At 37.4% G+C, this 274,213-nt stretch overlaps 2 protein-coding genes across 3 annotated transcripts; one reads left to right on the top strand and one right to left on the bottom strand.

The window, feature by feature from the left end:
• Nucleotides 1-69,289: 69,289 nt before the first annotated feature.
• LOC140844474 (uncharacterized) lies at nt 69,290-70,935 on the bottom strand. Its single transcript, XM_073216923.1, has 2 exons — nt 70,649-70,935; nt 69,290-70,502 (listed from the first exon to the last, which is right to left on the bottom strand). Exons 1-2 carry the CDS (start codon nt 70,844-70,846, stop codon nt 69,444-69,446), a joined length of 1,257 nt encoding a protein of 418 aa, XP_073073024.1. The 5' UTR covers nt 70,847-70,935; the 3' UTR covers nt 69,290-69,443.
• Nucleotides 70,276-197,913, top strand: KCNK2 (potassium two pore domain channel subfamily K member 2). 2 transcript variants are annotated; one of them, XM_073216922.1, is made up of 7 exons: nt 70,276-70,397; nt 73,426-73,736; nt 104,346-104,463; nt 147,302-147,462; nt 148,132-148,318; nt 166,967-167,106; nt 194,284-197,913. In XM_073216922.1, coding segments are annotated over exons 1-7 (1,236 nt in total). In that variant the 5' UTR covers nt 70,276-70,396; the 3' UTR covers nt 194,602-197,913. The 2 variants fall into 2 exon arrangements, with proteins under 2 accessions (XP_073073023.1, XP_017506372.1); XM_017650883.3 differs by having other exon boundaries at nt 70,377-70,516.
• Nucleotides 197,914-274,213: the final 76,300 nt, after the last annotated feature.

Genomic DNA, 274,213 nt, shown 5'->3' with positions numbered 1-274,213 from the left:
AAGGGATATCATAATCGTTTTGGAGCAATTCATTATCTAAAATGTCAGCTAATTTCCAACTAATATGTAATTCTCAGGTGCTAATTTGTGGCATTGGGACTTGGAGTTAGCTATTTTGGAGGCCCCTCTGCTGAGGATTGTGGGTAAACCAAGACACCGGCCAAGCCCTTAAATAGGAAAGATCATTTTTTAGATGTAAGGGGCATGAAAATGAACTGAGAGGAGAGTGGATGAGGAGTCCCTTCAAGTCAAACTGAGTGTTTCCAGAGTGACAGGAGAGAAGCAGAAAATACGGGGAAGGGCAGCGAGTTGGAGAGAGCTAGAGAGGTAAGGTAAATTTATTAGAGGTGCTGTCTCATCTCCTAGGAACCCATCGCTGTTCTAGTGCTTTCATTTTTTTCCAGATCACTTGCTATCAGTACTTGTTCAGCTGAACACATGACCTTCTGCTACCATAAGTAGGAAACAAAAACGTTGTGCAATTCATTTTATCACATCTTACTAAAAATGGTGGTGGGATTCTTTGAGTAGGAACTGACAGAAGCTGTAACTAAGCAACAATTATCAAGGTTAATTACCTTTGGATTATCATCTATAACATCAGCAGAGGCTTAAATTATCCCGTTAACAGTTCAGTTCTGTCTCTTACTTAAAGATGTATTTTATAGGTAATTTATCCAGGCAGATCCATCAGAATATAATTCTGATTAGAATTATATATATCCTACAGAATCATTTGGAACTTCTTTTAAGAATTATAAGGTTTGTTGATATCATCTGCTTGAACACTTTTTTAGGCTAAAATCATCTGAATTTATTATGCACAACTCTGGGATCTCAAAAAATGACAGAACATTAGAAAAGTCCGAAGGCTTTCTTTTTAAGGAAAGAGAAGGCATTTGATTATAATATGAAAGCCAAGGAAGTAATGTATGATAAAATGATTAAGATCTTGAGGATTATCTTCAAAAGGGAAATGCAGGTTTAGAACCCTGCCTCCCACAGGCTCAGGATGTAGTTACTGATGACAAGTGATAACTTGAATCCTTATGGCACATTATAATTTTTTTCTAATTAGCTGTTTTATATCAGAAAGATCTATAGCTAGAACTGTCCAAAGAGAAATGAGCTCCCCCTGCCATTAGGGATATATATGGATGAGGCAGTTCAACATGGAGGGAAAAACAAGTAGAATGAGTCAGACAAATGTGTTGAGATTCTAGATCCCCCACTTAGACTGTGTGACCTTGAGTAAATCACTTACATTCTGTGTCTGGGTCCTCAAATATAAAATGGGATTAATAATACTTCCCTCTTAGAATTATTGTAAGGATTAAATGAGGTAATTTATGTCAATAGCTTGGCCTAATGTAAGTGTGTAATAAGATGGCTAAACCAAATGAGCTTTAGGGACCTTCCTAGCTTTGTGGTTCTAGTAATTCTAGCTGTTTAAAATAAACTAAATTCCTTGATTCTGCAGAATGCTATCCAAAGATGCAACTCAATAGAAATACCTATTCTTCACCTAGTGGGCTCCTAATATAAGAAACTTATAAAACAAAACTATTGCAAGATCAGCAAAAGAATGACTAATGCAATCAGAATGTATGAATTGAAAATAATGAAGTTTTTTTTAGGTGTTTTAGATGGATTAGTAATGAAATCAATTTGATTGACTGCTCTATAATCCTCAATGATTAAGACAGTGGAAACACTGGGTTGGCTATCACGAATTAATATCCCCTTTCATCCTGAGTCTAGTCATCTTAGGAAACCCATTGTAATGAGCAAAGCAATTCTCAACAGAAATGGTTTCCTGAAAGTTTAAGAACTGAAAATGTCCATCTTCAAAATATTTCCTATGACACCGTTCTATGGTCCCTGCAAAAGCTAAAATTTTATGGTGGGTGGTGTATTTTGATGATTTATTTTGTCCATTTGTTTAAGTGCGAAGCATTTGGTAAAACCATCATTCTTATACTTGACTTCAGCAATGTTTAAGCAGTAACTTCACAGATACGAAATGACAATCTTGCCTTGAATTTACTTATGGAAAGCCACTGTGTATTTGGGAGAGCATGGGAAGTGGCTACTAACGAAAATATTATGTTGCATCTATCTAGTGCCATTTTCTTTTTGAAAGATTTTCACATGTAGTGTTTCATTTGTTCTCACCCTTGAAGCAGAGAGGAATACTACATTTACTTCATTTGTTGCATAACATGAATAACAAAACAGAATCAGGCAGAATTGTCTAGGGAGAAGGTTGAATATAAAGTAATGAAATTTGTGTTAGTATAATCTGTCTAATGGTTTATGACCATCTCTGGTTTTCTATCCATACATGTGTAAGTTATCTGCTTGTTTCATTTCACAGGAGCCTTAAATTTGAGCATGAATTAACAGTTTCCTTATATTGTACCTTCCACAGAGGTGCGACCAATTAGATGCATGCCACAAAAAGATATAGTGCCACTATGTTCAATCTCAGGTGTGCAGAATAACCTGCAAGTCTGGAATTCTCTCTTTTCTCTACTATCAATATATCCCACACACTTTAAGAGAGTGAAGGTGTTCATGTTTGCTTGCTTAAGGGTTTTGTTTCATGAAAGAGTCAAGGCCATAGTTACGCTCTTGGCCGCCTTCTTTGGCTGAAATGGCATGGATCTTGAAAATTGTATTTTTTATATACATACACAATATATATTTTATATTTAATATTATATATGTAAAGTATCTTTTATTTATATAAAAGATGTGTATCTTTCTATATAGATGTACATGTGTTTATCTATCTATCTATCTATATACAATTAACAAAGTGATAACATCAGGTAAAAGTCTGCTCCATAGCTCCTCAAAGGCTGAACTACATCTTCTAGCCATAGATTTTGAGATCAGGTCATGATTATATCTATTGATTTCAGCACAGAAATGAGAAGTCTTCCTTGGTGTGATGAAGATTTTAGCCAGTAGGAACCACAATTTACAGGTACAAGAGAAAAACAGAAAACTATATAGCAGCAAGGTCCAAATATCTCACACAAGTTATCCACTAGGTGATTTTTAAATGCAATGTGTAGATTTATTTTCATATCAACAGCTTTGTTTGTGTAATATTCTTTTAGCTCTGTTACTGATTTTCTTTTCTTTTCATTTAAAAGCTTAACATCCCCACATGACCTGTACAATATCTTCAGTGGGTGGCATTTCAGAAAATGTAGACTTATGGAGAAAATCATGGACTACGGGGCTTCGTTACATTTTGAATTGAATAGAATGAAACTCAGAGTAGACCTCGTTCTGCATGAGACTGCTCAGACAGTATTTATTCCTCTTTTTATTTATAATAATTCCTTATTATTCCTCTTACCATTCCTTATTATAGAGAAACATCCTCTAAGATCAGACTAAATGGAGGGGTGATTACAGATCATTAAATAGCAGGAAGTCAACGTGTTTTGTTTCCATTATGCTGTTTTTGTCTTCTGAAACCCAAGATAAGAAATCAAGATGAATTAAACAGTCATATGTAAAAGCAACCAATAATTTTTCACCCCTTGACACTTTGGAGTTCTGAGTAGTGTGATCCTGAAAAAGTTCTTATTTCTTTTTCTTCATGCTCTTAATATGTGTTTTATTTTTGAGAAAAATACAGGTTCCCCCTCTTTCAGTGTGAGATATCTGATCACAAAGCAAAGATTTTTGTTATGTCTTTTATCCATATAATTGCCTTTACACTTAAATTAAAAATTAGTTGACTATATTTTTTTTGTAGGTTTCTTTCTGGACTCTTAATTTTGTCCCATTCATTTATGCGTGTATACTTTCACGGATACCTTCTTGTCTTGATTAGTACAGCTTTAGAGTAAGTCAAGAAATTAGGCAGTGTGAGCCCTGTAAATTTTTCTTTCTCAAAGTCTTTTTCTACATCCTTTGTCTTTCCATATAAAATTTTAAATCACCTTGATACTATGTAGGCACACAAATCCTGCTAGGACTTTGACTGGGAAAAGTATTAAGCCTACAGTTAAATTTGGGGAGAGTTGGCATCTAAATGGTATCTGAGTTATCTAATCCACGTATTTAGCTCTTTGATTTCTTTCATCAGTATTTTGTAGTTTTCATCATATAGACTCTGCACATTTTTTTCTTAAATGAAATACCTAGGTATTTCATTTTTGGAGCTATTGTAAGTGGTATTTTGAAATCGTTTTCTAATTTTTGAGAAAATTTTTTAAAATTAGAGAAAATTCTTTCAAGTTTCTTGTTTTCATTGCTAGTAAACAGATATATGTCAGATTATTTTTGTGTATTGCCATCTATCTTGCAAAGTTGCTAAGCTCATTTCTGCGTTCTAAGAGCTTTTTCTGGAAATAATGTAGGTTTTCTATGCAGATCATGTAGTCTGTGCATTGAGACAGTTTTGGGTTTTTTTTTGCTTTCCAGTATGTGTGCCCTTTATGTCTTTCACTTGCCTTATTGAACTGGCTGGAGCTTTCAAAACTGTGTTGAATAGGAGTGGTGAGCAATCTTCTTTGATGTGAAAAGGGTTTAATCTTCAACATTAAATATGGTGTTAGTTATAGGGATTTTTGTGTATACCCTTCATCAGGTTAAGTTCCCTTTTATTGTAATTATTATAATTATATGATGCAGTTTGCTAAGGATTTTTATTGTGAGTGGATTTTAATGTTTTCAAATCCCTTTTCTGCATTTACAGACATGATCATATGGTTTTGGTCCCGACATCTGTCAATGTAGTGGATTATATTGATTGAATTTTTAATGTTGAGACAATCATGCTTTTCCAGCATTAGCCTCACTTGGTTGTGGGTATTTTCTTTTTCATGTATTATTAGATTCAATTTACCGATATTTTGTTGAGGATTTTTCATGTATGTTCAGGAGAGGTCTCATTCTGTAAGTTCTCTTTTCTTCTACTGCCTTTCTATTGCTTTGGTGTCAGGGTAATGCTGGCCTCATCATTTCAAAAGGTCTCTTTTCTGACTCTTAGAATGTACAGATGAATGACAAAGTGTTATTTTTAAATGGCTGAAAATTAGTAATCAGCTATGCCATAATGCTGTTCCATCTAAAGAATATAGTAATCTAGAAAATGTATAATAAATAAAAGCAAGTGAAACACATAATGATATAATTCAATGAACCTGTTTCAGAAAATTCTTTTAGTCCAAATATGTTGTAAGTTATGAAATCACGTCCATTCCCTCCTTCCTGTCATGTGGTTATGTGTATATAAGAGTCTATCTGATAATTTTTCCATAAACTTGTGAGTATGTTTGGTGTTTTCCATGTTCATCCTGAACAGTATAATAGTTAAGTTCCATGAATAGATGAATTTTCCAGAGTTAGGGGAAACCCACATTTATCTTCCTGTCATTTGATGATAAAATTGTAGGTGGTTTTGGTGGCATTTTGCTGCCAAATATGAGTATCTGCTTAAGGAAGAGAGTTCTGAACTCTGAAATGAGAGAAACATACACTAGTATGGTTGATGTCAGTCCTTTTAGTTCAGACATGACGTGAGAAGTCAGTATATCATCATATAGTGGTTAGGAAGATGAAAGCCTGGTTAGATTGCCTGTTTGAACTTGCCAGGTGGGTAACCTTACGTAAGTTACTAAACCTCTCATTGGTCACTTTAAACATAACTAAAGTTTTTTTTTTCCAATTTTCCCCCTACCTCTAGTTTCCCAGGTATGAATTCTTTTTTGTTGGCATCTATGTCTTTGGCATATCCTCTGTCTATTGGACTTCTAATGTTACATTCTCAAATTATTCACAGGATGAATTTCCTGTACTAGTCCTTTGTGTGAACTGGGCTATGCTTGACTCCCTATGCAGTGATTTGTGGTGGCCTCAGATCATATCCTACAGGATCCACTTGTCCTGAATCACTTTCCATATCAGCCTTTCAGCTTGAGATTTCTAAGCCATATAAAATTCAGGCTTATACACAAACCATAGGGTTTTGGAGTCTTAGGCAGGTAACTCTTCACCCATTCATGACCAGGCATGGATAGTTCATTTCTGGATGAGCCCATGGTTAGTAGAGGAAGATTTTCTCTTCTCTGTTAAAAATCCCAGTGATGGAGGCTTTTATTCCCAGCATGATTCTGACCTTGACTCTTTGACTCTCACTACCATGGGTTTTCTCTTAATAGATAACATTTGGAGAGTTACCTTTGCTAGTTTAGAATTAAATAAATTAAAATAAAGATATGGGATATACTGCTGAATTAGCAGTACAGTAGGTGAGATCGAAGGGAGGAAGGAAAAGAAGAGAAATAAGAACTCTTTTATCTAAGAAATAAGAAACCAGAATACTGAATAAATATAAGTCCCAGTTCCAGTTCAGGATTATCAAACAGGTCTCCCTCTCAACTGGAAACTCCTCCATTAAGCAGAAGCCTTGAAAGGGAGCTAAAGTGGTTTCAGATCAGTAGTCCTTTGGCTTCTCTGGAGGAAAACATTCCCAGGTGAGGCCTCCAGGGTCAAGGGAAACCCAAAGTTGAGTGTGCAATCAAAATTTAGCAAATGACCAAGGAAATAAGCCACACAATTGAAAGTCAATGTAAACAACAAACAACAAATTAGACACTGAAGAACTCTTTCTGGTGTGGAATTCTGTGATGCAAAAATGCTTCACATACTTCCATGAAATTCTACATGAAATGCTTAAAAATATAAAATGAAATAAAATGAGGATTAAAAGTCTTTAGAAAATGAATGGACATATTTGCTAAAGAACCAAAACATAGTTTAGCAGTGAAATATATTATAATTGAAACACAAAACTCAATTAGGAGGCTCAGGTAAACTTTGGAAAAGGTTAATGAATTGGAAAGTAAGTCTAAAGAAATTATTCAGAGTGTGGAACATAAGGAGACAAACACATGAATAATACAAAATAGTTAAAAGATATGGAGATACAATAAGAACACATAATAAGTATTCAATGGAGTTTCATTTTGAAAGAATGAAGGAAAGGCAATATCCAAATAAACAATAGCTGAGAATTTTCCAAAATAATAGGTGTCAGGTAATCACAGATACATAAAATAACAAGCAGGTTAATAAACAGGAAACCATGCCTTCATGTATAACAGTAAAACTGTGAAGTATCAAAGGCAGATAGAAGATCTTAAAAGCAGCCAGAGGGGAAAAACAGATTATCTGCAAAGGAATGATAATTAGATTGATATTAATTTCTATGTAAATAAATTTGAGAACTTTGGTGATGGATGTTATGTTTCTGAAATTAACCAACAAAGGAAATAAAATCTAAATATAATTGCCATCAAATAATAGAAACCATTAGGCTCTGGTTCTGTAGGTAAATGCCACCAAAACCTTGAGAAAGAGAAATTATTCCAAAGAAATATAAAATTCTCCAAATTCTTTTTATAAAATGAGAGTACCATGAAATGATACCACCACACAAATTTAAAAACAAAAACAACCCACAGAAAAATGTTACTTAAAATACAGACTTGCCAATCCTAAATAACACCAAAAAACAAACAGAATGTAACAGCAAAGGCAGAGTATAAGTGGATATTCCAAGAATGTAAGATTTATTCATTAGGAAGCTATTAAATAATCTTCCATATTGACACATCAAAAGGAAAATGAATATGGTTACATCAAAAAGTTTAAAAGGCATTTGATAATGGTCACATCCACTCAATTCATATAACATAAACCCTTAATAAAATGAGGGGATCAGTACTTACTGAGAATTTAAAAATATATCTCAAAACATGTCAACATCGTGCTTAAATGGGAAACACTAGAAGCATTGCTATTAATGTGAGGAACAAGACAAAAATATAGTCATCACTGTAATTTGACGTTGATCTGGATGTACCAGTACATTTGATATTGGCCTGGCTCTACCAGATGGTATAACTAGACAAAAGAAAGTAGGAAGTGAAAGTATTGTTTTATTTGAGGATCATATTACTATATAGAGAGAAACTCTGAGAGAGTAAACTAAATAACTGTAACAAATTAAGAAATCCTGCCAAAGTAACTAGACACAAAATTAATAGATAGTAATCAGTAGCCTTCACATTATATTATATAACCTCCAATATATCATGGAGGAAAAAAATCTCTTTATATAATAGCAACTAAAGGGATAAAATATTTAGGGAAAATGTGCAACAATAAATGTGCAGAATCTGTATAAATAAAAATGTACAGAATAACCAAGGAACACAAAAGAAGAAATGAACAAATAGAAAACTCATTTTTTGAGTGTATCAAGTCTTTGTAAGTTAACTTATAAATTTAACATGCTCTCAATAAAAATAGTGACAAATTTTTTTAAACTAGAAACACTGACTCTAAAATTCTTAAAGAAAAACAAGCAGAAAAGAATAGTCAGGGAATTACTTTTTAAAAATATGAAAAACAGTATATTAATACATTACAAAGCTGTAGTAATTAAAACAAAGGTATAAATATCTGAATAGACAGGCAAGTGATACAGACTGTAAGGTCCAGAAAGAAATCTAAATATGGTTAAGAATGTAGTTTATGATAAAAATGTCATTTCAATCAGCAAGAAGGAAAGGAGAAATGAATTTAATCAATGTATCATGTTGACTGTGTAGCGACTTTAAAAAAAGTAGATTTTCCTTCAACTACATAAACTAAATTATCTACTAAATATTTAAATTAAAAAAAAACAATTTTGGAAGTGTTTCTAAGTATGAATTAAATGCCACACACCGAAAAAAAAAGGGCTGATTAATCTGATCACCTGAAAAACATCTGCAAGATAATTAATGCCATAAAACTTCAAAAGATATTTGGAAATTTTATCATGGACAAAGAGATTTACATATATATACTATATATATGTATATATATGTATAGTATATGTATATGTGTGTGTTGTGTCATACAAACCAACATGAACATGCCTAATAACCAAGTAGGAAAAGGGCAAATACACACATGCATACACACACACACATACAGACAGGAAAGTGTAAAGTAAATATGATGGCTTTTAAACATAAAATGAAGTTCAATTTCATACACAGCAAGAGAAAGGAAAAACATTTGGGAAATCATAAGGGAAAATATTTTGATATCTATGTTATCAAAGGTATGGGAAAACAGATGTTCTCATAAAGTACTGGTGGCATTTAAAATTGATACGATCTTTATGGAAAACAATTTTCATGTATATAAATATTACAGATGTACACAATCCCAGACCCAACAATTCTACTTTAAGTTCATTCTACAGCTATGTAGATGAATAATGTCCTAGGTCTAAGGGTATTTACTGCAATGTTTTTAATTAGCAAAGTATTGGAAATAATGTAGATGTCCATTACCATTAGTACAGTCAAAAAAAATTATTGTGCTTCTATTGCTGTGTATTTAGGAAAAGGAATAAAGCAACTCAGTATGTAATCCCAGAGAATGTCTAGGTGCTACTGTAATGCAAACTCCTCACCAGAATGTAACCTTCCTGACAAAACTGAATATTGCACAGGTGCAGGAATTTTTAATTTTTTTGTCAGTTGAATTCACTATTGTGCCTAGAACAATTTCAATACATAGCAGAGCTCAATACATACTTACTAAAAGAGTTAAATGGTTATACTGAGAAGCAGCAGCGAGAGGCAGGATACAGTGAGTTTGAGGAGTCAAACGGACAGCGGGGTGAGGATGTCCGTCAGGTCATTGGGAGTAGGACTCAAGAGTTGGAGGTAAATATTCAGAATTATCAGCTAAATCTGTAGAGGTAGCTGAAACAGATGTGTTAAGTGCATTGAGAAGGGGCTGGGCAGTTATTATCGGATGACAGCAACTTGTAATGGGCGGATGGAGAAACAAGAGACAATAAGGAAGCTGAGAATGAACAGAGCATTGGTAATAATCTAGGAGAAAATGGTGGTTAGAGCCAAAAAAGGGACTTTTAAGCAAATGGGCAACTGTACCAATTACCATACTGATGTAAAGAAAAAGGCTAAAAAAGTGTTCTTTGGATTTGGTAGGCAAGAGAGTAATTTCAGTGGTGTATTGGCAGCAGAAAGCTGGTCGTGATGTTGACGATAGTGGTAAGGAATTGGAGGTGAAGTGAAAGGAAAGTGAAAAACTTAAAGTTATACGGTACTAGTATTTTGGATGTTTGGCCATAGTTGAAATGAAAGAGAGACAGAGGGAAGGAGGGAGGGAGAGAAGGTAAGTATCTAATAAGAAAGCTTATGTTTAGTTGCCAGAAAACATAGCTCAATGTTTACATTGATAGTGGAGAGCCATAAGGAGGGAGAGATCAAACTGATAAGACAATGGAAGGACTGAGGTTTTCCTTCTGTGAAGACAATGCAGTCTAACTTTCTGAAACAAATCGCTTGATTAAAACATTGGCCAATAGCAAGAGGTAGGAATAAGGCTGTTTACTCATGGTAGAACAAGGTTTGTGTGTATGCGGAGTGGTGTTCCAGGTCCTGGAATAACAGATGGTCAACTGAGTACCTAGGACTCATGGGATGCAGTCATGAAGGCAATTTCATTTTTGTGGCCCCCAGTCTTTTCAGAAATGTCCAGGGAGGGTGGTCCTTGCTCTCAGATGCTCACTCAAGCAGACCCCTCCTCCTTCTCAGGTAATAAATGCACCTAGGTTACCAGGAAGCAGAGGAAATGGGCTTGATCATCTGCTATAAAGAGTTATGTTTGAAGAAAACAAATCCTACCATTTGCAACAACATGGATGGAGCTAGAGGGCATTATGCTCAGTGAAATAAGCCAGGTGGAGAAAGACAAGTACCAAATGATTTCACTCATCTGTGGAGCGTAAGAACAAAGCAAAAACTGAAGGAACAAAACAGCAGCAGACTCACAGAACCCAAGAATGGACTAACAGTTGCCAAAGGGAAAGGGACTGGGGAGGATGGGTGGGAAGGAAGGGAGAAGGGGAATAAGGGGCATTAGGATTTGCAATCACAACATAGGTAGGTCATGGGGAAGGCAGTACAACACAGAGAGGACAAGTAGTGACTCTATAGCATCTTACTACGCTGATGGACAGTGACTGTAATGGGTGTGTGGTGGGGACTTGAGAATGCGGAGCATCTAGTAACCACAATGTTGCTCATGTAATTGTATATTAATGATACCAAAATTGAAAAAATTAAAAAATAAAAGTTATGTTGATGACGCTGAAGTTGAGGGTAGGTAGGAAAGGGCTCCTGAGGACAATGGGGCGACTGCGGGTGCACAGCCAGAGGGTGGGAAGAACTCAGTCCTGCCAGGCAGGAAGACAGGAAATGAAAGGGAGAGAGTTTCAAAATGAGGTTGGAGAGATACACAGGGCCAATCATTTAGGACCATTGTAGTCACGCTAAGGACTTGACCTTTCATTCGAAGTGCAATAGAAACTTCTTCAAAAGTTTTATGCAGGAAGGGACAAGATCAGACTTAAAGTTTTAAAAATATTCTGGCTGTGACATGGCCCATGGATCAGAGGAGTCAAGAGCAAAATCAGAGTTAGGAGCCCCTAATGAGAGATGGAGCTGGCATGATCTGGGAAGCACATGGAAAGCGATGCTCTTTTAACAGAAAAAATGCAATCTAAAAAAGGCAGGTTGCCCTCCAGAGTAACTTTATAATCATCAATGTCCCGAGTATCTGATGAAACTAGCTCTTTTGTCTTATTCCACTCTTATCAATAACCAGATATAGCATGGTTTCCTCTGACAAAACTTAGACATGTAATTTTTATATTTATAATAAAAAGTTAGGAGGCCCTTTTCTATCTAGTAGAGTGATATCACTCTGTTTTTAAATTCTTCTGAACAGATAAAATGACTTACTTTTGCAGTTTGTCTTTACCTTTCAAAGTGTAGACCTCCCCCAAAGTGGGCTGCAATTAGAGACTTGGTGTTTCTTACCAGGTTCATATAAAGAAAAAAAAATTATTTCTAAGTAAAAAGGAGCTGTTTCACTTCTCAAGAAATGCCCATGAGTGGCTGATGCTCAGTATGACATCAGTTGCTCTTGGCTAGTGCCCATTAGTTGTGGAGGTCTTTTTTGATTGGTCAGTGCTGATGCATTCACGTTTGTTAAGTATTAAAAACTCACTCTGCTCATGAGTATTAAAATTATATCACCAATGTTCATTTGGAACATATTTCAATGAATTCACCTTCTATATGGTTGGGACTAGAGGCTGAGGATGGGCAACATTCAGACATACCTCGTGCAGTCCTTTGTGGGGACAGGAAAGGAATATTGTTAAAGATTTATTTTACCCATGGTATAGGTCAGATGTTCTCACATTCTCTAATTTTCAGAATACTTGATTATTCTCCATGGAGAACACTCCAGTTGGTTTGTCTCTCTTATGAGCTTTTCTTCCTTTCATTGATACAATATTATTGTTCTGTTTTTAAAAAGGAGACCACAATTTCTTGCCATATTTTGTTAAGAAAAAAAAAAAAGGAGGATTTACTTCGATGTGAGTCATCGCAGATCTGCTGGTCAAAGTTCACAGTACTGTCTTCTGTCCCCTGCTGAATGAGTGTGCATTTTCTATCATTTCTGCCAATGCTCTGCCACACTTCAGAAGTGTGATGTTTTAGATGTTTTCAATGGTGGTATTTTTCTAAAACTGGTTTTGTTTTATGAACTTTGTTAATAATGTTTGCGACCAGATTTATTGAATAAGTGTATCAAGCTTGGAGGAATATTATTAATCATCAAAGATAGTCTGACTAATCATCAAAGACAGTCTGACTTTTGGAACGCTTTTCTTGAATGGCTTATAAATTGATTAAAACCTAGTGATAATACATTCTTGTGGGGCTTATATATCATCTCAGAAGTCAACTTCAAAAGAAGGATTCCAAAAATAATTTTAAGCATCAATACCTTTAGATCTCAATGGTTTTCCAGTGTGATTATTTCTGGATTATTTCACATCTCTTTGGATGTGTGAATTCTAGAAAGTCTGTTTTATACTTTCTTCTTTGTTCCTACCGTATACACTCAAATAGTTGGGATTAAAGAATCTCCAGTTAAAATGTCATACATAGGATATTACCTCAAAAATTCAATTTTATAAGTTTCCTATTCTGCCTACCTCTAATCTTCTAGTATAATCAAACACATTTCAATAGTAATGAAAATAATGAATCACTTCAATAGTTTTAAGTGATCCAAATTTTTTAAAAATCACAGAATGTATATATTTTCATTAGTAGAAGACAGATACTCAGAACATATTTTTTCACTTTACAGCAATTGTCATCTGTCTTTGGACAGTGAACATTATGCTTAAGGTAGTCATGTGAATTGCTTAAGATTCTCAGCCTATAAACCTGAATGTTTGAGAAATAGGACTTGATTATCCTATAAAGTGAATTTAGCTTTTATTTCAAGTTCCCTCTTTTACTTGGCATTAACATAATGGTAGGTCAATTTGGAGTTTCTTCCGAAGTTTCAGGGTCTTTTCTGTCCACTTAGGACCTTCCGAAGTCCCGGGTTTGCTCCTAGGTTCTGGGGCTCTCAGGGATCCACGTCTTGGGCATGGATATTTGACGCCCGCCTTGGTAGCATTTGCTGGGTCATGTTTGGATATTGAGTCCTTGCCCATTGTGTCTTCCTTGTCCTAAGCATCAGGCTTAATCAGGTGTGTTTGGCAATCTCTGATCCCCTCTCAGGAAACATTATAAATGCGTGACTGTTCCCTTGTACCGCTCCGCATCCACAAGGGGCTCTGACGCTGTTCTAGTCCCCTTTTGGCTGGACACCTTATGCAGCCATTGCTGCTCAAATACTACCATGCAGAGCAGGACACAGTGAATTTTAAAGAAATGCACCTCCTTACTGAGATCTGCTGAAGCAAGTTGCAGGTTGCAGTCTCTCTGGGATCCCAAACCTGCCTGATCTGGCCTAGTATCCCGGGAGGGTACCGGGCCCCTTCCCAAGGATTCAGAAACATCTCATCTCTCTTCCTCTTTTCTGATTGGTCTCTCCTTTTTCAGCCCAGATAATTCTTACGTTCTCTGAAACAGAAAGAAAAAAACAAACAAACAAAAAAACCCTTAGATTTCATACCTCACAATTTTTCCAACTTTGATGTTCATACCATGACTTTGGCTTTTGAACCTTAAAAGTCGTTGATTTACTTCTTTGTTCTTCCTTCCTTTCCAGGTGCTATAAGTCTAGAAGTGGTTGTATCAATGGCGGTAGAGTCATATGAGTGAAAAGAATGACTAAGAATGGAGAGAAACGGCTCAGGTATATAATAGCCAAGTATAAACAGTATGGTTGCTTATACATGGCTTTCCATAGCCCACAGATTTTTAAACTGAAGGAAGTGACCCTAAAATGGGAGACTTCCATTTAATAGAGCCATTGCTACTATGAAAGAGTGGTGTAAATCCCTTTCAGTATTTTAGGAACTTTCTCTAAGGCTTAGTTTGCTTTTTGCTGTTGCATTTTCCTCCCTGTACAGTTAAATTAAGAAAGAAATTTATTCTTGGGAATAAGCTTTTTGGCCTCCAGCCAGCCCTCTATTACAAAGACATCTTTCTTTGTGTCCCTACAAGACAAATAAAGTTCTCACTGTTATCCAGCTGTGCATAACTGAACATGTCAGTTCAGTGACCCTTTTATGAATCACCTTTTAGTATCTGCCCCCTGGTTATAAGTCTGTCACTTCAATATTATTTTATTGTTTGAATTGAGTTATATTGAAGCATTTTGAGAATGGAAGACACGACAGTATTTTACTTTCTATGAGTCCAAGGCAATTATATAGTCAATAGTCAAATGTCCCCATTAGTGAGCCTGGGCTTGTTATAAACATGTTTAGCATCTAAAGATGTATATTAGAGTTAAAATCCATCAATCAGCAAATGTTTATAAACACCAAATTCCTAGATTTGTTTTGACATCTGTTTTTACAAAAAATGGGAGTGGTGTTGCAAAACAATTATACATTAAAAATTAGTTTTTAGTTTACAAGACCCTCTTCTCCAGGTGAGAAAATTTGGATGGGAGAAGTTGCTGAAAGCTAGGTTGATCTATTGCATCGGTTACATCTGATCCCAGATAATGGACCCTAAATTTTACATTCTGCTCTGCTCTGTTTTGTTTAGACTCCGACACCCTACTGCCCTCGGCGTTCTTGTCATTAGGACACAGAGGAGAAGGGTCAAATTGGCATACCCAGCTCTGGGGATTTTCCTTGGAAAATCCACCTTGGGGCGTAAACAAAGCTGCTGCCAAGAAGCAGTCAGAAGGGGAACATGGTCGCTCTGTGGATGGGGACATTTATTTTGCTTCTGGCAAAGCAGCAGTGGTGTGAGGTTCCTGAGGCAGGTGTAGGGAACTGATGGGTGAGTGTTTCTGCCAGGGACAGCCCTGCCCGCACACCCTGTAGATGCACTCTATGGATCTGCCGTGACAAAACTGAAACAGTCCCTGGACAGAGCCAGTGTTTGCTTGAGGGCCTCCAGGCTGGAACCAAGGCTGGAGCTGCGTCAGGTGTCCACACAGCATCCATGTCAGCTTCTCACAGCCTTAGTTTACAGTTTTAAGAGGCCCAGTTTGCAGGTGCCCAGCCCACCTGCACAGAGAACCATATGTTCCTAATCATGGCATTTGAGGCTGTTTAAACCTGTGTAGTCTTCCGGATTTATTTATACTGCTTTCTTAGAAAAATGCTTGTGCTAGCCTAAGTTCCTAAAGCAGTATATGTTTTGAAGATGACTTGAAGTTTTGGGCCTTTTTCTTATAATATTCCTCTGACTTCTCAAAGTCTTACCTAGACACTAAATACCACCACCTCCTTCACAAAGCTTTTCAAGTCAAAAATTCCTACTGAACAGATGTTACTTAAATATCAAAGAGCCTTAAAATAGAAAAAAAAAACCCCAGAGATTCACTAATTTTTTTCACTATGTAGGATGCTATCTGGTTGCTTATCAGACATGTTTCAGTGATATATAAAAGCAATGCTAATTCCTCCATTTTATACCCATCCCCATCTATCAGACCTAATATGTTAGCAGCCTACAGATCAGCTTTCCATGACTTTCTTCTTGCTCAAACAAACATATCTCTCTGTAGCAGTGTGTTATATTTTCACTGAAATAAAATCATATTGTATGTATTGCATTATAATTGTGCATTCAGCTTAATGATATGTCCTGAACATAAATTAGTTAAGAGCCAGCATGTCGGGCGAAGAGGCAAGGCTTCAGGGTCACATTGTCTGTATTCAAATCCAAGTCCAGGAATTAAATTATCATGCAACTTTGGGAAAGTTCTTCAAGAACATCTTACTTTTCTCATTTGTGAAAATGAGAAATGAGGAAATCAGGAGGAAATTAATAATTGGAATCTCGGGGTTGTGAAGTTTAAATAAGTTAGGACACATAAAGAGCAGTGCATGTAGTTACATGTTGCCCAGGTGGGTCTGAAAATATGAATATACACACAAACTTTTACTTGTAGGTAAATGAGATTCTCCTTGTAGGTAAATGCTTTCTTTTTGGTATGTTTCGCTTTCTGTGTTTCTGATTTTGGTCCTTACTCTTTCTCCTTCCTTCCATATTTGCCTCTCCAACTTCAACCACCTAATATAAAAATGTTAGCAAGCATAAACCCAGTAACTAGTATAGTCTTATCTGTATATTTCCATACTGTTGCATACTGTTGCTGAGAATTATCCAACCAGACCTCATATATATATATACACACATATATAATATATACATGTGTACATATATACACATATGTGTATTTGTTTTTGTCATTGCTGTACAAAAGTGAAACGATATTAATATTAATTTCTTTGGCATCTTACTTCTCTCATGCAGTACTTGCTTTTGGAAATCCTTCCAGGTGAACAGATATGAAAATAATATTGTGTTTTGTGGATTACCTGAATTTTTTGAATTATGAATAATATTATGTTATTTGGATTGCCATAATTTATCTATTTTTGTATACATTTTTGCCATTACAAAGAATTCTGTGATAAACGTCTGGGCTTACATATCTTTACACTCTGGTGGATCTATTACTATGGTTGTATACCCAGGAGAGAGATTTCTGGGTCAAAAGATTTATGCATTTTTCATGTTAATAAATATTGCCAGATTGCTTTCTAAAGGAGCTGTACCCATTCACTTTTCCACTAGCAATGTAGAAAATACTTTTTCCACATATCTCCACTGTCAATGTTATCACTGCTTAAAATTTTTACCAGCTAATAGTTTTAAAGTGATGACCTATTGTTAACTCATTCCCATTTCCTTATTAGTAAATTTTAAAAATGTTCACATATATTTGTTGCCCATTTGGATTTGCTCTTCTGTGAATTGTCTATTTATACATGTTGCTCATTTTTCTTAGTCTGTTCCCTGTTTCTTGTCAACTTTTAAAGCTCTCTTCATGTAATTATAGCTTCCAAACCCTTAGCTGTTCATCTGCATGGCAAACTTGTTTTCTAAATCTATAATTTGTTTACTGTCTTTATTTATAGTATCTTCTGCCATACAGAAGCTCTTTATTAGCTTCTGTCTAGATCCTCCCTAGGAGTCCCAACAAAATTTTTAAATTGTATTTATATTTATCACCTTGATCTACATTATTTTTAGTGTATGACATGAAGTAGGATTAATACTTTAATTTTTTCAGGATGGATACCCAGTGCAGGGAGAAATTTTGTTAAATAGATATTTTTTTTCTCCCTGAAATTGAATTATACCCTGGTCAAATATTAATAAGATGATTAAGTTCATACATTTCATAGGTCTTATGCCTTTCTTACTCAATTCAGTTTATATTGTTATTTTAAAGGGAATATACTCTCCTCTTTTTTTTTTCTAAGGGTGTATGTTACTAAAGAAGAGAAAACCTATTGATTTTAGTCTGCTTACCTGGTATCCAGCCATTCCATAAATTCTCTTATCAATGCTCACAGTTTTTCTCTTTTTAAGTCTCTTGGATTTCTAAGTACAAAATCATATGATCAGCAAAATAGAAATTGTTTTATATCTTAATTTTCAATATTTATACCAATGATATAATGTTCTTAGGTCATTGTTTTCACTAGACTTTTCAAACTGATATCGGATAAATATAGTGTGAATAAGACCCCTGCTTGATTCCTGAGTTTTATTGGATTCTTTCTGTTATTTTGACACGGAGAATAGTTTTGACTCTTGGTTTTAGTAAATGTTCCAATGGTTACCTTTTTTTAAATCTTATCTAAAGGTTTTTGTTGATATTGGCTGTTAAATATTATCAAACACCATTTCAGCATCTATTAATGTAGTCACAATGTTTGTTTTTTTCAGCTTGCCAAAACACTAAATGATAATGATAGATTTTTCTAATTCAAACCTCTTTTTGTTCCCCTGTAATAAACCTACTCAGTCAGTTTAGAGTTTTTGTTGATATGTAACTGGATTCTATATGTTAATATTTTATTTAGAATACTTGCATTTTACTTTCCTAAGTGAAATTAATCTATTTCAATCAAGTTTGTATATTTAATTTATGTTAGCTTTATTTAAAAATTGGCAAGCTTTCAATTTTCGTATAGACTGGAATAACATAAATTATATTCTTTAAGGTTTTGATAGACCTTACCTATGAAAATATCTGATGGGTCTGACTTGCCCTCAATTCACTTCTATAGAAATTGGCCAATAAGTTTCCTTCCTCTTTTTTGGTTAATGTTAATAACTTGCATATTTCACTAAAAGTGATCCTTTCTCATTGGCTTTTTGAATTGTCATAGATTAATCGCCTAGATCTTAAGGTGGACTATCAGTGTAATCATTTTCACCTGCAGCAGAGAATACACTCACATCTTTTGGTGTTGCCATGGAAACAGTTATGCTATCAAAAGAAGAGAATTAAGGTTTCGATTAGGGTAGAAGACAAACCTTTTCCAGTATCCGCCACAGGGCTCATCAGTGTTACCCTGTAAGCTTCAGTGAGGCCCCAAATGGAGCAGATCCACAACTCTCTTATTCATGCCCTCCAGGTATATTTTGCTTGCAAGTACCAAGAGCTGCTGGTCCCTCCAGAGATGGATGGTTGCTTAAGAGTTGAAAGTGAATGGAGTTGGTGTGCCTTAAGGTGATAGCTTCCATTTCAGGGTCCAAACTTGATTCTTTAAATATAAGTTCGTGAACATTTTCTAGAAAGCTCTACATAAAGATTTCTAACACTGAAGACAAGCTCCAGAATCACTTCTGATTTTTATCTTCATGTAGCTCACTTTGTCCGCAAGGAACTTGACCCAGGGACACAGAAACTGCATCAATTGAGTGGACCCCTGGAATAGGGAGCTCGTTCCCTTTGTTTCTCAGTAAGTTTTAAAGAAATATTCTTTAGTTACCATATTTAATCAAGAGGCATAGTTATCCGATATTCTCTCTCAATTTGACCCTTCCTTAACGTCACTAAAACCACTGAAAAACATTTTATTCCAAGCACTTCTGTTTTCTGAATGCCACTTTATTTGCTTCTGTTTCTCTTTTCTCTTCCTGGTATAAGGTCATTTACATGAAAATGGTATTTTAAGGTGTTTTATCAATATGTATGATTATTTTCATCTGCAGCAGAGAATACGCTCACATCTTTTGTTGTTGCCATGGGAACAGCTGCACTATCAAAAGAAGAGAATTAAGATTTCAGTTAGGGTAGAAGTTAGGTTGAACAGATAAAACTGTTGTAATGAAAGGTGCCTACTATTTGTATCTGAAGAAAACCAGGATGTAATAGTGTGGGTAAAATTGTAGTATTTCCAGAATATCTCACCTGACTTTAGTACACCTGCATATCAACAGGTGTTCATCAGGGGTGGATAAAAGTAGTTCATCTCCCTATCTATAGGTAATTACCTGGGCGACCCAAGGCTTATCTGAACCTGAGAGGTTGCAGGGGAGGTCTTGTTTGCTTCTGCTGGAGCAGGAGAGAGCAACAGCCCTCAGACTGCAGTTTGTAAGCAAGAAACAGGTTTTAAACTTTATTTCTCCTTTTGACTGATTTCGGTTTTAGAGGTATTTTGCCCAAGGATTTCCTTTCCCTGGAGTTAAAAATAGTATAATAGATTAGATAGTAATTAGTCACTTTGTTTTAAGACTACAAGAATGTAAAATCAAATTTGGAGCCATTTGTGGGAATTTTATCCAAACAGTCAATCTAAAAAGAGTGTCATTCATTACTGTTTTAACAAGCTAATGCATAATTTAGACTGGAATTCTTCCAGCAAGGCAGAGACAATCCCATCTGTTCATAAAACTTCACACTTAAAAACAAAATTAATCTTGAAAGATGGAGGGTAGACTGATCACCTATTTATCACAGAGTTATACAGTAATTATATAGTACCACTGAATTATATAGTAATTTCCTTAAAGTCTCACTCGGGAGACTCTTTTTTCCAGTTTTCCAATAAAACCCATCTATAGCTGTTATGTTTCCATTATCTTCCAAACAAGAAGTAAATAATTGCCAAATAATGTAGTATTGGATATTGAAGAGAAGTAAACTGAATGTAATCTATTTTGTAAACTGATAGAAGAACTCAATTTAGAAGGAAAGGCAAATCATAAAATTTAACCAGAAGTTAAGGCAAAGTAGGGAAAATTTATGACTTTAAGATATTTTTAATATTATTACCAGAAACCAAATACAATTCTATTTAATGGATGATTTGGGTCTGGTTTTTTTTTTCCTGTAAGTTCTCTTTCTATAAGTGTTTTTCTCCTTTTAGGCTATGGGTAGTTCAGTACATGAATCATCGCCATCACATACAATTTGCTTTCTAATAATTTTTAATTATCCTCTGGAGAACTCATCTAGGCCTCCTGAGATTGGGGTGTTTTGGACAGAGAAGGAATGAATGAAGGCTTTTCCTCTCATTGCTTAATGCCTTCCAGGAGGCCTGATTTTCTGTAAGGCATTGCAATTACCTGGGAACTGAGCAATCTGTCTGTGCCACTTTGCAGAACATGTTGGAATGTCGTTCTTCAGGCATTTTTGGAAATAGGGAAGGGTAAGCATGGTATAGTAGAAGGAGCTCTGAGTTGAGTGTTAAATATATTCCAGTCCCTATGCTAAGTACTCTACACTATATCAGAGTAAGGAAGTGGTCACAAGCCCTTGAGTCAGATAGTCTGGGGTTGGATCTCTACTCTGCACTTTCTGTTATGGGCCGTGGGACTAGTTACTTAACCTATCTTTACCTTTTGCTCTTATCTGTTATGAAACTAGTATTTTGTCCACCTTAAAACCTTGTTATAAGGCACATAACCATGCTACATAGTATTTGCAATTATCTTTCAATCTTAAAATAAACCTATTTAAAAAATACTGTTATTACTTTCATTTTACAGAAGACAAAGCAGATGGTTAGGGGTTACCTAGCTTTCCCAAGGTCACAATTCTAGTTCAATGGCAAGATTAGAGTCTGAACCTGGGCCTGTTTTGACTTCAAAGACATGATTCTTTGTGATTATATCAGATATGACTCTGCTTCTAAGTAACTGTGTGATACTAGAGTAGTTAACCCTTCAGAGCCTCCATTTACACAATGTAGGACTAACGGGGATCCTGGGGTTTAATAAAAGCAGAAGACCAACCCACTTGCTGGAAGTCTCTGCTTATGAAATGGGGAAGTCACTGTCACTAGACGTGAACCGTATGGTATAGTAGGAAGCTGTTTGGGGTTGGCCTGCTTACTATCTGCAAGGTCTTGGGCAAACCAGTTTTCTTATGTCTAATTGGGATTCAGACAGCTCTCAATTTTCAAAGCTTTCCAGAGCTATACCAGGTGAGGATATTATCCACCAGACAAGTCAACCTTGAAAGGCTGTTAGAGAATCAAATCAAGCATTTGACATGAAACTGCTGGTCGCACAGCACATGTGCTCTGCGGGCAGGAAGGGACTGTGTTCTGTGTGGGCTGCTCTGCAGTCTCTCCTGACTCCAAGCTGACCGAGCAAACAGTCCTGATCAAGGCCAAGACCTCTGACCCAGGGCTTGTCTTCCTTTTAAACTTTTGTTTCCCTCCGCCCCCCTTCTCATCTACCATCCTGTTTCTGGCCAAATTAAGAAAAAACCATTCAATGTTCGGCATCAGTGGTCAACGTCTTGGGAACCAAAATACTCAGAAGGTTATGCTTCATTCCATTTTTCTATTTTGTTATATTTTTGGAGTCGAGTAAATGGTTCTACCACTTCTTAGGGATTTATTTTGAGTAAGTCATTTTCCTTACTAAGTCTCGGTTTTCTCATCTGTAAACTGCAGATAATAAAAGTCACTTTGCAGAGTTATATAGAATAGTATATAGAAAGTGCTTAATAGAGCAGCTGTCTCATAGAGTGTTGTTCTGTTAGCTGTGAGAAGAGCTCAGAGGATAGGAAATGAGATGAAACCTGGGTATATAAATTTTGTGTCTTGTGAGTAACTCTGATCCAATAATAGGAAGGCCAACTTTTTAGAAATGGGATTTGGAAATTTTCTGTGATTCATGTTGTTTCTATCTACCATTAATATAGACACTCAAAATCATATAGTCAAATTTGGATATGATTATCTTGCTGGACACGTTGGGTTTTAAACTCAGATATTTGTCATCAAAACTGTGCTGGAATTTTTTAGTTGATATGTGCTTGGGGAGATGCAGAGAGTTACCATATCATTCCCACCATGAATGATTTTCTGAATCACGGCGTTACAAGTCTATTCTGAGGTGTGAAACTTAATCACGAAGGGGCACAGCATGCCAAACATGGTTTTACGTTGAGTATCAGGTTTGGGGCTTTTCAGAAGCACATTAAGAAAAATGGCCCTTTTTCTGTAGGAGTTCATAGTTTCACAAACAAAGAAGTCAAAGAGAGGACATAAGGACAAAGGAATAAGTACTGAAGAAATCATTTAATTGCATCTGTGGGCATGGCTTGTTCTACTGGAAGCACTGGTGTAGAAAACAGTGCATAGCAAAGGGAACTTGAGGCTCGTGTAGAAGCTCGAGTTTTGTAAGATGGGTCAGTGATGAGACGAAAGAGCCTGACGATTTGTGGACACAAAGAAGAGCGCGTTCTCATCCAAAGTACAACCTTGGGAAAGGTCATCAGCAGAAGTAGAATGGATGGACTCATTTGCCTAATAATAATAGGGGGAGACTGGAAAGTATAAACATATTGTCTTCACATTCAATTTAAAATTTTTTGTCTTTGGCCCTGTTTCTTGACAGTTACTCCAGATGCCACATTTAGAGTCATCTTTTGCTTCTCTTTTATCAGATTCTGACTTTTATTTTACAAACCATCTCGGGTTGATTTTACTCTAATTGCTCATGAACTCATGACTGGTCTTGCCATTTCCCATATAGACTCACCCCCAGAAAAATTTTCCCCAAACAATTACCTGCTTCTCACCTTATTTACTTTGTCTAAATTCAGAATGGCTCCCACTTCAGCAGTGGACGAAATACAGACTCACCTTGAGCTTTCCCCTTGAACCTGACCTCACCTCTTACTATAAAATAAATGTTTACTAAGCATCCAGTTTGCACGTCATGCTCTGCTAGGTACCCATGATCATTCCATAAACTAGTGAGTGGCCTCACGGGGCTAACACAATCACGATTTGAATCTCTTTTTAAAACATATGTCACTTCATACCCATTAAGGTGACTATTATAAACAAACAAACTCACATACACAAAAAGTAACCAGTGTTGGAGAGAATGTAGAGCATTTGGAATCCTTGTGTACTGTTGGTAGGAATGTAAAATATTCCAGCTCCTGTGAAAAACAGTATTACAGTTCCTCAAAAATTTAAACAGAATTATCAAATGACCCAGCTACTCTGCTTCTGGGTATAAACCCCAAAGAATCAAAAGCAGGAACTCAAACAGTTATTTGTACATCCATGTTCATAGCAGCATTATTCACAATAGCCAAAAGGAGAGCAAACTAAATATGCATTGATGGGTGAATGGTAAACAAACTGTGGTATGTACATACAATAAAATATCATTCAGCCTTAAAAAGGAAGGAAATTCTTACACATGCTACAACACGAATGGACCTTGAAGGCATTACACCAAGTGAAATAACCAGTCCCAAAAGGACAAAAACTCTGTGATCCTAGTTATATGAGGTACCTAGAGTAGTTATACTCACAGAGATATAGATTGGTGGTTTCCAGGGTCTAGGGTAAGAAGGGAATGAGAGTTGTTGTTTAATGGGTACAGACATTCAGTTTGGGAAGATAAAAAACTTCTGAAAATGAATGTTGGGGGTGGTTGTATATTCTTGTGAGTGTACTTATGCTCCAGATCTGTACACTTAAATGGTTAATACAGTAAATGTTATGTATATTTCACCATAATAAAAAATAAAATAAGAGATAAAAATAGATGTACAATTAGAATTCCAAAAATATGTAGAAAATAGAGGGATAAGACAAAGGCAAGAAATAAAAGAAGAAAGTTTTGCGGAGTTGAGGAAGAACACAGTTTGCAAACTGTACAGTCTCTTTAAGTACAACAAATTAATGAATAGAGAGAAACACATATGTTTTAATGCCATTTTTCCCAAAATGAACTAAGAAAAATACTAGTTCTGTGTGATAGTCTGAGTGGGGAGAAAGGATGACTACATATTAATAAATTTTGGAAACAGTATAAACACTACTATCCTCTAAGTGATTTATAAAACTCATTATTAGCTCTGGGAATTTCTGTGGTGAAGAAATTGTTAATTTTCATTTAATCCAGTATTTCCCTAATTTATTTTAATAAAACACCTATTTCTATCCAAAAACATACTTTCTACAGGATGGTATAATTGAAAGTATCTGGGATTTTTTAGCTGGGAGACCTAAGTTTGAATGCCAGCTTTCTGAGTCTCAGCTTTCTTAATTATAAAGGAAGCATAATAAAACAATATTTAATTGACAAGGCTGAATACTAGAAGTATGGGTGCTTGCCAAAGTAACCCATTAATTGATTTAACTAATTGATTAATGAACTACCACCTATTGTCACACCCATATAGTAAAAAGTTGTATACCAAAAGTTGTATACAGAAGGGCCCAATTTGATGGGAACATATTAAAATTGGGCCATATTTGGGAATCTTGGTTGGCCATAGAAGTGTTCTATACCTGGTAGTTTATGTGTGTGATGATAGCGAGTTGGCAAGAATTTCTTGAAATACGAACAGAGTTAAAGATAAATATGGGATTAGCTAAACTATAAAACAGTAACTATTCCTACCAATAAAATAAACTTTAGTGGTAACACATGAAAACCAATACCGACCTGGGAAGTAATTTCTCTGGGTCTTTGCATCATTAATTATGTCCCTGCATAAACTACTTGAGGGATGTAATCTCTTCTCTGAATGTGACAATTTTCCTTTGCAAACAAAAATTCGGAGAACTGTAATCTTGCTTGTTGCTGCTCATCAAAGGCTGACCTTGTGAGTAATACTTGAAATAAGGGATTTTTTTTAAGGATAATGGTTATCTTGGGTTTTTCCTAAATGCATATAAAATAACTCAAAATATGCACATAATCTTTGCTTAATTTGATAGGCAGCATCTGCAATTCCATCCTTGAATTATTCTCTAAACGTCCTTTTCAATTGATGTGTAGTTTGGCCTTGAATAATTTTTTTAAATAAAAAATGCCCTTCAATAGTGAGCCAAGGTGGTCTATGTATTCCTGTTAGGTTTTCCTGGGCTCTCACCTATAAATAAAAAATTTCTATTCTCTTGTCCCTGGTTTTACCTTGCTAACAAATGCATGACTCCTGTAAGAGGGTTGATGTGCATTCTATGACTATGTCCCTTGGTGCTAATATTGGTACAGTCAATTTGTAGTAATTGCCCTGTTGAAGGATTCACCATCGACAAAGCACAAACATCCATTATATTGTAAAAACAGCTCCAAATGTAACAAGTGGAATTCTACAGCTTTCTGTGTGATGGATTACACATATTAATAGTTCCAGTAATCATGGAAAAATCTAGTAGAGCAAGAATTGGTTATAAGACAGGAGTGATTCACAAATCTTTAGATCTTAAGCTGTCCTGAGACTTGTAAATTCTAGGTCATAGCCAGGAAAATAGAGCCTAATGGACTTGTCCCCTGGGGTGAATTGAAATTCTTGTTAACAAATGGTTTTGATTTGGAAAATATGGCTTGAGAAATAAACAGCCCTGCATTTTATAGATATGGCCCTTGGCATTAAACAAAAAAGAATACATCTAAGAAAACCCTTAAAGGATGGAATATGTCCATATTCATGCATTTTAATTTTCAATGCTATGTCAGTTTAATAGTTTCCAGGTGAACTATATTTGACTAAGGTCAAATTTGATCTTAGCACTGAGTTTAGGGAGACAGCATTTTCTGATATAGAATACTCATTCTGATGCCTTTATTTTCAGCTTTGAAAGATCCAAATAACTACATACAGCATAGTTAGAATAAACAGATACAGATTTTGTTGAATTATAACCATATTCATAGGCTCAGATCAGTTTTCTCAGCGTTTTTAAACCTGTGCTCCTTAATATAATCAACATTCTATGTCCTCCTTCATACAAAGTTTTAAATCTATAAATGACATGGCTTAAAAATTAAGGTATTGGTAAAAAAGTTTACATCAAAAGATCTATTTCCTGACTTTACCATGTGATATAAATTTGAGCCCTGACTTTGCTTGTTTGTCACAAGCTTTTCTATCCAAAGAGGTATTGAAGTTTGAGCCAAATACAGGTCGATTTTGATGTTACGCCTGGGCGAATGAGAAACTGGTATCTATCTGTATGGTGGTTTTTCTAGCAGTCATCTAAGATGATCAAGTCAAACTTGATTTCAAACTTCTTGGAACCTGGAAAGGATTGAAAATGATTAAGAATATGGTTCCTTATAAAATTCAAAATGGGAAATTTCAGCATGATGACATGAAAATTTTGCCTGGGTTCAATTTGCCCCAAAATTAAATATCATTTAGTGTTCTCCTTAAAAGATCTTTTCATGGACTATGAACAAATATATCAGCACCGATACCTACAGGAATAGTTGGCTTGCACAATATTCATAAAATATAATACTGAATATTTACATGTGGCCATTGTGCTAAGCATTTTGCATTAACTTTGAAAGACATAAGTTTGGCTTTTTTGGGATTTCCCGGCTTAATTCTCAAAACAACTGGGCTAAGTAGTTAGGATTTTAGAGATGAGGTTTGGTGAGGTATAGGAACTGACACTTACGGAGATTAATGAAATTGCCAAGATCACATATCTAGCAAATGACAGAATCTGGATTTGAACCTGGAGCCCTTTGATTCCTAAATCCCTCATCTTGATTATAATCTCACAATAGATATTATCAATACTATCAAGCAATGATATGGTGTTTGTTCCTTCCATTAATGCATGGAAACATTCCTGGAAATATTTAAACGTCCCTAGAAAATTGGCTAAGCTCTTCTGAAAATTATTTTTTACACTTTGGAATAATTAAACTTTTCTCCTTTCTTTAATAATACAGAACGATAGCTTACATGTCTCAGATCAGATCAAGCATATTTTCCTTTAACCTCTGCACAGTTGAATATCTTAATTTAGATATATTCTTTATCTGTATTAATAGGAAGATTTTGTGAACAGTGGTCAGATCTGCATCAAGGAAGGCAGACAAGCTGATATTCACACACTGTGCAGTTTGGAGGCCAATGCTTGCAGATGAACATGCAGAGAATTCTCTGCAACACTAAATTTTCTTCATTGAATTTCACCAAGAATATTATCCTAAACCCAGACTTTCTGGAGTATTGTCAGTGAGCATTCCAATAATCTTTTTTCCAATTTACTGTATGGACTTTAAATTATTTTGACAAACCTTAAAAGATACGGTTGGGCTTCCATAATGATCTCCCTGATTTAAGAAACAGTATTTATTTTTCCATAGGAACAAACAAAGGGCTGAGCACAATTATTCTTCAACAGATACATCACTTCTAGATGCAAAAAGGGGTGATAAATGGGCCACTAGAGTTTTAGGCAGATAATACCCAAAGTAGATTATATCCCCTTCTTTGCTAGGGCTGTGAGTTACCACTGAGCGCTCAAGGCAATAAGGGAAAGAAATCTACTTTGCTGGTTCACCGAACCCCGTGCTTTGGTCAAGTCTGGAAGAATTCCTCCACGCCTGGAGATGCATCCAAGTGTTGTGCATATCAACAGCTTCTACCTTTTTATTGCTGAGTAGTATTCCACGGCTTGAAGTATCACAGTTTGTTTAACCACTAATTCATTGAGAGCATCTGGGTTGTTTCCACTGTTTGGCTATTACAAATAAAGCTGCAATGAACATGATGTATATATTTGGTGGGCACACCTGTTCTCATTTCTCTGATGCTGAAGAGCACAATTGCCAGGTCATATGAAAATTATGTTTTCATATGAAAACACTGTTTCATATGAAAACAGTGTTTCCTTCTGTAAGAAACTGTAAAGTGTTTTCCAGAGCAGCTGTAACATTTTACATTCCCATCTGTAATATATTGAGTGATCCAATCTCTCTGCATGCTTGCCAGCATTTGATGTTGTCACTAATTTTTATTCTAGCTGTTCTGATAGGTATATGGTGATATTTCAATGTGTTATTGTGTTTTTATTTTGCATTTTCCCAGAAGCTAACAAGGTTAATCATGTATTTATGTGCTTACTGGCCATTGGAACATCCTCATCAGGGAAAGTTTCTTCATGTTTTTTGCCCATTTTTGTATTGGATTTTTAAAAAATTGTTTCAAGAGGACTTTATGTATCTAGATATAGTCCATTGTTTGATATGTGGTTTAATATATTCCTTCCCATTCCATAGCTGGTCTTTTCATCCTCCAAATGGGTCTTTCACAGAACAAACATTTCTATTTTTAACAAGTGTGAGTTGTCCATTTTTCCTTTATGGACTGTGCTTTTGATGTTAAGCCTAAGAACTCATTGCATAGCCCTGGATGCCAAAGGTTTTCATTTAGTTTTTCTAAACGCTGTACAGCTTTACATTTTACATGAAGATCCTTGTTTAACTTTGAGGTAATTTTTGAATAAAGTGGGAGGTTTAGGTTTAGGTTCTTGTTTTTGCTCTTAGTGTCATTGATGAAAAAGCCATCTTCTTTGCAGAGAATTGCTTTTACCCCTTTGTGAAAAATCAGTTGTGCATATTTGTGTGAGATTTTTTTCTCAGTTCTCTATCTTGTTCCATGGATCTGTGTGTTTATCCCTTCATTAATACCACATGGTCTTCATTACTGTAGCTGTCAGTAGACCTTAAGAGCAGAGAAATTCCTTTTATTTTATTCTTACTGGTCAATATTGTTTTAGCTACTTTAGAGTCTGTCCCTTCCTATGTAAATTTTAGAATAAGCTCTCTCATATCTATAAAAACCTTGCTGAGATTTTGATAGAATTTTATTAAGCCTACCACTCAATCTGGGAAGAACTGACATCCTTACTATATTGAGTTTTCCAATTCATGAACTTCCATTTCTTAGGTCTTCATTGATTTATTTCATCAGCATTTTGTAATTTTCAATATACAGATCCTGCACATATTTTGTTAAGTGTAAATTTAGGCATTTCTTTTTCTTCGGAGCAAGTATAAATGGTATTATATTTTAATTTCAGCTTCTGCATGTGAGTACATAAAAATGTTACTTATTTTTGTGTTTGAGGATGATTTGTAGAAAGTTATTCATAGTTCACAAATCTCTTGTAATTTTACATTATAACTGTTCATTAGTTTATTCATTCAACAGATATTTCCTGGGAGACTTCTGTGTGCCAAGAACTGTTCTAGGTGATGGGGATAGAACAATAAAAAATCAGATAAAGCTCCTGTACTATGGCACTTACATTATGGTAGGGGGATATGAGGGGAGAGAAAACAAATAACAAATAAATGTAGAATGTTACAAATGGTGATACGCGTTACTGTGAAATATAGTGCAGATTAAATGTATAAAGACCATATAATTTATCTCCTAAATTAGGACACTTTTGGAAGTGAAAGATGGCAATGCACAAATCATAGACATACCCAAGAGGTGTAAACTTGGATTCTCCTAGTAAAGAGACATGTATGGTCATTTTACTTAAAGTCATGAAGAGTCCTCACTGGGGGCTATTTTTTTTTTTTTTTTTTTTTTTTTTTTTTTTTTGAGAGGGCATCTCTCATATTTATTGATCAAATGGTTGTTAACAACAATAAAATTCAGTATAGGGGGGTCAATGCTCAATGTACAATCATTAATCCATCTCAAGCCTAATTCTCGTCAGTCTCCAATCTTCTGAAGCATAACGAACAAGTTCTTACATGGTGAACGAATTCTTACAGAGTGAATAAATTCTTACATGGTGAACAGTACAAGGGCAGTCATCACAGAAACTTTCGGTTTTGATCATGCAATATGACCTATAAACCATCAGGTCAAATATGAATATTCATTTGATTTTTGTACTTGATTTATATGTTGATCCCACATTTCTCCTATTATTATTATTATTTTTATTTTTAATAAAATGCTGAAGTGGTAGGTAGATGCAAGATAAAGGTAGAAAACATAGTTTAGTGCTGTAAGAAGGCAAATGTAGATGATCAGATGATCAGGTGTGTGCCTATGGACTAAGTATTAATCCAGGCTAGACAAGGGCAGCAAGACATCCACGGATGCAGAAGATTTCTCTCAAAGCAGGGGGGGTGAGGTTCTGAGCCTCACCTCTGTTGATCCCCAAATTCTCACCTGATGGCCCCCCTGCGACTGTGCCTGTCTTAGGTTGTTCCTCCCTTGAGGAATCTTACCCGTCTCTGGCTAACCAGTCATCTTCCGGGGCCATACAGGGAAATGTAAAGTTGGTAAGTGAGAGAGAAGCCATATTGTTTGCAAAGGTTAGCTTTTTACTTCTTTGCAGATTTATGCCCTGTGGCTTCTATGCCCAGCACTTGTCTCGAGGTATCTTTACCACCTGGAGGAATTATGATACTCGGTAAATTCGATATGAGGCACGAATTCTATTTAAAGTTTGTAATTAGGAAGGAAGAAGAAAAGCTATAGATGTAGCATATGAAGGAAACTTGGGAGGATTGATTATTTCTTTGACATATCTTCTTGTATAGTACCTTAAGTATGTATAGGTTTTAAACTACTAACTAATTTGCACACACATATTGACATAATAGGAATACGGTGACATAAACAAAGCAAATCTATAATTACCAGCCATCTCCAGTGAAGCCAAGAAAACCATTTAGGCACCCTAGGCATTTGTGAAAATTTATCTATGATATGATGGATATTTTCCAACTGTACTTGAACCATCAGACAAATTAAAGCAGCCCATTTCTGGGATCTGTTCACATCCCATATGTTCTTTTAACCATAGATAGTCTATAGTCATGAGATTTTGGGGTGCTACAACTTGCACCCCTCCCAACTCCTGGTTGAGTTCCAACAGTACAGATCCAGTCAAATTCGTTGTCTCACTGTATGCACATGCCAGCCTAGACATCTCCCTCCTCCTTCTTATGGCAAGTCCAGGAGACGGTGGGCTGGATGCAGCCACAACCGCAGCATCGTCCGGATCCCTGGGGAGGCTTTTTGATGATCATCCCCCGGCACGAGTCCTCCAGAGAGTGCTGATGCCGGAAGCTCCTCCTCATATCGTATCTTATTTCATTTTCTGGGTATCCAAGCTAGGCCTTGATCTTCTGCGTAGAAACAAACAGACCCTTTGCCCACACTTTGACATGCCCTCTATACCACTGTGCAGAACTCATTGGAGGTCAGCACACAGTAACTGCTTTTTTTTTTTTTTTTTTTTTTTAATTAAGAGAAAGGAATATTATCAGAAAAGAGTACCTCCATAGCTGATCATCTGACACCCTTTAAGTGATCAACATTAAGGATATTTAAAGCATGCGTTGATCTTTGATTTACCAATAGTTTTATCCTGTTAAGGAGTAATCCCCCTTTTCTTTCTTTCTTTCTTTCTTTTTTTTTTTCTAAATTTTTAATCTACACTTACCTGAAGAATACTATGTTTACTATGCTCTCCCCTATATCAGGTCCCCCCTAACAACCACATTACGGTTACTGTCCATCAGCTTAGCAAAATGTTGTAGAGTCACTACTTGTCCTCTCTGTGTTGTGCAGCCCACCCTCCCCTTTCTCCCTCCCCCCCATGCATGCTAATCTTAATACCCCCCTTCTTCTTCCCCCCCCCTTATCCCTCCCTGCCCACCCATCCTCCCCAGTTCCTTTCCCTTTGGTACCTGTTAGTCCATTTTTGGGTTCTGTAATTCTGCTGCTGTTTTGTTCCTTCAGTTTTTCCTTTGTTCCTATACTCCTCAGATGAGTGAAATCATTTGGTATTTCTCTTTCTCCGCTTGGCTTATTTCACTGAGCATAATACTCTCCAGCTCCATCCATGTTGCTGCAAATGGTTGGATTTTTCCACTTCTTATGGCTGAGTAGTATTCCATTGTGTATATGTACCACATCTTCTTTATCCATTCATCTACTGATGGACATTTAGGTTGCTTCCAATTCTTGGCTATTGTAAATAGTGCTGCGATAAACATAGGAGTGCATCTGTCTTTCTCAAACTTGATTGCTGCGTTCTTAGGGTAAATTCCTAGGAGTGGAATTCCTGGGTCAAATGGTAGGTCTGTTTTGAGCATTTTGATGCACCTCCATACTGCTTTCCACAATGGTTGAACTAATTTACATTCCCACCAGCAGTGTAGGAGGGTTCCCCTTTCTCCACAGCCTCGCCAACATTTGTTGTTGTTTGTCTTTTGGATGGCAGCTATCCTTACTGGTGTGAGGTGATACCTCATTGTAGTTTTAATTTGCATTTCTCTGATAATTAGCGATGTGGAGCATCTTTTCATGTGTCTCTTGGCCATCTGTATTTCTTTTTTGGAGAACTGTCTGTTCAGTTCCTCTGCCCATTTTTTAATTGGGTTATTTGTTTTTTGTTTGTTGAGGCGTGTGAGCTCTTTATATATTCTGGACGTCAAGCCTTTATCAGATCTGTCATTTTCAAATATATTCTCCCATACTGTAGGGTTCCTTTTTGTTCTATTGATGGTGTCTTTCGCTGTACAGAAGCTTTTCAGCTTAATGTAGTCCCACTTGCTCATTTTTGCTGTTGTTTTCCTTGCCCGGGGAGATATGTTCAAGAAGAGATCACTCATGTTTATGTCTAAGAGGTTTTTGCCTATGTTTTTTTCCAAGAGTTTAATGGTTTCGTGACTTACATTCAGGTCTTTGATCCATTTTGAGTTTACCTTTGTATATGGGGTTAGACAATGGTCCAGTTTCATTCTCCTACATGTAGCTGTCCAGTTTTGCCAGCACCATCTGTTGAAGAGACTGTCATTTTGCCATTGTATGTCCATGGCTCCTTTATCAAATATTAATTGACCATATATGTTTGGGTTAATTTCTGGGGTCTCTAATCTGTTCCACTGGTCTGTGGCTCTGTTCTTGTGCCAGTACCAAATTGTCTTGATTACTATGGCTTTGTAGTAGAGCTTGAAGTTGGGGAGTGAGATCCCCCCTACTTTATTCTTCTTTTTCAGGATTGCTTTGGCTATTCGGGGTCTTTGGTGTTTCCATATGAATTTTTGAATTATTTGTTCCAATTCATTGAAGAATGTTGCTGGTAATTTGAGAGGGATTGCATCAAATTTGTATATTGCTTTCGGCAGGATGGCCATTTTGACGATATTAATTCTTCCTAGCCATGAGCATGGGATGAGTTTCCATTTATTAGTGTCCCCTTTAATTTCTCTTAAGAGTGACTTGTAGTTTTCAGAGTATAAGTCTTTCACTTCCTTGGTTAGGTTTATTCCTAGGTATTTTATTCTTTTTGATGCAATGGTGAATGGAATTGTTTTCCTGATTTCTCTTTCTATTGATTCGTTGTTAGTGTATAGGAAAGCTACAGATTTCTGTGTGTTGATTTTGTATCCTGCAACTTTGCTGTATTCCGATATCAGTTCTAGTAGTTTTGGAGTGGAGTCTTTAGGGTTTTTTATGTACAGTATCATATCATCTGCAAATAGTGACAGTTTAACTTCTTCTTTACCAATCTGGATTCCTTGTATTTCTTTGTTTTGTCTGATTGCCGTGGCTAGGACCTCCAGTACTATGTTAAATAACAGTGGGGAGAGTGGGCATCCCTGTCTGGTTCCCGATCTCAGTGGAAATGCTTTCAGCTTCTCACTGTTCAGTATAATGCTGGCTGTGGGTTTATCATATATGGCCTTTATTATGTTGAGGTACTTGCCCTCTATTCCCATTTTGCTGAGAGTTTTTATCATGAATGGATGTTGAATTTTGTCAAATGCTTTTTCAGCATCTATGGAGATGATCATGTGGTTTTTGTCTTTCTTTTTGTTGATGTGGTGGATGATGTTGATGGATTTTCGAATGTTGTACCATCCTTGCATCCCTGGGATGAACCCCACTTGGTCATGGTGTATGATCCTTTTGATATACTGTTGAATTCTGTTTGCTAATATTTTATTGAGTATTTTTGCATCTACGTTCATCAGGGATATTGGTCTGTAATTTTCTTTTTTGGTGGGGTCTTTGCCTGGTTTTGGTATTAGGGTGATGTTGGCTTCATAGAATGAGTTTGGGAGTATTCCCTCTTCTTCTATTTTGTGGAACACTTTAAGGAGAATGGGTATTATGTCTTCTCTGTGTGTCTGATAAAATTCCGAGGTAAATCCGTCCGGCCCCGGGGTTTTGTTCTTGGGTAGTTTTTTGATTACTGTTTCAATTTCTTTGCTTGTAATTGGTTTGTTTAACTTTTGTGTTTCTTCCTTGGTCAGTCTTGGGAGGTTGTATTTTTCTAGGAAGTTGTCCATTTCTTCTAGGTTTTCCAGCTTGTTGGCATATAGGTTTTCATAGTAGTCTTTAATAATTCTTTGTATTTCTGTGGAGTCTGTCGTGATTTTTCCATTCTCATTTCTGATTATGTTGATTTGTGTTGACTCTCTTTTTCTCTTAATAAGTTGGGCTAGAGGCTTATCTATTTTGTTTATTTTCTCAAAGAACCAGCTCTTGGTTTCGTTGATTTTTGCTATTGTTTTATTCTTCTCAATTTTGTTTATTTCTTCTCTGATCTTTATTATGTCCCTCCTTCTGCTGACTTTAGGCCTCATTTGTTCTTCTTTTTCCAGTTTTAATAATTGTGATGTTAGACTATTCATTTGGGATTGTTCTTCCTTCTTCAAGTGTGCCTGGATTGCTATATACTTTCCTCTTAAGACTGCTTTCGCTGCATCCCACAGAAGTTGGGGCTTAGTGTTGTTGTTGTCATTTGTTTCTATATATTCCTTGATCTCTATTTTGATTTGTTCATTGATCCATTGATTATTTAGTAGCATGTTGTTAAGCCTCCATGTGTTTGTGAGCCTTTTTGTTTTCTTTGTAGAATTTATTTCTACTTTCATACCTTTGTGGTCTGAAAAATTGGTTGGTAGAATTTCAATATTGTGGAATTTACTGAGGCTCTTTTTGTGAGCTAGTATGTGGTCTATTCTGGAGAATGTTCCATGTGCACTTGAGAAGAATGTATATCCTGTTGCTTTTGGATGTAAAGTTCTATAGATGTCTATTAGGTCCATCTGTTCTAGTGTGTTGTTCAGTGCCTGTGTGTCTTTACTTATTTTCTGCCCGGTGGATCTATCCTTTGGGGTGAGTGGTGTGTTGAAGTCTCCTACAATGAATGCATTGCAGTCTATTTCCCTCTTTAGTTCTGTTAGTATTTGCTTCACATATGCTGGTGCTCCTGTATTGGGTGCATATATATTTAGAATGGTTATATCCTCTTGTTGGACTAAGCCCTTTATCATTATGTAGTGGCCTTCTTTATCTCTTGTTACTTTCTTTGTTTTGAAGTCTATTTTGTCTGATATTAGTACTGCAACCCCTGCTTTCTTCTCACTGTTGTTTGCCTGAAATATGTTTTTCCATCCCTTGACTTTTAGTCTATGCTTATCTTTGGGTTTAAGGTGAGTTTCTTGTAAGCAGCATATAGATGGGTCTTGCTTTTTTATCCATTCTATTACTCTATGTCTTTTGATTGGTGCATTAAGTCCATTTACATTTAGGGTGACTATTGAAAGATATGTACTTATTGCCATTGCAGGCTTTAGATTCGTGGTTACCAAAGGTTCAAGGTTAGCTTCTTTAGTATCTTACTGCCTAACTTAGCTCGCTTATTGAGCTGTTATATACACTGTCTGGAGAGTCTTTTCTTCTCTCCCTTCTTATTCCTCCTCCTCCCTTCTTCATATGTTGTGTGTTTTGTTCTGTGCTCTTTTTAGGGGTGCTCCCATCTAGAGCAGTCCCTGTAGGATGCCCTGTAGAGGTGGTTTGTGGGAAGCAAATTCCCTCAGCTTTTGCTTGTCTGGGAATTGTTTGATCCCACCATCATATTTAAATGATAGTCGTGCTGGATACAGTATCCTTGGTTCAAGGCCCTTCTGTTTCATTGCGTTAAGTATATCATGCCATTCTCTTCTGGCCTGTAGGGTTTCTGTTGAGAAGTCTGATGTTAGCCTGATTGGTTTTCCTTTATAGGTGACCTTTTTCTCTCTAGCTGCCTTTAAAACTCTTTCCTTGTCCTTGATCCTTGCCATTTTAATTATTATGTGTCTTGGTGTTGTCCTCCTTGGATCCTTTCTGTTGGGGGTTCTGTATAATTCCATGGTCTGTTCAATTATTTCCTCCCCCAGTTTGGGGAAGTTTTCAGCAATTATTTCTTCAAAGACACTTTCTATCCCTTTTCCTCTTTCTTCCTCTTCTGGTATCCCTATAATACGAATGTTTTTCCTTTTGTATTGGTCACATATTTCTCTTAGTGTTGTTTCATTCCTGGAGATCCTTTTATCTCTCTCTATGTCAGCTTCTATACGTTCCTGTTCTCTGGCTTCTATTCCTTCAATGGCCTCTTGCATCTTATCCATTCTGCTTATAAATCCTTCCAGGGATTGTTTCACTTCTGTGATCTCTTTCCTGACATCTGTGATCTCCTTCCGGACTTCATCCCACTGCTCTTGCATTTTTCTCTGCATCTCATCCCACTGCTCTTGCATTTTTCTCTGCATCTCATCCCATTGCTCTTGCATTTTTTTCTGCATCTCTGTCAGCATGTTCATGATTTTTATTTTGAATTCTTTTTCAGGAGGACTAGTTAGGTCTGTCTCCTTCTCAGGTGTTGTCTCTGTGATCTTTGTCTGCCTGTAGTTTTGCCTTTTCATGGTGATAGAGATAGTCTGCAGAGCTGGTACAAGTGACCGCTGGAAGAGCTTCCCTTCTTGTTGGTTTGTAGCCTTTTCCTGGGAGAATAGCGACCTCTAGTGGCTTGTGCTGGGCAGCTGTGCGCAGACAGGGCTTCTGCTTCCTGCCCAGTTGCTTTGGGGTTTATCTCCACTGTTGCTGTGGGCTTGGCCTGGCTGGGGCTGTTCCTCCAAAATGGTGGAGCCCCGTTAGAGGGGGAGCAGCCAGGAGACTATTTATCTCCGTAAGGGGCCTCTGTGCTCCCTGCTGCCCAGGGGGTTAGAATGCCCAGAGATCCCCAGATTCCCTGCTTCTGGTCTAAGTGACCTGTCCTGCCCCTTTAAGATTTCCAAAAAGCACTCTCCAAACCAAAACAACAACAGCAACAATGAGAGAGGGAACAGAAAGGAAAAAAAAAAGAAAAAACACGCGATTTTTTTTTTTTTTTTTTCCTCAGGTGCCGGTCCCAGGCACCCGCGCACTGGTCCTGCTGCCCTGTCTCCCTAGCACCAGGGTCCCTGTCCTTTCAAGGCTTCCAAAAAGCACCCACCCACCGGTCCCGCAGGGAAGGACCGCTCAATATTCTTGGTCCTCAGGCACTGGTCCCACGCACCCGCTCTCCAGTCCCGCCGCCCTGCCTCCCTAGCACCGGGGTCCCTGTCCCTTCAAGGCTTCCAAAAAGCACTTGGCAAAAAGAGAGAAAAAAAAAGGGGAAAAACGCGCGATTTCTTCCGTCCTCAGGTGCTGGTCTCAGGCACCCACCCACCGGTCCCACAGGGAAAAATGCGGGATATTCTTTGTCCTCAGGTGCCGGTCCCAGGCACCTGCTCACCAGTCCCGCCGCCCTGCCTCCCTAGCACCGGGGTCCCTGTCCCTTTAAGGCTTCCAAAAAGCACTCGCAGAAAAGAGAAAAAAAAAAGGGGAAAAACGCGCGATTTCCTCTGTCCTCAAGTGCCGGTCTCAGGCACCCGCCCACCGGTCCCGCAGGGAAAAACGGGGGATATTCTTTGTCCTCAGGCGCCGGTCCCAGCCACCCGCTCACCAGTCCCGCCACCGTGCCTCCCTAGCACTGGGGTCCCCGTCCCTTCAAGGCTTCCAAAAAGCGCTTGCCAAAAAGAGAAAAAAAAAAAAAAAAAAAGGGGAAAAACGCGCGACCTCCTCCGTCCTCAGGCACCGGTCTCAGGCACCCGCCCCCAGGTCTCGCAGGGAGAAACGCGGGATATTCTTTGTCCTCCGGCGCCGTTCCCAGGCACCTCCTCACCGGTCCCGCCACCCTGCCTCCCCAGCAACAGGGGCCCGTCCCTCTAAGGCTTCCAAAAAGCGCTCGCCAAAAAAAAAAAACTGCTCCGGTTTCTCTCCACCCGCCGGGAGCCGGGGGGAGGGGCGCTCGGGTCCCGCCGGGCTGGGGCTTGTATCTTACCCCCTTCACAAGGCGCTGGGTTCTTGCAGGTGTGGATGTGGTCTGGATGTTGTCCTGTGTCCTGTGGTCTCTATTTTAGGAAGATTTTTCTTTGTTATATTTTCATAGCTCTATGTGTTTTTGGGAGGAGATTTCCACTGCTCTACTCACGCCGCCATCTTGGCTCCTCCCCTGGGGGCTATTTTTGATGCCTTCCAGACAAAATCCACCATAAATACATCTGTAGTTGAACAAAGTTGGGTGTATGAACTTGTTGCATTGGGGGAGACTGCACACAGTGGAGCGCTTTGGAATATCCCAGTGAGTGGTTGTTGAGAGGGGCTTATTATTGGATTTGAGTTTGCATTAAGTGACTGATTTGGGGGAAGTTTCAAGCAAGTGTGATTTGGTCTTGTTGGGTACTGTCACAAAGACAACCCATTTTTATGATTGTCTTAATAATTTTAATGATTTTTGTACATAAGGACAAGGGAACAGAGAGACTGAATAAGGAAATAGCAGTCACTCCTATTAGCAGGAGAACAAGGAGAATATTCTCTCACTGTGTCTCTCTCTTTTTGGGGGTGCCTCTGCTCACACACAGTTATAGAGTGTTCTCTTTGTCTTGATCCGTCACATCACAGAGTAGCTTTGTCTGATGTTGGTGTTCTGTAAAACTGTTCATATGCAGAAGAGGAATGCCTTTTCCAGGCTGTAAGGGCTAGGACAGCACCAAGAGGATGGTTGACAAAGACTGCTTTCTCTTGCTGTTTTATATGAAGTAGCCAGGACCAGCCTTCCTATCAAGAGGACCCTTGATCAGAAGCCTGAGGGCGTGAGAGCATGAGACCTGGGACATCTGGGACACAGCATTCAGGCTGGGGAAACAGCAGGTGCAAAGGCTATGACATGGTCATGTGGTTGGCATACTTGGGAACAGAAGGAAGCCCAGTATGTAGAAAGGGCTGAGAGGCACGTGTTAGGAGATCCATTTCCTGTCAGGAAGGTGGTTGTGGTCCAGATCATACAAGGTCTTCCAGGTAGTTGGAAGAGCATTTGCTTTAACTCTGGGTAAGATAAGAAACCTTCAGATTTCTTTCAGTAGATTTAGCAATACAAAAGTCATACATTATTTTAAAATAAAGAATATGCTCACCCTCAAACAGAAAGCACTTAGAATTAATGCATTTAGTTATTTATTATTTCAACAAGTATCTCTTAAGTACCTACCATGTTCCAGAAGACTGCAGTAGGCCATGGGTGACACAGCTGTAAATAAGATGGACAAAGTCTCTCTCATAATAGAGCTTACATTACAGCAGGTGAGGCGAGTTCATATGAAAAGTGAGATAATTACGAATAGAGATGATAGATGTAACTACAATGAAAATCTGTGCAGGTTAATGGCATACAGTGTTGGAGGGAGAGGGGAGTTATCTAGATAGGATGGTCCAGGAGAACTTCCTGAGAAATGATATTTGAGCAAACCCTTGAATACGACAGAAAAGTCAGCATTCCAAGGAGAATGTGCATAAATGCCCCAAAGTTGGAAAACCTGGTATGATTGAAAAAAGGTAGAAAAACTAGTGCAATTGGAGAACCATGAAAATGGGGGGAGTGCTGGGAGGTGACATGGTGAGCAGTTCCCAGAGTAGCATGGAGCCATTGGAAGGTTTTAAGAGAAATAATAGAATTGGATTAAAGTTTTCAAAAAGATCATGCTGACTAGTGAGCAGAAAATGGACTGGAGGGGATGCTGTGAAAGGACTGCTGCAGCCGTCCACGGGGGTGGTGAGGGCTTTGGGCTGGGTCAGATGGCAGATTTTGTGTGAGACATTGATATTCAGGATAAAGTTTGAAATTTTATCTTTCAGGACTCAGCTGAGAGTGATTTTCACCCCCTGGGGGTATGAACATCAGGAGACAGTTTTGGTTGTCATAACTAGGAAGGTGCTACTAACACGCAGAGGCCACAATGCTGCTAAACATGTGGCAGTGAACAGGGCAGCCACACCAACGGGAACTGTCCTGCCCCAAACACCAATGGTGTTGAGGCTCCGAGACCCTGGATTAGATATTGGAGGAGAGGAATCCATGATAATTCCTAGGTTTGGGCCATCAGCAGTGAATGGTGTTCATAGGTACTTATTTTGTGATGACAAGGGCGGAAGGAGGGACAATTTTGCATCATGTACAATGAACGAGCATCCTGTAGGCGATTGTAAGTATTTCACAGTTTTTGCCATGGTACTCGATTCCTCTTCTTTTCTCTAGAAGTGGTAGTTATAGTAAAGTTGGTCAGGTAGATGCAGGACATGAGCAATATGTTTCTTGTGTCTCCTGAAACCCTGAGTGATTCGAACTCCTGCTTTCATTTACAGGGTTTTTGGTGTTTGTATTTCTGGGTTCAGCCATTTGATGGTGGGCTTGAGGCTTCCATCTATAAAAATGGAGGCAAGAAGAACAAATCTGTGCAGAGACGTGGCAAACTTCACTCCTCTCGGGCAGGAGGATGTGACTTGTTTTCTGGAAATTCTCCTGGGATAACAGTGCAATGACTGGTATCTTTCCTAGGTATTCTGGATGATCGGTGGGGAGATATCAGAAATTAATTAATCAACAGACACATATTTTAGACCAATGTACCTAGTGACCACAAGGATCTGAGGTCAGATATTGGAAAGCTTTGTGAACAAGCAAGTGAATACATTATACACAAGTAAGTATGAGAGAAAATGCACAAGGCAGATGGTAATAGCTTGTGGAAAATGTTAAATGTACTTTTTTTTAAATGGAAGATTCACCTGAAAAAGTAACATTACCGTACTTGAACTCAAATCACAATTGTAACTCGGAAATTCTAGAAAGTGGAAAATGGAAAAATAAATGAATATTTTCTTCTGCATTGTGTTTCTGGCTTACAAAGTAGAAAAGAAAGCTTTAGATAAATATTTGTGAATTAAGTACAGCCCTGGCTGCTGTGTTTTGATTTTCTGTATTGTGACTTTTCTGTTCAAAAACTATCTTTTGTCAGTAAGTCAAATGGCCCTCCACTTTAAATAAATGATAGCATAGACACCATAAAGTCTATAATTTTTGAGCTGTAACTCTACTTTATGAGTTTTGCTATTTCAGTTAGTATTAATTCCATGATTAAATAAATCTATCTTTAATTTACTTGTAATTTCCCTTAATTTGGAGTTGTCATTATCACCTTCCTTGGTGGAAAGGAATTGGATAGTTAGGAGATGGTTAAAGGGAATTTTGAGTCCTTCTGCTTGCAGTCAGAAAGGCTTATACACAGCTCCTTTTAAATGTTAGCTTTGACTGCTAAAGCCCCCAGGCCAATCTGAAAAACTTTTGAGAGGTCTCAAAGCTTGCTTTGTTTTTAGCACTATCCCTCCACCAGGAATACATGATTCATCACATGAGGATAAAAGGTGCTACAGTCTGCTCAATATAACTTAGCTTCCCCAGGCATGTACCAAATGCACTTTTGAAATGGTTGATTCTCCCATAAACTGCATTGTATACTAGCCAATGTTCTGAGATTTGCCAGGGACAGGAAGGCACCAACCATGAGTTACTGTGCATGAGGAAAAGTCTGCAAGGTCTGTGTCAAGTTCTCTAGTGTGTCTTTCTATAAATAGCAAGTGATAAAGCAAACCACAAAAATATTGGGAAGGAAGGGAACTATTACCTAACTGGGGACATTTTTTGAGTTATAAGAGAGGGCTTTTTGTCCTTTTTTCCACATAAATCAATCAAGGCTTGTTCAGAAAGCCTATTGTCTATGCATGGGTACTTTAAACTGTTTTTCATTTTTTCCTAGTGTGTTTTCTCCACTAGGTTTGTTTTACTTGTCCTTACCAAAATATTATGGATGTTCATGAAATCATATCTTTAAATCACTAATTTAACCAAACATTCAAAGAAGAATGAATACCAATCCTTCTCAAACTCTTCAAAACATAGAAGAGGGGGCAACACTGCCAAACTCATTTTAGAAGCCAGCATGACCTTGATACCAAAACCAGACAAGGACACCATAAGGAAGGAAAATTATGGGCCAATATCTCTGACAAACATAGATGCAAAAATCCTCAACAAAATACTAGCAAACAAAACTCAACAATATATTAAAAAGATCACACACCATGATCAAGTGGGATTTATTCCAGGATGCAAGGATGATTCAATATCTGCAAATCCATCATCATACACCACATTAACACCATGAAAGTAAAAGTCACATGATCATCTCAAGAGGTGCAGGAAGAAGCATTTGACAAAATTCAACATCCATTTATGATTCAAAACTCAGCAAAGTGGGCATTTAGGGCATGTACCTCAACAGAATGAAGGTCATATATGGCAACTCACAGCTAACATCACATTCAGTGATGAAATGCTGTGAAAGCCTTTCCTCTATGATCAGGAACAAGACCAGGAAGCCCCCTCTCACCACGGTTATTAAATACGGTACTGCAAGTCCTAGTCTGAGCAATTAGGCAAGAAAAAGAAATGAAAGTCATCCACCATGGAAAGGAAAACATAAAACTGTCACTATTTGCAGAAATGTGTAGGTGGTAAACTCCCTGACATCAGTCCGGTGATGCTCTTTTTGGAATTGACACCAAAAGCACAGGCAACCGAAGCAAAAATAAACACATGGGACCACGTCACACTAAATGTTTCTGCACAGCAAAGGAAGCCATCAATACAATGAAAAGGCAACCTATGGAATGGAAGAAAATATTTGCAAATCATATATCATATGAGGAGTACATATCCTAAATATATAAGGACTCATACAACCCAAAACACTAAACAATACAATTAAAAATGGGCAGAGGATCTAAATAGACATCTTTCTGAAGAAGACATACAGAGGGCCAACAGGTACATGAAAAGATGCTGGCTCTAAACATCAGTGAAATGCAAATCAGAACCACACTCAGGTATTAATCTCATACCAGTCAGAATGGCACCACCAGACAAGAAATAACAAGCATTGGTGAGGATGTGGAGAAGAGGGAACCCTTGTTGTACTGATGGTGGGAATGTAAACTGGTGTAGCCACAATGGAAAACAGTATGGAGGTTCTTCATAAAATTAAAAATAGAACTACCATATTATCCAGTGATTCCACTTCTGGATATTTATCTGAAGAAAATGAAAACACTAACTCAAAAAATATATGCACTCCCATGTTCCCTCCAGTATTATTTAAGAGCCAAGATATGGAAAATACCTAAGTGCCCATGGATGAATGAATGGATTTTTAAAATGCAATGTATATATGTATATTGCCAAAGGTTGACAAAGGCACGGTGTTGGGGAGGAGGGCAAAATTAGTGAAGGGGGTCAAAAGGTACAAACTTCCAGTGGTAAAATAAATAAGTTATGTAGATAACATAGTGCACAGCATGGCTACTATAGCTAATAATACTGTATTGCATATTTGAAAGTTACTAAGAGTAAATCTTAAAACTTTTCATTGCAAGAATAAAAAATTCTGTAACTATGTATGGTGACCAATGTAAACTAGACTTACTGTGGTGATCATTTTGCAATACATACAAATAGCAAATGATTCTGTTGTACAATCTGAAACTAATATAATGTTGCATGTCAATTGCACCTCAGTAGAAAAGAAAGAGAGAGGAAATCATGGGAGAAACAAAGAAATCAAGATTGTGTAAATGGTAGCTGAGAATGAGAAAGAAAATGAATGAATGAACAATTGAAATACTGCAGGCTCTTCTGATTCCATTCCATTTAATGAGTAATATTTCTCAGTATGTGAGAAGCTGGATAGGAATTTCTTGTTCCTTAGTTAGGAACATTACTCTATACAGAGACTGATTCTAAGATTTAAAATACTTAAAAAACTTTGTCCCAGATGCAAGCCACCTACTTAATGTAGTGTTCAATCAGAAGGAAAAAAAAAAGCAGTATGTCTGAGTAAGAGAGAAAAATTTGGCTATGTTACATATTTTGAAATATGTTATATTGGGTTTCCCATATGGAGTTTGCTTAAGGGCAATTTTGAGTTGATGTCTTTTAACTTATGTAATATACTTATGACCCATTCCTCTTGAAAGACATGTTTCTACTGTAGGTCACAAATTTGACATCTTCTAGCAAGCCCAAGGTAACCAAAACATTACAAAGTCAACTTTAATTGATCTTAGTATCCTCACCCACAAGGTGCCAGTGATGGAAGACAATGTCAAATGATTAGGAATAGACACTGTGTTGTCATATTTGGGAGCAATAGAATCAATGTATCCTATTTCTTTGAAGTCCCAGAATGACTTTCCAGAATGGTGTCTTCACTCATTCTTTCTTCTTCTTCTTAGGCTTTGATATCTGGAGTTTAGGAATAGTCAGCAGGCACAGGGTATTCTTCATAGAAAAAAAAAGATCACAAATTTGAATGTTGAGCATACAATCCAAGTGTTAGATCACTAATCTGAATAATGAACAAAGAATTAAAACTCCAAGGTAATTAGATAGAATGAACTGCTTATTAAGCATAATGTATGAATATCATACTTTATCAGTAAATCTGAAATATATCAGAACTCTGAAAGTTTGACCTTGCATAATCAGTTCATATTATGTTAAGAAATGTCTGTGACACTTCATCTCTTAAGATATATTACTATTATTCCTGAGTGAAGAGCAGAACAAGATGTAAGGTTTATCAGAGTCTGGATGTCTTTACACTACATTCAGACAAGTATTTTATATTTTCCAGTCACTGTCTGTGATTAGAAATCCTCATGACATGCTCAGAATGTCTTCCCATTTCAGAGAGAATAAGACACAGATCAGTTCCTCAAGCTATGGAAAAGGACTACCACATGAATGTTGTACTGCTCATTGGTTTTAAACAATACACAATAAGGTGTGCCCAAAGAGTTGTTTCCATAGTTACAGGTATGTTCTCAGGAGCTTGGATGGTGGAGCAGAGGAAAGGGACTTACTCTTGCAATTACTGTTCGAAGAGCTTTAATTTTATTATGTGGAAGTAAAATAGGCCCCCAGAATGCCCTTTAGCTCCTCTCTTCTTTTCTCCAAACTTCCCTCGCATCCTCCATTCATTGAAGTTTAAACCCTTTACATTCTGGCTGGATTTCTGGGTCTGGTAGGAGTGTTCGTTGGGCCTGTCCTAGGAACTTTTGCCACTGGCATTGGTCTTCTGATCTACCTGCGAAATGGCTATAACCTATTCACATGGAAATCTACACTCATTGCACTGTCCTTGAAAGATTGCTGTCTGGGGGCATAGCAATTACTGGAAATTTCTTTTATACAATGGCTTGCAGATCACAAATCTTAAAGCATACATTTAAAGCCTAAGGCTACCTCAAAGATATATAACTCTGTGTTTAAATTCTTACAATGTGTCACATTACCTGAAGGAATGGCTCATCACAATAGGATATATGGAAATCTAGGAGCATAAGAATATCTAGAATAGCTTGTTTCATAGCAGTTTTTTAAATTTATTGTATCTATTATTTATTGCTAGTGTTTATCAAAAGTGCTGACTGAAGATGAAGTTCTGACGTAATGACTTTCTGGAAGTTTGTTTAGAAAAAGAGAGGTTAAGACAATAATACCATAGTTATTTAAGTGTTTTAATGTATAAACCATTTGTAAAACACTACTATCCAGGGATTAGGCCTTAAAGGCTCACTCAGACTGTGCAGACAGCAGACCCAGATCCGATACCTGGAAACTTACATACTATTCCAGAGACTCATCAGTTGGATAGGAATAATATTAGTAATTATCTAATCTGTTGTTTTAAGAACTAAATATAAATGGCTTATCACTTAGCCATTCTCCAGCTCTCTTCATTATGGAGTTGGATTGCCCAATACTAGTCAGATTAAGCCTGTGTTAGCTTATCAGGTATTAGCAAATCAGAGGTACACATGTTCTTTTAGAATGAATTTGAGCTTTGCATATTTAAGCATAGCAGTATTGTAGAATAATCATAATTTTTTGAACATTCCTATCCTTTTGGGCTCAATGTTATTTTCATTTTGAATCATACATGAGGGATGAGTGAGGTGGGGAGATGAAAAAAAATGATCTTTCAAGTGCTTCTAACCTTGGCTAGGCATATGATAAAGGTCCCGCAAGTGCAGAGGTGATGGACTGGAGGTCCAGGCAGAAAGAGTCATCTCCACAAATGGCGTGGCTCTGGGTAGGAGAACGGAAGTAGGGCCCATACAGGTGACAGTAAATAAAGATATTTCCTGCTTGGTCTGTATTTATACTTTAGGAGGAGTGATTTGGTGAGGTAGAAGCTATATCGACCTATTTTAAGTCTTGGCTCTGATGCTGAAGTTCTGCATGGATAGAGTTCTCTGACTTCTATTTTCTATTTGTGTTCCTACCAAATTTTAGCTGAGTTACAGGAAGACAGGAGAGAGGAAGCAGGCAGGCAGTCTGACTAACGTTGAGGAAGGACAAAGGCAGGAGCGGAAACAGAAGAAAGGAGGACTGGCAGGCCAGGAGGAGGCCAGGGGTTGACCAGAGGAAGGGAAGAAAGAGAGAGAGAGAGAGAGAGAGAGGGACCGAAGAGAAAGGGGGCAGTGAGCCTGAAGGAAAGAGAGGAGCCGCAGGGTGACAGACAGTGGGCTGAGTGCTCAGGCTTCAGAGGCAGACACCCCTGTTTGGCCCTTGGCTGCTTCCTGACCTGGCCAGCTTGGGCTGCCTGCTTCATCCCGTCAAGCCAAAGGGTATCTTTCAAGGAGGCTCATTATAGCTCCCCAAAAAGGTTTACAAGAAGTAATTTGGACCAGAGAAAGATGTGCTGCTGTAATACTTGACAATTAATGGCGGCAGTGATGATGGTGATGGTCATGAAATGATGATGATGATGGTGATAGAGGACAAAATCAATCAACTTTAGGAAATAAGAAAAATAAAGAGATGGAGAAGAAGCCTGGGGAATGGGAAAGGAGAACATGAGAAGTGAAAAGGGATAAAGTAATCATGAAAGAGACTGATTTTTTTTGAATGGCAGGTGGACTTAACTGGGACTTTGTCCCCAACCCTCATCAAAGAATATCACTTCTTTCTCTCCCCCAGGGCCACGCCCTGCTGCCAAATAAATATTTTTTGCTCACCTCTTTGCTGCGTGACAGAGGCACTCACTCCTCACATTTGTGAATTTGCCCCCTTCTTTTCTTTCTAGGAGGGACAGAATTGCATCTTACACTTGTGCTTTTTAATACCGAGAACTGAAACTTAATTGAAAACAGAATCCAAGACCTTCAGTTTTGCAGACTCGGAAGAGATATATGCTCATTCTGACGCCATGTATCTTTTCAGAAAATGCCAAAAGTGTAGAAAGCATTCTTGATTGCTCTATCCCTCCCTCATCAGTAAGTCCTGTTAACTTCACCTGCAACATATGCACTAAATAAAACCCAATTTCTTTATACGACTGTTTCATTTGCCCAAACCACCGTTGGTGATTGCTAGGATTTCCAAACTAATCTTTGCTTCCTTCAGTGTTTCTCCGAAGGTAAAATCATTCTCCCCACTAAAGCTGCCCAGTAGCTTCCTCTGCACTGTATATAAAACCCAAACCCTTTTTCCTTGTTTACAAAGCACTACATAATCACCTCCATTGACCTTTCCCATTTCATTCTACTTTTCTCCTTGCCATGTACTCCCAAGCCATCTTGAAGATATTTTTCTCCCTGTTTCCTCAACTTGCCAAATTTGTTTTTTTTTAAATCCCCATAGTGCCTTTTCAATGGCTATTTCTTTTCTTTCTTATCTTCACATGCCAGACTCCTTGTCATTAGGGTTTAGCTTAAAAGTCACTCTCTGAGCAGCATTGGATTGACACTCCATGTCTCTTAGATCACATTATGCTATTTTATTTCTTTGCACAGGCACATTCTCATTTCTGTTCTGGCTTGTAGGTGCATGTGTGTAAGTGCATGTAGGTGTGTATGTATGTCTTCTTGTCCCCAGAATTTTCAGCTTCAAGAGAGCAGAGACCCTGCCTATCTTGTTCATACAATCCTTCGCCAGTGCCGAGAGTTGTGCCCAGTGTATAACAGGAACTCATTGAATCATCTGTTAATGACTGAGCCTCTCAATATAGAGGCCTTGGCAGTATTTAAAATTCTTTTCACGTAATCAGCATTTCATTCAAGCCATTAACTCAGAAAACCTTCTTTTGCCTCTTCTAAGCTGAGACGTTAATAATGAGTAAAATTGACTAAGTCCGTAGTGATAAAAGTAACATGAAATACTATTTTTAAAAAAATAATATGATTTTTTTTTTTTTTACTTTCAATGGACCAACAGCTCAAGGTATCCACCTGCCTTGGGGTAACGTAAGGATTAGGTTTGTTATGAAAAGAAAAATATATATCATTTACACTATGACTTTCAGAACAGAATCTTGCAATAGATCAGTGGCTTTAAAAGGCAGAGACATGAATGATTTTCTAAATACCTATAGCTTGCATTTAACTGTTCAAAATGCCCTTGCCAAGCTAGATTACAGAATTTTATATATATTTATCTGTGATAGACAAAAGGAGGAAATGAAGGAAAAATCTAATCTAGCCTTAGAGAAGGGAAGAAAAATAGGAAGATATGGGGGGTAGAGAGTCAGAAATGCCTCCTTGTCCTTCCTCTGGGTCTGAGCCTCACGGCTGATGAGGGGTATGTTACAGAAGCCGAGGGAATGCCCAGGCCAGACGTGTTCTGACTCTGCGCTTCTTCTGGGAGGAGATCTCACTCAAGGAGGTGCCGAGGCCACATAGAGAGGCGGGCTTGGGGCCTCTGACACAGATGGCAGGGCAAACCAACATGCTCACCATGTCTTGGAAGACAATCTAGACACATTCAGGGTGCATGTCTGCTTCAGCTCCCCTGTGGCATGGGTCTGAGGTGAGAGCCAGAGGGCGGCCGGCTCTGAGACCCACACACTTGGAGACACACAAGTCTCAGAGGGTCTGCAGGGCCAGCCGGCGAGAGCTGAGGTGAGGCTGACTAGGCAGGTGGAGCCTGGACCCACTGTACGGAGAAAAAAATGCCTCTAGGTACAGTAGCCGGAAGGGGCAAGAGTTGATACTGGTGATCCTTCTGAGGGGTCAGCTCAACCACAGCAAAGGAGTGGCATGACCACCTGAGCCAAGTGGCGTGACCAAGTGGCATGGCCATCTTCCTCCCAATAACAAGAGATGATATAAACATTTTCTTGTGCCCAAGGCACCATCTCTGAAAGGATCAAGAAGAGTCTGAAGGGCAGAGCGAATATTCCCAAAGGACCGGGTCCCATTTAGGCGCCTGGTATAAGTGATTGGCTCACGTGGACTTTAACACTGACTTGGACTTAACTCCATTCTTTCCTTCTTCCTTGCTTGCCTCCTTCTCTCTCTCAATGTCTCTCTCTTTTTTTCTTCCTTCCTTTCATTCTCTCATGCAAGGTAGCAGATAAGGGATTTGAAGAAGATTAGAGTAGTTCTAGACAAAATTGTGAATCTGTATTTTCTTTGCATACCTGTGTATAGTGTGAGTTACTTCTATAATCCATTCTACAATGTTGAATTCCTCTTTCTGTTACCATGGATATTAATTGAATACAAATTGCCTTCTTTAAAAAATGGAGACTAATATTATTAGCATAGAATATGATTTCTTAATTTTATCATTATTTGTGTAGATATAAAAATATGAAAATAAGTTTAGGAAGACATTTAGCTATTTAAGCTAAATACTCAGATTAAAAATATGTAATTATACAACTTGAAGGCTGTATCTGCTAATTTCTGAATAGGTCTTCTGAAGACAGAAGATGTGAATGTTAGGAAAATTGTATCATACAAACATATATTAATAGAAATAGATCTAGCACAAAATTGTTAGCATGTCATATATTAATTTTTACCTTCTTTTTAAATTTTAACATTATGGTAACTAATTTGTATATCATACTATATACTGTGCTTAATTTCTAAGCTCTGTAAATATTCATTTAGTCATGTTCACATTTTCCTATATCATTAAAATATCTTCAAAAACAGTTTTTAAGGTGTATGTAATATTGAACAATGCATAGCTATCATGATTTATTTGACTATAGCTTTAACAATGGACAGTAAACTTAGAACAGTTTTTCTGTTAGAAATATTCTGTTTATACAAAAAACTTTGTATATATTACTCTATCAGTAAAGATATGGTAACACATTAAAAAACTTATATGAGACTGCAAGTTTAGTACTAATGGATTAATCTGTTGCCATCTATTGCCACCTTCACATAAGATGGCTTTTGATTTTTGTCCAAAATGTTTTGAAGCATCTGCTTTGTTTCCATCTAAAAGAAATGAAATTTGGCATACTTTAAATTTTGAAATTAGTTATAAATGTGTTTTCAGTATTTATATAGTTTGTTTTTCAGATTAAGCATCAATGTCTTTGTTTAAAGATTTTCTTTTTTGTTTTTATGTTTTTGATTCAGAAATATGACATCATATATTTCTATGTTCAAAAGTTAAAAGAAAAAAATATCAAAAAAATGAGTTTTTTCATTGCTTTCTAGATGTGTGGGATTTTTTGTGATTCAAAAATCATGCAGCTTTAAAAAAATTTATAGTAATCTATCAAATATGCAAATAAATTTTGTAGATTGAAAGTTAATTCACTAGCCCTAACTCTTGGGCCCTTTGTAATAATATTTTAAGAATTAGTTTGGAAAACTGAATGGATTTAAAAAAGGAAGTAAGCTTTGTTTAAAATATTCCAGAAGCACTCTTTTTCTCCAATAGAAAGTGGTTGTTCCTTGTCATTAGTTTTAACTTTTGAGCTTAAACCTGAGACACTGTTGCTTAGGCTCAGATTATTTAGGAAACAGTTGCAGGTGGGTGGGATAAAGAAGAAATTATGAGTGTTTGTTTTATTTTTAAAAGGAAATAAAGTTCTAGAAGATTTAATTTAATTGACTTTAAACTCTAAAAATTATTAAAAAATTAGAAGACAGTTTGAAGTAATTTACATTGTAATAGTAAATGCTGACAATCTTCAATACAATATTATGATTTTATTGGTAATATGCTTCCTTCACTAGCCAATACATGGCTTTCATTAAATACTACACGGGTCTCTGACAGAGTTAATTGTCTAATCCTGTTTAAAAGGCCAGAAATTACTCCCAGGGAATTAAAACATAATGCTGGAAACCAAAGACACAGATTAGAGTGTGGACTTCAATTTAAAGAGAAGAAATGAGTCCTGGGCAATAAACAAAGGCAGTTGGCATTGGTTTAAATAGCTACAACCTTTGTTGTTATTATTGTTATTTCAAGTACCACTTCAGATCAGTTTAAATCTCTTGAGATATAAACAAGACATGTGATCAGCTCATGAGCCAAACTTGTTGAATTGTGTGACTAATACCTTAGTCATTCTACAACACTGACTATTTAAATGTAAGTGGGCCACACTGGGAAAATGAGTATGGTGTCAAGCCTCAAAAAGGACAATTCTAAGGAAGAAGGTAGGACAAACATAGAATCTGCAAAAGCCCTGAGCTAAGATCACATAATAAAATCTTTAAGTCAGTATTCATGATAATTAGATGTGGGATGCACTGAGGTTTAATTTAGCACTATTATGGGGTAGTTAGTTAGGCAGTTGTGTTAAGACTGAAGAAGGATTGTTTAAACCAAAGGCCCGCTGTTAATATCTTTTGGTATTTTTAAGCATATACTGAAAATCTCAAATTTATTTTTTTCAGTCTTCAAACATTTATGACAACATTTCCTAGATGTTGGGCACTGGTCAGAAATTTGGGGATACAGGAAGTGAAAGATATAGACAGTGATTTTTAGGAGGATGAACACACCAGAAAAGCAACAGGTTCAGTGCAGTGGGATAATATTCTAAAAGGTGAGCCAACAATTTGACAACCTAGAAGAAATGGATACATTCCTAGAAACATACCACCCACCGAGACTGGCTCATGAAGAAACAGAAAATCTAAACAGATTGAATGATAGTAAGGAGATTGAATCAGTAATCAAAAACTTCCCAACAAGCCAAACGATGAACTTGGTATTAGACGGAGTCCCTGCAAGATTCCTGTGAGAGAAAAAAGAGAGAAGGTAATGCTAAATCTTGGAAGGAATTAAAAAAAAAATGAGTAGAAGTTAGCCAGATGGATTTGGGTCAAGGAGGGAGAAGATCCTATGCAAATGGATGGAACCGTTGGAGAAGTTTGTCTGTTTGGGGAAACACAGCAGTGATAAGGCTGGTAACTGGGTTCATAAAGCATGGCAGCCAGGTAGGACATGAACCTCAAGAAACGTTCGATTGAAGAGCCTTCTATTTCTTGCCAGTAGCTTGAATTTTATCCTGAAGGCTGTGGAAAACCAGCGAAAGGTGTTCAACAGCATTGTAATCTGACCAGGGCACAGAGAAAAGATTAGAAAGAAATGTGGTGGAGGTGAGGGTACCAACGTGGAGACCACTGCAGTGATCCAGGGGAAAATGACGAGGTCATGTGTCCATCTGGCTCACCCAGTCCCCATCCACATCTCCATGCGTGCTTGCATTTAGGTTTTTCTATTCAACCTGTCATGAGCACTTGAAAGCTACTTATCTTGCCTCTTCAGAGAGTAACTGTGCTAATCATATATCTATTGAGTTCTTGCCATATGTCAGACACAGTTCTAAACCTTTACATGTCACAAATTATGTAATTCTCATAACAGTGCTGTGAGGAAAGTACTATTATTATCTCTATTTCAGAGAAAAAAAAAGAAGGGAACAAAGTGATCACAAAGAAGGCAAGTGACAGAAACTTGATTCTGATGCTGTTCTTAATCAATTTACCATACTGTCCCTTTGCTTCCATTATTGTCTATAATAACACAATTCTTGGGATAATTTCTTTCTTTTTCTTGATTACCCCCCTCAACTTTATTTTGATTTTGTTTTGGTTTAGTGAGATTTCAGTCACCCACACCCAACAGTGCTCAGTTTCTGTCCCTGGGCTGGACCTTGACAGGACCACGAGCCTATCCCTCAGCTGGAGTCACCTGCCTCCGCTTAAGTCTTGACAGTCTAAGTAGTGGAATAGAGAAGAAGGGTGACTTTTAAAAATATCTATAATTAGAATTTGTGAGCTTGGTGGACTAAATGCATGTATTGAGTCAGGGAAAGAAAAGGTACAAGGATGTCATTCCATAATTATTGGTTAAGTCAGTATTCACTGTTTGCATTATTATGACTAAAAATAATATTCACTGTGACCCATATAAAGAAGTGTGACTACATTTCCTTTCTAGTATTAATTGTCTTTTCTCTAGGATTAATAATAGCCTTATTTTTTATTTGCTTACTTTCCCACATACCTAGCACTATGTTCTGCTTAAACTTCTCTGCAATTTTTTATTTCTGCTACCAAATTTTGATTTCCAAGACTTTCTTTTTGTTCTCTGTATGTTCCTTTTTTATAACCACCTGTTCTTATTTGTGAATTCATATCTTCTCTTTTTTAATTATTAATTTGATTGCATTTTCATTTTAAAAGGTAGATTTATTTTTTATTTTGCAGCTTCATTGAGGTATAACTGACAAATAAAAATTGTATGTGTTTGGAGTGTACAACATGATGATTTTATATACGTGTATATCTTGAAATGATTACCATAATCAAGCTAATTAATGTATCCATTACTTCATCTAGTTACTTCTCCACATTATCTGAATAATAATTGTGGTTAATATAAAATCTTCTTTTAGTTTCTGGATTATCTCTGTCTGAGATTTTTGTTTCTCTATTTTTCTAATTTCTGTGTTCAGGATTTCCTCTTATGTTTGATGATTCCTGGTGGTCCATTTATATTTGCAAGAACTAATAACGACGTGTGCATATGATGTGTATGGTGGAGAGAGATTGTGGTCAGTTTCTGAGTGGCAGCCTCACTACAGGGATCAGGCAGACAGAGAACTACAGACCTTTCTCCTGGGCTTGTCAACTTCTCCATAGAAGAATTGCCTAATCCTTGGTCTTGGGAGGTGATTTAAGCCTGCTGTTGATACTCTGGGAGCCAAGAAAGGGGAAGGAGTATTTCTTCAAACTACCTTAAAAACAGGACTCTTTATGACTCTTCGTTAATCTGCATCTTCTCCCAATGTGTTGGGATTAGTGAAATTTTTCTTCGTGAGCAATTACTAACCTGTTGGACCCGTGCCATAAACTATGGCTATCACCATAGACTTGAAAATTCATAAGACTCTAAAAATCATCCTTGCATCTGATTAAATGACTTTATTAATTTACCATAATGAATGGAATTTTTGCCATTGAACTCCGTGAAGGAAGTTTCCTTAAAATGCATCTGTGTTGCCTGGAGGAAGCGCCCATCACCCGTTAGTATACCATGTGGGCTATCTCTTACTCGGGATCCTCTGAAAGAATGGCATTCAGAACAGTTCGCTTCTGGTTGGGAGAATAGAGTAAACACACAATGTATAATATTCTATCCTTCCTTTCCCTAATGGAGTATCATAACTGAGGGTCCTGGGATGCATTACGAACCTGGGAAATAAAATGCCAAATGGAAATGGAGAAAAAAACACAAAGAAACTGAGCCACTAGAAAAATTCTTCCTTTATAATATTTTCAAAGGAAAACCAAAATTAACAGTTGGTTAGATCTGTAAAGGTAACAGCTTACAGGTGACCCACATGTCAAGGGGGCCATAGAATGTCCCTAGGAAAGTCTTACAGGTGAATCTGCTTGAGTAGAGTTCTCAAATATAAACAGTAATGATTTTGGGGCGATGGTGACATGACTGAGGAAAGAAATCATTGTTATTTATCAAGTTATTAGCATTTTTTGTGGTAATATAAGAAAGCTGTGTAAATTCACATGTGTTAATACAAAGAGAATTAGAGAAATGAGATTCTACATGAAAGATTTAAGCTAAAACACCTTTACCTGAAATATTGGAAATATCCTGATAATTGAGACAAAAGCATATCACTTTCACATTTTAGAAAGCTTTTGTGCTATGTGTAATTGTCTCAGTTTATGTGTGTGTGTGTGTGTGCATGTATTTAATACGGATCCAACCAAAGAAAGTAAATAACTGGATTTCACATGATTCAGAAAATTCAGAAATTGCCGAAATGCTAGGACACAGGATGTTTGGCTGCATCACCTTGGAGTTCTGGCTGCAGAGTTCAGTGTCTAAAATGGTGTTTGCTTCCCTGGGAGATACCAGCAGGTTCGGACTTGCTCAGTATTGTCTGGGGAGCTCACTGCTTGGACACCAAGCTACTCCGTAAAAGCAATGCAGGTAACTGGGAAAGCCATGGCTTGCTACAGGTACATCTGGAGCCTGTGTCAGGGCAGAAGAGGGCCAAACGACGGCTGAATCTGGTCTTCCAGGAGCTGGGAAACAGAGGCCACTCTTTTTTATTTTAAATCAAAGCCAAGTTTCATTGAGGACAGTGTTGTTTAATGTTCAAGTGTCCAGGCTGAAGTTCATCTCTGGTAACAGGATTACTTATACTTAAATTCCTTTGCAGTTTCAAATAGAAAAGGTCTAATTTCCTCCTGCTAATGCTCTCCCTCCATACCCTCTTTGTTTCTTGTGTTTGTGGGTTATGCAACATTGTGGTGCTGTGTTTTAAACATTAGCTGTGTTTTATCAAACAGATGAGGTTGTAATTTGATTTGGGGGAACTTTGGAGATGAAAGGTGATAAAGGATTACAAATGTGCAAGTATTGCAATATACCATTTAGTTAAAGTAGCTTTAAATTGGGGAACTGGACATTATGTTATCAAGGTTTTGTTTTTTACCCATAGAAATTTATTAAAATACTTTAAGCAGATATTTTAAAAATATTGTGTAAATTGAACTTTGAAAATGGAACAAGATTTTTAGAAATGCTCCTAATTTGTAGAAGTCCTGAGATAAATCCTCTAACAAAGCTAGGGGCTGCCATCTATTTTATTTATTTTCAAAGTCTGGATTTGTACGGGGGTTTCTTTAAGTACACCTAGCTGTGAACCAGAAGTTGCAAAAAAAAATGTGTATGTTCTCTACATTTCTCAAAAAGACTTTTTATTGATCCTTAGCCTTCACCAGATATTCAGGCAAAAAAAAAAAAAAAAAGGAATGGAAAGGAAAAACTAGACTTCAACATTAAATTCATGAATTGAGAAATATGTGCCTTAATTATTGGAACATTTAGCGTCTCCGTATCAAAGTTCTTTCCTTAGCAGTAGTCATCTGGCTACTGACTGGAGGTAAATCATGACTTCCTGATGTTTCAGTTTCATATTAAATGAGAATTAGGTACCCAGGATCTAAATGATAAAAATGACTTTTTTTAGGCAAATGCTTTCAGGAAATGGTGCATGTAGTTAACTGGCAAGCTCTCTTCTAAGCTACTGCCTCGTTTTCGTTAATACTACATAACCTTATCTGATGGGAAAATTTGGACAACTTGTGCTAGTAACTCCTGTACTGAGTTAGTCTTACTATGACAAATGATACGTCTTTGGAAGGAAAATTGAGAGGAAAAGAAGGAAAGATTTCTGAAATCTCAAAAGAGAAATTTCCACCTTGTTTCCTTGCCAGCGCTCTAAACTGGGTATGAATTTGGTGACTGCCTGACTGTGTTTTGGCGTGGACCTCTGGGCCAGTGTACCCCATTCATGCCCTGCCTGCCATTTCTAATCCCTGGCTCTTAACTCAGAATTTTTTGCTTTGATATGGTAATCGGTAGAGAGAGTTGGCCAAGGTAGTCTGACAGGGTGAAAAGGAGCGAAAGACTCTTTGCCTCTTGATCTCTAGGAACTTCTGTCATTTTTATAACTTAAGGCCAGGTATTAGATTTTTAGCTGATGAAAAATTTTTACTCTAAATTAGATTAAGGAAAATGGACATTTTGGAAAAGCTTTGCATATTCAACATGGATAAATCTTGACAGTATAAATGTTGGATGAAAGAAAAGCCACTTCGATAATAATTCATATAATATGCCATTTGTATAAATTTTTAATTTGTATTTTTATGGCTACATACATACATTGTAAAGATATATTTACATTTACAAGAAGGATGAACATTGACTCCAGGAGAGCAGTTATTTTGAGGGAGACGGAAAGAAGAAAGGAATGGGGCAGGTTGGGGAGAATTGGGACAGGTTGTAAATCTGCATTTCTTTAAAAAAAAGGGGAAAGTATATCTGAAGCAAATATGGCAAAATGTTAATACTTCTAAAAGTAAGGTTTATTCTATTTTCTGCTCATTTGAAATATTTCTTAGTTAAAAGTTTACATATTTTTATATACATTTTTTAAAAGTCCTGAGGTTGCTGAAATACTTGAGTTCATTTCAACAAGCCATTATTGACACTACTGTGTACTAGGTGCTGAGGACACAAACATAAGGGTGACACAGTCTTTACCCAAAGCAACTCACTAGCAAGAGGAAAGGAAAGATATAACAAATACCACAATAAAATGTGGTAATCACAATCACGTTTACATAATGGTGTTTAAATAGAATGATTGACTCTAGGATGACTTCACTAGACAAAAGTTGAAATTGAAACCAGATTAATAACAAAAAATCATCATGAATTGAATTACAAAGAAACTTACTTTCACATATAATATTGCAAATGAATTGCTAACAAAGTTTTCTCAAAGACAGGCCCTCAAAATATAACTGGTAAACGCTCCCATGTAACTTATTTAAATAAATATTTGATTATGTACTTTAGCAGATGTTTCTTTTGTGGCCCCTCCAAGTCTGTCTTTATGATTCATTTTAATTTTTTTCAATGAAATGTTATCATCCTAGCTTGATAATCAAATTTTTACAGAGAGAACTGTCTGGTTTTCATTTTTTTATCTCTCAATCTCTGGATTGTTGGTGTAGTCCTATATAAGCAATAACGATGGTTCCTTTGTTATTGAATGCCTGCTTATCTGTTATAGGATTATAATAAAAGGGCTCTTAATCCCAGACTTGGAATTCAGGCCAAGGACAGCAGGATAGACACCTAGAGTTAAAATCTATACTGTCCCAAATATACAGGTATAATATATCAAGAATATAATGCCACGTATGAAAATGGTGCTAATGAGACCCATCACTTCAGGCAAAGGAAACATTACAGTTAATTACGAAGAAGATTGACTGTGCATTTTGGCATCTTGACAATGCACTATTGGCTCCCCTTCTTGAGAAAATACTAATGAAAAACGCTGAAATTTCTTCCCACCCAACTTTCATGCAGAGAAAAATCACCACAAAATTTAGCTTGCCATTGTTGGCATAGATATAAAAGCACAGGGAAAAGGCAGTTTATTCTATTTATAGCTGTACTTGGTGGCTAGCAGGTTTTCATCTGCAACTGTTAAAAATAGAACAGTAAATATTTGACATCTCAGTTTTAATTAAACCGGGCATTATGTGATACTGGGAAGAGAGGAATAAGAAAAATCCCTGCTAACTAGGTAGAGGGAACAGATGCAGAGTCTGAGTCACAGTAGGAAACAAACATTACACCTGTTGGCTCCATAGAAAATTCCAGTTTCTCAGAGCTCTTACTGTGTCTATATGTTATTTGCATCCATTTGGTCCCCTTAGCAACCAGCAACTTGGGGTTACAAAAGTTTTTCTTTGACCAGTAAGTACCCCGTTTGTGGAAAAGGAGAGTTTTACCTGTGTCCAGAAAACAACGCTGGTAACAAGAAATCCAAAAGCATTTTAAATAATCGTGGTTGCTGAGGAGATAGAAAGTAAGGTCAACGCCATTTAAGGACCATTTTCAGATAGCAACGGTCCAAAACGTTAGCGCCACAAAGGCAGATCTGAGTATGTGCATGGTGGGGAAAGTGGGAACGACACATCTTCATCAGTGAGGATAGAACTTTAGGTCTGTGTCTGGTCTCCCAAGCAGCCTCATGGGCCCACCTACTGTCTGTCTGCCTTGCTAACCTAACTCAATCCCACTTAGGTGTCTTGTTGGCTGCGTCATAGTAAGGACCTCCCTTACCAGGGAGAGTGGGAAAGGCTCCTGCCCTAGAAAGAAGCTGCCCGAGTGGCAGAGTCCTCTTCTTTCTAGAACAGAAGGGCTGGAATTTGACTCATCTTTTGTAGCTTAGACTACCTGATTATTTCCTGAATTCCAATTGCTCATTTGGTTTCTAAAAGTCAGCTTCCAGGTGTTTGCTGCACCAAACCCCAGAAGATGACTGACCTCTCCTTGTTGTTTCACTTCTTCTTATATCAGATCCACCTTCTTTCCCTCTCTCTGCGTTTTAGGGCTATCAGTGGAAATAAGCGTACTAATAGTGACTAATGTTGATGGAGCTCTTGCTACACTGCACGCACTGTTTCAAACACGTTCCCAATACTCTTTTAGGTCTCATTAAAGTTGAGGTTAATAAACTTTTCATCCCCATTGCACAGTTGAGGGGGGGAAAAAGCTCCTAAGTGGCTTGGACTGGACTTGAATGTAGGCAGCCCATAATCTTCACCAGTGGACTCTGCTGATTTTTACAAGAATCTGTGTGATAATAGAACTGCATGGGATAATGAAGGACACAGAAGAAATCAAAAGGACATAGTGCCTTTCAAAGTACCAAAAATACCTTGATGTGAATTCAATGCTTTCTGATGATGGATGTCACTGTTACATGTCATCCCTCTTTGAAGGTCATAAGAACATTCCTACCAATTCAACAAACATTTAAATACCTACTTTGTGTTCTAAGAAGTCAAAAAGAATTCAGATGGCATTTTAGTCTACTAGAAGAAGCCAGACATATAGATAAATACCCACAAATATAAAAGGTCTCACACAGGAGAACAGTCAGAATCTACAATCAGGCAACTGTCCTGATCAAATTGAAGTAATTGTGCAATTATAGTCTTTTCATCTTCCAATGTCTAAAGAAGCAGATTTCACAGGAACTTGCGGCCAACCTTTAATTTCCTCATCATATCTTCTTCTTGTTCAAATTATAGTTACAGGGATTATGTAGTATTGAAGTTTCTATGCTGGTTCCAATTGTTTTACCAAGGGGGCTTTAGTAACTCATAAATCCATTTATGTAGCTGGCTATGTTAGCCCTAGTGTGGTGTTGACATGTCTTGTGACCGTTAAGGTCTGAGAGAAGCTTGTAGAGATTGTGATAACCCTGAATTAACATTTTGCCCACAGTTGTTACCTAATCATGCAATGAATTATCTCATAGAGGGTTTGTGGTGATGATGGATGATAAGGTTTCTATTCTGAGTGGCTGATTAGGAAAGGTGTTCTCTGTAGTCTCTAGCCTTCAGATGTGATTTCCAAGCTGAAAGCTGAGCAAGCATAAGAGCTTTCCGTGGTCACTAACCTGCATCTGTTGGGCCCCAGTAGCAAGCTGTTGCATGGCTAGAGCCAGATCTCCATCTGCAGCGTCTAGCAGTGTGGCAGAAGTAAGCAGGTATTAAGCTGGTGCCTGGGAGAAAAAGTATAATGAAGGCAGTTGCACCCAAAGTGAATAGCACCACCTTAGAGGAGCTTTTCAGATGCATTCTTTCAAAGGAGGTTGATGAATGGAGAATTCACAGAAAGTATAAATTCCTTCATCAAATTTGCAGTGCAATGTAAGTTTAGACACAGAATTTGGGGAGGGCAAGGGGTTGCTTTTTCTGTGATATAGTGCTTCAGGAAAGGGGGGTTTGTGCAAGAGAAGAGAGTTCCCAAATGTGGTATGTCAGGGAGGGTAAGTATCAGTGAAACCTGGCAGCAAGGGTAGGAACATGGGGAGGGCATATCAGGCCAACTCATCCAAATGTAAGGATGGAGCCTGTTTTTACTTAAAATTTTGAAATTTGTTCATCACAGATTTTTTACGATCATATTGATTTTTAAAAATACTGTATTAAATATTATTTATGTTGATTACTCTGTTTTGACACCCCTTTAAATGTTGTGCCCAAGGGGAGTGCCCCCCTCACCTTATCCTAGTTCCATCCTTACACAACTGCAGTTGAAGGAAGATGTCTCAACACCTACCTAGAAAACAGAATCATTACATTTTATTGCAAATGTGACCTCACAGGGTACCTGATGTTACCTTAACCAAAGGACTGAAATCAGAGGGCCTCAGGGCCTGTGCAGCCTATAGATGTGTTTAGTTTGCCATTAGCATGGTTAATTTTGAAAATTGATTGTTTGTCCCCATTTTGAAATTGAAAGGTTTCTTCTACAACAAATTGGATATCTGACTTTTCTTGAAACAATTAGAAGATCTAACACACTAGATCTATGTTCTTTCATGGCGGTAATTAACTAACGCTGATAGAATCTCCCCTCCAGTTCACTGGACCCGCTTCATAAGTGTGTGTTACTGCCCAGCACTAATAGGCATTGCGACTCTGAGCTCTGAGTAACTGCAGGATTCTTTCAGTAATGCTCTTAAAAATGGGCTTTCATTCATTTAATAAATGTTGATTTTTGTGCCTAGTCTGTGTAAGATATTGTGTTGAGGAACCCAATAACCCTGTTTCTTGGAACTTGTTTTAGTTCCATAGGCAATGTTGTGGGTAGAACTGCCTTCCTCCCCAAAAAGGTATATTGAAGTCCTAACCCCAGTACCTCAGAATGTGATTTTATTGGGAATCAGGGTCTTTCAAGAGGTAATTAAATTAAAATGAACTATTTAGGGTAGACCCTAATCCAATATGACAGATGTCTTTTAAAAAGGGGAAAATTGGGACACAGGGATAGACACAAACAGAAGGAAAACATTTTTGTTTTCCATACAAGGGAGAAGGTGGCCGTGGGACTGGAGGGATGCAAGATTGCTGAAATACCAAAAACCAAAGCCAGAAGCAGCAAAGGAAGGATTCTCCCTCCGAGCTGCCGGACGGAGGGAGCACCCCCTGCTGACACCTTGGTTTCTGACTCCCAGTCTCCAGAACAGAGCCCCACATTCCTGGTGTTTTTAGCCACTTGAGCGTTTGGTATGCTGTTGCAGCAGCCCCAGGGAACTAATATATGCAGTTCCTAAATAATGGTTTAAACAGGTTGTTTAATAACATTTGTGACCAGAACAACAGTGGGAGTGTCCAGTGTGTTGTGAGAGTGTAGTTTGGGGTCGTGGGCTGATCTCGTTTGGCCGTGATGGGGCCTTCTAAGGAAGGTGTGTTTTAACTGACGTCTGAAGGATGAGTAGGCATTATTTTCTAGTAGTGAGGAAACCATGCACAGGCTGTGCTGGAAGGACTGGCATGTGTGAGGCTCTAAGGAAAGAAGGAGTAAGGGAGAGTCAAGAAACTGGGAACCCATTGGTCCCCGAACCACAGAGAGGAAATTGCAGAGCCAGGTGAGGTAGACCCTATATATTATGGGGTATTGACTTACTAGCTGTGTTACTTTGTAAAGTTATTTGAACTTCTCTGAGGATAATAACAGTAGTCCTTACTTATATGGCTGTTATGAAGATTCAATGAGATAGTAAATGAAATGGTCTTAAAAGAATCGTTGGCCCACAGGCCTTTGTAGATGCACCTATTGTTATGACTTCCGTTGTTTCCATTTTAATTGACAGGGCGAGGACAGTCAAGGCCTAGGATGCCCTTAGCCTGTTGGTCTCTGTCCTGAAGGCAATGGGAAGCTAGGATATGCTTTTAGTCAGGGTTTCACCTTAACCAGATTTCATTTTTAAAAGATTCCTCTGGCTGGAGTATGGAGAATGGATCAGACATCAGTGGAGATGAGGCCACTGGAAAAAGGTCCTGGTGGCAGGTGGTGGTGGCAGGGGCAGTGTCACCTCGATCACTTTGTAGAATTTGGAGAGATCACACAACCATCTTGACAAATTTTTAAATTGCACCAAAAACTACCTTCTTCTTCTTTGTTTTAGGGTTTTCTGATAGAACAAACATACCCTGGCTATGTGTGGGTTTTTTTATCTCAATTCTTACGTACACTTAGTAAATGGCCTTGAGCAAGCCTGTATGTGCTCATTTAATCATAGACCCCAAAAAGCATAAGGGTGAGCTAGATTCTATATATCTGGTGAAATGAAGACCTTTCATTACTGAACACATTAAAGAATATCTTGAGGAGATTGCAAATACAATTCTCTATTAGCTTTTTTTATTGCCTGTAGGTCTTTGTGACTTCATTTTAGAAGAGAAATCAAATTGATTTGTTCTTCACACACACAAATATTAATTTGTTCTTTGTGGCTATCAAAATTTGTGATTCTCAGGTGAAAGCAAAATGCTGAGCTGGCAAATGTTCACAACAAATACAAGTTTTAAATAAAGAACTGGATGTGCTCAAAATTCATTTGGTAATGAAAGCCATCAAGAAAAATTAAAAATACTTATTTCTCTCTAGATTTATGGTTGATTCTAACAAAAACATTAACATTTAATGTAATTAGTTTGCCTAATATTGGCAGGTCTAAAAAAAATGATCTAAGGAGTTCGTTTTAGTGGAGGATTCACCTATGATGACAAAGTTGGAAAATGTTAAATCTAGATAATTAGCAGTTAAATGTTCATTTCCTAGTGATAGGTTCTGATATTCAGCTTTGAAAGGGCAAAGAAAATCTGGAATAGAATTTCTCCTCTGCAAACGAAGTGAATTCTAATGTTTCCTGAATTTATTCTATTCTAACCAAATACTATTTTATAAGGGTTTCTTTATACCTTTATTCAATACTTTATTCCTTATTGAACAAAATTACATATGAATATTAGCTTATTTTTGATAACATATATATATATATACACTGATTAAAGCAGTAATATTTATGTGCAAAAGATGGTGTTTTGACTTATAAAACTTTTTAAAGTTTTAAAAAGAAATCACATGGGACTAAGAATTATAAATGAGATTCTTCTTTACATTTTAAATCTTGTCTTCATATATTTGTTCATCTGTGTTTATTTTAAAGTAAGCAGAACACAAAGCCATTAGAAAGGATATTACTAAAGGTTATATATTTTAGCGACTTTTATTATCACAAACGATCTTTCTGATTTTGAAGAATTTTGCAGTTTTATGGCAAAATGGTATTTTTTCATTTTTCAGTGTAAGACACTTTATTCTGAAACCCTCTCAGCAGCTCTTAATGATGTTTTACTGCATAGACATGACATGGTTTTCTTATTTTAATTCCATGATCACAAAGGTTTGGTTTATCTTTTTTGCTATTGTATCTTCAAATGCTAGATAAATGCCTTCCTAGTACACAGAAAGTGCTTAACAAATGAGTGAATGAGTGAATAAATATATTTTTTGTCCCATAGTAACATAAAACATGTAGAGAGTATTGCTAATGGAAAGAACTTTTGAGGTATGCACCTTTGACAGTGAGAATGGGGACGTGGGCCAGTGCCTGCCATAATTGGCCAATCGTGCTGACAGAGGCCCTGACTTGTCATTTAGCCCAAATTCTCACCTCTACAGAATCAGCTGCTGTGACTATGAGCCATCAGAGAAAAGTGAACCCAAATCCTATGTTTGGTCCAGGATTCTCGAAGTGGGCTCCCTGGACTACCAACGTGAGCATCACTTATTTATGCCAACTCTCAGGGCCTACCCCAGGCACAATGCATCTGAAGCTCTGGGGTGGAGTCAGCAATCTGAGTCCTCCAAGCACACCAGGTGATTCTGACGCACATCCAAGTCTGAGACCCATGGCTTGAGGCAATGCTTGTGTAGGTACTGCTAACATCTATCTCTTTGCTTCCTTGCTGTTCTTCCAAGGATGTCTAGCTTCCCTTCTGAGTAACACATTCTAATTTTAGGGTTATGAATAGTTCAAAACGAATACATTTTGTCCTTTGAGGAACTGCCTTTTTAGAGTGATCTTCATAGTTTACATCTGACTGACACTTTATAAGCTTATTTGGAATGTAACTCTTACACGTTATATTATTATGCTATTGCTCCATAGTGAATGACCCCAAAATTTAACAGCTGAAGACAAGAAATGTGATTTCACAGTTTTTGAGGCTCAAGAATCTCAGGAACTTACTTGAGTTGTTCTCACTGAGGGTCTGTCAAGAGGCTATATTCAGGGTGTTGTCTAGGACTACCCCCATCTCATGGCTCTCCTGGGGAAGGATCTGCTTCCAAATTCATTTACATGGCTGTTAAAAGACTTCAGGAGATCCACTTCCAGGCTCACATGGGCCTGTCCTCAGGACCGCCTTGTGACATGGCCACTAGCTTCCACCAGCAGGAGGGATCCAAGGGAAAGTGAGAGGGGACACACAGTGGGGAAGCCAGGTCTTTTCAAAATCTAATCTTGGAAGGAACATCTCATTGCTTGTGCTGCATTCTATTCATTAAATAGAACTTTAAATTAATAATCCATTAGACTAATCCATTAAATAGAATAATAATCATTCATGGAAGATTAAATAAATGGCAGTAGAGTTGGAATTTGTTGGTAGTTTTGCTTGGCAGAAGCCCTGTGGCTCATGGGGTAGGTCAAGCACAGGAGAGAATCAAATTCTTTTGAAGACCTCCACTGTTAAACACATATGCTGTCTCACTTTCATTCTTACAACAATATCTTGTGAGTTCAGGGTAGCTTCCCTAGTTAGCAGATGAGGAAGCTCATAGTCAGAGAGATAAAGGGACCCCCTCAAACTCACATGGTTCACACATGTTAGAGTGAGGATACCCACAGAAGTCACTTTGTCTCAAATTCCAGGTATCGTTCGAATTATGGGAAAGACAGAAGTAGGCTTTTGGCTTTTTTAAACCCTGAGTAGGCCAAGGTCGAAAAGCAAAATAAACATAAAAGAGAAGTCCTGTAAATTTTGTGCTGCTGGTTAGAGCGGAACAACAGCTTGGAAAGCATTAGAATGTGTGGAGCCTAGAATTTGGGGGAGCTAAGTCTTTTTGTTACATAATTCAAGTTTTCAATTCCACTAAAATAAAGCTAAGGGCTATTGAATAGCCCTGGCGTATGAAAGAAATAAAGTCCACCTGGTCTTTCTATTACTCTTTGATTTAAGTGTATTGAGAAATACAGGTGTAAAATTAAACAGGATAAACCATTCCATTTCCTTGTTTCTCCAGTTGCGTGATATACAAACAAGTCTACTTCCTTTTTTTCCTCCTACTTCAAACACAGTGGCAGGAGAAGGCTCTTCAAGGGTTAAGAGGGTGTGATGGAGGGGCCAGTGGGCCTACAGGGCTGGGGCCAATGTTGGGGACTGGTTTCTTGGTTCTTTCAGATTAGTTGTGAGGCTGAGGCTGGCTTGTTGAAGTGATTTTTGCTAAGGTTACAATTTGGAATTTTTGTTTTTGTTTTTTAAAACAAACATCCCATTTTAACATGTGGGTAAAGCCAATCTGTGTGTCCTCACCCCCAACATTCTACATATGTGTGTGCCTAATCTGAGCATAATGCCAAGGAAACACGGAGAACACCTGTTACATATGAATTGATAAGGAGGGGAAATGGTAATTCAGCACTTGGGATTGGTGCTGAATCCTTTAGTCCAGGAATCTGGGAAAGGGAAGTACTATACTGGCATATGTAAACTGAGTTAATCTGCTGCAGTAAGCATTAGCCAGTTTAACAGAGGACTGGTGGTTGGCAAGGTGTGGTTAAATTTGCAAAAGACACAGAGAGAACAAAAAGAATCACCAAGTTGTTGTAGAAAAGGCGGAAAGTGAAAACAAAGAGAGAGCCCCCAAAGTATCTGGGATCATGTCAGCTGGAGAACAAAAAGGCTGTGGTATGTAGGAAATGATTCTGAAGGGGATGTACTCATCTCATTTCCTGTACACGCAGAACATCCTGGTTCCAGATGCCTGGAGGGAGGACAGGTGAATGATGTCCCCAGTCACACTCCCATTCAGATTATCTAACACCCACTTAACACCAGTCACTGGATAGTGTGGATACTCTGGAGAATGGAGGGGCCTGGCTTATGTCCTCATTGAGTTTACCGTCTACTTTAAACACAGCACAATGAGACAAGTGTGAAGATAGAAACACAGGTTGCCCTGGGAAGCAAATGGTAAGACACCTGATTCCCTGGGATTCAGGAGGAACTTCTGGACAAGAGATGGTTAATTTTATGCATTAACTTGGCGAGGCTGTAGCACCCAGTTACTGAATCAAACGCTTATCTAGGTGCTGCTGTGAAGGTATTTTGTGGATGTGGTTAGCTTCTACCATCAGCTGACTTTAAGGAAAGATTACCCTTGAGAATGTAGGTAGGCCTTATATGATCAGTTGAAGGTTTTATGAGCAAAAACTGAGGTTTCCCAGAAAAGAAGAAATTCAAGACTGAAGCATTGAATTTGCCTGAGTTTCTAGTCTGCCAGAACCACCTTGGGGATTTCAGATGGACTTGCCAGCCCTCATGATAGTGTGAGCCAGTTCCTTAAAATAAATCTTTTACACACACACACACACACACACGCACACTATTGGTTATGTTTCTCTGGAGAACCCTACTAATACAGTGTCTTAGTCATGTCAGGACTTAGGACTGGGGTAGGTGTGTGAGGAAAGATGATAGTATCCCAGAAGACCTGGCATGAAAAAGAGAAACTAGATCAGGAAGCACACATTATATGTGCCCTAGAGATTTTGAAAGGATTTTAAATGCTGGCTGGAGTGAGGGGATCAGGTTCACATTTGAGAAAGGACATCTGATTATATTATTTTTGAGAATCAAGAGAAACGTTTCAATTCCAGCAGGAAGGAATTCCTAATAAGGAAGACATTTTTAATAGGGGAAAGAGATGCTGAATCTGTTCTGGAATCTTAAAAACAAGTTGTCATTTTAAATCACTGAGGGCCACAGTCTTGCAGAAAGTTTCCAACGCTCTTGTCAAAATCAGATCTTCCTGCTCGACCTCACGTCCTCCACGTCTATAGCTTTCACTAGTTTCACATGTTGAACTGCTTTAACTCGGAAGTTCTCCTTGTAACTGGGAAAATATTCCCATCTGGCCCAGGAGCCTTCAGGAAGATAAACTCTCATCCAGTGTGCAGGTGGGAGGGTGGAGGTCAGCGGGGGATTCCGGCTGCGAAAGTAACAAGAAAGAGAGTTTACAAACGCACTGAAGTTCTGCTACATCTCATGTGTGGTGAGAGGGCTCGCCCAGTACAGCCTATCCCGTGCACGCTTTCTTCCCCTCCTCTGAGGGTTCGGTTCCCGCACCCTGGTGCCAGCGAGTTCCGCTGCCCCTGCGCGGCGCTCTGCGAGACTGGATGGGATCTGGCATCTGTCAATCCAGTATCTTGATGCGGAGGTGCGCAGGGAACACCGAGTTCAGACTGAGGTCCGAGGTCCTACCCTGCTGCTTTACCGACTAGCCCCCGCTGTCCCCAGCAAAGAGGTCTTGCCCCGAATCTAAAGGATTTTTCTTCAATTCCCTCTGCATCCCTACTTGCCCTCACCTTGCCCGGTGCCTTCCTAATACTTTTTGGTTTGGAACATTCTGCTGATCAGAGCTAGCTGCCCTGGTCAAGCATCCTTGGGGATGGGGTGCGGGTTGCTGGTGACTCAGTGACGCTTCCCCAGGCACAGACTGGAAGAGGCCAGCACCCTAATTACTGCCCCCACTCCAGGGGTCCCAGGGAGCCAATGGGGACACTTCTCTGTACAACCCTGGGGGGCCCAAGGGCAGGCGTTCGGGACCCGTGCCCCAGAGCTCGGTCCCCACTCTGTACCCCGACCTGGAAGGAGATGTGTTGAGGCCCAGTGTGCCAGACAGTGGGAGTGAAGACGCAGGGCGGTGGCGGGGCCAGTGGAGGGCCGAGAGGAGGAGAGGCAGCAGGTGAGACCCAGGGCTGTGCCCCGGGGCAGCGAGGCGGGCTGACGGGGACTTGGGAAGGGAGCACCGGGCTCGGGCGACACCGGCGAGGGTTGGGATAGGAGGGGTGCGGAGAGGCGAGCCCAGGCGGTGAAACAGGGTAGGGAGAGGAGGCAGGGGAGGCAGTTCCGACAGGAGCCTGCGAGCGGGGAGAGCAGCGAGGCTGGAAGGAAGACCCGCGGAGGGCGCACCGAGACCGTGCCGCCTCCACGCCCTCGGGGCACGGAGGGCTTCGCCGGGGGAGACGCACAAAGACATGCGAAGAGAGGCTGAGCCAGGCTCGCGCACAAAGACGCCGGGGCGCACGGCCGATCGGGCTGCACCGACCGCCCCCGCGCCGCGCCCCGCCGGGGCCGGGCCAGCGCCGAGCCTGGGGCGGAGCGCACGGCGGCGGCGGCGGCGGCGGCTGCGGGCCGGCGCGGGACCCGGGGCGCCCGCGCTCTCGGGGTGACCCGGGCCCGGCCGCAGGCGCGCGCGGGGGCGGCGGCGCCCGAGCCCAAGTTGGCCTCGGCCTCGGCCTCGCCCTCTGCCCAGCCCGCCGGTGTCCCCTCCTTCCCGCGATCTCGTTTCTTCTCACGCTCCCCCCCACCCCCTCCCGCGTCCAGCCCCGCTCTCCCCACCTTGTAAAACAAAGCCGGGGAAAATGCCTGCCCGTGCAGCTCGGAGCGCGCAGCCGGTCTCTGAATAAGAAGTGAGTACAATGGCGTGTTTGTAACAGCTTCAAGTCCGTCTTTTTCAAAAGCATTTTGAATGCTGCATGCCCCATGCTTCCCAGCGCTTCGCGGGAGAGACCTGGCTATAGAGCAGGAGGTGAGACCCCCGGGTGACCCCCCCCCTCACCCCCCAGCCACCTCCCGCCCCCTGCTTTCCCGCCGCGGTCTGTCCTGGGAGGGCTGCAGATCCCCTGCTGGCGGCCAGCAGACGTTTTCCACCTTCGTTTACCGTCCAAGGTGTTGGGTCAGGATCTGGGGTTGGAGGCAAAGCTGTCCTCGGATCCTCACTTCTGCTGCTTCTCCCCTCTCTCCCGCTGGTGCCCGGGGGTTTTGCATCTGCCCTGGGTAGGGGTTTGGGACAGCTGGGGGGAGTTTCCGAAGGAGGAGGGGGGTCAGTCCTTGGGAGTAGCCGGCAGGCAGGGCGCATGCTGACCCTGGTCCCACTTGTTGCCCGTGGCGTGGTGGGACAGGCAGTGGTGCTGAAAAAGCTCGTTGCTCTTGGTATTGAGTCATCAGCTGCCGCCAGGAGCAGAGAAGACATACCTGGGTGAGGATGGGAGACCAGGATTAAGAGGAGACTGTGATGTGCTGGAGGCAGAGCAGGACGTAGAGGTGGTGCTGAGACTTCGTGGAAGGGGCAAATCTTTGATTCCTTGTTCTAAGCGTCTCTTCCTGATTATACATCAAACGACGTGGAGATGGAAACCCAGAGGTTCCTCATGTTCCACCGAGAAGAAAGGCTGTTGTGTTTTATTTTGGTATTTGACCAATTTCTGTCCATTCTGTCTGCCAAATGTGCCTTAGATACATTTCTGTTAATTAAAACAAATAAGGCACTAGCTTAAAATAATTAAACTTCACCAGAAAATGTATTACCTTAAAACACACACACACACATCTTTAAAGAAAAAAAAATCTGTCCCCTGTCCCCAAAAGCATATAATGAAAATGTCTTAGTTTGGCACTGGATTTAGGACTGGGATTTGGGAGCATCAAGGTAAACAGTTCTACAGACTTAGGAGCCACTGACGTGAAAACTCAGAAATCTGAGAGCACAGGAACCTGAAGAGGAAAGGCTTGGAAAGCTTCCTTCAGAGAGAGAATGTGGAGTTTCTGTGTGCTTTTCTGTTATTTTTATTCCAAAAATGGCTTAATTTTAGATTATGACCTTTATTTTGCACTCAGACTCACTAAGCAGCTTGGAGGTGGGGTGCTCTGGCTAGATAGCAGATGACAGTGATTTTAGCTGTTATTAGCATTTCTATTAAAAAAAGTTTTTTTAAATTAAAGCATTACATACATATCAATTTGAGTGAAGATGGCTTTGTAAATATTGCATGTTAAAGGTGGCTGCTAGTTTGTGGCTGTTTTCAGAGCAGGTGTCTGTATCAGTGGGGAAATGTGTACATCCCTGTATATAGCAGGTTGCCCCATAGGAAACTGCTGTGATGAGCTGCACATATGTGAAGTCCCCACTTGGGTACAGTTACCTCATCAGAGCTTCATCTCTGTATCTCTTTAAAGTTGGAACCATTCAGAGCTTTGCTGGTTGAGAACCCTGTGTTATCTGCCATCATTGAACAACATGACTTATGTCTAATGCTTCAAGTAGCTTTGTTTGCAAAGCTTCTTTCTGCTGGGCAGCTGAAGATTTATTTTATGAACTAAAACTCTGCTCATCCTACATTTAACTCACAGTGGTGGTCAAGAGGGGAGGATAACTGGTCATGTGAAAATTGACACTTTTCATTCCCCTCTTCCTCAAGTAATTTCAGGTTCCTGTAGGGTATTTGGCTATGATTCCATAGGGATTTATTCTATACTTAACCAAAAATGTCTTTTAGATTAGGTTATCATTTTATCAGACCCATATTATATACACTAGGTCTGAAACAACTAGGGACCTAAGTTGATTGCTCTGCTTGAGTTGGTGGTTTAGGTCTTCCTATTTTTCGACTATTCCACTAACTCTTTTTAGTTCACTGTTGCCTTTCCAATCAAATATTCAGTAGTAGATGGCTTATTTTCCTCTTAGCAAGTAGAAGTCTGGTGTCAGTTTTTCTGAAAAGAAATCCATTAATGATATTTTTGAACAGCTGGGATGAATAATAAATGGATTTAGAGTCACCTCAGAGTATATGGGAATTTGTAAGAGAGCACGTAAATCTATTCTAATGGGGCAATTAGCTTTGGGCAGAGCATGTAGGGTCTAAGGTGTGAGATAAGGCTCTGCATTTTTTTTCTTGATGATGTTTGCTGTTGAAATGGAAGAAACCTGTCATGTACTGGCGTATCTAGAATTGTGCCAGAATGGGTAGCAATAGTTTTGTTTTTTAAAGATGTCAGAGATTGAGTAACAAAATATACAGAGTGCTTAATCATGAGCCCAGTTTGGAGGATAAACAAAAATAAATGATCAGGCTATTGAGTGGTTTATTGACCACCATGTTTTAGGAGAAAATCACTAATGTTCTACTTTGAGCAACAATGTTTGTATCACAAATTCACTTATGACACTAGTCTTTTATTATATTGAACTTTTAAATAAAAAGAGAGAATGTTCTTCACAGTGACTGTGGTACAGAATGTTAAGTCCTTGACAACCAGAATAATTTATGAGTGTTCATCATGAGTATTCAAGTATCTAGTCTAGTACCGTTGACTCAGGAGTTCAGTAAGTCTATGTACTTGTGTGGTGGACAGATAGAAATTTAGAAATTAATTAGGAAAACCTCAGGCATTCTTTTATTTTTTTCTTGTTCCATCTCCTTTTCTCCCCTCCCATCAAGAACCCCAATGGCAACACAGAGCTGAGACCCAGCCCCTTTCCCTTGAACCTGTATATGTGATCCTGGATGCACCCTCGTGGGAGGATTTCTGGTGTAGGTTCCTGAGCTCCCACCAGGACAGCAAACAGAGCTCAGTCAACCTTTGCAGACCCTTTAAAGAAGTCCATCCATTACCACTCTCACCATCTCCATCCTAACCTTCATTCTCTGTTGTCAGTGGCGGCACCTGACTTGCTGGATCCTAAATCTGCTGCTCAGAACTCCAAACCGAGGCTTTCGTTTTCCACAAAACCCACAGTGCTTGCTTCCCGGGTGGAGAGTGACACGGCCATTAATGTTATGAAATGGAAGACGGTCTCCACGATTTTCCTGGTGGTTGTCCTCTACCTGATCATCGGAGCCACTGTATTCAAGGCGTTGGAGCAGCCTCATGAGATTTCACAGAGGACCACCATTGTGATCCAGAAGCAAACATTCATTTCTCAACACTCCTGTGTCAATTCGACGGAGCTGGACGAACTCATCCAGGTAATGGCACAGAGTCGTTGCTCTGTTTCCTTTACGGGGGAAGAGGAAGAGCCTGGAGACAACTCAGCAGCCCAGTGAGGTCCTGATGTGCCTGTGGGGCCCCGGACCCCTTTGTGCCTTAGCATACATTTTCCGCAGTTACTGTGTCTCTTTTCTCCACGTCTGCCCTCTTTTCTTCTCATTTATTTCTCCCTCCCGCTGCTGTTCCTCCTTATCCTCTTCTGCTCCTGCTCTTGTATATTTCTGTGCTGTTATCTCCGTGATTTCTTTTCCTTTGCCCCGTCTTAGAGCTGCCAGTAAACACCCATGGACACGCGGTTACCTTGCCAGAAGCCCTCACTGTTAGATGTTCACTGCAGGGTGAGAAACACTACTGTGCAAAGAGAGGAAAACACAGGCCGAAAAATGCTTTAATCATGGCAGTGGCCATCATAAGGTACAAAAGATGAGTCTGTGGGGTGACCCTCTTAAGATGGGTACCCTACATGGTTAACATATTGCAACTCACTTCTTTAATCGAGCCGAAGTATATAATAACTCTTATAACTGCCATTTTTAAGTGTCTAAGAGGAAGTAATTATTCCTTCTCTAAACCCCAACTAAAAGCAATTTACTACTACGTAGAAAAATGGAGTTTTTGAATGCAAACTCATTTAGTGTTAATTTACTCTGTAATAGCAGAACAGTATTCTAGTGGAAAAACATTTTGTTTTAAAAGTCAATCACAAAATGATTTAAAAGTTTCTGTTAGGCTCCTTGGAGTTGGCTGTATTTTTGTGGCACTTTTTTTTGTGTGTATGTGTGTGAAATAACTCAGTGGTCAAACTAGAATCTTATCAAGAAGAAAGCCATAGAATTTTCTTTCACCAAGAGCTCTGATTGGTTGTTGAAAACATTTTAATTGTGCATATATTCATTTCCCATATTCATTTGTACACGTAATACTTTTCTTATTTGGGGTCAGTCAAATTGGGCTGATAATGATTAATCATCATCTGACCATGTTCTTCCTTAGCTTATATTTGGTTTTACATCATTTGAGTGAGTTGGAATACTAAAGGAGGGAAGAAATTATTACCAGTTTTAATCCAGTTCCTTATTCTAAGAACTTCGTATTCTTTCCTCTCCTATTTCCTCTTGCCACGGATCCCCAAACACTATCTCTGCCCTTCATAGCCCTCTCTATTTATGTAATACACATGCAAGTTCTCATTCACATTCTATGGAACGCTATCAAAACCCTCTGACCCTCTTTGGCTCCTACCACAGAAAGCACTTTTGCATCTCCCTATTTAACTTAAATTTTGAAGACTCCTCAGATATTTAGATATTGAATTCTCTACAATTTTTAGATGATCATGACATTTTCCGTATTCATGGTGAACCTGCCAACTCATATTGCCCCTGCCACCCCATTGCTTCTCCCTATGTAAGGTCACTTCCATTCCACTCTCTCTTTGTGTCACATAATCCTAAGAGATACTAAAAACCTTTGACAAATATCCCCTGTTCCCCTGGGTTTTAGGAGAAGAGCTCTAGGTTGTATTTTAAACTCCAGTTGAGTACTTTACTAAAGGTGTCATTTTGAACAAATAACTTTCTTCTCTAAGCCTTAAACGATCTGTTCGGAATGAGGAAAGATTACCAATCAACTAGGGTTGCTGTGAAGAGGAAAGAGATAATCCATGTAAAACATTTAGGTGCTTGACAAGTGTTAGGTTGTTTGCTATTGTAATTATTCTCCCACACTTCATACCCCCATCCCTTTATTGGGTTGAAGCATCTAATTCAGGTAGTTGGCAGTCTTATCACGTGAAGTGAGGTAGTTGGTCTTGGGTAGGAAAAAAATAGTGCCTGGAATCTCAGGACAATGCTGGAGGAGGCCCTGTGTGACCTTGAAGATAGTCCCATTCTTCAGGATGGTTTCAGATTTATTCAGAACTGCAAAAACAACCTGAAGGTCATGGCAGGTGGGGACAATCTGGAAGTGGGGACTGATTGTTTTTGCTATATTGTTTCTGGAATGGGTACAAACAGAGCTTAATAGATGACCTATTTTTTTTCTTCTTTCTGCCCCACACAGACAATCCATTTTAGCTTTATTAATATTTGCTGCTGGTTGATTACTTTTACTTCTTAAAAATCAGGTATTTTTGTGATCATTCGGTATTTTTCAGTATAGAAGTTGTCTATTGTATATTGTCGTATCACTCATCTGTATAACCCTATGGTTTTAATAAATAATTTTTTTCTCTTTGAACATAATTAATTCAGATAAGAGGAGTCTTTATAATGGCATAGCTTCAAGAATCCAGATCAGTGTTTAAATAGAGAGGAAGGCCAATGAGCCAGCAATCATATATTAGAGTTAAATTTCATTCATACAATTCTCATAAATTTCCAAGTGTTTTTCCCACATTTATTTTGCCATTTAAATATACCTTAAAACGTCATGAGTTGGTATATTAAGCAGTAATATCGCAGTGTTAAGGATGAAGAAGCCAAGACACAGAAGTCCCAGTGACTTATCCCGGGTAGGGTTATCAGGATGAGAGGTCAGGTCTTCAGAATGGTGATATGCCATTCTTCCTAGGAGTCTTTGCTCTTTCAGGACTGAGCTTCTTTCAGTGCTGAGAGGGGAAAACGGTTCAAGTTAGACGTTCAGTCCTATCACTGAAGGAGAAGGAAGTCTGGATTCCTTTTAGGAGGGGTAGGGAAGGATGAGGAAGTGGGCAGTCAGTAAGGCCAATGACGAATACAATTAATCTAATCTGGCTCCAGGCCCCAGGCTATTAATTACACCCCTGGATGGTTTGGGGTAACCTCATTCCAGGCTGTGATTGCATCACGGGGTGGGGGTGGTAAGGGGAGATACAGGGAAATGGGGCATTAAGGTGTGTGAGAGGAACTGCTTCTCCTGTTACATAGTCCCAGCGTGTGAGTTCCCTGTAAGTGCTGTTTTTGACATCAGCCCTACAAGGTGAGATTGAGGAGGGGGCAGAGATGTCAACATAAAGAGATCTTTTCTGGGCTGAAGCATTTTGAACACTTTGATTTTCAACTTCCATTAGATTTAAGTTAGTGTGATGTCAGTAAAGAAATGTATGGGAACACTCTTAACTTTCAGGAGTTATGAATGCCATTAACAATAGCCAAAATTTAATGAGCACTTACTATGTGGGAGGCCATGTGCTAACCTCTTACATGTATTACTTAATTCTCTTAAACAACCGTATGAGGCCAGTGCCTTATTATCTGTATTTAACTTCTGTGGAAACTGAGGCAGAGGGCGCTGCATTTTCCAGGAGTGCACAATGGTGGCGTGCACTGTTATTGAAACCTAAGGAGACAGATCCAGAGCTTATATTCTTAGCTTCTTTATTCACTGCACTACAAAAATGTAATAAACATTAAGTTTTCTGTAAAGTTCCCTGTTATTCTACGTATTAGAGTGTAATGATTGTCAAATTGTAATCTTCTATAGTGACGTAGATTATAGTGTCTCACCCTCTCTCCATATGCACGGGAGTATACAGCATGGATTTTAATATTCTGGACAACACTTCTTGGTTATCTCCTGTTTAAATGTGGAAAACTAGTAGAAGCATGGTTCCATTAGATATACCTGGTCTGCAGTCTAGTTATTTCCATGTTTGCTAAATCAATTTTGGGATTAAAAAGGTAGGGTAAAATCTATGATCTATACATTGATAATGAAAATACCTCATTGGGAGATTTGAGTTTTGTTTTCTCATTTGAGCCTCACCCCCTTGTGGAATAGGTAGGGAAGGTATTCTATCTGTTTTTGGGTGAAGAAACTGACACATTTGCACATGGCTGGTGGTGGTCTCAGGAATCTCTGGAGCTTCCTGCTGAGGGGATCATATTCTCTTTGCACTGTTCCTTCTTCGCAATTTGGTTTTTACCTCTTCATTCAATGGTGTCTATTGAGTATGTCCAGATGTTTTAGGTAGAAGGGGCATGGTGTGCTCCAATAACGAAATTACCTGAATGTGAGGGGCAGCAGTATGGCCTATGGTCTCACACCAGAGAGGCAGTCTTTCTCCTAGGCCTGTTCTTCTCCACCTGGAGTAGATGTGCCATTGAGGCCATTTGGTTGTGTACCAGGGCGTACATGGAACCACATGCCTTCCTAGAATGCCAAGGAACTAGACTTAAAAAAGTTGTTGTATATTAGCTCTATAATTATTCAGTCACTCAATACTATTTCTTGAATTCCTACTGTATGCATTGTCCAAGGCTCTGAATACAGTGGAGATAAAACAGATATAAATTCTTGCCCTTGGTGAGCTTTACATTCTACTGGGGGAAGATAATATGTTAGATAGTGGTAAGTCTCCAGAGAAAAAATAAAACAGTGAAGGGGACTAGGAAATGTCGGATGGTGTTGGTGATTAATTTTATGTAAGGTCCCTGGGGCAATTTCACTCATGAAGTGCCTTTGAAGTAAAAGCAGTGAGGGAACCAGCCAAGTGGCTGGCTGGCTGGGGAATCACACAGGCAGTCGGTCCATCAGCCCTCACCTCCCTGAGGTGAAAGCGTTCCTGGCATGTTGAGGAACAGCCGAGATGCGGGGAGGGAGTGGAAGAGGATGACGTCAGGCAGGTAAGTAGGGCCAAGCCCTGGAGGGCTCTGTAGGTTATAATAAGGACTCTGGCTTCTTGGTGCAGATGAGTGTCCTGCTCAGTCTTCTGTTTCGCCAGGGCCACTTCCAGCTGCCAAGTGGAGCCTAGCCTGCAGGAGGCCATGGGCAGAAACAGGGAGCAGTTACGAGGCTGTCGTGCTAAAAGTGATAAAAGGCGGTGGTGGTGGGGATTGGGACATATGGTCAGATTCTAGATTTATTTTGGAAGGAGAGCTGTGGGACTTTCTGAGGGTCAAGTAACTAAAAGAGAACAGTTTCTGCTTTCCTAAGATGGGGGTGGGGAGTATGGGATGACTGGTTTGTGGATGGCATCAAGAGCTTAGGTTTAGACATTGTGCTAACAGCATCCATTAGACAGGGTTCAATTACTGAAAAAGATTCAAGGACCCAAAATAACTGGGTGTATAACAACGGCACCCAAATAAAGACACACACCTCAGACAGAGCTGCATCACAGCCAGGGGGCAGGACAGGCCCCAGCCAGCTCCACTTGTCCTTCCTCTGCAAGACATGCCAGGACACCCTTCTCTCTTAGATCAAGAACCACCAAGGTGTGCGTGGGACACCGCCGAATGAGGGAGCCCAAAATGGAATGATGAGTGGAGTTTCTGATACCCCGCTGGTCACACAGGCGTTTTCTTGCATAAAACCCAGCCTCAGCGGCAGAGCTTTTCAGAAGTCTCACCAAGACCAGGTGCACATTGTCCGTCACACTGTTATCAAACAATAGTGCTGACCAGCTGGTACTGACCTCTTGAAAGTCTTCAGGACATGACGATAAAAGAGCGCTCTTGCCTTTACCTGGAGACTGTGCTGTGAGGTACGTCAGCAAAACAGCTCAGGCCAGCGCAGCCATGTTAAATTTGAGATGCCATTGAGGATATCCAAGTGCGAGGTTGTGCAGGAAATGTGATGTTTAGGAAAAATGATGCTGGAAATATGAATTTGGAGTTCAGGAAAGGAGTCAGGCTGGAGATATATCATTTGGAAGTCATTATAGAGAAGGCATTTAAAGTCAAGACATTGAATAAAATCACTTGGAGAATGAGTGCAGGTTGAGATAAGCAGCGATTCTAATATGATCCCAGGAGCACTTCAATATGTAGAAGATTGAGAAGGAGAAAAATCCAAGTTCACATGAATTTCTAATTTACGACCTAAGATTTCAAGAACACTTCTCTCATTTTAGGGAACTGTATCATTCTATGCCTCCAGACTTCTTAGAGTTTTATTTTCTTTGCCTTCAGGGACCCTTTAAATTAAAGAAACACTTGAGAAGTTATGTTCTGTAGACCCAGAAGCCATTGGAGGTGTTTAAATAGGGGAGCTCATTCATATTTTAGATAGTGGCTTTCTTGATGGCAAATGGGGTGGTTTGGTATATGAATAGCAGGCTTAGAGATGATCGTATGTGATAGTGAGTGCTAGTAAATGATTCTCTATACAGTGGTTTGGTAGTTGTCCTTCCAGTTTGAATAAGCACCTAGGTATATTAAATATTTGGCTTCAGTTTTGGAAAGCGTACATTCATCTTTTATCGTTTTATTTATGGACACAATAATATGTTATCCAGAAAGCATCTAAAAAGGCTTTTTTTCTCCTTAATCAATGATTTTATTCATCTTGTTCAACTTTTTGGACATAAATTTAGATTTTAGGAACACAACCATAACAAAAAAAAATAGCCTGAAAAATACCTAACCATCCCATAAATACTTGATGTCCTCTGGGTTAATTTCTGGAAAAAGCACTTTTAGACACCGTAATGTATAACCTTCTTGGAAGCATATTAGCCTAGGAGTTTTGGATTACTGACCAGATTATCTGGAAGCCATTTAAAGAACAGGGCTTCCAATGTCAAGAATTACCCAGGAATGCTGTGAGTTATAAAGGGAAATTAGGTACCAAGGGAGATGTAGAAGTCTTAAAGAAAACCTTGCCAATTTCCAGTTTTCCTAGGACTCTCCCATGTGCTACTTTCTTAGTGGAATAACTTAGGTTTGCCTGCCATCCCTGTCCATGTGTTCGTGCTGTCTTCAGTTTGGGAACGAAATGATTGAAATGCAAGTACTTTTTCACATGTAAGTACATCAAGTAACAATCGAGGCATTTTCATACCCTGTGTGGTACCAAGGGACATTTAAAAGCAGTGCCATAGTTCCCTTTATAAAAGCAGCTTTAAAAGGGATGACTTTACCCTGAGCATCATGACATTATGAAAAAATCTGGCATGGATCTAATATTCATAAACTTAATTTATCTAAACTGGTTAAATTTAACCAGATTTCAGTTTGTACTTTCTCTTGAGATAAGTGTCTTATATTCTACTCAAGGAAGGTTTTCTTTTCATTTGATTTTTTGTAAAATTACATCCCTTAAGTTTTAAGCCATTTGCCTTTTGTGAAGTTTGTGAACTAAGTCTCGTAATTCCTTCTAAAGAGAGGCGCATTGTCTTTTTTGTCTTTATCCCCTACTACATCTAGAATTCATTCTCGCTTGACTCCTTATGCTTTTATAACCCATGATACTGTGTGTCTGGGGTCTTTGCCTTTCTACTAGCCTTATTTTTTAATCTCTTCTTTAGCAACTAGAAGGTCCCATTAGTTATTTTACTTATCCTTTTTTTTGAACTGCCTTCTGCTCAGCTAAAACTTTGATAAGTGTTGATTAGAGCTGTGGGCGGTATTCCAGAACAGGAGGAATCATAATTTAACACAAGTGTGGCTTTCTGTTTTAATTCTTTCTTTGGCCTTTTTTTTCTTTTCTTTCTGTTCCCTCCCTGGCAATGCCGAGTATTTTGTATGTGACATTGTTGAATGATGTCCTCAGGCAAAACGTCCCAGTTGAATTCTTGAGGCTTCTTCTAGGTTCTTGAAAACACTATTTGAAAAGGGTAGGCTGGGTCATTTTCTCCCAAGTCCATTAGTGTTCACTTCATAAGGATGAGCCTCGACCGTCATTTGTACACCTCTTGACCCAAGCTAGTGAGATTTTAAAAATTGAGTTGAATAGTGGACATTTCACAATCTTAAAGATCATGGCGGTATTTTCACACCTCGATGTTTCCCTTTTTAGTGTTAAATTAGAACATTGCAGAATGGATACCTAGACTTACATTTATCTCTTCAAATATATATTTATCATATCTATATTTTTAGATACTTAAAACCTGTTTCTTTTAGGTCTATAACCAAACATAGCCATTTTCATAAGGAATCAACTTTTGTCAGTGTTTAGTAGATGGTCTTCTTTTCTTGACTATGTCCATTTTGTGACCTGACTTTTCTCTGTGTCCTTAACTTACTGCACTGCAATAGCTGTTTGATTGGCAAAGCCTGCTTTCTGTGTGCAGAACTGCTTTATTTTCCCCCATGAATAGTTAGCTTGCCTGTGTGTTCAGAAATAGTCTTTATGTGCTTTCACTTTGCTTTGCTTTTAAGTTTTCTCAAAAAACTCATTTATTTAGAAGTTATCATTGTATGTAAGTAAGAAAGCTGTAATTAGTGTATCCTCAGTGTGTAATATAATGGGTAAGAATGCCAATATTTGCAGCCTGCTAAGTTAAAAAGCATATACTCTTTTTAGGGGTGCCTAAGGAATCAACATTTACCAGAAGCTTATAGAAATATAATGCGTTCTCTGTTGATGTAGCAGTGAAGGGAGCTTTGGGAAATAAGTAAAGTAATGGATGTCAGGACTGTGGAAAAGGAGAAGCTCAGTAGATACCATCATATAACCACATGGCTTATATTGATGCACATTGAAGGAAAGAATCCTTAATTCTTTAACTTTCCATTTTTAGTGTCCCAACATAGTTTCTTGGTTATTGTAAAGTTCCTTTTCTATAGTCATGCATCTGTTCTCATTTTGCTAAAACTCAGAGGAATATGAGGATTCATCAAAAACTCGTAATTATTAAAACAGGACATGTTCCTTTTGAGCAAATGAAAAATTCTCCTTTCTCGTATCTATTATTCATATATTATAAAGGGTGATTTGAAAACATTTCGTTTAAGTGACAGATGAAGTAAAGTGAACCCTTTTCTTGGATGTCATGTGCTTTTAGCACCAGTGTGATTCTAATGGTACCAGGGAAGCAGATTCTGAGGTTCATTGGTGAAGAGGCAATGGTTTGTGTCCACTGAAGCATTTTGGTATCAATCTGAGAGCAGAGGTACCTCATTTGTTCTCCTCCAGGGGAGTCCTTAGGGAGGTTTTGTTAACCTAAGCATCGCTACACCGTGGGTCTGTGGTTCCCAGCATAGTGACAGTGTGGTCTGGGTTCACTGACAGGTTTCCAACCTAGGCAAACCCAAATGGACTGAGAAAAAGTGCAGTTATTAGCTGGATTTAGAGTTCTTACATCTTATTTTGCCCAGGCAACGTTTACCAATTAACTGAATATTTATTGAATGCCTACTATGTATCTGGCACAGTATGGGACTATGAGATTTTTTTTCTTTTCAAAATTATACTTTATAATAGATATTATTTTATATCTTTCTTGTCTCACTTTGCAATATATTATGCATATATATATTTAATTATGGAATTCTTTTGATGGATTTGCAGTATGCCATTTTGTGGACTGCACCATAGTCTTTTAAAACCATTCTCCTATGTCAGGGACTTAATCTGTTTCTATTTTTTTTATTTTGGTAAAAAACACATAACATGAAATCAACCCTATTAATTTTTTTGAGAGTACAGAACAGTATTGTTAACTATAAGCATACTATTATATAGCAGATCTCTGAAACTTTTTCAGCTTACATAGCTGAAACTCTATATTCATTAAATAACAACTCATTTCCATCCCCACTGTCCCCTGGCAACCACTGTTCTAATTTCTGCTTCTGTGAATTCGACTACTTTAGATACCTCATATAAGTGGAATCATGAAGTATTTGTCCTTCTGTGACTGGCTTATTTCACTTGGTGTAATGTTCTCATAGCTTCATTCATGTTTTAGCATGTGATGGATTTCCTTCTTTTATAAGGCTTAATAATATTCCATTGTTTATATATCCCACATTTTCTTTATCCATGCATCCATTGATGGCTACTTAGATTGTTTCTACTTCTTGACTGTTGTAAATAATGCTACAGTGAGCACCAGAAGGCAAATATTTATTTGAGATACTCTCTCAATAATTTTGGATAAATATTGGAAGTGGGATTGGTGGATCATAAGCTAGTTCTATTTTCACTTTTTGGAGAACATCCATACTGTTTGCTATAGCAGCTGCACTATTTTACATTCCCACCAATAGTGCTTAAGGGCTCCCGTTTCCCTAAATCGTTCCTAACACTTTTCCTGTTTTGTTTTGTTCTTATAATGGCCATCCTGACAGGTGTGAGGTGATATCTCATTGTGATTTTGATTTGTATTTCGCTGATGATCAGTGATGTGGAGCATTTTTTCATATACCTATTGGCAATTTATATATCTTCTTTAGATAAATATCTATTCAAGTCCTTTGCTCATTAAAAAATTAATTTTGTTTTCTGTTGAGTTGTAGGAGTTTCTTACCTATTTGGAAATTATTAAATATATGGTATGCAAATATTTTCTCTCATTCTGTAGGTTGCCTTTTCACTCTGTTGATTATTTCCTTTGCTGTGTGGAAGCTTTTTAGGCTGATGAAGTCCTATTTGTCCATTTTTAAGTCATTAACCCATGTTGAGTTGATTTTTGTGTATCATGTAAGGTAAAGGTCCAATATCATTCTTTTGCATGTGGATAACCGGTTTTCCCAGGACCATTTGTTGAAAAGACTATCCTTTACCCATTTGTTGTCTTGACACCCTTGCTGAAGATCATTTGACCATATATGAAAGGGTTTATTTCTGGTCTGTTGATCTGTTCATTGGTCTATATGTTTCTTTATACTAGTACCATGCACTTTTGATTAATGTAGTTTTGTAATATGTTTTGAAGTCAAGTAGTGTGAGGACTTTAGCTCTGTTCTTCTTTCTTAAAATTGTTTTGGCTATATGAGGTCCTTTGTAGTTCCATATGAGTTTTAAGATTGTTTTTTATTTCTGCAAAAAAATACCATGCAGATTTTGATGGGGATTGTATTGAGTATGTAGATCACTTGGGTGTAATATGGACATTTTAACAATACTATCTTCTAATACATAACACAGGATGTCTTGCCATTTATTTGTCTTCTTTAATTTTTTTCAGCAAATTTTGTAGTTTTCATTTTGTGATCTCCTTGGTTAAGTTTATTCTTAAGTAGTTCATTCTTTTTGATGCTATTGTAAATGGGCATGTTTTCCTAATTTCCTTTTTGTTCACTGTTAGTATAGAAACATAGTAATTCTTTTGTTGATTTTGTATCTTGCAGCTTTGCCAAATTCATTTCTTGGAAAAATGAATAGTTTTTCATAGAATCTTTGGGGTTTTCTATATATGAGATCATGTAATATTAACAGAGATGTTTTTACTTCTTCCTTTTCATTTCAGGTACTATGTTGAATAGAAACAGTGAGAGTAAGCTTCCTTGTATTTTTCGTGATCTTATTGGAAAAGGTTTCAGTTTTCCATTGCGGAGTATAACGTTGGCAGCGAACTTTTCATATATATGGCCCTTATTATGTTGAGATAATTTTCTTTTATTTCTAGTTTGCTGAGATTTTTTATCATGAACGGTTATTGAATTTTGTCAAATGCCTATTCTCTACCTATTGAGGGGATTGTGTGATTTTTAATATTTGTTTTGTTCATGCAATGTGTCATTTTGATTAATTTTCATGTATTGAACCATCCTTGCATCCCAGGAGTAAATCCTGCTTGGTCATGGTATATGATCCTTCTAATGTGCTGTTGAATTCAGTTTACTAGTACTTTGTTGGTGATTTTTACATCTATATACATAAGGAATATCGGCCTGTGGTCTTCATTTCTTGTGGTGTTTTTCTCTGGCTTTGGAATCAGGATAATGCTGGCACTCGAAAAAGAGTTTTGAAGTGTTCCCTCCTTTTCAGTTTTTTGGAAGAGTTTGAGAAGAATTGATGTTAATTCTTTAAATGTTTGGTAGGATCCATTAGTGAATCTTTAGTCCTGGGATTTTCTTTATCAGGAGGCTTTTGATGATTTCTGATTCAGTCTCCTTACTAGTTTAGATATGTTCAGGTTTTCTGTTTTCTTCATGACTCAGTCTTGGTAGATTGTACGTTTCTAGGAATTTATCCATTTCTTCTAGGTTATGTAATTTGTTCAGTATTATTGTTCATAGTGGTCTCTTATAACCCTTTTTGTTTTTGTGGCATTGGTTGTAATGTCTCCTTTTTCATTTCTGACTTTGTTGGAGGCTTCTTACTTTTTTTTCTTAGTCTAGCTAAAGCTTTATCAATTTCATTTCTTTTAAAAAACCAACTCATTTTTGCTGACTTTTTTGTTTTTCCTGTCTTTATTTCATTTATTTCTGCTCTAACTTTCATTATTTCTTTCTTTCTGCTAACTTTGAGCTTAGTTTACTCCTTTTCTAGTTCCCTAAGGTATAAAGTTAGGTTCTTTATTTGAAATTTTTCTTCTTTAATGACCGTATCTCCCAGTCATCTAGGGTGTGCTGGGTCCCATCAGTAGTCTGAGATAGGTAATACAGAAACCAGACCCTTGGGCAGCCCCTCCAAAATCCAGAACTTTATGTGTATGCTCCAGTTCTTTCCCTCCACAGGGATAAGCTGGGGAATGGGTGCCGCACTGTTCTGGGAGGAGAACTACGGTGAATGAGTGCCAGGGGTTTTCTTACCACCTTTGATGTGGCTGCTTTCATGTTCACATGGCATTCAGGAGCCTCTTAACTGGTTTCTGGATTTCTCACTAAGAATTGTTCTGTGCTTTGTTTAATTGGTATCTCTGTCAGGGCAGTAAGGTCTGGGGCTTCTTATTTCACCATCTTGCCAATGTCACTGCACTTGAGGATATGGGTTTTAAAGCAATGAGCAACTCAAGTAAAGTTCTTACAATTATAGAAACAATAAAGAAGCAAACTAATAAATATGAAGTAATTTCAAGCAATTCTAAGTGTTTTAAGAAAATAATATAGGTTGTGTCACAGAGAATCACTGCCTGGGTTAATTAAATTGGCAAATCAGAGAATCCAGATATTTTAGCATGAATCTGAAATATAATAAATAGGTATGCATAGACATGGGAATAATTGGAGGGAGGCATTCCAGGGACATTTTTGGTAGACAGGCCATATGACTAGAAGGAATGAATAAAGGAGGAATTTATATGAAAAATAAGTATAAAGATGTAACAGGGGCTCAGATCCTGTAGAGCCTAGTAAATCTGTGTCAGGGATCTTGGATTCCACACAGTGTGAGTTGCAAAACCATAAAAAGACTGAGTGGAGCAGGGACATGACCTGGCTTATGACTTAAAATGATCACTGCACTTGCCCCTTGAGGAATAGAATGCAGGCAGACAAAGGTGGGGACCTACTTCAAGAACCTGGTGGGAAGACGGTGGTGCCCTGGATAAGGACTAAAGCAGTGTATGGGATGCGACGTGATCAAATTGGGGTATTTCAAGGGTAAAGTTAACAAAATTTGGTGTGAGGTGTGAAAGAAAGAAGTCAAGGATGATTCTTAGGTTTGGGGCCTGAGGAACTGGAAAAATAAAGTTCCCAATCAATAAGATGGGAAACATTTGGGTGGAACAGGTTTTAGGGAGTTGCTTAGGAGTTTAATTTAGCATATGACTGGTTTGAGTTGCCTTTCAGATTTCCAAGCAGTGGGGTGGTCCAGGATGAAGAATACATTTGGGAGTTATCAGCATATTGATGATGTTTAAAACCTTATGCTTAAAGAAATTACCCAGGAGCATTGATGGATGGAGAAGGGCAGAACCATGGGCTCAAAGATGATCAGACAGCAGTCAGGGAAATTGGAAGAAAGGTAGAGACTTTGGTGTTTTATGAGCCAAGTGAAGACATGTTGCAGAGTGGGAGAGATTAGCTGTGTCAAATGCTGTTGCAAAGCTTACTGCCGTCATCATGACCTGTTACATGCACTCTATTTATATTCTATAATACATTCTATGATACACTATAATATATTCTGTAAATTCATGACAGTGATTCTGTATATACTTAGAAATCGGTAAGCACAGAGTATGCTATAATTATTTCTTGAGCAGTTAGAATTGCATTAGACACACAGGTTGTAGGGTACACAAACATGTAAGACAAGGCCTGATGACCATTTAGGATTGTCATACACATGTGGATAAAATAAATAGGATGTTCACCCAGCTTCAAAGTTATGAATGGATTCTTTTTTAAAAAATTCATTTATAAATATATTTATTGTTTGGAACTTTTAGAGTGTTTTTTTACATAGGATACTATTATAAATGATAACTATGTCTAAAGCTAGGGTAAGTTTTAATATAGCTAAACTGTACCACCAAGACCTGAGACTGATTTGCCTGGTCAATTTATCACCGTTTTTAGTCATTTTGAACTAGTGATTCATTTAGCCTCTCTGCCTCTGCTTTTATGGAAGATAAATAAAAATGTATCTGATTTCTGTTCAGTGATACCATATTGATAACAATCAAAAAGTGAATTTTTCATGAGATGGTGAAGAACCTTAGGTTTTGTGCTGCTGGTTCTAAACAGTTACTTGAGGGGAGGTGGTCATCTAGGGCACACCCAAAGGTTCAGAGCAGGTAATTGAAAATGAAAAAGTCAGTGAGATTCAAATGTATTCGGTCATCTCCTGATGCCAGCACCCTTTCCCTCCAGGCCTCCTCTGTATTCTCAGGAAGTTTCTTGCATTTTGCCCTTTCTCTCTCCCTGCCTAGTTTAAACATAGACCACTCATTCCACCAGGGTAAGTATTTTCTTGATTTGGGGGCTTTGAGGGCATAAGTAGGATCACTAAGGATGTTTGGCCTATCTTGATACATCTCTGGGCATTAGATCCATCCTCCACTAACGACTTTCCTGGGAATGGCATCTTCATTTTCTGGGTCTCTGAGCAGAGAAGACCCACCAATATCATGTTTATCATGTGGATTTTAGGGCATCTCCCTTTTTATAGGCATCTGTGCTCCGAAATGCTCTTGGGATCGGTGTCCTTGTGCGAAGGAAGATGAACAATACAGTGAATGTGGGTGACTAACGTAGAAAGCATGAGGAAAGATGCCAGGCTCAGTTTCAGTGCTGATGGCTATGGTGTGACACTCTGAGGTCAGTCTGAGAGGTGTCTGAGGGAAGCATTGAATTGGATTTTTGTGCAATAACTACTGGACAGGTGTCAAAGGGTAGCTCCATCATTCCTGTTGGCCTGAAAAAGTGTAAAAAATGCTTTCAGGGTCCTGTTTCTCAACAAAATGGATTTCAACCAACTCAGTATTTGCTAATACTAGTGAGTGTATGGGTGTGTCATTGAAAAACATGGGGAAACTTGCAGAAAAGCTAAGAAGCTAAGACAGGTTGACTATGAATCACTACCTTTTGGGAAGTCATTCGTGTATTATTTTTACTGTCTTGATTTGGTGACACTGAGCAAAGAAATATAAACATACTAAGCAGTTTTGCACGACTTCCTTTTTCTGCATAATGTTAGCAAATCATTAATAAACTTATTTTGCAGTGTATTAAGAAATTTTGTCTGGAACCTGAAAGCACAGAAATTTCTTGTAGGCATATTAATGACAATGAGTCAACTCAGTTGAAGTAAGAAATACATAAATTTTACAAGTGTTGGGGTGTGCTGAAACAGAAAACTATTAGAATATTATTGGAATGTTTTAGTGTTGTGATATTTTGCCTTTATTGATGACTAATTTAGGTTGTGGGAAGTTTGATTTATTTAAATAGAAATTATGTTAACCAGTCACTTGCATGGGTGTACATGTGTATACAGAGCCTGAGATTTTCAATTCTTACTATGATCTTTTAGTTACATATTCCAGAAGGACAAGACAAAATTCATTTGTTTTTTTAAACTTATAATAAAATAAATTGCCTTTCTGTGGAATGATTTCCCTATTTTCATGGGCTTACTTTTATGTAGGTATAAAACATTTTTTTCTCTAAGCTTGTATCTCTTATGGAAATATAGGCTTTAATGTACTAGAAAATCATATGAGCAGAGGTCAGTGACATTCTACTGAACACACCAACAGAATCTCCAAATTTGGGAATTCTATGGTTATATGTAATTGATAGAGTAAAACTCCCTTTGTTCCATTTTGAGATTATTTTTTTTCATCAGTTTGGAACTTTAAGTCTTAAAAACAGTGCATGAATAAATGTTGGTTAGTGTGGTATGCCTTCAGCAAAATGGTTTAAGAATATTGTCTTAGATGCTGTGTCTCCTTGATCGAAATCTTCTGCCTACTCCAATCCTATTTTTTTAAATTTTATTTTGGTATCATTAATCTACAATTACATGAAGAACATTATGTTTACTAGGCTCCCCCCTTCACCAAATCCCCCCCACATACCTGTTCACAGTCACTGTCCATCAACATAGTAAGATGCGGTAATATCACTACTTGCTTTTCTGTGTTGCACAGCCCTCCCCATGCCCCCCCACACTATACATGTTAATCGTAAGGTCCCCTTTCTTTTTTCCTGCCCTTATCCCTCCCTTCCCACCTGTCCTCCCCAGTCCCTTTCCCTTTGGTAACTGTTAGTCCATTCTTGGGTTCTGTGCTTCTGCTGCTGTTTTGTACCTTCAGTTTTCTTTTGTTCTTATACTCCACATATGAGGGAAATCATTTGGTACTTATCTTTCTCCACCTGGCTTATTTCACTGAGCATAATACCCTCTAGCTCCATCCATGTTGTTGCAAATGGTAGGATCTGTTTTTGTCTTATGGGTGAGTAATATTCCATTGTGTATATGTACCACGTCTTCTTTATCCATTCATCTACTGATGGACATTTAGGTTGCTTCCATATCTTGGCTATTGGAAATAGTGCAGCGATAAACATAGGGGTGCATCTGTCTTTTTCAAACTGGAGTGCTGCATTCTTGGGGTAAATTCCTAGAAGTGGAATTCCTGGGTCAAATGGTATTTCTATTTTGAGCATTTTGAGGAACCTCCATACTGCTTTCCACAATGGTTGAACTAATTTATATTCCCACCAGCAGTATAGGAGGGTTCCCCTTTCTCCACAGCCTCGCCAACATTTGTTGTTGTTTGTCTTTTGGATGGTAGCCATCCTTACTGGTGTGAGATGGTATCTCATTGTGGTTTTAATTTGCATTTCTCTGATGACAAGCGATGTGGAGCATCTTTTCATGTGTCTGTTGGCCATCTGAATTTCTTCTTTAGACAACTGTCTATTCAACTCCTCTGCCCATTTTTTAATTGTATTATTTGCTTTTTGTTTGTTGAGGTGTGTGAGCTCTTTATATATTTTGGATGTCAACCCTTTATCAGATCTGTCATTTATGAATATATTCTCCCATACTGTGGGATACCTTTTTGTTGTATTGATGGTGTCCTTTGCTATACGGAAGCTTTTCAGCTTGATATAGTCCCATTTGGTCATTTTTGCTTTTGTTTCCCTTGCCCGGGGAGATATGTTCAAGAAGAGGTCACTCATGTTTATGTCTAAGAGATTTTTGCCTATGTCTTTTTCTAAGAGTTTTATGGTTTCATGACTTACATTCAAGTCTTTGATCCATTTCGAATTTTGTGTATGGGGTTAGACAGTGATCCAGTTTCAATCTCTTACATGTAGCTGTCCAGTTTTGCCAGCACCATCTGTTGAAGAGACTGTCATTTCCCCATTGTATGTCCATGGCCCCTTTATCAAATATTAGTTGACCATATATGTTTGGGTTAATGTTTGGAGTCTCTATTCTGTTCCATTGGTCTGTGGCTCTGTTCTTGTGCCAGTACCAAATTGTCTTGATTGCTGTGGCTTTGTAGTAGAGCTTGAAGTTGGGGAGTGAGATCTCCCCCACTTTATTCTTCCTTCTCAGGATTGCTTTGGCTATTCGGGGTCTTTGGTGTTTCCATATGAATTTTTGAACTATTTGTTCCAGTTCATTGAAGAATGCTGTTGGTAATTTGATGGGATTGCATCGAATCTGTATATTGCTTTGGGCAGGATGGCCATTTTGACGATATTAATTCTTCCTAGCCAGGAGCATGGGATGAGTTTCCATTTGTTAGTGACATCTTTAATTTCTCTTAAGAGTGTCTTATAGTTTTCAGAGTATAGGTCTTTTACTTCCTTGGTTAGGTTTATTCCTAGGTATTTTATTCTTTTTGATGCTATTGTGAATGGAATTGTCTTCCTGATTTCTCTTTCTATTAGTTTATTGTTAGTGTATAGGAAAGCCACAGATTTCTGTGTGTTAATTTTGTATCCTGCAACTTTGCTGAATTCCGATATTAGCTCTAGTAGTTTTGGAGTGGAGTCTTTAGGGTGTTTTATGTACAATATCATCTCATCTGCAAATAGTGACAGTTTAACTTCTTCTTTATCAATCTGGATTCCTTGTATTTCTTTGTTTTGTCTAATTGCCATGGCTAAGACCTCCAGTACTATGTTAAATAACAGTGGGAGAGTGGGCATCCCTGTCTAGTTCCCGATCTCAGAGGAAAAGCTTTCAGCTTCTTGCTGTTCAGTATGATGTTGGCTGTGGGTTTATCATATATGGCCTTTATTATGTTGAGGTACTTGCCCTCTATTCCCATTTTGCTGAGAGTTTTTATCATGAATGGATGTTGAACTTTGTCAAATGCTTTTTCAGCATCTATGAAGATGATCATGTGGTTTTTGTCTTTCTTTTTGTTGATGTGGTGGATGATGTTGATGGACTTTCGAATGTTGTACCATCCTTGCATCCCTGGGATGAATCCCACTTGGTCATGGTGTATATACGATCCTTTTGATGTATTTTGATGTATTTTTGAATTCGTTTTGCTAATATTTTGTTGAGTATTTTTGCATCTATGTTCATCAGGGATATTGGTCTGTAGTTTTCTTTTTTGGTGGGGTCTTTGCCTGGTTTTGGTATTAGGGTGATGTTAGCTTCATAGAATGAGTTTGGAAGTATCCTCTCCTCTTCTATTTTTTGGAAAACTTTAAGGAGAATGGGTATTATGTCTTCCCTGTATGTCTGATAAAATTCCGAGGTGAATCCATCTGGGCCAGGGGTTTTGTTCTTTGGTAGTTTTTTGATTACCGCTTCAATTTCGTTGCTGGTAATTGTTCTGTTTAGATTTTCTGTTTCTTTCTGGGTCAGTCTTGGAAGGTTGTATTTTTCTAGGAGGTTGTCCATTTCTCCTAGGTTTCCCAGCTTGTTAGCATATAGGTTTTCACAGTACTCTCTAATAATTCTTTGTATTTCTTTGGGGTCCAGCGTGATTTTTCCTTTTCCTTTTCTGATTCTGTTGATTTGTGTTGACTCTCTTTTCCTCTTAATAAGTCTGGCTAGAGGCTTATCTATTTTGTTTATTTTCTCAAAGAACCAGCTCTTGGTTTCATTGATTTTTGCTATTGTTTTATTCTTCTCAATTTTATTTATTTCTTCTCTGATCTTTATTATGTCCCTCCTTCTGCTGACCTTAGGCCTCATTTGTTCTTCTTTTTCCAATTTCGATAATTGTGACATTAGACCATTCATTTGGGATTGTTCTTCCTTCTTTAAATATGCCTGGATTGCTATATACTTTCCTCTTAAGACTGCTTTTGCTGTATCCCACAGTAGTTGGGGCTTTGTGTTGTTGTTGTTTGTTTCCATATATTGCTGGATCTCCATTTTGATTTGGTCATTGATCCATTGATTATTTAGGAGTGTGTTGTTAAGCCTCCATGTGTTTGTGAATCTTTTTGTTTTCTTTGTACAGTTTATTTCTAGTTTTATGCCTTTGTGGTCTGAAAAGTTGGTTGGTAGGATTTCAACCTTTTGGAATTTACTGAGGCTCTTTTTGTGACCTAGTATGTGGTCTGTTCTGGAGAATGTTCCATGTGCACTTGAGAAGAATGTGTATCCTGTTGCTTTTGGATGTAGAGTTCTGTAGATGTCTATTAGGTCCATCTGTTCTAGTGTGTTGTTCAGTGTCTCTGTGTCCTTACTTATTTTCTGTCTGGTGGATCTGTCCTTTGGAGTGAGTGGTGTGTTGAAGTCTCCCAAAATGAATGCACTGCATTCTATTTTCTCCTTTAGTTCTGTTAGTATTTGTTTCAGGTATGTTGGTGCTCCTGTATTGGGTGCATATATATTTATAATGGTTATATCCTCTTGTTGGACTGAGCCCTTTATCATTATGTAATGTCTTTCTTTATCTTTTGTTACTTTCGTTATTTTGAAGTCTATTTTGTCTGATACTGGTATTGCAACACCTGCTTTTTTCTCTCTGTTGTTTGCATGAAATATCTTTTTCCATCCCTTGACTTTAAGACTGTTCCTGTCTTTGGGTTTGAGGTGAGTCTCTTGTAAGCAACATATGGGTGGGTCTTGCTTTTTTATCCATTCTATTACTCTGTGTCTTTTGATTGGTGCATTCAGTCCATTTACATTTAGGGTGATTACTGAAAGGTATGTACTTATTGCCATTGCAGGCTTCAAGTTTGTGGTTACCAAAGGTTCAAGGTTAGCTTCTTTACTATCTTACTCTCTAACTTAACTCGCTTATTGAGCTATTATAAACACAGTCTGATGATTCTTTATTTCTCTCCCTTCTTATTCTTTCTCCTCCATTCTTCATATGTTGGGTGTTTTGTTCTGTGCTCTTTTTAGGAGTGCTCCCATCTAGAGCAGTCCCTGTAAGATGCCCTGTAGATGTGGTTTGTGGGAGGCAAATTCCCTCAACTTTTGCTTGTCTGGGAATTGTTTAATCCCTCCTTCATATTTAAATGATAATCGTGCTGGATACAGTATTCTTGGTTTGAGGCCCTTCTGTTTCATTGCATTAAGTATATCATGCCATTCTCTTCTGGCCTGTAGGGTTTCTGTTGAGATGTCTGATGATAGCCTGATGGGTTTTCCTTTGTAGGTGACCTTTTTTTTCTCTCTGGCTACCTTTAATACTCTATCCTTGTCTTTTCCCATTTTAATTATTATGTGTCTTGGTGCTGTCCTCCTTGGATCCCTTGTCATGGGAGTTCTGTGTACCTCTGTGGTCTGAGAGGTCATTTCCTCCCCTAGTTTGGGGAAGTTTTCAGCAGTTATTTCTTCAAAGACACTTTCTATCCCTTTTTCTCTCTCTTCTTCTTCTGGTATCCCTATAATGCGGATATTGTTCCGTTTCGATTGATCACAGAGTTCTCTTAAAATTCTTTCATTCCTGGAGATCCTTTTATCTCTCTCTGCATCAGCTTCTCTGCGTTCCTGTTCTCTGTTTTCTAGTCCATTAATGGTCTCTTGCATCTCGTCCATTCTGCTTTGAAGTCCTTCCAGAGATTGTTTTATTTTTGTATTCTCCCTCCTTAGTTCTTGCATATTTCTCTGCAAGTCCATCAGCATGATATGACCTTTGTTTTGAATTCTGTTTCAGGAAGATTGGTTAAATCTATCTCCCCAGGTTCCTTCTCAGGGGAAGATGTAGAAGATGTTGAAGATGTCTGCGTTAGTCTTGTCTGGATCAAATTTTTTTGCCTTTTCCTGTTGATAGGTGCAATGGTGAGCTATTGACTCATCTGTCAGCTGGGAGAGCCAAGACTTTTCCCACTTGCTCCTGGCCTTTCTTTACTGGGACAACTGCGACCCCTAGTGGCTTGTGTTGGGCAATTGCGTGTAGACTGGGTCTCCGTATCTTTCCCGGCGGGTATGGAGGAAGCTCCCTTGCTGTGGGTGTGGCTAGCCTCAGGCTGCTGCTCTGCTATGGCAGGGCTGGAGGGATAATGGACAGAGGGCTGTTTGGCTGTTTACCTCCATGAGGGGTCTCAGAGCTGTTGCCCAGGGGGTTAGTGCACCTGGAGTTCCCTGGAATTTCCAGCTGCTGGACTGTGACCTGGGATGCTTCTGTCCAGCAGTGGGGTCCCTGTTCCTTTAAGACTCTCAAAAAGCACTCACCTTTCTTTGTCCTAGGGGCGCCGGCTGCAGGACCCGCTCACAGGTCTTACTGTCCTGCTTCCGTAGTTTCCAGCATCCCACAGATGCACTGTGTGTGCGCTCTGGTGCGGATGGCTGGGGCTGGGTGTTCAGCAGTCCTGGGCTCCCTCTCCCTCCCCGCTCTGACTCCTCTCCTCCCCCTGGGAGCTGAGGTGAGGTGTGCTTGGGTCCCACTGGGCCAGGGCTTGTATCTTACCCCTTTCACCAGGCGCTGGTTTCTCACAGGTGTGGATGTAGTGTGGCTGTTGTCCTGTATCTTCTGGTCTCTCTTTTAGGGATAGTTGTATTTGTTGTATTTTCAAAAATATGTATGTTTTTGGGAGGAGATTCCCAGTGTCCTACTCATGCCACCATCTTGGCTCCACCTCTCTACTCCAACCCTATTTTAAGGACAACCTCTTTTAAAAGGACTTCCTAGATAGAATGACTGTAACTTGTATTAAGTTCGTATCTTACTCTTTTAGAACTGTCTCTGCTTTGTTACCTAAACAACCTTATCTTTTTTCCCCTTCTTCTAACTGCCCTTCTGTTCTTTTTTGTCTTGTTCTATATCCTTCTCTTTCCATATTTTCCTTTTCTTTTATTAATCTCTTCCTGCCACTAGTTATGCTGAGATGAGGTGGAAGAGAGCCAGGAACACAGGCAGAAATAAATATTCTGATAGAATATTAATATACCATACAATAAAGGGAATGTAGGAAAACTTCCGGAAAAATGCACAGCTGGGGAAGTGCAGGTTTCAGCATGTTTGCTTCACAATGTACTTTTCTGGCTCCTTCTGAGTTGCAAGGACTCAAGGGTCTTGAGCATGTCTTGTCTGTTTTGCACCACAGTGACATTTCATGCAGAGTTCAAAGAATAACAGAATTCCGTGTTCCAAATGCATTCCTTTTCTGATGTATAAATCATCTCTATAAAAGCTCTGTAAATGGTCATTTGAACTTGGATACCATTATACAAATTCATTGATTGAAAAAGGAATGGTTATGTAAATGATGTTACATGTAGCTATTGATGATTATGAAGTGAGATATTGATGACTTCAAAATGCCTTGGAAAAGCTTATGCTGTATGAAAATAGTTGAAGGCACATTTAATAATTATACTACTAACAAAACTGAAAGCTGAATCTATGCATGTTGCAAAAAACTATTTTAGAGATTGTGAGTGACTTTTTTTAATTCTTATTTGTCCAAATGTCTAATGGTTCGCATATTACTTTTATGATTAAAAAAATTTTCCAAAGTGGATATAATCAGGGGAGATAACCCTAGTACCCAAAAGTATACCTCTTATTTCTGGTCCTGTTGATGACCTTCATGTCGAGCTCTCTGTGGTTCCCTACTTTGGATGTTAAGCTTTTGTTTCTACTAATAGGAAATGAATTTACACTTTAAAAAGAGCAAGAAAAAAAGCTGCACACTTCTTTAGTCTGTATAAAAATAGATTTGAGATGCAATGGCATAATCCCTAAGTAGAAGGAAAGACATGGGAAGGAGGGTAAATGACATGTTTACTTTTAGAGGTGTTTTCTAAAGTCTGGTGTGCAGAAACTGTTTCTTGTAGGAAAATAATACTCTTTTTAAATTATAAGAATTAAACTTTTTTTTTTATTTTTTAGAGGATGCTTCCTATAAGAGGTTTCTAATTAATCTGTGGTTAAACTTAGGTCATGCATTACTTGGAAACACATTCGAGGACTTTGAAAGTCTTTTTAACAAAACACAAAATATATTTTGATTCAGTTTTTTCTAACTAAAGCAATATATTAAAAACATTATTTTAGATTACCTTTCTCACTTGAAAGATGTATTCTGGGGAAACCTTGAAAACTTGCTTCTTTACCACACTCTAAATATAGACTGATTTAATCATCTGTGTTCTGTATAAATCATGCAAATGTACTGTATCTTTTTCTCCACCAGAAATCAGAGATACATTTCTTAAAAAGAGAAAGATTATTGATGTTAGATTTAGAAAATCTTACTTTTGTCAATACTTATAATAATCTATTGTATCATGGAATGTAATTTAGGGATTTCTTTTTCTTTGTTGGATTTATGTAGATGCCTCTATTATTCCTAGGTGTGCATGCACACACACACACACACACACACACACACACACACACACACACAAAGTGCTATCTCCATGTAACTAAAGAACTTCTGAAAAACTAAATCACATGCACTGTGTCTCAAGTTCATTTACCAAATTAGAGCCTATAATGTATATTAGCATGGAATATTTGATATCAAAAAATGAATATACAAATATATGCAAAATGAATATACAAATTTATTTCTACAAATATTAGACAATACCCCTTGATTATTCAGTTATATGCACAGGTTGGTCACATTTTGAATTTCCAAAAAGGTTTAACAGCCCATGTTTTTTCAGAATGGCATTCTCGGCCATATAGGGTTTTATTTAAACTAATAAGTATATATCCTTGACAGTAAAATTATTAACAGTTTCCTGCTATGGGAATTAGCTTTAATGCTGCAGTAATAAATATCACACTGCAGTGTAATTTAGCATGTTATTACATACTGTTCATAAAAACATAGTATCATTCTTTTGTATGCTGATATGAAATTGTCATTTTGTAGCCCTAAAAGTGCTTGGATATTGGCAATTATATATATGGTTCAACCTAGTATGATCATTAGCTGAGAGCTGCTACTGGAATATTCTTGTGAAGTAATATGCTGGTATGGTATAGTTTTCAAGAACTTGTTTTCTCCCTTGTTGGACTGGCAATGGTCCCAGGTGGTACTCTGATAGAAATATTATCTCATGCAAGGAAGGTAATGGCATAGCTTTAGTTTTTACAATACCATGAAAGGACAAAAAAGTAAAGAAGATGGGTTTGGTTTCTAGGGATTTTTCCCAGTGGTACAAAGGACGTGCCATGGGAGACCTCTTATAAAAGTTCACAGTATAGCCTTGTAATGCTACTTCTCGGCTGAACCTAATTTGATAGGTGGATAATCCAAGAAACAGCCACAGCAATTAAGATTACTACATGTCACTGACCTTAGAGGAGAAGCTCCTTGTGCAAAAAAGATATCTATAAATAACATTTCAGACAGATATGGCCAATAAAGTTAAAACAACACCTAGCAAGTGGATAAACAAATGTGATTTCTCATTGATTCAGATACGCCAGTTAAAGTTGCCTAAGCTCAACCAGTGCTGTATGTGAATCAAGAGCTTGTAAGAGTAAAGGTCATCTTGAAATACTTTCTGATTTTATTAGCAGGACTTTTCAAAGCAGTTGACATAACATTTGGCATTAGGTAGTCGTGGTGTTGACACATTAACCAGAAGGTTAAGAATGAGATACTTAAGTATCCAACAGCCTTTGGCAATAGTACTCATACATTACTGCACATTTTTAATGGATGATGATTATTTTTATGGTATAATTAACAATAAATAGTAATGATACCTACTGTTATACCATCTCACAAAGTCTTTTGGCATCATTTATTATTTTACTTTTGACATTACACATTCTTCAAGTCTTTCAAAATAATATTGCTTATATGGTTGTAAGTGGTCAGATGCAGTGTTGTGAATGTCTGATTTGATTCCTTCCCTAAAGATTAGCCTTTTCACAGGATGAAACTAGTTTTCCCCACAAAGAAATAGTGGCAAAACAGGGTATGTAATTGTGCCCTACAGAAATTTGGCAAGAGAATACTTACGGTACTCTCTGAGGAACTGTAATTATACAGATGTCAGTATAATTACACCAATTTATTGAAACAATGTCCTTTTTCAATGGAGAAAAATGAGATCAATGTTAAGTACCTAGTTAAAAGGTGTTGTCATTGAACCAGTTATACGTACATCATTACTGTACATAATTAGGTGCTAACACCATGTACCTGCAGTTAAGAACTTAAAATGTTCAGTTTATTAATGTGACTCTACTTGTAGGATTATAGGTATGGTAACATTTTAATGAAATCCTGATTATGATGTTAACAGAGGAGGAATGTGTAGAAGGCATTCAGAACATTCTGTATTGTTTTGATGAACATGAACATCTGAGCATCTGAGTAAAGGGAAAACAAAGTGAAATCAGGGCCTCTGGTATCTCTTATATTTTAAGATCCACGATATAACCTACTCTGAAAATAATATGATCTGCAGTCTTCCCAAAGGGTGCTTAGTTTCTAATATTATTTCTTTCAATGAAAAAATAGCTTGGTGAGTACTTTATAGTACAAGGGAAAGTTGGGCATAGGCATTGGACTCATGGGAACATTCTCATGATTGTCAGTAATTGCCTTGAGTTCCAAGTCTGTGCTAGTCTCAGATGATTCACAAATAAGTGTGTCTTATCAATGTTTGGTGCGAAAGCTGAATATAGTTCCAAAACACCAGATAGCATTAAAACTTCTTACAGAGACTTCTTAAAATCCAAGAATGCACACATTCACAGTAAAACTCTGAGTTTTGATTCTAAAGCCATCATTGTGATGGAAACTAAGATTTTTTTCATAATTACTTTTATGCTAATTACCTTTATCATCTCTATGAATATAAGCTTCTTAGAGCTCTATTTTTGTTAACTTCGTACTCTTGACTAGGACCATTGTATTCAGCTTCCTTTCCTTAATGCAATTACATGGTTTTTCTATAAACTAAAGAACAAAATTGAATGGGAATCCAAGCAAGATTATCCTGTACTTTTTCTATTGTAGATTTTAAGTTTGGAAGCCCTTTTTAAATCAATACTTTATGCAATCATATATTAGGACTAAACACATAGGATTCCACATTTCCTTTACCCTAACCTTGTAAGTAACTCAACTTATTCATAAGTTGTTAACATAACTTGATTGTCCACAAAAGTTATTTTTAATAGAAAACTTAATTTTTATTACTGAGGAAATGACTGTTACTTAAGTCACAATAATATGGCCCATATAGAAACAGCTTTCATGAAGGCATTTTGTTAAGTGTTCTGATGGCCTAATTGCTTTTGAAATTGCAGAGACTCTTAGATCTATGTCAGTGCACTTGCCAAGGACATCCAATTTCCTGTGAATGTTGACCAAGAAACTTTGTACAAAAATGTAAAATAAATTTACAGGAATGTTCCAGAGAAAGGACCTCATAATAGACTAATTCTTATAATGATTTGACATATTCCCAGTTCCACCTCAAGCATGTGTTGCAAAATCACAGCTCTGTGATAGCTATTTACAACCCACACATTTCCAGACATTACTGTTTCTAAGTCTATATTTGCTTCTTCTGCAGTTAGAAAATTTGTGGACATTATCCAATTGTCTGGATAATGTCATACCTCATCACTGATAAGCAAAATAATAGGCTAAAATGATGGTACTGGCCATCATTGATGAAGGCTGTATTAATCAATTGTTGGAGGAATTAGTTACTTCTAGTCAATAAAATAACTTTACTTATTGGGGTAGAGTCTAAAGATGTGCCTTATCTTTTCTCATTTATAACTGTATCACCCATGTTTATAATTCTGTGATGCTTGTCCATTGCCTAGAACCATACCCAATAGATGAACAGTTTTTAAATAGATGACTGTATTGGAGAAATATCTGTAAAATATAAAAATATTTGCATGCATTTATGATCTGATGAAATCCCCCTTGTCCTTGAACTTTACTGGAAATACTAGTTTTTCCTGGGAGTTATATAGCTACAGATCACAGAGCTTGTGCTTACAATATTTGTGTGAACATTCTGTGAATCTTTATTACTATTTTAAAATATTTCCAAAAGCATTTTTAGATTTTTAAGTTTTATTTGTCCTTTTTTATTTGCTTGCTTTCATAATTAATTAAGTACCATTTTCTTGCCAAGAGTCAATATATTTAATGATAAAACACTAAAACCACTGAGAATTTTACATGACAAAAAAACAAGAAAACAAAAGGAGTCTGCTCTCATTACCTTAACTTTGCTAATTTAAATTAGATTCATGCTTAATCTAATTTAATATACTGGCCAAAGTAATAAGAGATGAAAAGTTATAGAACATAGCTATTGGAAAATGCAGAAATAAAATGCCATTACCTGTAAGATAGAACCTTGCTTACTTTGGTTTTCAAAGTAGAAAACAAAATCAAAACAAGGGAAATAATAAGAGTTCAGTATTGAGCAGTATTTCTCAAAATGTGGTCTGAAGACCCTCACAGAATTTTGATGAGGTCAAAGCTATTTTGTTAATCATACTAAGATGTTTTTGCTTTTTCTACTCTCATTGTCTCATGAAGACACAGTGGAGTTTTCTAGAGGCTATGTGATGTGCTTCTAACAGATTGAATGTAGAAACATATGTTAGAATCTGTTTTCTATTAAGCTGGGCACTTAAGATATTTATAAAATTATAAAACAATGCCTCTCTTCTCACTAAATATGTTTGTTTTGGAAAACATAATTATTTTTCATAGACATAGGTTACTTATGTTAACATTTAAGGGACCTGTTATTTTACATGGATCCAAACATTTTGAAAATAAGAAATTCAGACAAATAAAATAAATTTCAATAGTTACAGCAGACATATGCAGAAGTTCCTTGATGTCTTCAATAATTTTTAAGATTATAAAGTGGTTTTGAGAAAAAATATTTGAGAAATTGCTGGTGCATATAATAGGCAAAATGTACATATGTATACAACAGTAGTAATCAGTTACAATTTAAAATTGAAAAAAGCAAAATACCTAAGAATAAAGTTACAGACTTAAGTAAAGTATATAAAAATATTTTATCTTAGCATATTAATTGGGACTCAATAAAAAGATCTGTACCATACTGTATTCTTTGGTGGCAAATTTCACTGTTATAAAGGTGTTCATTTTCTTTAATTAATTTATAGGTTTCATATATATCCAAACAATAGAAATATGTTAAACCTGTGGAAATGAAAATTTCTATAAAATTTAACTACATTAGTCTAAAGTTTATGCAAGAATAATAGTCAATTAAATGCAAAATAGTTTAGGTAAAGGCAAAAAATATTTTAAAAGAAGCATAATTATAGACCTGCTTTACCTGATATTAAAGCTATAATACAAAATCAGATAACGAGAATTATCTCAAAACTAAGCACATATGTTATATGTGTATATTTGTGTGCATTTAACATATGATAAGGGAATCAGTGTTCAATTTCTCTCACAATAAAGAATATATAAATGTAAACAATTTTTATCAGTTCAGTAAAGATAAAATATTAATATTAGGTATAAAAGTATTGCTAAACATTTATAAATTTTTGGGGGACAATTATAGATAGTAATAACCTTCTTGGATAGCTACTTGTTATTACATATCAAGTGAGCTAAAAAAATTCATAAATCTTAGTGTGGCAAATTTATTTCTAGCGATCTCTCCCTAGGAAATATTTAGAAGTGAAAAAATATTTTTGCACAAATATCTTCACAGCAGCATGTTTTATAATAAGACACATTTTAGAATAGTACATACATGCACATATTGGGCAATGATTAAGTAAATATGGTAATGACAAGGATAAACTATGTACAGAATAATATTAACAAAGAATGAATTTCATATATTTTATAAATCTAACTATGTAAATAGTATAGCAAAACATCAGGAATAGATAGCTTAATACATTAACATTGGTTATTTCTGGATTCTGGAATTATGAATAATTTTTATTTTCCCCTGTATGCCTTTCTTTATTTTCTCAGTTTCTTTTACAATGAACATTTATATCATGTTAATGTAAATAAAAGTGTTACAATTCAACTAACTATACACACAAGCATTGAAGTTTTAATTTATGGATTAAAACAAATCAGATAAATGAGATTTTATATTGCATTTCCACTCTGGATTCTTTTCCATTTGGTAGTAACTTCATTGGGTGCTGCCTCCATTACCACTGTGTAGTTTTCATCCATTTGCCAGGAAACTGTATAATCTTAAACAGGTCATTTTTCCTCTCTTGGTCTTTAACTTACTTGTCTATAAACGAAGTTCCTTCCAAAGTTAAAATCTGGAAATTAAGCGATCAAGATTTCTAAAACTTATTTCCAACAGAAACATCTTATCCTGCATTCTGTATGCCTGTCTTTTACTACACATTTTCTCCTAACATATTCTCCTCTGGGTTTTGTTATTCTGGATCTACTCCACCCTCTCCAATCATCTGATGATTGAAAAAGGGACTGCATGTCATCTTCCTGTCTGTCTCTCAGTACTAGTCAAGGCAGCATTCAGATCCTAGAGTCCCTATATGAAAACTGTTGACTTATCATCATCTACAGATCTTTGGCGATATTCATTGCCACAGAATCTGTCAAGATTTTAAGAATCTGGATATAAATGGACTGACTCATGTTTGATAGTGAATTGTGTTGCCATTTCCTTCTTTTCTTAGCCTTTTTTGTTGGATCTTATTGACACAAACTCCCTACAGTTGTGCTCAACCCAGCTTGACTGGACTGTTTAACATTCAACATGATTAGCACTTTGGAAATACTTGTTTTTTTTATGAAGCTCTTATATATTATTTAAGTTATAGTTTGTAATCTGATATTTTAACTGTGCTGGTTACTAAAAAACTTTGCTATATGTACGTGTTAATTCTAATAAGTCACTAAATATGTAACTGGATGATATGAATGCATATTAGTAAGAATATGATAAACTTCATACAGATCTATTCATTTGATATCAAATATAATTTTCTTATAAAATTCTTTGATGTAAAGTTTTAATGTATATTGTACATTAAATGGAAAGCACACCTTAGAATTGATTCCCTTTGTCAAATTAGTCATCTGGGGTGGAATTTATGCTGTTTGATGCTCCCATGTGATTCATGTGTACTGATAAATTTCTTTTTAAACTTGCAGCAAATAGTGGCAGCAATAAATGCAGGGATTATACCTTTAGGAAACACCTCCAATCAAATCAGTCACTGGGATTTGGGAAGTTCCTTCTTCTTTGCTGGCACTGTTATTACAACCATAGGTAGGAGACAACTTACTTTGCTTTTTTAATTGGTACAGCTTGTGAGCTAAAATTCATTTGTTTGAATTTTTTTTTACAGTGGTTCAAAATAGTCTGCTTAATTTAGAAAACTAGTATATTTAGATTTTATATAAGGTATGTTATACCTTATATAAAATCGATCTTAATTTCTATATGGTAGATTTTTATATATGGATTTTGAAAAGAGGGTTAAAGGTTTGAATAAAGGAATAATGGAAGTGGATTTGTTATTGTCTCAGAATACTGAGTTAAGTTTGAGATACATATAAAACCCAAGAGCAGTACAGTCGAGTCTTTTGACTAATGGGTAGGAACATGAAGAAATAGCTGACATGATTATTTTTTAGGAGGCAAGGAGTTTGAAATTTTCCTGCATCTTTTATTCTTTAATGTAGAAAGAAAAGATCTCTGAGTACAATTTTAACATCTGTCTCATGAACTTCTTAATTACTATCACCTTCTTCAATTTGAAAATTTTGACTCTACATTCTGAAAAGATTGTTCCTGTTCTTATGTGCTTGTCTGTTATGATTATCTCAGGGCTTCTGTTTATACATGATGTTTTTCCAATAGCACAAATGTATAAAAAACTAACACTGAAATGTGAGGATTACAAAAAGGAATGAAAGTTTGTGCTCTTGTTGTTTTTCCTTCTAATTAAGTTGTTTGTTATAGGGTTAAAAAAAAATCACATAGAGAGTGGAACATGGTCTTAACTGGGCCTCCACTCAGCACCTTCTAGGCCACATAACGTACATGCAGACGACTTCTCTTCTGTAAGCTAGTTGTTCAGTGCCCAGGACGCATCCAGAGGATAGAAATGCAGACCCCAAGGTGAAAGCTCTCCTTGCCGTGCTGTGGAAATTCGGAAGGGTTACAGCTGTCTTCAGGGAAGGAGGTGGGATTAAAGAATAATCTTCAAGAGAATAGGGAAGGAAATTGACTCATCACAGTTATGAAGGAATTTGATGTGGAAGAAAATATATGTGCAAAAGGAAATTCTTCCCTTCCACATGTGCTTGTGATGACATTTCCTCTCACGGGCCTGATATCTGATCTGGGGGTGTGTATGGAGATAGTAAAAGTTTTAGTTTCATTCTTTGATGTCATTGATAAATTATGAGCGCCTAAGGCTTTCAAATCGGTACTTTATATCAAAGTCCTGAAAAAGAGAACATGGATAATGTATGGATGAGCTCTTGCTTAAAATTTTCCTTTGAGAAGGAATTTTTAGTGTCTTGTCATTGTATGAATCTACTGTCATACCTCTTTGTGCTGGATCACTGGCCAGTGGAATAAAATCCTTAGCATGTTGACCTCTGCCTTTGTTAAGAGGTCAAGGAACTATGTGTACGCTATCATTTCCATCAGCTAGGTCAAAAGTTGTATGGGTGTGAAATCTGGAAGAATGGAAACCTTGATTTGTAACCATAATAACAGGGTAACTTCGTAGCTTAGACATCTTGGCTGTTTCTACTATGGAAATAACTGCTTATTGTGCAAAGTACATAGAGTCTAGAAGGAAAAATAAAAGCTCAGGTACTGAGTGAGAATGGTTTGTTTCTGCCCAGTGAAAACTCAAAGTCCAAGTTGTAACTCATCAAGACCAACGCTAAATTATTCTGCACGAAACCTAGTCATTATACAGATCGACTGTTGCATCATGTTTATAAACAGTCTCATTTCTTGAGTCCCAAATTCAGTAAGTTTTGCAATCATATGTTTCAACACATGAAAACAAAATAAACCATTATTACCAGCCTTACCCCAAATTATAGCCATGAAGCACAGCAGCTGATTATTTAGGTGTTTAGGTAGCTGCCTAACTGCCCAAACCTTGTGCTGTTCTGTCTCAGGCTTTAGTCTCAGGTGGATTAAGTCATTCTAGGTCACTCACATTTCCTCCATGGTCTTTTACTCAAGGTCAAGGCCATCTGCTCTGACTTTGGATGAGATTTATGGTCTAGGGCAGGTGGAAAAGTTTGGCCTCCTTCTGAAGTGTCCATTTGACATCCAAATCATTATTCAATAAAATTCAAAGCATAATTATGAATATTGCTAATGATAATAGTTGTGTGGGCTTTGAAGTGGCTTTTAGCAATCATAGAAGTTGCAACCTCTAGCACTAGCTGTACTGCATTAGTCATTTAAAAATAGAATTTGAGACAGTTTTGGAGAATAAATTGTAATGGCTTTTCTAGGGTGCCTGGTACAGGCAGTGCTTCATGGGGCTGTCTTGGGTATAGTTCCAGAATTTTCCTATTCATTGCTATCAGTTTGTCTAAGAAACCAAAATGACCATTACTATTCATTTAGAAATATACCAAGGGAAGCTCACTTATACACAGCAGGATATTACAATGGAAAGCCTAATGTTAGAGTATGTCTTCATATACATACACACTCTTTCTAAAATCTTACCCTATGAAGCCCTTCACAAATTCCATTCTACAGGTGCACAGAAGAAAATCCATTCTTGACTATTCTCTCTTTCTCTCAAACCTCACTTCCAGGCCATCTATCAATTCTCTGTCTTTAAAGTAGATCCATAATTTAACTACTGCTCACAATTCAAACTGCTGCCGTTTTGGTTCAAGCCAACATCATCCCAATGTCAGCATCCTTGCAGAAAGAAACCCTCTGCTTAGAACTCTTCTGTGGTTTCCAATTCAGTCAGAGCAAAAGCCATACTGTTGTCTGTCTCACCTAGTAAGACGCAAGTTCTGTGGGGTTAGGGATATTAATGTGTCTGAGTCCTTTCTGTGTCCTCAGTGCCTAACAGATAGTGAATGATTAATAATTATTTTTGGAATTAAAAATAGGCATTTTAAACAGTATGAACTGTGACTTACTGGAAACTACGTAACACTAAGTTGATACCTATTATACAAATTCTTAGTTCTTTCAGCATATTTCATTATCAGCTTTTTGTTTGCTCATTTATTTATTCAACAAATAATAAAATGCTATCACTCTGCTACTGTAAAGATAAAAAATAAATTACCTGAACCTAAGCTGCACACAGATCAGTGAAGAAGTCCATTGGGCAAATTATCATTTAATGTGCCAGGTGTTTTGGGTTAAGGGCATTTAATGGGAATATATAGAAGTAACACTTTATATAGATATTGGGGTAGGTAGGTGGGTAAGGAAAGAGCAAGGAATCCTTCCCTTTATTTAGTAAATGTTATTCTCAGATGAGATTGAAAAGAGAATAAGGAATTTCTCAGCTGAATAAAGGTGAGAAGAGAGCATTGTAGGCTTTAGGAGTTTGTGTGGAAAAGATTAGGAGTAAGAGACGGCATGTTCTATTTGGGAATTGCAAGTTATCTATAATTGTTGTTTGTAGTTGAAGAAATTAATCTTCAGGACCATGTAAATCCCTAAGTCAATGTCAGTAGCTCTTTTTGGATGACTGTTATTTCTGCCACTGCCAGGGGTATAAAGGACACAGTCCCCGCTTGCAATTCAATTAGGTGATAAAATTAACACATGAAATAATTGAAGTATAACAGAAATAAATGATGTGTAAGCAAATGTTATATGGAACAACGGTGTAAGTGTTATAAGAATTGAGAAAAAGGAAAGAATATATGGGCTTGAGCAGGAAGAAGTGCTTAGTTAGAGAAGCTGGATTTGAACTATGCTTTGAAGAAAATGCATTGATCTGGACAGATAGCAGGAGAAGCCTCCAAGTCTGTGACATGGTTAAGCAGAAATACAAAGAGAGGAATGAACTTGTTTTTTTTCAAGGATAGAAAAATAAGTATTTGAAGTAGACCAGAGACATTTTTCAAAGGAGTAGTGAGAAATAATATTGACTCATTCATATGGGAAGAACAGATTTGAATATAATTTGATATATGAGAATTTTGGACCTACTATAATAAGATAGAAGATGGATTTTCTTTATTTTTTACAGTAAAGTGGCAGGTTAAAAGTGACATTAGAAGATGCATTTGTGAGGAAGACAGTGCCTGGAGACTGCTAGCTGAGAGAGCAATTGGGAGGCCATTCCAGTGACCCATGGAAGGGGGTGAGAGTATTGACTGGGATGATTGGAGTTGGTGTTGAAAGGCGAGAGGAAGACAAGACGTTGAAATAATCAGATGCAAGAATCAACCGGCCTTGGTGAATAATACAGTGAGGAGAGAGGAGTTAAAACGTGACCTATCAAAACAAATATGTAGGCATTATGCTCGCCATTCAGAGACAGTGCTAATCGATCCTGTGAAGAGGAGTAAAACAAAACGGCCAGCATTTTATATGTTGTGTTATATTAAGAAGTTTCAATTTACTAGTTTCCCCCCATTCCTTAAATCAGACGAACTAGGAATACAGGCAGACGGGCTCCTTCTGGAGCTCACAGTGGGGCTGAAGAAACCAGCGGTCAGCACACTGTGCGATGACAGAGAGCGGCCAGTGGAGCAGAGCGGGGGGTGGGAGGTGTTCTGAAGAGCACTGGTTCAAGAGCTCTTGGAGCAGGTGCCATGCAAGCTGAAACCTGAAGCATATAAGAAAAAAATCCGCTAGGTAGCGGGAAGTGCAGAGCTCAGGTAACGTGCAGGCAGAGGGCCTGGCAGTAGTAAGGATACATTTTGGCAAATTCGAGGGAGATGGCTGAGTCTATGCGGCCAAGCCTGGAGGAAGAAGCAGGGTCAGCAAGACCACCAGGAAGCCAGAGCGTTTAGGTCTCAGTAGGTCATGGCAACATTCTGAATTCAGTGGGGAGCCTCTGAAAGATTTTAGCAAAAGAGAGGGATGATGAAACTTGGGCTGCCGTTTGGAGGGCAAAGGAGGAAGCAGGAAGACCCGTGAGGAGGCTGCGCATTGAAGCCACGAGAGAAGGTGCTGCCTTGTGTCAACCAGGTGGCATTGAGGAAGGTGAAAAAGGGACAAAAAGGTGATTAAAAAAGAAAGTTTACTGATGGCACTTACTTCTGAGAATAGTGCCGCATTGTGGGGAGGGTAGCATTTTACATTTGAAGTTATTTTAAAAGTCATAAGAAATCACTTATACTCTAAGAGAGGATGTTGGCAGAAGTGATGTTAATGGACAACTGTATTCTACTCTGAGGTCATTTAAAGGTTAGAATAAAATGTAAGATGATTTCATTATCCAAAGGCATTAAAATATAATAAAACTTCCCCAGTGGAAAGCAAATTGAAATGCCAGGATTTGCCCAAGCTTGTCACCCCCTCATCACGATCCCTGGGTCAGAATGCAAGCAACAAGGGCATGTGGATGGTTTACAGCAGCTTTGGGCTCCCAAAGCATCATATTAAGTCTGATGGAAAACATTTCCATGGAGTAGCCATTCTCCTATTTACAAAGGACTCTTGTTTTCTACCACTTGAATGCAGAGGCTGAATTCAGTTACTTGGTTTCTGGGTTTAGATTTTCTGTATGTTGAACCAGCCACTGGTGCTTTCAGGTTGCTCAGACCTAGACTGAATTGAGAAACCAATAGTCATGGATTTATTGCAAATCTGTATTTTGTCTGTTCGGCCTAATGCTTAATTGATTAGGAAAACACCAACCAACCAACCAACCAACCAACCAACCAACCAACCAACCAAAAAGCACCAGGAAAAAAAATTAAAGGTTACAGTCATTCTTACAAACACATAAAAGAAGAAGTCAGTTTTGGAAAACTGTAAAGCCTTGTTCATGTCTTCTGCAGGGGTCCTAGGACCTTTCTGTGGGATGTGGTAGAAAACTATAGCGAAGGGTGAAGGAAAAATTGGAAGAGTATTTTCTTTTCAATTTTGTGATCTAGTGAAGCCACCATCTGAACTTGGAAATGAATAAACTTGAAACAGTGGTGTAGAATTTGACAGTCAGCATTTCCCCAGGAGGTGGTGTCACTGCAGCTTTGAGGGTTGGGTGTTATCTTATTAATTTCATGCACTCATACTTCTGTGGCATTTCACTAGTCTCTTGGCTGTTCTCAGAGAACTGCATACTGAATTTTGGAAGCCCATTTTAAAGGAAAGTTAAGGTTCTTTCAGGCAGCATGAAAGGCAAATAATCTTGCAAGGTGACCTCCAGCTTTGACTACAAACTCGCTGCATTTTCCTTTATGGCAGCTTGTTAAAGTGGATAAGTATTTTTCCAAAATACATAATTTCTGGCACTGTGTTGTTGAAATACAGAAGTTGAAATTAAGGAATTGTTTTGGGTCTTTGATTCTCTGTTTCTCTTCCCATCCGTTTAAATGAATGAAAACAGAGCCTATCTCAGGATATTAACATATGTTCCTTGCCATTAAAAATCTTCATATAGGTTTATTTTCTAAGTTCAGATGTATTTCTCAAAGAAAATGTCTTATGAAAGGAACTTACATTTGCAGAATGTGAAATTATATTTGATAGGCAATAAAGCTGAAGTAGTACAAAAATAGTATTGCAGACTCCAAAGCGATAATGAAATAAAGTAGTTATCTCCTCGTCTCATTACATATATATGTTAGATGAGTCACGAAAAGGTTCAATTCAGAGCATCTAGTACTCAGAATCCTATGCTGATTGGAAGGGGATTTGGGAGCACTAGGGATATAATCTTCCTGGTAATTAGGCAACATTAGTTTATTTATTTACTTACTTACTTACTTACTTATTTATTTATTTATTTATTCATTCATTCATTCATTCATTCATTCATTCATTCATTCATTCGTTTATTTTGGTACTAGAAGAACACAGAGCAAGACAGTATAGCTCTAACAGAAACTGGAAGTCCCAGTGAGAGGTTGGCTGGCTATGGTATCAGCACAGCAGTCATCTCTACCTTGTTCAAGTCAGGAATTGCTTGTATTCTGAAACAAAATATACTTACGTATTTTTCTGCTTACTTTGGAACAATTTGCAATAACAAATTTTTAATCTCCTAGAAAGCAATCACCGTCAAGTGTTGTGACCAAGAAATTACCCAAAAATTGGAAGCCAACAATTGTCAGGGAGCTCATGCCCTGAATGAATACAGAATCTCTTCTTTTTCATGTCTTTTCCCCTTCCCAACCGCTGACATGCAGCCCTGTTTGTCATGGAGTGTAGATTTAATAGGGCATCTGACTGACCACTAGATATGCAAGTATTACACTAACGGTGATTAAAACTAGGTGAGATGATTATCAGAAGAATACTTTTGGTCACTCCAGTATTTAATTTGATAGGGAAGGAATATAATAACATTTGTCTATGTCTATCTACTTTTAGCTAGCAATTATGCTGTAAATTTGCTTTTACCCCAATCCTTGTTTTAAAAATGCTTTTTTAGATTTGTGCAGTCTTATTATTGGAAAATTGGCATTGTTATCGATGTGGTACTGTAAAAATAGCATGATGTTTACCAAATGAGGTTCATGTGTAAGTCTTGTGGTTATGTGCACATAAAGTGCAATGCAGGTATGACTAATTGTAAATGGAAAGTAATGCCATGCAGCCAACTGTTGGTTCTAACATACTATCAGGGAAAATATGATAATATGAAATAATAATAGATACCTTGAAAGTCACACATCAAAACATGAACATTAGTTACTCATCTTAAACTCGTTTCCCTTCCAACTTTATTTTTAAAACAAAACAATAATTATGTGGGCAAATTTATTTCAGGTGTTTTGCCTCTCCTCTTAAAGCTTGGGTTTTCCATATTGAAGATGAAAATAAAGGGTGAAGTTCCTAAAGGGCAAAATAAAAAGGAGAGGAGGGGTCTGGAGTAAGTCATACTCGGCCTGCGTAGGTTTTGTTTAAAGAATCCATGTTTTAATAGATTATTTCAGTGGCACCTGTAGATAATGTAACAGAAACTATGTTTTAATTTGATACACGAAAGATACAGACATGACCTCATAATAAATATTACACTACAACTAAATAATGCTCTGTACATATTCATGTAGAACTTAGCCTAGTTTTATTTACATAGTACAGCTTAGAATGAAAATAGTTCCCCCTATTTTCATTAAAAGAGTGATACAGTAGAGGGATAATCACATTTCATTTCAAAAAATCTAAATTCAGATTTTTGTCTTTGCCCTTAATTAGACTTGTCTTTTGAGCAAACCACAGTGCTTTTATTATCCCTAATTTTCTCATTTGTCAAATGGAGCTAGTATTTCTCACAATCAGAGCTGCTGTGAAGGTCAAAAAGATTATGTATGTGAAAGTACTTTCTACCCTGAATGGCAGTATACTAATTTAAACTTATTTTATTCTTAGAGAAATTTTTATTTTATTATTAAAATAAGCCAATGTTATTTTTTGCACATTTATTTATATTAGTAATGTCAACAAAGAAGGAAAATACATTCTTTCTTAAAGCTTTAATCCATACACTTTAATTCTTAACACATAATGTTTGCCTTCTCATAACTTTTTAAGGTTCATTCAAACCAGCTATTCTCACTGTACTGTCATATTTGACTAGTTTCTTCGTCTAGTTAATTTGTATTTTGTTTAATGAAATGAGTTGATGATGTGTAGATAATAATGAAATATAGATTTATTAATCTATTAATCTTTTAATGGTATGTAGATAATCCAAAATGTGATCATCAAAATAATATGTCATGTCACCTTGAGGTGTTACTAGGAGTTGAGTATAATAAAATTAATACTGATATCAATCTGTTTTCTATATAATATTTTTGATTCTTAAAAAATTGATGCCTCTATATTGATATGCTGTTATTTTCTATAACAATCCTCACATCTTAGTGGCTTTACACTAAAAATAAAAGTTTATTTCTTATTCATACTGTGTATCCAGTGTGGATTGACAGGAGGGTCCTGCTCATTGTCCTTGCCCAGAGACATCTGCTGATGGTGTTCGTGCTCCAGGTCTTTCCATGATCATTTGGGCATAGGGAGAAAAGCATGGGAAATGGCACTTGGGCTAACCAAGCTTCCCATACGTGTGCACATTGTTTCACCTCATATGATGTTGGCCAAACCAACTCCAAAAACATAGGTGGGGAAATGCAATCCTACCATGTGCTCAGAGGAACCAGGATATTTGGGGATAGCCTAATAACCACCAGAAACAAATATCCCAACTGAATACCCTCCCTTAAGGTTTGATTTTCAAACTACTTAAACATTATAAGAAAATATATATTGCATTTTAAGTTGCTTTTCCAAATTATGTCCCCTTCACACCATTACTGCAATATGATTTTTTATTTTTCACATCTAATATTGGCTCTTCTCATATTATTGAAGGAGGTTGTGTTCCAAACTTTCTCTATATACAGTGGTTTCATCAATGAAATTATCTCAAAAGAAAAATTAATATGTAAAATCCTAATCTTAGTTTTTTGGCAGGGATTTTGATGTTATTGGTGATATTATTTAGGGATTCCATTAGCATTTAGAGTGTTTTAGTAATGCTCATTTTAAAAGGTCAAATTCGTGATGCTAGAATATTAAAATCATTTGGGAAAATAAATTAAAAGACTGAGTTATTTCTGATGTAGAGGCAAAATAATGCAGGGGTCAGCAAACAATGGCCTGTGGGCCAAATCTGGCCTGCCACCTATTGTGTAATTAATTATTAGAGCAACAGCCACACCCATTTATTTTGGTATTGTCTTGCCTTTGTGCTATAATGGCAGAGTTAAATGGTTGCAAGAGAGTCCATATGGCCTGCAAAGCTGAAAATATTTTTTCAGAACATGTTTGCCAACCATGGACTAAAAAAAAAGAGTATAAAGCAAGGAAAAATAATACAGTATGTGAATAAAAGACCTGGATTTGAGTCCTATTTCTAATATTTTTTCAGTATGTGATTTTTGACTACATCATTGAAATTGTCTGAGTTGTTTCTATCGTGTAAATAGTCTAAGTGACTTCCTAATTGGTAAATAATAATAAACGAGCTTACTATCTCACAGGATGTTATGAAAATTCAAAGGATAATATATGCAATCATGTTTAGTTAACATCACATAATATACATAATATTGATCATGTTTTAGGAATATCTGCATTTCTTATTTTTTCCTCTTGTCCATTAAAGGTTGAAATAAACCTTGTAGCTCAATTTCTGTGAACCTTTGGGAAGCATATGAATAAGCTTCAAGGGTTTATAATCATGTTTTCTGAAGAGACTGTCCACAGTGGTGTATCAGATTCCCAAAGGGTCTATAATCCTCAAAGGGGTTTATAATTATTGGCTGGAATAATTTTCACTTTAATTGTCAAACTATTGAAAAGTGGAATTATTGTGGCATCAAAAATTGAGAATACCATAATAGAAATACAGTAGCATATGCTCATGAAATGCTAGCAGACTAAATAATTGCTGAGAGAACTGTGTATTCTGCTCAGAAGACCATGTGAAACTCCATTTCTAAAAATAAGAAAATCTTATTCTATTGCTGAACTCTGAGTGATATTTTAGTGTTAAACATTTCATTTCTCCTAAACCCCTGTAGATTCTGATTTGTTTTCCATAAACATGATAAGAAATGTTGTATTTTAGAAAACTAAAGTGCTACCAGTCCCAATCCATGACATTCTGGGTTTAAAAAATTCAGACTTCGGGAAAAAATTTCAAGAAAATGAAATTTAAGTGCTACCAAAAGGAGTCAATATATTCTTTTGCTGATACATTAGGGGGTAGAAATCATAGATTTATAATAATAGAGAAGTGGTTATGATAAAGATACTCTTAACATTGATAATAATAGAAAAAAATGACATATACCAGATTGTAAATTACATTTCATAAATTCTTCACCTTTCCTTTTATAAATGTTTTCTAGAGATGTGCACTGCTAATTACCTTTCAAAACGTATGGAAACTCCAGGAAAGATACATACATCAAGGCGACTCATGCTTATATCAGTATAGAAAGAAATTACATTCTTCTTTGTGGCAACATTAGACATAAAATAGTGAGGAATTAAGGGCATACTCATTGAAAATGAAATGCTGTATACTTTAATTAAAAATGTAATGGAGTACACATATATTATTAAATAAATGAGAGACAAAAAAAGCAATATAAAAAATTTGGAGTGACAGCTAAGCCTTCCTCTTACAGCTGAAACAATCTCATACTATACACAGAGTCAACTACTGTTACCATTCCTTGTTGCCGTTCTAGAAATCATTTGGGTACATATGTATGTGTGTAAGAGTGTGTGTGTGTGTGGTGTGCAATTACTATATACATATTCCTTTACAATACAAGTGAAAGCTGTTCCCTACCTTGCTGTCTCCACATAATAATCAGTCTTGAAAATTCTTTCTTATGGGAAAAAAAGCTCCCTGACGATTTGCTTTTTTGTTTTAGCAGCTGTATAATACTCCATTTTAATGATCTGTCATATCCTCAACTCCTTTTATCATCATTAATTTTTGTCTCTACAAATAGTACAGCATCAGGTATTTAAATGTTATATGGCATATAACATATATATGTTAATAAAATTTCACATTTTCCTTTATCTAGTACCACTTTTGAACAGTCTTTTTCCTCAGAGTGTTTTTTATAAAATCATGATTGTGACTCTTATTTATCATATAGCACATATAGATTAGTCTTTTCTTATCTGTGGGAATACATAATTAATGTAAACATAGAAAAATGCAAAAATGTATAAAAAAGAAAAATATCTGTGACCACATTTCCAATAGTAATTTTCCTCTGTATGCTTGAGATAGTGGATATTGATAATATATCATAACCACAGGTTTTTAGAGATGTTTAACATGCTAATATCCATGCTTATGAATGTTATAAATTGGAGCTTGTCAGTATAAGATATCTGTCATTGAATGACTTATTAGTCATTCAAATTAATAAAACAATGACTCAGATACTTTAATATGAATTTCAAAGATACAGAAAGTCATTAGTTAATCTACTTCTGATTTATAATGGCTACTAGTTATACTGTTTTGCTTTACTGTGGTAAAGGAAAAAAAAGTTTTGTTCACTATTGTCTAGGCAACGTGATTCATCATCTAGATTGTCACATAATCCAGTATAAGATCCAAAACATGTCACTTAAACCGTGAGAAAAAGAATGCAGCATGACAATGTAAATGCTTTGCTATTAGAATTTATCTCACAATTATCTTATATAATTACCAATTTTTTTTCAGTGAAGGTACATGGGTGGAATAAATAATTACATATTTGCAAATGGCTTTCTACTGTTTTAACACATGAACCATAACTTGGTCAGGTATAAACTTCCGTAATCACAAATCTTCCCTAATTCTACGGCTGTTTTTCTCTATTTTTTCACACTGGCTCTTACACAGGAAAAGTTTGATACTGGCCTGATATTCTTCCTTTATTGGTAACCTATTATCCATAACTGCCTTTTCTTTTTATTGGAGATTTTCCATTACTTTTTATGCTGGTTTCATTTATTTTGCTTTTTTTTTTAAAGAAAAACCTTTATTTAGTTATAGTTTTGGTTATTCTATTGTAATGATTTTGGTTTGCCATCTTCAGGGCCACTGACAAATTTTGTGCTGTTTACTGTTCTCTGTTTTTTTCTATACATCATTTGCTTCTTAAAGTTCTTTCTACATTTATTTTTTTTGTAACTCTGGAAAATCTTTTGTATTCTGTAAACTGCAGCATTGATTAGTATTTCTACTATTTCAATTCTGTTCCTTACAGTTTCCTTTCAATATTATATATCCTACCCACTTCTTTTTCTTTACTTAATTTTGTCTTTAGATCCCAGTGGATTCATTTTTGTTGTTGTTGTTGGCTTTGGGCTTTGTATTTGTAGATACAGTGTTTTGTTCTCTCCTGTTGTGGCTTCCAAATATATTCTGGGACCTGCAGTATACCATTTTCAGAGAGGTACTTTTCCTAATTATTCATTTACTTGGCTAATACTGAGCAACTAGTAGTTTCTAGATTGTTGGAGTACATCAAACAAATAGACAAAATCTAGTGAAAGACTTAATTGGAAAATTAATTAAATAGCATGTTGCATGTTAATGATATAGCTTTGGGGAAAAAACAGGCCAGGAAAATAGACTGGGAGTGGGAGGCCCAGTTTTCAAGGAGCCTAAAACATGGTATTTCTTTTCTGGTTGTTCACACTTCTTGTTTTCTTTGAATTTGCTTTTCTAACTTGTGGACATAGAGTGGGAATCAGCACCTCAAAAGTTCTTTCTACTTAATTCAGTGCGGGCAGACCTAGTAGCAGTATAACATAAGTATGGATGACGTAAGTATAGTTGCTACCAGTGAGTACATTTCACTTCACCTCCTTCTGCTCAGTGGCAAAGCCTCCCATATTCTCCATCTATAGGCTCTGAATTGTTATGGAAACAAGGAAGTAGTCTTTTTCTAACTATTGTTCTAAACTATCTTAGGGAATAGTCTTATTGATTTCTTGCTAAAATCCTGTGTTCCAGGATCAGGTTTTTTAATAGACTGAATTTAGGGTGAAAGACTTAAACCAAGGTAGTTTTCATAGCTGTAAAGAGATTACAGAAAAGGGGAAAACGTACTAAGAGTCCACATTTAGGGAAATGTCAAACTTTCTCATAATTCTCTTTTTTGTGTGTGTTTCACTGCAAGGTCGAATGAAAGTGTGTAAGAAATCAAGGAACAAGGGTGCAGCCAGGTGTTTAACAGTGATTTTCATACTCCCTCCCCTCCTCCCAACTCTCCCAGAATCCTTTCTCAAAGTTAAACTTACAAATTCCAAACACACACAACAGATAAATGGATCTATTTGTGCACGTGCATGTGGATGTCTGGTGAGACAGGGTGGTGGGCTGTATTTCTGGGCAGGCAGCCTGCTTCCACAGTCTAGCGGGACTTTGGGGTCAGACAAATCGGTGTCTAAACAGTGGCTGTACCACTTTCAGTTAGCCCTTCTGTGCTTCACTTAACATTTCTGAGCCTTGGTGTAAATAAGTTTTACAACACCATTTCCAGAATGTTCCTTTGGGAATTAACTGAGAAAAATATACCCAAAGTGCATAGGACACTATAATTCCTTGCTCATAATAGAGTCACAGTTAGTGTTAAGTTCCTTCTACACATCTTTCTGGGTCAAATGTCCCCAGTCAGAGATTGGGGGATGGGTCTTTCCCCACTATCTTAACCTAGTCTTAAGGCTTAAACATGCATTCTACTATGTGTGAGGAATTGTGGTAAATCAATTTTAGACAGCAAAGGAAATTGCCCATGTAATGCAAAAATCTCCACTAGGTAGGACAGAGCCAATAAAAAAGATTAATAGCATATAATTGATGAATTACCAATGGATTATTTTGCTTTTTGATGGTTATTTTCTTGCCAGAAATATACAAAAGGTGTGGATTGGTAAACTATAAAATTATGGCATGAGACTGAAAGATTTGTGTTTTGCATGGTCTTTTGTGTAATAATAGTACAATAATAATAAACAAGTAAAGCACTTGGTATGTTCCAGGTACTGTTTTAAGTGCTTTATGTATTTCAATACTTTTTATCCTTACAACACTATAAGGTAGCTCCTGTCATGAGTCCCATTTTTGGGTTAGCAAACCAAGGCACTGAAAGATTAAATAACATGCCTAAGTTGTGCAGTGAGGACATGGCATTAGTGGGGTTTTAAACCCACAAAGCCTGGCTACAATGTTGGTGCTCATAACCTCTGACCTGTATTACATCATACATTGAAGAAGGTAGGGTATATACTTTTTACCATAAATATTGAGCAAACTGATTCCATATATTGATCATCTTCCCTCCTAATGGTTAGGGACTTAGTTCTAAAACTCCACTTTTCTAGATGAATGCACTATACCACTTTACCTTTGGAAACTTTGCAAGTAATTTTCAGAAAACTGGCTTAAAAAGCACTGGACTCTGATGGATCTTTCAACACTCTTTTTATTTGTGAATATCAAATCAAGAAAAATGTATCTGCCTTTGCCATGTGTGAGAAAACCTTGCCTGATACTTAGGCTACATGGCCTTACTCTTTCAATGCTGAGGATATAGCTTTGGAACATGTAAATGTACTGTCTTGATTTTCTTCTATAGTGTAACTTTTAGAAATAAAATACACAAGCTTGAAGGGATTTAATTTGTCACAAAGAATGCATGGGAATGTGATCTCATGCCAGAGACAAATCATAAAGATGTGAATCGAAGTTGAATTTAAATGGAGTTTCATCGATGCCCTTTAAAAGTTTTGGTGACATATTCACTCAGAATGACCCAACATCAACTGTCATCAGTCAAGTTCAGTATCCAGATAATTTGCATTTTTCAGGTAGCTTACAGTCAGATTCTCTTCTCTTGTCTGACACTGACAGTAGTTGGTGAGTTTTGAACTACTGCCCCAAGGTAATTCCTAAGGCAACTGTAGCTCCTTACACCTTAATTTCACATTAAATTGTATTAAATATAGATGCTCAAAACTTGCAAAATTTGCATTTCATCTCTTCAAGTTACACTACTTAATTACCACCAATATTTCAATTTTGTTTTGGCCTTTGTTTCCTATGTTTCTATAATGATGGGGTTAGAAATTTTATTGGTCCTTTCAACTGTTACATTTTACAATTTTGTCAAAAACATTCAGGTGCCCTTTTCCCCTCATTTCATGGCACTTTATATTGTAAGTGCAGAAAAAAACATAGGCCGTCTCAGACAAGGTATTGTCCTGCAACCCTATGAGAGATGTAAAAGTAATTCTTTCATAGTAACAGGCTTTGCTGTGATATAGTTAATATGTTGACCCCTTGCTGATGAAGGGTATAATAGTCTGGGATCTGCTGATGCCCACTTGGCTCTGACAGTGAACACTGAACTGCAGGAACTCAGAGCACTTCATTTCATGCATTATTTGATTGGTATCAAGCAACTGTTTTTGTTCCATTATATCATCTGCCCAGTGAGGACCATATAGAAAAGACAATGTGGGCTCCACTCCTCCTGTCCCCTTTGTTTCAGGGGAAAATGTACCATTAGTATCAGCCTCACCATCATTACCACATTCACTTTATCAATAGCAGATACTTATTCCGAGCATCAGTGGCTGTATTGGAGCCATGAAAGTGACTTCAGCTGGCTAATACTCAGTGACTACTTACTACCATCATATTAAGTCCTTTCTGTGTATTAGATCACATAATTCTATTATTTTTTTTTTTTTTTTTTTTTTTGAGAGGGCATCTCTCATATTTATTGATCAAATGGTTGTTAACAACAATAAAATTCAGTATAGGGGGGTCAATGCTCAATGTACAATCATTAATCCATCTCAAGCCTAATTCTCGTCAGTCTCCAATCTTCTGAAGCATAACGAACAAGTTCTTACATGGTGTATGAATTCTTACAGAGTGAATAAATTCTTACATGGTGAACAGTACAAGGGCATTCATCACAGAAACTTTCGGTTTTGATCATGCAATATGACCTATAAACCATCAGGTCAAATATGAATATTCATTTGATTTTTGTACTTGATTTATATGTTGATCCCACATTTCTCCTATTATTATTATTATTTTTATTTTTAATAAAATGCTGAAGTGGTAGGTAGATGCAAGATAAAGGTAGAAAACATAGTTTAGTGCTGTAAGAAGGCAAATGTAGATGATCAGATGATCAGGTGTGTGCCTATGGACTAAGTATTAATCCAGGCTAGACAAGGGCAGCAAGACATCCACGGATGCAGAAGATTTCTCTCAAAGCAGGGGGGGTGAGGTTCTGAGCCTCACCTCTGTTGATCCCCAAATTCTCACCTGATGGCCCCCCTGCGACTGTGCCTGTCTTAGGTTGTTCCTCCCTTGAGGAATCTTACCCGTCTCTGGCTAACCAGTCATCTTCCGGGGCCATACAGGGAAATGTAAAGTTGGTAAGTGAGAGAGAAGCCATATTGTTTGCAAAGGTTAGCTTTTAACTTCTTTGCAGATTTATGCCCTGTGGCTTCTATGCCCAGCACTTGTCTCGAGGTATCTTTACCACCTGGAGGAACTATGATACTCGGTAAATTCGATATGAGGCACGAATTCTATTTAAGGTTTGTAATTAGGAAGGAAGAAGAAAAGCTATAGATGTAGCATATGAAGGAAACTTGGGAGGATTGATTATTTCTTTGACATATCTTCTTGTATAGTACCTTAAGTATGTACAGGTTTTAAACTACTAACTAATTTGCACACACATATTAACATAATAGGAATACGGTGACATAAACAAAGCAAATCTATAATTACCAGCCATCTCCAGTGAAGCCAAGAAAACCATTTAGGCACCCTAGGCATTTGTGAAAATTTATCTATGATATGATGGATATTTTCGAACTGTACTTGAACCATCAGACAAATTAAAGCAGCCCATTTCTGGGATCTGTTCACATCCCATATGTTCTTTTAACCATAGATAGTCTATAGTCATGAGATTTTGGGGTGCTACAACTTGCACCCCTCCCAACTCCTGGTTGAGTTCCAACAGTACAGATCCAGTCAAATTCGTTGTCTCACTGTATGCACATGCCAGCCTAGACATCTCCCTCCTCCTTCTTATGGCAAGTCCAGGAGACGGTGGGCTGGATGCAGCCACAACCGCAGCATCGTCCGGATCCCTGTGGAGGCTTTTTGATGATCATCCCCCGGCACGAGTCCTCCAGAGAGTGCTGATGCCGGAAGCTCCTCCTCATATCGTATCTTAGTTCATTTTCTGGGTATCCAAGCTAGGCCTTGATCTTCTGCCTAGAAACAAACAGACCCTTTGCCCACACTTTGACATGCCCTCTATACCACTGTGCAGAACTCATTGGAGGTCAGCACACAGTAACTGCTTTTTTTTTTTTTTTTTTTAATTAAGAGAAAGGAATATTATCAGAAAAGAGTACCTCCATAGCTGATCATCTGACACCCTTTAAGTGATCAACATTAAGGATATTTAAAGCATGCGTTGATCTTTGATTTACCAATAGTTTTATCCTGTTAAGGAGTAATCCCCCTTTTCTTTCTTTCTTTCTTTTTTTTTTTTTTTAAATTTTTAATCTACACTTACCTGAAGAATACTATGTTTACTATGCTCTCCCCTATATCAGGTCCCCCCTAACAACCACATTACGGTTACTGTCCATCAGCTTAGCAAAATGTGGTAGAGTCACTACTTGTCCTCTCTGTGTTGTGCAGCCCACCCTCCCCTTTCTCCCTCCCCCCCATGCATGCTAATCTTAATACCCCCCTTCTTCTTCCCCCCCCTTATCCCTCCCTGCCCACCCATCCTCCCCAGTTCCTTTCCCTTTGGTACCTGTTAGTCCATTTTTGGGTTCTGTAATTCTGCTGCTGTTTTGTTCCTTCAGTTTTTCCTTTGTTCCTATACTCCTCAGATGAGTGAAATCATTTGGTATTTCTCTTTCTCCGCTTGGCTTATTTCACTGAGCATAATACTCTCCAGCTCCATCCATGTTGCTGCAAATGGTTGGATTTTTCCACTTCTTATGGCTGAGTAGTATTCCATTGTGTATATGTACCACATCTTCTTTATCCATTCATCTACAGATGGACATTTAGGTTGCTTCCAATTCTTGGCTATTGTAAATAGTGCTGCGATAAACATAGGAGTGCATCTGTCTTTCTCAAACTTGATTGCTGCGTTCTTAGGGTAAATTCCTAGGAGTGGAATTCCTGGGTCAAATGGTAGGTCTGTTTTGAGCATTTTGATGCACCTCCATACTGCTTTCCACAATGGTTGAACTAATTTACATTCCCACCAGCAGTGTAGGAGGGTTCCCCTTTCTCCACAGCCTCGCCAACATTTGTTGTTGTTTGTCTTTTGGATGGCAGCTATCCTTACTGGTGTGAGGTGATACCTCATTGTAGTTTTAATTTGCATTTCTCTGATAATTAGCGATGTGGAGCATCTTTTCATGTGTCTCTTGGCCATCTGTATTTCTTTTTTGGAGAACTGTCTGTTCAGTTCCTCTGCCCATTTTTTAATTGGGTTATTTGTTTTTTGTTTGTTGAGGCGTGTGAGCTCTTTATATATTCTGGACGTCAAGCCTTTATCAGATCTGTCATTTTCAAATATATTCTCCCATACTGTAGGGTTCCTTTTTGTTCTATTGATGGTGTCTTTCGCTGTACAGAAGCTTTTCAGCTTAATGTAGTCCCACTTGCTCATTTTTGCTGTTGTTTTCCTTGCCCGGGGAGATATGTTCAAGAAGAGATCACTCATGTTTATGTCTAAGAGGTTTTTGCCTATGTTTTTTTCCAAGAGTTTAATGGTTTCGTGACTTACATTCAGGTCTTTGATCCATTTTGAGTTTACCCTTGTATATGGAGTTAGACAATGGTCCAGTTTCATTCTCCTACATGTAGCTGTCCAGTTTTGCCAGCACCATCTGTTGAAGAGACTGTCATTTTGCCATTGTATGTCCATGGCTCCTTTATCAAATATTAATTGACCATATATGTTTGGGTTAATTTCTGGGGTCTCTAATCTGTTCCACTGGTCTGTGGCTCTGTTCTTGTGCCAGTACCAAATTGTCTTGATTACTATGGCTTTGTAGTAGAGCTTGAAGTTGGGGAGTGAGATCCCCCCTACTTTATTCTTCTTTTTCAGGATTGCTTTGGCTATTCGGGGTCTTTGGTGTTTCCATATGAATTTTTGAATTATTTGTTCCAATTCATTGAAGAATGTTGCTGGTAATTTGAGAGGGATTGCATCAAATTTGTATATTGCTTTCGGCAGGATGGCCATTTTGACGATATTAATTCTTCCTAGCCATGAGCATGGGATGAGTTTCCATTTATTAGTGTCCCCTTTAATTTCTCTTAAGAGTGACTTGTAGTTTTCAGAGTATAAGTCTTTCACTTCCTTGGTTAGGTTTATTCCTAGGTATTTTATTCTTTTTGATGCAATGGTGAATGGAATTGTTTTCCTGATTTCTCTTTCTATTGATTCGTTGTTAGTGTATAGGAAAGCTACAGATTTCTGTGTGTTGATTTTGTATCCTGCAACTTTGCTGTATTCCGATATCAGTTCTAGTAGTTTTGGAGTGGAGTCTTTAGGGTTTTTTATGTACAGTATCATATCATCTGCAAATAGCGACAGTTTAACTTCTTCTTTACCAATCTGGATTCCTTGTATTTCTTTGTTTTGTCTGATTGCCGTGGCTAGGACCTCCAGTACTATGTTAAATAACAGTGGGGAGAGTGGGCATCCCTGTCTGGTTCCCGATCTCAGTGGAAATGCTTTCAGCTTCTCGCTGTTCAGTATAATGCTGGCTGTGGGTTTATCATATATGGCCTTTATTATGTTGAGGTACTTGCCCTCTATTCCCATTTTGCTGAGAGTTTTTATCATGAATGGATGTTGAATTTTGTCAAATGCTTTTTCAGCATCTATGGAGATGATCATGTGGTTTTTGTCTTTCTTTTTGTTGATGTGGTGGATGATGTTGATGGATTTTCGAATGTTGTACCATCCTTGCATCCCTGGGATGAACCCCACTTGGTCATGGTGTATGATCCTTTTGATATACTGTTGAATTCTGTTTGCTAATATTTTATTGAGTATTTTTGCATCTACATTCATCAGGGATATTGGTCTGTAATTTTCTTTTTTGGTGGGGTCTTTTCCTGGTTTTGGTATTAGGGTGATGTTGGCTTCATAGAATGAGTTTGGGAGTATTCCCTCTTCTTCTATTTTGTGGAACACTTTAAGGAGAATGGGTATTATGTCTTCTCTGTGTGTCTGATAAAATTCCGAGGTAAATCCGTCCGGCCCCGGGGTTTTGTTCTTGGGTAGTTTTTTGATTACTGTTTCAATTTCTTTGCTTGTAATTGGTTTGTTTAACTTTTGTGTTTCTTCCTTGGTCAGTCTTGGGAGGTTGTATTTTTCTAGGAAGTTGTCCATTTCTTCTAGGTTTTCCAGCTTGTTGGCATATAGGTTTTCATAGTAGTCTTTAATAATTCTTTGTATTTCTGTGGAGTCTGTTGTGATTTTTCCATTCTCATTTCTGATTATGTTGATTTGTGTTGACTCTCTTTTTCTCTTAATAAGTTGGGCTAGAGGCTTATCTATTTTGTTTATTTTCTCAAAGAACCAGCTCTTGGTTTCGTTGATTTTTGCTATTGTTTTATTCTTCTCAATTTTGTTTATTTCTTCTCTGATCTTTATTATGTCCCTCCTTCTGCTGACTTTAGGCCTCATTTGTTCTTCTTTTTCCAGTTTTAATAGTTGTGATGTTAGACTATTCATTTGGGATTGTTCTTCCTTCTTCAAGTGTGCCTGGATTGCTATATACTTTCCTCTTAAGACTGCTTTCGCTGCATCCCACAGAAGTTGGGGCTTAGTGTTGTTGTTGTCATTTGTTTCTATATATTCCTTGATCTCTATTTTGATTTGTTCATTGATCCATTGATTATTTAGTAGCATGTTGTTAAGCCTCCATGTGTTTGTGAGCCTTTTTGTTTTCTTTGTAGAATTTATTTCTACTTTCATACCTTTGTGGTCTGAAAAATTGGTTGGTAGAATTTCAATATTGTGGAATTTACTGAGGCTCTTTTTGTGAGCTAGTATGTGGTCTATTCTGGAGAATGTTCCATGTGCACTTGAGAAGAATGTATATCCTGTTGCTTTTGGATGTAAAGTTCTATAGATGTCTATTAGGTCCATCTGTTCTAGTGTGTTGTTCAGTGCCTGTGTGTCTTTACTTATTTTCTGCCCGGTGGATCTATCCTTTGGGGTGAGTGGTGTGTTGAAGTCTCCTACAATGAATGCATTGCAGTCTATTTCCCTCTTTAGTTCTGTTAGTATTTGCTTCACATATGCTGGTGCTCCTGTATTGGGTGCATATATATTTAGAATGGTTATATCCTCTTGTTGGACTAAGCCCTTTATCATTATGTAGTGGCCTTCTTTATCTCTTGTTACTTTCTTTGTTTTGAAGTCTATTTTGTCTGATATTAGTACTGCAACCCCTGCTTTCTTCTCACTGTTGTTTGCCTGAAATATGTTTTTCCATCCCTTGACTTTTAGTCTATGCTTATCTTTGGGTTTAAGGTGAGTTTCTTGTAAGCAGCATATAGATGGGTCTTGCTTTTTTATCCATTCTATTACTCTATGTCTTTTGATTGGTGCATTAAGTCCATTTACATTTAGGGTGACTATTGAAAGATATGTACTTATTGCCATTGCAGGCTTTAGATTCGTGGTTACCAAAGGTTCAAGGTTAGCTTCTTTAGTATCTTACTGCCTAACTTAGCTCGCTTATTGAGCTGTTATATACACTGTCTGGAGAGTCTTTTCTTCTCTCCCTTCTTATTCCTCCTCCTCCATTCTTCATATGTTGTGTGTTTTGTTCTGTGCTCTTTTTAGGGGTGCTCCCATCTAGAGCAGTCCCTGTAGGATGCCCTGTAGAGGTGGTTTGTGGGAAGCAAATTCCCTCAGCTTTTGCTTGTCTGGGAATTGTTTGATCCCACCATCATATTTAAATGATAGTCGTGCTGGATACAGTATCCTTGGTTCAAGGCCCTTCTGTTTCATTGCATTAAGTATATCATGCCATTCTCTTCTGGCCTGTAGGGTTTCTGTTGAGAAGTCTGATGTTAGCCTGATTGGTTTTCCTTTATAGGTGACCTTTTTCTCTCTAGCTGCCTTTAAAACTCTTTCCTTGTCCTTGATCTTTGCCATTTTAATTATTATGTGTCTTGGTGTTGTCCTCCTTGGATCCTTTCTGTTGGGGGTTCTGTATAATTCCATGGTCTGTTCGATTATTTCCTCCCCCAGTTTGGGGAAGTTTTCAGCAATTATTTCTTCAAAGACACTTTCTATCCCTTTTCCTCTTTCTTCCTCTTCTGGTATCCCTATAATACGAATGTTTTTCCTTTTGTATTGGTCACATATTTCTCTTAGTGTTGTTTCATTCCTGGAGATCCTTTTATCTCTCTCTATGTCAGCTTCTATACGTTCCTGTTCTCTGGCTTCTATTCCTTCAATGGCCTCTTGCATCTTATCCATTCTGCTTATAAATCCTTCCAGGGATTGTTTCACTTCTGTGATCTCTTTCCTGACATCTGTGATCTCCTTCCGGACTTCATCCCACTGCTCTTGCATTTTTCTCTGCATCTCATCCCACTGCTCTTGCATTTTTCTCTGCATCTCATCCCATTGCTCTTGCATTTTTCTCTGCATCTCTGTCAGCATGTTCATGATTTTTATTTTGAATTCTTTTTCAGGAAGACTAGTTAGGTCTGTCTCCTTCTCAGGTGTTGTCTCTGTGATCTTTGTCTGCCTGTAGTTTTGCCTTTTCATGGTGATAGAGATAGTTTGCAGAGCTGGTACAAGTGACCGCTGGAAGAGCTTCCCTTCTTGTTGGTTTGTAGCCTTTTCCTGGGAGAATAGCGACCTCTAGTGGCTTGTGCTGGGCAGCTGCGCGCAGACAGGGCTTCTGCTTCCTGCCCAGTTGCTTTGGGGTTTATCTCCGCTGTTGCTGTGGGCTTGGCCTGGCTGGGGCTGTTCCTCCAAAATGGTGGAGCCCCGTTGGAGGGGGAGCAGCCAGGAGACTATTTATCTCCGTAAGGGGCCTCTGTGCTCCCTGCTGCCCAGGGGGTTAGAGTGCCCAGAGATCCCCAGATTCCCTGCTTCTGGTCTAAGTGACCTGTCCTGCCCCTTTAAGATTTCCAAAAAGCACTCCCCTTCACAAGGCGCTGGGTTCTTGCAGATGTGGATGTGGTCTGGATGTTGTCCTGTGTCCTGTGGTCTCTATTTTAGGAAGATTTTTCTTTGTTATATTTTCATAGCTCTATGTGTTTTTGGGAGGAGATTTCCACTGCTCTACTCACGCCGCCATCTTGGCTCCGCCCCCACATAATTCTATTATTTTACAAATGAGGAAATTGAGGCACAACATGATTCAGTAACTTTCTCAGTGATAAGAGTGCAAAACTGGTATTCAAACCCAGCTTTTGAGCTTTAGAGCCTGTGGTCTTAACTACTATGCTATACTGCCCTCAGTGGGCTTGAAAATAAATTTGAGTCTGTCTGCAGTTGAGGAAAATTGTTGCAAATCAAAGAAGGCATAACTTTCTTGGCGATTCAGATTATTAATGTCCACTGAGATCCAACTTTCCAAAATGAAAAAAATTAATTTTTTTGCATTTATTAGGTCTCTTATATTACTTTTAAGGCAGTTTGATGATGGATGAATTATATAATCTTATCATTTCACTGCTTATAGTGTTAAAGAAGAATTTATTCGATGACGCTCGTTAAAGAATGGTAAGGCAGATTTTCTTTAGGACTGCTGTGATGGGTGTAGGGACCACCTCAGTGGAGTTCTATAGTAGCAGGGAGAGACTGGGCTCAACTCTGAATACTACAAGACAAAGTGTTAATTTATAGCCAAGGAGCAGGGTGGGTGTCAGTGGATAGAAAATTACTAGAGGAAACGTGAGGGGTAAGTGGAAATTTTGGCTAAAATAACTAAGAGGATTATTGCTGAAGGCCCATCAAGGTGACCAGATAGCACTTTGGTGATGGTGGATGATGAGAATCAGACAGTGAGGGTTAATACTGGGGCTTGGGGATTCTGGCTGAACTGACTTAGCAAGACTCTTGCTAGAACTGGGCTTATAAGGAAGGACACGGTGGCCCAAGACTTAGTCAAAAAGAGCTCAGAAGAGCCTGACCAATGTTTGGTCAAGAAGATAGTTTGCCAATAGATAGTATAGCAATACTATAGGAATACAAATTACATGAAGTTCCTATAGGAAAATCATTTTAGCGATAACCTTGAAAGTGGAATGTCCAAGAAATGCATTATCATAAAAATTCAGATTCCTGATTTATAATTTCTCTTAATACTCTCAGTACTGTACGTGGGAAAACTTTATTCACATTTCTTGCTTAGAAACAGTAACCCATTTCCTTGATGCTATTGTATCATTTTTCTCCCCTCTTGGGATAAGAGGAGAATCAGATAAATAGCACATGAATTTGCAGCTATTTATAGAAATAGCATTTCATTATACCTTGTACAATCTGTTCATTGCCTTTAGCTTCAGTTTTATCTAAAACATGCATCTTTAAGTACTTTCAGGATCAAATCCAAAACAGGTAGATGCTCTCCACTGTGAGGGGCATGTGGAGACCAATAAGGACTTTGAGATGAGTGGGTTCACTTCTGCCATGTCATGCTCAGTTTAAAAGGCTGCTCTGACCAGGGAATGGTGGGCAAGGTTCTAGTGTTAGTTAAGTGAGCTCTCTTACCCTCTCTTTCTCCCACCTCCTGCCCCCTTAACAGGCATGTATTTGCATAGGTGCAAAGCAGACAGGATGCAGTTCTAATATATTAAAGAAAAAGCCAGAGAAGTTAGGAAGCAAGTAGATTATTATTGTTCTTTGGCAAAATTCCTTTGCAAGGGAATTTTCCTTTAACCATTAGTTGTAGCTGTAGGTTATACAAATATATCACATCACCAAAAAATGTTTGGTAGCAACCTAATCAGATATGTATGATTTAACAATGTTCCAAAAGCAACTTAAGAGATATTTTAACTTCCTATAGGTTTGCAATTTTACCACTGTGATATAGGACCTTTTTATGTAAGTTGCATCTGAAGATAGCAAGGGAGCCATCTTGTGAAATACTGTTTGAACTGCAGGCGCATGGCTTCTGGGCCAAGAGGGAGTTTGACGATGCTAAGCTAAAGCAAGATGTCAGAACAACACTTTGATTTAGTTACTTTAATGGACACATTTTCTTTGATGTGCTCATGTATTCTTTCCCAGTCTAACTAGGTAAAGCAGCAAATATTGGGCAGAATGGCATGCCCAGGTATGGGTCCGTTCTCAACAAAGGGTTTCTATACTTTGATCCCAAATGCTTGCGCTAGGCAACTGAGTTAATAGTCTAACTCTCAGCCTTAACTTTCAGTACCTGTTTAACCTTAAACATTTGACCTCAATAAAACCTCAGTTTCCTCATTCAGAGAGTGGGGATAATTAGTTATACTTAATCTCTTAATAAGGTTGTGGAAGTTGAAATATATGCATAAGGGATTAGCAGTCTATCTGGCACATAGTGAGCAAGCCAAGTGTTAAATAACTAATAGTATTGGCCATTATTCTTATGGCTAATGAAAATTTTATTACTTTTTATTGTTGGTAAATGGAAATATAGTAATACAGTAATACCATAGGTAGTCTAGAATAGGTGCTCTTATCAAGGTCACCGTAAATACAAAGGGAGAGAGGCAAATTAGCCTTGGGACTAATGAAGGTCCAACTTGAGGACTCCTCACTTGCGTGAGGTTGCTTCCTGCTTTTTATATTCTTTTTTCCTAAAGGGCCCTTTCCCCCAAATTGTATAGCTTTAGACCCATAAACCCTGCCTCTGTCACAGGGGTATAAATCAGACTCACTTCTGTACACATTTAAAAATACACATGCACATTCCTCTCCCCTGCCAGTGGAAGACAATAACTTCGTTGTTCTAGGATGGATTTTTTTAAGTTTCATATGTGCTTCCAGTGTGTACTGTTGTCTTAAATACAGTGATCTAGAAGATCGATGCACAACTTTGTGGACGTTCTGAAATAAATATATCTTTTTATCAAGCCACTGCTTAATTGTCTCTTAGAATCATTTTTCTGGAACCATATTCCTTCCTCAGTGTTTGGTTAGGTTCTTTGCTCTATAGCATAACTGTAACTTTAACTTGCTTTTTCAAAAAGACCAGATATGATTATCATCTTACTTTGATTCCTGAAAGTCTTAGTCTTATTTTTAGCTTGCTAAGAACACCCTGATTTTACAGTTCTTTTTCTCACCCACCTCCAACATTTTACTCCTGTGCCCTACACTGTTAATGTTTTTCTGCATCTAAAGGAATTTAAATTACTTTGTATTAAATAATACTTTACTTTTGAGGGTGATTTTTTAAAATTCAATTTCCGTGGATCAAGAACTTTGCTTTTTCTTCTCAGTCCTGAATAAAATTAATAGCAGTAAAAAAAAAGAAAGCCCATACTTAGATCTGAGCATGTCTATTTAAAGTATGAAATATTAATAAAAACCCATAGGCAATTATCTTTAATTCACCTTGTTTTCTCGAGCATCTGCTACGTGCATAGTACTACCCAAGACATGTAAACGGAAGAAAAATGATTAAGACAGAGTCTCTGCTCCCAAGAAGTTTATCACCAAGAAGGCAGACAAGAAAAGCATGCAACCAAATGACAAGAATTCATGTTAGAGTAAAACCTAATTCCTTTAAAGGCAGTAGCAAGTACTGTGTATGTTGAAAGAAGGCTGTACCATTAGCAAATTAAAAGGGGAAGAAATGTTTTGGAAATAGTGAATGAGAGGCACAGAAAGGATAGATAGGATTTCCAGGTAATAATTAAAGGAACAAATTTGTGTCAGCTAGGAGGAGCCCACAACATAAAGATGTGGGGCATCAGATAAGTCCAGCTTAGTTTTCTCAATAATGATGACTCTGGTGTGACTAGAAGGTAGAAATACTTGCCTAACAGGGAATATTGGGGGATGAGGAGTGGTGTAAAGCCCTTTGTACGCCTAAGGGTTTTAAAGCCACCAAGACTGAGGCTCTGCTTTGGGCAGAGTGAACTATTCTGAGATGAATTTGGTGCAAAAAGAGCACAGGCTGTTTTGATGCCTAGTGGTGGTGAAGGGTGCAGCTGCACCCCCTACAAAGCCAGTGGCTTTTGGATCCAGACCTGTGGGAGATTTGAGAACTCTGGCCCCTGGCAATTGATTTAAACCTAACAATGTGGTGGTAGTGAGGCCATCAATGTGGTTCACAGCACTGCCCAGACGACACAGAGTTCAGGGCCCTCCTTAGTACACCTGATGTGTGTGTGTGGGGGCGAGAAGGGGCAGACTTTTATTGAAACATGTTCCATGAAGAAAAGCTTTATGACAATTCATGCAGTATTAAGGGAAAAGTCACTAAAAGAGTGGCAGGACAAAGTGGCCACTATTGTTTTCTGCTAGTCCTTCACTAAGGTCAAAGCTCTGAATTACTGTAGGGAGGGAGACAAAACATACTAGTTTGATTACTTTTGAAGGAGAAGTACTAGTATTCAGAAGACAAAATGGTAAATAAAAAACTAATTACAACTGCAACTCCAGGGGAAAGATTAGTTCCCAGCCTGGGGCAAATTGCCTTTGAGGCCTGAATCAGACAAAGGGAGAAATAAAGTGGGAGAAACCCATTTATTGCTTACAGGCAGTTGCCCACTTCTACTCACCTCTGTTGCGACTGGCTGCAAAAAGGGACCCTACGCTACCTCACAGGTCCAGATACACCTTCACTACTCCTTGTAATCACCTACTCATATGGAGATGGACTACTTCTCTCCACCCCTTGGAAACACCTGTTGATATGGAGATACACTAAGGTCAGGTGAGAGATTCTGTAAATATTGCAATTCACCCACAACAACCTATGTGCAGAAGAGATTTCAGAGAAGCATCTTTTCATTACCCACCATTCAGTGAAAGCCACAAAGAAACAGCTGCTTGAGAACATTTTAGGATCAAGCTCTGAAACTTTACCAGGTCCTCTTGAAAACCTCAACACTTAGGATAAGGGAATGCCAGGGTAGGATGGAGACAGGGCTTCGGTGAGGGATAGATACTAGGAAGGGAGCCCGTGGAAGCACTCATTTATTTAGGCATCCACTGGAAATGCACTAGGACAACAGTGATGACTAAGTAAGCCATGGTCCCTGACCTCACAGAACTTCTATTACAGTCTAGTGAGTTACATCTTAGGATGAGGAAATGTGTGTGCAAGACGGGGTCAAACCGAATCTTGGTAGCATAGCATATAGTGAGGGCTCAAAGAAGACTTCTTGGAGAAATTAATATCTGACCTAAGTAATGATGGATCCCTAGGGGTGATCCAGGTGAAGAGTGGTGGGGATGAGAGGGTGTGCATTTGAGGCACAGGAAGAAACATAATCAGTGGGGACCAATAGGGACGTAGTTTAGTTTGGTCAACTCATTACTATCTTTCATCTGCATGATGCTTATTTTCAGATAGGGTGAAACTTTTCTTCTCCAAAATAATAATCAATTTACTCATCCCTTTAACTGAATAATACTCAATTTCCAACTTATTTGTGATAAGTAAAAAAAAAAAAAAAAATAGGTGCTATTCCTGACCTTATTCTGTTCTTTTGTTCCATCCCATCTACACAACAGATCCAGCTGTTCCGTAAAGTTCTTGCATGTGCCTTGATGAGATGACTTTTAGGTATTTCATGTTTCCCTTAATACTGTAAATAAGATATTTTTCCATTTCACTTAGCATATTTAAGAAAGTGCTAAATTATTACAATGCTGTTGGTTTCTGCATATTTATCATGCACTCAGCTATTTTACTAAACTCTCTATTCAACAATTTTCAATATTCTTCTGTATTTATGAGATATTTAATCCCACCCACAACTAATATATTTGCCTTTTTCCTTATAATAACTTCCTGTTTATATTTACTGCCATTATACCTGCTAAAACTTTCAGAATAATAATGTGCAATAGTGATAAAATGGATATCCTTTCCCCCCCCCCCTTGATTTTAAGGGAATTCCTTTGTTATGCTTTAATATAAACTATGATACTAAACATTTTTGAGATAGAATTCTTTGTCATGATGAGACAATAGTTTTTTATTTCTAGCTTGAAATAACTATAAGAAATGGTACAGAATATTGTCCAATGTCTTTCTGATATTTAATGTAATGCATTCATAGTCTTTTCTTTTTTGTACTTATTGTGGAGTATTTTAATTAATAGAAATGTCTACAAAGAATAATACTACACATAACCATCTACCTATCCACTTTTATCATATCTTAACATTCTTTATGCCATTTTTGTTGTTATATTTACTAAATAAAACACAATAAAAAAGTTGAAGGCCCTTTGTCATCCTTCCCAATCTCATCAGATACCCAACTCTCCATCCCCATTCACTGATGGATTGATTGTTTTTCTCCACTTTTGTCAGATACCCAGTTTCCAGATATGTTTGGCATGTTTCTGAGCTCCCTGCTGTGATTGGTCAGTCTTCCTTTTCCTGTCCAGTACCACATTGTCTTACAGTGTTTTCAAATAGCTGGAGTAGTTACTGATATCATGGATGAGTAGTCACACCTCATTTTTCCCCCCTATTTCTTAGCTATAATTGGTTCTTTACCTTCTTATGTGAACTTTATAAAAGTTCATCAAGGTCCACTGAAAACTCATTCACAAAGAATTTAATCCTATTTTATTATACTGAACATAAATTTGGTAAGATTGATACCTGTATATCAGTCTCACCAAATTTCTTCATTTCTTCAGGTTTTCTTTTATGTCACTTATTTTGTAACTTATTTTTATAATTTTATCCAAAAATATATATTACATATGGTATTTATTCCTAGCTATCTTTATTGCTATTGCTATTGAGCTCTTTTGTTTTTGAACTATATTGCTGATCACTAGGTTCTTTCAGGGAGTTTAGGAAATGTGGTGGTGTGGGCAATAAAAGCCCAGACACTGGGCCTGAAATACCTGGGCTTCAATCCCAGCTCCCCCATTTTACTGGTTGTGTGACCTCAGGGAAATGATTTCAACCCTCTACTTCAGTTTCCTCATTTGAAAAATGAGAATATTAGTACCTACCTTACTATGGTTATTGTGAGAATTAAATTAATAGGTTTAACTGGTAAGTATGCCTGGCACATACATACTAAGCATATATAAACTTATATTACTGTTGTTTACTTCACATTGAATCCAAAAATTTTTTCTTGGTTTTATTAAATAGATAAGTATATTATCCAAAAAACAGTAATAGCTTTAACTTTTACTTTCTTGTTTTACATCTTTTGTTTTTTTAATTCTATAGTATTGACTCACAATACAATATAGTAGAGAAGACACGATAACAGTGGGTTTATCATGTATCTCATGTTAAAGTTCAACACTTGGAAGCTTCACTTTAGGTGTATGTTAGCTGTTAGTTTTTTTCATTAAAACCAGGTTAATAAAATTTCCTTCCATTTCTAGTTTGCTAAAAATTCTGTCTTCAAAGATTATTCAGTTTTATCAAATGCATCCTTTGTTTTGGCACCCTCTTGCACACAGGGCCTCACAGGTCATATAATCAGGCCCCTCAGCTCCTGCTAGTCTCCTGTGTAATTAAAGCCACAGGCCTCCTCAGTCTTCCTCACGTGCACTGGTCCACTTTGGCTTCAGGTCCTTCATCCTGGCTCATTCCTCTCTTCCCCCCGATATTCCACGACTCACTCCCTCCACACATCGAAATCTTTGCTCAGATGTCACTTACTCAGTGGTGTCCACTCTGACCACACCACTTAAAATAACCATCTTTTCTACCATATTCCTAATGCCCCCATCCTTCTCTTTTTATACCATGTAATGATTTCTAACAATTATATTTTATTTTCTTTACTGTCTATCACACTCTCCTAAAAAGGACCATTGGCTCCATCCATTCCTTTTTCACGTAATATATCTGTAATGATTAACACATTGTAGGTGCTCAGTAAATATTTCCTGAATAAACTGAATGCAAGTTGAGGTAATCATATTGTTTTCCCTTTCAATCTATAAATGTGGTATATTGCATTAGCTGCTTTTCTGTTGTGAATGAATGTAGATTTGTTACTTTCTCATAATTTTGTCAGCTTTGGCTTAATGTTTTACAAAGTATGGTGCTTGGTACATACAAAATCATGATTGCTGTAACATCCTTACTATTATAGTATTCAGTCATTCTCCTTATCCCTAGGAATACATTTAGCCTTTTAACTGATATTAATATTGTTATGTTGACTTTGGCTAACAATTTGGTGACAGATCTTTTTCCATCCCTTTATTTTCATCTGATCTGTGTTATTTTTATGAATTCTAACAATCTCCATCTTTAACCTATTTACATAAATTGTGATTGTTGATATATTTGGCTTCTTTCCTATCCTATTATTTCATGTCATCCTCCTTCTTTATTTCTTTTTTCTCTGCTTTCCTATTCTTTGGTTGGATTGATAGTGGTTACCATTACCTTGAACACATTTTTGGCTAACACTTCATTTTCTAGCATTTTAGCAAAAAAAAAAATGCCAAACTTACTTATTGAGCATCCGCGTCCTCCCATCATCTTGTTACTATTGTCCATTGTTTACTTTAGTGTGTGTGTGTGTGGGTGTGCGTGCATGCGTATGTTTTACAATGAATAGTTTATTACATTTTCTGACATTTTTTCCATTTCCACCCACCCCTATTTCTCCTATGCCATGTTTTCCTTCTCTGTTTTTATCCTTTCTGAAGTATATAATGTTTCAAGAACACCCAGTTAGTTATTTTAGTAAGGGTTCCTGAAGTGGTAAGGTTTCTTGGACTTTGTACATCTGAAAAATGTTAAAATAGGATTCTCATTCTTTGAAAGTTTAAATAAAAAATTTCAGAATGATGGTTATGTTTTGTTAGCACTTTGAAGATATTACTCCATATTTTCCAATGACTATCATTGCTCATATGTTGTTCCTTTGTAAGCAACTTTTCCCTCCTTCTATCTGATAGCTTTTTAGATTTTATCTTTATTCCTATGTTCTTTGGTTTCTCTGATGTGTCTACATGTGGACTTTTGTTTAATTATATTTAACAGTGAGTACAATTTCAATATGAATCCACACATCTTCAATTCTTGAAAATTATCAACTAACAATATATTAAATATAATTTCTCTGCTAGATCATTTTCTTCTTCTGTAACTCATCTGATTGTTGAGGTCCCTCACTCCTCCATGTCTCTGTTTCTTAAGAACTCCTTTATGTTTTTATTTTAAATCTCTTTTCCTTTCTGCATTGTGTTCTATGTGAATTTCTCAGCATCACCTTCAAAATCACTAATTCTTTCTTCACCCGCATCAGTCTATTTCATCTATTTTATTTCTTAAAAAAAGCTAATATGTTTCATTTCTAAGATTTCTTCCTTTCCTTATGTACCTGTTCATATTTTTATAATTTCTTTTGCATAATTTTAATAAAAAATATGTTTTTTTTCCAATCTCCTGTATTCTCATATATCTATGATCAAAATTTAATTCAGACTCTCTTATGAAATTATTTTCATTTGGAGTAAATTCCTCCTCTAGGTGTTGATTGTCTTATGTTTCTTTACATGCGATTTATTTATGGACTTTGTTTAGAGGCCCATGTTGAGTAGGATAGTTCGTATTCTCCTCTCTTTTTCATTCTCTTTTCACTCCTCACTCTTCATTCATCCTCGGATCCTTGCTCAACTTCTCATATAGGACATTAACAGTTTTTGTGCCAATATGGAGTTATTTCAAAGCTCTTCTTGGGTCTATTCTGTTATCAGATGCTGCATATTGAGAGCAGTTATGGCTTCTGAGTACACTTCGCATTTAAATAGGCCTAACTTAGCTACTTCCTAATTGGCTAGCTCTTGTATTTCAGACATCAATGTAAACATGGGACCAAATCATTGTAACCCAGCTTTTCAAGTACAGTGTTTTAATGGGAATATTTCTCACATATTTGCTGCCATCCTGGGGTTTTCTGTGTAGTAAATCTTTGTCCATTTTCATGTATCTTCATTAGTATTTAAAGACAAGCTGGTAGATGGCATATTTATTTGGTTTTATTAATAATTTGCAGTTTTTGAAGTATTTTCTTCATCTTTGTGCCTTGAGTATCCAGCACAGTGATTGGCTGTAGAGTTTATTGAAAGATTTTCATGGAACAGGCTTAAATCATACTAATAGTTGTTGCAATTTTTGATTTCTTCTTTTCTATGTATAGCTTAGTACTTTGTGATATAGAATTGATCAGAGAAAAATAAGAGTATGCATTTTTTTCTTATCTAGATTTTTGTCTCTGTGGAATTGGGGTAACAGAGTCCTATCTCCTAAATTTTTGGTCAGAATTACTTAGATATTTTAAAAAGTGTGTTTAATTCTAGAAGGGTCCATAGCAATCCAATTTCAAATTATTGTTGCTTTTGAAATTGCTGCTGTTAATAAATCATAAACTACCGTCTCCACATGGAAAGCTGGTTGAGAGTTTAAAGGTTTTCATGAATTGCCTATTAGTCGAACAGAACTCTTAAATCTAGAGTATATGCTGCTGCCAACATGTCCAAACAATTTAACTATGTTACTTAATTTCAGTAAATCTCACACAGAGGGTAGAAAGGCTACTATTATCTCAAAGTGTTGCTTTTGACAAGTTTTGCTTGACTTGACAGGCTTTCAGTAAATAACCCAAACGCACAGAACCAATATGTATTTGGGGTTTATCAGTTTATTATAACAGACACTTGATATTTCCCAGTAATACATATATTCTTAAGTAACAACCCAAGGTTTATGTAACTGTGGTGGAATGCTAAATTGGGAGAACATCTCAGATCCCAAGTATAAGCATGATAGGTTTGGGCCAACTTAAGCCCTGAAAATGAAATGAAATTTGGCTCTTTGACCAAGGGGGGCCCTGATAGGACCAGCAACAGAGGTATTTGGACCTTTCTTCACAGCTTTGTGAAAATGAGTAAAGGCAACCTCGGAGTCGGGAAGTCCAGAGTCGGGAGCCCACACTGATAACCACAGCTTGCAGCCTGCATACCCAGCAGGAGGAAGGGAGATCTCCCCTTTATTTTGACAAGGAGGTGGGTATACTTTTCACATAGGAATTTCATGTCCTGTATTTAAGGAAAGAAGGAAGATACCTCCCTACCTCAGCAACAACACAGGAACCACAGCTTGCCACCAATGAGAAACCGTCACAGCCTCGAACTCTTCTCCAAGGAACTTTGGTTCAAAACAGCCCTCCTCAAAGTCCCTCCAGAAACCTAATACAAAGCTGACCTTCCCTTTGTCTCTTGGGACTGGCCTATCGTTTGCCGTAGTTTCCTTGCCCCGAATTGCAATGCCTCCGCTATTCTCAAATAAACTCATTCTGCTAGTAAAATAACTACTTAAATTTTTAGGGTTAATAGCCTTTTGGCAAAAATTGTTTGGCCTTTACTTGGAGTTTATTATCTTCTTTAGATATACAGCAGCATTATATTTTTGTGAGTCATATTTATCCTTCATTTGTTTATTGTTCTTCCCTAGGAGTTATGCTTAGAGAATTATTCTTCTATCCTTTCTCTGTAATATTTTATGGTTATATTTTCTTTATATTTGATAATTTAATCCATCTGATAATATTTAGCATATAATGTGAGATAAGGACATAATTTATTGCTAAGTAGCTTACTATTTATCTTATCAGTAGTTACTGAATAATCAACTCAAATATATTTGATATATTTATCAAATATGAAATTCATTTATATGCTGGGGTCCTTTTTTATGTTATTTTTATTCATTAATTTGCCACATACTTTTCATTATGAAAATTACAGATACTGCTTTTAAATTTGGAAGTAAACTTTGCTTCACATTAGTCTTCCTTGTAAATATTTACTAATATTGTTAATTTTATTCCAGATGAATTTTGGAATCATTTCATTACATTGTACAGTTTTAAAAACTATGAGATTTTCATTGCAAAGATAGTAAATTTATCAATTAGTGGGGGAGCAATTTTATTTTTTATACATTCCCACACAGAAATATTGTATATATTTCTCTGTATGTTTTTCTTTTTCTTTATCCTCTATCTAAAATATTGTGAGTTTTTTATGTTTATGTGTCTGTCAGTCAGTAAGGAAATATTTATTAACTGTCAATTATTCACTAGTTAATAAGCCATTAAGTCTTTGGAATTATAGTTGTTAAATATATATATAAATAAATCATAAATTAGTGTCTGTACTCATGAAACTCATAGTCAAGTGGGTTATAGACATTAAATAGATTGTTGCAAATAATTAAATAATTCCAAGTGTGCACAGTTCTTGAAGTGGGGGTAATATTAATAAATTTTGTCTGAAAAGTGACCTGCCCACTTGGGACTGTTCAGTTAGGGGTGGTATATGTGAGCTCCTGGCAGATGTTCTACCTACAATGGCCTCACAGTAGCTTTCCATGGAAGGCTCTTCCCTATGTTGGGGAGGAAGGAATTTTATCTGCCTCTCAAGGTTCTTATAGCTGGTTTAAGAATCAAATGAATATGAGACAGATTAACAGGAGAAAAGAACAAAGTTTAATTACATATGAATGGGGACTATATAGAGGTAGGTTCCAAAGCCAGTCAGGGACAGTGAGGTACCTCTGTCACTCCTGAAAGGGGGAAATGGTCTAAGACTTCAAAGGAAAAGGGAAACAATTCACAGGAAGAGGAAAGAGTAAATGTTTGGTGAACAAATGTAAACAAATGTTTGCTGGGCCACACAGAAACAATGGGACACAGAGGAATTTTAACTAAGAGGCTTTGCCATATCCCTCCCTATCCAAACCGCAGTTCATATTATAATGTAGTAATCTATGGTGATAGCTCTTTTCCCCTAGCATACCTTCTATCTAAATTCTTTTTAGACCAAGAGGACAGTCAGTTTTTCTGAGTCTTTGAACCTTGACTGTTTTCAACTCGGAAATAATCTGCACATCACAAGGCATGGCACATCTTGGGGTGGCCTGCCCTTGGCCCCTGTGCTTGAAAGTGCTGTGAAGAGATGATAGCTGTTCTAGTGATGGACTCACATGCATGTCAAGGAGTGGCCTGCAGGCATTGGCCTGGCTTCCATCCAGATCTCTGGCACAGACTATGTATGGTCTCTTAAACTTGACTCTATCGTATTCTGTAGCATATTGGTAAATAGTAGGTGGCTGAGCGGGGAAAAGCCCTAAGTTGTAGTGCTTGCTGATTTTTGTGGTATAAATATTACTACTATGGCTGATCTCAAGTTACCAATGTGAAGTCAACTGTCTTGAAAAATTCCTAAAAATACAGCAATTAACTCTTAAGGAAGCTCCAGTTTACCTGAGAACCCCTCTCCTTCCCTAGGTCCTGCCCTCTGTTTTCTGCCCCAGCCTCCCTCCTCCAAGCTCATGCCCATCAATCTGCAATCTTCTCTATTCCCTCAAACTCTTTGGAAGCTGGCTTGACTGCATTCTCTTTGTTAGGCACACGTTAGGCCATAAACTGACAGCTCCCCTCCTCAGGAGAACCTTTTTGAGTGTGAACACCTTAATTTAGGAATTGAAAGAAAACAAAACTTAATGTTGTTTTTTTTCCCTTTTTTCTTCTTGCTATCCCCATCTTTTTCACCCTGAGGCAATGAAGACACTGTTGAATGAGCAGGAGAAGGGTCAGGAAGTCCAGACAATCACAAAGATGATTTTAAAAGCTTAGAATACTGGATCCCTTGGAGTCAATGGCTACCTTTCAAAATCCATGAATACTATCAAATATTTTAACCAGTGTCTGTTCCTTGTTTAGATCATGTAGTAAATCTGTGCAGGGAAGTCTACTTTTATCTTATGTAGAGAGAGGGCAGAAAACATGAGGAACCATCCCCTGAACACCCACACCCATATGATTCTCTTAGGGAGATGTTTGGGGAGTGGTAGGCATGCCCCTTATGTCAGAAAATTGCTAGGACACTGTGTGTGTGTGTGTATGTGTGTGTGTGTGTGTGTGTCCACTGGGGCGTGGTCACTGTAAGAGATGCCACCTCTGAGGCATGGATTCAGCCAGAGAGCTCAGCAGAATGGCAGTGAAAGAAATATTTGGAAGATGAAGCAGAAGACAGAGAAAAATATCATGATCCATCCTTCCTACTCCCTTCAGATGACTTTTGCTAACTTTGTTATACAGATAAAAAATGTGAGGTGTAAGGATGCCAGAAGGAACTGCTCTCCTTTTTTATTTTTTGATCAGTGAAGGGTAGATTGGTGACATCTAGAATTCTCTTTGGATTTGGGGCCGTTTTATTGATCATGTAAATAGGCTTCCAGCGGAAATCCAGTCAAGTTTTTTGAAGCTGTGTTACGGCTGCCAGGCTGAACATGAATCAGTGTTAGGTGAAAATGTGGAGCCTTGATTCTTATGCTCTTTTAACTTGCATGGGGCAGATCAAATTGAGCCCTCTGACAGTGAGGTTTTTATTGTTTAAGCAAAAAAATTTCTGTTTAAATTTATAGGGCCCATTTCTAGCGATGCCCCAGTCAGAATTTTTTTTTAAGTTGTTCTTTTATTTTCTATACCTGATCCCTCCTGGGGGTAGGTTACTTCTGATGGATGTAACTCTGAAGACATTTGTTCTCTGATGCAAAAAGGGAAAACGGGATGGAATATGGTAACGCAGATGCCTGTCTTTCCTCAGACCACATAGTCATTCATCTGAAGGGGCAATAAAGACCAGTGTTGGATCTCAACAGGACTCCCCTGAATAACCAGAGAATCCGTGTCAAAACTGTCCACCCTGCTGACTTCCCAAGGCCTTCTTGTTCTCGGTACTATGCTTACTGATGTTAGAATAGAGGATAGGGCTGAGGTCGCTGAATTCCATTCTTGGATTAACATACAGAAATGGTCCACTACCCAAAATAGTTCTGTTTAAACATTCTTTTTCCTCTTTGGGGTGGCCTCTTTCTTCTTCAGATTACCTCGATACATATTTCTGGGCCTTTCTCACACTTGCCCTGGATGGGTCCTTTGCACATACTGCTCTGGTGTTTGGTTTTCCGAAGCATCAGTGGTAAGAGCAGGTGGAAGGTCAGGGAGTTAAATGTGCAGGTGCCTTACACCAGAGCCCACAGTCCTGCCAGTTTTCCCTAGGTCTGGGAGTCCAGTGTGGCAGGCTTTTCATTCTTGCCTCAAGGTTTCTTCCTTGTCTCCCCAGGGCTTTCAGCCCCTTGTCATCCTCAGAGCAGAGCATATATGTACTTCTGAGTCCTTTTCCACCCTTGGAAGTTTCTGAAGCCATGTCAGAACAAGACGGTGGTGGACAAGAACCTCCCTCACTTCACTGGGATCCACTGGGGAAAGTTCTAGGCTTTTTTTTCTTCTACATAGAATGTAAAAGCACATTTATATTTTAAAAGGATATCCTTAGTATATATACAACACACATTTGAGATGTTTTTAAATGACTATTATCTTATTTACTAGCTTATTGTTTCATCTGTCTTCATTTTCTTTTCTAGCACTTGTTCCAGATACTGTAACTAGTAGGTAAAAGTTTGAACAGAATATTTACATACTCTCAAAGTGTTTCTCCATAAATGAGGTATTGATTGCAAAGGACAAAATAGTAACTTTCAGTGGAGAAATCTAGTGGACCTAATTGAACTCAAAATCAAGATCACTATTATAGAACCAACTGACATCATGTGCTTTGGGTTGAAATGCATTGAGAAGGACCGAATATCATTAAGTGGTATTCCTGCAAAAACTGGATAGCCTGAACCTCTTTGTGAGGAAGTACCAGATGAACTAAAATAACTGGCTTGTCTTGTTTAAAAAGCATCAAAGTCATGAAAGACAAAGCAAAGTTTAGGAAGTATTCCACAAGATTAAAGGAGACTAAAGAGATTCCAATGGAATGTAATGCACAATCTTGAATTGTATTGTAGAATAGGAAAACAAAGGACATTGTAACTCAGAAAGGGAAAATATGTTCCCAGCCTGGGGCACATAACCTTTGAAGCCAAAATCAGTCAAAGGGAGAAATAAAGTGGGAGAAACCATTTACTGCATACAAGCAGTCTTCTACTTCTGCTCGCCTGTGTGTCTCATGACCTGCCTGCAAGAAGGACCCCCCAAAATACCTCTCTGGTCTGGGTGCCCACTAGCTCTCCACCCACTTTGTAATCACCTATTGATATGGAGATGGACGACTTGTCTCCACCCCTTGGAAACACCTATTAATATGGAGATACACTAAGGCCAGGCGAGAGAGTCTGGAAATACTGAAATTTTACCCACAGACATTAATAGAACAATTGGCAACATTTGAAAGTAGATTGCAGATCAGATATTAGTCCTGTGTCAGTCCAAAATGTCAAAGGCTGCTTGTGAGGATCTGGGTTCTGCCTGCTTCTTACAGCCATTCACTGTACTTGGGCTGCAGTTACCCTAGCATGAGATCACTTCCTGTCGCTTGCATCCATTACTTTTGTTCTTTGCCTTGGGCATCAGAGTAGGTTTGTTGCCTTTTCTGTGTTTTATTCATTCAGATTGTTGAAATCAGCTACCATTATATGTGAAAAGTTGTCTTCCTCATCCATGCTATTTGGCCAATGATCCTTCTAAAGGATGGCACCCATTATCTGACAGAACATTAGCGGAGAGCATTGTATAATAATGACCCCATTAATCTGGCTATTAGTGTGTAGACTGATGGGGCTAAATGCACTGATTTACTAATCTTTGTTCCTACCAATAATATTGCTAATAGTAATTATAATAACTATTATTATAGCACCTAATTTATATTGAGCATACAGTGTAATAGAATTTCCTGAGCCTCTTCATGTAATACCTTACTTAGTTCTTACAACTTGATAAAGTAGATGATAGTAACAATATAGTCTTTTACCAGATGAGAAAATGATTTGCCAAGGTAATATACCTAGTGAGCGATGGATCCTGGAATAGCTATAATGATATTGCCAAATTTTTGCAGATTTTTTATTCTGGTATCTCTTTCAATCAGTTAATTTTAGACTTTAAAATGCTTTTAAAATCATGATGTTTGCATATCTTACTATAAATCTATGGACTTTTTATTAGATGATCAGTAATTAACATATTAAAAGACATTGGTAAATTCATACATGTAATTCCCTGTCTGGTACAAACATGGATTTCTCTTACAAGCTGTTAGCTAGAAACATGCATTTACCTCATAAAATCAAACAGATGCATTAAGATGACAGAAAACATAAAAATAATGTGAAAAAAACCCATAGTGTGCTTAAAGACAGGGAAGGTGTTACAAGGGAGCCACACAGTGATGGATTTGAGGGATAAACATTCAGATTGAAAATGACATCTTCTTGAATTAAGGAGCCCATGTCTCCCACAGAAGCAAGACAGAGGATTCCAAAAGGAAAATTTTTCTAAGGGAACTTCATAAAGGTGCCAAAATTAGACACAGGAGTGAGCCAATGGGCAGTAGGCTGTAAACTTATCCAAGTGCTATACAAACGCTAATCCTAACTGCACAGTAGCTGTCTCCAGTCTTTGCCTCCAAAATGAAGCTGTGAATACAAGCTTTTCAGAGTTATAGTACAGATATTCCCAAAGCAGGCAGTGAGCCTGAGAGGCAGTGAGGCAGCTGTGAACTGGTAGCTGCCATGAGGAATTTGGAGACCCTGCTCTCAGAAGTCACGTGAGACGCACACGTGCATGAAAGCCCATTCAGATGCCATTCCCCTCCTTCTGTCCAACACTGCCTCAACCAGAGGTTCCTTCCAAGAGAATCTTACATACAGCACCAGATCAACCACAGTTCTCCCCGAGGCTGGGGAATAACATTTCAGCCACAATCTAATATTGTACTGTGCTTGCAAGTATGACAATACCACCAGGAACTTTCAAACACTTGAAGAAATTCACATAAAGGAAGCATAGAACTTCTCTAAAGGAATTGAGTTAATACATGATACAATGCTTAAAAACAAAGAATACAATTATTATTTTATGGCATAAGAACAGTCTAATGAAAAAAGGCAAAGTTCTTGAAAATCAAATACCTTAAAAAAAAGAAAAATAAAGAACCCTTTAGAGATGAATTGGCTAACAATGAACACCAAACTGGCTGAGTAGAAGGAAGAGAAAGATAGAAATAATATGAGGGGATAAATATGGGTTAAAATGACAAAATATTAGCCCATCTCCGCTCCCCAAGGGAAGGTTTTTTGAGGGAACCACAAGAATGGATTTGGGGTAATGATATGAAGCCTTTTGATGATATATGCCTTTTCTGTAGCCAACAAGTAGAACATTCATATTATTTCCAGACAACAGTGAAACAAATACAAAAATTGGCCATTATAAAGCCAGAAAATATCAATAGATTCCAAAAGTAAAAATCATACAGACCACATTCTTTGACCATAATAGTTGTAAAACTGAAAAGTAACAAAAAGCCAGTCCTCAAATATCTGTCCACATTCTTGAATAAAAGAGGAAATTAAAAATAAATTCGAGATTAATGTAATATGAAGGACAATGAGAGGATTACATATTAAGAGTATCTAGAGGGCATACATTCTTCACTTCAAACAGGTGTATAGACATTGTTATTTAAAAAAAAAGAAACTTGAAATACATTTTAAAATAAAGATGAACTACACTTTAAAACAGTTTTTATCATGACAAGTAGACATACTTACACAAAACTGAAAAGCCTTCAAAATCCTCAGAACTTTAAAAAAGAATAAGTTTTACTTATTCCTTTCTGGTAGGTATTTGAGTGAAAACAAAATTTTAAAAGTTGCTATGAAACTGTAATCTTTAAATATTTTATAAGCATATTTGAATTCTCTTAAATTAAGGCAATACACTTATCAATAAATGCCAATGAAAATTTTATAGTGAACAGGTTTATCAGGATGAGAAATAGAAGTAAATTTAATGAAAATACAAGCATGTTGCCTTCTCAATATTCATCATCTAGTTTAATTGGAACATTCACCATACTTGGAACATTATTGAAATGTTTGCTTATAAGAGTAGCTTATATTAGAATATATTAAACGTTTCTGTAATACAAAGGGATTCTTAACTAGTTGGAGTCTCAGATGATATCTTACAATATCTGGGAATTTCTGAATCAAGCTTGAGTTCATGTTTTAAACTAGTACTCATTTATAAACAGCTAAATTTTTTTTCTTTTGTATTTAGGATTTGGAAACATCTCACCACGCACAGAAGGGGGGAAAATATTCTGTATCATCTACGCCTTACTGGGAATTCCCCTCTTTGGTTTTTTGTTGGCTGGAGTTGGAGATCAACTAGGGACCATATTTGGAAAAGGAATTGCAAAAGTGGAAGATACATTTATTGTAAGTATTGACGACCTTTTAACTACAGATTGTTAATTGCTTGATTTTTTTAAAATACTATAACTTTTATATCACCTCAGGCACAGTTAGACATTTAATTTTGGGGTTGTCCAGAATAATTAATATGTACCTCTATTACTATATAACACACTGTATAGTTATTTTTATACTTAAGTTTTTGGGGAGTCAAGAGTTGTACATGGATGTTCGACTATGCAGGGAGTTAGTGCCCCTAACCCCCATGTTGTTCAAGGGTCAGCTGTATTTAATCCATGGTTCAGTTTTCTCCATTTTCATGTTTCCAGACTGTGTTTGGCCCACAATCAGTTGTATGTCTATAGAACTGCAATATTTCAAAGGTAGTTCAAGTAAACAAAGAATGATGTAAATCTTAATCATATTCTCAGGTCAAATGTAATTTACCTTCAAAAGTATTTTACCTGATACACAGCTATGTAAGGGCAAAGTATCACCATTATTAGCATTGACTATTTTGAGTTACTATGTTACACCCAATTTTTATAGGTAAAGACAATTGAAAATTAATTATAAAAGGGAATGAAAACAAACATTCTCGCTTCTAATTTGCTGATAACAACGTATCTGGGTTGGCTTTGCAGGTAAGCCAGTAATCAGCCTATTCAATCAGTTTCTCTCTCTCATCTGCAGAAGTGGAATGTAAGTCAGACCAAGATTCGCATCATCTCAACAATCATATTTATACTGTTTGGCTGTGTACTCTTTGTTGCTCTGCCTGCAATCATATTCAAGCACATAGAAGGTTGGAGTGCTCTGGACGCCATTTATTTTGTGGTTATCACTTTAACAACCATAGGATTTGGTGACTATGTTGCAGGTAAGTTTTTCCTGGCACTGACACTGCTCTCCTAACCTGTGGTCTTTAGTTAGATTTTTCCCTTGAGTTTGCACACAACATAGTCACTGTCTTAGCTTCAGGAGGTTTCCACAACAAAGTACCACCAATGGGTGGCTTTAAACAAAAGAAATTCATCATCTCATAGAAGTTCAAAATCAAGGTGTCAGTGAGTCCGTGATCCCTCTGAGAGTCTAGGTAGAAGCCTTCCTTGCCTCTTTCTAGCTCCTGGTGGAGGCCATCTGTCCTTGCCAATCCCTGTCATGCAACTGCATCCCTCCCATCTCTGCTTCCGTCATCACATGGCCTTCTCTGTGTCTCTGTTGCTGCATCTACTTTTTCCTCTTTTTTAAAGACACCAGTCATACTAGATTAAAAGCCCACTCCATCCAGTAAGAGTTTATCTTAACCGATTACATCTGCAAGGACCTTATTTCCAAATAGCCCCTTTGTGAGAGGCTTGAGGGTTAGGACTTCAACATTCTTTTTGGAAAACACAGTTTAACCCATGATAGTGACAGAGCCCCCCAAAAAAGGTCATTCTGTGACAGTGGAGATAAGCAGAAGGGAGCAGTTACAAATTTAGTTTTCATTCTATGAAAGAAATGTAAATTGCTTGCTGTTCAGTATCTTATATACTTACCCTAATTTCAAAAACCAAATATCTCTCTCTTAATTATTTTTTAATAATACAAAAATTTGAGTTTAACTTATCTTTGCTCTTTTTACTTATGTCTTTTCATGTGTTAGTTTTTAGCACCTGAAACCTTCAGATACTCGTAGCTGCTTCAAACCTTCTGTTCACGAAGCTATTTACCTCATTCAACTTTCAGTATTCAGGACAATATTTCTGACCTTAGCTAAAGTCTTTCACATTCTTTATTCATGTCTCAATATTTTTTCTTTTTCTATAGATGTTGTTTAAATTGCAATTTGCTTCATTATTGTACCTGTTAGTTCTTCCCTTCCTATCATTGTAAAGTTCTTTCCCAGTTTTACTATCCAGTTTTTATTGCTCTAATTCCATTTCTAAATAAACTATAATAATGGTGGTAAAATAAGTGTAGTGATGCTCTATCATGGATCATTTTAATGAACTACCCCCAAATCTAAGCCATTCTTGAAAAAGAATCCAGTTTGAAATACTAGAAAAACATGCTCAACATTGTATTAGGGATATGCTCATAAACTTCCCAGAATAAAATGCCAACTAATTTAGTTCTAGGAGAGTTTTTTTTTTTTTGAGAGGGCATCTCTCATATTTATTGATCAAATGGTTTTTAACAACAATAAAATTCTATATAGGGGAGTCAATGCTCAATGCACAATCATTAATCCACCCCAAGCCTAATTCTCGTCAGTCTCCAGTCTTCTGAAGCATAATGAACAAATTCTTACATGGTGAACAAATTCTTACATAGTGAATAAGTTCTTACATGGCGAACAGTACAAGGGCAGTCATCACAGAAACTTTTGGTTTTGATCACGCATTATGGCATTATGAACTATAAACAACCAGGTCAAATATGAATATTCATTTGATTTTTATACTTGATTTATCTGTGGATCCCACATTTCTCACTTTATTATTATTATTATTTTCATTTTTAATAAAATGCTGAAGTGGTAGGTAGATGCAAGATAAAGGTAGAAAACATAGTTTAGTGTTGTAAGAGAGCAAATGTAGATGATCAGGTGTGTGCCTGTAGACTATGTGTTAATCCAAGCTAGACAAGGGCATTAAAACATCCACGGATGCAGAAGATTTCTCTCAAAACAGGGGTGGGTGAGGTTCTAAGCCTCACCTCTGTTGATCCCCAATTTCTCACCTAATGGCCGCCCTGTGACTGTGCCTCTCTTAGGTTGTTCCTCCCTTGAGGAATCTTACCCGTCTCTGGCTAACCAGTCATCTTCCGGGGCCATACAGGGAAATGTAAAGTTGGTAAGTGAGAGAGAAGCCATATTGTTTGAAAAGGTTTACTTCTTTGCAGGTTTATGCCCTGTGGTTTCTATGCCCAGCATTTGTCTTGAGGTATCTTTACCACTTGGAGGAGTTATGATACTCGGTAAATTCGATATGAGGCATAAATTCTATTTAAAGGTTGTAATTAGGAAGGAAGAAGAAAAGCTATAGAGGGAGCAGATGGAAGAAAACATGGGAGGATTGATTATTTCTTTGACATATCTTCTTGTAGAGTAACTTCAGCATGTATAGGTTTCAAACTACTAATTAAATTGCGCACACACATTAACGTAATAGGAATACAGTTACATAACCAAAGCAAATCTATAATTACCAGCCATCTCCAGTGAAGCCAAGAAAACCAGTTAGGCACCCTAGGCATTTGTGAAAATTTGTCTATGATATAATGGATATTGTCCAACTGTACTTGAACAGTCTGAGAGAAATCAGACAAATTAAATCAACCCGTTCCTGGGAACTGTTCACATCCCATATGTTCTTTTAACAGTAGATAGTCTGTAGTTGTAAGATTTTGGAGCACTACAACTTGTACTTCTCCTAATTCTTGGTTGAGTTCCAACAGTATAGATCCAGTCAAATTTGTTGTTTTAGTGAAAGCACAGGCCAGCTTAGATACCTCCTTCATCATTCCAATGGCAAGTCCAGGAACTGGTGGGAAGGATGCAGCTACAACTGTAGCATTGCCTGGATCTTTGTTGAGGTTTTTTTATGATCATCTTCTGGTATGACTCTTCCAGAGAGTGCTGATGTTGGAAGTTCTTCTTCATATCGTATCTTAGTTTATTTTCTGGGTAGCCAAATTAGGCTTTGATCCTCTGTATAAACACAAACAGACCCTTTGCCCACACTTTGATATGCCCTTTATACCATTGTGTAGAACTCATTGGAGGTCACCACACAGGAACTGTTAGTCCATTCTTGGGTTCTGTAATTCTGCTGCTGTTTTGTTCCTTCAGTTTTTCCTTTGTTCTTATACTCCACAGATGAGTGAAATCATTTGGTATTTCTCTTTCTCTGCTTGGCTTATTTCACTGAGCATAATACCCTTCAGCTCCATCCATGTTGCTGCAAATGGTAGGATTTGCCCTCTTATGGCTGAGTAGTATTCCATAGTGTATACGTACCACATCTTCTTTATCCATTCATTTACCAATGGACATTTAGGTTGCTTCCAATTCATGGCTATTGTAAATAGTACTGCAATAAACATAGGGGTGCATCTGTCTTTCTCAAACTTGATTGCTGCATTCTTAGGGTAAATTCCTAGGAGTGGAATTCCTGAGTCAAATGGTAGGTCTGTTTTGAGAATTTTGAGGAACCTCCATCCTGCTTTCCACAATGGTTGAACTAATTTACATTCCCACCAGCAGTGTAGGAGGGTTCCCCTTTCTCCACAGCCTCGCCAACATTTGTTGTTGTTTGTCTTTTGGATGACAGCCATCCTTACTGGTGTGAGGTGATATCTCATTGTAGTTTTAATTTGCATTTCTCTGATAATTAGCGATGTGGAGCATCTTTTCATGTGTCTTTTGGCCATCTGTATTTCTTTTTTGCAGAACTGTCTGTTCAGTTCCTCTGCCCATTTTTTAATTGGATTATTTGTTTTCTGTTTGTTGAGTCGTGTGAGCTCTTTATATATTTTGGATGTCAAGCCTTTATCGGATCTGTCATTTACAAATATATTCTCCCATACTGTAGGGTTCCTTTTTGTTCTATTGATGGTGTCTTTTGCTGTACAGAAGCTTTTCAGCTTAATATAGTCCCACTTGTTCATTTTTGCTGTTGTTTTCCTTGCCTGGGAGATATGTTCAAGAAGAGGTCACTCATGTTTATGTCTAAAAGGTTTTTGCCTATGTTTTTTTCTAAGAGTTTTATGGTTTCATGACTTACATTCAGGTCTTTGATCCATTTTGAGTTTACCTTTGTATATGGGGTTAGACAATGGTCCAGTTTCATTCTCCTACATGTAGCTGTCCAGTTTTGCCAGCACCATCTGTTGAAGAGACTGTCATTTCCCCATTGTATGTCATGGACCCTTTATCAAATATTAATTGACCATATATGTTTGGGTTAATGTCTGGAGTCTCTAATCTGTTCCACTGGTCTGTGGCTCTGTTCTTGTGCCAGTACCAAATTGTCTTGATTACTATGGCTTTGTAGTAGAGCTTGAAGCTGGGGAGTGAGATCCCCCCCTACTTTATTCTTCTTCCTCAGGATTGCTTTGGCTATTCGGGGTCTTTGGTGTTTCCATATGAATTTTTGAATTATTTATTCCAGTTCATTAAAGCATGTTGCTGGTAATTTGATAGGAATTGCATCAAATCTGTATATTGCTTTGGGCAGGATGGCCATTTTGACGATATTAATTCTTCCTAGCCATGAGCATGGGATGAGTTTCCATTTGTTAGTGTCCCCTTAATTTTCTCTTAAGAGTGACTTGTAGTTTTCAGGGTATAGGTCTTTCACTTCTTTGGTTAGGTTTATTCCTAGGTATTTTATTCTTTTTGATGCAATTGTGAATGGAATTGTTTTCCTGATTTCTCTTTCTATTGGTTCATTGCTAGTGTATAGGGAGGCTACAGATTTATGTGTGTTAATTTTGTATCCTGCAACTTTGCTGTATTCCTATATCAGTTCTAGTAGTTTTGGAGTGGAGTCTTTAGGGTTTTTTATGTACAATATCATATCATCTGCAAATAGTGACAGTTTTAACTTCTTCTTTACCAATCTGGATTCCTTGTATTTCTTTGTTTTGTCTGATTGCCGTGGCTAGGACCTCCAGTACTATGTTAAATAACAGTGGGGAGAGTGGGCATCCCTGTCTTGTTCCTGATCTCAGAGGAAAAGCTTTCAGCTTCTCGCTGTTCAGTATAATGTTGGCTGTGGGTTTATCATATATGGCCTTTATTATGTTGAGGTACTTGCCCTCTATTCCCCTTTTGCTGAGAGTTTTTATCATGAATGGATGTTGAATTTTGTCAAATGCTTTTTCAGCATCTATGGAGATGATCATGTGGTTTTTGTCTTTCTTTTTGTTGATGTGGTGGATGATGTTGATAGATTTTAGAATGTTGTACTATCCTTGCATCCCTGGGATGAATCCCACTTGGTCATGGTGTGTGATCCTTTTGATATGCTGTTGTATTCTGTTTGCTAATATTTTATTGAGTATTTTTGCATCTACATTCATCAGGGATATTGGTCTGTAATTTTCTTTTTTGGTGGGGTCTTTGCCTGGTTTTGGTATTAGGGTGATGTTGGCTTCATAGAATGAGTTTGGGAGTATTCCCTCCTCTTCTATTTTCTGGAACACTTTAAGGAGAATGGGTATTATGTCTTCTCTGTGTGTCTGATAAAATTCCGAGGTAAGTCCGTCCGGCCCCGGGGTTTTGTTCTTGGGTAGTTTTTTGATTACCGTTTCAATTTCTTTGCTCGTAATTGGTTTGTTTAACTTTTGTGTTTCTTCCTTGTTCAGTCTTGGGAGGTTGTATTTTTCTAGGAAGTTGTCTATTTCTTCTAGGTTTTCCAGCTTGTTGGCATATAGGTTTTCATAGTAGTCTTTAATAATTCTTTGTATTTCTGTGGAGTCTGTCGTGATTTTTCCATTCTCATTTCTGATGCTGTTGATTTGTGTTGATTCTCTTTTTCTCTTAATAAGTCTGGCTAGAGGCTTATCTATTTTGTATATTTTCTCAAAGAACCAGCTCTTGGTTTCATTGATTATTGCTATTGTTTTATTCTTCTCAATTTTGTTTATTTCTTCTCTGATCTTTATTATGTCTCTCCTTCTGCTGACTTTAGGCCTCATTTGTTCTTCTTTTTCCAGTTTCGATAATTGTAATGTTAGACTCTTCATTTGGGATTGTTCTTTCTTCTTCAAGTGTGCCTGGATCGCTATATACTTTCCTCTTAAGACTGCTTTCGCTGCGTCCCACAGAAGTTGGGGCTTTGTGTTGTTGTTGTCATTTGTTTCTATATTCCTTGATCTCTATTTTGATTTGTTCATTGATCCATTGATTATTTAGAAGCATGTTGTTAAGCCTCCATGTGTTTGTGAGCCTTTTTGTTTTATTTGTAGAATTTATTTCTACTTTTATACCTTTGCAGTCTGAAAAATTGGTTGGTAGAATTTCAATATTTTGGAATTTACTGAGGCTCTTTTTGTGAGCTAGTATGTGGTCTATTCTGGAGAATGTTCCATGTGCACTTGAGAAGAATGTATATCCTGTTGCTTTTGGATGTAGAGTTCTATAGATGTCTATTAGGTCCATCTATTCTAGTGTGTTGTTCAGTGCCTCCGTGTCCTTATTTATTTTCTGCCTGGTGGATCTATCATTTGGGGTGAGTGGTGTGTTGAAGTCTCCTAAAGTGAATGCATTGCAGTCTATTTCCCCCTTTAGTTCTGTTAGTATTTGTTTCACATATGCTGGCGCTCTTGTGTTGGGTGCATATATATTTAGAATGGTTATATCCTCTTGTTGGATTGAGCCCTTTATCATTATGTAGTGTCCTTCTTTATCTCTTGTTACTTTCTTTGTTTTGAAGTCTATTTTGTCTGATATTAGTACTGCAACCGCTGCTTTCTTCTCACTGTTGTTTGCCTGAAATATGTTTTTCCATCCCTTGACTTTTAGTCTGTGCATGTCTTTGGGTTTGAGGTGAGTTTCTTGTAAGCAGCATATAGATGGGTCTTGCTTTTTTATCCATTCTATTACTCTGTGTCTTTTGATTGGTGCATTAAGTCCATTTACATTTAGGGTAACTATTGAGAGGTATGTACTTATTGCCATTGCAGGCTTTAAATTCGTGGTTACCAAAGGTTCAAGGTTAGCCTCTTTAGTATCTTACTGCCTAACTTAGCTCACTTATTGAGCTGTTATATACACTGTCTGGAGATTCTTTTCTTCTCTCCCTTTTTATTCCTCCTCCTCCCTTCTTCATATGTTGGGTGTTTTGTTCTGTGCTCTTTTTAGGAGTGCTCCCATCTAAAGCAGTCCCTGTAAGATACCCTGTAGATGTGGTTTGTGGGAAGCAAATTCCCTCAGCTTTTGCTTATCTGGGAATTGTTTAATCCCTCCATCATATTTAAGTGCTAATTGTGCTGGATACAGTATCCTTGGTTCAAGGCCCTTCTGTTTCATTGTATTAAATGTATCTTGCCATTCTCTTCTGGCCTGTAGGGTTTCTGTCAAGAAGTCTGAGGATAGCCTGATGGGTTTTCCTTTATAGGTGACCTTTTTCTCTCTAGCTGCCTTTAAAACTCTTTCCTTGACCTTGATCCTTGCCATTTTAATTATTATGTGTCTTGGTGTTGTCTTCCTTGGATCCTTTCTATTGGGGGTTCTGTGTATTTCCGTGGTCTGTTCGATTATTTCCTCCCCCAGTTTGGGGAAGTTTTCAGCAATTATTTCTTCAAAGAGACTTTCTATCCCTTTTCCTCTTTTTTCTTCCTCTGGTACCCCTATAATACGAATATTATTCCTTTTGGCTTGGTCACATAGTTCTCTTAGTGTTGTTTCATTCCTGGAGATCCTTTTATCTCTCTATGTCAACTTCAATACGTTCCTGTTCTCTGGTTTCTGTTCCTTCAATGGCCTCTTGCATCTTATCCATTCTGCTTATAAATCCTTCCAGGGTTTGTTTCACTTCTGTGATCTCCTTCCTGACATCTGTGATCTCCCTCCGGACTTCATCCCATTGCTCTTGCATTTTTCTCTGCATCTCCGTCAGCATGTTCATGATTTTTATTTTGAATTCTTTTTCAGGAAGACTGGTTAGGTCTGTCTCCTTCTCAGGTGTTGACTCTGTGATCTTTGTCTGCCTGTAGTTTTGCCTTTTCATGGTGATAGAGATAGTTTGCAGAGCTGGTACGAGTGACAGCTGGAAGAGCTTCCCTTCTTGTTGATTTGTGGCCTTCCTCTCCTGGGAGAATAGCGACCTCTAGTGACTTGTGCTGGGCAGCTGTGCGCAGACAGGGCTTCTGCTTCCTGCCCGGCTGCTATGGAGTTTATCTCCACTGTTGCTGTGGGTGTGACCTGGCTCCAGCTGCTGCTGCAAAATGGTAGAGCCCCGTTGGAGGGGAGCGGCTGGGAGGCTATTTATCTCTGTAAGGGGCCTCCGTGCTCCCTGCTGCCCAGGGGGTTAGAGTGCCCAGAGATCCCCAGATTCCCTGCCTCTGGACTAAATGTCCTGTCCTGCCCCTTTAAGACTTCCAAAAAGCAGTCTCCAAACCTAAACAATAACAGCAACAAAAAAAAAACCAAAACAAAATTAAATAAATAATTTTTTTAAAAAAGAAAGAAAAACGCACGATTTTCTTTGTCCTCGGGCGCTGGTCTCAGGCACCCGCTCACCAGTCTTGTTGCCCTGTTTCCCTAGTATTGGGGTCCCTGTCCCTTTAAGACTTCCAAAAAGCACTCGCCAAAAAAAAAAAAAAAAGGCCGGTCCCATTTTTTTGTTCTCCAGTGTCAGCCTCAGGCACCCACTCACCCGTCCTGCTGCCCTGTTTCCCTAGTATCTAGGACCCCACGTATGCACTGTCTGCACTCTGGTCCGGATGGCTGGGGCTGGGTGTTCAGCAGTCCTGGGTTCCCTCTCCCTCCTGCTCAGACCTCTGTCCTCCTGCCGGGAGTTGGGGGGAGAGGTGCTCACGTCCCACCGGGCCAGGGCTTGTATCTTACCCCCTTTGTGATGTGCTGAGTTCTCGCAGGTGTGGATGTGGTCTGGATGTTGTCCTGTGTCCTCTGGTCTGTATTTTAAGAAGAGTTGTCTTTGTTATATTTTCATAGATATATGTGGTTTTGGGAGGAGATTTCTGCTGCTCTACTCATGCTGCCATCTTGGCTCCCACTAGTCTGGGAGAGTTTTTTATATTTTCCAGTTATTTACTTGTTTCTTGATCTAAATTTCTTATTTAAATATTTTCAGAAAAGAAAATATATTGTACAGTTCTATACAATCTCAGAGAAGGCTGATATTTCATCTCTTAATGCTGGCTTAAGCTGGCAAAGCCCTCCTTTCTGGGAAATGTTTAATGCCCTTGAAGTTGGGGATATTTTCATAAGTGAAACTTTGCTTTTGGTCAACTATGTACACACATCTCTGTCCTTCGGGGGAGGCCCTGGAAAGAAGGGCACTCACTCTGCTGGAGATCTTTTAGTTTTCTAATTAGTAAAATATGGAGAGAAGAATTTCAGACATTTGTAGCTCCATGTAAGAAGCCAAGCTTCTGTCCTAATATACCCTCTTTTCTGTTTCATGATGAAGATACATAATTGAAATGTATCATCCCAAGTAGAGATGAAAAGTGCATCAACATAGTAGAAAGTGAGATATAGTGATGATAAAATTTATACTTACAGTATGTTAATGTTTTGCTCTAGTATCACTTTATAAATGTAATTAGGAGGGTCTATAAAAACTCTGGAGTATATAGGTATTAGGTGATAAGTCTCTCACTCATTTTTAGATCAGCAGCCTTGATTGCATGTGCTATTTTATTATTTTTTTTGTAGTAATGAATAGTAATAGAAATTCAGCTTTACTGCAATTTAACTAACACAATTATAAGACATTTAAAATGTACCTCATAGCGATTTAATGTAGGTCCCCATTATGAAAGGATTTCCCCATCTACTTAATTATTGTTAGATTCTGTATTTATCCCTTTTTCTTTTTTGGTGAGAACATTTAAGCTCTACTCTTTCAGCAAATTTCAGTGATACCAGACAGTACCTGTGTGTTATTTCAAACAATTAATTGACAGACTGTGTCAGTCCAGTATGTGGCCCTCTAAAAAGCTAAAAATCTTAAATAAGAAAAAAGGTGGGTGGAATCATAAAATAATGTTGTATTTGTGACCACAGTACACCAGTACTTCATTAAAATCTAAGAAATAATTTTAATTACATGGAAATGAGTGACTCATTCAGGCTTCTCTTTACAACTTCTCTACCAAGTCCATGATTTAAATAAACACATTTTTATTTTACAGTCTTGTAGAGGATGAAAAAAAAATTTTGTTCAACTAACCTTAGGAAATCAACACTCTGACACTGTCCAGATCATGTGGGTCTCTGGGTAGCCACTCTCCATTAGGACAGAAGTTCAATGAAAGCACCTTGTGTGATTAATGGGGACCCTGAATCATGGATTCAGAATGGTGGTACATGGCCCATGGAGGTGAAACAAGGTAACAAAGTGTATTTGCCTGGCATGATCTGCACTCTAGTAAACATCCTTATTATTACTAGGATTTTATTATATTGTAGCCCTTTTTAAATCCATTACTTTTATATTGTTTTCATTTTGCCTAGGAAATTATAAAAAAAATGACAGGGACATACCTTGCTAATAATGAGGAAAGGAATTTGATGTGATGAAAGTGACAAATGCCGAGAAAGATAAATTAGAGAGGCGACAGATTGACACTAGCTTTGCTGACTCATCTCTCTGCCTTTAATTTGTGTATTTGGTGGCTGCTTGCTTGGTCTTTGTGAAGCTGTAGAGTCCTTTTCCCGGTTACCGCAGTCCTTGCATGGCAGATGCTTGCACCCAGGGAGTATTTTTGGAATGAGAACTCGGGTGAGGGGGTAGATGTCGCAAAGGCTGGATGGGGAAACATGTGCCGTTCACAAGAGTCTTTGGAGAAACAAAAATCGTGAAGTTTTTAAGTGTCTTTTAAAAGACTGCCTCAGACAGTTTCAATAGAATGCACAAAAATAGCCTTTACATCTGAGTACCTTGTGTGACTGTAAAGTAAAAATTAGCCATTGAGCACAGGCGAATATCCCATCTGGGTAGTATCAGTTTTTACTTTCCAGTACCTTCCCTCTTGCTATTAGATGTCACTACAGATAGTATTCTTACTTAATTTTGGTATTTTTTTCCAGGGAAAGGCAAGAGGCTTTGCTCTAACTTGAACCTTCTCATCTTTTATTGGGCTATAAACCTCAAAAGAAAACAAGGGTGTACTTCTTGCAGTGCACACTCACTGTCTAATGATGCCCTCTCAAGCCTGCTCTGAATAGGATTAGGGTTCAATTATATTGTTGTACTTAAACATTTTTTGAAGATGCATTAAAGAATATGTCCTTTAAACTGTGCTCTTATTAAAGAAAAAGTAGTAACTTTTAGAAAGTGATGTTAAATGGTTAGGATACAGGTTGAATGTAACGTTGGTGTAACTGTTAGGAGGATCTCAAGAGCAATAGTGATGAGGTGGTGTTTCAGACCAGAACAGAGTGCTGGCAATGGGCAAGAAAGAACATGCAAAATAAACTTTCACCCAAGGAAAGGAAACAGAACAAACTCCTATTTTCATGTATTTTTAAGCTTCATTCCTTACTTTTTATTTTATATATGTCATAGTGTCCATGATATACTATCTTAGAGCATAACAGATTTCTAACTCATAAACAAACGTATTTTTAATTTGCATGCACAAAATCTTTTCACTGTTTGTGATATTAAATCAAAAGCATTTAGGGACTACCAGTAAAGACAGACACAGTTCTCAGGTTTCTTTATGTAAGTGACTGAACATAGAATTCAGCATTTAGTTATTCTTCCGCATGAAGAGATCTCCTGGCAAATTTTAATTTCATATTTACATTTATGCAAGGGAGGTGTTTTAGTGGCTGATCAGTTTCCTTGGTGATTGGTTTCTGCTCCTTCCTGATGGCCCTTTATGTTCTTTCATTAGTCCTCTAAAGTTCTAAAGCTACAAAGGACCTGGGAGCCTACAGGGTCACCCTAACACTTATTTTGCATATGAATAAGCAGACCCCTGCTCCCCCAAACCTCCTCCCCGCCATTACTAAGAGTAGTGCTTGCAGAATAACCCTTCCTAAAAGGTGAGAAGAAAGTAAATTATTTAGCAAAGTGTCATTTACTTGATTCTTGCAGTGCCTATAATAATGTACAGTCAAATTTAGAGGTAAGTTAAAGTTAATGGCAAAAATTATATTTAAGAATCAACTGTTGATTTCCTATTCTCAGTGTCTTAACCTTTGTCATTTTATTTTCCATTTGATGAGTAGTCTGGGGTGGTAAGTTGCTAAATCAGGTTTGCCTTATAGACTGAGAGCTACACCAGGACTTCATTAAAATCTAAGAAATAATATTAATTACAGGGAAATGAGTGACTCATTCAGGCTTTACAACTTCTCTTCCAAGTCCATGATTTAAAAAATAAAATAAATTGTTGATTCTTCAGTATTGGAGAAAAGTCAAATCATTACCTAATTTAACACAATTTAGAACTGTTCTTCAAAACTAGTATCTACTTTAATAAATGTAAGGGTCATGCAAGCCAAGAAACAAATTTCCAACAGCTTGTTTTGAAGCTGCTAAGGAAGTCCTTAAAAATATACTTTTTTAATAAATGAGGTTAATTTACAAGAGATAATATGAATGAGTGAAAGCCAAGTTTACAGGTGCACAGTGTCCTCACATTACCTCCTTTGCTAGTAAACATCGAAAATTTTAGTAAAAAATGTAGATATTCTAAGAAATCCTCATGGTTGTATTATGAAGACACATTTTCCATCTGGGCGTTAATTTATTTAGCCATTCAAATATATCTTCTTGGAATTTTGATCAGTGGAATTTAGTATATTTAGTTGAGTAATGAAGTTTTGTTCATCTCACATGTAGTTTTTGAATGCTTACTGGGTTAATAAGGCTCCTCTGTATTGAAAATAAAATCTGGGACTTTGCCAGGTAAAAATTCTACTTATGGTGCATTTACCTTTTCTAAAATTTTTACAAAATTTTTCAGTTGTAACATCATTCATTTTTTTGACTGACATTAATGTATTTGTATACCTCATATTTTGAATTCAGCTTTCTTGATATTACATTTTCAAAGTCATTATTAGAAATGCAGTTTTTAGTAACCACACTACTGCTTTCCTTTAACCAAAAAACATGACTCATTCAGTGGAGTTGCTCAGAGCTTGCTTAATGAAAGAGGATTTTATCATAAAAACATATACATCTCTGTCGAAAAACCGTGGCAAGCCTTTTCGTTCAAAACAGTTTGTTATCGTAGAGACCCTCTAGAAAATAATTCCTGATGTTGCCTAAAAGTTTTGCCACTATGTCAGGGGCCTGTTATTAAAATTGCTGATATTGAACTGATCACTGAGTAAAAATCTGTCAGGAATTCAACAACGCAAGTGTACTTGACACATAGTGGAATATCCGCTTAAGTACAGTCACTGCCACCAGGACCACAGTAATGACTCCGAGAAACTGCTTTGATCAGAAGGGGTTTACGTGACTTCTAGGAAGTGTCTTGTACTAATCATTCATTCATTTGTTCATTCAGAGAGTGAGCACATACTGGATATTAGACATTGGGCTTCACTTGTGATAATGATCGCTCTAGTTCCTGTTCCTGTGGGACAGAATGTTTGAAATTCAGGAGCAACAATTAAGTTAAACAGGGAACCTCCTTCTCTTTCTGGTAGTTGTTCTGTTTTATTATACAGGAAACTTCTGCGAAGGATCTGGTCACCCCCCGATTCAGCCAGTGACTCTCAGAGAACTCACAAGAGAACAGAGAGCTGTGTGCATGATTAACTAAATGGAATTTGACCCATACAGTTCATAAGTCCTAGGGACTGTGGACAAACCGGGATGTTATTTGACTCAAGATCCAGAATGGCTATACAATGCATTATACAAACGTGGAATAAAAAAAATGAAAAGGAAAACATTTGACTGACAGTTATTGCTCAGTGAGGCAGGCAGTAAATTGTACCAAGTTTAATGAAAAAGACTTCATATTGAGACCTAAAGGCAATTTCTGGGGATAACAATGTGTACATATTACATTTTTGTGAAGGATGAACGAGGGAGACAATGCATGCTTTCTTTGCAATCTTATGTTCATTCTTTCATTATGATCATGAGACTGCTGTTCTTCCAATGGCAGTTTTCCTGATTTTAGACCAAGGACTAGCAGGAAATGGACAATTTCTTGAATGCTGAAATTGAAAACCCCAGAATACAGGGTCAAATGCTGGAGAGGCTTGGTGACCTTTTTTGACCTTGTGTTTTTCTGACTCAATAGAATATAATTTTGGTTTAGTAGGTGAACTGTTGTTTAATACTAAAGTCATATTTCCATTTGTAAAACAAGTAAACAGAATTTACATTCTTAAAAACATAACTAAAAGCATTTTTAATGCTCTCAGTTCTCAGAGCACTGAGAACACTTCATTCAGTTAAAAACCTTTACTATAAAAAAATATTTAGAATAAGGCAACATGTAAGTTTTTCTCCCTTCTTAAGACAAGATAGCCTGAATTAATAAAAATAAAGTCAAACCCAAAAAATTGAAATCAATAATTGAGATCTAAATTAAAATATGTATAGACTGCTGCTTATATGTAAAATACTTATAGATTTATAGACCCTATTTTCTTTAGAACAAAGCCGTATGTTTATATGTATATTCTATTATATGTGTATCATTTTAGAAAACCGGAAGAGGGGCATGGAGTTGACAACTGTCATCCAGAATGGCTAGATGATGCTTCAAATCCAGAGTATATTTCCCTTTTTTTTTTTCTTTACAAATATTCTGTGATTCAGGAGCTCCCAGGAAAAGCAAATGAAATATGAGGGGGAGAGAGCATTGGATCCTCAAGTTCTATAGAACAGAACAGGGCCAGTGTCTGGAAACTGTTGGAATGAGAGAAGCAAGGAAGGAGGTCCTGTAAAAGAGGATTTGTCTGCAGACCCACCTGGTTTCTAGGTTAGGCTCTTGAGAGGAAGAGGCCCACCTCGTTCGACTTATGTTTCCACTAAGTCGGCCCAGTAGCATGGACAAGAAAGGCTGGGGAGGATTAATGATGGGGAGGACGGTAGCATAGGCATCACACAGGTGACGTGAACAACTGGCCAGTGAAAAACAAGCCTGTTTTTTGGAGCCAGGCAGGCCTGGGTATGAACTCTAGCTCTGCTGCCCCCTTTCCTGGGTAGCCTGACACATATTATTTTACCTACTGAGACTATGAATTCTCAGTGGTAAAGGGGGGCTGCTTACTGTGGGGATTGACTGAAACCTGTCTTTCCCTCCTGAGTTCTGAACAGACTATGAGAGAAATGGTAATTTAATTATCAGTTTAATTACTGACAAAGGCAGCTGGATTCATGGCTTAACTCCAAGGTTGTACTCATAACCTTGTCTAAATCGGTGGACATGTGAGGAGTGGGAATATAACTGCCCTCTACACGTACCCACTGGGGCTGTAGGAAGGAATGATTGCATCTAGGTAGGCAATTGGTTAATCTTAGTTTTCACTCCTCTCAGAGGATTTTGAATATTTTGTAAATCAACCAGAATGAGCATAGACACCTGATCATGCAGGACAATCAGAACCAATATAAAAGAACCTTCCAGGATGTGCTTGCTATGGCCTCATGGGCTGTTCTGACCCCCAACTAACAACTCTGTGGGGCCAGCGAGGAAAGGACTGTCTTAATGCTGGGTAGAGAATTGTTCCCAGCAAATGTTTAGGAAGACCACCCGGGGAAAAAAAATGGGTTCCTAGCAATAATGCCAGCCTGAACCTTTCCTGAGTGACATTTTTAGTAGTTTAATCCACTAGATTAGATTTCTTTAGGTAAACTCCAAGAAGTTCAGAGAAAAATGGCGCCATCTAAAAGAGGCTGTAACGTATCATGTGAGAGTCAGGAAGACACAAGACACTTACTTTAACTGCTTGTAAGAGTTTATAAGATTCCTGCAACCTTTGTACCTCCACCCCTCTTTGCTATTTTTATTACTATCTGTCTGTTTTCCTATAATGATTAGCCAGAAAGCTCTTAAAATGGAAAGGACTTGTGTGCATATTTTCAGAGGCAACAAAGGAAACAGCAGTGAGGTGACTGTTCCTGCCAAGTGGGTGAGGAGCCCCAGGAGGGGAGAGTGACTTGTCACGTCCTGCAGGCTACATCTCAGGAGTCTGTGGAAGGAGAAGAAAATGATAGTGGGGTGGAGATGGGGGTGTGGAATGTAGGGAGTGAATCCAAGCAGAGAAATTAACCTAGGTTCTTAATAAGCAAGACACCCATGTACAGGTTTCCTGAATGTGGCTAGACTAAATTTAGTGCTTGTAACAGCCCCCAATTTCTTTTAATGTTTCCTAACTTCAAAATAAAACCATCAGTTCCTTTTAAGCAAGAGCTATCTTAACATTACAGATATTTTATTTTGGATAAGATTCTTGGATCAAGTGAATGGAATAATGTGGAAATTAATTCATAGATCTTAGATATCAGAAAGTGAGTAGGATTTGTGAGTTGTTTGGCAATATTCCAGGATACATTAGTTTTTCCTAGATCGTTTATTTGGCTGCCAGTATTTCATCTGTCGAAGGGCAATTAAGAATGGGAAGATATTCTGCACCCCCTTCCCCAATCCAGTAAAACTTGTGGGATGAACATTTTACCCAAATATAGACTTTTTAGTGATTAAGCTAATTTACTCTTTTCAAACTGCGGCATCCTATTTATAAGAAAGAAAACTTATAAAAAGCAATCTAAGAATGAACTAACTTCTAAAATCAACATCTTGGTGACCTTACGTGTTAAGTGACTCGCAAGTATTTGGAAGAAGACTTTCTGGTTTTGAAAGAGAAAGTACTCGGAAAAAAATGTCATTTTGGATTCACTGAAATGGAAACATTTGAAAAATGAAATTCACCAGTGAGCCTATCATATACCAAGTTTCCACACATACTTCTTAAGTCACTTCTGTGAAGTTGTAGAGCAGCTTCTCCCACTGGCCAAGTCTTAATCCTCACAAGATGCATTTGGGTCCCATAATCCTTCCCAGAAATGTTATTTTCAAACATTCTGCACAAAGTGAATTTTTTACAGTATTTTGAAGGTAATATTATTTACTCTGTAAGCTGCACACTTAAAAATTATTATGTGTCCCAAAAGAAAACAGAACTTGTGTCTATTAATATTATTTTCCTACTAGAAATATGTTCTCTTTTTACTCTCACCCTGTAATATTTGAAAAGGTCATGGTGAGCAACCAGAAGTCTACCTTACGGAGAGTTAGAACCGAGGGCATCTGTGACCCCGGTGTAAGCAGTCCCTACTCTGTCCTGTGGAACCTGAAATCCTTACCTCCCGCTCTCTCTGTTAAGCGTTGGATCTGGGTTTCAGGATCTTGCTGGGTAGCTCCACCGGGAACCTCAAACACTGCAAACCTACCATGGCCCAGTTTGAATTACTTTGCTTTTTTATAGTTACTCTTCTTCCCCCTGGGTTCCGGCTCCCCTGCCGCACCATCTCTCAAGTCAGGGACTCTGGTCATCCCACAGCCCTGCCTGTCACCTACCACACCAACTAACTGATGATTCTGCCTCTGTGATGCACCTTCTTTCCATTCCAGCCTTAACTCAAGCACAATAAACTCTTGTGTAGTTCAGAACAAAAGTTTCTCATCCTGTCAATCCTTCCTTCTCTGCTGCTAGATTTTTCCAAGCATATAATCAAACATGAATATAGTTGCATTAGGAACAAGTCTTTACGACTGGACACAGCTCACTTTTTCTAGATTCCTCTCTTCTTCCCCTCTGTTCCCTGGCCCCTAACTATATGGAGCTTCAGTCACTATAAAAAGTTCTTTGATTGTGCCATATATTTTCACACTGAACTTCTCTCTGTTGTGACCCTCTTTACTTAGGACTCACCTTTACTTTTCTCGCCTTCCCCCTTCCAGAAGTAAAAATCCTTTCTTCTATGTCCTGTCATAGCACTTTTTTATTCTTTTTTGCTATCACTCAGTGTACCCATTATGGTTAATTGCCTATGTGAAGCTTTTTTAGGGTAAATGATGCATTTCTCAACAGAGAGACTTGTTTCCCTCTTTGTGAAAAAAAAGTAACTATTTCAGTGGGAATTAAAAAGTGCCCGTTAATATGTGCTGAAGTAGGGATTGTTGAAATGTGTTTAAATTCTCAAGGGGCAGTTACTGTATCAAATGGAGAAGGAATAAAGAGTAGAGTTAAGCAAAAGTGCTCCTTTAGCAATTTTTTTCTTGAGAGCTAAAGATTGAAATGTACGACACATGGGAATTCCTCTGTAAAGTCAGAGGATAATGAATGGCGGTATCACCTGAAAATTACTCTTTGTTCAAATTAGACCCATCAAGGCATTGTCTCTGGTATTTTTTATCAATCCATTGTATCGATGATTTAAAAATAAGCATCACTTCCTGTCGAGGTTGACTTTGAATTGGTTGATTATAAGGTAAATACATGAAGCTAACATCATCTCTGTCTTCCACTTACATCAGAGGTGGAAAGAGAAACTAGCACATGTGGAATAATTAAGTGCTAGACTAGGTGAGACAGATTATAATAAAGAAAAAATAAACATGGAAAAAAGGAAAAGCCATTATAACCTGGAAAAATAATGGAAGGTCTCCTTAAGTGGAACATATTAAACGGGTTCTTGAAAAATAGGTAAGGATTACATGAGCGAAGGCAAGGACGTCTACATAGATCATTGGCAGGAAGATTTCTAGATTTTGCAAGATAATTTTGGCAAATATCTGTACTGTTTACTTTCATGAGTATGAAGTTATTTTGTCCCACTTTGTCTTTCTCTCCCAGGTGGATCAGATATTGAGTATCTAGACTTCTATAAGCCTGTTGTGTGGTTTTGGATCCTTGTAGGGCTTGCTTACTTCGCTGCTGTCCTAAGCATGATTGGAGACTGGCTCCGAGTGATATCGAAAAAGACCAAGGAAGAGGTGAGAATGAAGTGTGTAAAAACAATTCTATTTAGCTAATTCAGTAAAAGTGAGTTTTCATCTTTTTTTTTTCTTACGTTTACTTTTAAAATATTTAAATGTTATTTAAAATGGTTAACATTTATCTTTAGTGGGAATTTGCCGTTTGAGGCTATCATATGAGTTATAATAATTCACTTAAGAAATACTTACTAATCACCTCTATGTGTCAGATGCTGTCTAGGTGCTGAGGCTAGTTTATAATGAAATGATGTAATCAAAAGTATTTTTTTATTGTTTCTTTTCCTTTTTCTCTTCTATTTTTCCTCAAATTGTATTAAGTAAATCTTATTCTGTAAAGAAAAATGCAATAGAAAATATTTGTGTCACAATATCAGTAGCATGAAAAAGTGAATATATAATGTTGGATTGTTTCTACTCTACTGAATTATTTCCCTTTTCCTTATGTCTCTACAAATGTGTGTGAGTGCACATGTGCACACACATACATGTTCCAAAGCTGTATATATTATAGCCAGTTTCCCTGTGTACAGATATCAGCTGTTCAAAAAGATACCCTTTTACCTATTTTATGCAACTATAGATATCAAAATGAACATTAGAATTTTAACCCATGAAATTCTGAAAAATTTGAAATTTAAATCTTGATTTAAAAATTTTATAGATTGGAGGTTAAATTTTGATTTCATATTTACAGGTCCAGAATTACAGTTAGTTTGAGTGTGACCCAATAGTGTTTTATGATGACTTCTGTATTTTTTGATTTTAGGTCTTAGCCAGCTTTACTAATGTTTTCAGAGAACAATAAACCTGTAAAACCTGCAACTATAGTACCCATTGTCTGCCTTTAATTAATTATCCCTCCATTTTCCTTATGTTCATTGGTCAAGAAACTCATGTCAAGATCATTGATTGATTAAAAAAGAAACATAGTTCTTTCAACATATAACCAAAAGAAATAGAATAAGGTAGGAAATGATAAAATTAATTTATCTCTCCACATATTTTCTTTGAAACTCTTCAAGTTATATAACTCCTCATTAACACCCAAGGTGCCTGTGGTAATTAGAGTATGAGTTGTCCAGCATTTCCCTTCATTCATACCATGTTTCTCAATTGAGAGTTCACACATCCTATCTGTATGCATTAATCATATCTTAGTTGTACCATAAAACCAAAATACATTATTATAAATGAGTCAGTAAGACAATATGCTTGACATTCTTGTTTAAATCATACGAAAAATTCTTCTTTGAGCACTGATTGATTTGCCTTAAACAGACTCATTGTGTGTTTGTTTGTGTGTGTGTGTGTGAGAGAGAGAGAGAGAGAGAAAGGAACTGAGAATATATTGTGCTTATTTTAATTTCAGTGTACTATCTTGAGATGATAAGGGAAAAAAGGAAATTGTAACCAGGAAATATTTTGGATAATGTAGCTAAAAAGAGAATTTCTCAAATGTCGAGCCATAAATTGGCTTTCAAATGCATTTTAAAGACACACAAGTATTTATTTATTTTTACTATATTCTCTATGCTCTACTTTTCATTCTCATGACTTAATTTATTTTATAATTGTTAATCTGTATCTCTTTATTTACTTCATCTATTTCACCCTTCCCATTATCTCCCTCCCCTAAGGCAACCAGCTGTTTGTTCTCTGTGTTTATGAGTCCATTTCTGTTTTATTTATATGCTTTACTTTTTAGATTCCACATATAAGTGAAATCATAAGTGTCCCTGCTCTGACTTATTTTGCATAGCATAATGCCCTCTAGGTCCATCATGTCAAATGTCAAGTTTCCCTTCTTTTTTATGGCTGAGAAATACTCCACTGTATTTAGGTACCACATCTTCTTTATCCATTCATCTATTGACAGACACTTAGGTTGCTTCCATATCTTAGCTATCATAAATAATGCTGAAAATTACATACAGGTGCATGTATCTTTTGAATTAGTGATTTTTGTTTTCTTCGGGTAAATTCCTGGAAGGGAATTACTGTATTGTATGGAATTTCTATTTTTAATTTCTTGAGGATCTTCCATATTGTTTTCCATAGTGACTGCACCATTTTCCATTCCCACCAACAGTGCACAAGGCTTCCCTTTTCTCCACATCCTCTCTAACCTTATTTCTTGTCTTTTTGATACTAGCTATTCTGACACATGAGACGATATCTCACTGTGGTTTTGATTTACATTTCCCCGATAATTTGTGATGTTGAGCGTCTCTTCACTGTCTCTGTTGTCCATCTGATGTCTTCTTTGGAAAATTGTCCATTCAAGTCCTCCGCCTGTTTTTTAATTGGATTATTTGTGGTTTTGGTGTTGAGTTGTAGGAATTCTTTATATACGTTGGCTATCAATCCCTTATTGGATATATGACTTGCAAATATATTCTCCCATTCAGTAGGATGTCTTTTCATTTTGATGATGGTTTCCTTTGCTGCACAAGCATTTGTTTTTTAAATAAAATACAATTGAAACAGAACATGTCATCTATAGTTAGAAAAACTGTTGTTTTATAAAATATATATACATACATATATATACACACACAAACATACACATATGTATGTTATAAACATGTTATATATTATATACATACATGCATATATACATACTAATATTGCAGATCACAGTCAAAAGTCTGAAGGCCATGAAGGCATATACAGAAAAATGGGAAAATTTGTCCTTAATGCACTGATATAGAATTAATATCTTAATTCGTATAGATTAATATTTTAAAATCCATATTAAAAACCAGTGCTTTTTCTAATAGGACTAGCTGTGCAAAGCATTAATACACTGTTCCAGAGTCATGAGATAAGCATCTATATTAGTGTGCTCAGGCTGTCAGAACAACTTACAACAGGCTGGGACCTTCATCAACAAAATTACTTTTTCCTCACAATTCAGAAGGCCGGAAGTCCAAGACTAAGGTGCCAGCCAGGCTGGTTTCTGGTGAGATCTTTCTCCTTAGCTTGCAGATGGTACCTTCTCACTGTGCGCATGTGTGGAACGAGAGAGCTCTTCTAAGAGCACCAGTCCTGTGGATTAGGGCTCCTCTCTCATGACCCGATTGACACTTTATTACCTCCTAGAAGGCTCTGCTTCCACACATAGTCACACTGGGGGGTTCAGGCTTCAACATATGAATTTTTGGAGAATACAATTCAGCTTGTACCACTGTCTTTTGAAATAAATTTAAATTGCTACATTTACCAGCTTATATAGCATGAAAAACAAATCTATTTGCCTTCTTATAAGTGATCTTCATGATTCTCAACTAAAAACATGAAATGCACCATTGTGTTTTCATGCTATTTAACACTGAGAAGTAATAAACTATTCTTACCAGAAGTTTCATAGATTCTACCTAACCTTTTGAGTAACATGTAATTCCTGCATCAGTGAAAAGCTCCCGTGAGTCAAGGCCCTGAGCAGAGGTGTACGTGAACCCTCTGGAGCTGAAGCTGCAGCCGCTCCAGATGGTTGAGCCTGTTGACATGGAACTGTCATTTTGAGCAGATGCATGTTTTCGAACTTAGTTATAATCCAATTTAGGAAAATGGCAAAATTGGGTCACAAAATCAAAAGAGAATGTGAAGAAAAGGAAAGACAATTTATAACTTACCTATAGATTGTCAGGGCCAGAATTTTTATACATGCAATACTACAAAATTGTCTGCAGCAATGGCAAAAAGATTATTAGATAATTTTTGTTTTGAAATAGCTCACAAAAGGGCATAATTAAATAAGAACCTGCTAAATTCATTCTAGTTGTCATTGTTACAAAGATGAATGATGCCGGGTAACTTCACTAGGTAGCCCTTACCTTCTTTACCTAAACCATTCCTGATGGTCCAACCTTTAAAAATGTCCTAAAAGTTCAGAAGCAACAGGTTATTTCTAGTTTTCAATTTTGATGAAGAAAAATGTGAAATATTTCAATAAGTTGAAATCCTCTCTATTAAAAAATATAACTGGTACAAAATGTAAAAAATACCCAATAATATGTAGCATTAGATTTTCCTGTGAATACCAAAACACACGCTTTACCTGAATGAAGGATTTTACCTAAGAATAAGCCTCAGTCATATGTTATTTTTTTAAAAACAGCTATTCTTAAGCCATATCAGTTAAGAATAAACATATAAATCTAATCATATATGGCCTTATTTTTGTTTTTTTATGTTAAATATATTTTGTTTCCAATGAATGCTCATTTTAATGAAAATATTGCATTTAGAAGTAAGGAAAAATAGTTTTTGATGCATATGCTGAAATAAAACATGTTAGTATAACAAATCCATTTGAAATATTTGAAGAGGAAATGGTTAGTTGAAACAACACTGCATTGTTTCAGAAATGTCATGTATAATTATAGTTGATCTGCATTTCTCAAGGAAAATTATTATGACCTCAAAATTTTTCCATGGAGACATACAAATTTCTGGTAGTGTTTATTTGTTTCATTATTTTTTAAGCTGTAATGGAGAGCAGGTCATGTTCAACTGTAAGAATTGGTAGACTGATGGTCTTTTTCTATGAAACCATGTACCCTCTTCTGAGGAAATGTTGCCATTTAGAAAAAAAGATTATTTAGGTATTCTGGATAATACAATAATACTGATATCTGAGGCAGGTATAATAAAAGATGTGATCACAAAAGCCAGAAGCTTAATTCCTAAGCAAGCAGGAAATAGTGCCTTATTATACATAGATGTAGTTTGCTGCTACATATATTCTTAGAAAGGGCTGTGATTTATATATAGCTCTTGTATGGAGGTCCATGTGCCACAGTATCTGGAATGTTCCTGTCCTTATGTGAGACAAACACCACCACAACCCCTTCCAGAGCATGCCAGTGTTGTCAGACCATGTGGCACTACAGCTGGCCACAGTGAGTGGACAGCCAAGCATTTTTTATCAGTGTCCCTTGTTTAGTCCTTGAAGCTGTTCAGGCAAATGGAGACACTCCCTTTAGTAAATCGCCTTACATCCTATTAAGAAAACTCCCTTTGATTGGAAAGTCCTACTGCCAAGAAGCCTTGGAAGATTGTCCCTGGAGCTTGTATTTGGCTTCAGCATTATAAAGGGACCTGAGACTATGGCGAGACATCGTTTTCTCCTGCCGGTCTTTAAACTTCACTTACGGTGGCGATGCGTCCCTTCAGTGAAAGAGCTGGGACTCAGCAGCGCTTGATCTCGTCTGGAGATGGGAGACTAAAGAGCACTTGTGGCCCGAGCTCTGGGCAGGTTGCACTGGAACACTTCCTCCTTATTTCCTATGGGGGAAGTGCTTTTAACATGAAAGGGTTTATATACCACTTAAAATAGGTTAAACTTTATTTTGAAAACCTGAGGGAGCCCCTGGAGAACTTTAAGTGGAATGAATGATCTTGTCAACATGGAGGGATGTGAGGAACAGAAGGCACCAGCTGGGTGCGGGGGCACCAGCTGGGAGAAATCACTGCAGGAATCCGGGTCAAACGGAAGGAAGGGTCTGTGGTGGCAGCGGGGTGCAGATGGAAGCGTGGAGTTCAAAATTACTTCGAGGACAGGAGGAATAGGATTTGGGAACCCATTAGCTGTGGGCAGTGAAGAGAAAGGGAGATTATGGTAAATTCTGAAACCTAAAGATTGGACATTCTTTTAAAGGAATGGAAATGATTCATATGATTTCTAAAAAGTGTCCGGGCTAAAACTTAGATTTAATTCTATCTTAAGTGTTTGCTAGCTCTGCAAACCTCACCAAAATACCTAATCTATCCATTTTCTTATAAAGTGAGATTTAACCTCTTTTATGAGGCTGCCGTAAAGGTTCAGTCAGTAGAGGGGGGGACATGGCTAAATGCTTACTAAGCTTACTTGTTCTTTTCCTCGTGGTTTTCTGAAGAAATTCATATCAAATTATTGCCCCAAATCAAATAATCCTGTAAAGTCCTTTGGCTATCATCTATATACTGTCATATATTGTTCTATATAGAGTATAAAATGGTGTGAATGCTCATATGTCTAAATATCTGTTTATCCGTTGCAATAATAAGTAAACACAAAAGCAAAGATAAGAAAACATTATTAAGGGCCATGTATATTGCTAGAATTTAATCACAAACCCAGGGTCCAGAATAGCCCCAGAAAAAAAGTAGGTACAGAAATTTCAAATATGTTGGAAGTTCTATGAAGTTCTATGGCCTGAAAACCAGTTTTTGCATTAACATTCCTTAAATCTATCTCAAATTACTATTGTCTTAATTCTTCTATTGAATTAAAGCCACAGATTTTTCTGGTGTCCTGATTTATGAACTGAGGTAGAATCCATTTAAATGTTTCCTCTTATTAAACTGAGAGACAGTAGCACAATTGTTACTTAAAAAAATAAAAACATGTAGGAAGATTCCTTTTTTTTTTTAGATTTTAGATTGAGCCCTCACTATTTATAAATCATAATTTCTTTTTGCTTCAGATAACTTCATAGAATGTCACTCAGTAATGGAAATTCAGAGTGATTTTTTTCTATTAATTTGCACATAATAAGAAAATAAGTGAATAGTTGTTGCCTGAAGGCACTTTATAAGTAATTTCATTTTCTTTAGCTAGAGAGCACATTATAAGATCTAACACATCAAGATACAATGTTACTATTCCTTTGAACTCTTTTGGTACAGTAATCTGTTTTAAGAATTTGTGTCACAAAAGGGGTCACCAGGAACCCTGCTTTCAAAATTGATTTTGAACTTTCTTCATCAAACCAAAGTTTTGAGCTCATGTGTTCAGAGCTAAAATCAATCACAGTTTATAAAATATCAAACTTATGTTTGCTGAGAACACAAGTGTCTTTTCAAGATGGACCAATAAAATTCATTTGTTTTTAGTTCCCCTTCAGATTTTTTTTTTTTGTAATATTAGTTTGTGGTTGGTTGGAGCTGAGTTGAGGGACACTTTGAGGTTTAATCAAGGATTATTTGATCATTTTTTTGCAATAAAGTATGGTGATTTATTTAGTGTTTAGTGGATGGCACCCTACATATAGTAAGGGAATTTAGTTCTTCTGCCTCAAACTTTATTTGAACTCAAAGAATGGCTTCCAGTTTATGTGTGTGTGTGTGTGTGCTTATGCACACATATGCACAATACTCCTACAGATACAGAAAGTCTATTTCTGAACAAAGAAGAGCCCATGTTCTTCCTCCAGTAAAAATGTCAGTCATTAGTGCTATTCATGGAATATTTTCATTTGTCCCTCTTTCAGACACACGTCAGGATTGCACTTCCTTTTCCCCTGGTGATTAGTGAGTCCTGTGAAAAGTTCTGGCCAATGAGTTGTGGACAGAACCCATGTGAGCAGAATGGGAGGATTTCATTGCACTTGAGCCCTTCAAGTGCTTACTTGCCCCTGGCATAGCGGCCCTGTGTCAGCCTGGGTCCCTGAGTAACCGCAATGAGAGGAACTCATTGCTGACATCTCAAGGCCACTTAGCATACGGGGGAAGTTAACCCTTGTTGCTTTAAAACCTCTAAAATGTTTGTTCTAGATCATAACCTCCTCTAACCTGACAACCCAGCAAAACATACCCATTGTTGCTCTAATTCAAGAGTTAAAATAATAATGATAATGATAATTCGGGAAATTTGAATTTATGCACCATGCTTAAGATTCCTTATCTGAATTTATATTATTCAAGATATTATGTTACCTGCATTTATCTTATTTAAGATTTGTTAATGGCTTTATTAAAATAGAGGCATTAAGGTAAGAATTGAAGTAAAATAGAGCAGCCTGATTTTTAAGGAAATTATAGATGGATTTTAAATTGTACTGGCACCAGATATTCCTGTTCCTGTAAAAAGAGCAGATTCTACTCTCCTTCAGGATTATATACTCTTTCAGGATGGGATCCAATGATATCAAATCTGTTTTATCTGTAAACCTTCCAGAATCTTGAACTGATGTTAAATTTCATAAAACCAATGCATAAAGCCACAGTAGCCACAGATATAAAAGCACAGGATATTCTTGTATAATATTATTTTTGAAATTTATCAGGTTGAACTCTGTGACACTGAGGACATTCAACTATTTTTTACTTAAGAATCACAACTTCATATGATTCAACCCAACATCCTAAGGAGCTATATTTACAAACCAGTTTCTACAAATAGTATAATTATCATATTATAAACTATACATTAGGCAAAATCATGTTATGCTAGACATATCTGGTGTACTTTCTTTAATCTGAACTTGGCCAAATCTTTCATCTCAACTCAAAGACAGACTAGTTTCTTGTGCATTCTGCAAATCCATCCCTAGTGCACTTGGCACTTGTCACTCCGGACTCCAGCTCTGGAGTGCTTTTTTCGCCTGGCCATGTTAAGACTGTGAAGCTCTCTCTGAGACCCCTTTACTCCAATCACAGATATAGATTCCTCCCTTTATTCCCTTGAACACAGCTAATATGAGGCTGCAACAATTTATAACTGTGGAAGGCTTGAGGGTAACTTAAAGGAATTACAAATCAGAAATGGAAAGCTTTGTGCTGGGGAATCAAACTACATCAAACTCCTAGAGTCCACTGGCCATCTTCTCAAAGGCCATCTCACCTGGCCATCCTTGACCATCTCACTCCTTAACCCCTGGATTGGCAGCATATTGCCACTCTAGATGAGTTTGTTCTGTTAGGCACTGCCTTTCCTGAGTGCAGGGACCAAACCAGTAAAAAGGCAGCTGATACAGTAATACAATATATACTATATGCTACATATATGTTTGTACATAATGTTTTTACTTATGTGTATTAGACACACATACACATGCACATATACACACAATAAATGCAAATATACTCTCCCCCAAATGGAGATAACAATTTTAATCATTAAACATGATACTGGGTATCTTAGTCTGAAACAGCTCTGTTAGGATTCTTCCTCAGGACAGATTGTCCCAAAGAACTGTGGATAGGTGCTTGACTTCAACATCTGTGATTAAACAAAACTAACCAACTAACAAACAAGCTGACTAAAGTAGTCACTTTTGTAATGAACAGGGTCCAACTCTAAGGATAAACTCTAGCTCCAGAATACCAGGCTGCTCATAAAACTTGAAATGTCTGGGTTATTTTCTCACTATTTTTTTATCTAAGAAAAAAAACAACAACAGAAAGCTTTCCAGATCTCATAAATGTTTATCCCTGCTACTCATAGTCGGTCATCCACTCTGGCTTTGCTATTTTCATAATCTGTCTGTATCACCAAGCACCTAGTTATCTTTTGAAAAATATGTTTATATGAAATACTGCCCCAAAGCTATGTAAATAATCAGTCATACTGGGAAATCTTACTACACAAAGGAGTTTCATTTCTGCAACTGAATGCAACATATGAGGATATTTTTCATGGTACTTTTCACAGATGCCAACGCTTGTAGTATGTCGATGGCTCCTTCAGTTTCCTGGTGTAAATTTGTGAGGAGCTGAGATACTTATTTTAGTGAGGGTTTTGTTATGCCATCTAGTGTTTTATATGTATATATTTACTCCAATTTGGGTCATTTCTACCATCTTTAAAGAGCCTGTTGGGCAGATTTAGCCTAAATATAAATTCGGTTCAATGACCACTGTTTGGTGTCCCATACACGTTCCTGAATGAGTAATAAGGGCTAGAAGGACATAGGTAAGCAGGGCGGAATAAAAAGTGCTTTCCTATTTTGAAGCCACAGGACTGCAACATGAAAACTTTGTCACAAATGTGGACTGACCAAAAAGCAGTATAGCCTACGTTTGAGCACGGGAGGAAGAGGGATCTCGCTGGGCAGTGTTTCTGATATGCAAGTCTGCCAGTCTGCTGCCCGCGCATGCCATTCCACACGTGCTCATGGGGCTGTCTGTCAAGCATGTTTTGATTGGCCACGGTGTGTCAGGCATTTTGCTAGGTATTGGGAATAGAGGTATAAGGAAGTGACAGCATTTGCCTTCAAAGAGAAGTTTATAGTTTGGTGGGGGTATAAAGCATGTACTAATAATCACTACAGGGTAGGTACTGTGATAGAATTCTAAAGAAGATACTTTGTATGCCACGGTATGAAGAAAGGGAGTGACTAAATCTCCTTGGGTAAATTGGAGAAAATTGTATAGAAAAGGTGATATCCCTGGCTTTTCTTTTTCTTTCCTGTTTTACATTCAGTCCTATGGCCTTGATCTGAAAATGTATCCAGAATCCAAGCACATCTCACCTACTCATCACCTTTTCCGAGCCACCCCTGGCTCAGGCCTGGATTATTCCAAAAGCCTCCTAACCGGTCTCCCTACTTTCACCTTCGCTCTATGTAAAGTCTATCCTCAGCCAAGATGCCAGAATAATCCTTTGAAACAAGTAATATCATGTCATTTCTCTGCTTAGAAGTTTCCCCATGTCTCTCCATCATTCTGAGTAAAAGTTAAAGTCTGTATAGTAGCATAAGATGCTCTCTACAATTTCACTCCGGCTACCACAAACTTTTCTCTTACTATCCTCTTTCCCCTGGCTCCCTGAGCTCCAGCTGCACTGCTCACTTGCTGCCCCTCCCCTCCCCTGGCAGAGCCCTGCCCCAGTGCCTTTGCACTGACAATTCCCTCTATCAGAGTCAGAGTCATGCTTTTTTCTGAGACAGCTACCTGGCTCACTACCTAGTATCTTCAAGTTGTTGTTTTTTCTTAAAACAACTAAGTTTTTAGTGATAGGAACATTTTGCCATTCCAGAAACAACTTTATAGGATAAAAAAATCTTCCCTATACAAATAAACTAATCAAAATTATAAATATTGTAACTTTTAACTTCTTCAATTTAAAATGCTCCCCTGTGTAGATGGTGTTGTTCATAGTGGAAGGAATTTTTGCTATTTTACTTCATCAAAATCAGGTAAAACAGTGCTTGGCATATAATAGGCATTTGATAAATACTTGTTGAGTTGAATGAATAAAAAAGTGTACCAATAAAATGATTCTGAACTCAGAGGTAGGGGTAGAATTCAGAATTCAGAAAAATCTGGAGGGATCTAAAATAGCACAGTGAGTTTCTTTTTCATACCTATTTTCAATACTAGCATATATTGTACTTACTTCTTCAGTGATAAAAGAGAAAGGAGTTAGTTTTTTTCTCCCATCAAATCAGAAATAAGATTTTAATTTTGTTCCAAATTTTTACATTTTCAGTAGAACCAAATTATATTTAACATTGGTGACTTATATTCATTCTATAGCTTCCAGATGCAAAAGAAATTATAATATTCAAGAGATGATTAATTTCCTAATTAAATAGCTTGACATAAAAGCTACTTAGAATTTCAATAGGCTAAAACTATTCATGTTTCAGTAAAAAATCTTGAGCAATACTGTGAGATGCAGTACAGGGTTTGATACTATCAAGTTAGAAACTAGTTCAAAAGTTTAGTCTCTGGCTGGAAAAAAATGTCAGGAAAATTTCATTTTTATTCCTAGTGGGATGGTTTTAGGACAGGAAGCTTCTTTGCCATTTTAATTCATATTTTAAAATATTTAATTGTACTAAATACTTTGTATTAATACCTTTTTGTGTTGAATTAATACTTTAATATTTTTAATTAACACTTAACTTTTTAATAATACCTTTTATATTAATACTTTGTAGTAATACTTTTTGTATTATTTTGTTGTTTGCTTTTTCTTTTAAAATAATTGGTTTTTATTTATTCCCTCTTGTTATGTTAAAGAGAACCCCCAACCCCACCCCATGTGAAATACTGCCTATAGCAGTTGATTCTATTTTAAGCATTTGGAACATGTTCCATACAATTTTAATATTCATAAAATTTCCAAACTATGTAACATTGTAAATTTGCCGATTTGAAGGGCACTTACTTGATTTCAAAAGTAAAATATGTGCATAAGTGAAGACAAATTCAGGCAGACAGGGTGACTTGAATACAACTGACCATATCTAGAGAACAGTACACATCACAATAATGTTGGATGAGGTGATGAGGGAGCTTAGAGAATTCTTAACATGAAATTCATTCAACATGGAGTTCTAAAAGAGGAATTGGTAGGTTTTCCAAGATCTCTCATTAGAAAATGTAGTCACCTCCAATGTATCATGCTAGATAATCTACTGTTTGTTTTTCTAATCAGAAAACATTTGGTCAGAATTGCTGGCTTCAAAACAGTCGTTAATTTCAAATAGCACGGTTTTCTTTTCCCACTGGCACTTAGCAGGAGTGTTTCTTATTGGAAATGGTGTGTCTGCAATTTGGTTTGACCCACATGAGAATTCTGAATGAGCAGCTTTGAGAAAGAAGTGGTACATCTCCCCTCCCTTCCACAATTTTACGTGGTAAAAGGTTCTCAAAACACTGATTCCATTATTGGCACTCAAATGCTAAATTATATACCTTTATATTGGTGCTTCATTAATATGATTACATGTAAAATAAAGTCTGTATCATTTGAGAGGGAAATACTTGGGAATGCTTATGCTTGATTAGAAGTGTGCCTGGCTTTGAGGTACCATGTACTAAAGCCTATCAAAAATGAAAATGTTTTATATAGTTTTATATCCAAGATAGCTGAAATTTGTTTTGTTATCCTACTTCTGACCAGTGGGAAAGCTCATATGCTTCATGAGGTTGCTTTCGTGCAGTGGGAGGTGATGCCATCATTCTATGGCTTTTTTGAAGGAGGATGAATGGAAAATGACCAAGTTAGTGCACTGTTCTAACTTGAATAAGCAGATTCAACTTTACAAAATAAGTTATCCCAATTTTACAAGTGTTGTAAGCTACGGAATTATTATATATGGTGTTCATGGTTACATAGTAATATGCTAAAGCTGGACCTCATAAAATAATACTTCCTTCAAATAGAAGTGTTACAAATATGAATGTGAAGCTGCATCTAGAATCCCTACCTTGCCAAATAAACCCTAGTTCTTTTGACCACAAGTCTATGTTCTGTCAGTGGAAAGCTCATAACTCAAAGGCATTATTTCAAACGCTGTTGGGAAATGTCAACGTTCTAGAATTTAATATTTGATCAATATTCTATGTGTAACACATTTCTCCTGTTGTCTGTTTGTGGGTTTGTAGGCATCCCTAATTTGACACTGCCAGCTGAGCCAGAAACATCTTTAAAGGTCTAGTCAACTTCACGGGATTTACTCTTCCAGATATATTTCATTTGTCCACACATGGCATCCATGAGTAGCACAATATCCTTTAGTATCCATACTAAAGCTCTCAGGTATCAGGGTATTTTGTCAAGCAAAACGATCATATGTATAGCTTGTCCCCTGTTGGACAGTCTGGCAGTTTAAAAAGACTTTTAAACTAGAGCAAAGTGAATTGGTTAATTCCTTCTTCTTTTTTCTGTCCCTGTAAATTTCTATATTTCACTATCCAAAATGAAGAGGATTACATTTGAAAGAAAAGAAGATATGGTGGTTAGTGAGAGGGGGACCTGGAAACAGTTCAATATTTTGAGAGCTTTGTTATGAGCCTGAAAAATGTTCAGATCCAACCCCAGCAGAAGTTCATCTCACTCTCTGTCTCTGAGCATTTGCATGGTGTTAATGATCACGAAGCTGGGCTTACTTCAGTCAATATCAGATCAGAAACAATAAGAACCTCTTGGAGATACTTGCTTTTCCCCTGCCTTTTCTCACCTTTCTGACTTTTCTTTGCCCCTTTAGTGCTTGATATAATGCAGGCTTCCTAAAACAACCAGACCAAGGTATAATAGAAACCCATGATAACACAGCCTTCTGTTCAATAGATATAAAAATAGGTCAAATCGTGTTCTCTGAAGCATAAGATGATGCAATAAGTGCTGTATATGAAAATCAGCCTGCCCAAGGAGATTAACAGTGGAAGAGACAGGGTTCTACTTCATTTTCTCTCTTGATAGAGTTCCTACATTTTAAGTGTGTGAGTAGATGCCTTGGATGCTCCGGCTGCCGCAGGCTAGGGGGGCTGTGCCATCTTGCTGCCTGTCCAGATACTTTGTAGAAGCATTTGCAGAAGGAATAGTGAAGTACAGCTCTTGGCTTTCCTTTCACAATGGATGCGTTCATTGTCCGTTATTCTTGCATTCAGTGATTTTTCCCTAAAGTCTAAATCCCTAAGCCATCCATCAGTGAACACGGCTGGGGGGACAGGTTTGCAGCATTTCTGATCTGTATGAAGGAACAAAGCTAAGCGTGAGCCTCTGCACTCTGCTGGGGTGAGAGGCTAGCCACGTCTGTATTATTTTCACTGCCCCTTCTTTTATTTTCTGTCATTTCTTCCTGTTTCTTAGGCAGCCTTGTTATGGTTTAGCCAAGTTAGTTGAAATACAGTGGCCTGCTTGTGAGACAGATCATGTCCCACAGCGTGAACAGCGTTTCTGTAGAACTAACCTGGCAGTGGGCTTGGGAAAGGTAGCTACTTGCTTTGCAGTGAGCACTGCATGCTTAAAGCCCCTCTCCATGATTAGACCCCCTCTGCTACTTTTACTTAGTGATAGGGAGCAGGGGGAAATTTTCTGGATTTGCATTATTTTCAAAAAATGTATGACCCCTTTTTGTGAAAATGTGTTTTTTCCATATTCATTAAAGAATAAAAGCGGTTCTTTGTAATCCAGTTTAAAGATAGCAATGACAGGGCACTCTATGAGCCAGGCTGTCCTGCAGAAATAGAATGCAAAGCACAAATGCAAACCACATATATAACGTTCAAATTTTCTAATAGCCTCATGAAAAGACTAAAAGAAAACTGATGAAATTAAATATATATTTTGTTTAACCCAATATATTTAAACTACTCTCATTTTGATATGTAAATGCCAAATAATGTAAAACTTAAGACAGATATAATTTTTGTAGCAGAATTTCAGTATCTAGTGTGTATTTTACACTTACAGCACATCACAGATCAGACTGGCCATATTTGAAGTGTCCAGTAGCCAAAATGACAGAGGCTACTGCAGTGGACAGTGCAGCTATAGGCTTAGATCAGAATATAGATCAGAGACTATATTATAGAATATAGACTAAGAATCTCTGGCAGTAACCCACTTTAAAACAAACCTGCTGCTTCTGTGCTAATGATACAGATTGTGTTTTACCTCCTGGCAATTGTATTATCCTTAATTGTTATCATTTCAAGGAGCTAGGGGAAAAAAAAGAGTAAAAGGCAAATTGCAAAGGCACTGAAATAAATGTGTAAAATCACATTACTTATCCTTTCCCCTATTTGGAGCCATTCTTTAGAGAATATCTTTGAGCTTCATATTGCTATTACTATGTCTGCATTTCACCTAATATGTCAAAGTGAATTGCTGTCTACAGATCCTCAATTAGTTCAGAGGATTTCTGTAAATGTCAACCCCCACACCCATGCAACTAGACATGGGAGCATTTATCTGTGAGAAATTTCTGGAAACAATTTGCCCTTTGAAAAAGAGTTGGAAATACAATTTTCCTGGATCTGCTTAGACCATATTGAATATTTTCTTCCACTGTCCATTATGCAGAGTTTAAATATGATATATTTTAACTGATGGTGCATATTTTCAGAGATAAATACATTAACCTCTGAAAGTGCAGCAAAAAAGAGCAACAAAATGAAGACTTGTTCTTTTCTCACTCCTTTATTACTGGCTTCTCATCTTCCATTTTGCACTCTAAATCTCTCCAGCTACTCCTCTGTGACTTGCACTGACAGCTGTTCTGGTGATGCACCTGATCAGAGATGGATTTAATTAGCCCTGGAAGCTATAAAACATTTTCCCTTGATTTTCATAGAAAATGATAACCTGCCCACCATCAACCTGCTCTTCCTTCGTGGACCATAGGGACTAAGTAAGGGCATAGTGTCATTCCACATAGTCAATACTCGCAGCAGCTTGATAAAGACCAATGCAAGTAGAAGTCCTGTTCTTTTCTCTGTATTCCCAGGATTTCTTGTCAACACATGTGGTACATGCTCAGAAACCAAAACCCAAGCCTGGTCATTTTATGCTCTGCTTAAATTCTTCAGTTGTCTCTGAACTTTGTTCTCAGACTGAGAATTTATTAGAACTGTGCCACAGGGGCCTTCTTCTGTTCTCTGAAGGCACCAAGCTCTTTTTCACGTGGGCCCCTTCCCCTCCCCTGAGCTATGCCCTGGCCTTGACTGCTTTTCTCCATAACCATCACTTTGCTAAGTACAGAGAGCACCTGGATCACAGATCAAGTGTCACCTCTCTCCAGACCTCCCATCTGACCCCTCCCATCTAAATTATTCCTCTTCCTTATAAGCTGTTATCACATCCCTTAATTTGGCATCACTGCACTTAGTCCTGATTTGTCATTATGCATTTATTTGTGAAATTATTTGTCCATCTCACCCAGGAAGCACCATTAGAGGGGCAGCTTTCCTCCCAACCCATTGCAGCGGGCCTTTGTGTCATGACATGCCTTGTTTGAATTTTAGGGCACTCTCCCATACCACCTTCTACCGTCCTCTTCTCTGTTATCTGCCAAGCTCCTGTGACACCCAAAAATTCACTTGGCTCCTGGAACATTTATTTGACAGTGGAATATGCCTATACTGTGCTTTGAATGGCCTTCCACTTTTAGAAATGGAGAATCGCCTATAAGCAGTAGTGTTGAATTTACTTCACCAGCAGGGATTCACATCCTTTATTGGGTCACACACACTGAAAGTTTAAGTGTTCTGATTCCCTTTCCCAGTTAAAAAAAAATGCACAAATCCTCATAATATATATCAAGTTGTAAGAGATTTGCATAGCCCCCGAAGAGATTCATATACCACTGGTTGGGTAATGCTTCCTAAATCAATCACGTTACAGGGTACAAAATATTGACATTCTCTCCTTAGAACTCTGGGATAGAGGAAGACAAAGGATGAGATGGAGAATAAAGAAGTGTGCCACAGCTTCTGTTTCTGCAGGAAGAGAAGGGAGTGGATGGGGAGAAAAAACCTTTTGTCACTGCTGCCCAGGACCACCGTTACAAACCACAGGGCCAGAACGGTGGGCTTCAAACATTTTGCGTGTGAACTTCCTGAAAGTATTTTGAGAAGTGAGGTCTGTCCATGTATACTTCTAAGTTAAGTTTAAAATTCTTCATTTCAGGTTAAAAATTGCAAAGGACACCATTATCAGTGAACTTCAACGCTGACTTTTAACCATGACTATTACATGTTTCTTTAAGTGGGTCAGTGATAGACACCCAACAGAAATCTAAATAACACACAAGAAAGCTCTTCTCATTGCATCCTCTTAGCACACAATTTTGATTGGTCCCATTACATGTGGGACATAAAATAGTGGCTGCCAGACTTCTCCCTGTGCAATTAATGTATATTGTGGGGAGGTACTTTGGGATTTTATGATTGTCCCTTTCCTCATCACACTCTCAGTTATCTATTTATTAATGTCCCTACAGACTCATGGGTTTCTGCTGTAATCAGTGAATTGTACTCTGTTATGATTATCATTTGTTTTGATCCTCAATTTGTCCCAGTCTTAGCTGTTCACTGGGAGCCCCTTCAAGCTGTCTTCTGTGTTTTTTTGGCATATTCTCATCATTCTTTGAGCAATTCTTTACTTTCTGGCAAATAAGATGTTTCAGGGTCAATTTATAATTTCTCTGCACTAGCCCCAGAATAATGGTATGTAGAAACAAAGATGTGGATGCTCTTTGCTAATGGGATTGTCGGTGCACCTAGACCCTCTGAGTGGACTTAAGGAATATATTTCATATTCATGCATATGCCTAAGACTGTACTTAATTCATATCTACCTATATATCTTGCAACCTGTGAGGATGTTGACTTCTTGTAGTGATCATATTGCAGTATATGTAAATATAAAATCGTGTGCACCTGAAACTAATATGTGAATTATACCTCAATTTTAAATAATGCAGAAAAAAAGACATGAGTTCATACTAAACCTTCAATGACAACCAAACACAGGAATCCCTTCTAATCTTTTGCTTTTTAACATCTATAATTCCTCTCTCTTACAGTGAGATCCCTGATTCCTGTTACTCTTACTCTATTATTTGATCAAGCTCCTTGTAAGGAGCCAGTCTTGGACAGCCACTGATGCCACTCTGTGGCAACCCTGCAGAGATGCCCCCCCAACCTTGCTTGGTCCCCAGCTCTACACGCTAGGGCTCCCTGTGTGTGCTACCCCCTCTGCCTCTAAGGCTCCCACACCCCACACTGGGCTACCCCTTGTGCGGGTGCCTCCCTCATGCTGGTCCGCCTCTGACACCCCACGCTGGCACCATGGCACCTTCCCCAAACCTGCCACACTGATGTGTCCCTAGTTGCGCTCCACCTAAGAGCTCTGGGGCTGACTTGCTTAGGAGGGAAAGGGAAAGACAAGGAAAGGCAGCAAAACTATTGTTTAGTGGATAGGTGTTGTATTCCTGCAGGACCATGAATGCCCTTTTGTTCTAGGTGAACAACTATTAGAAATATCATTAAATGTTTTGATTTTATTAAATATACAATCAGTATACTTTGTGGAGAATGCTTTTAAAGTTTCAGTCCATCCTTTCACTCAGTTCTTATTTTTGACTTGGTGTTATTAAATACACATTTAATAACCTAAGCAATACATCGATGGTCAGCCACCGTTACAGAGTTCCCACATGGTACTGACAAACATATCTAGTTACTATAACTCAATCATGTAAGAGGGTTTGCAATTTTATAAGTACATCAATTATTTTATATTGTTTTATAAATTTTAATATTCCCATCTCTAAAATACAATAAAATGTTGTATAAGTTGGATGAGCTCCATATTATGGATTGTTGAAGTAACTCCAGTGCCAGACGAGTGGGGAGAATTTGAAGGGTGTTCAATGACACAAAGGCAAAAAGAAGCTGAGTTTATTCTACAATCAGTGAATGTTTGATTTTGCAGCCCCACCTCCTCATTAAAGTAGTAGCTAACATTGTATATAATACTTTAACATTTTTAGAAGAAAGATATTTAAAATCATGGTATTAATTATAGTGTTATTTTTCTTGACATTGTTTTTATTAAAACTATTCATCTTTACACAATTATGTTAATATATGTGGTATTAAGAAGCAGAGAAATTGCTAACTAAACAAAATAGTTTAGATTAAAGAGACCTTATGAATATTACATATACTTTTCTGAAAACCAGCAAAAAACATCATGTACTATTCTGTCAAGATAATGTGACACTTAGTAATCCTTTCAGTTATTTTTTTTTTACCTGGTCCATAAAGAGAATAATTTGAATTGTTCTTTTTAAAAGTACAGTTCAACAACACAAAGAAATGTCAATACTCAGAAGGTGAATTAATAATAATTGTCAGGAATTATAGTCTAGGCAACCTTTGGAATGCAAAGTAGGCTTCAAATTATTTTTACAAATTTAACCAAAGGGATCTTTTCAACTCAGCTACCTGCTTTTAATATTTAACGTTCTTCAAGTCATTAAGTCATAAGAGCATCTGAGCACTGAGAAAAATAAATTAAAATCCCACTGTCAAAAGGGACAGACAGAAGCATTGGTCAAAGACAAGGAAAATCTCTTTAGTTGTATTCCTGGTAGAGAAAATTACTTAATGGACATTAAATACTCAGTGCTTAGCTTTGCTTTAGATTCTTTGGAAGACATCACTTAATGATAAAGTCTATCCATGTCACTGACCACATCAAAGGTTAGATCTGCACATACGTGCAGATCTAAGAAAATCTGCAGCTTTTCCAAGTATTATCCAATACTTGAGTTGGCTCTTGTAATTGGGAAAGTCCTTACAGAGTTTCAGATAGAAATTCCTCATCAGTTATCACTCTGTGAGCGGGACTGGCTTGTTTGTAGGGAGTGATCATTATTCATAGTTGAGTATACGTGAGAACAGAAAGTAAAGCCAATTAGAACAGAAAATTAGAAAAGGCAGGATAAGATGTGTAGGGAGAAAATGACCAGCAAAGATTGTAGGACTGCAAAAAAAATGGCCTTGCACATGTAATAAGAATGGGGAAGTAGAAACCCAAGGGAGATGATTGGGGGAAAGGCCTTTGAGAGAAAGAAAATTTGAATTCCTTTATGTTTTTTTCTTTAATACCTGGGTACAAAAGACTTTCAGTGGCAATTGCTGTCTGATTCTGATACATATATTGGACAAATAAATAGCATTCCATTAAGAACTCTGCCCTCACAAAGTTTATCATCAACGTCACTTACAAGGTTTATTAAGGGCTGGGTATGCTATGCACTGAATCTGTACAGGTACTATTATAAGATTTATAAATATGTTTCAGAGAATATCTACTTACTTAATTTTTCCTTTAGTGGAAATTCTTGCCCAGAATAAATTTCTATGAATGATTGACATTTATCAAAGGATATGTACACTGTTGTGATTACTAAAGTTGGTTTATAAATTGTTTTCTCTTCAGGCTATACTCACACTAATATAGAACATATGAAAATAACAGCTTCCTGTGAGGGTCCCTGAACGTGTGCTGGAAGACGGCTGTGCCAGTCAACAGTGACAGATTTCTCACTAGGCAGTCAGAAAGTATGCAGGCATTTAGTTTATTCAAATTACCATATTGGGTACTTTTATGCAGAGAAGAAATAAATAGAATGCATCGTCTCTGCCATTAAACTTACCATCTAGTGGGGAAGACTAAACTTAGTATATTGCTGAAAGCACTGTCAAAGATGCTAGAATGTGGAGTGAGTGGGAAGGATAAGGTGAGCTTGATAAGAAATAGGGCAGTGATCTTTACTCTCAAGGAATCTCCAGTCTTGGTTAATTGGGGTCAATGAATAATACATACTCCTTATGGTTATAAATGAGCTTCCTGTAAACTTCAAAAATTGCAAGTTCGTAGATTAGTACATTTTCATGTCTCTTAGGCCAGCGTATCAATCTTATGCAATTTAGGAAGATTGCCCTAAAAGGATTAGAATGTAGCAAGTGATTGTTTTTAAAGTATGTTGCTATACCATTCCAAGAGCCTTCTTGGTATTATTTGAGATACCTTGGAGAACTTTAGGTCTATAGGGTTTGGAACCACTTGGGAAGGCAAATACTGGGCCTCTATAATCTTTGAGACTTGGCTGTCTTGAAAAGCTATTAGAAACTTAAATGTTCATAGTTGCTGATGAACATGTTAGCGATTCTTCTGAAGTGCAAGTGATAATCTTTCTTCAACTTAAATGCTACATTCCATAAGGATGATGAAGCCCAGGTTCTGGGTGAAGCCCTGGCTCTGGGATAAGCCTAGGCAGACATTGTCATGCAAAGTAGTGAGAATAATGAAAAAGGTTAGGGGCTGGTAAGGAGAAGAGAAAGAAAAGGAATTTTGACCTAAAGGATACAACAGGTGTGATGTTTTTCACTTTTGAGGATGAGACCTGAGGAGCATCATAGACTTCCTAGAATTATGAGGAAGTTCTACAAAGACTTAAGAGGTTTGATGAAACACATTTTGAACCTTTACTACGAAAAGACCTTCTTGCATCTTCCCCTGAGAGGAACAGGGTTAACTGATCAGCGTCAATCAAGAAGCAGACTTGTTACTGAAGCATGTATCCAAAACATGATTGATTTATCTGCCATTCATTAGTTCATTCATTTATTCATTCATTCATTCATTCATCCAACAAACACTTACTGAATTCCCACTGTGGACAGTCTACTAGGTTCTGGGAATAGTGACTAGGATATGGAAGATAATTCTCTCTACTGTCATGCAGCCAGGAGAGCAATTAAACTAGCAGTTGTAATAAATTGTGATGAGGGAAGTACGGACTACTGTAGATGCCAAGAGCAAATAGCCCTGATGTAGTCTAGGGGACAGGGAATGGCTCCGTGAGGATGTTTAGGAAATATACCAGAGAAGGACTGGGAAACAGTATTGTGGACATAGAGAATAATAAGTAATGAATGAATGAAGGCAAAACAGTGGCTGTTCTAAGAAAAAGAAATGTTCAGGATGGCCCCCAGGGTAGGCTTTGAGAGGGATAGTGATTAAAATACAGGCTGAAACAGTAGTAGAGTCTAGAACATTGGACTTTATCCTAGGTGAAACAGAAATCAGTTGAGTGGTTTTGTGCAAGGGACAGTCCTTGATCATTTTGTGTTTATTAGGGGACACTCTGGCTACTGTGTGGAGAAGGCATTTGAGGGGGAAGGTCTTAAGTCAGCAAGCCTGGTCAGGAGGCTGCTGAAGGAACCCAGAGGAGACAGTGGTAGACAAGACTGCAGTTTTGACAATGGGAATGGAAAGAAGTGAAAGGAATTGACCAAAAAAGAGGTTAACTCAGGGTTGATTTGATGTAAAATAGAGTGAGAGGAAGAATAAAAGATTATATTTAAGTTCAACTTGGGAAACTGAGTGGTTAATGGTGCTATTCACTGCAATAATCAATTAAATAAGAACAGATTTGAGAAGTTAACATTATTTCACTTGAAGATATGCTGTTTTTGAGATGCCTGGGAGTCATCTAAAGTGAAGATGTTTAATAAGCAGTAAGTTATATAAACAACAGAATTCAGTAGATAGATTAGACCTAGAAATGTGGATTGGGAGTTGTCATCAAATAGATGGTAACTGAAACAGTGGGAACAACATGATCATCTAGGGAGCATGAGAGAAAAAGGACTCTGAGGAACAATGGTAGTTAAGGAGAGAAAGTAAAAGAAAATAAGCCTGCAAAATTGATAGAGAATTTGCCTGAGTGGTAAGACAACACTGTGCGAGTGTGCTGATTTGACAACAAAGAGCAGACTAATAGGAAAAAGTGGTCAGCAAAGTCATTTGCAGCTGTGACGATCAGGCAAAATAAGGACAGAGAATTGGTCCATTGAATTTAGTGACATGGGTGACAGTTCCAGCAGTTTAGAGGGCAAGTGACTGCAGCACTCCGTTTTCTTCCTTTTCTTATAAATCAGATCACCTGGGCTGTGAGAACTTGGGGAAAGTGAAGAATACATGGAATCCAAAGGAAGATGTCTTCTAGCCAAGTGCATGAGCTGCAGGAACATCCACTGTGATGCTTTAGAGTTATTTTTGGCTCGTTTTGGGTCCTCGGCTTTGTTACTAAGTGGTGCAGATTGCTTAGTTTTAGGGAGATGAGATACTATTTGACTAAACTACTGAAAGATGATTAGTCCAATGAAACAAGAATGTTTGAATGTGTAAGGATTTCTTTACATGCACAAGGATTAACTTTAATTATCCAGAATGTCACAGTACTAACAGTTCAATCAAGAAAATTTTTATTTATATAAATATAATATTGTCAGGATCTTAACTTTTAATTTCTTTGAAAACAGAAAAGCATTGTCAGAGTTTGAATATACAATTTCATCCCCGTTAAAAGGTAGGAGTGTGTTCTTTAGGACACTGTGTTATTTGATTATAATGAATATATCACTGTAGACAATAATATAAGGTCAGGATTTTTTTTTTTCAGATGGGAATAAGTAATTTTTCTTTATTTTGGTGGCCTTGGTTTGGGTGTTGAGAGACTGTCCTTTATTTTTCTCTCTTTATTTTTTCCTTTTCTTTTCAAACTGAGTTTGAACAGCTCTTTTCCTTCAGTCCAGTATCATGAAGGATGAAAGAAAGATAAACGCACAATTCAGAGGGAACAGACACCATTATTGGCTTAGATAAGTAGTCCTAGTTCATTAATTTTCATTTTTTTCCAGTATCTTTAGGAAATTATGGCAGTCTGCCCTCACCCTCATATAATCTGTTATAGGATGGATTTCCATATCATGTGAATTTGCCTTGCACTCTTCCAAAAGATGATTAGTCCTCAGAATTAATAATTCACTGGCGAATCACAGGGAATAGAATTCACTGGTGAGGCATAAAAATATGCTGGAAACAGAGCTCCATATTTGAATCCTGGCTCCAATATGTACTTGCTGTTGTCTTAAGTTTTTTAACCTGTCTAGCTTTGGTTTCTTTTTTTATGAAATTGGGGAAATAACAGAATCTTTCCCATAGAGTTGTTATAATGAAATGGAATACAGTAGCTAATTCTTGTACTTTTCACAGACACTTATTTAAACAAAAATGTAGATTCTTTAATGTTTATTTTATTAACATGACTGCTTGGAAAACCTCATCATAGAAAGAAATATATTAGTATTTGCTCTTTTTTATATTTAGAAAATTATGACTTCACCAATGGAACAGGTTAGTCCCTTTTTCATAAAATCATTGCTAAGGCAGGTGTAAAGGTCAGATGGAATTTTTTGTTTTTCATTCATAATTATTGTTTATTTTAAACTGCAACTTTCATCCTGTTCAGGATTATCTGCTTGCAGTGTAAGCCAGGAGAATTTAACTGGAAAATATTTTGTCCAAAGCCATATTAAGCAGGTTTTCTTTTTGAATTTGAGTGCAATCTTTAAACATGCTTCAATTATAAGTCTTTAAAAATAAATTGAAACTGCTGGAGAGACAACAGAATCTTAACTTTTTATATTAAAAATATTATTTCAAAATTTTACAGATAGTGTCCATGTTTTAATTCAATGCAACTTAATAACTCTACTGAGTACCTTCTCTGTACCCGATCTAGAGGTTTTAGATACACCAATGAGTACAATATGGACTCTGAACTCAGGAACTCTTAGTCTAGAGAGATTCTTAGTCTATTAGTCTAGAAAGACAACTGGGTAAACAGAAAAATAACATGAACTGTTGGGGTTGTTTATTTCTATCTGTGTATGGAGTGCATCAGCATTTCCCACCTCCGATCAATGCTGTCTATGCTTTTGTAACCAGAAGCCCCAAAAGCAGAATTAAACATTCAACAATCTCTTCTATATCTAAGTACAGTTGGACAGGGTCCTTCATGGGAACAGTAAGTATCTTCAGGTTAATTGCTCTAAATTTTAGCACCTCTTTCTTGCAAGTTCCCTCTAAATTGCCTCAGTGATTAAGGAATGGTTGACCTTGCCAATTATGTGTGCCACACCACTCTCATTTTTCCAGTTTTGCTTTTTTCAGAACCAGATCCAGATAACAAGCAATCACTTCTTGTTAGGACAATGCAAGTAGGAAATTAGAGGCCTTTTTAAAATAAAACACATTTAAAATCAAATGTGTGTGTACATATGGTTATGAATGATGAGGTGGAGTTTATCTGCCGTGTGCCACCCCTTGAGGATATTTGCATGGTTTCCATTCTGTTTTTTGTACACACATCTCTGACTACCCCAGTAAATGTATACATCATACTGAAATATATATAACATATATAGCCCCTCTTATAATTCATATCTTTAGTACCTATATTTAGAAACTGATTTAGCCCGTACAGGCTGCTATAACAAAACACCACAGAGTGGGTAGCTTATAAATGGCAAATGTTTATTTCTCACAGTTGTGGGGGCCGGAAGTCCAGGACCATGCCCTAGCATGGGTGGGTGAAAGCTCTCTTCCTAGTTCACAGTCAGAACGCCTGCTGGGTCCTCACTTGCTGGAGGGGCCAGGGGCCTCGGAGCCTCTTCTGTAAGGCACTAGTCCCATTCATGGGGGTGCCACCCTTATGACTTAAGCATTTCCCAAAGCCCCACCTACTAATACCATTACCTTTGCTATTGGTAAAGGTATTGGCCTCTTAAAACCTGGGTTTACACCCCAAGCAAACAGCATTGCTCTTTCAGAACCAACCAGCTCATCTGGCCTCATGTTCCAGGCTTTTACTCCATCTTGAGGCTGCGTTTATGTCTTACTGCCTTTTCTACCTTCAAATACTTACTGAAATTACAGATGGGGGAAGAAAAAAATCACAAAATCTTAAAAAACTAGAGACTGTCTTTCTGTAGCATCAGAAGCTAAGATGACAGGACTGATGTGCCAAACATATGAATTTGGCGGGGGGTGTTGGGGGTACGGGGCGAGCACAAACATTCAGACCATAGCTGAAACCAGCATTTACATATCCCATATCAAAGTTTAAAACAAAAATCAAAGACTTAACAAAACAAAACAAAACCCAGAGCTGCAGTTATTTGCATGTGAGGTAAAGAGCCCATGTCACGTCCAAAAAGCGGGTCTCCCTCGGCTGGAAGCAGAAGCACTAGCCATAGAAGGAAAAGGGAATTATTCCACATTTGGAGATTATTCTAGGGCATAGTCCAGATTATTAAATCCTAGCTGGTTAAGAAGAGGATTATAAACTTTCCCATGGGACTGGTCCTTGTTCTATTTTAAGTCACAAAAGTGCCGATGTGATTTCAAAGAGCTCAGAGAACACATTATGCACCAACTGAGGACTTTGAAAATTTTTTTCTTTAGCCTTCAAAAGACAAGGACACAGTGAGAAATACATCAGCAGCTCTTGCAGTTGGCAGAGCACACGAGCCGGCCGGCCTGTGAGGTGCGCGCTGTGAGAATGCCTGTTCTGCAGCTGAGGGAACGGCAGCTCGAACAGCTTGAGCAATTTCACTCATGCTACAAACATTCACTGAGAAACTACTCCTTGGACTTAAATCGTTCTCCAAATGGGCCTCAAAATGCACTTGCCAGTTTCCATTCCTTTGCTTTCCCTGAAAGCGGAAACAAAATATTGTATTGCTTCTTTGGTAAAGAGAGAATTCCTAAAAGACCAACATGCAGATGGATACAAAGTTCTTGCACATACCATTTCTGGTCTCTTAAAACCTGGGTTTACACCCCAAGCAAACAGCACCCCTCTTTCAGAACCAACCGGCTCACCTGGGCTCATGTTCCAGACTTTTACTCTATCTTGCTGCTGAGTTTATGTCTTATCGCCTTTTCTACATTCAAATACTTCCTGAAATTACAGATGGGGAAGAAAAAAAATCACAGCCTTAAAAAGCTAGAGATGGCCTTTTTGAGCATTGCAAGTTGAGATGACAGGTCCGAGGTACAAAAAAACAATCCTATCTAGTACCTCTAATATAATTAGGTTTAGAGTGTTTGAATTTATCATTTTTAGAGCCATATGTATCTAAGGGGAATCTTGCTCTGCACAACTTGTATAATTTTGTCAATTCTCAGACCTCCAGTATTACAAAGGCTATGATCTTCATTTTGAAACACGAAAATGCAGTGCACACAAAATGCTAACTGTCACGTGGTTATCTCTCTGCCTTTTCCCTGCGTGTCTGCTCCAGGTGGGAGAGTTCAGAGCCCATGCTGCTGAGTGGACAGCCAACGTCACGGCCGAATTCAAGGAAACCAGGAGGCGGTTGAGTGTGGAGATTTATGACAAGTTCCAGCGCGCCACCTCCATTAAGCGGAAGCTCTCTGCAGAACTGGCTGGGAACCACAACCAGGAGCTGACTCCATGCAGGAGGACCCTGTCAGTGAACCACCTAGCCAGCGAGAGGGATGTCTTGCCTCCCTTACTGAAAACTGAAAGTATCTATTTGAATGGATTGACGCCACACTGTGCAGGGGAGGAAATTGCTGTCATTGAGAACATTAAATAGCCCTCTCTCTTTGAAGAGCCTTAGGCATAGCCATAGGTGAGGACTTCTATATAGTTTTTATGACTGTTGCTGGTAGCATTTAAAAATTTGTGCATGAGCTCCAAAGGGGGAAAAATAATAGCCACACCCATCACGGCCATCTACATCAAGAGAATTCGGAATTCTAAGCCAGCACTATCTTGATTATGCTTGTTGAATGGTCCACTTTCTTTGATGAGTGGAATCAACCAAGCAAGGTCTGATGCCTTTTTGTGCCCAGACTGTTTTCCTTCCCCTTTTCCCAATGTGCCATAAGGCCTCAGAATGAATTACAGTGGTTTCTGGTAATAATGTAGCTTCGAGGGATCAGTCCTTAACTTTTCAGGGTCTACCTAACTGAGCCTAGATATGGACCATATATGGAGGACAACATTTCTTTTTGTAAATGGCAAGAAATTCTTATGCAGCCTTTTACCTAAGAAATTTTCTGTCAGTGCCTTATCTTATGAGGATATCTTATGAAGAACCTCTCTAGCTAATGTGCAGTTTCTCCTTCCCCACCCCACCCCTAGGCTCACCTCTGCAGCCCTTTACCCCACAACTCCTATTTGAATACCATACTTTGCTGTAAACAGTGTGTAAAATGGCTGAAGTGATGACACTCAAAGAAGGAATAGATGCCAAATTAGATGGACATCGAAGCAACACTGAGAAACCCTAGCGTTAAAGGCACTGCAGAGAAATGAGGTGCAAACATGGCCCCTCTGAGTATTTATTTGACTCAGGTACCAATGGTACATATTTACAGTGTAATTATTTGCCAGGCCAATAAAATTGGTGGCTCCCAAACAGTCCCTTTTGTCCTGGCAGTATTTGGAATTTACCATTTATTAATAATTAAACATGTTTTCAAGGTGGGAGAAGAAAATTCATATATATATATATATATATATATATATATATATATGAATATCATATACATATATTCTATCAATGATCTGACAGAAGAAAATGTTAAAAATGGACATTAATGGAGGTAACTTCAGACAATTGGTGTGAATTACCATTCTGACGAAAAGAAGATAGAAAAACAATGTGTCACAAGCACTCGCTAAGAAACATTATACTGCCAGCACCTATTTGCTTTTTGATACATGAAAGGCTTATATGATTTTCTTCCCCTGGATGACTTTTGCCCAATGAGAGGAGGTGATACACAGTCAGAGATGGGCATTGTCCTAGCCTTCCATGGGTGTACCTTTGGAGTTATGACTGTGAGAGCAGTTGAAACTGGGATCACTGTGATTTTGCACATGGAAAAATGCAGATTGCAGATATAATTCATCTTTCATATTAGAGAAAAAGCTGTTATAGCACAATTTAAATCTTGAGGGTTTTTTTTGAAGATAGAAAAGGCTGGTGATCCTTCTTAGTTTAATTTCATATCCTGTAACTCTCTGGATGTTTCCAAGATTCAGAAATTCAGTGAAGGCACCTAGTAGATTGCTACTCTTTCTTTTGTTTTCATACATAGATCTGCTGTACATTGTATATACAATTTTTAAAATGCAGAAAGAAAATGATTTCCCTAAATATAATTGTAAAACATTTCTTTTACTGTTGGGTTGGGTGGGTAGGTGTGGTATCTGAATAAATGACATTCAGATTAGGGTCTTAAAAAATAAACCCAGGATCTTAAGGAAAAAAAAATAAAAAATAGATGCTTATTTTCCAAAGTTTAAATTTAAGCTAGAAATTTAAATATTCAGCTAACTTGTTGAAGGTACTTTTATAAACAAAAAATTCTAACCAAAATTTTAGGAAGTCAGGCTCTTTTAGAAAGAAAGCTACACCCATTTTCCTCAACTGTTCTGAAAGGTCGTATGGTGGAATGCACCATGTATAAACTGTGAATTGTATTGATAAATAAAATTTATAATTAAAGTCAGCATTTTCTGAGTCTCCTGCTTGCTGCTGAGAATTTAGATCTGATTCTGGCTAAGTAGAACTCCAGAGGTCACTTTTCATGGTGAGTTTTTGTGGCTCCTTTATTCACAATATTCAAGAAATATTTTTGAGGCAGCATACCTACCATTGTTAAATACAGGCAGAATGTTCTTCTTGGTGAATGTAACAAAAGTAAATATCCTGAATATTTGAAATATGATGTTTTAAAAAGTGTATAAACTCAAGATTGTTCCTACCAAGTTGTGATATATCAATATCTTTATTTTATCATTGTTAGACCTTGCCTTGACACTATGTAATATGCCAAACACAGGCACCTGTCTGTAAGAAAAAAACAGTCAAACATTCTGGCAGTGTTGGAGACTAAAAAAGGTAGTTGTCAGCAATTGTCTAGACCTCACACCCCAAATATTTGGACTGCATACCTTGTCAGAATCTTACATAAACTTATTTATTCATTTTCCAGCTCCTAAATATTCAATAAATATCCTAAAACTGGTCAACAATGTTATCCTTAGGACTAGGGAAAATCTAAGAAGGCATGCATATTATATCAATTTTGTTTTCTCTAGCTTTATTTTATTTCTTGTGGACAGACACGGATAAAGATTTTGACAAAGTCTAGAATTTTCTCCTGCATTTGTTTTTTCACTGGACCAGTTTAGAAGTGAGTAGCTTTGCCTCGCTTGTACTAGATTACTGGAACCAGCAAGGATTAGGAACTCTGATCTGAAATCTTCGACATGGATTCTACACAAGGCTTTCTATCCACCTTGTAGCTATTAAATATAAAAGTAATTATTTTGGAGTTCTTTCAATTTCCTACATAAATCTATATACCTTGCTACATAGTTCATGTCACATACCCCTTTGCCAGCAATATTCATTCTTGCAATACAGGAAAAAGTGAAACTTCTAAACCAAGAGGAATTTCATAATTTGCGTCTTGGTCTTCAAAGAAATGGGAGCGTTGTACAGGGCTTTGTTTCTTTCTCAACTTCTAAGTGACATTTGACATATAAGCAAGACCAAACTGCAACTCACTTTGAAAACTAGTCTGTAGCATTCTTTGATTTTTAAGGCTGTTAAGTTCCAACAGACTAAGGGAGATTCTAGAATACCAAAAAACAAAAACAAATTTAGACATTCTGAAAACTTGAGTAGCTATTCACACCTAAGAACTGGAGGCCTCGATCACCTTTTAATTCTGTTTTCCTTTAAAAAAAAATGTTTGCTGTTCTAGTAAAATCATAATTTATTTGTGGTTTGCATTCCTTCTTAAAATGTGAGTATAAATTTGCTTTTGTATAAAGTAGAAGATGTCTCTATTTGATTATTCATAACTCCATTAAAATTAATATATGACTTTTGCTTCAGCATGAGTTTACTTAAATGCCCCTTTATAGTAAAACTCACCGACTTGCACAAGCCCATGTGTCAGTTCTGAGGTGGTGTGGAGTAACCTGATAGGGACTTCTGAGAGTAACTTAGTGTGGTTGTCTTAGTAAGGGGAAAACTTCAGCTCTCTGTGCTTCCTTCATCCCACCCCGTCTCAAAGGTTTATCCAGCTTCGGCTTCCCCACCCAGATCTCAACTATCCATTCCTAAAAGATAGGGATTAGGTCCAATGACTAGTTTTGACTCTGCTTTTCTGTTTGACTTCACACTATTTATTCACTTAACCCCAATTTTTACCATTTCTAATAGTCATAAAAACCATTTGTTATTCTCCTAGTATTAGAATTCTATAATATTTCTATTGTTATGCTTGTCTCAGTTTACAGGTATTTTTTCTTTCATCTGTCATTCTTTTCCAAAATATTTTTATACATTTGCCAAAAACTCCCTGCCTAGTCTTCACTGTCTTTTGTACTCAGCGTTGATTTCTCTCTGAGCTCCAGATCCAGCTAATTATTTCCCTTTGGATATCTCTCAGAAGTTTTCCCCACATCTGGCCCTCTTTGGGTGTCACCTATCTTAATAGGACCACCATCCTTTTGGTTGTGATTACCCTTGATGGCTTCTTCTCTCCTTCCACTTCATTCCCTCATATTGCCAAGCCAGCTAACTTGCATCCTTAACATGTCTTCAGTTCGTACACAGCCATTACCTTAATTCAAACCACCACCATATATCTTCAGATCTGCTAACTGCTTTTGCATCATTCTCTGCACCTGTCATTGAAGGTAGAGTGGTCTTTAATATGCAAATCTCACCATGTTACTCTCCAATTGAAACCCACTAATAGTGTTTCGTTTTTTTAGAAGAACAGAATTCTTCAAAGGGCCTACAAAGCCTTCTTTTGGTCTACCTTATGCCATCATCTCCAGACTCATCTTTATAACCTTCTACCTCTCTGTATACCACCACCACCACTCGATTTTTCTCTTTTATCACAAGGTATACTGATGTTGTTCCCTTTGCCTGGAATGCTTGCTTTCCTTTTGCACCTCAACCTTTTTCACCTAACAAACTCCTACCCATCCTTCAGGACCCAACACAAGTATCACTTCCTCCAATAAGCTCTCCCTGACACCCGTGTAGACACCTTTATAATATACTCTATAAAATCCTATTCCTTTCCCTCAGTTTATAGATACATTCATCACTCTTATTTGATTATCATCTGTCTTTTCCACTAGAATGCAATTCATTTTAGCTTATTATTTCATTTAAATACTAGCAAAGTACATATAGTACATGCTCCAAAAATACATGATAAACAAATAATGAAGATGAAAACAGGATTTAATTGTTGTAATCATCCAAAGTATCCTTGGGTATAAGTATCCCAAATTTTCTCAGCTCCACAAACATTTACCTGCCATCTTCTAATGCTTAGTAGCAAATGGGATATAGACAGCAGTTATTTCTCCTATTAACTGACAAGCTGGCACTAGTTATTATAGAGTAAAAAAAAATCAAAGTCTTCAACTAGACTTTCAGCTTGTCATTATACACTCTTACTCCTTATAAGCAAGGGTTTCATTATTTTCATTTAAAAATTTTGGCTCACAATAGATACTACCAAAGCTTTTCAATTATAATTTAATCTTGAAAATTTGTTTAGAAGTTAATTGTGAAACATATTTAATAATACTAGTAAATGGATGCCTTTTATTAGTAGAAAGCTAATACACATATTTATTATCCTTGCCAAATAAAATACAGCTTTTTCATACTTAAACAAATTTTATAAGCAGTCTGGGAAGAAATCCATTATTTGGCATATTTTAAACTGTTTACAGTACAGCATATTTGTCACTTAGATAGTATAATTTTGAAATTAACTCATAGGATAAACATTGGGTTTCCTTCAGTTGATGCAACTTTGTAGGTGGTATCCCTTCTTCATTATACAATTAATACAGAGTAGTCTGTAGACAATTTTTATCATTACTTTACTTAAAAAACATTTTAGACTTTTTAGTATTATTGACACTAGATTGTATGTTTCATGACTTTTATTAAAAACGTTGAATTGTATGTGCAAACAAAATATTACCCTGCTCATGGTTTACCAAGTAAAGCATCAGTAACTGGCAATATCTGGTCCAGATTCAAATATTTACATCAACCAGGTATCACGGAGTTGGAAGGATATAGCATCAAGATACTGCCAAGACATCTAACTAGCCCATATTATTTCTTAGTCAGGTGCAACAATTCAGAATTTACACATGCACTGAGCCAGTTTACTCTAACATTATCAAGGTCTAGATCTAGACAAGTAGATTAGCCAAGTGTATGAACCTCTTCAACAGTTACATTGTACGTGCAAACAAAATATTACCCTACTCATGGTTTTCCAACATTTTCCAACAGCCTTGCCTGGCTAATTGCTGGAAATACTAAAGCCAAATAAATGTCTGCTGTCTGAGAAATGGCAGGCCAGGGAAAGCCAGTGACATGCAGCCCCAATGGAGGGAATCCTCTCAGGGGAACTGAGCCCTGAACAAAAGGCTCTTGCATTTTATTGATCTGGGAGGCTGAGGCAGAAGAAAAGGGAGAGGGTCATCAGTGGGAAGTTACTGAGTCAGGGGGGAGAAAAGTGCCCCAACACAGGCCTCCATGAGGAAGCCTCCAGACGGTGGCACCTATGTCTGAGTCCTTGACTGCAACTCCCTCCAGAAAATTACAGGTCTGGCTGTGGGAAGGGCAGCTTCTTCCCCCAGGATGCCTGCCAGGCTAAACCTTGAAATTGCCAATGGTTGGACCTGAAAGATCACACAGTGGATTCTGGCTTGGAGCTTTCATGCCTATCTGAGAATTTTAGATTGGCACTACGAAGTCCAAGCTTTAAAGTGCTTTGAATAGATCCTTACTTTTAGGATGATTGCCCTGACAGTGATGGGGAGAAGACGCTGAATGATGGGATATTAGAGCAGCCACCCTGTCATGGTCCCTGGAGGAGGGATTTGGGTCTGAGCCATACAAGGGGCAGTGGGTGGATGGGGTGCCTTTAGGTAGAATTAGGAACATGAGACCAAGGAGAAGTTTTGAGGAGGAGACAGGTATTTTGAATTAAAAGTGCCTATAGGGTCACCAAACTGAGAACACTCAATGTGCTGTTAGAATATTCATTCGAGCTCAAATCAGGGCTCCCAGGAAGAGATATGAATGTGGGAATCACTGACATTAGAAGTGCTTCACATTAATAATGAGAAGTTAAAGTCACCACAGTATCTATTGCTTAATAAAATGTCCCTTCTTAATGTTAACCCAGTTTTGAATGATACACAATTAGGTGCATTTCATTTTAAGTCAAGAATCCCTCATATGAATTAAACAAGAGGGTTCTAGAACATTTGTATATTCATGTTGATTATTAATAATTAATAATAATTATCTCCACTCCAAATATTAATCAAACATTACTTGTGAGCTGGTACTATAGTAATAACTTGGACATTTTCCTCCTTCCTTTTTCTTCAGCAAAGCATACATATTTGTACTTCATTTTAGCCCTACCTATATTACTTTATCTGATTCTGTTAATTTCAGGACATCCTCTCTTCTTGGAAAGGAGAGCTATAACTAATTAAATTAGAAAAACACAAGTGAAAACATATGTGTCAATTCTAGTGGACAGCTGGTGTCTGAACTGGATCCCCAATTTCCTGGGCCAATGGCCCCATCCCCAGTGCTCTGAATGTTGGATGCCAATGGTTCACAGGTGCCCCCTTTTCTGGAGAGCAACCTTCTGCAGATCAGAAGCCACCCTACTGGGAAGTTACCCAGTCCCTGCCCCACCACAGTGTGGGCAGCCCACGGCCAGTAACTGACATGGGAATAACGAAAGGCAGACATCCTACCTTTGGTGCTGAGATCAAGCAGGGAAATGGGACAAGAGTCATGCCATTGTAAAATTTACTTGGCCCACAAAAAAGATCCAGCTCATACCTTAAATTAATCCATATGCTGTTCTTCCCCTTCTTCCACCCCTTTAATCAATTAAGTAACTTTGTAACCAGGCAGGAGATGGACTTCTGAAGCATAAATGAAGCTATGTGGATAAAGAATGCAGAGGGGCAGATCAACAGTCACCTAAATAACCTTAAGACAAAACTTCAAAGGAATTATGAATCACTTGGATACATCATGCCTTATGCTGATCCCTACAAAAAAAGTCCTATGAAACCCCAAACCCTATACCCTTAAGCGTGCCTCTTCTCTGAGGTTGCCTGCACTCCAGTCTGAGTGTGTATTGTCTTTCATTAAATAAACCTCCCTGTTGCATAAGCCAATTGCACTTGTCTCTGTACTCTTCTCCATGATAAAGACAAGAACTCTCCAGCCTTAGTCACTTTGCTGTTTCATTCAGCCTTCTAGTCTTAGCACGATCCTTTTCCCTCTCCCTGTTCTATTTCAGACCACTAGGGAAGTAGAAGTTCTCAGAACATAAACTTACTCCATCCAGTGCTCCACAGCTCCCCCCAAATCCTGGGGTGGTTGGAGCTTAGCTTATCCACGCCACACAGATTCAAGCAGACACTGGACGGCAGGTGACCCTCGCTTTAGGAGTTGGCAAAGGATTTGCTCTATGCTAAGCAGGAGTTCAATGAACTTCCCTTTTCTTCTTTGTCTTCTTCCTTGCTCTCTACTGCCTGCACAGCTCTGACATTCGCTTCCACTCTTGCTCTAATGAATTCCTTCCTTATCTACACTCATCTGACCTGGTTGAGAATTCTTTCATGATCAAAGTCAAGAATTCTTTCCTGTCTGGGATCAGGTTTTGCCTAGTGCGCTGGGAGAGATCTCCTGAGACTCACCCGCCTGACAACAGGGGCACCAACTCTGCTGCCGCTTACACTCCAGAGCTCCCAGTGGGAACCGGCTGAGGCTAGACTCCAGCGGAAACCACACCCTCACTTAGCACTTGCTCTGTCCTCCCCTGCTTTGCCTCTTCCTTTTCTCCTGAGGGCATGTCCCCAAATATCAATGCACCCAAATCCTTGTATCAGGCTCTGTTCTGAAGACAGCTGTAGAAATGATTTATTGGAATAAAAGCTCAGGTCCAAGTAGGGAGAAATGAAACAAAAAATCTTTTTCTGATAGGTCATGATTCTGAGCCTCTTCCATGACTCCCAGTTTCTAGGCAGCCAAAGTGAAAGGTGAAATACTTATCAGTGACTTGGGTCTCATTGCCCATGGTGAGAAAGTTCATCTGTATCTCATGAAAACAAAGCCTTTCTAGGGCTGAATTATAAAAAATAAAGATTTTATATCAGGCTTCATATAGGCAACAGAGAGAGATAAAGGGGAGACATCACAATATTCTTACAAAAGCACTCTAGTGGATTCCATGACTGTTACTATATTGTATCTGTTCGAGAGATAAGATAATGGTATGACACCAATTTGGTTTACTGGAAGGTCTCTTCCACATGGGTCAAAAAAATATATTGTTCAAATGCATATCTATCTGGTATCTGCCTTGGTAATGTTTTTAATTTCTATAGCAGTGTTTTACAAACTCCAGTGTCTCCACAAATAGCTAGAAAGTTGAATTAAAGAACAAATTTCTGAGTCCCATCACTAGAGAAACTTGTAAAGTAGATCTTGAGTGAAGCTCAGAAACTGCTCTTTCATACATAGCCCATCTGCCAGTTGTTACGATCCACACTTTGAGAAACTAATGTAGAAATCTAAATAGAAACAGTTCCCCAAGTTCATTTACATCAGCACAATTTTTAATAGGAGCTGGATGACAGAAATTTCATGGTGTTATTCTCTGATATATGACCAAAGTACTAGCATGTGTCACTGTAAGTTGAATATGGATCGATAAACCTTACAGATTGAAATATACAGATGACAGGTACGGAATTTCTGTGTGAACACTGAGGTCAGTCAAGTTTGACGTGGCCCATGGGGAAGCTGGCCTAGAGATGATCCTCTGTGGAGATGTGGTTAGGAACAAGAATTGAGTATATTTACAATTCATGTAGGAGTTTACAGAATCTTCCTTATTGATAGTTTATAATTGAAAACAAAGTTTTCCCTAGAGCCAGTTGCACCTTCTTGATTTGATTTGATTTGATTACTTTTCTGCAACCATTTGGGATATTTTCTCAGATAAGATTCTGAAAACAATAAGATTTGAAATGGCAACGTAAGACCCAAAAAGATATTAGATGCATCACAACAATTTGGCTGTGGTAGAAGCTGGAGACATTCAAAGTTTTCCCGTTAGGTTGCAAATGAAGCTGGGTACACCAGTCACAAAATAACTACATTAGTGAAGTCCAACCACACGTTAACTGTGACTGAGGAAGAGTGATTAACAGCTAAATACAACATATAACCTGGAAAAATATAACAATGTGTCTTCTCACTAGGACAGTTCCTCAGCCTTTGTGTTGTTGATATTTTGGGCTGGATAATTCTTTTTTTGTGGGGACTGCTCTGTGTAATGTAAGATATTTGGCAGCATTAGTGGCCCACTAAATGCTGGTAGCATCCCCCAAATTGGGGCAACCAAAAGTATCTCCAGCCAATTCCGAATGTCCCCCCAGATGCAAAATTGCCCCAGTTGAGAACCACTGAACTAAACAGTTATATATGTTGCAGTAAGGAGTTCAGTAATGTCAACCAAGAGGAAATTCTCCAGGAAACAAAATAGGTGAACACCTAATTAAATACATGCAGTTAAGATACAAACTAGGAAACACTGTTAGATAATTGGTTCAGACCAAATATTTGTTCAAACCAAAGGAATGACACCAATGAATCAGGGGAGCCCGATAAGTTGTGGGCAATTTCTTCTGAGTCAACTTGGTCAATTCAGTGCTAAACAGAGAGCTTCCTTGATCAGGTTTAGATTAAGTGGTATTAAAGCCAATTTTGGCATTGTGATATGAAATTGTAACATTGCCCATCCAGTGCGTAGCCATTGTAACCAAGGGAAGCGGTCAGCTAGTAAGCAGTTCCATCTGCTCGGCAGATCCATCTGCTATGCTCGCTGCAGCCTGCATTAGTTAGGTCTGCATATTGGAGGTTAGTGGCCCAGGAAAAAGCCTCTCTCAAAAATGATTTACTCTGAATCAAATAAATCCTCTTGGAGGCTTTGCCTCACATGTTCTCTGAGGTAGCCTGCTGCAAAAGCGTACTCTCCCTTGAAAATGTCTTAATTATCATTTGAACCCAAGTAGCAATTTCCTTCAGCAAAACAAGGTTCTTTGAGTTTCAGTGGAGACATTAAAGAATACACTTCCTATTTATTTTGGAATGCTCTCCCCATGGCAAGGCTGAAGTGTAAAGGCTTTATTTACATCTGATGATTTCTTACAATCAGCTATGGAACATGACCAACATGACAGTGAGGGATTCCGATTTTCATGAATCATTTTGGCAACAGCTGTCAGCAGAAAAATATCTATTCAATCAGCTCCTAATAATTTTCTGCCAATTTAGCCTAGCAATGCCTTCTGCACACTGCAAGAAATGCAGCAAAGATTAAAGATTTCAAATGCTTTTGACTCGTGCACCCTACCTTAGCCGAGTGTATCTAGGCGTTTCCAAATTTCTCTAAATTGACTGCTCTGAAATTTTTTACTTAACTAGGCTAATCTGATCTCTGGTTCATGTGACTGTGAAGAATCAAAGCTCTATGCCAGGCCTTTCTAAAAAATATTTAGAGAAACATCCTTCAGGATTCTTTGGCAAAAAAAAAGAATGTTATGTGGTCAAAAAATTTGAGGTACGGCGTATAAGTATATCCTACACCTTCAACGTCCACAACTAACAGCAGCAAGCTGAAGGTTTTGAGAAGTTTTAAAGTAAAGAATCTGTATTTAGTTAATTACCCCAACTGAAAATAGACATTTGTTATCTCACAAAATTTCTGAAGTTCAGGAATGACATAGCTGGGTGGTCTGGCTCAGGGTCCTTCATGAGGTTGCAGTCCAGCTGCCGACCAGGGCTGCAGTCATACGAAGACTTGGCTGGCTCACTCACATGGCTGTTGGCAGGAGGCCTCTGTTTTTTGCCACCTGCACCTCTCCACAGCACGTCCAAGCATCCTCATGACATGGTAGCTGGCTTCCTGCAGAATGAGTGATCTCAGAACGACAGAGCAAGCAGAAAGTGCTTTCTATGATCTAGTTTCTAAAGTCACCCACAGCGTACTTCCATTTTTATTCTCTGTCAGAAGTGAATCACTAAATGAAGCTAACACTGAAAGGGAAAGGAATTAGGCTTCGCCCTTAGAAGGGAGCATCAGAGAATCTGTGGACATACTTTGAACGACCACAAATGGGTTAGTCCATCATTTTCTTTATATGACCACAGAGCTTCTTCAACTATAATGTCTATTACCATGGTTAATAATCCTATAGAATGAAACATTAACTGGGAAAATGCCGTGTTATGCTCTATTTTCACTCAAAGAAATGTAGACAATGAAAGAAAGAATAGATTAGGTAGATCAGTGGGTAATTTGACAAGATATCATTTTTGGCTTCTGCTTCTATTTTGCAACTATGTTTTGCATACTCTGAGAGAGGTAAGTTAAGTGATATTTCTGAAAAACAGTTATATAAATTTTTCAAAGATAATATTCATTCTTCACATAACGTTTATAATGCTCATTCTATGTACAGAGTGTTAAGGATAGGAGCACAGTTATATTTAAATAATGTTCCAGACCACAGGATTTCCCCAGCTTCAATATAAAATGGTAACAGTAATAGGAAGGATAAAGTGATGATCGTGGCCTCTGGGAGCATTCCCTAGGACAGTCGTTAAAAATTTGTACGTATATGCCTCACCCCCCCTGTTTTGAGAGAAATCTTCTGCATCTGTGGATGTATTATTGCCCTTGGATTAACACATAGTCTATAGGCACACACCTGATCATCTACATTTGCTCTCTTACAACACTAAACTATGTTTTCTACCTTTATCTTGCATCTACCTACCACTTCAGCATTTTATTTAAAAAAATAATAATATTATTAATAAAGGGAGAAATGTGGAATTCACATATAAATCAAGTATAAAAATCAAACGAATATTCATATTTGACCTGATTGTTTATAGTTCATAATGAGTGATCAAAACCGAAAGTTTCTGTGATGACTGCCCTTGTACTGTTCACCATGTAAGAACTTATTCACTATGTAAGAATTTTTTCACCATGTAGGAACTTGTTCGTTGTGCTTCAGAGGATTGGAGACTGACGAGAGTTGGGCTTGGGGTGGACTGATGATTGTGCATTGAGCATTGAGTCTCCTATACAGAATTTTATTGTTGTTAACAACATTCGATCAATAAATATGAGAGATGCCCTCTCAAAAAAAAAAAAAGCAAACACCAATATATAAAAATAAAAAAAAAATTTGTACGTATATGGATCTTCAAGATGGAAGTAGAAGGTATATCTTTGCACAAATCTGTAAGACACTGATACTCTTGTTTAAACTAACTGAACCTCATTCTGTATTTAAGGTAATAATCTGTGATTTCAGATAGAAGTTCAAGCTTTTCGTCAATGGGAACCAACAGAATAATTTGGGGACAGATCAGTACTTCTCAGATAATTCATAACCCATTCAGCATACTTAAAAAATATAAATCTCAAAAAACAAAAGGAAAACTCATTACTATAGGTATAGTTTACATTGGTTCTCCTTAAGTGACATGCATTCCATCTAGATTATTATTTAAGTATGGCCATATTACATGCCATATACATATACTTTATTAGCAGAAAATATATTTTCATATGAATTATATCTCTAATAAGACTTGCAATTCCTTTACATCCAGTGTGAAAAACAAGCGGTGTGTCAATTATCCTATGAGAGTTGGAAGGGATTGGTATATATCTTAAGCATAAACTCTAATGGATCTACTGAAGATTCAGATTCTATACACCACACTATTCCCCAGCTTTCAGGTGAATCAGTGGCATTGGATATTAGCAAAAAGAAAAAATAAAAGAAGAATTATTAGGTTAATTTTTGTTTGGGTTAGTTTACTCACTTGGGTAAATCCCAAAGAGTTGCCCTTCACTTTATGGGCACAGTGTAGAGCTCTTTGCCAGTCATTTTAAAGATGTTTGCTTGACATAATTAAGAAATGATGTGAGAGAATGTGACTAGCTCAATAAAAACCATGAGTCAAAACAAGTCATAACTGGATGGGATAAGACAGAATAATTACTTGTATATATTGTTTACCCTTTATTTTAAAGAGTCTATAAAGTCATCATCCCATGTTCTAATACATCTAACATACCACATCATACCACAGATTGAAATAGATTGTTCCAAGCTCTCACAACCTTGGGATATCATCCCAGAATCCCAGAACCTTATATTAATTCTCATTTATTTGAAAACAGATAAAACTGGCTTTTGCAGGATGTCTCATGTTAAGTTCTATGGCAAATATTTTAAAGAACCAGATCTAATACCTTTTAAATAATACCAGTTTTTTATTTGAATTCTATTAAGATATATATAAGTGGATAGAAAATGGTTTATCCCATCAGAGTTATAAAGAATCTGTTAGTATTGGAGGAGGTAACATCTCACTCATCTTGAGGTTCACAGAAGACCACACAGTAGAGCTAATATGTGACATAACTAATGAGAGTGAGGGGATTTTGACATTAAAAAGGAGGTGAAAATCTCTGGAGATTTTTCACTCCTCCACTTCTTTCCTCCCCTACTTCCATGGGTTGTCATGTCAGATTGTGTCTATCTCCTAATAAGTAGAAAGTATTAAGAGTTTAGGGATCCCCAAGAATCTGATCTGAAAACAGGGCTAGATACACAAGAGATTAATTTGGGGAAATGCCTGTGTTAGTTTCCTAGGGTTCTTATAACAAAGTATCCTAAATTGGGTGGCCTCTTAAAACAACAGAAATTTATTCTCTCATGGTTCTGGAAGCCAGAAGTCTAAAATCAAGGTGTTAACGGGGCCAGGCTCCACCCAAGGCCTCTATGCAAGTCTCCTCTGTCATCTTCTTCAGCTTCTGCCAGCCCCAGGCCTTCCTTGGGTTGTGGTATCATAGCTCCAATCTCTGTCTCTGTCTTCATGTGACCTTCTTCCCCTTGTGTCTCTCAAATGTCCCTCTTCTTATAAGGACTGCAGTCCTCTTGGTTTAAACACCCACACAAATCATTCATCCCAATGTGATTATATCTGCAAAGACCCAGTTTCCTAATACGGTCACATTTACAGGTATCAGGGGTTAGAACATCAACACATATCTTTCGGGGAGACAAAATTCAACCTATAATAATATTTGTGAAGTATAAATGGGGAGGGAGAATGAGTATTCAAGGAGCATCTTCTGACTGCAATAGAAATCTGCTTGTGAAAGGAGGGAAGGAAGGACACATTGGGTGCAGAGCACCTCAGATCACAGTACAGCTCTACAAAAGTCCTGCCCAGGCTGATGGGAGCTAAAACCAACTTAAAATTGTATTGATGATTTGCACTTGCTCTGAATTCATTAAAACTCTCAGATGCTTTATCTCTTCTCCTTTTAAATATCTGTATGTTCATTATAGCTGTGCAGCATATGGTAATTATGTAATTACATGTAATAAATGACATTACAGCAACTACAAAGGTTTGTCTTAAGTCACACTGTCCAATAAATGTTCAGATAAGAATAAGAGGTGAGTCTCTAGAAGTCCATCTGATTAACTGGAACAACTCATCATTATTCATTGGGTTCCAGAATTATAAGGCTTTAAGTCTTTCTGAAATTCTAGGGAGAAACCTAAGGCTACTCCAAAGCTATTGAATGGAAAAGTTGGTAAGCTAAAAATAAATACAGTATTAAATGTTAGTGACTCCATCTGAAAATGAAAGGAGATGTGCCTATTGGTATGTGCTGTGGTCAGCCTCACAGCTGAGTATCCCCAGCGATGACCCCTCAAGGTTGTTCGAAGAACAGTGTCAAGACTGATTGGGTTTCCTATGTATAAGCCACTGATCGTTGCAGATAAGAGATGCTTATATTTGAGGTGTACAAAGGCGAAAGGAGAAAGAGCTCAAGACGACATTGGTCCATTGAAATATGTCCCATAATAACCCTCCTACACTGTTGGTGGGAATGTAAATTAGTTCAACTGTTGTGGAAACAATAAGGAGGTTCCTCAAAACACTAAAAATAGAAATACCATTTGATTCAGGAATTCCACTTCTAAGAATTTACCCAAAGAAAACAAGATCCCAGATTCAAAAGGACATATGTATCCCTATGTTTATTGCAGCACTATTTACAATAGCTAAGACATGGAAGCAACCTAAATGTGCATCAGTAGATGAATGGATAAAGAAGATGTGGTACGTATACACAATGGAATACTATTCAGCCATAAGAAGAAAACAAATGCTACCATTTGCAACAACATGGATGGAGCTAGAGGGTATTATGCTTAGTGAAATAAGCCAGGTGGAGAAAGACAAGCACCAAACGATTTTCCTCATTTGTGGAGTATAACAACAATGCAAAACTGAAGGAGCAAAACAGCAGCAGACTCACAGACTCCAAGAAGGGACTATGGTCACTAAAGGGAATGGATTGGTGATGGTGGTTGGGGAAGGAGGGAGATGGGGATTAAGGGACACTATAACTCACAATCACAATATAGGTAGGTCACAGGGAAGGCAGTACAGCACGGAGAAAACAAGTAATGACTCTAGCATCTATCACATTGATAGACAGTGACTGCAATGTGGGGGAGGGGGAGGACTTGATAATATGGGTTGAAACCACAATGTTGTCCATGTGAAACCTTCATAAGATTATATATCAAAGATTTTAATAAAAAAAATGAATTATGTCCTGTTATGGCATGAGATAGAAATATCTTCTAACCTTCTCAATAAAGAATGTATTTTCTTTACTTGGGAGTTTATATATAATTAACATAAAATATTATTTTCTTAGGGTATTGAATTATAGTTCTTAAAAGACAGGTATTTTTTGTTTTGTTTTATTTACCTTGTTTATCCAGAATGCATAGCGATTTAAGCTTTTTACGTATGCAGTGTATGTTTGGACCCAGGGGAGGGAGGCAGGGAGGTGGGGGGAGTAGAGGACGGAGGGAGGAGCTGATCTGGCAGACTTTTAAGAAATGGCATTGCAGGAGAAGGTTGTGGCCCAAGTTCTTAATTTTTGTTACACGTGAGAGGGTTTGGAAGGGGACTGCAACAGGGTAGGTTGCCTGTTGGGCTGAATATTTTCTCAAAACCTCAGTTCACAAATAAGCATCAGATTCTGCAGGTCAGGTTATTTGGTAAGCCACAGCCGGGTATCTGCAGCTAGTCTCGCTCCTCCTGCCCCAGGATATGTCACCATTCTAGTCACTACCATCAGGAGAGCAACGACCACGTCAGCCCTAAAATGCGCTAGGAGAGCCACATGCCAAAGTCACATCTGTCCGACTCCACAACGGCTGGTTTCCCACTCTGCTAAACCACATCCCATGAAGGCCTACTGCCTAGAGTCACAGGACTCCCATGATGAGCTACAGTCTCAAGGGGTGCCAGCAATGCTTTTCCTACAAAACGCCTCAGGGGAACCATCCATGGGGAAACATCCAGTTTCTTTCTGAGCCAAGATTCCTGCTCTTTTAGCCAACTTTACATTTGATGGTGGAAGGCATCTCTGGCTCTTCCAGACATTAAAGGCTCACTAACATCGACCACGTGATGAAGCTTGACTGCCACTTCCTTAAACCTGCCCTAGATCAAGAAGGAGCCCAATTACCAACTTCAGTCTTAAACTCTAAGACCATCTTTTCTTTTTTCCCCAGGTCCACTCCATTACCTGGCATCAGCATGGATGCCATCAGAGTAGCCACACATAGTTGTAGGCAGGCTGTGCTATCTCCTCCTACAAACTCATAGTCGCCTTCGACCCAACCTCATAGAAACACACTCTGACAAAAAGTAATCAAAACAATCAGTTCATAAACCAGAATATGTATGTAATGCTTGAAATACTAATCTTAATGCTCATGAAAATGAATAAATTAAGGGCTCTTTAGAAAAGTACTATTTCTTTTAATCTAGGACTTTTGTCAAATGACAATCTTGACTAAAAATTGTCCTATTGGATATTAGCACAGAAAAATGGATACTTAGATTGAACTTGAGAATAATTACTTACGATGTAATGGAAAGTGTCCTAGTCTTAAGCATAGTCCTAATTCTGCCACTGCCTACCTCCCTCTGTGTTGACAAGCAAGGTGAGCCTCAGTTTCCCCATCTTGCAAATACAAGGCTGCAATTGAACACTCCCTTTAAGATAAAAATTTCTGATACTATTATACTTTCAGGATCAAAGTGCCTTGTTTTGTAATCTCCTGAACTATTGAAATCTATCTATCAATGATGAGTAGAAATGGAAATGGAAAAGGATCGAGGGCAGACCAACTCAGTCATTCAGAGATGAAGCATAGCATGGACTCTATCACCAGTGTGGAAGGAGTGAGACCTCAGTCCATCCTGACTCAATAGAAGAATGCAATTACTTTCATTTTAACCTCATTTCAGGCCAGCAAAATCCATTCAAGGCTGCGAGAGAAAAATGCAGGGCATTCTGATCATTAATATTTGGGACAAATGGTGTCATGACATTTGTTCTATTTTGAGAGGCATTCCATTCAGTGGAGATTGTAAACATGTTTGACACATCTTAGCTGTCACTTTCCTATAGAAGACCTTCAGAAAGCATGCTGGCACACTGCTAAGTGGCATATTTAGTCCTCTAGTTTCCCATATAGTAGCTATTTATCTGTCTTCAAGGAAATTCTAACTGCACCATCTCAGAAGCAGATTCAAAATTTAGAGTCAAGAAAGACTGCAGTCCCCACTGAACTCAAGGAATCAAAGGGTTGTCAGGCCATAAATATGAGCAAGAACAAAACAGATGAGAGATTTTAACATCTACTGAATAGAGGTGGAAAGACTAGTTAGCTCTTAATTATTAAAGTACAATTTTTTCTAGAGTACACATATTATAGCTACATGTCGTTCAATCTATACAGTAAGGAATTTATTTGGTTTACAGCAGCTATTATATGAAAGTCACTTGAATTTTGAAACCTTGCATTGCCAGCTGAGTCCAGTGTCAGCAATTTCCCTGAGGTGGATTAACAACTCTGTAGAAAATGTATTTTCATTGCCATTTTCCCAGTGTTTTATTTCTAAATTTGAAAATTTGAATTATACCCCAAAATACTGAGGAAGCTACAATAAAAAACATAGGGAATGGAAAAATAGAATTGTAACCATAACTCAAATTCACATACTCCTTTTTTTATAAAATTATAAAATTTGTAATTATTATAAAATCATAAAAACGTGTGAATTGGCTGCCTGGGGAGACAGAGACATGTTTGTTTCCCTCTGTGTCCAGAGGGAGGCAGTGAGTTTTTTTGAGGCACTTATGCAGTAGGCACCATCAGGGGCTTTGCATGTCATTAAATACTGACATTTAATCATCCCAAGAATTCAAGAGGGTGGATTTTATTATTCTCCTTTTACATGTAAGGAAACTATGTCTCTTAGTTATGCCAAATAATTTATTTAAGATAATACCATAATAAATGAGGGAACTGAGATTCTATTCCCAGTGTCCTTGGACTATAAAATGTGTGTTCCTTTCACTACTGCCAACGTTCCAAATTAAATACAGAGTTTGCGCTCTGGTTGAGAAAATGATCAACTTTACGCAGGCTAACTACTCAGAGGCTAATGCGAATTGTATTTCTGTTTTTTATTCCTCTTTGACTGTGTATAAGTATTTTATAAATTTATTTGAAATTTAGACTTCTTAAGAATCAGTCTGGAGGAAGAGATGGAGGATGAATGATTAATGAGATGTGCTTTTTTAAGGTCTGGTCTTTCTCTTGGTTCTAGTAAAATGTTAACTTTCCTGTTTTCAGTAACTATTTCTCTTATAAGTGGTTCCCCACTTCTCATTACACTGAATATGCGTGACTTCCAATTCTCCTTCTGATCACCCTGCAGTTAATTTATTTTTGCACATCAAATATATTTTTTATTAGTTTTATTTTGGTATCATTAATCTACAATTACATGAAGGACATTATGTTTACTAGGCTCCCCCCTTCACCAAGTTCCCCCACATACCCGTCACATCAAATATTTTGACCAACCTAGAGGCTAAGCATATTTTGTGAACCAATCTACATGGGACTTTTTGAGAAACAGAGCTGCAAACTGCCGAACGCTCCATGCTGGGGTTGCTATGTGCCACTCTTGGCAACTGCATGGGGTTCCTTGGGGGTAATTCATGTCAGCTTCCGTGAGTGTAATGCGAGATCACCACCATTTTGTTCCCTGGGACTGCACTTTGGGACCACTGTAGGTGGCTGTTGTAGCAACCCTAAGTGACATATAAGTTTTAAAAAAAGTTACAGGTAGTTTTTTTGGGGGTAGGGAAATGTATACAGAACATAGAAGCTCCATTTCTCACAACTCTTTCTGTTCTTTACAAATAAGTCATTCAGTTAAGGAAGAATATACTGTGAACTCTTAATTAGCAAAATCAAGAAGAAATAGTGATCCTCCAAAGCCCCTCCAAAGAAGACTAGTTTCTGAGTAACTCAAAGATTTTATCAAAGACGGTCTCTCAGAGGGGCGAGGTCCTACTTTGGGCTCACCAGACAAGTTAGAAATACAATATTATTTTGGCCATTGTTGTTTTTCTTGATAATATTACCTCAAAGAGAAAATAAATTGATTATATATACATCACCTCTTGGAATGTATAACTTAATCTAAGACCATTCACTGTTATACATTAAGATTCAAAGTGAACTATTAAACTCTGATACTAATATTACAGTCTTCTCTCAATGTATTGTTTTGCAAACAGTCACACATTTTCAGCATATTGGAGGACCTCAGCAGCCTTATGGTTAGCGTGTGCCCAGACACTCAGAGTTCCAGACAAATTCTCTTTTCCAAATTATGTTTCGCTTGAGGTTCAAGTCTGGAAAGAGAGCAAGCTACGGTCCCCTTGTTTCCTCTGTAGTTTGTTTTACATTTACTCTTTTCAAAGGTGCCTGCCTCATAAGGTCTGTCACTAGCTGCTGGATTTTTCTGCACTGCCAGGTGTCCTATGATCAAGTTACAGTGTCTTGCCATAGAAATTGCTTGATTTTCGGGGATTTTAAAAAACTCTGGTTTTCTTACAAGGTCTGGAGGGGTGTTAATTTTTAAACATATTATTTAAGTCAAAGTATAAATAAAATTTTAATAATTAGATTTCCTTTAGTTTATTCCAAAGGTAACACCTGACACTCTGAATGACTAGTTAACTCTAGGCTAGGTTCAGTTTGATTTAGGAAGATTATTTTAGGAATATACTATTTATTCAGAAAATGTCAGAACTGACAAATAGTACATTAAGTATATTTTTTTAATATATAGTACTAACTGATTTAAGAAATACCTTGGAAATTACTCCTCTTTAATATATTGAATTACCATGCAAATAAAACAAAAAGTCTTACAAGTCTTATGATGTAGCACTTCTCTTAGTTGCTTGTGTGAATAAGTCAGTTGCAAGACAACAGGGAGTCTTTTATAATTATTTTAATGTGATTTTGCAGTGATTATGCATTACCGTTGTCTGCCCTGAACCTTTTCACCCTTCCTCTGATGACAGCAATCCAACTTTGTTTGGAGAAAAACTCCTCCCCCATCCCATGTAATTCTGTTGGTGCTTCAAATCAGAACACCCTGTCCTGATGGGTGTAGATGTGGTCAGGTTACATAGTGCTGGCTACAATGACTGGCTTCCTGTTATATGTCCCTCTGCAAAATTCCTTTATGCCAGAAAAAACTTGAAAGACCAGTTTCTGTCTTATTTGATGTGTCATTATGTGCTCTCTGTTCAGTTATAGGCTCTTCCACAGATGATCGTGCTGGCTACCACTGAAACAGTGTTTTTATGGCTTTGAAGACTCAAATAAGTCTTAATGTTGGACACTGAAACACTCTACTCTTGTTCCAGTGTTTTTCTAATCTCATGTTATTATTATTGTAGCTTTTCAATTGTTTACTTACATCCTGTTTTTTATTCTTTCCATAACTGTCAGTTTTCAATAACAGGTATCATCTACCAGTAAATCAAAAGTCTGAGCCATAGCATCCTCTATGCTAGCTGTGCAGATGAAGGAGATCTGTTTTCAGTTGGTAGAACAGGAAAAAATCTTTAAACTACCTAGTTGAAACATGTTTGTCACAAATCTTTTCTTCCCCTTTAGAGAGTATAATTTGCTAAGAAACTGATAAATCTATTGAACCTGCGTAAAAAAGTAACAGAAAATTAACAGCAGACTTTTGAGATATCCTTAATTCACTGAACTCATACTAGACAAGTGAAATTCTTTGTGCACCATTACCAGGTCATAGAACACCTGACGTGAAATAATTCAGTCTTTGCAAAGTGCCTCTAGCATTCAGAGGATCCCATTTCATGTTGAGTTAATTCTCATTACCTACCAAAATTCCTGGAGCCAGAGAGTGAATAATAGTGAAAGTAGAAGTTCCCTCTTGGCTTTACAGTGTCTGAGATGTTACAGATTCTAGACTTGGGGTCTAATAGTTACCTAGTAGCTCCAGAATGGAACCATTACAAAGACGTGCTGTCTGTGTTCAGTTTCAGCTATGCGTTGCATTCAGAAGCATGTCCAAGTTGAAAAGGAATTTAAATCTTTACTGCAGCCTTGCATGAAAGGACAAAGGGGGATGGCATGTTACACGGTGCAGCAAAGCTACATCCACCCACCTACTTCCTCAGATGCCTTGTACAGTATGACACTCACCTCTCCCCCTTCCTCAATTCTCTCTCTTCGATCTCTCCTAATTTCTCCCAATATGGTTCCTCTTTCTCTGCTTCTTTTATCTTCTTTTATTTTTTTCTTTCAATTGTTCCCTGCACTTCCTAATAGAGTTCAACACAGACTTTCTAAGGTTTTATACTGGTAGAAGTCTAGTCAAGAGAAAAAAACAAGAGCTAAGAGAATTTGATATAAATTGTTCACAACAAAATAACGCTATTTTTGCCAAAGACTACGTGATTATTTTTCTTACAGATAAAAACATTACTGGCTTTTCCCTAAAACGAGAAGTTACAAGTCTGATAACCAGTGTATCCATTTAGGGACTATATATATTACTCCTTAAATTTAGTTAAAATCCAAGGCAAATATTTTGTTACCTAAAAACTAAATAATAAGGTTAACCTCCAGTAAAACTTGGGTACAATCATTATGGGGGAGAGAGAAGAAAATGTGTTAATCTATACAAACAAACATAGATATATAAATACACACAATATGCATATCCACTACAGTCTTCAATTTGTAACTAGTCAGAAGGCCACAGTAGATATATGGATATATGTTACTTCATTCTTTTTTTTTAAATTTTTTATTAAGGTATGATTTATAGACACTCTTATGAAGGTTTCACATGAAAAAACAATGTGGTTACTACATTTACCCATATTATCATGTCCCCACCCACACCCCAATGCAGTACCTGTCCATCAGTGCAGCATGTTACTTCATTCTTGCAATACACATTCAATATCTCATTTGTTTCAGTTCAGCTGGGCATGGTTCTTTACCTGGGGAGGGAACACAAATTAATTCCTGAAGTAGATGAATCCTTAGTAAATGTGTGTGTTGTTTTTGTTGTAGTTTTCCATTAAGTTTCCATGTCTTTCCTGCCTCTTCTATAGCAGCAACCAAATTTCATCATAGAACTTGGGATTAATCATCCCAGACAGTGGAGTAACCCTGTTTTTGTCTGTTCATTCAGTGACACAAGGAGCCTACAATGGTGAGAGAGCCATCTCACTTTCCAGTTCAGTGGAACCATTTATTGGTGTCCTGCTGGCAAAGAATATTTTGCTAGGGAACCAAAATTCCAAATTAGCAGTGCTCAACATTAAAGGAATAACAGAAAATTCTGTGAGGGGGTTGTTAGGTATGATAATGTGAGGAGTCACTCCCAAACCCATTCTCTCAAGGTGGTAATCTCCCAAATGATGCCACTGCTGATTCCTCTATACACCATTCCATCTTTATATTAAGCCAGTGCTTTAGAGTGATGAGGGAAATGTGTCAAGACCAATAATTCAGTGAGTATGAGTTCATGTCTACCTTCTTCGGCCATGAAGTGAGTATCTTTTTCTGAAGAAATGTTGTGTGGAATAATATGACAAATGGGAAAAAAATACCTTCTGTAAGTCCATGAATGGTAGTTCTGAAAAAAATATGATGTGCAACAAAGAAAATTCATGTCCAGAATATGTGTCTATTCCAGTGAGGATAAATCGCTAGCCATGTGGGAAGGGGTCCAATGTCATGAATGTGTTACAGGTAGCTGGATAATCCCTCTGAGGAATGATTCTATAAAGATACTGAGTGTTGGTCTCTGGTTTGGGCAGATTAGGCACCTGGCCTTGGTGAGAAATCTATGTTGTTGAGGCCAAGCATTGCCTCCATTCCTACCACCACTGTCACTTTGTGCATTGGCCCACAGGCTGCTCTCTGCATGAATGGTGATACTTGGGATATGAAGCTAAATAACAGCCACAGAATGAATCTTTCTGTTCATTTTTGCTTTGGATGACTTTTGATGAGTATTGATATGTAGCATGAATATTTTCACACTCTATGTCCATTCAGAGAGGTTCATCTACAGATCTCCTTCCCAGACTTGTCACCCATATTCCAACCCTGTTTTCTTTTCCCAAGTTGTGATCATACAGCTCAACCATTAGCATCTGTCCATGCATCAGTGGATAACCATTATTTTGATTATCTCTAAGACCAGAGAAAATGGACAGCCAAAAGTAGAACACATTATCACACTGTGCAGAACCACGTGTACACTAGTCTCAGTGTTTCTCATCCTTGGTCACCAGGTCATAGAATTTCATGAGAACTTAGGAGAAAAGGCAATGCAACAGAAATTAGTGTCCAAGATGATGAACCTTATTTGTGGTGGTGGACTTGCTCAAGAACAATCTCATGTATGTCACTCAATGACAGGTTGCTTCAATGCATGTCTTGCTTATGTCTTAATGAGTCAAACAGCATCTGGGTCATGATGGAGATCTCAGGATGCATGGCTACTTAATGTCTCCTGGTTCAGTGCTCAGTCTCTACACTGATTCAGTAAGAAGTGCTTCCCAAAAGAAAAACAGTTATGTGAGAAGCAGGGCATAGTTTTCTCCCAAATTGTAAAGATTATCTTATTAACATTTATTAGTTCCATGCAGCATCCCTGGTTACCTCTACGCTTCAAGTATCATTGGATTTTCTAGGTCACTAGGTGAAAGTGGAAATGCAGCTTTACACTGCAGAGTGCCAAAGGCTTCCCTTAACCCTGGTCCGCCATGAAGGCAGGCATCCTCTTGGCTTCAAAGTAATACAGATTTGGGATTTGTTACTTCAAAAACAAATGAACGAACAAAGAAACAAAGCCATCAAACGTTGAGCCATTTCATTTCTGCTGGTAGGTGGTACAAGGTGCAGCAGCTTGTCCTTTAGAGAACTAACTTGACGTTCTCCAACCACACCACTTGAGGTGGCAGATTCCTGATATGTCACTGGTTTATCTCCCACTCTTACATTTACATATGAGAAAGCATCTAAGCATCTAAAAACACTCCTTACTTATGCACATTAGATCCAAAGAGAAAAATGCCATTAATGGCAAGGAAATCAGGAATTCCATCTCAAACATGATATTTTTGTATTTTTATACTTGGCTTACAGAAGAGAGTCATCATAGAGATTTACAAAGATGCAGTTAATTTTCACACGAATGTATTTCTCAATAGCTTAGTGAAGGAATCATCTTCTGGGCCCTCCTGGGGGATGTAGTTAGAGTATTGGTATATGGTTTGCATTGGATGGGATTCCTCTAACAGTCTTACCTCCCTAAGCTTTTGAACTCCTTCCACTACATCCTGTCATGGAAGTTTTCCCATCTCCACCTCATTACATGTAAGACACTATTAAACCCAAAATTCAGTCAACAAAACCAAGAAACTGCTAGAATCAATTCTAGCTTTATGACCTAACCCATTAAATCCACCCTCTAAAAATTGCATTCATATCCATAGTTAGGTCTACTACTGTTTCATATTCCATCTTCCTTGTTCTAGCTCCCCCTTAGAATTGATTATACACACATTTCCTAAGTTTTTATCAAAAATTTGTTTTGGCAAAATCTTACAAGGGATTAGCTATTTCCCTCTGAGTCCAATTTTGGACTTGACCCATGGTGCATCTGAAGATCTGACCCTAGTTATAAGACTAGTGTCAACAAGACATGGTGGAGGTTAATCTTGAGTAAAATGAGCTCCACTCCCCAGGCAGTAGTCTCTAGTTAGATGTTTGTAAGGTTTTCAAGCAGAGGAAAGTTTGTCTTTTTAGACACAGACAGTCAGTCAGCTTCTACTGACAAGGGAGGATCACAGTAACCTGGGTCTAAAACTCTCAGCTTCATCTGAATCCAACTTGATGTACCCATTTCAAGTTTCTGAGCCTTACTCCTTCCTAACCAAGACCCCAACTTTCTTGAGAGAGATTTGGCAAGGCTGTGAATTCAATACATATTGTAATTCTGCAACCCATATGCTTAATATTTTGAGTTTGGTCATTTGAAATATTGGTCTTGTAACTACAAAAAAACACACAAAAACCAGGAGACCCATTTAGGGTTGCCCTGGAAGCTTTGTGGTTCCCTGAACATGAGTTGAATGGAAAATGTAAAGAACTGTATTTATCATGTCCATTTTGTAAACACTCCAAAGCACTCATGAGAATCCATCCCATACCACAGTCCTTATAGGCACCTATTCCCATAATAGTCAAATGCAGAAGCCATTTGAGTCCCCAAGGCACATGCTTCAGTAATACTTCATCACAACCAATCAAAAGTAGTAATTTGATTAACTGTGATGAGACTACATGCCAGAGGTTATTAGATCCCATTTTCCATCGGCAAGGAGCTCAATCCTCCCTCCATTCAAGCTCAAGAATATGACCAAAGTAATCCCAAAGTAACTTTGAGGGATCTGTTCCCTAAAATGACCCCTGGAACCAATTTCTGTCTATGTAAGGGCTCATTCAGGAGACAGACATAACAGTACCTATTTGAAACAAGAAAATTTAACATAGGGAATTATCAACTAGTTATAAAGTTCTTAAATCAGGTAATGGAAAGCATAACAAAAGAACCCTGATATACCAAAGATATCAATGACAGAAAGTAACTCCCACCTCTAGGGCGGAAATAACCAATGGTGGTTAGACTATTATTAAAACTTAGAACTTAGATGAGGCTCTATGGAGCTTAAACACAGACATTTGAGGAGGAGATGCTGCTCAGCTAGGCTGGCATATCTGAGCTCAGAGAAAGAGGCCTAGGGCTTGGCACCCAGGTCTCTGGAGAAGGGGCATCAGACAGTTTTTGCTAGTGCTTCTGGGTGGGGGACATGAGGAAGCTGGTTCCACGTGCAGACAAAACAACCAGCTGCTTTCATTTGTTGCTATGGAATAAAACGGAAACTTGCTGCCCGGTGAAAATAGAATTCTGAAATAATGTTCACAGTTACTGCCCTCAGGAAGAATACCATAAAGAGAGCGTTGCCTTCTCCCTCTAGCGTCCCTCCCTGGCCCTCAAACCCTCTCCTCCTATCTCCACCCTTACAAATATCTTCTTTACTCTGCATGATGTTTTTAAACAATCCCTCAAGACCTATTTCAAATGCCCTTCTACAAGGCTCTAATGATCCTCCAGTTAGAATTAATTGTATCCCAGTGAATGTGTGATAATGGCATTTTGTGTCTGCTTCACACCTACCACGTTCACTCTCGCTGGAGACATCTGGTCTACCTCCGACTCATCCACCCAAAGAGAACAGTTTGCGGCAGGAGTGATGCCATAGACCTTAATATGCCTCACAATATATAGCTCAATATATACATAATGGTTATCCAATAACTGTTTTTGACTGCAATTTTATCTGTTATCCAGGTTTGTTTGTTTTTTTTTACCCTCACTTACTGGAATATTTGTACCACATTCAAAAGGATTATCATTGCCATTATCATGACCTTCACATTTAGCAATAACGTTATGATTAGAGAAGTTGTAAAAAAAAGTTGAAAAAATGAGTTTTTTTCTTTAAACTTAATAGGAAAAAAACACTACCACAAAACGACTTATCTTTAAAACGTCTGCAGTGAAAGTAGAGAAATGCCATAAAAAGCACAACATATTTCTGAAACCTCAATTTCCTGTGAGTCATCCTTAGGGAAATACAATATGAAAAGAATCAGCACAGATTCCAGATGGGAAGGTTCCTTGAAATACCCTCAGACTTCCATGAGGGTGCCCTCTGAATTGTTTGTAATTTATCAGTCTATACTAGGTCTGGACAAGAAATGGGTGATCCAGCCTGGTCCTTCTCTCTCCCCACGTTCTTTTTAATGCCTGTAAATTTGCCTAAAGAAGAATTTTTCGACTTTATAGAATTCAGTAACAATCGCTGAGAATTGTCTTTGAGTCATTTCAGCCACCTGCTTAATAGTGATAAAGGTCAGTCTTTTTTTTAAAATTCTATGAATCAATTATAGACTACTAAAAAGAAGCAATGCATCATAGAGATTAAGAACATGGAATCTGGACATAAACTCCCTGTGTTTGAAAATATATATTATGAGCTTTGTGATCATGGACAGGTTATATAACCTCTTTGTGTCTCAATATTACCTTTCTTATTATGCATTTGTACCATTAGACTGACTAACACATTATCAATTTCTTAAGTGTAAGACCTAGACAAAGCACTCAGTAAATCTTAAAAACCATTATTACCAAAATTATTAAAATTTCTTATCTTTCTAACCTTATCCTGTGTGTCTTCCTTCCTTCCTTCCTTCCTTCCTTCCTTCCTTCCTTCCTTCCTTCCTTCCTTCCTTCCTTCCTTCCTTCCTTCCTTCCTTCCTTCCTTCCTTCCTTCCTTCCTCACTAACAAATATTGCTGAGAAGCAACTGTGTGCTAAACACTCCTCTGTGTGCTGAGGAAATAGAAGTGAACTAAACAACCTTCCCTCCACGAGGAGGAATCTGTTCGTGAAGAGTAGCCTGTAACAAACCAATCTACAGCATAATGCCAGAGATAATGACCGATAAGTACTACGACGGAAAATAAGGGAAGATAAAGCAAAGCCGGGATTGTTGCTAGTACAAAGAGGGACAACAAAATACGGAAATTTGAACTGAACTAAAGTGGATACATTTCACAGCATGTAGCAGGTGCTTGCTGTTCTAAACATAAGCCAAGAAAGTGCCCATCAAAACTTCTCCACTTTGCTTGTCAATTTATATTTGGCCCTGGATTTTTTTGGAAGCCTGGATTGTTGGGAAATAGAGTGGACCAGGAAGAAAGGGGACCTGGGGCCTTGACATACTCCAGGACCTGGAGAGAATCCTAAAGCCTGAAAAATAATGATGGAAACCAGTTCAGTCTCTGGTCCACACAGGCGTGGCCCTAGGTGAGTAATAAGAGTAATAGTAGCATTTAATAAACATGAAACTGAGACTTTTGGAAGCTTAGTTACTTGCCTTGGTTTCACAATTTGTAACATGGAGTTTGTAGGATTTAAAGTCGATGCCTAAAAGTAAAAGGTGAGCAGTTCGAGCCCATCATGGTCAAACTCTGAAGCCCATATCCCCATCAGGCAGCCCTCCTGGTCCCAGCAGGCAGACTAACGTCAGCATCAAGGAAGCCCTCCTGTAAGAGTGAAGTGCTTGGACATGGAGTGATGAATGCTGCTTGAAGATAGGGGGGTCTACCAGGAAACAAAAGTCTCTCCAATCAGAGGAACTAAAGTGCCTGGTGAAGTAGACAGAAATTGGGCAAGAGGAAAAAGATTCAGAACATGGGTTTAGGAGTGTAGCTTACTAAGAAGGCCTGTCCTCAGGAATGAATGACAGGTTGATATGAGATTAACAGCAAATTTTCCCTTCTGACTCCTCAGAAAATCTATAGGCCTTCATGTTTGCCTGATGGGGATGGAGCCAGTCTTTCTGCTTAAAGTGTAGTTAGACATACAGAGGTTAAAAAGAAAAGTTACAATGGCATTGAAAAAATATGTAATGTCATAGATGCCCCATTACTGTTGAGTGTGAATTAATATTCATCATATTTCATATGTAAGATTCCTGACCCTTAATCTTTAAACAGCAATGAATATACCATGTGTTAACTCAGCTGTAGGTTTTCATTAGGTACAAGTTTTCAGAAGTAGACACTGTATAATAGAAAGCACTGTATAATTGAAATCTGAGTTTTTATTTTAATTCCCAATCAATGAGACCTTATACTGGTTGCTTGATTTCTTTCTGATTTAACAACTACAGAATTGGCACCATTCTTGTTCTATATTGCTCACAAAATTGTTATTAAGATATGAATTAATACACCTGAAGAGTATGAAATACTGACATTAAAGGTGATATCTTTGTGTTCCTGTATAGTTGCAGGTAAAATTTTATTAAACAAGGTCCACGTATTAGTACATTTAATACTGGGAGATGTTGTTATTTAGGGTAACTATGGTATTCCTTTGGCCAAGTTTTCAAGTCTTGTAAAAATAAATAGTTTCTCAAATGCATCTCCTTAAAACTAGATTTCTATGCTGGCTTTACTCAAATTTTAAAAACCAACATCTTGAGCTCAAGTTCTTAAAACATTTTAGCCTAGTACATGTAAGCAGAAAGCCACCTCCAGCACAATAGCGATGGAACTGCTAAGATGGGTGTTCAGGGTGACATGTGATAGTTGAGTGATGAAGTCTCCTTTCCTCTGGCAGAAATCTTAACTGAATAGGCTTCAGAGGTGGTCCTAACTGCAGATGGAAATTATCAGGAGTCTACTATACTAACAGAACAGAAGGCAGCTGTTTTATGCCTTCTCATGGGAGAAATAGGCAAAGATTAAGAGCATGGTAGAAAGAATCTGATTTTTGTAGGGTTCACTTACGCAACATCATGAAGTTATTCATTTTCTTCTTCTTCCACACTTAAGAAATATTCTTCAGTGAGTCCTGTCATGAATGCGCATATTTTTCACTTAAAAGGGGACTGGGATTGGAAGAGATGTTGGCTCTCTCATATCATTGTTTAGGAACAATGGATTTAAATATTAATGCTCTAAATGCTCTGAGTAAGTGAAGGTGCTCGAGGCCCTTGACTATTTTGGTAATGGTGGTTACTTCTTTCAAAGAGAGAGAAACACCACAATTTTGTAAAGCAGGAGAAACTGCTCAATGGTTTTCAAGGACTAGGTAGCATAATCCACTTGGTAGCAGCCTACCAAAATTTTAGGAAAACACATGAGATGAAGAAAGTTACATCTGTAATATGAATCTTGAAATCCCAGGTCTATAATATGATGAGAATGACCCTGGCTGCTGGTCCACAGGGCTACACACCCCATGAGATAAAGCCTTGACACCCTCCTAGACATCACTCAAAGTGTTTATTTTATTTATCAAAATCTTTTATGTTTGGAAGCTCATAGCATTATTGCACATCACCATAGAAACATCAGAAATACCCACAATAGGATTCTTTCCCTGATCAAAATTCCACCCAAATTAAAACCAGGGGTGTCGTTTTCTTCCAACCCAAATTAAATTTGCAACTGTGTCTTCCAGATGTACAATGTCTTTGACAGCTTGTTTATAGACTGTACACAAGTACTGCTTTGGAAAACAAGAAGCTGTTGTTTTGACAGTTGACTGTCAATGCACTTGGGTCAGTTGTTTGTGGGACCTTTACTGGAAATCTGAACATCTGACTGACTCAGAGGACGGCTTGTTTGGTTCTCTGCCAATCAGTATCCTCCTAAGCCCTCAGAATCTCTTACACAACTTAGCTTGCTATTGTGTCCTATTAAGATACACCTACAGTGAAGAGGAGTATGTGTGGCATCTCGACTATATTCTCCAGGAGTGACATGTCCAAGCTAATTAGTTATGATTGTGAGCATCGTTCTGAATGTTAATGATTTCTTTGCAGAAGAAAGGAGAAAGGATGTGTATTTTTCCACTCTTTCCTTACTGTTGATGGGTTTGTACATTGTATCAAAAGCCATTTGGTTAAGTTGTTATTTTCTAACAAGTTATATCTACAGGGATATTCAGTAAAAAATAATAATCAGGTTATGTCTTCATAATGTCCAAAGTTTCAGTACAATTAATCTTTAAAAAGTCAAATTGAGTCTGTTTGATTTGCAGAAAAAAATTTAAAAGTGTTATTAGAAGAAAAAACTCACCTAGAAGTTTCATTTTTAAAACACTTCGTGTCTTAGCTCAGGTTGCCGTAACAAAATATCACAGACAAGGTGGTTTCAACAACAAATTTATTTTCTCACAGGTCTAGGCTGTAAGCCCAAGATCAAGGTGCCAGCATGTTAGGTTTCTGATGAGAGCTCTCTTCCCAGCTTTTAGACTTAAGTTGCCTTCTCTCTGTGTCCTCACATGGTGCAGAGGGAGGGAGAGGGAAAGCAAAGCCCAAGATCAAGGTGCCAGCATGTCAGGTTTCTGACGAGAGCTCTCTTCCCAGCTTTTAGACTTAAGTTGCCTTCTCGCTGTGTCCTCACATGGTGCAGAGGGAGGGAGAGGGAAAGCAAGTTTTCTGGCGTCTTTTATGAGGGGACTAATCTCCTCACGAGGGCCCCACCCTTATGAACTCATCCACATATTAACCTATTTAAAAGTAAACAAAGATGAAAGGGCCACTAACTGGGGCAAGCCCCTGGGGATACGAAGATGAATATGACACAGCCACTGAGGCTGAAAAGCTCCCAGATGGCAGGCATCAGGCATTTAAGACGGTATAGCACAGGCACCTGCCAAAGAGAGTTCTTACCGACAGGGGGCACCAGAGGAAAGACTTGGTCACAGGCTCTGTGGGTCTTACAAACAGGTTTTTTCAGACACAGTCGTTAAGTTGGAAGTTTCCAGCTTAGGGAAGAGTAGACAGAGTAATAGCTGTCATAAAATATTTGAAGTGCTATCATAAGGAGGGAGATTGAGAGTCTATCTCTAAAGGTCTAGAGTAGTAAAAAGAATCAATGGATGGAACTCTGAGGACATAGAAAGTTTGAAATAAGAAACAACTTCCTAAAAGTGAAAGCTGCCAAAGGCCGAAAGGAATTTCTTGGAAAAGAGAGAATATTCTAGGGACCAGTTTGTATTCTAGGGACTTCTCTAAAGAACATTTTGACTTTGGAAGAGGACTGCAGCATATAAATTTTATGATCTCTTTTTACCACTAGATACTATATAATTTACTGTGAATCTGGTTAGAATGGAGAGAAAACAATTTTGTTTGGAACTTTTTCCACTTGTTTTAAGGGCTAATTTCTTTTAACTCCCTTAGTTTTTATTTAACCTATAAATCCCTTGACAGTTCTCCCTAGTGGCCAAACCCAACAGTGAGACTACATAGGATCATGTAAGGTAGCCTTCGAGAACAGAGTGGAGATGGTTGAAGTGTGGAACCACAGTGCAGAGCAAAACATCACTGTGGGGAAAAGGAGACAGTATCTACAGAGTATCTGAGAAAAAATTTAGGAGAATGTGGACTGCTCGGCAAAGAAATAAAGCTTGACATCAAATAACAGCTACTGGAGGTTTTTGAGTATAAGATAACATGATGAAACTAGCATTTATGAAGTCTATACTGTTGGTCGTATGAGGATGCAGCTATTAAGCAGGACTCAGATGTGAGGTTTGGAAAGTAAAGTTGGGAGAGGGTAAGACATGACACATTGACAGACAAGATTCATCAGGACCTGTTAACTGATCGCAACTGCAACTGAAGAAAGGAACCAAAATTACAGCACAATTTCAAGTTTGTGGAACTAAGAAAATGATGTTGCCATTGATAAAGGAGTTAGAAAGGAACTATAAGGAGTAAGATTCTGACTCCAGTTCCAATAAAGGGGTTCCCCATACGAACAAGAAATTCTCCAACACCTGCTGGGTGTCCTACAATTCAACTCATTTCTGACACTGCCTTCCTGGAGATAGCATCAGGCTCCACCGGTTAAGGGCTCAGTCTCACAAGACAGCCCTCCACTTCAGATGTCAATTACAAGTCCAGGTTGTTATTTGTGCTTCTGACCAACTATAAATTAGAGGTTCCCATGACCCCTCTAGGGTTCAATTAACTTGCTAGAGTGACTCACAGAACTCAGGGAATCAGTTTACTCTCTTGATTACCAGTTTTATATCAAAGGATGTAACTCAGGAACAGCCAGATGGAAGAGATGTGTAGGACAAGGTATGGGGAAAGGGTGGGGAGCTTTCATGCCCTGTTAGGGAGCACCATTCTCCCCAAAGCTCTGTGTGTGCATCAACCTAGAAATTCTCTGAAACCAGTCCTTTTGGGGTTTCCTCTTTATAAATCACAATTTCTAAAGGAGTCTAGATGGAAACATATGAAATGTTTCCAGGTCATTTCCTTGACTCAAGATTTCCTATTATATCAAGAGCCTCACTTGAAGAGAATGATTCAATGATACAGAATTATATCCCTAGAGTGAAAAGATTTTATTTCATTTCAGATCTGTTGTCTGAATAGAAGACAATTAAACTATCATTGACTATATATCTCTTTACCTTTTGTAAACTTTCTGTTGATTTTTTTATATCAATAACAAAAACAAAATAATTTTAGTTTTTACATTTCTAGATTTTGATATTTTTTCAATGTGGTTTGATTCTAGCAAGTCATTCACTGGTCTTCTAAGGAACAGAGTAAATTCTGTTTCTGTAAGGTCTTTAAAATTATGCTGTAATATTTTTAAATTATATATTAAATTATTATATTATTTAAAAAACCAGTACTCTATGTTGAAGAATTTATAGTAGAACAGTTTTTCTCTTCTTTGACAAGTCATTTCATTTTTATAAAATTTTTTTTTATGGAGAATGAATTCCATGTTTAAGGTTAGAATAATACATACTGAACCCATTTTCTGCCTTTAACAATTATTATTGACTAACCTTTTATCTCTTCCTCACCTTAAATTATTTCAAATGATATTTTAGACTTCTTACTGTTTTATCTCTAAATATTTCAGCACATACCTCTAAAAGATATGGGCTCTTTTAAAAAATATATAAAATATAATCACAATGCCATTACTGTGTTTAAAAAATTTAAATTCCTTAATACTATCATATACCCAGTCACTTTATCGTTTATTTTTTTTCTCATCTCTATCGAGATGAGGTGCATTGTAGTTGACTGGGATATTTTCTAAGTTACTTTTAATGTATAGATTCGTCGTCAATCTCTCTTTTTCCAAATTTTTGTTGAAGAGAATATATCGAGTTTCCTACAGTCTAGATTTTGCTGCTTGCATCCTTCCGTGTCTGTCTCCTCTGCACTGTGTATAATTGTTTGATAGATGAAGCAATTTAATCAGTGTCAGGTATGCTTTTCTTTTAAGGAAGACTACTTCATAGATGGAATTGTGCTCCATTATGATATACGAAATACCAGGTTATTTCTTTATGATGTTAGCAGCCAATGAGGAGCATCGCCATAAGTGACAATATACAATATGTTTTATACAAGATATTATTCTGATACAATATATTAGTCACAAGAAAGTGCTCAAATTTTTCAGCACTTAAACTACCCTCAGGGAACTTTGAAACACCTTTGAAACCAAGAAGTTCAACTCTCCCCTATTTATTCCTACGCATGTCTTTGTCACCTAAAATACTTATCTCACATTTAAAAATACATGCACTTAAATAATCTCAGGGACACAACAAAAGCATTTGGTTATTTGAATGAATTAAAGTCTATTTATCTTTAAATATGTTCTGTTCTCTCTATCTCTTCCTTATCATCAGTTTTTAAAATAATTTATCCTTTTAAGTAAACCTTTAACATTTTTTTTCCTGACTTGAAACCTATCCTTTTCATTGACATTATAGAAGATGAATGTTCTTATTTATTTGCATTCACTTTTTTAAATATAATGATCTAGCTGTACTGCTGGGTTTTCTAGGTCACTGATTGACTCCCCACTTTGGAAATAATAAGTTCTTATTTTATATTCAACATTTTGTTTTCCACTATAACTTTGCTTAAAACTTATATATGACTTCAATATCAAAATTCAAGAATTCATGTATTCATAATAGAAGAACTATAAGGATGTAAGTTTTTTCCTATATTTTTCTTTGACTACCAATACACTTGTTATATATTTGGCTCACATCAGTTTAAAATGTCACTTCCTTATATCTTCCTGCATTTTTAAAATGTACTTCTTATATCTAAATAAGAAAGGGTGCATGCTTTTAGGTTTCTGTGCTGCCCATGGATGGATCTTTTAAACAAACATTCATTTTCCTCTCTTTTTGTCCATCATTTTATCATCCGATTGAAAGTGCTGGTAAGAAAAGCATGGGCTAGCATGATAAATCCTGGAAAAATAAAGCTGTTGTTTCTTAATCATTTGAGAAGTGGCCAAGGTTTCTAAAATTAAAGAAAAAATAAATCAAACAAATAAATCCCCCAAAATATTTCTATTTGGAAATGATTTCCTAAAAAAAATATTAACGTAGCCTCGCTCTGTCTTTAAATTGACTCTTCCCTCTAGTCGGGCTGTTTTTTAGTAAGAAGAGAAAATAAAGGAGAACCGGGCCATGCACTGACCTTTAGAAAGTTCTATTCACCTCCTGTAAACTTTTTAGTTTGTTGATTTACCTTTTTCCTTTTCCTTTTTTTTTTTTTTAGTTCCATGAGGTGTGAGAGGAGGAAAAGTTCTCTCCAAAATAACCAAGCAGATTCAAGATAATAAATTATGTCCGAGAGAGAGCTCAAATAAGAAACATCATCAGTAAAAATGGCCAGATGGTCTGGATAATGACACTGTATATGCCCAAAGAAAACCACAGCTGTTTATAAATGCATCTGTTGACAAATGTTCATTTTGAATGGAAACCTACTCCAATGAACCAATGAGGCTATTTAACTGAAGTTTAGTATGAAAGCAGAAGGAATTTAATAATAGAACAGAGCTTTAAAGAAACTATCAACTTTCTGTTCAGCACGCACCCTAGTTCTTTGAATGTATTTTTATTGTATACCAGTTGGGGCTAATCACAACCAAATGTTGGACTGTGTATTCCATATACTTGGTCTCAAAATCATATTTGCATCCCATGTGGTAAAGAGTTTTCCACTCAAACCTTAATTACTCCTATGCATGTGTGTGAGTGGACAGGATGTATGTATCTATGGAAATTATTGGGGCTCTGAGTTACATCCTGATTCCCAAGGAATAACTTATACCCACAGGAAGCCATCAACTCTTTTGCCTTCCCTCTAAAATAATAAAATACCATCATCTGTCTTATAGAAGTAGAGCCACATGTTGTTTCTCAGAATTTACAAAATTCTTCAAGATCTAGGGCTGTAATGACTTTAAAAACAGGGGTTCAGTTCCCATGAAAACTAGTTCCTTCCTATAGACCAGACAGAAATGCCAATTCTCCACCATAATCAGGAAATTCTAGAGCTGAAGGAATAGCTGAAGGTCCTCTGGTTCAGTCTCCTCCTCATTATTAATCAGGTGAAAGCTGAAAAATGTATGACTGAAGCAATTGGTGCAATCAACGCACAGGAGGACATTTTTGCTCAACCGGTTTTCCTATGAGGGAAATAATCATTACATTCATTTAGGCAGCACAATAATATGACTTCCTATACAACCTAAGAGGATAAAGCACTTACGTAGTGGAAAAAATGTAACCAGTTGTCACGTTTATGCTTCGATTCTACTGTGAGATGAGGTTTTCGTTTCTGTAATTGTTGCTGCTCAACCACAAATATAGGCTCCTCTGTGTTTTCTGACCTCCCACATGACGTGAACCACTAATCTCCTACCTCAAAAATTGCCCTATCAATTTACTGCTCATTGAAAATATTCTCTCCATGAAATTCAACCAAATTTTGCAGTAGAAACTGTTTCATATTTAAACATCAAGTAATTCACACACCCATTTCTGGAGAGCATTAATCTCAAAGAGCAGCCATTTTTTAACCAAGGGGTCTCCAATTCACAAATACCTTTAACAGTGTATATTTGCCTAGATAATATAAAATCACTAACAAATATCTGTATTTTATTGTCCTTATAGAGTCTTATGAGTATAATAACCACAGTCTTCACTCCTCCTTAGCTTTTGAGTGATTTTAATTCCACCTGGAACTCATTTTCTCAAGCAAGTCACTGGGGCATGTTTGCCCCTTCGATAACTACTGGAGACCAAAACATATTCTAACTGGAAAAGTGAAAATTTCTTTTCAGATCATCTGACTATTTTGTCTACATGATGCCAAACATCTGGATATTTGGGATGCCTCCAGATGATTGACTGAATTTTTCTTTTTCAACCAACATGATTTCTTGCATCATGGAAACAAAGCATCAGGCTTTGTTTACACAGTGGCCTCCAGCCAACTGCTAAGGAGTAAACTGGTGCCTACCCACATGAGCTGCCCTGTCTGATAAGAGGAAACATCTGCTATTAGTTATTTCTTTTTTTCTGTATCATAAAAGGGTTGGAGGGGTGGAGGGGTTGGCAGCTGGTAGCAAGAGGTAAGCACAGAGATTTTAAAAAGATGTCTAGATCTTGAAAAGCCTTCAAAACTACATTAAGGGGATAGAGAACTGTTTGAGTGCTATAAGCTGGGAACTAATGCATTCACATTTGATTTCAGAAACAATGAGTCCGGTACAGGTTACCACTTAGTAAATAGTTTATAAAAATAATCTATTGCAGTAATCCAGGTGAGAAACTGGTGATGGTCTGGACTATAATATTGGCCATAGAGATGGAGAAACAGTGATGCGTTTGAATAGCAGTAGGAATGATCAGAAACAGTGCTATATGGGACAGAGTGGAAAGGAAAGCAGTTGGAAGCTGGAAAAATTCGCATCATGAGATGTTAAGGACCTGAACAAGGGTAACAGCCTTGGGAATGGAGGAGGAAATGGATATGAGAGAGGTGGAGAAGTTAGACTGTCTAGGTTTCAGCAGGCTAAGGAGTAAAGATAAAGGCATATTCCAAGACTACAGAGGTTTTAAGACATGGTGAGTGAGAAGACATTATCAACCAAAGAAATGGGGAGATCAGGAAATTTTGAGTTTAATGAAGGAGAGTTTACCTTGCAATGTTGGCAACACCTGGATATAGCTCAGTGGAGATATTTGACAAGTGGTTTTAGAATATACAGAACTGGAGCTCACGTGTGAGGGTGGGGTCAGATATATAAATTTGAAATCAGAAAGGTGAATGAACTTGACAACAGGAGAACAGGGTGGAAGACCTACTTTCTCTTGTCTTCACACTGGTGATCAATTCACACACTTACCCAGTTGTTTTTCTCTGGATTGAGCCCAACAGAGCTCCAGTCTAGCTGCCTAGATCTCTGAGCTAAAAGAGTCGGTCTCATAGAACCATAGACATAACAGTAGATTCACATTGCTTATGCCTGTATGTAAATCAGAAATTAGCCCTTATTTCTGATCCTCTACTGGCTTCCAGTGGCCACTGGCTCCTTCACACCATTTAGAAGGCAGCACTGACATTTTTAGCTTAAATATATTTAGTTGAGATCCCAAGACAGGGGAAAAGTTCAAGAAGGGAATGAATAGATCAAATATTGCAGAGAGGCTGAGAATAATAGAAAAAGGATTACTGCATTTGGTAATGCATCATTGATATTTAAAGAAACTGGAGTGTTGATACAGAAGAAAGACTAGCATAGATGAGAAAAAACAAGTTTCTCCATTTACAGAAATTCAGTCCATGTATGCAAGTATTGAATGTTAATTCCTACTACTACTTACTACTTAAGTATTAAATATTAAAATGCACCTACTTAGGTGGGTTTTCTTCAGTGTCTTAACACTTTTTATAAAAGTTTCTGTAATGGAAATTTCAACTGGAGGTGCTCTCTCTCTCTCTCTCTCTCTCTCTCTCTCTCTCTCTCTCTCTCTCTCTCTCTCTCTCTCTCTCTCTCTCTCTCTCTCATTCTCTCATTCTCTTGTTTTCTCTTTCTTGTTAAATGTGTTCTTGTAACCAGAGTATGGTCAGTGCTGACAGTACAATTTGTGCTCTCAGCAAGACGAATTCCTGCTGTTTCGTTTTTAAGTTTTTCATTGCTCTTCACATTCAACTACTTGTTAATAAAGTGATTCCTGTTGTATCAAATCTTCCCCAGCTGGTTCTGCCAGACATTTATTTGAGGCACCAACACAGATGAAAATCAAATACAGCTATAAGGAAAATAAAATGAGTTTACAGCAGGCTGTATTCAATAAACAAGGAGCAAAGCTTGCATTTTCCTGCCCTCCTAAAGTACTAACGTTATTACTACAAACTCAAAAAAGACAAGCTTGAGAACAAATTCTCCTTTCTACATTGGCCATCTCTTATTCCACTGGCATCCTGGAATGTGGAAAGTTGGTTTGAGAGCAAAATTCAACGCGACTGGCAACAAGAAAGTCTCTGACCCAGAACTCTTGAAATGTTCATGGGAGAATCTTTGCAACGTCTCGTTGTCTTTGTGTATGCAAAAAGAGAAGATTGCTTTGAAAATATCCAAAGCTTGGAAACTATCTCTCGTGTAATAGTCTGGGGTGAGAAACATGAGTATAGCTACTGTCCAAGCAGTCAGTCAGTGCTTAGAACTCATAAAAACTGGATTTGAGCATGAGTGCATTTTAGAACAAGTAGGTTTTTTTAAATTGTTAGTATAGCTGGTATACAATATTATATTGGTTTCAAGTGCACAACATAGTGATTCAGCAGTTATCTACATTAAATGTTCACCCCAATAATTGTAGTTACTGTCAACACACAAAGATTTTGCAATATTACTGACTATATTCTCTACGCTGTACTTCCATCCCTGTGACTAATTTATAATTGGAATTTTCTGCCTCCTTCTCCCCATCAGCTATTTCACCCACTCCCCACCATATCCCCCCATGACAACCACTAGTTTTTTCTCTGTGTCTATGAGTCTATTTCTGTTTTGTTCATTTGTTTTGTTTTTTAGATTCCACAGATAAGTGAAATCATATGGTATTTGTCTTTCTCCACCTGACTTAGTTCACTTAGCATAGTACCCTCTAGGTCCATCCATGTTGTTGAAAATGGAAAGATTTCATTCTTTTTTATGACAGAATAATATTCTATTGTCTATCTGTACCATATCTTCTTTATCTATTCATCGATTGATGGACACTTAGGTTGCTTCCATATCTTTGGCTATTGTAAATAATGTGGCAATAAACATATATCTTTTTGAATTAGGATTTTGCTTTCTTTGGATAAATTCCAAGAAGAGGAATTATTGGGTCATATGGTACTTCTCCTTTAAGTTTTTTGAGGACCCTCCATACTGCTTTCTACAGTGGCTGGATCAATTTACATTTCCCACCAACAGTGTTCCCACCAAAGGATTCCCTTTTTGCCACATCCTTGCCAACACTTCTTTCTTGTCTTTTGGATAGTAGCTATTCTGGTTGGTGTGAGGTAATACATCATTGTGGTTTTGATTTGCACCTTCGTGATGATTACTAATGTGGAGCATCTTTTCATTTGCCTGTTGGCCATCTGTGTGTCTTCTTTGGAAAACTGTCTATTTAGGTCCTCTACCCAATTTTTTTGTTGTTGAGTTGTATGAGTTGCTTATATGTTTTGGATATTAACCCTTACCAGATATTTATTTGGAAATATCTTCTCCCACTCAGTAGGTTGCCTTTTCATTTTGTTAATGGTTTCCTTTTCTGTGCAGAAGCTTTTTAGTTTGATGTAATCCCACTAGTTTATTTTGCTTTTGTTTCCCTTGCCTGGGGAGGCACATCCAGAAAAACAATACTAATGCTGATTTTCAAAAGTTTACTTCTTATGTTTTCTAGGAGTTTATGGTTTCAGATCTTATATTTACATCTTTAATCCAATTTGAGTTTTATTTTTGTGTATGGTATAAGATGGTGATACCATTTCATGTTTTTGCATGTAGATGCTTAATTTTTTAAATACCATTTATTGAAGAAATTGTCTTTCCACTATTTTATATTCTTGCCTCTTTTTTTATATGTTGATTGACCATATAAACATGGGTTTATTTCTGGGCCTTCTATTCTGTTTCATTGATCCATATGTCCTTTCAACAGTACTATACTGTTTTAATCACTGTAGCTTTGTAGTATAGCTTGAAACAAAAGTGTGATACCCAACTTTGTTTTTTCCTATTCAGGGTCTATTAGAGTTCTATACAAATTTTAGGATTATTTGTTCTAGTTCTGTGAAAAACGAAATTGTTATTCTGATAGGGATTGCACTCAATCTGTAAATTGCTTTGGGCAATATAGCCATCTGGACAATATTAACTGTTCCTACCCATGAGCATGGAATAGCTTTCCATTTATTTGTGTCTTTTTCAATTTCTTTCATTAATGTCTTACACTTTAAGGAGTACAGGTCTTTCAACTCCTTGGTTAGATTTATGCCTAAGTATTTTGTTCTTTTTGATGTAATTGTAAATAGGATTGTTTTCTCCATTTCTCTTTCAGTTAGTTTGTTGTTATTATATAGAAATGCAATAGATTTCTGTATATTGATTTGTATCCTACATCTTTACTGTATTCATTTATTAATTCTAATAGTTATTATGTGGAGCCTTTAGAGTTTTCTATATATAGTATCATGTCATCTACAAATATAGTACAAGTAGTTTTGCAAGGTATGTTGGTCATTTATAGCAGACACTATTGTTGTCAATCCTGCATCTTATTCTATTTTATTCCTTGAGGGCAGAACCCTAGTTTTGTTCTCGGGTCTACCACATCCAGGTAAGATTCAGTAGAACATGATGTAACCTTGAGTCCAGATGTAAAACTTGGATGGTGTAAACCAGACAAGGTGGGCCCTTTCTTATTGTTAGTGATTTTATTGGCGGGCATATGACCCAGTTCCAGCCGATGAGATCCAACGTGGATGAGTAGTCGCATGAGTAGTCAGTCTATGGCAGTTCATAACAGTGAGCCTGCACATTTACTGCTTCCCTATGAGCCATGATTAGAATTACAGACTATGTTTGTCTAAATTCTAAGCCTATGTTTTCCTCCTTAGATTTGATAGGGGTGTTAAAATATATCTTGGCTTCCTGCTATGTTTTAGAGTCCCAGGATAAAATTAAAACTCAAAAACAACTTTGATTACATGAATGAAGCAGGCAAATCTTCCAGTTTGGGCAAGGGGAAATCATATAGCTTGCTCCCTGTTGGTGTCCAGAGAGCTTCAATGCTATGTCCTAGGGAATGACAAGGAATAATGGGCTTAAGCAGCAAGCCAGTGTCAAGTACACATGGAAACAGAGTCCAAGTCTTTCTATAGCAAGTCAACCAGAATGATATAGAGGAAAACTTGCCCTGCTGAGGTAGCTGATAGAAAAATTTAATATAATTATACAGATCATGAAAAATCCTAGAAGTATGGAAGGATCAAAAACATATTCAAAAATAGATACAGAGGATATAGGGCAAAAAAACCGAGATACTATAATCCTATTCACTTTGCCCTGCTAAAGTCCTTATTGATGACTGAATTCAGTACAACATGTAACTGAATTTTCATCTTGTTTTTCATTCAACATTTACGATGAACCTGACTCTGCTGGGCTCTAGGGATACAGCCTCTATTATCTTCCCACAACACTTAGGAATGATCCAAGTGCTTATTTTGATCCCAAGGATCTCACCACCGCTACCTCACTCACAGCCACTTCTGCCCCTGCTGCAGTCCCACTGCTCCCCTGGCCTCTGGTGGAAAAGGTTGGACAAACTTCTGCCTCAGAGCCTTTGCTCTGCATTCTCTCCCTTTCTCCACCCACATCATTGCATGATTTAAATAAAAATTTCCATTTTTACATTGAAACACAAGTGACTAATAAAAGATTTATTGCTGCTGCAGTTGTTTTAAATCTGAAAGTGTTCTGTAGATTATTAATATGGAACTTGCTGGTTAGCCCTTATTTGATACTGCTGGTAAATTAGGTCTTTCTTTGTACCCAGAAACTTGTCATACAATGATTAATATGGAATGGCAGCACTAGCAAAACTGTACAGCAAGCAAAGAGTATTGTTCTTGATTTGATGTCACACCTAAAATCAACTTCAGTGAATTTTGCAATAGCCATGGCCTTTGGAAATATGTGTCGCGTGAGTAGCTTCTACCCAAGCAAATCCAGTACATTCCATTTTTGTGCTGAGCATAGGGCTGGCTTGAAAACTAGTGCCAAAACCAGATGTTTGACTCTGGAAAAAGGGCATTCCACACATTCATCAGAACACTTCTTGGCAAATCCAAGCCAGTAGTACAGGACACATATGTGTCTCCATGGTTGATAGTGCAGAAACCACGCTGGTTATTTACAGGAAGCATTTAAAAATTGGATGTATTTCTAGAAATGCCTAGGAAACATGCAGTTATTTTTAACAAGAAAGAGTTGAACTTGTTTACTGCAGATGCATAAATTTTCTTACACATGAAGTGACTGATTGTAACACAATCCACACTTGCAAATATCATCTGATAGCTTCACCATCAAGTGCTTATTGTATATGGCCAAGGAGTGGGAATTGTACAAAAAGATCTAGTAAGCATAGACTTCAATCTCTGAAAAAAGTGCATGTTCTCAAAGAAAAATGAGAGGCTTGTGCTTTTGGAGAAATCAAATGTGCTTGAAAAATTGGCCACACCTGTTTTTATGGCCATTAGCACACAGCATAGCACAAAACTACTAGATCAAGACTCCGCTCTTCTCTTTGGTCTTTAAGCATTGTAATGATAGATGTGACTGAATTTTTCAGTGGTACCCCATGGTATCCTCTGTACTAATGAAACTTCTCAAATGACAAATGAACAAAGAACAAGACAATCAGGTTTTTGCATCCTAATTGCTTACAAATTATGTGAAAGCTTAAATATAGATATTTTTTTAAAGGCAATCCCAACTCAAGGTGCTATGTTATTAAGTCCTCAACAGACATCCCTCCACCTTGCCCCCATTGATATGTATAAATAAACAAAGTGGGTTAAGGATGCAATGGAGGAAAGGGTCACGATAAATAAAAAGTTCTGTCTTCATGGGGAGTATAGTGTTTGAATTGGGCCTCAAAGGCTGAGTAGGATGTGAAGAATATAAGAAAGGAAAATTTGATGGTAGAGGGAGATGCAGGGACAAGTGATATATTTTTAAGACAGTATGGCAAGGTCTTAACCTCAAGTTGCTGGTAGGTGTAGGACTATGTAGGAATTTTGGCCAAAAGGAAAAACAGATAATTTCACCTGTTTGTTCACACTATGTCTCCATAATCTAGAAGAATGCCTGGAATTCAGCAAACATTCAGCACATATTTACCGGGAAGAATATGCAACCAAACTGGGATTGGACTGACTATGACTCTACCACTTAAGAGACATCTAAAAGGACCAAAACACTAAATTGAGAACAAGGGAAGGGAGTGAGCTTTCAAAGATCTTTGACATGGTATTCTCATTTACCAAGCTTTGACACATAAATAGCAATAGCTTGGAAGTTGTCACTCCTATTTTTACAACTAGAAAAACATGAACAAACTGAAAGTCATTGTCTTTTCTTGGATCCATCAGAGAATTGAGGATGCAGAGGAAGCTGGCATCCTGAAGATCCTGAAGTCTGGAGAGATAGGAGAATACAGAGAATCATGACTGAGATCTGCTTACCCAGAGCAAAAGCTGCAAAAGTCATGAACTGGTAGATGCATCTTAATGGTAATGTTGCTGAATTATTAGAAGCTAAGAATGAGAAGCTAGTGTGAGAATGAGAAACTCCCGATGGGGTGCAGTCTTAGAGGGGGCCCCCACATTTTCATGGGCTTTACATTCAGAAATCCCACCTGGTTCTCATGGTGAAGAGCCAAGAAACATCTCATTGTGTTTCTGGCAGGGGGAGGAGAAAAGTAAACCCATTATTTGAAATACACCCACAGCATTCTCCATAACCAAGACATATAATGCAGGGGAAAAGACTTTACCAGAGACTTTTAGCCCACCTGGGGGAAAGACAATTCCCCAACTCCAGACCTCTGTAGTCTCCTTACATATTCCAGATATAGGGGGAGATAAGAAAAGCTTCTGAGGGTCACAGCCTAGGAACACAGACCTACTGAAAGACTGAATCACAAGATTATAGACAAGAGCACTTCCATACCTTACACCACACCAACTGGGCTCTGGTATAATAACAGGGGATTAATAGCTAAAAGAGCAGCAAGATATCACCTCCATTTAAGAAGGAGTTCTTAGAGGAGCCCAAAGACAACAGAGGAGATAAAAAACAAGGACACCAGAGCAATGTGAGGTCTCAGACACCTGTGGCTACAACAAAAATTAAACAGCCCAAATCCCAGCTAGGTTAACATAAAACCCCCCATTAAAGGATTGTTTACCTCAGTTGTTATGTGATACATCACATCTGGCTTTCAGTAAAAAATATCAAAGAAGCTAAAAGGCAAGTTAAACACAGTTGGAAGAGAAAAAGGAAGCATCAGATCCAGGACAAAAAGTTTGGAATTATCAGACAGGGAATTTAAGATGCCTTTAATTAATGTCAGGGGCTTTCATGGAAAACGTAGATAGCATGCAAGGTCAGATGGGTAATGTAAGCAGAGAGATAGAAACCCTAAGAATGAATCAAAAGGAAATGCTGGAAATGTAAAACACTGTAACTGAAATGAAGAATGCCTTTAGTGTGCTGATGTATAGACTAGATATGGCCAAGGAAAGAATCAGTGAACTTGAAGGTACGTCGCTTTCCAAATTGAAATGCAAAGAGAAACGAGAATGCAAAACAACAGAATATTAAAAGAGAGGACATTAAGAGATAGAAGCTCATATACATAAACCATACATGACATGACTATTATTATTTTATAATTTTTATAATTTTTGCATATAGTTAATATTTATATAGCAATTTATGGCAAAACACTTTCTAAGATTTTAACATATATTGACCTTTAATCCTCAAAAAAATTCTATAAACCTGATGGTATTATTGTCCCTGTTTTACTGACAAACCTATAGCAGCTGCAGGCACACAGCTAGTAAATGGTCATCTGAAAAGTGCCAATAAAGAAAGGGAATGGAGGAGGAGTGAAGGGTCACCTAAGAGAATTCAGGGAATGATCAGGAAAATCAATGAACACATTGCTAAAGAGGGTTGGGTGCACATTGGTAGGATTTCTATGGATTATAAACATAATTATGAACTGAACTGGTGCTAAGGATTTGAAGTTCCTCCGCAAGATGGAGATAAATGATCCTCGCACCAACCTGAGCATCACGAGGCGAGACCATGTAATGGAAGACATTGGGAGTCAGTACAGCCATGTAGACAATACATCAGACAGGAGTCCTCAACTGCAAGCCCAAGAACTACCTCTAGATCCACCCTACATCCTTATCAAGTGTCATTATTTATTGAAAACCCATTATACTCCTGGTGAAGTTCTAAGCACCTTGAGAATTCCCATAGCATGAAGAAGATGGCCTAATCTTTGTCTTCAATGAGAACACATGCTAATGAAAACATTTCCTTTTGATTTGGTGCCAGTTGCTAAAGTTGTATGTTTGAACACATGGATGTCTTTTTTTACAAACAAAGCATAAAACCAGAGGCTGAACAACACTTTTGGAAGCACAAAATCTGTGATCATTATCTAGCTTTCCAAAAACATCTGGAATTTCAGTTTCTGTTTTCATTACTCTGGAAAGCAATAAGCTTCCCCCTGACATTCACCTCCAGTTGACCTTATTGTAACAATGCTTAAAAGAAACCCCATATTTGTCTGTGGAAGTAACATCCAAGACATTGTTTGAATCCATATTGTCCAGAATATGAACCATATTGTCCAGAATCCTTCTGCCATGGAAGTGAGATGAGAATGACTGTTAAGATGTAATGACATTTTACTTAAATGTTTTGTTTCCCTTACCTTCTGTGCTGACATTCAACTAATTTTTCATAAGACTAAGTTCTTCAAAATTTCTAGATAATTTATAAAAGTTAATTTTAAAATTATTTGATCCCATTGTGGCTATCAACAAAGTCAGGGTAAATATGTAGAAAGATCTTGTAATTAGCTCAACTATTCACCTTTTATTTTTGATTAAATTCCTTAAGAACAGAACTCTGATTTTAGCAATATGATCCTGATCATATGGATACCTCAGAAGGCAGCTGGATTAAAAAATTAATTGCAGGAATTTACCAAAGAGTCTTGATTTCCAGATCAACTTCCAAATCACTCAAATTATTACCAATGTAACATGAACTACAGTACAAATATAGGGAAGAGTATAAGAAGAACTAACAGATGTGGCACATACCTTCTGTGGCAGCAGATTTTTGGAGTAACCTATCTTCCATTTAAGGCCCTAATAAGTGTGTATAGGGAAGAAAAGGAGAAATTAAAAACTATGAACATGCACTTAAGAACATGTGGGGACAACCAGAAGACCTCCATGGTGGCTTTGAGAGAGAATTCATCATCTCTGGCAGTTACAGGGCAGATATGGTTGAGGACAAAGCCCAGTCTGATTGCAACAAGTTAAAGAATCAATTAATGCTCAACCTTGCCCAGGCTCTCATACCATTGAAAGAGCATTGGCGAGGAAGGACTGAGAACCATCAGCACTGGATAAAGACATTGGGGCAGATCTGAATGAGGCAGAGAAACTTGTTTTTGTTTGTTTTTTTGTTACTTTTTTTTTTTAATTTTAAGGAGCTTGAGATGATTCAATACAATAAACTCCATTTATTTAAATGATACAATTTGATAAATTTGACATACACACATACACACACTCACAAAATTATCATCACAATGAAGATAATTAACTTATTCACAATCTGCATAAGCTTGTCATCATCCCCATTTGCAATTTCCTTCTCTACCCCATCCCCATGCAAACCACTATTTTTTTTTTAGACTTTTTTTTTTAGACTAGTCAAGTACAGTAGTGAGAAGGGGGGAAAGAGTAGAACAAGTAGTTCTATCTGTACCTGACTGTGAACAATCAATTGAATTAACCCACTACCTTCAGACCAGCCTAAACCACTATTTTTTGTTACTATTTAGATCAGTTTTCATTTTCTAAACTTTTACATAAGTTGACTCATTTTGTATTCAGTATGTACTTTTATTTGCCTGGATGAGAAACAAATAAAGTGAGTTCTATGATTGCTCTACTGCCTAGAGAATTTTTTCAGGCCGTGGCATATGGAGAAAGATCTCAGGAAGAGTCTAGTAGCCTCCCAGAGATGAGAAGAAGAAGCTAGGAGCATAGGAGAACAAGCCAATTAGAATACACAGAGCAGAGCGCTAGAATGAAATGCTACATAAAGAACTCTGGAAATCTGCAGAGACCTCATTAAATTAGACTAAAATCAGTTTAATAGTGATTGATATAGGCAGGGAAGGAAACTACCCAAGGCTAAGGAAGGCATGCTTAAAATAAATTATGCCACCTTTTTGTGTCTTTAACAGTCTTTATGTCACCTTTGCTTTTTGAAAGATCTTTTTGCTGGGTAAGGAATTCTAGTTTGACAGTTTTTTTTCTTTTTCTGTCATTTTTCTAGTTTGCATTGTTTCCCATGAAGAATCTGCTGTCATCCTTGTTGTTCCTCTCTCTTGGTGGATTTATAGTTTGCATCAAGTATGGACATTTTTTTATCCATTATTTCTGCAAGTATTTTTTCTTCCTCTCACCTCCTTTAAGCACTCCAAAACCAGATGTATTTGGCTGCTTGAAGTTGTGACATAGCTCTTTGATACTGTTAAATTTTTTTTTAGTGTTATTTTTCTCTTTTAACTTTGGATAGTTTCTATTATTACATCTGTAAATTCATCACTTTTTTTTCTCTATAAGGCTTAATCTGCAGTTAATCCCATTTGGTGTACTTTTTGTCTCAGACATTTTTGTTTTTCTTCTTAGAAGTTCTGTTTGGATCATTTTATATCTTCCATGTTTCATGATTCTGTTTCCTTTCTCTTGTTCTCCATGCTTCCTATGTGAAGAATGCTAGCAGCAATTAACATTTAGGTTTCAGTTGGGATCAGAAATTAGTTGGTACAACCCCTCATTGTTTTGGTAGTTGGTGGAAACTTTTGCTTTTCTTGTGCTGCAGACATAAAGTTTTCACTTAGATGAAGGACAAGTGCAGATGTTAATGGAGACAGACAGATAGATAGACATATCTTTGTATATATATATATATGAAACCTTTCACCCATTTCACTGTTCTGACCCAGCAGACTCAACTGCATGAATTTTATCAATTGATTTTGTAACACCTGACTCCCAGGTGGGTTTGACCAACTGGGTACTCTGGCAAGAGTTTGGAGGGAGATAGAAGAATAAAGTTAGAGCTCTCTTTCTGTAAGACTTGACAAGCTGGTTGTGTATTTGACACAGACCATTACTACACCAGTCTTTAGTCTTAAAGTGGCTGACTTCACATGAGTCCTTCTGGGCCACAGTACCTACATCTGACCCTTGTCCCTGCAGGAATGGTAAGGGGTTAGCTTCCACTAAGCCCTATGGTTTTGAGTGATCCTTTTTAGTTTCCTGTAAACCCACCTTTGTAAATATATTTTCTGAATAAACCCTAATTATCCTAATTTGAATATGTCATCTGTTTCCTGATGGAATATGACTGATCCAACTTTTTGCCTCTTAATTAATCCTTTTTTTGTGGAGCAAAATGCCAGCAGGAAAGGGAGAAATGAGCCCTATTGTGGCTAAACAATTGAAATGCAAAGCATGACTACGGTGGGTCTAGACTTTTTCATAACTGAGTGGAAATCTATGGAATCAAACTAAGGGGTAATTAGCATGGTAAAATGAGAGCAGAAATAGGTTAAAAATTGTTGTTGTGGAAAAATAATTCAAACCACTCCCTATTTGTTCCCTCTTAACAACTACCCTGCTAACCCTGAGTATCTCAGTAACTATGTAAAGTCATTTTCAAAGAGGTACAACTTCGTATAAGTAAAAAGGAATTCCAAATGTCCTGGCATCCCTCAAAGAAAAATATCCAACTTATAAAACACAGTGACACTTTTCAAAACTTTTTTTGCTCCCCCAACAATTCCTGAATCTCCTGTCCAACAAGTCTTTTGTGCTCACAGCTGCGCTCCATCCTTTCAACATGGCGGAATTCCCCCAAATTCTCTCCAACTCTTTCAACTACTCACAACTTTCCTGCATTTTGTCCTTCTTCCCAGGTTTCCAGTACATACATATAAATTAAGTGTTTCTGGATTTTCAAAGTTTTATTTTCTCTACTTCATGAATTTCCCACTTTCTCTCCAAAAGGGAGAAAAAGAGAGAGAATTAAATCTGATCCAGCAGAGAAACAAGGATAAACACTGCTGTGTTGTGTTCCATCCTCTTTTGTCCAGTCTCTCCTTCTATATTATTATAACAAAACAAACCAAAAGAAAAAAGCAAAATAAAACAAAAAGTCTGAGGAATTCTTTGACAAAAAAAGAAAGAACAACTCACCTACAGAATCAGGGATCCTATCAAAGGAAACACCCAGTGGTTAAGGGACAGCATGGGAGGCATCACTGTCTAAAGTACATTGTTCCTTTCATGCATGAGGCTTAGAACAGTGCCTCCCCAAATAGTGGGAACCCAATAATCCTCGAGACACTTTATGCCCTTTGAGAAGGACAGTGATTTGATTCATTTTGGTATCTCTGAAACTGAAGCCTTTTTAAATCAAGGTATCATTGATATACAATCTTAAGTTTTCACATGAGCAACATTGTGATTACAACATTCACCCTTATTATCTAGTCCCCCACCACACACACACCCATTACAGTCATTGCCCATCAGCATAGTAACATGCTATAGAGTCATTACTTGTCTTCTCTGTGCTATACTGCCTTCCCCATTACCCCCCACATTATATGTACTAATTATAATGTCTCTTAATCCCCTTCTACCTCCCTTCCCACTCACCCTCCCCACACCCTTTCCCTTTGGCAACTGCTAGTCCCTTCTTGGAGTCTGTGAGTCTGCTGTAGTTTTGTTCCTTCAGTTTTGCTTCGTTGTTATACTCCACAAATGAGTGAAATCATTTGGTACTTGTCTTTCTCTGCCTGGCTTATTGCACTGATCATAATACCCTTCAGCTCCATCCATGTTGTTACAAATGGTAGGATTTATTTTCTTCTTATGGCTGAGTAATTCCATTGTATATATGTACCACCTTTTCTTTATCCATTCACCTACTGATGGACACTTAGGTTGCTTCCATATCTTGGCTATTGTAAATAGTGCTGTGATAAACGTAGGTGTGAATACGTCTTTTTAAATCTGAGGTCTTGTTTTCTTTGGGTAAATTCCTAGGAGTGGGATTCCTGGGTCAAACGGCATTTCTATTTTTAGTTTTTTTAGGAACTTCCATATTGCTTTTCACAATGTTTAAACTAATTCACATTCCCACCAGCAGTGTAGGAGGGTTCCCCTTTCTCCACATCCTCGTCAGCATGTGTTATTTCTTGTCTTTTGGATGTTGGCCATCCCAACTGGTGAGAGGTGATATCTCATTGTGGTTTTAATTTGCATTTCCCTGGTGATTAGTGATGTGGAGCATCTTTTCATGTGTCTGTTGGCCATCTGAATTTCTTCTTTGGAGAAGTGTCTGTTCAGATCCTCTGCTCATTTGTTAACAAAGTTATTTGCTTTTTGGGTGTTGAGGAGTGTAAATTCTTTATATAGTTTGGATGTTAACCCCTTGTTGGATATGTCATTTACAAATATATTCTCCCACACTGTAGGATGCCTTTTTGTTCTGTTGATGGTGTCCTTTGCTGTACAGAAACTTTTTAGTTTGATGTAGTCCCAGTTGTTCATTTTTGCTTTTGTTTCCCTTGCCCAAGGAGATGTGTTCAGGAAAAAATTGCTCATGCTTATACTCAAGAGATGTTTACCTATGTTGTCTTGGAAGAGTTTTATGGTTTCATGACTTACATTGAGGTCTTCGATCCATCTCAAGGTTACTTTTGTGTGTGGAGTTAGACAATAATCCAGTTTCATTACCTTACATCTAGCTGTCCAGTTTTGCCAACACCAGCTGTTGAAAAGGCTTTCATTTCCCCATTGTATATCCATGGCTCCTTTATTGTATATTAATTGGCCATATATGTGTGATTTTATATATAGGTTCTCTATTCTATTCCATTGATCTCTGGGTCTGTTCTTGTGCCAGTATCAAATTGTTTTGATTACTGTGGCTTTGTAGTAGAGCTTGAAGTTGGGGAGTTTAATCCCCAAAGCTTTATTCTTCCTTCTCAGGATTGCTTTGTCTAATTGGGGTCTTTTGTGGTTCCATATGAATTTTAGAACTATTTTCTCTAGTTTGTTGAAGAATGCCATTGGTATTTTCATAGGGACTGAATTGAATATGTAGACTGCTTTAGGCAGGATAGCCATTTTGACAATATTAATTCTTCCTATCCATTAGCATGGGATATATTTCCACTTATTGGTGTCTTAATTTCTTTCATGAGTTTCTTGCAGTGTTCAGGGTATAGGTCTTTCACTTTCTTGGTTAGGTTTATTCCTAGGTAATTTATTCTTTTTGATGCAATTGTGAATGGAATTGTTTTCCTGATTCCTCTTTCTGCTAGTTCATTGTTAGTATATAGGAATGCAACAGATTTTTGTGCAGTAATTTTGTATCCTACAACTTTGCTGAATTTAGTTATTAGTTCTAGTAGATTTGGAGTTGATTCTTTAGGGTTTTTTTATGTACAGTACCATGTCATCTGCAAAGAGTGACAGTTTAACTTCATCCTTTCCAATCTGAATGCCTTTTATTTCTCTGTGTTGTCTGGTTGCCATGGCTAGGAACTCCAGTACTATATTGCCAGTAGGAAAGAGCTTTCCTGCTTTCCTGCTTCCCGGCTGCAGGGCCTGCCTCCACTGTCAGGGTCAGTGGGCCAAGTGTACAGGGGGCAGCCTCTGCGTTACACCCCTGTAGCTGCTGTAGGCAGGGCTGCCCTCCGGCTGGCGTGGAGCTACGGCCTGGGAAGCAGGCTTGTGAACTGGTGCTGGGAGGAAGGAGTGGCCGGCTGTGTATCACAGCGGGGTGCCTCGGGACTAAGTTGTCAGCCAGGAGGATGGGGCATCTGAAGCTCCTGAAAGTTCCCCACCTGCTGGGCTGAGTGTGCTGGGACAATTTTGTCCACCCGTCCTTTCTACTGAGCAGCAAGCTCTGTGTAATCCTTGCCCCTTTTGCAGACCTCTTGCTGTTGGGAAGTCTTTCAAAGTGCCCGCCTTTCTTTTGTCCCAGAGCAGCCAGTTGTAGGTACCTGTTCTCCACAAGTGGCTGGAATCTTAGTCTCTCCAAGTATTCCAACCTGTCTCTGCTTTCCAACCCCAGTGATCTGTACAGCACCATGTAATGTGGTTTCATGCTCCTGGAGTTGATCTCCAGGGCTGAGTATTTAGCAGTCCTGGGCTTCTACTCCCTCCCCACTCTGTTTCTCTTCCTCCCTCCAATGAGTTGGGGTGGGGGGTGGGCTTTGGTCCCACTAGATCCCGGCTTTGCTACTTTATCTTTTCTCATGAGGCCCTCTTTTACCCAGATGTAAGCCGTCTTTTGCAATAATCTTTCTGGTTGCTCTTTCAGGATTAGTTGTATTTGCTCAATTTTCATGTTATATGTGGTTTTTGGAGGAGGGTTTTGTCTCACTTCTCATACTGCCATCTTTTTCCCTTCTGAAAATGAAGCTTTTTGAACATAAATGTTTGTATATGAATCCTTCTGTAGAAATATTGACTATAAGATAGTTGTACGAGTTCCTGTATCATGTTAGTCACCAACCAGACTGTTGCCTGATTGAATAATTAATGGTTTCCTAACATTTTACTTCTATTCAGTCAGGGTATGCAGACATGAATGAAAAGGCTCCTGAGCCACAGACATTTGGTTCTGTGTTTGAACAGCACCTACCACCACAGGGCCTCCTCCTATTTTGTTCTTATCCTAGCCTCTGTGTTTCTGAGTTAATGGAGAAAAGCTGTCACTTCTGGATTACCTTGTGTGCACTGTGCAAAAAGTTCTATGTACTGTATCTTATATCTATAAGAGCTCTCTTGGGTATGACTCCATTAGATGAATTTTAAAACTCTTTTAAAGCTTTTTATTATATTTTATTCCACCAAAGAACAAAATGACTACATGTGGTTCACCTAACATGGTTCCTCAGGAATATTATTTCCCTTTGTGGGATTCCTTTTTATTGAGTACCAGGGTAGTCTGCCAGCTACTGTGTTATCCCAGAAGCCTTTGCTCTGCTGTGTTGCTAGAAGACATATTCAAGGTACTTGCAATTTCAAAAGTCAATAAATTTTTCTTTTTGTTCTCCAGTTATCTCCTGAACCTCCTGGGTAGCTTCTTGAATTACAAAAGAAATGTGAAGGTCCTTGGTAAATATTGCAATAAATTATAAGCTGTAATTTAACATTTCTTCTCAAATAGAAGCCATCCCTGTAATCTGTAGTGAGGTCTACTAGGGAGTCTTTCTAATACAGATATGGAAAAGAGGCCGCAGAAGAATTAGACCGCAATGGAAAGAGTGTCATGGTAAGTAGCCTTCCACTAAACTTCAGAAGGACAAAGCACTTAATAAAAACAGCCTTGAAGCTAAGCTATCCCAGCTTCTTACCAGACACACTCAGTAAAGAAGTACTTAATGAGGTCTCCTACAGAAGAGTGTACAATGAGACCCCAGCATTTAAAAAGCTCCTGAAGACAAATCTGGTTTCCACTTTACAGGATGGTGATGAATCAGATGGTTTACAATAGTACCTAAAATATTCTATGGATCTTGGTTTCTTTTGTTCTTCTTAGAAAGGATCTGTTATCTCTACCTTAGCGTCATAGCCAGTTTTTCTACATAACAAAACACTCCAAAGTTAGGACCTGAACCATTTATTTATCATCATGCACAGTTCTACAGATCAGCAGTTTGGGGTGGGATCAGCTCTGCAATCTGCCAGCCTAAGTAATTTACATATTAGCAGTCAGCTATCAACTTCGGGTTAGGCCTGGAGGCTGGCTAATCATTGGCTAAGGCACGAGGAATCTCCTCCACAAGGTCTCAGTCTCCAGGAGGCTAGTCAAAACAAATTGCATGAGTCATAAATGGGAGGGCATTGCCAATGGGCAAGGTTACAAGAAGGAGTGAAAGAATTAGGGCCATATCTGCATCAATTCACCACAGCTTTTTAAAAAAATTGTATCTCCTATAATAGCATCTCCATAACAATGAACTGTCCCTACATGTCACTTTTCTCAGTGTCACAACATAAAGTGAATGATTTGACCAAAATGTCTTCTTTTCTATGACATATTGACCGATCATCCTTGAACTATGGTATAAAGAAGTAAGTCGGAGTAAACATCTTTTAACAAGATCCCACAGGTGTAAGTGAATCTCAAAGAACTACCATTATTTCTAAGAACACCAAAAATTAAAATATTTAGTCAAATAAATATTTTTGACATTGACATTTGCCAGCAAAATAAAAACACGGCCTATCCCTTCTCTTTTCTCCTTCTTCCTCATTTAAACTTCTTATCACTTAAGTGAAGTTACCTGCTATTTTGATCAAATCAAACTGAGAGGAATTTGGCACCAAGTGCAAATGGGAAGTCAAGTGCCACCCACCTTCTCTAACTTGGGAGCTGCCAAGGAAGAAATGAGCTTTTCAGATGTATTGTCTCAGAGTTTTGAGTTCCTTTCAATGGTAGTAATACAACCCCCACCCCCACCACCCCATTCTGTCCAAAATCCCAAAAGAGACAGCAGAGAAAGTTATTCTACTGGTTACCTCACATAACCCCAACTTGCTTTCACACACATAAAAAAGGTCATTTTAGAATATTGCTTCAAGATCTTGAATTCAACTGAATGGATTCACTTTGTATAATTTTGTCTTCTAAGAACTAGTCAGTGCCTTCCTACTGGAAATGAATCACACTTTCACAGGAAATGTTCGCTAAGTGAGAGATTTGAAAATGGTAAAAGAAGACTGGGTTGATGTTCTTAAAAGGGTCTCTTTGGCTGCAGTGTTGAGAATGATAGGAGATACAGGAGTGGAAACTGGGGGAATAGTAAGGAGACTGTTGTTAGGAGTCAAGGCAAGAGATGATGGTGGCTAAGCTCAGGACATTGCAGTGGAGGTGGAGAAAACTGGACATATTTTGCAGATAGATTCAGATCACTCATGAGTGAATTAATGTGGTGGTGGTGGTGACATAAAGAGAGGAATCAAGGAGGATATCTACATGTGAGGCCCAAAAACTTGTAAGTGGTGGTGACATGCAAACATAGGGAAGGGCAAGAATGGTGAGGGAAAGAGGTGATGGTAGGAGGACTCGGTGGAGCGTGTCAAGTTTGAGACAATGCTAGGATTTCCAAGTGTACTTCAGAGGTTGACAGAATGTCCAGCAGTCAGAGGAAAAGCCAGATATAAATATAGGAAATTTATTTATACATGAACATCTAGTATATAAATACATAAGAGAATTTATAGATATGTAAATAAAGGAATCATCATTGTGTAGATGATAATAAAGATTAATGAGTAACATGCTTTAGAGAGGGATATTAGAGAAAATTACTCAATTCTGAGCCCAAGAGAACTTCAAAATCTGGCTACCCCTTTCTTCTTTAACAAATTCTCATGTTCTTTTTTAAACACATTATATTGTTGGTATCCATTCCATATAGGCTCTCGTTGGCTCTGAAACATTGTCCCTGTTCCTTGATTACCATTATGGGTTCCCATCTGTTTATCTTCCAGTTTTATTTGTTGTTACAACCTCTCCATTTCTAATATACAGAGACTTCCCTTTCTTGTTTTTGAACATTGCTTTTTTTTTAGCCATGAAGGAGGCTTCAGTATGTGTTCAGCAGCCATCCTATTACTTTAAATTCAAGTTTATTTATACAAAACTTTATACAGAATTTGTACAAAAACTCATTGATTTAAATTGTATAATCAAATACATTTGGATAGATACATGCATCCATGAAGTCACTCCCATGGTCAAAATACATAACCATCAAACATACAAGATTCCTCATGACTCTTTGCAGCCATCCCTTTCTGCTTTATCCCCTTCTTAGATAATCACTGATCTGCTATTTGTCACTAAAAATTCATATGAATTCTCTAGAATTTTATGTAAATGGAATCATATACTATGTACTTGTTTCTGTCTTACTACTTTTACTTCCTTCCTTTTTCATTGCTGAGTAGTGTTCACATTCAGCCACTGATGGATATTAGGTCATTTCCATCTGGAGTCTATTATGAATAAAGCATTTTGACCAATCATGTACAAGTATGTAAACATACACTGTCATTCCTCTTGAGTAAATACTTAGGAGCGGAATGACTGGTTTGTGTGGTAGGTGTGTGTGTGCATAATCCTTAGGCACATTTAATGCTAAGCTGTTTTCTAAAATGCTTGTATCATTTTACACTCCCACCAGCAGTATATGAAAGTTCTAGTTCCTCCACATTCTCACTTTGGTATTATCTGTCTTTGGGTGTGTAATGAGTGATATCTCATTACGGTCTTAATTTGCGCTTTAATGCTTAATGAAGTTGAGGAACTTTTTTCTCCTTTTTTAATTGATTTTTCTAATCTAGAGCTTTTGTGTTTGTTTCCATGTTTATTTTATAACTACTTATCAATGTCTTTAAAAAAGAAAACTCTGGGGTTTTGCTTGGGATTTTCCTGAATCAGCAGATAAATTTAAGGACAACTGTTACCTTAATATTAGGTCCATGAATATATCTTTTTAATTAGGTAGGTCTATGGTTTATCCCAGGAGTATTCTATAGTTTTCAGTGAATAAATCTTGCAGTTTTTGTTAATTTATTTCTAAATATTTTTGGAGTTGTTTTGGCATTGTTTTGACTGGAACTTTTTTAAACCTCATTTTCTAATTGTGTGGGCTACTATATAAAAATACAATTGATTTTGCATTACAAATGTGTCTATTACTTCGAGTAGTTTTATAAATTCTAACAAGGATTTTCTATGTAAATGGTCATGATCATATTGTCTGCCAAGTGAATTTTATTTCCTTTCAAATCTGGATGACTTGTTTTTCTTACGTTATTGTAATACCTCAACTTATGGTGTAATGTTGAGTAGTACTGGTGAGAGTGAGATTCTCTGTCTTATTCTGTATCTTACAAGGAAAACATTCAGTATTTTATTATTAAGATGAAAGCTATAGGTTTTTTATAAATGCCCCTCATCAGATTGAGAAAGTTCTACTTCAGTCATTAGTTGCTGAGAGTTTTTAACACTGTTGCGTTTGTATCAGTTTGTTTTGGCATATATTAAAATGATTATATTTTTCTTCTACTTTATTCTGTTAAATGGTGAATTACATTGATTTTTTAATATGAAGCAAAATTTGCCTTTCAAAGATAAACACTACTTGATTATGGTAGTTCACCCTTCTTAAATATTGTTAGGTTCTATTTGTTAGTATTTTTAAGCATTTGTTTATCTTAATGAGAGATATTGCTCTTTATATTTTTTATATATAAAATGTGATTCTCAGGTTTGGGTACTAAGGCTTTGCTGGCCTCATGAAATGAGTTTGGAAGGTCTTCCTATGTTTTCTGAAAATGTTCATATAAAATTGGTGTTACCTCTTTTTTGAATGCTTAATAGACTTTATAAATGACATCATCCAGTCCAGAATTTTCTTAGTTGAACTTTTTGTAACAGGTACAGTGCCTTTAATGATTTTAGAGAAATTCAGATTTTGTTTCCTGTTGTGTCAATTTTGGTTAAGTTGCATTTTTCAAGAAATTTCGCCATTTAATCCAGGTTGTCAGATATGCTGGCATAAATTTTGTCATTTTATTCTTTTACTATATTTACAATGTCTACAAGATTGAGCATGATAATCCCTTCCCACTTATGATTATGGTGATTTTGTTCTCTATGCTTTTTCACTGTTGGTCCCTGGATTTTAGAAATTTTGTTGATCTCTTCAAAGAATGAGCATTCAGTATTATTTGTGTATTTTATATTTGATTGGTTTATGTTCTTATTCTTTCTTCTCCTTCATTTTGTGTATAATTTCTTTTTCTATAATTTTGAAGTTGAAATTTGGGTCATTAACTTGAGACCCTTCTTTTTTGTTTTCCTAATATAGGCATTCAATGCTATAAATTTCCTTTAAACATTGTTTTAGCTAATTACACAACTTTTGTTATATTTTTATCATTCTGCTTGTAACCTTTGGTGATATATATAACTGGTTTCTACTTTTATTCTGCTTTGGATAGAGAATTTACCTGATTCAAGTTGAATCCCAGCTGTGGTCTATCTTAATAAATGTTCTACATGTATTTGGGGAAAAAAAATTCAAATTCATTCTATAATTACAGAGTTCTATAAATAACAATTAGACCAAAGTTGCTAATGCTAAGTATGTCTACCACTTTCTTTTACATCTTGTGTTTGTCCTTCTGTTTTTTCTTTCTCTGTTCCCTATTTCCTGCTTTTTTTTGGAATATTTGAATATATTATTCCATTGTAAAATGTATTCATTGGCTTTTTAATAGCACATTTTTTATGAGAGGAATTGGATTTTATAATAGCTTTAGTAATATGAAACAAAATGAAATTTTACTTCTCCTTCTGCTCTACAACATGGAACAAGGTTTGAAGTAAAGCAGCCTTGGCGTCTAAACTTAAGGAAGGCGACTGAAAGGGCACTTAACACTTGAGTTTTGTCAACTTTTCCCTCATTGTAAGAACTTTTTGTTTTGTGTTTTTGTTACATTAAGGTTTGTGCAGCTTGACTAACAATTTCATTCTCTATGAAGTCCAGGCACAGACCTTCACTCCAGGTTATGCCCTCAGCAGCAAAAGAGGCTATATTGTAAGGAAAAATAGCGTGTAGGTAAGCACAGATGTCTCTGCTAATGAACAACAGAAGGATAAACAGTGAAACAGGTAAATGAGTTTATGTTATTATTCCCAGGAAGAGTATTTTCATTCCGTTCAAGGAAAGAATATCTTAAAATGCTGTTTAGCTAATTTAGAAGTGAAACATACACACACTGGAAGCACTAGAGACTTCTTCAAATTAATCCAGTGCCAAAAACAAATATGTCTATGCTGGAAGAGTAGCTGAAGTTAAGATGGATTTGTTTAGGCCCAATTAATTTTCTGGTTATTTCCTGGCCATAACAATGAGCTCATTTCTCTGTCAATGATTGAGTTGCAAGTAGGACTCTGAGTTAACTCTTTGAACTCAGCGTACTTCCAGTCTTACTGTCTTCAGAAAGAATACTGTTTTTACATTTTTCTGTAGTCTGATTTTTTCACATTTTCAGGCAATAAAAAGAGCAAAAAAAGCCACATTATGATATGCACCACAGCATGGATATCAAAATCATGATGCATGGTAAAAGAATCCAATTATGAAAGACCCTATATCATGTGATTTCATTTATATAAAGTTCCAGAAAAGGCAAAACTATGATGATAGAAAGTAAATTAGAAGTTACTAGAGGGTTGGTGGGCTGGAGAAGATGGACTGAGAAGGACAATGAGGTAAGTTTTTCAGACGATAGATATGTTTCATATCATAATTGTGGTGGTAGTTACACTACTATATACATCTGTTTAAAATCATCACCTTTTATGCCTACAGTTATTAAATTTTACTGTATGTAAATGAAACTCCCAAGAAACTGACAAAAATGTTAAAAACAAGCAAAAACAACAACTTCAAGTTGCTTTTAAGACAAATATTCTATAAAGCTGGCAGGAAAATTCCCATTAAAATAAAGGCAAAATATACAGAATTTTATTGTTGTTAACAACCATTCGATCAATAAATATGAGAGATGCCCTCCCCCCCCCCCAAAAAAAAATAAATAAATAAAAATGAAGGAAAAATAATTTAAATATCTGTTTGGACTGTCAGGGGCCAAGTTTGAAAGTACTATATATTCTGTATACTTATTTGAGAGTGGTATAATATGAAAATCTCAAAAGCATGATAAATATTTGATTTGCTATATGAAAAAATGAGAAATCTGACTCTTGAGAAATTAAGATGTCTGTATGTTAAGCTGGCCTCTTTCAACATTGTGATGAAATTTCTTATTATATTTTGCATACATCTTAATCCATCAGATTTGCATGGATTTCAAGTAAATTTGAAATAATCAGCCTATTCTTCATTATATAGTGTACATACCATTTAATTGTAGTCCTCAGTCTTCATACAAATGTAGGTAGAAGACAAGTTGCTAAATTTGCAGAGCAATTCACCTTTCTTCTGACTATTTTTAATGATTTAATTGTCTTTAGAGCTCTCTCCGTGTCAGACTCTAATGTAGATAGACTCATGATTTTCTTTAAGCTTTTTAAGATGATTCCAACCTTTGTAGATTTTTTCCCTGTGTTTTTTTTTGCATATTTACAGCAAATGTGGTATTTTATAACATGTGGTAGGACCTGATTATATAATGTCCTCAGGTTGACAATAATTAGAAAAATAGAGAAATGGAGGTTGGAAAGGTAGAAAGGAGGCAGCAGTCATTGAAGAGCAGTATCAGATGTTCTTGTAACGAAGGCTTTGAAGAGAGCTGAGGCGAGGCATTCCAGCTGCCAGTTTTGGGACTGTATCCCTTCCTGTCAGAGCGGCTCCAGAGGGGAAGTGGGGCAAAGCTAATAAATCGACGAGAGTGCTCTCGTTGGTGGAGTACAGTCATTGCCGGGGTTACTGAGTCCCATTATTGGGAAAACGCTCACCGAAATGGAGTTCTCCGCTTTGCTAATGCATCATTTTGTGGTTTGATAAAAATCACTGAAAAGCTAACCAGAACTTTGTCTACATCAAGTATACAAGCATCTCTGTATCTTTAGATGTAAGATTTGGGAGGGCTGAGTCAACATCACACGTTCCTAAATTTTTCTGTGTACTAATCTCACCTCTTGATTGGAAACTTTTCAGAATCAAAATTCCTCCCAGACTGTTGGCCTTACCGTAACACCTTGACTAAGTTAGATACCAAACAGTTCTCAGTAATTGATTTTTTATTAATATAACCTTCATAGAGCCAGGATTCCTGGACCTGTGTAAGAGTCCCAGCGGTAATAAACACAGATTCTGCCACTCAAACTAGTAAAGATTAATTACTAGAAATCTCAAAAAGTTAATGTCTTTTCTTTGTCCCAGTAATTACACTTGAAGAAATATATTCTAAGTAAACAGTAAAGGGTAGGCAAATATATTTAGCTATATAGAAGAAGAAAAAGGGGGGAAAGAGGGATGGGGAGAAGAAAATAGGAAAAAAGGAGGAGGGAGGTAAAGGGTACCAATGCACACGGATTAGTTTTATGATTTAGATATTTTGGATTTTTTTCCTGTTACCATGTTTTGTTTCAACTAACAATTCCATATGTGACGTTGAACTTATTCAATATATGGAATTGTGTGCTCCTTCTTTCTCACAATTCTCCTTTTATAAAGAATAATTTTTATTATTAAATAAATGATATAAGAAATTAGTGTTTCCTTTCATAATAAAGTACTTTAAAATTTGCTGTGCTAGCTTCTATAGAATATGCCTTTGGGGAATAATAGGTCTATATATTATATTGTCCCTCATTTCCATTTACTATGTTAAGGGATTATATACAGCTGTTTGGTTGCTGAGAACAGAAAATGTCATGTCTGAGTCAAGTGTCACAGAGAAAAGTCTTGGTTGCCTGATCATAGACCACCCCTGCATCTTGGCTAATATCCAGCTGACCACCATTAGTCAAACAGGAATTGGGTGAAGGGCTGTGAATGGTTTCATGCTAGTCACATTATTAATATGTAGCTTTAATAATTCTATGCTCCTCTAAAAAGAATCTGAAACATCATATTTAGAAACTGTTATTGTTGAGGTGAAAATTTCAGTCTGTTATACAGGGAAAAAATCTCCAAATTCATACATCTCAGAGACAGCCAAGAGGGTTGCAGCTGCTCTGGAAGCAGAACACATTTACAATCAGCTATTGTGTGTTTGGGGTTGTATATTTTCTCCTCACAGAGGCTGCAACAAAATTAGTTCTGTTAGTCAGATAATGAGCACAGTAGCAGACACTGAAATAGCCATTGAAAGCTGATGCTTCTCTGTCTTTGGGGGGTATTATTGCTACTGATGTTTTGTTCCAGGAGGAGGTGAACTTAGAAGAGAAAATATCACCTTTTTATTCTTCTCTGGAAAGCATATTCAGAATCTACTTGCAGGAAGGCTTCATTTTACAAAGACAAACAAAATTAAATAATCTTCTAGAAAATATATTTAGAAAATAAGTTATTTTATTAGCCTGCATTTTTATTCAAGTAAATAAATTAGGATAAAAATTTAAATTTGATCTTCTTTTGAATTCATAAGAGTTTCAGTAATCTTACTGTCATCACCACTTTGCATCCATCAAAATTTTTTTCTCTAACTTGGTGTGGTTGCGTAAATCAATAGGCCATTTTCAGCTCAATCAAGTCTCTGACCCCATTATTAAATGAGATCAAAACTATCTGAAACATACTCAGGAGTCAACTGACAAAATAGAAGATAGAATTGATGACCACCTTCAGAAAAAGTGAACTTTCAAGTAAAAAAGGTTGTTTGTCCAAAATTATATTGAAACTTGAAACTTTCCAATTAATTCACTGATTTAAGCCACAGCAAAGGGCTTTATTCCAGAGTGGAAGCAAGGTTTTATTTGCAAATTTTGTCTCTGACAAAAAGTGGTCAAGCACCTATCGAAAATTGTTGTTTGAGAGTTTTCTAGGCAGAAAGTTACTCAGCAATAACCCCCTCATTTAATAAATGGAGAAATTGGTAAATGGATTACTTATAGCACCCAAGGTCACATAGCTAGTTAGTGGCAAAGAAAGGACTAGATTCTAGGTCAATTAACCTCCATTTCATGTTCTCTTTCTCCTACTCGGTCATTCATTCCTTCACCAAATATTTATTGAGTGCTACCATGTTCCAATTACTGAGATATGTCCAGGAAATACAATAGTGAAAAATATGGTAATAGTTTTTGTCTTCACGTATTCTATTAGTTTAAAAATAATCAAGTAAAACAAGTTAACAAAAAATAAGAAATAAAATTTTAGAAAATCATAATGATAAAGAAAATAAAACAAAGTAATGGAATAACAAGTGATTGTAAGCAGTTATTTAGTGACTTGTGGGTGTTATTTAAATGGAAAAGCAAAGAAGTTCTCTTTGAAGGGGTAATATTTGAGCTCAATGGTAAGGCCCAAACCATGCAGAGTTGAGTGAGATAGATGCTCCAGAGGAAGGAAAGGGGAAATACAGAAGCCATGGGGAGTGACTGAGATGGGTATGTCAAGGTGGCTAGAATGTAAGACGGAAACGGGGCATGCCCCAAAATTGTAGTGCTTTGAACAGTGACCCCCCCCTCCCATCATCCCTGCAAATTCATTATCTCCCTGGAGTCTCAGAATGTGATCTTTAGATATAGGGTCTTTGCAGATGTAATTAAGGTAAAGATGAAGAAGAAATCATGCTGAAACAGAATAGTCCCTAAATTTTTGAGAGTGAACTTGTGAAAGACAGAAAAAGACACAATCACACAGAGAAGGCCATGTGAAGATGGAAGTAGGTAAGATTGGAATTGTGCTGTCGCAAGCCAAGGAATGCCTAGGGACACAAGAAGCTGGAAAAGGCAAAGGAGGACTCTTCTTAGAGCCTTGAGGTGCTGTGTGGCCTTAGTGCTGACACCTTGGTTTGGACATCCAGCCTCCGGACGTGTGAGAGAATATACTTCTGGTGTTGTAAGCCACCAGGGTGGGGCTGTTTGTTTTGGCAGCCCCAGGAAACCAAATCAAACATGAAGCCAGAGAATCAATACAGCTCTGTTACTGCCATGGCAAAAAATTGGACTTGAATTCAAAGTACAATAAAAATCCTCAGAGTTGGCTAACTGATTTATGGCTTACAAAAAGCATACGGGTACTGTGTTCAAGAATACATCTCAGAGACACAAGCAGTAGTAGAAACAAGGGAACCAGGGAGGGTGTTACAGTTAGAAAGCTCCAAGTGAGAGGTGATGTTTATCCAGTGTTGGGCTATAGTACAGAATACTGAGGGACGTGGAGAGGTCTGGGATAAGCTCTGGTGGGTCGAGCATACAGAACTTGTTAATAGATAGGATGTGGGACTCATCATTGCTCTAAAATATTCACTGCCAACTTTGTAAATAGCACTTGTTTCACATTGTGCTTTGTTAAATACAGCAAGTGCTCCAACCCTGCCCCTAGAGTTTTTCCATTCAGTAAGTCATGACTTTATTATTACAATGACTCATTTATTATCAAGATTGCCACTGATGAGGAAAAATTGGAAAATAAACTCTGAGTCTTTGATGACAGGCACCTTCCATATCAGTAACTGAACGAATCAGCCAGCGGCAGTGAACAGCAGGCATTCCTATTTCCAGGTGAGTAAAATGCAATTTCCAGATAGAGTGAGTAACATGGGCAAAGACTCACCTTTACTTAGGAATAAGTCTCACACACTCTTAACAGGTTAACCCTCAGAGCAAAGAATTCGATCTGTTCTTCTGGCTACCCAAATGACAAAATAATAATGCCCAAGCTGAAGGAGAGGCTATAAGATGCAAATATTTGCTCTGTATGGGGAATCTGGACACCTGGGGTATGATAGTGATCATTCTTTAACACTGTTTTTTTTTTGAGAAACTGGACAAGTTGGGCATTTGTGTACATCTGGCCAGACTTTCTATTTTTGGGGTGAGAATGAGTGGTCCTTTTGTGTACATTATCTCCACAATTCTTTCCTTTAAGTAAATATGGAAAATTCAACAGAAACACTTAATAATTTGTTTATCTGCCATAGAAAGGGACAGAGCTTAAAGTTGTTACAAAGCTATGACGACTGAAAAGGCGTTGGGACTGGGCACCTATCTAATTACCTGACTCATGCATCTGTTCACTCATGGTGGTTGAATATCTACTCTGTGCCAGGTACTGTTCTGGTTATGGAGAAAACGTTTTTCTCTCATCTCTGCCTCAATGATTTCATGGCTAAGTGCTGAATCTGATCTCACTAAGCGGGATCTTGTCCAGTTGTTCCTTATATTCACTGAATTCAGGACAGTGCTTTTTGTTTCTTTGTTTTGCTTATATAGACAAGACTGACACATAGGCTAGAAAAGAATTAGAAAAACATAGGCATTGACTCTGTGGCATCTTACTACACTGATGGACAGTGACTGCAATGGGGTATGGGGGGGACTCGATAATGTGCGTAAATGTAGTAACCACATTGTTTTTCATGTGAAACCTTCATAAGGGTGTATATCACTAATACCTGAATTTAAAAAATTGTAATAAAAAAAACCATAGGCATTGCTTCTGGAAATACATCATCTTCTAAGGCCTTTGGAGACTGCATCTTTGAAACTAAAATAGGCCCACTTAGAAAAAAAAGTACAGGCAAAGAATAAAAAACCAGATTCTATCACTCCTACATGCAGCTGGGGGCCTATTTGTTAAGCACCTTAATAATTCCCTTATACAGGGATTCCACTGACCTGGATGGAGTATTCTGCCCCAATTACCAAAATGATTGTAATGTCTCCAAATGATTGTTAATGATACAGGGTAAAGGTTAATAGCTCATCAATAAAAGATTTCCAGATGAGAAGATACAACTTTCTAAAGAAAATGTTAAAAAAAAATTTTTTCATTTAGCTTAATCCAAAGAGGCAAAAAAATCTTTGGGAAACAAATTTGTAATTAGCAGTGCTAGTTAAAATTGTTATTCTTTCAGTAATCTCTAGCACAAGCTTTGCTACACATAAAGAAAAATAAAATTCTAGTGAAAAATTTCAGATAAATCCTAAATGGACCTGTTCTATAAGCCATGATGGGAAAAAATCAAGGCATCTGATATTGCACATTACAAAACACAGTGTTTTACAAACACCGGTGCTGGGGAATCATGAATTAGTATTCCTTAAGCTGGTTGTCAAATACAGACATTTCCAATTGAGTGGTTCCCAGACTTTCAAATTTTGCCAACAACTGAAACGTGTTTTCCTAATGGGAAGCACCAAAAAATTGATTCCAGATTTTTAATTTTGCTAACTAAAAGTATTATCACTACATATATACTTAAAAATTTTCTAGCATTGCCTTTTATAAAGGAAATTAGATTTGAACGCTCCAAAATAGGAAGATCATAATCACAGAAAATGGAGTAAACCTTTGGAAGAAGAATTTGGCAAAACACTCATAAGGAAAAATTTTTATGTGTTACTAGGAGAATCTCATGTCAAGATATGATACATGACTTAGTTGAGATTTTGTTAAATTATTTACTCAAGCTAGTTAATTCAGGATAGAAACCAGCACAAGCAGGCACTCAAAGGGTTACCTATTGAACAGAACCCAGGACTCTGCTTTCTAACCCAGTAATGAATGGCTATATGTATTATGCAGAGATATTCAGAATGTAATTTAGTTTCTAGTTCTGTCTATAAGCATGTAGCTTTTCTGTCCACTTGCTGCAATATATCCCTTCCTCTCCAAGCTCCAGATGCCTGCAAGGGCAGATCTTTCAGTGCTGAGGTTTCCCAGCAGTTTTTGTAAAGACACCTGGGGTAAGAGTGTACTTCAGCACATGCTTTACGCCAGCAGTTTTGACTTGACTGTATTTCTGAACCACATGGGTAGGTTTCAAAAAATACTGAAAGCCTGGCTCCTATTCCCAGAGATTTTGATACAACTGCTCTGGGGAGGAGACAAAGTATGGATATTTTTAAAAACTCTACAGGATATTCCAGGGCATCTGCAGGGTTGACATGCACTGCTTTAAGTAACTTTTGCACCTCCACAGCTTGCTCTCTTAGTTTCACTTCCCTGCTTAAAAGCTGCTCAAGTTACAATGACAAAATATGCACAGCCATGTTTGATATAGTTCTTATTGGTTTGAAGAAGTTTTTCAAAATTGTTACATGGAGTGGCCTCTTTAAAGATTCGTTTTTTAATTATTTAAAAATGAGTCTGAGCAAATGATTTAGTATTAAATCAAGGATGAGGCTTTATTATGAGGCAAAGGTTGTGTGTGGTGGGCAGACAGCAGCAGAGACTGCTTGATGCTCTGGCAAATGCGTCAAGGGAAATCTCAGCAGAGAGAAAATAAAAGCAGTTGGACCTTACACACTAATTGAGGCATGTAAGGGAAATAATTAACACCTTCCATCTTCATGGCTTTGGGCCGGACATCAGCTGAAGATCTCCAGACAACACCATAGTTCAAATAAAATTATTAATGCCTTTTTTAGGTATGGAGAAAAATTAATGCTTAGGTTAGTAGTTTACAATTGGTAAATTATGCCAACTGTGGATATTCCGCTGTAAAATACCATATGGCCATATCAAGTATTAAAATATTTATTTAAATAAACTTTTTGGTGTGATATCACTGGGATTGATGGAGTAAAGAGTTCAAAAACCTTCTCCATATTTTCTGTAAGATTACTGGCAAATAATGTCAGAATCAACATTTTCAGAATTCTGGAAATTAACCAAAGGCTTGAAGGAAACTGGGGAGAATTAATTTTATTACAAAGCCTAACTGTTGGTAAATTAATGACTTTTACTGAATTTCAAATTTCTCTATTACCAACATCCCCTCCACAAATCAGAGACAGCTCTGAAAACCAGCACCTTGAAATCATAGTGAAAATCAGTGACTGGCAGCTACTGGGGGGAGAAAAATGGGGTAGGAGCACCTTAAAAGCCTCATTTCCAGAGAACTTTCAATATTTGACCTATCGTCATTTTTTGCAAGTGTCCTCTCATAATGCTTGTCATTACTGGACCCATGTTGGAGTTTTTAAATGCAAACAGCCTTTTCCTTGGAACATTTGTTGAAAATAATCAGTGGCAATTGTTTAACATTGTTGCTGCCTGAGAAGGTAGATAATAGTTGGAGAAAAATTTTAAAGGCTAACCAAAAAGTTTAAAATGTAAAGCAGAATTAGCTGTTCATATGGGGTTTTGTAAAAGTCTGACATATTTGACATATTTCTGGGAGTCTAGAAGCCTTAATTCTCACTTCTGGTTGAACTTGAAACTGCACAAGCAGGACATGTGGGGTAAAGCAGGATTTTCTACTGCCAAACTGACTGTTGAAGGCATTTATAAATGTGCACACAGAGACTCTTACCAAAGCCTGGGAGACTGAGTCAGGTATTTAAGGATATCTCTGTCTAATCATTGGCTGACTCACAAGCTAATCATATAGAGACTTCAATGGCAACACATGACAAAGAATATAAATCTTACAGAATTATTTCAGAGAAGTTGCTAAAAAAGCAATACAACAACAATAACAAATCTGGTGAAGAACGAAAAACTCATTTCCATAGTTATATTATTTAAAATGTTCAATTTTCGGCAAAAGTTAAGAAATAAGCAAAGTAACCAGTATTATCCAAACATGGCTGGGGTGGGTGGAGGAAATATAAACTGTCCCTAAGGAAGCCAAAATGTTGTATTTAATAGACAAAGACTAAATCAGCTATTTTACACATTTTCAGAGAACTAAAGAAAACCATGTCTAAAGAACTAAATGAAAGTGTGAATACTATGTCTCACCAAATACAGAATACAATAAAGTGATAGGAATTATAAGAAGGAACCAAATGGAAATAACTAAAATGGAAATAACTAAAACAGAATTGAAGGGAGAAATGGACAATTCAGCAATAATAGTCATAGACCTCAATACTCCATTTTCAGTAATGGAGAGAGCAACTAGACACAAATCAAAAGAGAAACAGAAGACTAGAAGAACATTATAAATCAATACAGAATACAATACAGAATACAATAAAGTGATAGGAATTATAAGAAGGAACCAAATGGAAATAACTAAAATGGAAAATTTGCAAGAGTGTTTCAATAGCTTACTTGATTAAGGGAAAGAAAGAATCAGAGAAAGCAAAAATAAGTTAATTGATATTTTTCAGTCTAAGCAGTCAAGAAGAAAAAGAATGAAGGATAAGGAACATAGCCACAGAGGGCTGTGGAACAATACCATGCACACCAACATACACATATTGGGAGTCCCAGAAGAAGAGGCAGGAGAGAAAAAAGCAGAAAGAATCTTTGAAAGAATAATGGTCAAATTGTTCACTCATCACAACCTTAATGAAAAACCTTAATCTGTCCATCCATACATCTCAACAAACTGGACAGAATGAAAAGAGAGCCTCACTAAGATGTAGCATAATCATTCTGTACAAAGACAGAGACAGAGAATCTTGAAAGCAACAAGAGAGAAGTGACTCATTACAGAAAGTGATCTTCAATAAGATTAATACATAATATCTCATCAGAAACACTGGATAACAGAAGATAGTGGGAGGGCATACTTAAAATGCTGAAAGAAAAAAATAACCCTACTAGCTATGAACTCTATGTGCATTTAGAGAAGCTATCCTTCAAAATTAAAGGAGAGATTAAGACAGTCACAGATTAAAAACTCAGTGAGTTTGTCAGACTCCCTAGAAGAATGCTAAAGAGAGTCCTTTAGCAGAAATAAAAGGATGTTAGATAGAAACTCAGATAAAAAAGGAAAAATTAAAGACATTGTTAAAGGTCTTAATTTTAGGTAAATATAAAGCATAAATGTGTTTTTGTTACTATTGTTTCCCAATTTTATTTAAAAGTTAACTTCATAAAGCAATAATTATAAATCTGTGTTGGTAAGCACACCAAGTATACTGGATGTACTTAGTAGGAAAGGACAATAACAATTCAAAGGAGGGGGATAGAATGGGTCTATATAGGAGTAAAAATTTTATATAATATTGAAATTAAATTGGTGTTAATCCTATATAGATTGTTATAAATTAACTTGTTAGTTGTAATTCCAGGGCAACCACTAGGAAAATAACTGAAAAAATGTAATAAAAGAAATAACAAAGGAATTTAAAAAATGATCTAGAGAATATCTCTTTAACACAAAATAAGGCAGCAATAAGGAATACTAGAGGAATTAAAAAGACATTAAGACATTTAGAAAACAAATAGCAAAATGGCATATGTAAATCTTTCTTGCCAGTAATTGTACTATATTTCTATGGATTAAACACTTTAATCAAAAGACAGAGGTTGGCAGAATTGATTTTTTAAAAAGATTTAACTACATGTAGAATATGCACAACTTAGAATCAAAGACACTAAAATGTTGAAAGTGAAAAGGTGGGAAAACATATACCATACAAACAGCAATATAACTGTAAACATATGTGCATCTAACAACAAAGGATGGAAATAATACAAAGTATGTGCTATGAATGCAATAAAATCGAATTAGAAATCAATGAGAGGAAAAACTGGAAAATTTACAAATATGTGGAAACTAAACAACATAGTTTTCAGCAACCAATGGATCAAAGAAGTTGCAATGGAAATTTGAAAATACTCTGAAACAAATGAAAACAAGACACAATATAGCAAAACATACCATGCATCAAAAGCAGTGCTCAGAGGAAAATGTATAGCTATAAATGCTCACAATTAAAAATACATTTACCAAATCAATAACCAAGTTTATCCTTAATAGAACTAGGAAAAGAAGAGCAAACTAAGCTTAACACCAGAAGAATGGAAATAATAAAGCTTACAGTGGAAATTAGATAAAACAGAAAAACAATACAGAGAATCAACAAAATCAAAGTTTGTTCTTTGAAAGAATCAACAAAATTGACAAACATTTTACAATACTGACCAAGAAAAAAAGAAAGTGAGAGTATTCAAACTTCTAAACTCAGAAAATAAGGTGGGACCACACTAAAGAACTTAAAGAAATATTAAAGATTATAAAAGAATACTATGAACAACTATGAGCCAACAAATGAGATAACCTAGATGAAAGGGACAAATTCCTAGGAACACACAAACTATTAAAACTTATTTAGGAGAAACAGAACATTTGAACAGATCTGTTAAAAGAGATTTAATCGGAAAATTTTAAGTACCCCAAAAACAAAATACCATGGCCAGATGGTTTCCCTGCTGAATTCTACTAAACATTTTCTTTTAAAGGAGTGAACACATCATTCTCAAACTATTCACAAAAAGCAGAAGGGGAAATTTCCCACTTCTTTCTACAGAGCCAGCATTACCCTGATAAAGCCAGCTAAAAATATCACAAGAAAATAAAACTACAGAGAGTGATGTTAGCAAGATGGCAGTGCAGGAATATCTGGATCCTCCTTCTTTCCACATAGATTCAACAATAATTCGCTGAAAAATTCCCTTTGAAGGAAATCCAAAAGCTAACTGAAAGTCTCATGCACCTGGGTAAATACAAAACTAGACTCACCAAAGCTAGAGGGAGATTGGCACACCTTCATGCCAGATTTATCTACCCTTGCACAGCAGCATACAATCCCTAGCTTCCAAATACTCTCAGGGTAGAGAAGGAGTTGGTTCATATGTCCAGTACTCCAACTTTTCCAAAGATACTCTCCAAAGGATTTCTTCTGTCTTGCCAATCTCAGATCTCTGATGGGTTCTGCACAGTCTAGTTGACTTGGGAAGAATGAAACCATCACTTGGTCTGATAGATGCCACAGTTCCTACCCTAGTCATCAATGAATAAGCAAACAAAAATCATAGCTGACTGTTTCTCCCTAGGGAGGGAAAGAGTTGTTCTGCATGTCCAATGCTACAACTCTTTTTGGGGTTGCCCAAATGATTGATTTCTGACTTGGAGTGCTGATGGAACCTTGTATAATCTTAGTGTGAGAGATAGTAAGAACAAAGATGGAGATTTGGAGTGGCAGTTGCCACAGCTCCCTCCCAGCACAGCATGGAGTGAGTGGATAAAAATCCCCAGCTCCTAGCTTCTCCCTGGGGGTCAAGAAAATTAGGCAGAATGCCCAACAATCCAGACTTTCTGGGCACTGCCTTTAATGTTGTTCTTCTCATGCATTGACAGGTCTTTTGCATACTGCAAAAAACAAAAAAATGTGTTGGAGTAGAACAAAGATTTAGGAAACTCCAAGAATCTCTGGTTAGGCTGATTGATGAGCATCTTCTCCAGTACAAGGGCAGTCTGGCAAGACTGTGAGAGGTATCTGCTTTGTCTAATACACAGAAATGAACACAGAGGGTCAAGAAAACATGAAGACTCAGGTGAAGATGTTCCAAAGGAACAAGATAAATGTATAGAAACTGACTCTAATTAATGGACTTACATGATTTATCCAACAGATAATTCAAAACACCTGTCATAAAGATGGTCACTGAGATCAAGATAAAAACGCATAAACAAAATGAGAATTTCAACGAAGAAATAGACAATTTAATAAGTGCCAAACAGAAAAAAACACAATAATTGAACTGAAAAATTCAACATCAGACAAGATCAAGCAGAAGAAAGGAACAATGAACTTGAATACAGGTCATTGGGAATAATTCAGTCAGAAGAATAAAAAGGATAAAAAAGATAAAGCTTAAGGGACTAATAGGGCCAATCAAAAAATCCAATATACATATTAGGGGAGTCCCAGAAGGAGAGAAGAGGATAGACAAAATGAATAAAAACACTTATTCAAAGAAACAATGGTTGAAAATTAATCAAATTTGGTAAGGAAATATACATCCAGATCTAAGAAGCACAAAAGGCATTAAAAGTTAAACTAAAAACGTCTATACCAAGATACATAAAAATCAAATTTTCAAATTAAAAGCCAAAGAAAGGAGCAAAAGAAAAGTGACTTGTTGTGTATAAGGGAAGGACTATAAGCAGACTTTTCAGCAGATCTTTAAAGCCAGGAAGGAGTGGGAAGATATATTCAAAGTGCTGAAAGAAAAAGAAAAATAAATAGCAACCTATAAATACTATACCCAACAAAACTATCCTTCAAAAATTAAGGAGATATAAACTTTAAGTGACAAACAAATGCTGAGACAGTTCATCACCACTAAACTTGCCTAGATCATAGAGTAGCTTTTTTTAGATGATCTTATGTAAAGAAAGTTGATCTAAGTTACCCCAAGAAAAGTTCATCTTGTCACAGGCATCCCTTAAGAGCATATAACTTGAGAAGACTTATTGCACGTAGGTCTTCTGTCTCTTCTATGACAGAGAGACCACAGGTACAATTCTTCATTCTTCACCTCTCTACACCTAGAGCACTCTGTACTGTTATGTGATTTCTTTAACTGACTTGACTTTTGGTGTAATATGGAGTAAGTTTTGGGCTATAAGCAGACATTTTGTTATCACATGAAATATTTAAGGATGCTGCCAAGGAGGATACTGACTACTATATAAAGGCTTTTTCTGATTATAAGTTGATTTGTTCTTGTTACAGTGTCATAGATGTTTATGCTTACTCTGAATAACTGGATACTATGAGTTATATAATGGATTCCATTTCCCTTTTCTCCTAGGCTTCTAGTAGGTTATGAGTCAAATTTGTGGTTGTATTATAGCTGGTGCACAGATTTTTATAGGGTTAAATAGTAGTATGATCTTGCCTTCCCAAAGTATTATTTTCTCTCATTCCTTCATTAATATCTAATTTTATACATATATATACATATATATATTTATATAAATTATATAAACAAATTAATATTATATATATTATATATATATATATATGGAGAGGGGGGAATGCTGATTAACATTCTGGCTAAGGTATAGCCCAATCATCAGTCACATAAATATTACTCAGTTGGTCATTACTTTCATCAGGTAAGCAAATTGACCCTACTTAATTGTCTTTCATGCCTTACTTTCTCTAGTTTTGTTTCTTTTATTGCACTATTTCTCTGTCTTATTTAGTCCTCCATCTGCTTATAAATCACATTCCTTTGCCAACGAATCAGGATAGGAGCCTGATATCAGATGATTTATATATTTAAATGTTATTATCATTTTCTCCTTGTTTTCATTCAGAAGAGCTCGGCAAGAGGGAAACCGCATTCTTTCGAGGAGTGAAACGATTGTGTTGTTCTTACTTACCCAAAGGTGCCACTAGCTTTATTTGTTGTATTGCTCCTGATTAAACTATAAGAGTTCTCCCTCAGTTTCATTTCAAGTTACTTGAAATCTATCTTACATTTCAATGGACATGAATGACTTGAAGCCTAGAAACTTAAGATCTCTCCTCTATCACGAGAAAGAGCAACATTTTAATGAAACACATTAGAAAAGACAAATAAAAGGACTATTTAAGCATAAAAGCCAGTTTGTCGGAATCCAGTTAAAAACTGATTAAGCTCCAGGAGATAACTGCAGACACAGAGGAGCTAGGAATTGGGCAGATGGGGAAAGGGGCTTCACTCTGTGTTTATAGTTTTGGTTTCATCATGAAACAAATACTAACCATTCATTAAATTATTTCAAGTGATTTAAATGTAATGAGATAACTTATTTTAAAATCCCTCAAATTTTCTTTAAATTTTCTGAATTGAAGTAGCAAAGATAGAGCTAAAGTAATGTAACTGGGACACATCAGCCATCACTTAAGAGACCCGGATTTAATGTCTGGTAGGAAAAGTCACCCACCTGGCTCTGCTTTATTGTGAATAGTCAATGTTAGTTACCAGAAACTGGCTTACCTTAAGTAAACAGCAAGAAATGTATTGCTGGCCAGAACTCAACCTGTTTGGGAATCTGTTTTCGTTCTTGTTTATAAATGATTTTATTTGTCAGCATTTCTTTTTACTAACAGTTACTAGCACATCTTGTAATTGTCTCCTTGTATCAACCCCATGCAGTACATCAGTTCCATATTCCCATTTTACCGAGAAGAATGTTACTGAGACCCTAAAAATATTTGGCTACACTCATAGGATAAGTTGAGACTAAATTTATGGGTGTAACAAAGATGTTAGTGTTTTTGTTTTCTGATTTTCACTAGAGATAGGGCAAAGCCCATTAAAATCAAATAACTTTAAAAAGATACTTTATTAACATGGTCTTTATCCCATTCCTAAACAGGGAGGGCCCCGGTAAATGTAGAGCTACATCACCTTTTTCCTTTCCTACCAGTGGTTTGTTGTGGTTCCCTATGTCACATTTTCCAAACCAGTTTATCCACAATTACCACTGAGCTAAAAATAATGTTTCCTAAACTGCCATAATTAGTAATGCCATTTTGGAATGAATTCAGCTGCTTCTTGAATAAACAACTGTTTTACTTAAATACTTGTCACAGAATAGAAAAACTGCAATTTTTCTTGGTAATAACTGTGAGTCAGTTTTCAGGTAAGGGATGTGATTCCAACAGAGCAATTAGAAAACAATGTGGCAACTTATTTTTTAAATTGTGCTGTATTTTTTTAGCCTTCTCTTTGCAACTTTGATTCTATGGTGAGACCAATAGGGTGTTAAAACAGAACTAATTTAGAGGAAAACTATAGGGTTTTTGTTAGGGAGCCTAGGTCCCTGCTTTCTGGCTTTTCTGCTCCTTCATGTACTTGCAGGACACAATAGAAAATCACAAAGAATGTCTTCAGAACAAATATGTGTTTTTCAATGAGTCCATTTTCTCATTCAAAAGTCTGACTTTCTTGCTATCTAGAAATAAATAGTCACAGCATATTAGATCTGGAACATCCTTTTAGAATTATATAGTCCAGCTCTCTCCTTTTACAGAATTCATGATGAGATCCAGAGATACAAATGGACTTGCTTAGGGGCTGGTTAAAAGCACTGAGGGAAATGGTGCAAGTGCCCGACTTGAGCTCTGTGTACTTTTGCTCCACACTTTTTCTGTCCACTGCCTCCCTTCCTCCCCCAGTAAGATGTTCTGTAATGAGGTAGGGCAGTTGCAACTCAGCATCCTCTGGAGAGGAGAACGGTCATGATTTCCAGCAACGCGAGAGGGAGTTTACTTGGGGCACCAAGCAAGCAACCTAAGAGTTGGAGCCACCACCTTGCAGAGGCCTCCCGTCTGAGGAGCAATGACTCTTGCTCATGCTCACTGGAAGAAGATAGAACTAGGCCAGTCACTTTTTTAATTAGAAAGGGTGAATTCTTGGTAGAGCAGGAATGAGATCACTGGGGAGGAAGGAGAGGAAAGGAAAGGCTCGTTCTGACGACAGACAGCTCCTACATGGTATTCAGAATAATTTCCTCCTAAGTAAGAGGAACACACTCTCCAGAAGCAGGTGGAAATGCAATTTTGGAGCAGTTGATAATGGTTCTGTCTCTGATACGCGTTATCCCAAAAGAACTGGGGCTTCTGTTGGTTTATTTTGCAGACATTGTGTCACTGCTGAGAGGGGATGCAGGACTGGCAGAGCCCTGACAATGGGGGGTGCGGTCTCTCTCCAAGGCAATTATAAAGAAAACCCATTGTGGTGCTTTGAACTGGGCAAGAGAATCAAAACTGCTGGGGAGAGGTGGCTGTGAAATGAAGTCGTTGTAACTGCTGCATAAAGCTGAGAATCATTATGAATACCATGCATAAGAAATAAGGGAGCTCTTTCTGGCTTAGAAAATTTCTTATATTCTTCTAAATGACTAAGCACTGCCTGAGGTTTACTTCTAGCTTTGCATTCATCATCAATCTAATTCAGGAGAAATACCTCCACAGTTAGAGTGTCTATTCAATCTGATCTCTTATTGTTCCCCAATATGGTACTTTCTGGTGACACTCTTCAGCTGGCCATCTTTGTCTCTTGCCTTTGCCCACGAACTGCCTCTACTTAGCCAAATAATGTCTCCCTTATTCCCTAATTTCTGGCCTGGCCTCTTCAAAATAAGATCCACAGGCTATCCTTACCAGCGCATGTCTTCCTCACTAACTCTTTCCTATTCCCAATAGATTATTTACCATGAAGCCTCTTTACATGCATGTACTTGGATTATACTGCACTGTTTTTTGATCCACAAGCACTTTGCTTTACAAAGTGTTTAATTTTTGTTACAGATTTTTGGTGTATCACATCAGGGAATCCAAAAGCTCCTGAAGATTTTCCTCATTTGCTTTCCACTTTTACCAAAGAACTCACCATACTTCCTTGCATGCAATGGATAGTCAATACGAATTTTTATTCACTGCTTTCAAAGGAAATCAAGCAAATTTTTTAACTTTGCTCAGGTTTCACCATTCTACCTCTTAGGTATGTTGATGATACCACAGACAAAAACAGCTCATGTACGCTGATCGATTTCTCAAATGTAAAATTGTAACTATTCATAAACATTTTGACTATGAGAGAAGATTAAATATCACCTGCGTCCACTTCATTTAGAGAGAGAACTGATACTATACTTTTCTAGGCTATGCTCTACTGTACATAAGAAAAAGCTGCAAATATTTAGCTGCACACGTACTATGCCATCTTAAGAGTCCAGTTTGTTTCCGCACTTGCTACTTCTGCTATAGCTGCAGTTGTTGCTCTTCATATCGGCTTTACTTCTGCAAATATTAACTGAGCATGTTTGCTCCATGCACCAGGCAGGAACACAAAGATAAATAAAACAAGACTCCTGAAGTCAAGGCATTTACAGTCCAGAGGCACTATTTTCACTGTAATTATCTTTTCTTGCTCTCTTCTTTCAAACTTTTCACAATTTGAATCCCACTATATTATTCTGAGCTCAGCTCTCCGTCATGCCGCAAAGCTGCCATATTCACTGCACCGAATTTGCCCTTTCACTCCAGTGCAGATCCCGGGCTACCCAGACTTCTCACGGACATCTTCTTCCTCCCCTGTCATTAAGAGCCAACCACGTGACCGCAATATCAGTGACATCCTTGATTTCTTCCTTTCGAATC

Source organism: Manis javanica, chromosome 11, assembly GCF_040802235.1.
Source record: "Manis javanica isolate MJ-LG chromosome 11, MJ_LKY, whole genome shotgun sequence".
Lineage (NCBI taxonomy): Eukaryota > Metazoa > Chordata > Mammalia > Pholidota > Manidae > Manis > Manis javanica.
Note: the sequence above shows the minus strand (reverse complement) of the source record. Positions and strands in the feature narration are given on the sequence as shown.

Coding starts and splice junctions, on each gene's coding strand:
- KCNK2 (XM_017650883.3), top strand. CDS start 70,471: ATGCTTCCCAGCGCTTCGCGGGAGAGACCTGGCTATAGAGCAGGAG. Junction 70,517..73,425: donor ACCTGGCTATAGAGCAGGAG/GTGAGACCCCCG, acceptor CTCTGTTGTCAG/TGGCGGCACCTGACTTGCTG. Junction 167,107..194,283: donor CGAAAAAGACCAAGGAAGAG/GTGAGAATGAAG, acceptor TGTCTGCTCCAG/GTGGGAGAGTTCAGAGCCCA.
- LOC140844474 (XM_073216923.1), bottom strand. CDS start 70,846: ATGCGCCCTGCCTGCCGGCTACTCCCAAGGACTGACCCCCCTCCTCCT. Junction 70,503..70,648: donor CTGACCCAACACCTTGGACG/GTAAACGAAGGT, acceptor CCTGCTCTATAG/CCAGGTCTCTCCCGCGAAGC.